Source organism: Coregonus lavaretus, assembly GCF_964263955.1.
Source record: "Coregonus lavaretus genome assembly, chromosome: 30".
NCBI lineage: Eukaryota > Metazoa > Chordata > Actinopteri > Salmoniformes > Salmonidae > Coregonus > Coregonus lavaretus.
In genome coordinates this window covers 16,047,110-16,335,467 of record NC_140017.1, presented here as the reverse complement: position 1 = coordinate 16,335,467, position 288,358 = coordinate 16,047,110, and the positions used below count along the sequence as shown (strand labels likewise).

Sequence of the window (288,358 nt, the reverse complement as noted above, 5' to 3'; positions counted from 1 at the left end):
AAGCACAAATTGAATAATTGAAGTCATAAATTGAACTTGTATTTCATGATTTGAAACTGAATTTAATGAATATTGCATTCAGTTTAAAAATTATATATTCAAATTGTATATATTCAGTTTCAATGCTAGATATTGCATTAATTGTTTGTGTATTATATTTACATTTTAGTCACTCTTATCCAGAGCGACTTACAGTTAGTGAGTGCATACATTAATTTTTTTCATACTGGCCCCCCCGTGGGAATCGAACCCACAACCCTGGCGTTGCAAACGCCATCGTCTACCAACTGAGCTACATCCCTGCCGGCCATTCCCTCCCCTACCCGACTTGTGCGGCGTTTACTGGACGACTGTATCAAGTTTACAAACCATCCTTTCAAGTTAATGAAAGTTTCATGCACTGAGTATGCAAACATTAGCAACACCTTCTTAATATTGAGCTGCACCCCCCTTTTGCCCTCAGAACAGCCTCAATTCATTGGGGGATGGACTCTACAAGGTGTCGAAAGCATTCCACAGGGATGCTGGCCCATGTTTTTATTTATTTTTTATTTTTAGTCATTTAGTAGACGCTCTTATCCAGAGCGACTTACAGTTAGTGAATACATATTTTTTTTATACTGGCCCCCCGTGGGAATCGAACCCACAACCCTGGCGTTGCAAACGCCATGCTCTATCAACTGAGCTACATCCCTGCCGGCCATTCCCTCCCCTACCCTGGACGACGCTGGGCCAATTGTGCGCCGCCCATGAGTCTCCCGGTCGCGGCCGGCTGCGACAGAGCCTGGCTCCAATGCTTCCCACAGTTGTGTCAAGTTGGCTGGATGTCCTTTAGATGGTGGACCATTCTTGATACACACGGGAAACTGTTGATTGTGAAAAACCCAGCAGCGTTGCAGTTCTTGACACACTCAAACCGGTGTGCCTGGCACCTACCACCATACCCTGTTCAAAGCCAATTCACCCTCTGAATGGCACACATACACAATCCATACCTCAATTGTCTCAAGGCTTAAAAATCCTTCTTTAACCTGTCTCCTCCCCTTCATCTACAGTGAATGAAGTGGATTTAATAAGTGACATCAAAAAGGGATCATAGCTTTCACTTCGATTCACCTGGTCAGTCTATGTCATGCAAAGAGCAGGTGTTCTTAATGTTTTGTACACTCAGTGTATATTCAACTTCTCAGATGCATTCAGATTCCGTTTTCAAATTCAGTTCCCTAAATTCAGATTCAAAACCAGAGACAACATCCTGGTACTTTGCCAGCCAGGAAAGGTAGAGGAGAACAGATAGAATAAAACGGTCACTGTGGTAAACAGAAGCTTCTGGCGGTTTCGGAAGCCAAAGTGGAATGTTTAATTTATTTTCTTCCTATGAATTTGGCTCTAGCATTTAAACCGCTTTGGCTATAAGCTATTACGACCCCATTCCTGAAAGCTAAGACTCTCTGGAACATGGACACGTACCGCTTCAGTATTAATCATGAAATACAAATTCAATTTTTTGAATTCAATGATTAAATTTGTGCAATATAAAATTAAATGTCCTAATACAACTTCCAAAATATGGAATTCAAATACAATTTTTGTTGGCACTGAAATCGCTCCATATTACCTTATGCTTTGTAATTCCGTAACCTAATTTCTCTCCCTCATGAGGAGGGAGGATAATGAAAGTTCACAGAAGTAACAAGTAATGGTAGACATACCAATTAGTTATAGTGATTTTACTTATATACATTTTGTTTGTGAATTATTAAGTGATTAAAACTCAAATTGGTAATGGAATTACTAAAAAATCTGTAACGGAATTACTGCAACTGAATTGGTTACAATGGGTCTACAATTGGCTACAAGTCATAAACCACAGTTGGGTCACCTGCTACTGTCTGTCACGCACGTCGACAGATGAAGCGGACCAAGGCACAGCGTGATAAGCGTACATTCTTTATTTCAGTACACACACGAACCAAAACAATAAACCAAACGATACGTGAAGTCCTAGGTTATACACAAAACCATACGGAACAAGATCCCACAATAAACTAGTGAAAACAGGCTGCCTAAGTATGGTCCCCAATCAGAGACAACGAGCTACAGCTGCCTCTGATTGGGAACCACCCTGGCCAACATAGATCTAAACGATCTAGAACGAAAACATAGAAAATGTAACAGAAATTCCACACCCTGGCTCAACATTTAAGAGTCCCCCGAGCCAGGGCGTGACAGTACCCCCCCCCCCCCCCCCAAAGGCGCGGACTGCGACCGCGCCACACCAACACAACGGGGTAGGGGCCGGGTGGGCATTCCGCCTCGGAGGCGGATCTGGCTCCTGGCGTGACCACCACTCTCTGTCTACCCCCCCGTAGCGCCCCTGGTCTGGTCCCGCTGGCCGGAGTTGGACTGGACACCGGTGGAGAGGATTGCTCTGGCTCCGGTGTGGAGCAGCTGAACAGGAACAGGCACGGACCTTGCCGGACTGACGATGCGCACCACTGGCTTGGTGCGGGGAGCAGGAACAGGCCGGACCGGGCTGGCGACGCGCACCACAGGCTTGGTGCGAGGGACAGGAAAAGGCAGGACGGGCTGGCGACGCGCACCACAGGCTTGGTGCGAGGGACAGGAACAGGCCGGGCTGGACTGTGGAGACGGACTGGAGGTCTGGAGCGGAGAGCTGACACAACCCGTCCTGGCTGAATGCCTATTTCGACACAATCTGTGTGAGGCATCAGCACAGGACGTACAGGGCTGTGCACTCGTACTGGCACTACAGCACGTGGCACTGGCGCAGGATATCCGGGACCGAGGAGGGGTACTGGAGGCCACGAGCGTTGAGCCGGCACACTCCGTCCTGGCTGCATGCCCACCTTAGCATGACACGTGCGTGGTGCTAGCACAGGACGTACAGGACTGTGCTGGAACACTCGCGGTACAGTACGTGGCTCCGCATAACACGGAACCTGCCCAGTCTCACGCTGCCTAGCCTGAGTACGGGGAGTTGGCTCTGCTCTACCTCTAGGCTCCGCCAACCACCCTTCAAGCCCCCCAAACCTGATGGCCTCCTCTCCTAGTCCGCCGATTCGTCCTGTAGCTGCCTCCAGCAGCCCCGTCGTCCACGCCGTGTGCCCCCCCCCCCAAAAAAAAGAATTACTTGGGGTTGCCTCTCGCGTGTCCGTCGTCGGAACGGTTGGCGCCGTTTCTCCTCTCCTGCCTGGGCATTCACTTTTGCCCATGGCCCTCTGCCCGCGAATATGTCCTCCCAAGACCACCATTCGCCCACCTGGGACATCACCAACTTCTCCTCCTGGGCACGTTGCTTGGTCCTCTGGTGGTGGGATCTTCTGTCACGATCGTCGACAGATGAAGCGGACCAAGGCGCAGCGTGATAAGCGTACATTCTTTATTGAGTACACACACGAACCAAAACAATAAACCAAACGATACGTGAAGTCCTAGGTTATACACAAAACCATACGGAACAAGATCCCACAATAAACTAGTGAAAACAGGCTGCCTAAGTATGGTCCCCAATCAGAGACAACGAGCTACAGCTGCCTCTGATTGGGAACCACACTGGCCAACATTGATCTAAATGATCTAGAACGAAAACATAGAAAATGTAACAGAAATTCCACACACTGTCCTTCCACTGGCATACTGTTATGTTCAGCTGATAACTATTTTATTTGTCTTTCTGTTGTCTGTTGGTCAAACCAAGAGTGTTAATACAGTCTGAGTCTGGACAACCCCTCCCTCTCTCTCTCCGCCTCTCTCTCTCACTTTCCAGTTAATGTCACCTCTCCCAGCTCTTACTGACACCTACCCATGAGCCACCTCTCTTTCCATTTACTGTAACCAGCATCCTCACCCACTGAGCACTGAACGACACCGGATGTCCATGGACGTTAAAAAGTAGTTGAAATTTGGTCAGTCCACCCTGGCCTTGATGTCAACGTCTACAGACAGACCGGACCGGACCAAATCTGAACCTATCATAGATGTACTGTATGCTTCACAAGTTTGGATAGCACAGTACAATACACAATACAATGAGTAGAGCACAGTAGAGTACAGTCCAATACAGTAAAGAAAAGTATAATACAGTACAGTATAGTACTTTACTGTACTGAACTCTACTGTACTGTACTCTACTGCACTGTACTGAACTCTTTCCTACTCTGCTCTGCTGTGCTGTGTTGCTGTGCTGTTCTGTATTGTGCTCTACTGTACTCTACTGTGCTCTGATGTGCTGCGCTGTGCTGTGATATCCAAACTTGTGAAACATGAGGAGAATGACATTCATATCCATAATTATGCATTTCTGTGTAGTACAGATCAGGGACCCATGATGTAATTCCGTTACCATAATTCCATTACCGGGTGTAAATCCACTTCACTTACTGTAGTTCAATAACCAAAAGAGATTTGTTCAAACTCAAGGTGCCTTGGCAAAGCTGACACCCCATTCTTTCTGCAGTCATCTTTGAATCTTAATTTGGAGCAAATATTGAACAGAATGTTTGGAAAATGTGGTTGCATAAAAACCTGTAATTCCGTTACCAAAGTTTGCATCTGCACAGTTCTTCCACTAAATTCGTTTTTGTACATTTTTCTGTGGAAATTGTAAAAAGTAGTCCTTGTGCATAGAGTTTGTATGGCTTGTTAAACTTTGAAATCAATGGTTTTAGTTTGGCATACATTTTAAAGTAAAATAACAGAGTCAAAGCGTAATTCCGTTCCCGTGGAATTGCCCATGTGCTACCATTTGGAATTATAGTGTAGTGTACAATGCACTGCTGAAATACCTGGGTTGGGTACAACAATATATCCCACTCGTTATCTGAATTTCAGTGATACACTGTAAGTGGATGAAATTCAAGCAAAAAGACAAACAATACTGTATCAGTTGACAAGTCAGTAGATAAGGTGATCTTGTACAATGGTGCATGGGGCAGAAATGGCATACAACACCGTGCTATGTTTTTACAGTAGCCTACTGTTTACAATCCCCTGTTTCTGATGATTTGTCCTACATATGTACTGTATAAGGATAATGAAACTGTAAGACTGACATATTTCTCAACATGCTCACAACCTGCCATTGGATACACATTTATTTTATTTTATTGTATGTCAAATTATAGTCAAATACTGTATGGAAAATTATATTTACCATCTGCTATTCTTTCTATTCAGCACTTCAAAAAGAACAGTTTAGAAACGTGTATTTTGTATTGTTTGCTATTGGATGACCGTTTCTTTTTATGGCTTTGGTGCAATTTTCACAGGTATGTGGTACACTTTCACAACTCAGTACAAAACTCAAAACAGATCATCAAAATGGCAGTTGTTTCAAAACTCTAAGCACATTTTCAATTGACTAAATACAACACACAAAATCATACAGCAACTTTTTCACCAAATGTAATCAGTGTTTCATCTATAAATAAATGTTTCATATTGCAATTCATGTTCATTTATTAATTTATTTCATTTGATTACATTGTGAAAGATGTCTTCAATGATCACACCTTTGATCACACATGGGATAGAAATTATGGAAATTTGATGTTCAGTTAATTTTAATGGGTAGTGCAAGTGTATTGCCTAATGTAAAAACAGTGTAATGTAATTTACAGTACTGTAGCATAATAATAATAAATAATATGCCATTTAGCAGACGCTTTTATCCAAAGCGACTTACAGTCATGTGCGCATACATTTTTACATATGGGTGGTCCCAGGGATCGAACCCAATAATACATTCAAAGGGCAATTTTGAAACATGTATTTTACATTTTTTGCTATTGGATTGACTGGTTGTTAAAATAACTAAATTGAGAAGATATTATGTTGTGTTTTGGTGATTAAACCAATGTACTCATTATATTCCACAGTACACTTCGATTTTGGATAAATGGTTGTGTGGTGAAAGATGTCTACAAACAAAATGAATGCACAATGAAAGGTACCAAATAGTACCAAAGCGATTAAATTTTTTTTGTAAATGGTAGCTAAAATGAGTAAATGGTGAGCCTATAATTATCTGATGTATTGGTGACTAAACAACATTTTCTCATGGTATTTCACGTAAAACGTTGATTCTGCGTGAATGACTCAGGGGTGAAAGATGTGTGAAACCCCAATGAATGCACAATCAAAGGTTCTGAATATAAGATAGGGGGCATTCCAAGTGTTAAAAGTACTTATACCACTTACAACTGAAATATTTGCCAAAAATCTGTACTTCTCCTATAATTCCTTTCATTTCAGGGTTTAGAATTAGAGACCTAATTATGGCTCCTTGTGTGGAGAGCAGCTTTACTTTCAACTACAAAACATATTCAGTGTAAACCCAGGAAAGCAAGTGGTTCACTTTTAATTCAGTGTGTGTGTATGTGTCTCTCTCTGTCCCACTGAGTGTACAAAACATCAGGAACCCCTTCCTAATATTGAGTTGCACACCCTTTTGCCCTCAGAACAGCCTCAATTCATCGGGGCATGGACTACAAGGTGTCAAAAGCATTCCACAGGGATGCTGGCCCATGTTGACTCCAATGCTTCCCACAGTTGTGTAAAGTTGGCTGGATGTCCTTTGGATGGTGGACCATTCTTGATACACACGGGAAACTATTCAGTGTGAAAAACCCAACAAGTGACATAAATAAAGGATCAAAGCTTTCACCTGGATTTACTTGGTCAGTCTATGTCATGGAAAGAGCACGTGTTCCTAATGTTTTTTACACTCAGTATATGGGTGTGTGTGTGCTTGCATCCGTGCGTGTGTGTGCCATTGCAAAATTTAATGAAAGCAAATTACAGTTAGTGAGAGAGAATAGGTGCATTGGATGTGTGTGTGTGTGTATGGTGCTGGTGAAAATGGCTCCGGAGGAGATGGCTGCCGTTTTACGGCTCCCTAACCAATTGTGCTTTTATGTGTTTTTTTTGGCATGGGTCCTCAGATCCTCAAAAAGTTATACAGCTGCACCATCGAGAGCATCCTGACTGGATGCATCACCGCCTGGTATGGCAACTGCTCGGCCTCCGACCGCAAGGCACTACAGAGGGTAGTGCGTACAGCCCAGTACATCACTGGGGCCAAGCTTCCTGCCATCCAGGACCTCTGTACCAGGCGGTGTCAGAGGAAGACCCTAAAAATTGTCAAAGACTCCAGCCACCCTAGTCATAGACTGTTCTCTCTGCTACCGCACGGCAAGTGGTACCGGAGCGTGAAGTCAAGGTCCAAAAGGTTTCTTAACAGCTTCTACCCCCAAGCCATAAGACTCCTGAACAGCTAATCATGGCTACCCGGACTATTTGCATTGTCCCCTCCACCCCACACCACCCCCTCTTTTTACTTAACACTTATTTTTCTTAAAACTGCATTGTTGGTTAAGGGCTTGTAAGTAAGCATTTCACTGTAAGGTTGCACATGTGCCAAATACAATTTGATTTGATTTGATATGTATGTGTGTGTGTGTCTTGTTGGCAGTGTCGGTGGTAGCACTACTTCGGAGTCTTCTGAAAGCAGCAGCGAGCCATGCAGCGAATTAAACAATCGGTTCTCTTGGATAAAGATCACAAGAGCTATATTGGCAAAGTGAAGTGAACAAGCTGTAACCATGGCCTTTGGAGACTCCAATTCAAAGACCTCCACCTCTCTGCTCAAGATGTGTCATGGAGATTGGTAGCTGGTATTACTGAAGAGGAAAGCATTCTCCTTACTCTATTCCCTGCTTCCTTTCGCTGCGGCTGCTGGCTCAGCGTGCCAACAGTGACAAGTCTGACTGCTGATGGTAAGTGTAGGGTGTGTCGTTATTCTGTGGAAAGACAGGGACTACATTCACTAGCATTCTATTTTGATTGCTTGCTTGCTCTGTGGCCGAAGTAGAGTTGTGTCTTTTCACTCTAGGTTAATCTGAAATGGCACCCTAGCTGGCTTAAAGCACTGCACTCTATAGGGAATCGTGTGCTGTTTTGGAGTGTCCATAACATCGACCTATACACTGTTAGTATTGCCACATCCTCCACGTCTTTCTCTCTGAACCAAAATGGTGATAATGTGTCTTACAGCTAATCCATTTAGTGTTAGGAGGACCTAGTTGTGCTCCTGTGTTTCTTTGCTGTGTGTGACATCATACCACAGCTTGTGATGTAAACAGCGCTATCTGTCAGTCCGTTTCCGCATGTGATTTGTCATTTGGTTCAATGTAGATTGTAAGTGTTGGTGGTCTTTTTTAACTAACCTGATAAAAAGAACTGAACTGAACTGTAAAATCCATACCCGATCGAATGTCCTAACAAAAATACACACATACAGTTTTACACTCACATTCTCAGTGGTCTGCAACTCGGCACAACCCTGCACTGTTGCTTTTGTGATGCAACTAGCCAGTAACGAGCTTAGTCGATGAGGGAAAACGGGGAACAGGACTCTATCACCGCCAATCCCTCTCTCAATATTAGCACCATCATGTCAACACTGAAATAACACCTGTATGGCTAGAAATATCATCCCCACTTTTAAGCACTCCGCGAAAGACAATAGCAATCTCTTAGACCATGTCACTATGACCCTTAAGTGAAACACAAAACATTATCCCCCTTACTGTATACAAATATCTTCCTGTGAGCTGCCTGTGTTTGGGGAATCATTTTGCAGACATGGTAATGAGATGAGGCCTTTGCTGTTCCAGTTGTTGATCTTGGGTGTGGTAATGAGTATGGCAGACTAACCCTGCATGGATGGAGGAAAGAGCACCTGGCAGGGCCCAGAGCAGGTTTTCATCCCACTCCACTGTGTGATGAATGTCGATGCATATATCACTGAGTCAGCAGCTTAGCATTAGCACAGTGCTGCGCCTCTCTATAAGACTCTGTGTACTGCACCATGGTCACTCTGCTAACAGGCTAATACAATAGCATGACACTATTCAGTGCATTACATACAGTACAAAACAGCCAGCCTGAATGCAATGTAAGGTACGTGGGATCTCTGGAGACAAGTATTGCAGTCGTAATGCAACAATTGCAGCATTGTGTACACACACGCACACACACACCATACACAGCTCCATACTGATGTTTACAGCACACTCAGACAAATCCAACAGCAAGCAAAGAGAGACGATAAAGCACTCACCAGATGCAGTGGTTCGATCACATCCCCTTAGGTGGGGTAGAGTAGTGGATGTACTCTCTGTCTCTTTGTACTGACTGTGTGTCTCTCATACTGCCTCTCTCTCTCTCTCTCTCTCTCTCTCTCTCTCTCTCTCTCTCTCTCTCTCTCTCTCTCTCTCTCTCTCTCTCTCTCTCTCTCTCTCTCTCTCTCTCTCTCTCTCTCTCTCTCTCTCTCTCTCTCTCTCTCTCTCTCTCTCTCTCTCTCTCTCTCTCTCTCTCTCTCTCTCTCCCTCTCTCTCTACCACTTCCCCCTTTATTAACCCCTCTTTCTCTCCACAGAGTAGTAAACTAAATTGGTTGTGTGTGTGTGTGTGTGAGAGAGATTGTGTATTTCCCCAGGCTGTGTGAGTGTAGGTCTTAGTGTGGAAGTGGCTCTGCCTAATCCCTACTGAGTAGGAGAGAGTGAGCAGGTGCTAGGCAGCAAGGAGTCAGTAGAGAATAACAAACTAATGCTACACTGTACACACACACACACACACACACACACACACACACACAACAACAACAACAACAACAACAGACAAACAGTAAGTCAGTCAATTGAACATGGCATTTTGTGCTCAACACACTATTACAGATAAACACTTAAAAACAGGACATATAAATTCCCCTTGTTCAAACTCCCAAGTTCAAAGAGAGGTACACAAATCCCTAAAGGGCACTGATGATGCTATCTCACACAAACATACACACAACCTACTGGGCAAAAACACGTCATTTCAACCCAAAACATCTAATGTGATGACGTTGAATCAACGTGTAAAACTGATTGGAATTGCAAAAAGTCTTCAACGTAAGGACATTTTGTATTTTTAAAACCTAAATCCAATGACATGGTGACATGTTTTTTTTGTTTCACATTGAATTCACTTTAGTTGACAACTCAACCAAATGTAAATCAAAACTAGACCTTTTAACTGATGTCTGTGCCTAGCGAGAAGCAAGCAAGCCCAACGTGCGTGCACGCACACACACAAACACACGCACGCACACACACACACACAATTATGCCTAAATGGATTAGGGGCTAAAGCAGGACTCCCTGTAGGAAGCTCTTAACTGGAATTGTCCTTGACAAAGTAGCCTTTGGGGGCTGGTAGACCATGGCAAACACCGGAGTAGGATCAGCTAGGATCACAGGTAGGATCAGCTAACCAGAGAGGACAGGGACAGGTAGGGTTGCCCCTGCCCCCTGCCAAACTCCATAACCGCACTGAGCAGTGAGCAAGGAGGAACCCTGGCATGGTAGGACGACTGTAATTTAACTCAAGCATGCACGCAGGCGCACATGCACACACACACTGCGGTACAAACTACAGGAATGACAGTAAACTATGGACAGTAAACTATGTTTACTATGGACATACTGTCCTCCCCTTGTATTTCATAACAAGCCATATAGCAGCTTATCAACACCCTGTTCATGTCAGTTTGTGACAAGTGATTTTTCAAAATAATCTCCCTCAGGAAACAGAAAAACACTCTTGTCTCATCATCAAATACCATTTTGGTAGTGCCGCCAGTCTTTTCTGTTCTGAGCCTATCAGACATCTGTCCCTGTCTGAGGGTTTAAACACAGAGAGAGAGAGAGAGAGAGAGAGAGAGAGAGAGAGAGAGAGAGAGAGAGAGAGAGAGAGAGAGAGAGAGAGAGAGAGAGAGAGAGAGAGAGAGAGAGAGAGAGAGAGAGAGAGAGAGAGAGAGGAAGGAAGGGAGGCCCGGGGCTGAGGTAGACAGCAGGCAGACAGAGAGGAGACCTTAGGGCAGACGTGTGAATACAAAAGTCCACCACAGAAACACAGCCGTAGCCACAGGGGTCAGCACAGAGCAAAGCAGAGCATGCCACAGACCTCTTGACATTCATTTTTCTGTCTGTTACCTACGGGTTATTAAGGTAAAACACAGGGTTAGATGGATGGTATAGCCAGACCTGAAGAGGTAGGGGGAAGAGGAGGGATAAAGAAGGAGATGATCAAGTGAAGAGGATGATTGGTATAGACCGAACTCTACAGAGGAGTACATGGGGCATAGCAAAGTAGAGGCAAGAGAAAAACAGGGAAAGCAGAGGAGAGCTTGAGAGCGAGAAGGCCCAACTCCCTTTCCAGGGCAGTCCTGTCCCCCGAGAGATACACGGCTAACCAGACATTTCAAGTAAATACATTCATGATTTCTTACTCAAAGAGGGCGGCGGTTCGTGTGGAAAGGTCTATGGGTATTGTAACAAGCAGCCATGTTGTTGTCATTCTGCTAGTGACCTGTTTTCTCCAGTCAATAACCGGTGCAGAGTCTGTATGTTTATCCTGTGTTCCCATTTAATTAGCTAGTAAATAAATAATGTAATCATAAATAAGGCTCGGGTTTTTGCAGATGCAAGGAGGTTACGACATTCAGAATGATGATATGATACGAGGTTATGATTAATAAGTTGACTGTTTATAGATGTGATAGGTAAAGACCTTTTATAGTTTAGTTCGGGAGATGGTAACTCTCTCGTGGTGCCCCAGATCCTAATGAGTTAATTGTTATACGATTAATTTAAAAGGGGTAACAATTAAACATAGTTAGTTAATTAGAGATAAGAGTCTTCAGATTAATGTTAAAGTCACGTCACGACATCATTCATCTCCCAGGTTTGAGCAGTATGTGTCAGGTGTCATCCATCAGTCAGTCAAACGACTCTCTGGACAGCAGTTGATAAGATGCAGCCTGGAGCCGGGCCAGTCCCAGGATGTGCTTCGGACCATTATCGCACCAAAGTCACTCACAAATGGACATTCACACACGTACGCATGCACTCACACACACCTGGACACAATCTGAAGAGGAACAAAGCGTGCTGAGTGTGTGTGTGTGCGTGTGTGTGCTTGTGTGTGTGTGTGTGTGTGAGTGTGTGCGTGTGTGTTATGAGGGGTGATAAATGCCATAAATGAATCGTTGAACGTGTGATTATTATTATTATTATTTTATTTTTTTTCTACTTGAAGGTGTGATAGCCCCCCTTGCACAGTATAATGTTTTTGCCAATTTATCGTTCATGCCATGTTACCTGGCTAGTCCCTAACAGGATAGCCTTCTATAAAGGCACTTATTTTAATATTTTTTATTGTTGTCAAAATGAAAACATTCTCAATGAGGCTACTAACATGCATTGTAACCTGGGCTGCCTGTCAGATGAACCATTCAAGTGATGTCATTGACGCAGCAGTCAGATGAGGCAATTTTCTAACGTTTTAACATACTATATTTAGACATAAATCATTTATTTTCTTACATGTATGTGTCATGTTATGCATTATTAAGGTGTCTAGTATGATTCAGATAAGTTTCATATAATTTCTCAAAGTGGTCACAAGACCAAGCTTTTTCTCAATGGTGTACCTTTAAAGATGAATTTGACACCAGAAGTCTGCATTCGACAGTTGAAAAATCGAATTTTAGAAATGTGCCTTCATTTTCAATAAATGTAATCCATGATGCTCATGATAAATGAACATATCTTAGTGGTCACAATTGAGACCTATGGGATATTGCAGTGGCTCTAGCTATTTAACCTTTTACTGCAGTGGGCTAAATCAGGGTCACACAGAGTGTTTCTTGGTAGTCTTAAGCAAATCTACTTTGAAACAAAAGTATACACCTCACACACATGGTTATGGGCTTAAAAGACACCTGTACCAAATATAAAGTTGAAATGTATTACATTTTTAGTTTGCATACCAATATTACACTTTATATTTTTCACAGATGATTGAAATATAACAAAACCGTTTGACATAGAAACACCTGATTTTTTAAAATAATATTGATCAACTATGAAATTATGAAAAATATTAATAACATTCCACCCATGAAGCCACTAGGTCATTTGACTGCAGGAAAGGGCTACCATTTTGAAGCGTACATTCAAAAATGTTCAAACAATGGCGAAAATTAGGAAAGTAGGCCGTTCTTCCAGTGCACCGCACGCTGCCCTCGCAAAGACACACACACACACACACACATAATAATATTATTATGTGAAATATTATTACGTACAGAAAAAATAAGATTTGAACTAAATTTCCATATCAACAATCAAAATGACAGAAAAAAAATTCATCAAAATTACATTTTAGCTTCATGAATCAAATACTATCATGAAAAACAAAGCAATGGGCACATTTGCTGACCAGCAAATACAATGACAGATCAATCTACATCAGGGGTGTCAAACTAATTTTAGCTCAGGGGCCACATGGAGGAAAATCTATCCCAAGTGGGCCGGACCGGAAAAATCATGGTATATATAACTTAAAAACAACAACTTCAGATTGTTTTCTTTGTTTTAATACGATCAACATACAACATAAAGCTGGAGCTTGAGGACAGTGTGTCCAAAATAGTACAAGCACAACATCACTATTAATCATAGAACACGTCAAGTTTATTTGAAAATTCTAAAGAAAAAGAACACACAAACACACAATGCCTCAGTGATTAACAGAACTGTTTCACAGATCACAGAACTATATCAGGGTGTCATTTCTCAGGCAGAAATGTAGATAAAAAATAATGAAATCCTGTTCCCCAAACAAGTGCAAGAACCACAGAGTCAAGAATAGGTTAAATATACAAATAAAATAAAATCAATTAAAAACAATAGCACATCAACATAAAAACATATAAACATAAAGCTGGAGCCTGAGGACAGTGTCCAAAAGCACAACATCACTATTAATCATAAAACACCTCAAGTTATTTGAAAGTTCTGAGGACAAAGAACACACAAACACACAATGCCTCAGTGATTCACAGAAGTATATCACAGATCACAGAACTATATCAGGGTGTCATTTCTCAGGCAGAAAATGTAGATAAAAATAATGAAATCCTGTTCCCCAAACAAGTGCAAGAACCACAGAGTCAAGAATAGGTTAAATATACAAATAAAATCAATTAAAAACAATAGCACATCAACATAAAAACATGAACATAAATCTGAAAGCGTTGCTCAAACTCCCGTAACAGTCCCGTTATTTTATCTTTGAACCGCTTCATGTCTGCCACATGTTGGGTCGCGCACACATTTTTCAGACAGGGGAAGTGAGCTGCATCACCACCGGCAAGTTGCGTCTCCCACAATGACAGCTTCAACTTGAAAGAACGTATGCTGTCATAATACTGCGTGACAACTTTGTTGCGCCCTTGCAGCTGTTTGTTCAAGTTATTCAGGTGCTCTGTAACATCCACAATAAATGCAAGGTCCTGCATCCATTCTGCGGAATGAAATTCTAACACTGGTTTGCCCTTTTCTTCCATGAACTGTTCAATTTCTTCTCGTAAATCAAAGAAACGCCTCAGCACAGCACCTCGGCTTAACCATCTTACCTCAGTGTGGTATGGCAGGCCATAGATGTGGTCTTTCTCTCTGAGAAGGCTGTCAAACTGACGGTGATTCAGGCTTCTGGATCGGATGAAATTAACAGTTTGGATGACCACCTTCATGACGTTATCCATCTTTAATGACTTGCAACACAAAGCCTCCTGGTGCAAAATACAGTGAAAAGTCAAAAAATCACGTCCTCCATTTGCAGATTGCACTTTCTCTCTGAACTTTGTCACAACGTCTGCTTTTTTCCCGATCATTGAGGGCGCACCATCTGTAGCCAGGCTGACAGCGCGGGACCAGTCCACTCCGACCCTGTCCAGCGTGCCGACGAGTGCGGTAAAAATATCAGCTGCTGTCGTTGTATCTGTCATTGTATCTGTCATCGGCACCAACTCCACGAACTCCTCGGTGACGGTCAATGTGTCATCAACTCCGCGGATGAAAATGGCCAGTTGTGCAACATCTGTAATGTCCGTGCTTTCATCAATTGCAACCGAAAACGCAATAAATGACTTTACTTTTTGCTTCAACTGGCTGTCCAAATCCACTGAAAGATCGGAAATCCTGTCTGCAACTGTGTTTCTTGTCAGGCTGATATTTGCAAAAGCCTGCCGCTTTTCAGGGCACACAATCTCCGCTGCCTTCATCATGCATGTTTTTACAAATTCACCCTCACTAAATGGTTTTGAAGCCACTGCGATTTCATTAGCAATGAGGTAGCTAGCTTTCACTGCAGCGTCACTGATGTCTCGGCTGTGAGTAAACACAGACTGCTGTTTCTTCAGACCCGCCAACAGTTCATTCACCTTCTCTCATCTCCGCTGTCCTTGAAAGTTGTCATATTTGTCGGCATGAAGACTCACATAGTGGCGACGAAGGTTATATTCTTTCAGCACTGCAACATGCTCTGAACACACCAAACATACAGCTTTCCCATTCAATTCCGTGAATAAATAGGATGACCATTTTTCTTGGAACACTCTGCACTCTGCGTCCACTTTTCTCTTTTTTGACAGAGACATATTGGGGCAATGAGGGTGCCAAAGCACATAATGTTAAAAGTAGAAGCCGTAATAAATATCGCGGGCAAAACAAAGTAGCTCATTGGCTGCACGTGCTTGACCTACTTGCTCTGCCCCGGTTTAAACAGTTTGCTTGCTTAACACAATTGCTATTGCGCCATCCAGTGGATGCAATTGGAACAGCAGTTTATTTTATTGAAAAATTGCAGCGCATTTTTATACTTTACCTCCCCAAAAAATTTTTTTATGTTTTTTTTATTTTTTATTTTTTTTTCAAAATCATCTCGCGGGCCGGATTAAACCCGTTTGCGGGCCTGATCCGTTTGCGGGCCGTACGTTTGACACCCCTGATCTACATAATGCATTGAAATAAAGGGCAAAGATCAGAGGTAATTACTTACATTATCAAGGACGCATGGTAAACAAAGCAAACTTGACTAAACTATGGCGAAAGATTAGGAAAGTAGGCCTAAATATTTTCTAAAGGTCTCTGAGGCCGCGGCCAGCACTGCTGAATGGACAGCGCCTCGGGGCAGGTTATCTCTGTGATGTTGAATGGACAGCACCGCTGTTTAGCCAGATATAACTCTTACCGTTTGTGGATAGGGCAGGAGATGATTTGTGGACACAGTTCGTTACACACGCACTGATTATGTTTTACATTTGATTCATGACCTCTCACTGTTCAATAGATAAAAACACACACACTTTATATGTATTTTGATTATCACCATTTTGTGGTTTGTGTGTGTGTGTGTGTGTGTGTGTGTGTGTGTGTGTGTGTGTGTGTGTGTGTGTGTGTGTGTGTGTGTGTGTGTGCGTGTGCGTGTGGAGGGGTTCTTACCAAACTGGGATCAGGTTTCTTACCAAGCAGTATAAAATGTTCTATAAATGTTTAATGCAAGACATAGACTATGATGCTCTGGACAATGATAAATACAGTGACATAAATGAAAGAAAATAATGATGTCTAAATATGTGGACACTAAGAATGAGAAAGATTCAAACATGTTTCAATTTACAAATCTGATAGGATTTTGCTATATGCTCCTGCTTTACAGTTTATGTAATAGCCTAACATGAAAGAATTGACAGGTCAATTACTTTTTTACATTTAACCTAATTAATGTAGACCCAATGAACAATGATATAATGTGGTTAATGTGCTGTGTTTATATACAGGCATTATAACCCCCACCTTGACAGTTGTTAAACTGTTAGTACAGTGGCTATTATATTGCTATTATATTGTGGAGTGAATTCCATTAACAAAACTGTTTAGAACTGAATTAATCAGACGTTTGCGCGTCATATTGTTATAAATAAACTTGGTTGAATGGTCAAAAACATGTATTTTTTAAAGTCACAAGTTCACGTATTCACACGTACACACGTTCAACGGTTCACTTATGGCATCACTTATGGCATCACTTATGGCATCACTTATGGCATCAATGGTTCACTTATGACTTATGGCATCACCCCTCATAATGTGTGTGTGTGTACTGTGGGTACTGTGTGTGTGTGTGTGTGTGTGTGTGTGTGTGGTGTACATACAGACAGTCTGTTTCAGAGACAACTCAGCGTTATCTGCTGACCAAAGCAAATAGAACATCACAGACCATAGTCTACCATGTACTTCTGAGGGCAACACAGCTGTATTGTAGTGTGTTACAAGTCCGCATCACAACCACGAGGGTGCATGACCTTGACCTTGACGATGGCCTTAAGTGTTCTCGACCTGTCTGCTCCTATACTCAGCACCAAAAAGTGATGCATCACACCCTCTGAGAGATAAATATCACTGCCAGTTAATGGCGAAGCCATGTTGAGGTTCCACTAAGGGCAAACCGTTCAAGGTTTACCAGGAAGGTGACCTTATAACATGAGACCGGATGTGATGTTCTGTGGAATTGACTTGACAAGTTCAACACTTTTATTCCATGGGGAGCATTATGTCCCCATTATGTCCCCATGGACATAATGCGGTTTTCTCCACTTCTTTCAAGGTTGTTATTGCTCCTTCTGTGGAATGTAATACATGATCTCCCGCCACAACAGACCAATAGAACTACCAAAAATCACTTCATCTAATCTGTAACTTTAATTAATTTAACAAACCCTTAATTAATTAAGCTGACAGTCCCCAAAATCTGACAATATAATTACTTTAAAATGTTTATGTTTACATTACTTATTTTATTTATTTCCCACTGTTTTATAAGTCAGAAGACAGCCATCCAGACCTTCCTAGGACCATGTAAAGCAGGGTTCCCCAACTGGCAGTGTGATTCTATTTGACCCCCCAATTGTTTTGCAAATAAAGGACTGCAACATGCAAAAAACAAACACCAGCAAATCAGCTCCAAGTGATTTTAATTTTGGAAATCTGTTCCAAAGAATTACCAAGCATAAGAGAGACGTATGTGATTGTATACAAATGTAAGCAAGGTTTCAAGTGTTTTAGTCATCTGTTCGGGCTTCTTGCGGTTAATTTGCAGTCTATACATTCTTTGTATGAATGTATAGACCTTTCCCCTGACCATCCGCTCAAGAAAAGATTGTCCTGCAGCTAAATCTTGTTGATGAGCCCTCATGTAAAGAAAGGTTCTCTGTCAAATAAACTTGTATTTGCATTATTACATCGATTTATATCACTTCACTGCAAAGTTACGTCAAAGGGGCGGTCCTTAGAAAAACATTTATCCAGCTTGATTGCTTCACAGCACAGACATGGCAAAGCAATCGCTGAATTTGTTTAAAGCAGGCGGATCAAAATACATAACTTTCATAGCTCTACTATAAAGAATGCGACCTTCCTTAACCCTAAAATAAGTAAAGAAGTAATTTTGGGTGGAAGTCAAACATTTGTTTTACGTTGGAGGCAGACACATTGCATATGCTCAGAATGATAAAATCAAGCCTTTACAGTTTTTTACAATCACTTTGGCACTAATTTCATTTTTCAAAACTCTAGACACAAAACTCAAAACGGCCATCACTTGTAACACAGGCTGTCCAATGTTCAAAACATTGCATTGTGCATTCATATCTTTAAAGAAATTTTGCACTTGCACAATCATTGGTTCAAAAAACTAATTTATTGTGAAATACCAATGAAACGTTAATTTAGATCACCCACACACAAGCAACCGATAGTTTCACTGTGTCATTGTTCGTACAATCATTAAATATTGTAGAACAAAATAGGTGATACATGTTTCATTATGGTACTACATGTAAAGACATCCCTGTAAAAGTACTGCAGTAGTAGAGAGAATACTACAGACACAGTGGAATCATTTAACAAAATCTGAAATATGTTGATGAAAAATGATACAGTACTGTAAAACATAAAATGCAGTGTTCCTCAACTTGCTTGCTTGTACTGTAAAAAGCAAAACATAGGAGTGATTACTGTACATCTACATTTTCATCAACTCTGTCTTGTGGATTTGGCCACAGGTTCTCATCTACATCACAATGGATGTTTTCATTAGCCAAACATCTTGGAAAAAACCTTCGGGCATGGCGAATCCAGGCCTGACACTGGTGTGCCGTGATGCCATTGCATGTGTCATCCATGGCCTGGAGAAAAGTGACTTGTTCATGAGGGCGCCTATCATAAACCTTCCGTCTCCATGTGGAGAAAAATTCCTCAATCAGGTTAAGGAAAGGAGAGTATGGGGGTAAATACAGGGTGGTAAATTGTGCATGGGCCTGAAACCATGCTTGCTCGGATTTCATTGGACACTCTTTGCTGTTGCTGCCGCTGTCTTGGTCCGTGGCCTTGTCCTCTACCACGTTCCCCCACACCTCTCAAACGAGGCCCACGACCACTTCTCAGAAGGGGTGCTTGTCCCCTGCCATTCCTTTGACCAACACGTCTTCCTCGTCTTCCTCCCACCACTGCTTGACCTTTATTGTGACCTGGATCACCTGCCAGCTCCATGTTACAGTACGTATCGCTATGTTGTTGCAAGTGGATCCCAATCAATTCTTTATATACTCGTTCCACAATGTGAACTCAATCATCAGTAACGAGTTGGCAGAATTGGACAAGCAATTACAAGGGCCTTCATCCATACAGTGCAGTACTGTCAATACTGTAAATAGTCTGAAAAGGTGGTACATGGGACCATAGAAACGGTGTCTGATAAAGAATGATGATGAAATATTACATCCATAGATAATGTAGTCTAATTGGTTCATGCTCCAAGCTAATTGGTGACAATGAATCTCGTTATCTTGAAACTTTCATGATCTAAACATGGAATATTGTTTGTCTGTTTCCATACAACTATGCATTAAGAGTAATGCAACAGTTACTTATCATTTTGAGCAGTTGTATCAATTGATAGTTGGATAATTGTAATGACATGAATAGACACTCATCTGAAATGTAATGTGTGAATTGTCTTTTGAAATAGTAGTACTTTGTGTCATATTGAACAGGTGATTTTTGTTAAATGAACAAATGATCTTAGTTTTATGTGTATTGTATCCAAGCAATTGAAAAAAGTGTTAGAGTTTTGAAAAATGTGCATTTTGATAATTGGTTGTGAGTTTTGTGTCTAGAGTTTTGAAAAATGACGTCAAGGTTCTGAAATTAGTGCCAAAGTGATTGTAAAAAACTGTAATTAGCCCTTCTCCACTTGTCTATAGGAGGGATGCATAGTGTTTAAATGGTCCAAATGTTGATTTAGATGTTCACAAATTTGACAGATTTTGACTATCACTAATGTCATGATATGTTTGATAAAGTAATAAAGAAGGTGAAACATTTTGAGTAGAATATAACTATATATATGGACATATTATAAAGTATGAAAAGGCTTATTCATTCACATTATTACAATAAATGTTTTTATCATACCATCATATTTGTATATGTTTTGGGGGGGGGGGGGGGGGGTGAGCACTACTACATTAATAAAATATTGCCCTCTTGCTAGATTGATGACTAAAGCCATAGCGAAACAGTGCAAAACGGCTGTCAGTTCAACTGGTTAATGGAAAATGTAATATTAAAAGGGGCCAACAACATTCAACCCACACAGCAGGTCTCTCTCTGTGTTTTTTCCTCCTGGGTAAAATAAAGGATGTATTCATTAGGGCACACCATTGCAAAATATTGCGCAACAGAATACCTACTTATTAGACAAGTCCACCCGGTCTCAGGCTAGTCTGTCCTTGATTCAGTCTGCTGTGGGTCGTTCTTGAATTAAGGTGGCATTTGGGCAGGGCATTTTGGACAATAAAAAATAATGTATTTGGGTACATCTTCCCATTCTAAATCCACTAATATGGTAGCTAGATGACTTTGAATAATTTGTACCATTATGATTACATTTTGCCACCAGTAGAAGTAGTCTAATAAAAACCATGAGCTGGCGCACACCCAGAGAAAATGATTTAGTGTAGAGGTGCTGACTAACGGGAAGTAAACTGTAAGCTATAAAAACAAAGAGAGTCGCACACTCCATATGCATAACCTCCCAGTAATTTATTGAGTAAAAAACCACCAACGTTTCGGCATGACTGTACCTCCAGTAGGAGTAGTAACACCAATGATACAATTGAGGTAAATTAGGATTTGTTTTTAAAAATGGAGGCCAAAAATGCTCTAATCTAAGGTCATCAATCCTTTACAAATAATTTACTAAAGTGATATGATTTATCATTTTGCTCACAATGTAATTTCTCTTCATTTAAATTGACTAACACCAAGTGACAGTTTGGATTTTTAGACACACCAAATTATCAATGGAATCCTGAAATGAATGACATATTAAAAGGGTGGGATTAGTTTATAATTGTATTTAATATAGACCCCTCCCCCGATAACAGTTTGCCACTGGAGAGAATGTTCAAGGTCCTTGTATAGCTTACAGTGCCGCTGCCCCCAAACTCTGGAACTCTCTCCCCTCAGCCACCCTCAACTCTGACTATCACCACCTTCAAAAATGGACCAAAAAACGACGGTAACACCAATGACATAAAACTGAGGGACACACATTATATTATATATTTGTATTTTAATAGCCTTCTTTGTTTGTATCGATCTATAGAATATATTACACATTTTTGTTCACTGTCTAGCATTCAAGATAATAGATAGATTGTCACGCCCTGGCTCTGGGGACTCTTATATGTTGAGCCAGGGTGTTAGTTTCTATGTTTAGTGTTCTATGTTCATGTTCTAGTTCATGTGTTTCTATGTTGGCCGGGGTGGTTCCCAATCAGAGGCAGCTGTGGCTTGTTGTCTCTGATTGGGAACCATACTTAGGCAGCCTGTTTTGCACTTGTCATTTGTGGGATCTTGTTCCGGAGAGGTTTGTGTTTGTTAACCTTAGGACTTCACGTATCGTTTTGTTGTTTTGTATATGTATATAAGTACTCATTAAAAGATGTATGCATATCACGCTGCGCCTTGGTCCGTCTCTTACGACGATCGTGACAGAAGATCCCACCAAATAAGGACCAAGCAGCGTGTCCAGGAGCAAACGCCGGAGGTAACGCTAGTGGATGTCCTCCTCGGTTGGGGGAAGATCACCGAGGAGGAGGCCGTCCGCTACCGGAGGGCGATGAGGGAGGATGTCCAGGCAGGAGAGGAGAAGCGGCGCCAACCGGGCCGTCGTCGGACAGGCGAGAGGCAACCCCAATACATTTTTTGGGGGGGGCACACGGCATGGACGACGGGGCTGCTGGAGGCAGCTACAGGGCGAGTTTGTGGACTAGGAGAGGAGGCCACGAGGTTACGGGGGCCATTGGTCAGGAGGGAGAAGGAGAGTGTGGAGGCACGGCGAGAGGAACTGAGTAGGCAGCAGAGGGAGCGGAGGGTTATGAGGAAACCCAGTCCCGCTCCTCGCACCAAGCAAGTGGTGTGTGTCACCAGTCCGGTCCGGCCCGTTCCTGATTCCCGCACAAGGCCAGTGGTGTGTGTTCCCAGTACGGTCAGGCCCGTTCCTGCTCCCCGCACTAAGTTAGTGGTGCGTGTTCCCAGTACGGCCCAACCCGTTCCTGCTCCCCGCACTAAGTTAGTGGTGCGTGTTCCCAGTCCGGCCCGACCCGTTCCCGCTCCCCGCACTAAGTTAGTGGTGCGTGTTCCCAGTACGGCCCAACCCGTTCCTGCTCCCCGCACTAAGTTAGTGGTGCGTGTTCCCAGTCCGGCCCGACCCGTTCCCGCTCCCCGCACTAAGTTAGTGGTGCGTGTTCCCAGTATGGCCCAACCCGTTCCTGCTCCCCGCACTAAGTTAGTGGTGCGTGTTCCCAGTACGGCCCAACCCGTTCCTGCTCCCCGCACTAAGTTAGTGGTGCGTGTTCCCAGTACGGCCCGACCCGTTCCTGCTCCCCGCACTAAGTTAGTGGTGCGTGTTCCCAATCCGGCCTGATCCATTCCTGCCCCTCGCACCAAGCCAGTGGTGCGCGTCGCCAGCCCGGCCCGGCCTGTTCCTGCCCCTCGCACCAAGCCTGTGGTGCGCGTCGCCAGCCCGGCCCGGCCTGTTCCTGCCCCTCGCACCAAGCAAGTGGTGCGCGTCGCCAGCCCGGCCCGGCCTGTTCCTGCTCCCCGCACCAAGCCAGTGGTGCGCGTCGCCAGCCCGGTCCGGCCTGTTCCTGCTCCCCGCACCAAGCCAGTGGTGCGCGTCGCCAGCCCGGCCCGGCCTGTTCCTGCCCCTTGCACCAAGCCTGTGGTGCGCGTCGCCAGCCCGGCCCGGCCTGTTCCTGCTCCCCGCACCAAGCCAGTGGTGCGCGTTGCCAACCCGGTCCGGCCTGTTCCTGCTCCCCGCACCAAGCCAGTGGTGCGCGTCGCCAGCCCGGCCCGGCCTGTTCCTGCTCCCCGCACCAAGCCAGTGGTACGCGTCGCCAGCCCAGTCCGGCCTGTTCCTGCTCCCCGCACCAAGCCAGTGGTGCGCGTCGCCAGCCCGGTCCGGCCTGTTCCTGCTCCCCGCACCAAGCCAGTGGTGCGCGTCGCCAGCCCGGCCCGGCCTGTTCCTGCCCCTCGCACCAAGCAAGTGGTGCGCGTCGCCAGCCCGGCCCGGCCTGTTCCTGCTCCCCGCACCAAGCCAGTGGTGCGCGTCGCCAGCCCGGTCCGGCCTGTTCCTGCTCCCCGCACCAAGCCAGTGGTGCGCGTCGCCAGCCCGGTCCGGCCTGTTCCTGCTCCCCGCACCAAGCCAGTGGTGTGAGTCGCCAGCCCGGCCCGGCCTGTTCCTGCCCCTTGCACCAAGCCTGTGGTGCGCGTCGCCAGCCCGGCCCGGCCTGTTCCTGCTCCCCGCACCAAGCCAGTGGTGCGCGTTGCCAGCCCGGTCCGGCCTGTTCCTGCTCCCCGCACCAAGCCAGTGGTGCGCGTCGCCAGCCCGGTCCGGCCTGTTCCTGCTCCCCGCACCAAGCCAGTGGTGCGCGTCGCCAGCCCGGCCCGGCCTGTTCCTGCCCCTTGCACCAAGCCTGTGGTGCGCGTCGCCAGCCCGGCCCGGCCTGTTCCTGTCCCTCGCACCAAGCAAGTGGTGCGCGTCGTCAGCCCGGTCCGGCCCGTTCCTGCTCCCCGCACCAAGCCAGTGGTGCGCGTCGTCAGTCCGGCACAGCCCGTGCCTGTTCCACCGGTGCCTGGTCAGGCACCGGTCAGCTGCTCCACACCGGAGCCTGAGCAATCCGCTCTACCGGTGTCCAGTCCAGCTCCGGCCAGCGGGGCCAGACCAGACCAGGGGCGCTACGGGGGGGTAGCGAGAGAGTGGTGGTCACGCCCGGAGCCGGATCCGCCTCCGAGGCGGAATGCCCACCCAGCCCCTACCCTCTTGAGTTTGTGTGGCGCGGTCGCAGTCCGCGCCTTTGGAGGGGGGGTACTGTCACGCCCTCGCTCTGGGGACTCTTATATGTTGAGCCAGGGTGTTAGTTTCTATGTTTAGTGTTCTATGTTCATGTTCTAGTTCATGTGTTTCTATGTTGGCCGGGGTGGTTCCCAATCAGAGGCATCTGTGGCTTGTTGTCTCTGATTGGGAACCATACTTAGGCAGCCTGTTTTGCACTTGTCATTTGTGGGATCTTGTTCCGGAGAGGTTTGTGTTTGTTAACCTTAGGACTTCACGTATCGTTTTGTTGTTTTGTATATGTATATAAGTACTCATTAAAAGATGTACGCATATCACGCTGCGCCTTGGTCCGTCTCTTACGACGATCGTGACATAGATACTGTATCTCTAAATCCCCAAAACATGTCACTACACCTCTATACATTACCAGTAGACAAGACAATTTGCTAGCCCCCAGAGGTTCTAGGTGGTGCTCCTCATGGATGGTCTCACTGACAGTAATCACTTGTGATCACTTCGCTAACCAGAGACAACAGCAAGATAGAGAGGGAGAAGAGGAGAACGGGAGGACAAGATGGGGAGTGGAGGAGAGCGACAGCTCAACCCTCAACGTTGTCTGTGTCTCTGTGCGGACAAGTAGGCCTATCAGATCTCTATTGCTGTGCTGCTTGGGTGTGAAATGAATGGCTGTCTTCCCTATAGGCCTGTACTCTATGGTGCTGCACGCTCTGACACTATCTCACACCATCTCCCCAACCTGAGGCCTGCCATCCCCAGTTCTCCCCAGAGATTCTCCCCAGAGCTCCCAGTCTCTCCCTGTCTGTTTGATCCTAGTGGAGCTACTAGAGCTTATTCCATGTTCTAGGTCTGGACAGCTCTTTATCTAAACCTGCTTTAGACCTCCCCTCGGTCATCTCCCCCCTTGTATAGAGGACATAAGCATGGGTGTAAGGGTCAGTTCTATATCTACTCTTTTTTCTCTCCAATCTAGGCTGTTAGCTGTTTCTCACTAAGCCCATGGATATGAGGTTTTTACACCAGCCTATCCTTACAGAGATGAGCTGGTGACATTTGACACCAGCACTGATGAGAAAGAAGGATTAGACAACTCAGTCTCCCAGAGAGCAGTGGGCTGGTATCAGGGGAGCGAGGGACAACTGGGGAGAGTGGTCAAGTGCTGCAAAGAAGGACATAGAAAAGCTGCAGCTGGCCCAGAACAGAGCAGCACGTCTTGCCCGTCAATGTACACAGAGGGCTAATGTCAACAGTATGCATGTCAGTCTCTCTTGGCTCAAAGTAGAGGAGAGATTGAGTGCATCAATTCTAGTTTAAAAATATATATATTATTGTGTTGAAAATTCCAAATTATCTGTATAATCAACTTACATATAGCTCTGACAGACATACTTACCCCAACAGACATGCCATGAGAGGTCTCTGGGGGATGCAGGTAGCCAAGCAGTTAAGCGCGTTGGCCCAGTAAGTGAAAGGTTGCTGGTTTGAATTCCTGAGCCAGCCAGGTGGAAAAATCAGCTGTTCTTCTCTTGAGCAAGGCAGTAAACCCTCAACAACAACTGCTCCCCGTGCGCCAATGATGTCAATTAAGGCAGCCACCCGCACTTCTCTGATTCAGAGGGGTTGGGTTAAATGAGGAACACACATTTCGGTTGAATGTGTTCAGTTGTGCAACTGACTAGGTACCCATTTCCCTCTTCATAGTCCCCAAATACAGAACAAATTAAAGGCAATGAACAGTATTATATAGACCCATGATCACACTTAGTTAAGGTATACAGTTGAAGTCAGAAGTTTACATACACTTAGGTTGGAGTCATTAAAACTTGTTTTTCAACCACTCCACAAATGTCTTCTTAACAAACTATAGTTTTGGCAAGTCGGTTAGGACATCTACTTTGTGCATGACACAAGTAATTCTTCCAACAATTGTTTACAGACAGATTATTTCACTTATAATTCACTGTATCACAATTCCAGTGGGTCAGAAGTGTACATACACTAAGTTGACTGTGCCTTTAAACAGCTTTGAAAATTCCAGAAAATGATGTCATGGCTTTAGAAGCTTCTGTTAGGCTAATTGACATCATTTGAGTCAATTGGAGGTGTACCTGTGGATGTAGGCCTACCTTCAAACTCAGTGCCTCTTTGCTTGACATCATGGGAAAATCAAAAGAAATCAGCAAAGACCTCAGAAAAACAATTGTAGACCTCCACAAGTCATGTTCATCCTTGGGACAATTTCCAAACGCCTAAAGGTACCACGTTCATCTGTACAAACAATAGTACGCAAGTATAAACACCATGGGACCACGCAGCCGTCATACCGCTCAGGAAGGAGACGCGTTCTGTCTCCTAGAGATGAACGTACTTTGGTGCGAAAAGTGCAACTCAATCCCAGAACAACAGCAAAGGACCTTGTGAAGATGCTGGAGAAAACAGGTACAACATTTTCTATATCCACAGTAAAACGAGACCTATATCGACATAACCTGAAAGGCTGCTCAGCAAGGAAGAAGCCACTGCTCCAAAACCGACACAAAAAAGCCAGACTATGGTTTGCAACTGCATATGGGGACAAAGATCGTACTTTTTAGAGAAATGTCCTCTGGTCTGATTAAACAAAAATAGAACTGTTTTCCCATAATGACCATTGTTATGTTTGGAGGAAAAAGTGGGTGTCACGATCGTCGTTAGATGAAGCGGACCAAGGCACAGCGTGATATGCGTACATTCTTTATTTCTAGTACACACACGAACAAAAACAACAAAACAAACGATACGTGAAGTCCTGGGTTGAACACAAACCTTCCGGAACAAGATCCCACAATAAACAGTGCCAAACAGGCTGCCTAAGTATGGTCCCCAATCAGAGACAACAAGCTACAGCTGCCTCTGATTGGGAACCACCCTGGCCAACATAGAAATACACGAACTAGAACAAAACATAGAAAATCCACACCCTGGCTCAACATATAAGAGTCCCCAGAGCCAGGGCGTGACAGTGGGTGGCTTGCAAGCCGAAGAACACCATCCCAACCGTGAAGAATGGGGGTGGCAGCATCATGCTGTGGGGGTGCTTTGCTGCAGGAGGGACTGGTGCACTTCACAAAATAGATGGCATCATGAGGAAGGACATTTTATGTGGATATATTGAAGCCATATTTCAAGACATCAGTCAGGAAGTTAAAGTTTGGTCGCAAATGGGTCTTCCAAATGGACAATGACCCCAAGCATACTTCCAAAGTTGTGGCAAAATGGCTTAAGGACAACAAAGTCAAGGTATTGGAGTGGCCATCACAAAGCCCTGACCTCAATACTATAGAAAATGTGTGGACAGAACTGAAAAAGCGTGTGCGAGCAAGGAGGCCTACAAACCTGACTCAGTCACACCAGCTCTGTCAGGAGGAATGGGCCAAAATTCACCCAACTTATTGTGGGAAGCTTGTGGAAGGCTACCCGAAACGTTTGACCCAAGTTAAACGATTTAAAGGCAATGCTACCAAATACTAATTGAGTGTATGTAAACTTCTGACCCACTGGGAATGTGATGAAAGAAATAAAAGCTGAAATAAATCATTCTCTCTACTATTATTCTGACATTTCACATTCTTCAAATAAAGTGGTGATCCTAACTGACCTAAGACAGGGAATTTTTACTAGGATTAAATGTCAGGAATTGTGAAAAACTGAGTTTAAATGTATTTGGCTAAGGTGTATGTAAACTTCCGACTTCAACTGTATGTAGTAAGTCTGTAATGTTAATGTTTTTAAATTGTAAAGTATTTTTGTCAGTAATGTCCTTTTCATTATGTGTCGGACCCTAGGAAGACTATCTGTTGCCATTGGCTAATGGGGATCCCAATAAAATCAACAACTTAAAAAATAATGTTAATTCCTCTCTTGTTCAGAGTGGCGGGCATGTGAGGCGTGAAGCTTGAGGGCAAGAGGTCATTGACGTAACTCTGGGCTATATTTAGCTGATTATTCTGAAAATGTTTTTTAACGCTTGTGCGCTGATTAGTTTGGACGTGAGCATCTTGGCCGGGGGTAGAGCTGGCCCAGTGAAGGGGAAAGGAGCAGAGAGAGATAGCCGGAAGGTACAGTCCCTGTCAGCCAGCACGGCCCACTGAGATAATTGGAGCAGATGCTTCGGGTTGAATCCTGAACGCTGGGAGAGTAGGAGCAAAGCTATGGGCCATTCTGGTTCTGTACACACAGAACTCCTCCAGAACCACAACATAGGTTATACAACTCTCCACCAGAGGGCACAACTTCCTCAGAGAATATGTAAATCGTATATTTTCTATGTTAAAAGACAACTCATTTTTTGTTTTAGAGTGTCGGAAGGTATGAGAACCATTTACCCAGATTTTGCAATGAATTGTTCTGTTTTACAATCGACTATTGGTTTGAACATTTCAACAACACATTCCTGTTGGTTATGTACTAGCACTTTGAGAATAAAAGGTTACACATTTCAACCTGTCCATGCTGCATGTTGTTTTCCCTTAATCAGCAGAATATTTTTCCTAACCTTTTCTCTTTATCCTTCGTTCACAGTGATTATATCGAGGAAAGCCAAAGATCCAAAAGCTTGGCCTAAAATAGTGTATAAGAGATCATCCAAAAGATTTTGCTGTGACTTATGTGGATGATGTAAAAAATATTTGTTGGTCTGATGTGATTAATAGGATGCATCCAGATGCTGCATTTGATAAATTTATGAAATTGTTTCTTCCACTTATTGATAAGCATGCACCTGTTAAGAAACTAACTGTTAGAACTGTTAAGGCTTCATAGATTGATGAGGAATTGAAAACTATATGGCTGAAAGAGATTGGGCAAAAGGAGTGGCTAATAAGTCTGGCTGCACATCTGACTGGCTGACTTACTGTAAATTGAGACATTATGTGACTAAACTCAACAAAAAGAAGAAGAAACTGTATTATGAAGCCAAGATCAATTATATAAAGTACTTTAAATGAAATTCTTGGCAGAAACACAAATTCAACTCAAAACCCTTTGATGTTGGCAATTATTTGAATGACTACTTTATTGGCAAAGTGGGAAAACTTAGGCAGGAAATGTCAACAATGAACAGTGAGCCATTGTACTCATGTATAAAAAAAACTAATAATGAAAGAAAAGCATTGCAAGTTAGAATTTTGTAAAGTTAGTGTGAGAGTGGTAGAAAAATGATTGTTATCGATCAATAACGACAAACCTCCTGGCATTGACAACTTAGATGGAAAGCTATTGAGGATGGTAGCTGATTCTATAACCACTCCTATCTGTCATATCTTTAATCTGAGCCTAGAGGAAAGTCTTTGTCCTCAGGCCTGGAGGGAAGCCAACGTCATTCCGCTACCCAAGAGTGGTAAAGCGGCCTTTACTGGTTCTAACAGCAGACCTATTAGCTTGCTGCCAGTTCTTAGCAAACTGTTGGAAGAAATTGTGTTTGACCAAATACAATGCTACTTCTCTGTATACAGATTAACAACAGACTTTCAGCATGCTTATAGAGAAGGGCACTCAACATGCACTGCACTGTTACAAATGACTGATGATTGGTTGAAAAAATGGATAATAAGAAGAGTGTGGGAGCTGTAATATTAGATTTCAGTGCAGCCTTTGTATTGTATTATTGACCATAACCTGTTGTTGAGAAAACGTATGTGTTCTGGCTTTTCAACCTCTGCAATATCATGGATTCAGAGTTATCTATCTAATAGAACTCAGAGTTGTTGTTTTTATGGAAGCTTCTCTAATGTCAAACATACAAAGTGTGGTGTACCGCAGGGCAGCTCTTTAGGCCCCTACTCTTTTCTATTTTTACCAATGACCTGCCAGTGGCATTAAACAAGGCATGTGTGTCCATGTATGCTGATGATTCAACCATATACGCATCAGCAACCACAGCTAATGAAGTCACTGAAAGCCTTAACAAAGAGTTACAGTCTGTTTTGGAATGGGTGGCCAGTAATATCCTGAACATCTCTAAAACTAAAAGCATTGTATTTGGTACAAATCATTCCCTAAGTTATAGACCTCCGCTGAATCTGATAATGAATAGTGTGGCTGTTGAACAAGTTGAGGAGACTAAATTACTTGGTGTTACCTTAGATTGTAAACTGTCATGGTCAAAACATATAGATGAAATGGTTGTAAAGATGGGGAGAGGTCTGTCCGTTATAAAGAGATGCTCTGCTTCTTTGACACCACACAAAACAAGTCCTGCAGGCTCTAGTTTTATCTTATCTTGATTAGTGTCCAGTCATATGTTCAAGTGCTGCGAAGAAAGATCTAGTTAAGCTGCAGCTGGTCCAGAACAGAGCGGCACGTCTTGCTCTTCATTGTAATCAGAGGGCTAATATTAATACTATGCAGGCCAGTCTCTCTTGGCTAAGAGTTGAGGAAAGACTGACTACATCTCTTCTTGTTTTTATAAGAAACATTAATGTGTTGGAAATTCCAAATTGTTTGCATAGTCAACTTACACACAGCACTGACACACACACTTACCCCACCAGACATGCCACCAGGGCTCTTTTTTCACACTCCCCAGGATAAATTCAAGGAAACGTACAGTATTATACAGTGCCATGAGTGCATGGAACTCCCTTCCATCTTCTATAGTGCAAGTGAACAGCAAACCTGGTTTCAAAAAACAAATAAAGCAACACCTCACGGCACAACGCCGCTCCCCCATGTGACCTACTTGTTGTGTGTATGTAATGATATGTATGTGTAACTGATAAATGCACACACACAATACATGTTCATGTTTTTAAATGTATGTAAATTGTAACGTCTTTTGTCTGTAATGTATTTTTCATTATATGTCGGACCCCAGTAAGACTAGCTGTCGCCATTGGCGTCGGCTAATGGGGATCCTAATAAATCAAATCAAAATCTATTCCCTGAAGCCTTAGATATATATATATAGAGAGAGCGAGAGAGCGAGCGAGAGACGGAGACGGAGACAGAGACAGAGACAGAGACAGAGACAGAGACAGAGACAGAGACAGAAAGATCAGTGGGTGTCTGAGCGATCTTGCCGGTCGGATGGTCAGTGGAATCCCAGTCAAGCTGTTCGGCAGCCCTGTGAACTTCCTGCTCTGTTTGTTTGGCTCCCAGGCGGTCGGCAATGAACACAGAGGTTACAGAAAGAAATGTCAGACTGCTGAGGGGGAATTCTGTTGTAATCAGAGCAAAAGGTCAGAACCGGAGGATCAGTAGGACTAATAAGAATGAAGACATGAGGTTGACTATTCCACGCGTGTAAGGGAACCTCAGGTCAGATCTGAGCTGGGGGTCAGTTGAGCTGAAGGTCAGATGTTTAGATGTATGGTTTGATGTCACAGGGAAGCCTGGCCACCTGTTTAGCATGTCTTAGCAGATGATATAGCCTTTTGGGAAACAGTTAGCATGTCTTGGCATGCAGTATGGGAAGCTATGGTCTTTGGCTAGCAATTAACGTGACTTAGCACACACTAGATAGGAAGATATGGCATGTATATCACGTTCATAACCAAGTTGGAAGGTGGTATTTACCACGGACGACTGGGGAAAATCCACTTGAACCCTCCAACTCGTAATTACTAGTGGGGAAACGTATCTATCATCCCTAAGCTCCGACTTCTCCCACATGCTGACATCTGAGGTCACCTACTAAGTAAATGACTTCGATAACAACATTTTTGGCAGTTAAATGTAACAACAAAACATTATTTATAAAAAGCAATCTATTAATATGTTTTTTTTAACACTATAATTTGTTTACATGCATGATAGCTGTACTTTTAGTTTATGGTTGATGCAGCTTGTTGGCCATTAGCCAATCAGCGGTTTATAACAAGTTCAAACCACGTGAATGCGTCCAACTGGTATATACGACTTCCCACTACATTATGAATGCATGTCTTAGCATACACTAGATAGGAAGCTATAGCCTTTAGCTAGCAGTTAGCATGTCTTAGCATACAGAATGGGAAGCTATGGTCTTTAGCTAGCAGTAAGCGTGTCTAAGCAGCACACAGTATGGGGAAGCTATGGCCTGTCGAGGCAGTACTAGCTAGCTGCTTTAATGGAACCACCATTCTACTACAACCTCATTACTAGTGAAGATGAAAATGACTTTGCTGTATGATGAGAGATTTGTCTTGTATGTCTTAATTATCCACAGAAATAACACTTTATTATTTATGAGAAAGTCAATTTTGTTCAAGTGACTTATTCTCTATGTTCTTGTCAACGTCACCCCCTAAAGAATAGGTTCCTTTGGTGATTTATAAATGCATTGAAATGCAAGCTGTGACATGGGAAGACAATTCCAAGGACATCATCTCATTAAAAAGCCACACTGGGTGTCTGAATAACTGTCCAACACACCCAACTCATAAAAGTGCCACCCGCAGCCTATACAGGAATCCAGCAGCATTCTTTATGGAAAAATACTCTGAGAATAGAATTCAATTGTGGCACTATATACAGTAGGCATATGTATGTACTATTATGTGTATGATTTACTGCTTGATGGGATGATAAAACCATCTGCTGTGTGTGGAATCTGTATAAGTTTGTATGGGGTGTACTTGACTACACTCTTAGAAAAAGGGTGCTATCTAGAACCTAAAAGAGTTATTCAGCTGTCCTCATAGGATAATTCTTTGAAGAACCCTTTTTGGTTCCAGCTAGAACCCTTTAGGGGTCCATGTAGAGCCCTTTCCATAGAGGGTTCTACATGGATCCCAAAAAGGTTCTACCTGGAACCAAAAGGGTTCTCCTATGGGGACAGCTGAAGAACCCTTTTGGAACCCTTTTTTCTAAGAGTGTATATGTGTAGATGGACTGTATGTGAGTCTATCTGTGTCATGTATACACACACACACACAAACACTCCTTGACACGCAAAGATACAAATAATTGGCATAATTTCAGGATACAGCCTGTCTCCCCCATCTCTCTCTTCATGTCCTCCTGTACATACATGTGATTCAACCAATGAGATTAGTCAACACTATGCTTAGCCATGTTAAATATAACAATAACCACATTATTTCACTCATGTGCTCCTCAAGTAGTAACACAACTGTGCTTAGAGCAAAACAACATATTGCAGTGGTGCAAAACAACATAATACAGTGGTGCAAAACAACATATTACAGCGGTGCAAAACAACATATTACAGCGTATAACAACATAGAGCAAAATATCAACTGTCATTGAGTGAGCAAGAAAATATAGGAGGGGACACGTGTTGGCATGACAACATACAGTATGTTGATGTTCTACAACACAGACGAACAACAAATAAACTAAGAGTGAAATATCAATTGAGTGCAGTCTTTCATTATTTCATTCTTTACTCATGTACAGCTATTTTTATACCAATATGGCTCTTTCTTACATTTACATTTTACATTTTAGTCATTTAGCAGACGCTCTTATCCAGAGCGACTTACAGTTAGTGAATACATTTTTTTTTTTTTATACTGGCTTCCCACTTCCTTTCCATCTCATCCTCAAAGGTTTGTCTCCTCCCACTGGGCACAAACTGGTTAAATCAATGTTGTTTCAACGTAATTTGTCAACGTATTGTGACGTGTATTCTATGTGGAAAATACATTTGATTTGAAGAAAGTCATCAACGTAAACTGTTGCTTTGAGGATAAAATTAAAACCACAGGATTATGTCATGGTGGTAACCAATTTTCGACATTGACAAACCTTTTATAAAATATGTTGAATTTGTACCTTTGAAACGTCAGATCTTCAACGTAATATCCACTATCAGAAAACAACCATAGGCTGGGCAGCACCTCCTACTGGAGAGTTTATCTATGTACAGGAGGGATGGGCAACTGGCGGCCTCGGATCAATTCAGTTTTTCTCTTGTTATGTCAGTCACTGATAGTCAATTAGCCCATGTCAGCTAAACATTTTTAGATTGCTAAGTTAGTTTAGCGGCCAGCTATCTAAACTTGTTATCGTAGTCGAATTACCGGCCGGGGGGCCCCCCATTGATTTTGTTAGTCAGTCTCACTCAGATATGACATTAAAAACTGCAAACATTTCCCTCCACCCTATAGCAAAATGTGTAGAAAGGCAGGAAATTAGTTATAGAATTGCTAAATCTTCTCTCCGCCCCATGGCAAAATGTGTAGAATTACAGCAAACTTGCTTTAAACCTGCAACATTTTCTCTACACCCCATGGCAAAATGTGTAGAATTGCACAACATTTACTCTATAACGTACATTTTTTATTTCCGCTGTCAAGAGGGGGGGCCACTAAAATGTTTTGCTCACAATGTGGGTATCCCTTCGGTCTCCCATCCAGGGTTTTAACCAAGTCCAGCCCTGCTTAGCTTTGATATTTGTCACTGACTATTACCAATGTTCTATAATGAGAATGATTGTTGAGGAATCTTCACTTAATAGATTCACTGTTGCTATCGAAGTCATTCCAAAGTGTAGGTTCAACAGAGCAAATGAAATGTAAGCATATTTTGTTAATCATATCATCAATGATGCTATTTAGGCCTACAGTGAGGGAAAAAAGTATTTGATCCCCTGCTGATTTTGTATGTTTGCGCCCACTGACAAAGAAATGATCAGTCTATAATTTTAATGGTAGGTTTATTTGAACAGTGAGAGACAGAATAACAACAAAAACATCCAGAAAAACGCATGTCAAAAATATTATACATTGATTTGCATTTTAATGAGGGAAATAAGTATTGGACCCCCACTCAATCAGAAAGATTTCTGGCTCCCAGGTGTCTTTTATACAGGTAACGAGCTGAGATTAGGAGCACACTCTTAAAGGGAGTGCTCCTAATCTCAGCTTGTTACCTGTATAAAAGACACCTGTCCAAAGAAGCAATCAATCAATCAGATTCCAAACTCTCCACCATGGCCAAGACCAAAGAGCTCTCCAAGGATGTCAGGGACAAGATTGTAGACCTACACAAGGCTGGAATGGGCTACAAGACCATCGCCAAGCAGCTTGGTGAGAAGGTGACAACAGTTGGTGTGATTATTCGCAAATGGAAGAAATACAACAGACCTGTCAATCTCCCTCGGCCTGGGGCTCCATGCAAGATCTCACCTCGTGGAGTTGCAATGATCATGAGAACGGTGAGGAATCATCCCAGAACTACACGGGAGGATCTTGTCAATGATCTCAAGGCAGCTGGGACCATAGTCACCAAGAAAACAATTGGTAACACACTACGCCGTGAAGGACTGAAATCCTGCAGCGCCCACAAGGTCCCCCTGCTCAAGAAAGCACATATACAGGCCCATCTGAAGTTTGCCAATGAACATCTGAATGATTCAGAGGAGAACTGGGTGTGTTGTGGTCAGATGAGACCAAAATCGAGCTCTTTGGCATCAACTCAAAGAACACCATCCCCACCGTCAAACATGGAGGTGGAAACATTATGCTTTGGGGGTGTTTTTCTGCTAAGGGGACAGGACAACTTCACCGCATCAAAGGGACGATGGATGGGGCCATGTACTGTCAAATCTTGGGTGAGAACCTCCTTCCCTCAGCCAGGGCATTGAAAATGGGTCGTGGATGGGTATTCCAGCATGACAATGACCCAAAACACACAGCCAAGGAAACAAAGGAGTGGCTCAAGAAGAAGCACATGGCCTAGCCAGTCTCCATACCTTAATCCCATAGAACATCTGTGGAGGGAGCTGAAGGTTTGAGTTGCCAAACGTCAGGCACGAAACCTTAATGACTTGGAGAAGATCTGCAAAGAGGAGTGGGACAAAATCCCTCCTGAGATGTGTGAAAACCTGGTGGCCAACTACAAGAAACGTCTGACCTCTGTGATTGCCAACAAGGGTTTTGCCACCAAGTACTAAGTCATGTTTTGCAGAGGGGTCAAATACTTATTTCCCTCATTAAAATGCAAATCAATTTATAACATTTTTGACATGTGTTTTTCTGGATTTCTTTGTTGTTATTCTGTCTCTCACTGTTCAAATAAACCTACCATTAAAATTATAGACTGATCATGTCTTTGTCAGTGGGCAAACGTACAAAATCAGCAGGGGATCAAATACTTTTTTCCCTCACTGTATATAGCATTTGGGAATTCAGCCCAGGATTCAACTTAAAATAGACAATACGTATAGGCCTAGGGTTTCAAGCTTTGGTTTATTTCAAATGGAATATACAAGTTAATAATACATATCTTTGGATTCATGTCTCGATCTCAACCAAAAATCTAAGTTAAAGAATAGGATTAAATCAAATCAAAGTATTCAAAGCGCATTTAAAAAATTTTTGATTTAGTCCTTTTCTTTAACATACATTTTCCATTGAAATGGAGCCATGAATCTGACATATCAATTATCAATTTGTAGACAAACTGGAATTAAATCCAGACTCCGTGGCACAGATGGAGCTATCCAAGCAGTATATATATATCTCCTTTAAATGTTGGTTTTTGGTTGCGTTGTCAACCAAACACAATTCAATATTAATTTTGTAAGACAGTAAATAGCCTAATGTTAAGGCCATTTTACAAACTGATGGAACAGTATTTATTCAACCTCAAAATGAGTAACATCCATGGCCTCATTTTGAGGTTAATGTAACAATAAATGTCTTCTTATGTAATAATAGAAAGTGTGCATGTTGAGGGTCGCAGGTCTGTGGAAATTTTCTCAATTGCTATAATAATCTGCACAGAATCTCATTGATAACTTGCACCATGTACTTTAATGTAATCTCAACTAACTGCAATCCAGGTCATTTGGTTGTGCTATTGGATGCAGCAGAGTGGTAACACATTCAGTTGTTGTATAAATAAACAAAATATCTGACATTGTATTCCAATTTGAACTTTGTTGTGCTTTTAAAATGGTTGAAAGCGCAGTGATAAGACATTTAGGTGACATCTAAACCAAAAATCAAATCATAGATTTTCCACTGGAATTTGGTTGTACTTTTAGATAGTTGAAAGCATAGTGAGAACACATTGGGAATTCAACAAACTTTTGGCTGTCTTTTTGAGTGGACGAAAAAAAGGTTGGAATCTCATTATCTACCAAATATTACCCAATTCTCCACATTGAAATGACGTGGTGAGCCCACTGGGCTTCCTTATAGTTTACGTAAGCAGGTTGTTTGGGGCCAGTTCTGCCACCTGAGATGAGTAGTTGACTGTGACGTTCTTTACATCAACCCATATGGGGAACAAAATACAATTTCAAATATATTTTTAGATACATTTCTTAGGATACATGTTAAATATTTAAAATTGGCCAAATAATGTATATACATATATATATTTTATGTACATTTGAAATACATTCAGACATATATTACGGAATGTACAGTGCATTCGGAAAGTATTCAGACCCCTTGACTTTTTCCACATTCTGTTACATTACAACCTTATTCTCGTTTTCTTTCCTCATCAATCTACAAACAATACCTCATAATGACAAAGCAAAACAAGGTTTTTAGACATTTTTGCTAATAAAAAATGCTTCACCATAGGGATGGTGTTAGGTTTCCTCCAGACGTGACGCTTGGCATTCAGGCCAAAGAGTTCAATCTTGGTTTCATCAGACCAGAGAATCTTGTTTCTCATGGTCTGAGAGTCCTTTAGGTGCCTTTTGGCAAACTCCAAGCGGGCTGTCATGTGCCTTTTACTGAGGAGTGGCTTCCGTCTGGCCACTCTACCATAAAGGCCTGATTGGTGGAGTGCTGCAGAAGTGGTTGTCCTTCTGGAAGGTTCTCCCATCTCCACAGAGGAACTCTGGAGCTCTGTCAGAGTGATCATTGGGTTCTTGGTCACCTCCCTGACCAAGGCCCTTCTCCCCCAATTGCTCAGTTTGGCCGGGCGGCCAGCTCTAAGAAGAGTCTTGGTGGTTCCAAACTTCTTCCATTTAAGAATGATGGAGGCCACTGTGTTCTTGGGGACCTTCAATGCTGCAGACATTTTTGGACACAATCCTGTCTCTGAGCTCTACGGACAATTCCTTTGACCTCATGGCTTGGTTTTTGCTCTGACATGCACTGTCAACTGTGGGACCTTATATAGGTGTGTGCCTTTCCAAATCATGTCCAATCAATTGAATTTACCACAGGTGGACTCCAATCAAGTTGTAGAAACATCTCAAGGATAATCAATGGAAACAGGATGCACCTGAGCTCAATTTTGAGTCTCAATTCCTCCTGTAGCTCAATTGGTAGAGCATGGCGCTTGCAACACCAGGGTTGTGGGTTCAATTCCCACGGGGGGCCAGTATGAAAAATGTATGCACTCACTAACTGTAAGTCGCTCTGGATAAGAGCAGCTGCTAAATGACTGAAATGTAAATGTAATGCAAAGGGTCTGAATACTAATGTCTATAAGGTATTTCTGTTTTTTATTTTTAATACATTTGCAAAAAAATCTAAAAACCTGTTTTCACTTTGTCATTATGGGGTATTTTGTGTAGATTGATAAGGAGAAATATAATTTAATCTATTTTAGAATAAGGCTGTAATGTAACAAAATGTGTTAAAAGTGAAGGGGTCTGAATACTTTCAGAATGCACTGTAAATGTATGTCAAATGTATATCACATTATATTTTAAATGCATCGGGAAATGTATTTTAATTATTTCAAAATACATTCTGAAATACTGTACATTAATTAATGTATTTTAGAAAATATTTTTACATGTATTTATCAATATATTTGGTCAATATATTTTTAATGTATTAGGAAATGTTTTGTAAAATATATTCCAACATGCATTGAAATGTATTTGCCAGAAATATATTTTTTTATGAAAATGTATGGCAAAAAAATAATAATTTTTGTTTATATTGTAACGAAGTGGTGACTGTCTTAACAATGAGACTTTAGTATCATATGCACTTGTGTCACTCTAATTAAGAATGCAGAAGTCTTAGTATACAAGCTTAACCTTTAATCATAGAACACAGAACACATTAACATTGATCTAGTGATCAATATGTAAAGAATAATTTATCCCACAAGAGTCTAAACCCTGTCTAAGCCAGGAGAGGGGAGGGGGGGGGGTTATACTAAGCTATATGGAATTGCTTTAAGGTCATACCACAGATCATTTTGCTATTTGATTTAGAATTTTAAGACCCCTTCAAGTATCAAAAAATATATATACAAAAATGAGTTGATGAAAAATAATTTTTGGCCTTACTGCTACTAGCCCATACATTCATGTTTACATTTTAGTAGACACTCTTATCCAGAGTGACATACAAGAGCAATTATAGTTAAGTGCCTTGCTCAAGGGCACATAAACAGATGTTCTGCATAGTCAGCTTGGGGATTCAAACCAGCAACCTTTCGGTTACTAGCCCAACACTCTTAACTGCTAGGATAGTTGTTATTCAAATGCATTGAATAAGAGATTCACTACATGGAACAACAGATAGACCCCAAAAATATCCAAAGGAAGTTTGTTCTGAAGTGTCTGTCCTATATCTGAGCGATATAAGAAAGATCAGGATGTATGTTGTTGTTTTTTACATGTATTTAGCCCCTTATTTTTGGCACTAAACAGTCTCTATATTTACTTCCAATCATTTTTCCAACTGGTACCGGTGGACCTTCAGACGAGTCTAGTGAGGCCTGTGGGTGTCCTAGAGCAAAACATATACGTGTTCGTGAGAGTCTCATCTGTCCATAGAGAGGTCATATTAGTGTGTCGGCCAAACCGTTTGGACGTTACTGTCACGATCGTTGAGAGACGGGTCAGACCAAGGTGCAGCATGGTATGCGAACATGTTTATTAAACTCAATAAACAAAACAAGAAACAACGTAACGTGAAGTCCTACGGCTATACACATACAAGCCTAAACACGGAACAAGATCCCACAACTAAGTTAGGCAAACAGGCTACTTAAGTATGATCCCCAATCAGAGACAACGAGCGACAGCTGCCTCTGATTGGGAATCACACCCGGCCAAACCTAGAAATACAATTCTAGATCCTAAACATAGAAATTCTAACATAGAGTTTCACACCCTGACCAAACTACCTAGAGAATAACAGTCTCTCCAGGTCAGGGCGTGACAGTTACAGACGATTTTGTGAGAAGACCGATTTTCGGGGATGTCTCATGGTCTGACAAACACCGCTCTAGCTCTGTCACCGCAGATGCGGAAGAGCGACATATCAATCAATCAAATGTATTTATAAAGCCCTTTTTACATGTCACTAAGTGCTTATACAGAAACCCAGCCTAAAACCCCAAACAGCAAGCAATGCAGATGTAGAAGCTGATGGCTAGGAAAAACTCCTTAGAAAGGCAGGAACCTAGGAAGAGACCTAGAGAGGAACCAGGCTCTGAGGGGTGGCCAGTCCTCTTCTGGCTGTCCCTGGTGGAGATTATAAGGCCAGATTGTTCTTCAAGATGTTCAAACGTTCATAGATGACATAGGCGGATGTGGAGGATTGAGACGCATCCAATGCAAAAAAACTGAAATCTCTATCTTAAATTGAAGGATTTATATGTGGCTTTATATTATGCTAATTAGATTTCCGTGGGGGCACGGACATCGACCTTAGGGGGTTTACGAAGCCGAATTAGGAACCACTTTGCCCACCCTGTAGACTAGATGGCTTAGCCATACATTTCTGGAATATTGTCAGCATTACATGCATTTGAGCAAAGATACAAATGTATGTACATGCATCTCTGGAATACATTTTAAGGCATTACATGCATTTTAGCAAAGATGTAAATGTATCTAGATGTTTTTGTGACATTAAATGTATTGAAATAAAGGTTTTCCCATAAGGGGGAAGGATTTGCAAATTGTTTCCAGCAGGTGACTGAACTACAAACAAAAATAGGCCATAACACTAAAATATCCTCTAAGGACAAATCTAGAGCTCTTTCCTCTAGTCTAATCTTGAATTTCTTGATAAGGAGTTTGTAAAGGGCCAAACATATTAAAACTATGGATTAGGGAGTGAGATCCTATCACAGATGAATCACGGGCCATTTCCTGTTATTTTGTCTCCACAGAGCTGTCTGGGATTAAGGCTCTGCGGTCAGCGATGGATGGACACACACAGCCTTTCAATCTTTGATGCTCTGATAAAACCCTATCTGAGACCAGTCAAGAACAGATTGGGTTTCCACCATATGGGCTCCACTGCTCTGCTGTACTACTGTTGGCTCTGAGGGTCTTACTCTTATCGCTAAACCTCAAGCCCTGAGCTCCAGCGGGATCCTAAGCAAACTGGCTCACATAGTATCTGCCAATCGTCTTTTTTCTGGCTAAAAGGCCAATGTGAAATGTCAGGGCCAAGGAGCTTGTAAATGGTACTGCTTGCTGGTTCAATTCATTTCCCTTGGAAGGCGGAGTCAAGGAGGGCTACGCAAAATTGAACACACCCGACTTCAATTGGTCTTCTTCAGGATGCTGAGAAGCTGGCCTGTGTTCTGAGCTGACCCCTAGCAAAGTATATTACTGTGGTGTGTGCACCCAACCTGCCTAGACTAGGGCTTGTTGACTGTATGACCTTGCCTGGCTAAGACCGGTTTTGTTAAACGACTACTTTATGACTTAAAAGGAAGGCTCAATCAATTCTGCTTATCCGGCAGGTAGCTTAGCGGGTAAGAGCGTTGTGCCAGTAACTGAGAGGTCGCTGGTTCTAATCCCCGAGCCGACTAGGTGAAAAATCTGTCGATGTGCCCTTGAGCAAGGCACTTAACCCTAATTGCTCCTGTAAGTCGCTCTGGATAAGAGCGTCTGCTAAATGACTTACATGTAATGTAAAATGTTATCCAGTACCAGTGGTAGTAGGCCTACCAGATTATCATCTAGAGATGACTGGCTGGAGCCCAAACTAGACATAACTAGATAATCTGATGCTCATAGCTAACTTTCATAGTCATTTCTAGGTTCTACCCTCTCTCCCTCCTCCATAGTCCCTCTATCCAATCCCTGGACAGCAGGGCCACGCATTATTATACTGAACAAAAAGATAACAATTTCAAAGATTTGACTGAGTTACAGTTCATAGAAGGAAATCAGTCAATTGAAATAAATTCATTATGCCCTAATCTATGGATTTCACATGACTGGCGCAGCCAAGGGTGAACCTGGGAAGGCATAGGCCCATCCACTTGGGAGCCAGGCCCCCTCAGACGATCCCATAGGTGAAGAAGCCGGATGTGGAGGTCCTGGGCTGGCATGGTTACACGTGGTCTGCGGTTGTGAGGCCAGTTGGACGTACTGCCATATTCTCTAAAACAATGTTGGAGGCGGCTTATGGTAGAGAAATGAACATTACATTATCTGGCAACAGCTCTGTTGGACATTCCTGCAGTCATCATGCCAATTGCACGCTCCCTCAAAACTTGAGACAGCTGTGGCATTGTGATGTGTGACAAAACTGCACATTTTAAAGTGGTCTTTTATTGTCCCCAGCACAAGGTGCACCTGTGTAATGATCATGCTGTTTAATCAGTTTCTTGATATGCCACACCTGTCAGGTGGATGGATTATCTTGGCAAAGGAGAAATGCTCACTAACAGGGATTTAAACAAATTTGTGCACAGAATTGGAAAGAAATAAGCTTTTTGTGCTTAAGGAACATTTCTGGGATCTTTTATTTCAGCTCATGGGACCAAAACGTATTAATATTTTTGTTCAGTATACAGTTCATAGACAAAAACCTAAACATCCCTTGTCTGTAAAGAATGTTGAATAAAATGATATTTCAGCTTACTCTACCAATTGTCTGTGCGTTTGGTTATTATATAGGGCGGAATTTGAGACAAGATATCCAAAGAAACGTATTATTAAACACTTTCCAAATGTGGGTCTGTTGTAGACACACTTCTTCTGCTTTCCTTGTGTCAAAATAAAAGTCCTGAACGTGCGCCATATTTGCACAAACAAGAGATAACTTTTATTTTGACAAGAGGAAAGCAGAGAGGAACTGGGTATCATGTGTGGAGGTCCATCTGTGGGGAGAGGAGGAAACCATCTGGGATCCCTAGATCTCCTCCCAGAAGATCACTGAGGAAAAAGCAGTCACTCCTGCCAAAGATGGTGGATAAATGAAGATGTCACACTCAGGCCATTTAACATTGAAAAACAATTGTCACAGTTCAGGTCTGCTCAAGGGGTGTCTCTCCCATAGGCACCAATGCATTAGCAGCTGGTTCTGGTCTGCTTAGTTCATTGACTGTATATGAACCAGAAAAGTAGTGAGTGAGATGTCTCTGCTCCTGCTACCTTGCTAACCTGTTGTATGTTAATGAACTATTATGCAGAGCCAATAGAAAGATGTGTCCATTGGATTCGGAAGACACACAGAGTACTCAAGTTTTGGTTACTGCTCAGAGGCTGTCCAGATAAGAAGAGAATCTTTCACTTTGTACATACGCAAGCCAATAACACCATGATGTTTTTTTCTAGAAAACAACACAACTGCATCATCCTGGCATTTGAAGACTGTGTTCCTTTGAAAAACTACAGTGCCCTCTTGAGGAAATTAATGTGCAGTAGCATCCAATTAGTGACTCCAATGGGAGCAGAGGCAGATATATTACAGTAAATGGAAATGAATGGCCACAAATGAGAATTACTCACTGTAATTTTCTAACCACCTTTTATAATGCGTTGATATGATATGATAGAGAAAACATACAGTCCTTGTGTTCACCTGTCATCCGCAGTAGGTAATATTGAGGACACATGGATAGCGACTCTGATGACACCAAGTGGTGTATAATAGACTTCATTTTTCATGGAAATAGAAACTGATGTAAGATGATATCAGCTGAATCATGAAGCCCACTGCCAATGCATAGATTCTACAAGTCTAACTGTGTTTCCATAATAATCATAATCAACCTCAACACACTACCATCAACTTGTCATCAAAATAAATATAGGTTTATCATGAGGTACATTGGTCAACAAGGCCTTAAGTATAATGTTCTGGAGAAACACAGGATACAGTAAAAATGTAAACATTTGGGAAACAGCATTTTTATTAACTGAGTGTGTTTGAGTGTGTGGGAGATTTTAGTAGGTTTTTGTATACTATGAATCTGTCTGTGTGTGAGTGTATGTATGTACAGTGAGGGGGAAAAGTATTTGATCCCCTGCTGATTTTGTACGTTTGCCCACTGACAAAGAAATGATCAGTCTATAATTTTAATGGTAGGTTTATTTGAACAGTGAGAGACAGGATAACAACAAACGCATGTCAAAAATGTTATAAATTGATTTGCATTTTAATTTTAAGTATTTAAGTATTTGACCCCCTCTCAATCAGAAAGATTTCTGGCTCCCAGGTGTCTTTTATACAGGTAACGAGCTGAGATTAGGAGCGCACTCTTAAAGGGAGTGCTCCTTATCTCAGCTTGTTACCTGAATAAAAGACACCTGTCCACAGAAGCAATCAATCAATCAGATTCTAAACTCTCCACCATGGCCAAGACCAAAGAGCTCTCCAAGGATGTCAGGGACAAGATTGTAGACCTACACAAGGCTGGAATGGGCTACAAGACCATCGCCAAGCAGCTTGGTGAGAAGGTGACAACAGTTGGTGCGATTATTCGCAAATGGAAGAAACACAAAATAACTGTCAATCTCCCTCGGCCTGGGGCGCCATGCAAGATCTCACCTCGTGGAGTTGCAATGATCATGAGAACGGAATCAGCCCAGAACTACACGGGAGGATCTTGTCAATGATCTCAAGGCAGCTGGGACCATAGTCACCAAGAAAACAATTGGTAACACACTACGCCGTGAAGGACTGATATCCTGCAGCGCCCGTAAGGTCCCCCTGCTCAAGAAAAGCAGGAAAAAAGTATTTAGTCAGCCACCAATTGTGCAAGTTCTCCCACTTAAAAAGATAAGAGAGGCCTGTAATTTTCATCACAGGTACACGTCAACTATGACAGACAAATTGAGAAAAAAAATTCCAGGAAATCACATTGTAGGATTTTAAATGAATTTATTTGCAAATTATGGTGGAAAATAAGTATTTGGTCACCTACAAACAAGCAAGATTTCTGGCTCTCACAGACCTGTAACTTCTTCTTTAAGAGGCTCCTCTGTCCTCCACTCGTTACCTGTATTAATGGCACCTGTTTGAACTTGTTATCAGTATAAAAGACACCTGTCCACAACCTCAAACAGTCACACTCCAAACTCCACTATGGCCAAGACCAAAGAGCTGTCAAAGGACACCAGAAACAAAATTGTAGACCTGCACCAGGCTGGGAAGACTGAATCTGCAATAGGTAAGCAGCTTGGTTTGAAGAAATCAACTGTGGGAGCAATTATTAGGAAATGGAAGACATACAAGAGCACTGATAATCTCCCTCGATCTGGGGCTCCACGCAAGATCTCACCCTGTGGGGTCAAAATGATCACAAGAACGGTGAGCAAAAATCCCAGAACCACACGGGGGGACCTAGTGAATGACCTGCAGAGAGCTGGGACCAAATTAACAAAGCCTACCATCAGTAACACACTACGCCGCCAGGGACTCAAATCCTGCAGTGCCAGATGTGTCCCCCTGCTTAAGACAGTACATGTCCAGGCCCGTCTGAAGTTTGCTAGAGTGCATTTGGATGATCCAGAAGAGGATTGGGAGAATGTCATATGGTCAGATGAAACCAAAATAGAACTTTTTGGTAAAAACTCAACTCGCCGTGTTTGGAGGACAAAGAATGCTGAGTTGCATCCAAAGAACACCATACCTACTGTGAAGCATGGGGGTGGAAACATCATGCTTTGGGGCTGTTTTTCTGCAAAGGGACCAGGACGACTGATCCGTGTAAAGGAAAGAATGAATGGGGCCATGTATCATGAGATTTTGAGTGAAAACCTCCTTCCATCAGCAAGGGCATTGAAGATGAAACATGGCTGGGTCTTTCAGCATGACAATGATCCCAAACACACCGCCCGGGCAACGAAGGAGTGGCTTCGTAAGAAGCATTTCAAGGTCCTGGAGTGGCCTAGCCAGTCTCCAGATCTCAACCCCATAGAAAATATTTGGAGGGAGTTGAAAGTCCGTGTTGCCCAGCGACAGCCCCAAAACATCACTGCTCTAGAGGAGATCTGCATGGAGGAATGGGCCAAAATACCAGCAACAGTGTGTGAAAACCTTGTGAAGACTTACAGAAAACGTTTGACCTGTGTCATTGCCAACAAAGGGTATATAACAAAGTATTGAGAAACTTTTGTTATTGACCAAATACTTATTTTCCACCATAATTTGCAAATAAATTCATAAAAAATCCTACAATGTGATTTTTTTTCTCATTTTGTCTGTCATAGTTGACGTGTACCTATGATGAAAATTACAGGCCTCTCTCATCTTTTTAAGTGGGAGAACTTGCACAATTGGTGGCTGACTAAATACTTTTTTTCCCCACTGTACATGCCCGTCTGAAGTTTGCCAATGAACATCTGAATGATTCAGAGGAGAACTGGGTGAAAGTGTTGTGGTCAGATGAGACCAAAATTGAGCTCTTTGGCATCAACTCAACTCGCCGTGTTTGGAGGAGGAGGAATGCTGCCTATGACCCCAAGAACACCATCCCCACCGTCAAACATGGAGGTGGAAACATTATGCTTTGGGGGTGTTTTTCTGCTAAGGGGACAGGACAACTTCACCACATCAAAGGGACGATGGACGGGGCCATGTACCGTCAAATCTTGGGTAAGAACCTCCTTCCCTCAGCCAGGGCATTGAAAATGGGTCGTGGATGGGTATTCCAGCATGACAATGACCCAAAACACACGGCCAAGGCAACAAAGGAGTGGCTCAAGAAGAAGCACATTAAGGTCCTGGAGTGGCCTAGCCAGTCTCCAGACCTTAATCCCATAGAACATCTGTGGAGGGAGCTGAAGGCTCGAGTTGCCAAACATCAGCCTCAAAACCGTAATGACTTGGAGAAGATCTGCAAAGAGGAGTGGAACAAAATCCCTCCTGAGATCTGTGCAAACCTGGTGGCCAACTACAAGAAACGTCTGACCTCTGTGATTGCCAACAAGGGTTTTGCCACCAAGTACTAAGTCATGTTTTGCAGAGGCGTCAAATACTTATTTCACTCATTAAAATGCAAATCAATTTATAACATTTTTGACATGCGTTTTTCTGGATTTTTTTGTTGTTATTCTGTCTCTCACTGTTCAAATCTACCATTAAAATTATAGACTGATCATGTCTTTGTCAGTGGGCAAACGTACAAAATCAGCAGGGGATCAAATACTTTTTCCCCTCACTGTATGTGAGCGCACGTATTTGTTAGCGTGTGTGTGTGTTAGCGTGTGTTTGTTAGCGTGTGTGTGTCTGCTTTGCTTTGTTTGTTTGTCTGCTGTTCTCTTTCCAGGCGGTGCTTGTGGCCCAGTCAGCAGGATGTGTGTATGTTGTGTGCTGCAGTGTTGCCCAACTATCCCCTCAGCATCTGTGAGCAAGATGCTGCTTTTGTGGGCCCGCAGGAATCTGTGTGAATCTCAAATAACATTTATACATTGAATCACCCTGAGAGTAACGTATTCCATTCTTCTTAGTTGATTCTCTCCTGGGGTTAACACACACACACTTCTGGGATCAATCATTGCCATGGCACGCTCTGCTCTGAGCTTCTTCTCAACATCCCTGTTTTTCATGGACGAGATTCTCAGACATTTCCTGTGTTCTGAGAGCACAATGAGATAGGATTTGGAAATGTAGGTTCACTAGGATAGTGGTGTGCTGGAAATCCCGGTGGCTTAACTTCCAGGGATGAGAGAATCTGGTGTCCTAGTGTTGTGATCGGCACCGGCCTCCTCCACTCAGACACTCCATCTTTCCTTATGGTCAGGATCTAAATCATATGAATGGTTTATGAGCCAATCAGACGTGAGCGATGAGTAGGGATGAAGAGCTTGGACATGACTGAAACGTTATGTAAGTCAGACAGGGACCTTGTGGTCTCCTCTGTTCTGTTCTGGAAAGGACATCAGGTTTACTAAACTTACCTTCCTTTCTCATTCTCATTCTCTATCGCTCTCTCTCTCACACACACACACACACACACACACACACTTCTGGGATCAATCATTGCCATGGCACGCTCTGCTCTGAGCTTCTTCCCAACATCCCTGTTTTTCATGGATGAGATTCTCAGACATTTCCTGTGTTCTGAGAGCACAATGAGATAGGATTTGGAAATGTAGGTTCAGTAGGCATCAGGTTTACTAAACTTACCTTCCTTTCTCTCTCTCTCTCACACACACACACACACACACACACTTCCATCTATGGTACCTTTAATCACCTTCTTTTCATATTTTCTCTGAAATGCTTTCTTATTGGCCTACTGCTCTATTCCTTTTCTTATATTTGAAACACCCATTTCATCTACACTGATACAAAACATTAAGAACACCTGCTCTTTCCATGACATAGACTGACCGGGTGAATCCAGGTGAAAGCTATGATCCCTTATTGATGTCACTTGTTAAATCCACTTAAATCCACAGTGTAGATGAAGGGGAGGAGACAGGTTATAGAAGGATGTTTAAGCCTTGAAACAATTGAGAGGATAAATGGGAAGACAAAAGATTTAAGTGCCTTTGAACAGGGTATGGTAGTAGGTGCCAGGCGTACCGGTTTGTGTCAAGAACTGCAACGTTGCTGGGTTTTTCACGCTCAACAGTTTCCCGTGTGTATCAAGAATGGTCGACCACCCAAAGGACATCCAGCCAACTTGACACAACTGTGGGAAGCGTTGGGGTCAACATGGGCCAGTATCCCTGTGGAACGCTTTCGACACCTTGTAGAATCCATGCCCCGACAAATTTAGGCTGTTCTGAGGGCAAAAGCAGGTGGTGCAACTCAATATTAGGAAGGTGTTCTTAATGTTTTGTACACTCAGTGTATATATCCATCAAACAAAATCTCCACTTCAAAGTGATCAGTTTTATGCAGACAGTTGGTATTAGTGAATGTCATGAAGAGCAAAAGTTATATAGAGCACCTGGCAATGTCAAAATGAGTCCTCCTAACTATTTACTGTCCACTCCTGATGAATCCAAGTTCAAAGTGCACATCGGAGTGTAATCTGCTCTTCACAAGTCCCACCTCAAATGTAACCATTGTATTTACTCTGATATCTGCAAACTCTGTTTTAGAGCAGACATTCACAACAGTCCCAAGTCACTCACTGCACGTACTTTACTCACAGGAATCGTCTATACCTCTGTGGGCTGAGTTATGGCCTATACACATAAAGGTAGAGAGTGAACTGAACATGTGTAGCAGGAAGGTAGGCCAGTGCTCAGATCCTGACAGTACGGAGGTCAGGGACATTTCCTTTAGTGTAGTGGGTGATGTAATCCCTGTGATGTAATCCCTGTAGACTTCCTGGTCCATTTCACACGCGTTTCTCTGCATACTCTCTCTCTACACTCCTCCTCTCTCTCTTCATGAGGCCCAGGCCACCTGCTTGGGGAAAGAGTGAATGAGTGACTGAGTGAGTGAGTAACTCCTTACTGATCTAGCCTGTAACTCCTGATGAAGATCAGTGAAATTATGGAGATATGAGAAAGAGAGAGAGAGAAAATGTGAGCGAGAAACAAGGGAGAGAGGAGCAGAGAGAGGTGGGAGATCAGAGAGAGGTGGGAGATCAGAGAGAGGTGGGAGAGCAGAGAGAGGTGGGAGATCAGAGAGAGGTGGGAGAGCAGAGAGAGGTGGGAGGTGGGAGATCAGAGAGGTGGGAGATCAGAGAGAGGTGGGGGATCAGAGAGGGGTGGGAGATCAGACAGAGATGGGAGATCAGAGAGGTGGGAGAGCAGAGAGAGGTGGGAGAGCAGAGAGAGGTGGGAGATCAGAGAAAGGTGGGAGATCAGAGAGAGGTGGGGGATCAGAGAGGGGTGGGAGATCAGACAGATGGGAGATCAGAGAGGTGGGAGAGCAGAGAGAGGTGGGAGAGCAGAGAGAGGTGGGAGATCAGAGAAAGGTGGGAGATCAGAGAGAGGTGGGAGAGCAGAGAGAGGTGGGAGATCAGAGAGCTGTGTGCTGTGTGTTCCCCAGGACCGGATCTCAAGAATGCCGGCGCTGGCCGGGTAACTAGGCGGCGTGGGGACCCAGCGGACAGCAGCCAGCTGGAGGAGGAACAGAGTGGTATTGTATGGCTGACTGACGCCTTGTTGGAGGAAGCAGGCAGGCCCCGGCAGAGGTGGCCTCATTCTGGGCCCCGCGGGCCCCCGGCACTGACGTACTATACTTCCAGAACTGGGTCAAACATAGAGGAATACTGGAGCACAGGAGAACACTCAACACATCTCCGAGACAAAATGGTGGAGCAACTTGAAAGGTTCAGGCTGGCTCCTCAACCAAGACAGAAAGTGGCACAGAGACAGAGAAGCATACCCTAACTATTTAACTGTCTACACATTAATTGTATGGAGACAGGCAGACAGACAGATAAGTCCTTCAGAATTAGTCAATTTGCGAGTTGTGATACGCACACTTCTCATATATAATAAACCCATAACATAAGTTATCAAAATATCTAAATATATTCTCTATGTGGGTTATGCTCTTTTATCTGAATGGGAAAGTGAGGAAGGTGTTCCTCTACCTTCCAGAAGGAGGCAGTGCTCCCATTCAGCAGTCATTCACACTGTTTCCAGCATCCATTTTGCTCTCGATTCTCTGCAGTTTCTGAGCAGCAAAATGATAGCAAAGACAGTACAGTATGAAGATAGGCAGAAACTGCTTCTCCAATAGAAATCCCTGATCGTGCTTGTAGGTGATGTCATGGCGACGTTGGCTAGCTAAGCTCATGCGCAGAAACACGTCATCGGGTCTAACGTTCGTCTCGCACCGAACTGCGCACGTGCAGGCCGTCAAATCAAAGGCACTCCTTCAATATAAAGCCGTTTTTGACTCAAATGAAAATGTGTCAGTTTGTCACTTTCAGAAGTCTATGCCTTTAGATTAACAACTAAGAAATACTTTTTTACTTCTCAAACCCCATAATGACTTCTCAAACCCCAAACCTCAGCCTGGTCTGCCTGGTCTGCTTCACAAGCGTTCCCGGAAGTCTTGTCATGTTGCACCTCTGGGTTTAGAAACTCTGTGACGATAGCCAAATGTATAAGCACCCAAGTTATGGGAATACCTTGAGACTGATGTGGGCCCCAAAATGGCTGCCACACATTGCTGGTGGTTGAGGGGAATGAGCCCCACAACAATGAAAAGAGCTTTGCAGTCTATAAATGTAAGAAATGGAGACAAATACAATTATTGGTAGGCTTTGAGCAAACCTCTGGCTGTAATATTGTATGTGTACACAAACATAATACATAAACAGCCATTGAAATTCACCCACATGTACAATTCCTAGTACTGTGAGAAACATTTGTTATGGAGGCCAAGCATCACAGCCAACCTGAATCAATATGAAAGTTTTCGTAACAAACAATACACTTGTCATCACCAGTCAGTCTTGGTAAATAGTTTATATGTGATTGTTTCTTTATCTTTGCAAATACTGTATAGAAAACACTTATGGTAACATTTCCAGACATTTAAAGCACATCTGAGCCTTCAGACAAGACATGACACAGTAATCTACAGCTTTATAAACATTCTCTCCTCCTCTCATCCTGGCATTTCAAGCCCGGTGTCCCGGGCTCACACCTTCTTAACAGCCAGTTCTATGGAACTCTACATATTCACAATTGACTTTAAAACACTGGTGCTGTCTTTAATTTCCCGTTGTTTATTTAAAATAGCTATCAACATTTAATGCTGTAATATTTGGAAACGGATACTTCTTTTTTGTATTTACATAAGCTTATTGAATGAGTTTCAAATACAATGTATATATTTATATATGTACGTACTGACCAGAGCCATCTTAATAAAATCTGCTTTAGTCACAACAGACAAAATACATGACCCACCCCACTGTGAGTACCAGCATCCAGTCCATTCAAAGGAGTCTTGTTAGAAAGGTGGGTGGGGTGGAGCTCTTGTGTCATGGGGACTTCCAGTTGCCCCAAAATGGCCGCTCTTACCCTTCAACAGCACAGGGAAACTGAGAAATGTGTGTCTGTTCATGGACTCAATACGCATTCAGCCCACGAGACATAATCGTTACCTTAAGGTGTCTGTACAGAAAACTGCCCTCGCCAACTGCACCTAATCCACATATAACAATGTAGAAGACATGTACTAACAAAACAAAGGAACTAAAAGGTGCAAGGAGCTTGCAGCACGACAGACCTATAATACATTCAGCACAGGCCAAGAGACTTCAGGCATTCTTTATGGACGGCTGTGTTTGGGGTCCTAGAACATTGTTTCTGTTACTCTCACATTTACCTACCCTTTTCATAACCCCCCCAAAAATTTTAAATTATAATAATATGTGGCAAATGGTCACATTACTGTTTCAATTTAAAAAGCCCTGCAGAGCTTCCCAAAATGGATGCCGCGAAGGCTGTGAGAAGTTTTACACTTCTAGTTGGATTACTAGGCCATTATCAGTCATGCTCTCTCTCCTGACCATCCTTTTTCTTAGATCACACATTGCACACACACACACGCACGACTACACACACACACACACACACGTTTGGCACTGCGGGACTGAGAGACCAGCCTTGGTGTGTGAGAAGTGAGGCACAAAGTCAACAGACAAAACACAGCTAAAAGACTCACTTTTGGTATGCTTCAAAACAGGAATCAAAATGTGATCGATAAGGGATGACGCTCTCATTGCCTAATAAATATGTCAGGACATCCCTCCTACCGGCAACCTTACACACATATATTAGAGTCAAGACTTTCTTTTTTAAACCACACATTTAACAGTGCTACAGGCATACCTCGTAACTCGTGCTGTTGTTTTAAAGTCAGAACGTGAGGCAGTGATCTGGGATTTTTAGGAAGTGATCTGTGTTTTTGATTGGGCAGGAAGGGAGGGGCGAGAGGTGGTGTAAAGAGGCAGAGTCTCTCTGCACATTGCAGCCAGACAGACGGACAGACAACAGTGTCGAATGGGAATGTAACTGTCTTATACCCATTATTCACTAATCCCTTATGGGCAGATCAGGCGCTTCAATGGCAATCCAGATGTTTGAGGACCGATTTATCCAAAGCGGCAGCTAGTTTAGTTTCGCTTCCTCATATGTTAGGTCTCCTGTTGTTCCTTTGTCCTCCTATTTTTCCCTTTTTAAAACTACGTCCTCGTCATCCTTTAGTCAGCGTTTGCGGTCAGTGTGTCGGTCAGTTTTAGTTTTTGTTCCGTGATTTTTCTTTAAACCAGAGTAGAGTGAGAGAGAGAGACAGAAAGTAGAGAGAGTGCTCCGGTTGCCCCTGTGCACCTCCCCTCACGGGCTTGCAACCGGGGGAGGTGGGCGGCGGCGACCCTGGCGCTCAGCCGTCCTCCTCTGGGGTGGAGTCGTCTGGAGCGGAGTCGTCGGTGGCGAACTCGTCCGAGGAGCCGCTCTTGTGGATGCGTCCATCGCTGCGCATACTGTGGAAGGTCTTGCGGAAGGCCTCCATCATGGAGTGGGCCAGCTTCTTGGCCTCCAGCTTGCTCTCACACTCCACGGCGTGGCAGTCCATCTGGAAGGTCAGGTCGTCGTTGATCTCCCGGTAGATCCAGGCGAACACATTGGGGCTTGTGCAGTGGTCCGCCGTACAGTAGGCGATGCGCGCCACCTGGTACGTGTCCATGGTGACCGAGGTCTCGCCGCGCCCGTCCAGGTGGTGCAGGCGCACCTGGAAGGGGCGGATCTCCAGGAGGGAGTTGGCAGGGAGGTGCTCTTCCTGGGCCAGCGCCCGGCGGTCCCACAGGCCCACCACCGCCGACTCTGTGCAGCCCGACAGGAACTGGGTCCCTGAGATAGTCACCTTGCCCAGGTACGTCACCTGTGGAGAGAACACAGAGAGAGAGAGAGGCTGTTAAACATCTAACAGCATTTAGTGGTACAAAACTATGACTGCCTATGTGGCTCAACTGGTAAGAGTGTGGGGTTATCAATGCTAAGGTCATGGGTTCAATTCCCGCAGGGATCACGTACACACATATTATTATCAATGTATGCATTCACTGTACTGTAAGTGTCAGCTAAGTGGCATATTATACATATCAGCAAGAAACAAATATGTACACTCAGAATCATTCAGCCGAGTACTAGTTGCAAATCAATGGTTTTCTATTGGGACACCATCTGTAAGTCTCCAGACATGCAAAATGCAGACGTGATGAGAGGTTTGTCTGTTGGTATGTGTTGACATGCTGAGGAACGTGTGTGTTATTTTCCCAGATGGAAAACACTGTGTGGAGCTGAGAGTCTTCTCCTTATGGCCGCAGCAACCAGCCAACACTACAGAATAACATAGTAATGAGACACACTACATACTGGGAGAGGCTAGCTACTACTGTACTGACAGACTCTACTTTTGAGGGAGAGAGAAAGAGAGTGTGTTAAGGGGTGAGTATAAAGGGTTGATGGAGGGAAAGGAGAGAATGTAAAGCAGAGGGAGAGAGAAAGGTGAACTGATTTTGTGAAAAGATTTTGATAATTAGGTGAAAAGATTTTGATAATTAGCGGGTATCGGCCTAATTCTGCTCTGCATGCATTATTTTGTGTTTTTCGTTGTACACTGAGGATATTTTTTGCAGAATTCTGCATGCAGAGTCTCAATTTGGTGTTTGTCCCATTTTGTGACTTCTTGGTTGGTGAGCAGACTCCAGACCTCACAACCATAAAGGGCAATGGGTTCTATAACTGATTCAAGTATTTTTAGCCAGATCCTAATTGGTATGTCAAATTTTATGTTCCTTTTGATGGCATAGAAGGCCCTTCTTGCCTTGTCTCTCAGATCGTTCACAGCTTTGTGGAAGTTACCTGTGGCGCTGATGTTTAGGCCGAGGTATGTATAGTTTTTTGTGTGCTCTTGGGCAACGGTGTCTAGATGGAATTTGTATTTGTGGTCCTGGCAACTGGACCTTTTTTGGAACACCATTATTTTTGTTTTACTGAGATTTACTGTCAGGGCCCAAGTCTGACAGAATATGTGCAGAAGATCTAGGTGCTGCTGTAGGCCCTCTTTGGTTGGGGACAGAAGCACCAGATCATCAACAAACAGTAGACATTTTACTTCAGATTCTAGTAGGGTGAGGCCGGGTGCTGCAGACTGTTCTAGTGCCCTCGCCAATTCGTTGATATATATGTTGAAGAGGGTGGGGCTTAAACTACATCCCTGTCTCACCCCACGGACCGTGGAAAGAAATGTGTGTGTTATTTGCCAATTTTAACCGCACACTTGTTTGTGTACATGGATTTTATAATGTCATATGTTTTTCCCCCAACCCAACTTTCCATCAATTTGTATAGCAGACCCTCATGCCAAATTGAGTCAAAAGCTTTTTTGAAATCAACAAAGCATGAGAAGACTTTGCCATTGTTTTAGTTTTTTGTTTGTCAATTAGGGTGTGCAGGGTGAATCCATGGTCTGTCGTACGGTAATTTGGTAAAAAGCCAATTTGACATTTGCTCAGTACATTGTTTTCACTGAGGAAATGAACTAGTCTGCTGTTAATGATAATGCAGAGGATTTTCCCAAGGTTGCTGTTGACGCATACCCCACGTTAGTTATTGGGGTCAAATTTGTCTCCACTTTTGTGGATTGGGGTGATCAGTCCTTGGTTCCAAATATTGGGGAAGATGCCAGAGCTAAGGAGGATGTTAAAGAGTTTAAGTATAGCCAATTGGAATTTGTGGTCTGTATATTTAATATTTTCATTGAGGATACCATCAACACCACAGGCCTTTTTGGGTTGGAGGGTTTGTATTTTGTCCTGTAGTTCATTCAATGTAATTGGAGAATCCAGTGGGTTCTGGTAGTCTTTAATAGTTGATTCTAAGATTTGAATTTGATCATGTATATTTTTTTGCTGTTTGTTCTTTGTTATAGGGCCAAAAAGATTGGAGAAGTGGTTTACCCATACATCTCTGTTTTGGATAGATAGCTCTTCGTGTTGTTGTTTGTTTAGTGTTTTCCAATTTCCCAGAGTCTATGGATTCTTCAATTACATTGAGCTGATTTCTGACATGCTGTTCCTTCTATTTCCGTAGTGTATTTCTGTATTTTTTTTGTGATTCACCATAGTGAAGGTGTAGGCTCAGGTTTTCTGGGTCTCTATGTTTTTGGTTGGATAGGATTCTCAATTTCTTTCTTAGGTTTTTGCATTCTTCATCAAACCATTTATCACTGTTGTTACTTTTCTTCGGTTTTCTGTTAGAGATTTTTAGATTTGATAGGGAAGCTGAGAGGTCAAATATACTGTTTAGGTTTTCTACTGCCAAGTTTACACCTTCACTATTACAGTGGAACATTTTGTCCAGGAAGTTGTCTAAAAGGGATTGAATTTGTTGTTGCCTAATAGTTTTTTGGTAGGTTTCGACACTACTTTCCTTCCTTCTATAGCATTTCTTAATATTATTTAGTTCCTTTGGCTTTGATGCCTCATGATTGAGTATTGCTCTGTTCAAGTAGACTGTGATTTTGCCGTGATCTGATAGGGGTGTCAGTGGGCTGACTGTGAACGCTCTGAGAGACTCTGGGTTGAGGTCAGTGATAAAGTAGTCTACAGTACTACTGCCAAGAGATGAGCTATAGGTGTACCTACCATAGGAGTCCCCTCGAAGCCTACCATTGACTATGTACATACCCAGTGTGCGACAGAGCTGCAGGAGTTGTGACCCGTTTTTGTTGGTTATGTTGTCGTAGTTGTGCCTAGGGGGGCATATGGGGGAGGGAATGCTGTCACCTCCAGGTAGGTGTTTGTCCCCCTGTGTGCTGAGGGTGTCAGGTTCTTGTCCAGTTCTGGCATTTAGGTCGCCACAGACTAGTCCCTGGGTCTGGAAATGATTGATTTCCCCCTCCAGGATGGAGAAGCTGTCTTCATTAAAGTATGGGGATTCTAGTGGGGGGATATAGGTAGCACACAGGAGGAAATTTTTCTCTGTTGAGATCATGTGTAAAATGTTTCTGTTTTGATTAATTTAATAGAGTGAGTTAGGTCTGCTCTATACCAAATTAGCATACCCCCTGAGTCTCTTCCCTGTTTCACACCTGGTAGTTTGGTGGATGGGACTACCAGCTCTCTGTAACCTAGAGGGCAACCAGTGGGTCCGTCTCCTCTATACCATGTTTCTTGTAGGATGACAGTGTCTGTATTTCCGATTGATTTGGTGAAGTCCAGGTTCCTGCTCTTTAGGCCAAAGGCAGATGACCTCAGGCCTTGGATATTCCAGGATGAAATAGTGAAGGCTTTGTGTTCCATAAAGCTCAGTTGGTAGAGCATGGCGCTTACAACGCCAGGGTTGTGGGTTCGTTTCCCACAGGGGGCCAGTATGAAAAATGTATGCACTCACTAACTGTAAGTCGCTCTGGATAAGAGTGTCTGCTAAATTACTAAAATGTAAAAATAAAGTGTCTAATGTTGTTGGTCATGTGGTTTGGCCTCTCTCTCTCTCCATGGTGCACTTTATGACTTTATAAAAATACACAGAGGAGGTGCCTGGTTCTCTATTGCTCCTCTATGGTTCCCACAAGCAAGGGGGAGGCCAATGACATCAGAGTAAACCCATCAGACCAACCCCTTGAATGGCCAACTCTTGAAGTTTGTAGTTGTGTCAAAATTGTTTTGCTGAAAACACATGTTTTATTACCCTTAAGTGTGTGTACATTATTGTATTTGTCCTTGGATATTGTTTTTCAACAGGAAAAGTAAAACAATTGCTGGAATTCTTCTTTAAAAGATGAAGCATAACATCAGAATGTATCGTAAAAGTACATCTCTGGACTCTAGAGCAAGCTGGCAAAACGGTATATCATTAAGAGACACAAACGTGAAGACACAAAATACACATAATGTACACAAAAGACTGTATACAAACAACACAACAGTTACTCTGAAAGATACAGTGCTATCTGATAATATGTCAAGGACAGGGGCACACAGACATGTACAACAGTATCAATGAAATATTGACACAAACAGGAACTGCGGAGGAGACAAGCGAGAAATAAGGAGAAAATAGAACTTCTGTGACTTTTGTCTGACAGTTTTTTCTTCCATCTGGAAGTTTTGTTTAGCCTGTGACCACAACGACTATATCTGGCCCCTCTCTCGCTCTCTCTTTCACACCCTCCATCTCTCCATCTCTCTCTCTCCCTCCATCCATCCCTCCCTCCTTCCTTCCCATTTAGAAACTTTCTTCTCAGTCCCAGTCATTCCATCCACAAACTATTACAACCCTGTAGTGGTGAAGCCTGGGAGAACAGAGAACAGAGGACGGTCTTCAGGCTGGCTGGCTGGTGTGAGAAACACTAGTCCCCACCACATCACACCACAGAGAGGCCAGCCAATAGAGAAATCACAGCCAGTGCCAAGGCAGACCAAGATCCCTTTACATCCACAGTCCTGTCTGCCACCACCATGACCAACTGAACCACTCTGTAGCGATGGAGAGAGGGGAAGGGACTAAGAGGGAGGGGGAAGTCGGGGAGAGAGAGGGAGAGGTGGGAGAGAGAGGGGTAGAAGAAGGGGAAGGACAGCGAGAAGGAGCAAGAGAGAGAGAGAGAGAGCGAAAGACAGAAGGGGACAGAGAGCAACCCAGGGAGTGAGCGAGACAAAGACAGAGCAAGTGAGATGAGAGAGAGAGACAGAGAAAGCGAGATGGAGTGAGAGGGAGACAGAGCAAGCGAGATGGAGAGAGAGGGAGACAGAGCAAGCGAGATGAGAGAGGGAGACAGAGCAAGTGAGATGGAGAGAGGGAGACAGAGAAAGCGAGATGAGAGAGAGGGAGACAGAGAAAGCGAGATGAGAGAGAGGGAGACAGAGAAAGCGAGATGGAGACAGAGCAAGTGAGATGGAGAGAGGGAGACAGAGAAAGCGAGATGAGAGAGAGGGAGACAGAAAGCGAGATGGAGAGAGGGAGACAGAGCAAGCGAGATGAGAGAGGGAGACAGAGCAAGTGAGATGGAGAGAGGGAAACAGAGAAAGCGAGATGAGAGAGAGGGAGACAGAGAAAGTGAGATGAGAGAGAGGGAGACAGAGAAAGCGAGATGAGAGAGAGGGAGACAGAGAAAGCGAGATGGAGAGAGGGAGACAGAAAGCGAGATGGAGAGAGGGAGACAGAGCAAGCAAGATGGAGAGAGGGATACAGAGCAAGCGAGATGGAGAGAGAGGGAGACAGAGAAAGCGAGATGATGGAGAGGGAGATAGAGAAAGCGAGATGGAGAGGGAGACAGAGAAAGCGAGATGGAGAGAGGGAGACAGAAAGCGAGATGGAGAGAGGGAGACAGAGCAAGCAAGATGGAGAGAGAGCAAGCGAGATGGAGAGAGAGCAAGCGAGATGGAGAGAGGGAGACAGAGAAAGAGAGATGAGAGAGGGAGACAGAGCAAGCGAGATGAGAGAGAGGGAGACAGAGAAAGCGAGATGGAGAGAGGGATACAGAGCAAGCGAGATGGAGAGAGGGAGACAGAGAAAGTGAGATGGAGAGAGGGAGACAGAGCAAGCGAGATGGAGAGAGGGAGAGAGAAAGCGAGATGGAGAGAGAGCAAGCGAGATGGAGAGAGAGCAAGCGAGATGGAGAGAGGGAGACAGAGAAAGCGAGATGAGAGCGAGGGAGACAGAGCAAGCGAGATGGAGAGAGGGAGACAGAGCAAGCGAGATGGAGAGAGGGAGACAGAGCAAGCGAGATGAGAGAGAGGAAGACAGAGCAAGCGAGATGGAGAGAGGGAGACAGAGCAAGCGAGATGGAGAGAGGGAGACAGAGAAAGCGAGATGAGAGCGACGGAGACAGAGCAAGCGAGATGGAGAGAGGGAGACAGAGCAAGCGAGATGAGAGAGAGGAAGACAGAGCAAGCGAGATGGAGAGAGGGAGACAGAGCAAGCGAGATGGAGAGAGGGAGACAGAGAAAGCGAGATGAGAGCGACGGAGACAGAGCAAGCGAGATGGAGAGAGGGAGACAGAGCAAGCGAGATGGCGAGAGGGAGACAGAGAAAGCGAGATGAGAGAGAGGGAGACAGAGCAAGCGAGATGGAGAGAGGGAGACAGAGCAAGCGAGATGGAGAGAGGGAGACAGAGCAAGTGAGATGGAGAGAGGGAGAGAGAAAGCGAGATGGAGAGAGAGCAAGCGAGATGGAGAGAGGGAGACAGAGAAAGCGAGATGAGAGCGAGGGAGACAGAGAAAGCGAGATGAGAGAGAGGGAGACAGAGCAAGCGAGATGGAGAGAGGGAGACAGAGCAAGCGAGATGGAGAGAGGGAGACAGAGCAAGCGAGATGGAGAGAGGGAGAGAGAAAGCGAGATGGAGAGAGAGCAAGCGAGATGGAGAGAGGGAGACAGAGAAAGCGAGATGAGAGCGAGGGAGACAGAGAAAGCGAGATGGAGAGAGGGAGACAGAGCAAGCGAGATGGAGAGAGGGAGACAGAGCAAGCGAGATGAGAGAGAGGGAGACAGAGCAAGCGAGATGGAGAAAAATAGGACAGAAAAAGAGAGAAAACAGGCAAGCAAGAGAGAGAGAGAGAGATGAACAGAAAGAGAAAACGAGAGTACAGAGAGAATCCTAGTCACTGGATCCAGTTGCTGCAGCCTCAGCCTCAGGCAGCATGGTTGTCATCATGGGGCGACCGCGACATTTCTCCCCCGACGTTTCTCCAGCAGATCCATCATGGTGAAAACCTCTGGAGCACCCCCAGAGGCCAGGCGGTTAGCCAGCCAACCACACTGACATCCCACTCTCAGCCAACTGACATCCACAAGGATATTTACAGTGGAGATAAAGTATAATGCTAGCAATAATTAGTTTTGATGGTCTTTTGAGTGATTTATTTTCTTTTTCCATTTTGTATTGAGGTTTTAGATTATTTTCTTTTTAGATCTGCTTAGTAGTTGAGTGCGGGCTGGTAATGATGGCCTGTGGATGTCCTATGTACTGGATATATAGAGATCTTACTATTAGAATGCACAGAGCATTTGGATGACGCTTGTTAAAAAGTAATAATTGAAATCTACCTTAGCATTCAAATCGAATCTATATGTCTGTTAGATCTATCTGTCCAATTCTCTGACACTATCCACTCTCACACTGTCCCCTACTGCCCCATCTGTCCCCATGCCAGGCAGGTCGTACTCTGCTCTATGTCAGGCAGCACTGTCAGCAGGGACAACTGGCCCATTCTAGAGGCCCATAGCCTACCGGTTGTACTGGGTGACCAGTGAGCACACCTTACCACACACACGCATGCATGTACACTACCGTTCAAAAGTTTGGGGTCACTTAGTAATGTCCTTGTTTTCGAAAGAAACTCTTTTTTTTTGTCCATTAAAATAACATGAAATTGATCAGAAATACAGTGTAGACATTGTTAATGTTGTAAATGGCTATTGTAGCTGGAAACGGCTGAATATCTACATAGGCGTACAGAGGCCCATTATCAGCAACCATCAGTCCTGTGTTCCAATGGCACGTTGTGTTTGCTAATCCAAGTTGATCATTTAAAAAGGCTAATTGATCATTAGAAAACCCTTTTGCAATTATGTTAGCACAGCTGAAAACTGTTGTGCTGATTAAACAATCAATAAAACTGGCCTTCTTGAGACTAGTTGAGTATCTGGAGCATCAGCAATTGTGGGTTCGATTACAGGATCAAAATGTCCAGAAACAAATAACTTTCTTCTGAAACTCGTCAGTCTATTCTTGTTCTGAGAAATGAAGGCTATTCCATGCGAGAAATTGCCAAGAAACTGAAGATCTCGTACAACGCTGTGTATTACTCCCTTCACAGAACAGCGCAAACTGGCTATAACCAGAATAGAAAGAGGAGTGGGAGGCCCCGGTGCACAACTGAGCAAGAGGACAAATACATTAGAGTGTCTAGTATGAAAATGTATGCATTCACTAACTGTAAGTCGCTCTGGATAAGAGCGTCTGCTAAATGACTAAAATGTAAAATGTAGTTTGAGAAACAGACGCCTCACAGGTCCTCAACTGGCAGCTTCATTAAATAGTACCCGCAAAACACCAGCCTCAACGTCAACAGTGAAGATGCGACTCCGGGATGCTGACCTTCTAGGCAGAGTTGCAAAGAAAAAGCCATATCTCAGACTGGCCAATAAAAATAAAAGATGGGCAAAAGAACACAGACACTGGACAGCGGAAGATTGGAAAAAAGTGTTATGGACAGACGAATCGAAGTTTGAGGTGTTCGGATCACAAAGAAGAACATTTGTGAGACGCAGACCAAATGAAAATATGCTGGAGGAGTGCTTGATGCCATCTGTCAAGCATGGTGGAGGCAATGTGAAGGTCTGGGGGTGCTTTGGTGGTGGTAAAGTGGGAGATTTGTACAGGGTAAAAGGGATCTTGAAGAAGGAAGGCTATCACTCCATTTTGCAATGCCATGCCATACCCTGTGGACGGCGCTTGATTTGAGCCAATTTCCTCCTACAACAGGACAATGACCCAAAGCACAGCTCCAAACTATGCAATAACTATTTAGGGAAGAAGTAGTCAGCTGGTATTCTGTCTATAATGGAGTGGTCAGCACAGTCACCGGATCTCAACCCTATTGAGCTGTTGTGGGAGCAGCTTGACCGTATGGTACGTAATAAGTGCCCATCAAGCCAATCCAACTTGTGGGAGGTGCTTCAGGAAGCATGGGGTGAAATCTCTTCAGATTACCTCAACAAATTGACAACTAGAATGCCAAAGGTCTGCAAGGCTGTAATTGCTGCAAATTGAGAATTCTTTGACGAAAGCAAAGTTTGAAGGACACAATTATTATTTATATTAAAAATCATTATTTCTAACCTTGTCAATGACTACATTTCCTATGCATTTTGCTGTATTTCCTATTCAAACTCATTTCATGTATGCTTTCATGGAAAACAAGGACATTTCTAAGTGACCCCAAACTTTTGAACAGTAGCGTACGTATGCACACACACACGCACACAAACACACACATGCATACACACACACACATACACACACACACGGTGTGGGAGGTGTTTGGGGTTGCTACAGGGGGAACAGAGGCCTCCTCTCTTCCTCCAAGGCTGGCTGGCGCTCCATAAAGAGTCCCTCACTCCTCAGTCTCACTCACTGGGCTCTGCAGTATTTCTGTCCTCAAAGCCCCTCATTGACAGCAGTTCTCTTTGGTCTTTGTAATATCACACAGACTAAACATGTTTGCTCTAATACGACCGAAGAGGGGGGGGGGGGGGGAATGAAGGGAAAGGGGGAAGGGGTAGGTAGGTAGGTAGGTTGGGGTAGGCAGGAATCAGTGCAGTGAGGATGTAGAGCTATAATTATTATTACACATACTGTAGTAAAAGGATGGGAAAACCCTGATTCTGACTTCTCATTTTACCTGTCTACTTTTACTTGTCTTGGAGGCTCAGTCAGGAGAAGACATTCAGACAGATAAGATTCACCTCTTTCCAGAGACCCTATTAGGTGTTTTCTCTTTGTATTCACACTGCCTTTGCCTTTGAATGAGGACTCAACTCTTTTGCCAGTTCACTTCAACTATTTTGTGGACAGAGTCCTCTTTGCATTCACATTGCTATGTTTAGAAAGGAACCGAGATCTTTTTCCAACATGAACTCTGGGTTTTTACAAAGTGCAGGACAAGCCATTCAATCAGAATGCGTTATCAGACAGCTAGATATACCTACAGTACTTACATTTTGGAAGCTAATCAATTGCATTTAATTAAAATATGAGACATAATAATTGTAATCAGAAGATACTATTAACATGTAAATGTTATTGGTAACAGAATAAATAGCAATAGAATAACTGCAGAATAAATAATGCTGTCATTGAAAACTGTACACCCAAGGTAGGCTACTGCCCCTTTAAGAGCTAGAATAGATGTTGTACTCTATGTTGTTATTCTCACCAAATATGTCTTCTCACACTATTCAAACCCCACAATCAATAAACAAGCTCTCTTAGCCTATCGATCACATATTGCAAACAAATAATCTGAACTAAAAACTCCACACATTTTGGAATTTCTGTGCATCCTTGACAATCACTAATCAATATCCAAAAACAGCACACACTTTTTTTAGCGAACCTGCACATCATCATCTTCTCTCTTTTGTGGCACCAATGTGAGGGTTTATGGCAGGGGAAACCGTGTTGCAGTAGTCTAGTGTGTGGTGCGGGAATAATGACAAGCGAACCGTGGGGAGCTTTGCGTTCACATTGTCCTAAAAAAAGTGAACCGGGCCGTGGAATTCAAGCGAACCAAACTCAGACCACCTCTCGAGATGGTCTCAGTTCGGTTCGCTCCGGGGGCTCTTTTGAGGGTTCCTTTGGAGTGTTCACACTGCAAAAAAAAAGAAAAGCAAACCGCACTGAGTTCACAAAAATTGTCTGAAAGGGACTGAAAGTGTGAAAACACCGTTAGAGACTCTGTAGAGCGGGACAACTATACACAGGAATAGAGGATAATCCTTAGATAATCCTATATAGATTAAATTAGCCTGGGTGCCAGTCTGTTTCTGCTTAAACCTACTTCCTTGTCGTGGTCATACCAGAGAATGACAAGTTGTCTGCAGCAATAGACTGGACCCAGGCTAAGATAAAAGAACAGTCACAGGTACATACTGTATGTGAAGTTTGTTCAGGTCGGCTTGTCCCAGGGCTATAGTATCAGCACGCAGGGGTGTGTGTTCCAGTAGGAGACAAAGGTCATTTTATACTGACTGCTGAACAGAATCTCACTGTGCATTTGTGACCTCACCATCACAACATTACAGCAGCCTGTGTTCATGTCTGGTGTAAACGTTTGAAAACAGGAGGAAATGCCTCCTCTCCTCTCCTTCTCTCCTCTGATGATTTACAGGGATGAAAGAATGAGGGGGTGACAGTCCTCCTCATCTGGGAAACTAGAATGTTGGAGCAGTGTGTGTGTGTGGATGTGTTTAACTATACTTGTAGGGACCAGAAGTCCCCACAAGAATAGTAAACAAACAAACATTTGACCACCTGGGGACATTTTGTTAGTCCCCACAAGGTCAAATGCTATTTCTAGGGGGTTTAGGGTTAAGGTTAAAATTAGTGTTAAGGTTAGAATTAGGTTTAGGGTTGGGAGCTAGGGTTAGTTTTAGGGTTAGGGTTAGGAGCTAGGGTTAGGTTTAGGGTTAAGGTTAGGCTTTCGGGATAGGCTTAGAGTTAAGGTTAGGGTAAATAGGATTTGAATGGAACTGAATTGTGTGTCCCCACAAGGTTAGTTGTACAAGACTGTGTGTGTGTGTATATGTGATACCTTCCTGTATATGTGGATACATACACGAATGCACCCGTACGCACACACACACACACACACTCACATACAACACACACATATGCATGCACATACACGTCAGTGCTCAACAGAATCTCACAGGCAAACACCAGAAAGCAGGTGGGTAGGGGTTTCACATGGGTCTAGTCTATTAATCATACAGACAGTTATCTACCATGGTGTACTCCTTCTCAGGAGCGATGCTCAGAAACTCCTCATATACAGTGGGGGGGAAAAGTATTTAGTCAGCCACCAATTGTGCAAGTTCTCCCACTTAAAAAGATGAGAGAGGCCTGTAATTTTCATCACAGGTACACGTCAACTATGGCAGACAAAATGAGAAAAAAAAATCCAGAAAATCACATTGTAGGATTTTTAATGAATTTATTTGCAAATTATGGTGGAAAATAAATATTTGGTCAATAACAAAAGTTTCTCAATACTTTGTTATATACCCTTTGTGGGCAATGACACAGGTCAAACGTTTTCTATAAGTCTTCACAAGGTTTTCACACACTGTTGCTGGTATTTTGGCCCATTCCTCCATGCAGATCTCCTCTAGAGCAGTGATGTTTTGGGGCTGTCGCTGGGCAACACGGACTTTCAACTCCCTCCAAAGATTTTCTATGGGGTTGAGATCTGGAGACTGGCTAGGCCACTCCAGGACCTTGAAATGCTTCTTACGAAGCCACTCCTTCGTTGCCCGGGCGGTGTGTTTGGGATCATTGTCATGCTGAAAGACCCAGCCACGTTTCATCTTCAATGCCCTTGCTGATGGAAGGAGGTTTTCACTCAAAATCTCACGATACATGGCCCCATTCATTCTTTCCTTTACACGGATCAGTCGTCCTGGTCCCTTTGCAGAAAAACAGCCCCAAAGCATGATGTTTCCACCCCCATGCTTCACAGTAGGTATGGTGTTCTTTGGATGCAACTCAGCATTCTTTGTCCTCCAAACACGACGAGTTGAGTTTTTACCAAAAAGTTATATTTTGGTTTCATCTGACCATATGACATTCTCCCAATCCTCTTCTGGATCATCCAAATGCACTCTAGCAAACTTCAGACAGGCCTGGACATGTACTGGCTTAAGCAGGGGGACACGTCTGGCACTGCAGGATTTGAGTCCCTGGCGGCGTAGTGTGTTACTGATGGTAGGCTTTGTTACTTTGGTCCCAGCTCTCTGCAGGTCATTCACTAGGTCCCCCCGTGTGGTTCTGGGATTTTTGCTCACCGTTCTTGTGATCATTTTGACCCCACGGGGTGAGATCTTGCGTGGAGCCCCAGATCGAGGGAGATTATCAGTGGTCTTGTATGTCTTCCATTTCCTAATAATTGCTCCCACAGTTGATTTCTTCAAACCAAGCTGCTTGCCTATTGCAGATTCAGTCTTCCCAGCCTGGTGCAGGTCTACAATTTTGTTTCTGGTGTCCTTTGACAGCTCTTTGGTCTTGGCCATAGTGGAGTTTGGAGTGTGACTGTTTGAGGTTGTGGACAGGTGTCTTTTATACTGATAACAAGTTCAAACAGGTGCCATTAATACAGGTAACGAGTGGAGGACAGAGGAGCCTCTTAAAGAAGAAGTTACAGGTCTGTGAGAGCCAGAAATCTTGCTTGTTTGTAGGTGACCAAATACTTATTTTCCACCATAATTTGCAAATAAATTCATTAAAAATCCTACAATGTGATTTTCTGGATTTCTTTCCCTCAATTTGTCTGTCATAGTTGACGTGTACCTATGATGAAAATTACAGGCCTCTCTCATCTTTTTAAGTGGGAGAACTTGCACAATTGGTGGCTGACTAAATACTTTTTTTCCCCACTGTACCTCATAGACAGACAGACAGAAAGAAAGCCAGACAGACGGATGGACAGTAGGCTTGGGCAGTATACTGTATATACCGTATACCAAGGGGCGGCAGGTAGCTTAGTGGTTAAGAGCGTTGTGCCAGTAACCGAAAGGTCGCTGGTTCTAATCCCCGAGCCAACTAGGTGAAAAATCTGAAAAATCTTGAGCAAGGCACTTAACCCTAATTGCTCCTGTAAGTCGCTCTGGATAAGAGCGTCTGCTAAATGACTAAAATGTAAATGTATTTGGAAATAGCCACGGGATGGTTTTTCAATACTGTCAATACCATTTAAACTTTTTTTTATACTTTTGAATATTTGTAGCTACTTTTTAAGTAAATACCTGCAGTCAACTTCTGCAATAAATTAGGAGATAAAGAAGATTGCGTTCTTCATTTCACCTGTCAGATAATAGTCCACAGTCACGTGGTGTTTGTTTTAAAGCACACAACAACAAGAGACAAGAGACCGGAGCCTTGTGAGTCACTCACTGTTGTGCAGCATGCACCAGGTGATCTAGTTACTGTATGGAATTCACAACTAAATGTTTGCCAGCTAGATATCTTATAATAATTAAGTTAACATTCTAAAATGTGCAAAATGCTCTGCAGTTGTGCATTTGGTTTGCTAATTTAGTAGGTTAGTTAGCTACTGTATATAGCTAAGTGGTTAGCTTCTTCCAAAATCAAGCTTCACTTGGTAATAGCAGATAATCCCCTCCTGGATCAAGAGCCTTGCTGTCTAATATTTGTTTTGTGCGTGCAGAAAACTGTGAGTAGCATTTTTGAGTTACTTGTATAACTTTATGAGCTGGGACGTCTATCCTGCAAATAGTTTAAGTCTCCCGAGTGGCGCAGTGGTCTAAGGTACTGCATCGCAGTGCTAGCTGTGCCACTAGAGATCCTGGTTCAAGTCCAGGCTCTGTCGCAGCCGGCCGCGACCGGGAGACCCATGGGCGGCACACAATTGGTCCAGCATCGTCCAAGGTAGGGGAGGGTTTGGCCGGCAGCGATGTGGGTACGTTTCCCACAGGGGGCCAGTATGAAAAAAACATGTATGCATTCACTAACTGTAAGTCGCTCTGGATAAGAGCGTCTGCTAAATGACGTAAATGTAAGTCAGAAACTGTATAAAATGTGCTCGTTAGCATTTAGCTAGCATTCTCTGCGGGATTTTACATGTACTTGTTAGCATTGCTAACCTTTGGATTACAGTGGCTCAGTGGGGTTTGAAAATAGTGTCCCTTGTGTTCAGTGCCGGTATTACATAATATCCCGGAATGGCACAAGGTCTGTATGAAGGTATGACAGTCTGGATTCCACCCAAGCCTAACGGACGGACGGACAAACAGTGGCTGCATTCTTGTGTTACAGTCCCTTTTCAGACCTCTCTACCTTTTAGGAAAGTGTTTGACACACACACACAGACTTGCTGACGTGTTACTCAATCCTCTCTCTGTGTGTGTCTGTGACGACCCAGCGGGGGTGTCAGAGACAAGGGGTCCGGGCTTGTCAGTCTGTCTGCTAGAGGGATTGACACCTCCTCAAGTGTAATGATATGATGATATGTGTGTGTGTGTGTGTGTGTGTGTGTGTGCATGTGTGCATATAGCGTGTGTGCCGTATAGTGTGTGCATGCTTGTGTACGTGCCTGTGTGTGTGTGTGTTTGTGTGTGTCGTCTTTGACGAGCTGATGATAACTCATCTCAGTCCCCGTTTGTGTGCTGCAGCCTCGCAGTCTGACTGGTGGCTAGGGGGCCTAAATCATGCAGCCTGGGCGCTACATAGCTCCACAGTCTCCACAGATTCCTCTCATTTCTCCCCATGTGTTTCCCCCAGCCAGCCTCCCCTCCCTCCTCCAGCATTCTCTCCATAGCTAATTGCTAACAGTGCCAAGCGCTGATCCTGATGAAGGCAGCATATTGGTTCCATCTGAACATTCTGAACACACGGACCAGAAAAAAAGACCAGGGAAAGCCAAAGCCTTGAGGGCCTGAGGCAGAGGAATGCCAGAGAGCCAGAGTGGATCACTCACATACAGACAGACAGACTGACACAAGGATAGGCATACAGACAGAGCAGACACACAGAGCAGACACACAGACAGACAGACAGACAGAGGTAGACACACAGACAGACACACAGAGCAGACACACAGACAGACAGAGGTAGACAGGCAGGCCGTGAGGCGCAGGAACAGTGGGTTGGTGGCTATAACAGAGTTAAAGCATGGATATGAAGAGGGGACTGAAGAGAGGAGGGAGATGTGGAGCGATAGTGTGACAGCAGTAATGTGGGTGACTGATGAGGGGTACAGAATAGTAGAGTAGGAGGGTCAGAGGTTGCATTGTACAAGGTAGGGGAGTCAGGTGGAAGACGCCATAGATGACTGATTGGATGGGGGACGCGGGTTCAGATCTAAAATCAGATTGCCCTACCTCCAATCCTAACCTTAACCTTTAGGGGTTAAAATAATATTTGACCCTGTATCAGTTGTTAAATTAGGTACTGAATACACACATGATTCCTGCTAGCTAAACAAGACACATGACTTTGCTGTAGTTGGTTAGGCCTGCAGAGAGTTGTGCTGTGAGACAGACACTCAGAAAGAGAGCGAGAGAGATAGAGAGCATGGTTAAACACTAGCTTGTGTGGATAAACATGTGGCCACAATTACCAGCACTGGGATTATGGACGATTCTCTCTCTCTCTGTCTCTCTCTCTCTCTCTCTGTCTCTCTCTCTCTCTCTCTGTGTCTCTCTCTCTCTCCAGACTGTCTCTCTCTCTCCAGACTGTCTCTCTCTCTCCAGACTGTCTCTCTCTCTCCAGACTGTCTCTCTCTCTCCAGACTGTCTCTCTCTCTGTCTCTCTCTCTCTCTCTGTCTCTGTCTCTCTCTCTCCAGACTGTCTACTCTCTCTTTTCCTCTCTCCGTCTCATTTATTTTCTTGTTTTTACTCAGTATCTCCCGGTCTCTCGTACATGTACGCACACACACACGCACACACACACACTCACTTCACAAAAGCCAAAGCTGAACCATGACTGCCAAGAGAGTACAGAATGTTTGTGCAGATAATTCTTTGTGAAATAATCTCTGTCATTTCTTCCCGTTGAATCACCAGAAAAATACCTAACTGATTACCTGAACACAGCATATTATGAGTGATCAACACATAGGTGTAGAGACCAGCGAGAGGTGAGAAGGACCGAAGGAGGGAGAAAAGAGGTGGTGGTAGAGAGAGAGTGAGAGAGGCAGAGAGAGAGAGAGAGAGAGAGAGAGAGAGAGAGAGGCAGAGAGAGAGAGAGAGAGAGAGGCAGAGAGAGAGAGAGAGAGAGAGAGAGAGAGAGAGAGAGAGAGAGAGAGAGAGAGAGAGAGAGAGGCAGAGAGAGAGAGAGAGAGAGAGGCAGAGAGAGAGAGAGAGAGAGAGAGAGAGAGAGAGAGAGAGAGAGAGAGAGAGAGAGAGGCAGAGAGAGAGAGAGAGGCAGAGAGAGAGAGAGAGAGAGAGAGAGAGAGAGAGAGAGAGAGAGAGAGAGAGAGAGGCAGAGAGAGAGAGAGAGAGAGAGAGAGAGAGAGAGAGCGGCCAGGGAGTCAAGAGCAAACATCCGCAGATCAGCTTTCCTAAACCCAACAGGGAGACAGACACTGACAGGAACATCCTGGCTCTTTCGCTCCCCTCCTCTCCAGTCTCCTCTCGGCCCAGACAGATAGGTGGGGGGTAGGATGTGGGCCAGAGGGAGGTGGGGGGGTCAAGTGAATGGGGGTGGAGTGGGTGGGGTGTGTAGCTCTGTGTGTGTGTGTGTATGTTTGTCTGGCTGTCTGTGTGTGTGTGTGTGTCCAGCACATGCGTGCTGGTGGAGCAGTACGACACGTCCAGCAGCTGCATTAACCCCCCCCCCCCCCCCCCCCCCCTGTACGTCTCCCTCTCCCTCTCGCTCCCTCTCTATCCTAGACTGTTTACTGAACGGAGACGCACAGCTGGTTTTGTATCAGAGGAGAGAACAGAGGAGATGAGAAGAGAAAGAGATAAGATGAGAAAGAGTGAAGGACGCGAGTCCAACTGGAGAAGTGGAGTTTTGGGAACGGACTGTGATGTTCAGGTACTTGTGTTGGGAACACTTCTCATTAAAACACTGTGCACTTTTCCCTGGACACACTCCAAATCTAGGCTAACTCACATACCATACTGAGGACTGACAGCACAGGAGGCTACTGAGGGAAGGACAGCTCATAATAATGGCTGGAACGGAGCGAATGGAATGGCATCAAATACATGGAAACCATGGAAACCATGTATTTGATAACATTCCATTCATTCCGTTCCAGCCATTACCACGAGCCTGTCCTCCCCAATTAAGGTGCGACCAACCGCCTCTGACTGACAGAGAGAGGGAACCATGTCTATAAAACCAAAACATGCCACGACAGCCCTGGTTTAGCTACTCTAGTAGAAAGCCTTTCCTGTATTGGCATTGTAGGTTTTGAAAATGTTCTGGGTCATACTGGTCTTATTTGGGATACTACCCGTGTCCAAAATGTCTCCTTATTTCCTACAGAACACACTCATAAAGCTATGGCCAAAAGTTATGTGTTATATAAGGAATAGGGGGGAATTTGGTATTTGCCCCTTGTCTCTACTGAGGTCCCTCTTTGTAGGCCTCCCCTTACATTACATTCCTACCAAAGAACTCCTGGACAATTCTGCATTCCTGAGGTGGTTGTTAACATTCTTCTCCACTTATTGAATCAGCCTAGTACAGCTGGCTAGGGACAGAGCTGCACGTGAAAGTGTGGGAGTTTGTTTAAAGATATTCTACAGTACTTTTGTATACTTTTTAGCCAGTAGTTCTGAAAGTAGCACCCACAAGCCAAAAGTGGTCCCAGAAAATTGCGTATTACATCACAAATGTGCAGATATGTGCACCACGTCATTGTTCTCTCTCGCTCTACTGTTTGTGTGTCTTGCTAATTGTCACTCAAATGGTGAGGGGCTGAAGCTCAGTGGCTGAAACTCAAATTGCTAGGGGCTGGCCCACGTGGGGGTAAATGTAGGGAAAATGGCACTGCACAGCTTTCAGAAAACAGTCGCTTTCAAACTACTGATTTCATGGCTAGCTAATCGAGGTAAGTAATTCTGCTCATAGATTATGCATGTATGAACTACACATTGACACATCCAGTCCAAAGCAGGAGGTAAAAAATACTTACTAGTCGCCAAAGTACCGGAGCATGTATTTAAGTATGTGCTCACTGGCTTGTGTTGAATAACAGTGCCTGTGTGTTTGTATGTGTGGGGGCAGGGGACAGGTTTGTGTGTAGACAAAACAGACGCTGTAGGCTAAATCCCAGTGAGTCCTCAGAACCACCTCAACGCGGTCCTTCACACCCCCAGAATCCCACAGCATTCCTGCCACCAGTCTCTCTCTCTCTCTCTCTCTCTCTCTCAAAATGAGCTGAGTCATTTAGCCACAACTCTAGCCAACATAGAATGGCTAAATTCAGCAGGCTAGCGGGTAAGCTAACAATCTAGCTTTAAACTAGCTTAACCATGCTAGTAGAAAGAGCACATTGTGAGCTCACCGACAGATCTTGTCACTCCTAGCCTTAGTTCTTAGTGTGATGAAGGTATAGGCAGCCATATTGACATAACTTATGCTAGCTGATAGACTGGGGTCATGTGGCTTTCTGTGAGATTCTATCCATTATATGTCTCTAAGACTGTTTGTTGTACTGCACTCACCCCTCAACATCTCTCTTCCTTCATAAACTCCTGTTTTTATATCCCCCTCCCCCATTCAACATTTTCATTGTTCTTTTCATGGACACAAATACAGAAGTGCTTTGTTCTAACACTTCTCTAAAATTAAGTTAAGTGATGTTGTGAAATGCAAGCAGAGACAGGAAGAAAGATGGTGAGGAAAAATAGGATTATAATGCTGAAAATTATGAAATGTTTTGGGACTTTCCTATTGGTTTATTAAAGGGATATTTTTACATGAGCCCCTTTATCTACATCCCCAGAGTCATATGAACTCGTGGATACCATTTTTATGTCTCTGCATGCAGTTTGGAGGAAGTTGCTAACTAGTGCTAACGTAATTGCTAATTAGCATTAGCGCAAGCCAAGTTAGCATTGGCTGGCGAAACTACCTCTAACTTCCTTCATACTGGACACAGACACATAATCTGACTCTGGGGAAGTAGATAAAGGGCCTCATTGCCAAAATCCCTATCCCTTTAAATCAGGCACACAAAGCAAACCAGAGTGAATTTGATATCAAAGGGACCAATCTGAGGGAAGCCCTGGCTGAGATTGTCACCGCCAAGAGAAAGCAGTTAATTTAAAGCAGACATCTGCCTTGTTTGTGTGTGTGTGTGTGTGTGTGTGTGTGTGTGTGTGTGTGTGTGTGTGTGTTCGACAGATAGGGAGAGAGTAAAAACGAGAGAGAAGAGTGTGAGAGATCATAGATCATGTGTCTGTCAGTGATGCCTTTGTTTCGCTTTGTACTTTGTATTCTAATGTAAGTGTGTGAGATGGTGTGTGTGTCTGTATGTGTTTGTGTACACAAACAATGAACCTACTAAAGCTTGAGAATCTGTCTTGAGTGCTTTTTCTTAGAATCCCACAGTGAAATAGAGTTAATGTAATATACAGAGACAGGACCGGGACCAGAGAAGAATTTCCAAGAGCTCCAGGGATTCTGTCACACATAGTACACAGCTCCCGACTGACCCAGATGGTTATAAAATCACTGTTCTCCAAAACAACTGAAAACGGACAATAATACTCCTACCCCCTCCCTGGGTCTGTCTGCAAACAGAATGCCATTATCCTGGTCCATTATTAAATCTCAAGCAGACCAAAGACTCCAGGGAAGATGAACTTTTTAAATGTCCATGAAACCAATTTGTCAGAGTAAAATGACCAACGTTACGCAAAACAAAATAAATGAAAATGTATACTGAACAAAAATATAAATGCAACATGTAACAATTTCAAAGATTTTACTGAGTTACAGTTCATATAAGGAAATCAGTCAATTGAAATAAATTCATTAGGCCCTAATCTATGGATTTCACATGACTGGGAATACATATATGCATCTGTTGGTCACAGATACCACAAAAAAAAAGGTAGGGGCATGGATCAGAAAACCAGTCAGTATCTGGTGTGACCACCATTTGCCTCATGCAGCTCGACAATGAACACAATTGCATTTTATCGATGGCAAATTGAACGCACAGAGATTCATCTCCTTCGCATAGAGTTGATCAGGCTGTTGATTGTGGCCTGTAGAATGTTGTCCCACTCCTCTTTAATGGCTGTGCGAAGTTGCTGGATATTGGCGGAACTGGAACACAAGGTCGTACACGTCAATCCACAGCATCCCAAATATGCTCAATGGGTGACAGGTCTGGTGAGTATGCAGGCCATGGAAGAACTGGGACATTTTCAGCTTCCAGGAATTGTGTACAGATCCTTGCATTGGGCTGTGCCTTATCATGCTGAAACATGAGGTGATGGCAGCGGAGGAATGGCACGACAATGGGCCTCAGGATCTCGTCACGGTATCTCTGTGCATTCAATTTGCCATCGATAAAATGCAATTGTGTTCATTGTCCGTAGATTATGCCTGCCCATACCATAACCCCACTGCCACCATGGGGCACTCTGTTCACAACGTTTACATCAGCAAACCGCTCGCCCACACGACGCCATACACAACGCCATACACGTAGTCTGGGGTTGTGAGGCCGGTTGGACGTACTGCCAAATTCTCTAAAACGACGTTGGAGGCAGCTTGTGCTGTTTAATCAGCTTCTTGATATGCCACACCTGTCAGGTGGATGGATTATCTTGGCAAATGAGAAATGCTCACTAACAGGGACGTAACTAAATTTGTGCCCAACATTTTTGTTCAGTGTACTACACATGTATATATATATCAATCCAAGTATAACCTTGAGGTATAAGCAGATCTGGTTGGTTGTTGGGTTCAAAGGCAGAATAATCTTTGTTTCATCACAAAACCGAAGAGAGCAACATCTGTCCGGTGAAGTCCACAAAGCATATTACATGTAACAAACAGTTACATGACCTACAGCATGGCCAAGCAAGTTAATGTTTTCGACATTTGATTTAGAACCACGGAGAGTTACCCCAAGTCGGAGAGAAAACAGGAGCTGCCTCCTCTATTCCAGCATCATTTCAACTTGAACATTTCAACATCAACATCACCTATGCTTAGTCGAATACAGTGACAACTTACCAAAAACAAACAATTTAGGCCTAGTCCCATCAACGTAAGCTAAATATCATGTGGCTGTCCATGGTACTGATTTGTGTGTGTGTGTGTGTGTGTGTGTGTGTGTGCACAAGCACACAAGTAGAAAAAACATGTTGACTCACCTACTTGACTCACCTACTTAACATTAGCCTACTAATTGAACTTCCATCCTCACAGGCCAGGGGCACAATGTATGAATTAATGGTTGGATCAGAATCGGCGTTATAATCATTGGGCAGTATGAAGAATGAAGTCCAAATCCCTATATCCAAGGCTTATTTAGGGAAGGGACGATTTTAGCTAGGTAGATAGCCAAATGCTTGCTGGCTTCCGTTGCTATTGAATTCAATGCTACAGGCGGCAACAATGTCATACTCTTTTTGGCCAGACAGCATCAGATACATGGGCTACACATACTGAGACAGAGGGACGCTATTTCGCTCACTTGGATTCATTTTCCGTTGAGATGCATACTTCCCTTGGCATCCATGAATATATGCCACTGAGAGAATGCTAAACGTTTAGAAAAAGTAGTTTTTTAAATAAGTCCTAAGATCAACTGTCTGTTCAGTAAGGCTGAGACATGGATGGCCATGGGAGAAGTAGAGGGCAGATAAAAGGGCCTGATGAAAGGTCTGGTGCTGTAACAGACAGGGCGTCTTTGACCAAAGTCGTCATCTAACCAATTAAACCAATTCCTTAAGGTAGGGGGAGGGAGGGCAGCCCGCCTATACAATGCTAGCGGAAACAGAGGCGTGAACACTGAGGCTGAAGCTTTTAGCTGACGAGCCGAGATGGTCAGCAGCAGAGTACCCAGATCCTCACCTGGCCTCATCTTTGTCTCCATGGAAACGCTGTGCCGCTGCTGACCTCTGCAGCTGGGTAGTTATATAATCAAGGAGATGCAGACCAGAGCCAGGCGATTAGCTCTCGCTTTCTGGATCACATCCTTGTCTCACACACACACTCACAGGGGGTGCTTGTATGGTTCTTTGTTTGGTTAGTCAGTGTTCTGTCTCAAAACTGGGAACACCGAATGGAAAACTCAGCTCCTTCCCAAGCTGCAGCATCTTTTTTCAGAAGCACACTGAAATAAGGAGCTTTCCTTTTCCTCTCCCTGCTTCTTTACCTGGAGGAGCTGTAGAACTCAGAGCCACAAAGTGCACACACACACACACACACAGAGTGTGAAAGCTTAGATGCCTCCCTGAAGGTAAGTAACACACTAATACCCCTCTGCAGCTGCTCTGAGTAAAGGTGGTTCCTACCGGTGTTGACAGAGTGACGGGGGAGTGGTTGAAACGTGGTTGGAACGTGGTGTGGACCACAGCTATGGACTCCATGGCAGAGATTGGGATCTGGGTTGTAGAGAGAGCAGGTAGGGAAAAGAGAGGCCCAATCCAAAATCAACCCCGTACCACCCTTGGCACTTATTGAGATCTGAGACGATTGTACAGGTATGAGCAATATGGTAATAACGCCACCTTGCCCCCTGACAGGCTAGGGTGAAGTTTTGCCATAATGTTTATTCCTATCCAAGGCTCCGTGGTTGGGAGAGCAGAGAGCAGGGCAGTGTCTGTGCAGAATCACTGATCTACAAATCACCTTAACTAAGGCCCAAATAACTAGGCCTATGTGATCAAGATTAGCAATTTTGTGCCTCACCTTGCTCAAACTGATCCCTTCAGACACACTGAGTCTCCAGCCAGAGAGGGGCTGTGGGTTGGGAGAGAGGGGAACATTGAGAAATAGCTTTTCATCCCAGCAGCTGTTAGCATTGGCAGGGGGACAGCGGTGGTCGGGTTGGGGTAGGTGGGTGGATGGATGGAGGCTATGGCTGGGAATTGCCAGGGACCTCACGATACGATATTAACACGATACTTAGGTGTCGATTCGATATAGATTGCGATTCTATATTTATTGCAATTCTATACTGTGATTTTATTGCATTTCGATGTTCCAAACATATTGTTCACCATATGTCTTCTGCAGAGGGACAAGAGAGCCATGAGAAAACAAGTTCTGATCATACACACACACTTACACACCTCTAATGTAGCTGCTAGCATTCAAATCCACGCCCCTGGAAAAAGCCCTGGAAAAGCATAGAGCCAGTGTGAGTAAGTAAAAAATAAAAAATAAACTTCTATTGTAGCTGGCATTCCCTGATAAATAGATGTTGTGGTATCCATGGCAACTAAATCAAGCTCTCTCACAGCTACCTTGAAAAGAGCAACGTCTGAGCCGAGGGGAAGAGGGACTGTGTGTGTGTGTGCATGCGTGTATACTACAGACTGTGGGCAGATTGAGACCTTACTAGTCCACACTGGACAGAGAGGTCCACTGAGGAGCTCCAAATAATCAGCTTCAACCTCACAGTTCAGCAGAGGACAGAAGTCTGGGAAAAATACAGGCATGCACAAACACCGTAACACAAGCTAGAGACCAAAACCCCAGTCAGTGTATGCATCCCAAATGGCACCCTGTTTCCTTTATAGTGCACTACTTTTGACCAGAGCCTCAAAAGTAGTGCACTATATCGGAAACAGGGTGCAATTTGGGATGGAGACTGCCAGTTTCCCATTGGCTGTGCTGAGCCCCAGACCCAAAGACCAAAAGCCCCACTGTTCCCTTCTCTTCTGTCCTGCCAGAGGGTTATAAAGGATGGCCGGTTGGATTTCAGAAGGAACATTTTCGCAGGTGTTCTGGAACAAGTCCTGTCCCGACAGAGATCAGCACCTCTACACTAAATAGTGTCTGCTCTTCTAATCAGTCAGTCATGTGATCTGCATGTGCACCCCTCTTAAAAAGGTACAACCTGACCTGTTCATTCTACTAGCACATAGCATAGCCGGTCACTCAAATAGAATAGAGCTTTATTGTCCATTGTGAAACGTCAAGTTGTCTTTTGGTTGTCTGTGTTCTGTGTTGTGATTGAATGAGTTAGATCATAAGTGAGCCAGTGGTGTGTGTTTATATTCAAAGCCTTTTCCAAATGAGCTGATATGAAAGTCTTACCAAGCCTGCCAAACATCTCCCACCATCTCACCCACACACGCACACACAACTGGAAGTTGCCTTAGTTACAGCCAACATACCACCCTGCGCCCCTACCCCAGTCTCCTGGGTTCCCCCCTGCTGGTGCACACACAGGGAAGTGTTGTCTGTAATAACAGAACATGTGTCTCTCCTGCATGACTGTCTCTGTTTATTTTAGGTTGAATAGACTTTGACTCAGGCAGCTCGCAGGATAAACATCTAAATTAGACAGTTATCACAGCTAGGCAAACACACATACAATCAAATGATACACACACAACATTGATAGAAGACACGTGCCCATAACACACACCTACGATACGTGCCAGGATTACGGTTCTAACACAAGCCCATTGTTCTCACCAGTGATACACACCAATGATACACACATAACCGTGTGTGTGTGTGTGTGTGTGTGTGTGTGTGTGTGTGTGTGTGTGTACCTTGTAGCCGTTATGGGTGCTTTTCTTCATGAGCGGCGTGGTAGAGCACAACTCGATGGCCTCTGGCTCGTGGAATATCACCGTGGGCATCGGCTCCTTCCTCAGTGTCAGCACGTTCAGCTTGGTCTTCAGCATCGTCTGGAAGTGCTGGGGGAGATAATGTCATGGTCAATCAATCAACCAATCAAGAAATCATTCAATATGCCCATCCATCCATCCACCCATACACCCACCCATCCATCCATCCATCCATATACACCCACCCATCTATCCATTCACCCACCCACCCACCCATCCATCCATCCTTCCATTAATCTATCCATCCATCCTTTCACCCACCCATCCTTCCATCCATCTATCCATCCACCCACCCACACACCCATCCATCCATCTACCCATACACCCACCCTTACATTAATTGATCCATCCATCCATATAACCAACCATCCATCCATCAATCAACATTGAAGAGGAGGAGAGGAGAAGAGGAGGAGAGGAGAAGAGGAGGAGAGGAGAAGAGGAGAGGAGAGGAGAAGAGGAGAGGAGAAGAGGAGGAGAGGAGAGAAGAAGAGGCAGTTTTGAAACTAAAGCCACGTGTGTAAATGCTCGCTGACCTCCGCATCAGCACTTTATGGCTTTCTGACAGTGCTCCACATTCCTGTGGTCAGGCCGGATCGGAGGGTGGGGGACTCACACAGGCACCGCGCGGAATAAAACTGGAATTCTATTCATAATATTTTCACTGTATTTTCATTATTTTATTATTCCTCTGGATGAAAAATAACCTCATCGAGTTACGACTATTGATTCTATTTGGGTTGGGGATGAGGAGGAGTGTCTGATTCTGGATCCAAGGAATTGACATTGATACTGAGATTATCCTCAGATAGAGAGATCTCTCTCTCTCTCTATATACTCTCTCCTTCTCTCTATACTCTCTCCTTCTCTCGCTCTTTCTACCCCTCCCTCCCGCTCTCCCTCCCTCTCTCTCTGACACACCAGGCTCTGTCTGTACAGTCTGGTCCTCATCTAGCCCATTCACTGAAATCTTTAGATGCATTTCATACTCTAATGCAACATGTGTTTTGTTACTTGTAAACACTGGTATACATTTCACGCATGAGCGAGGCACATGGCTTTTCCCAAATAACTTTTGGCTGAATGTTATGGATTGGGAGAGAGCATTTGAAAATAGAGGGGAGTAGAAATTTTACACTGTTTGTAAGTGACCATTCTGGAGTGAGAGAAAGGGGATTCTATAGCTCTGTGAGAGATAAGAGGAGAAACAGTACAGGGATTGTTCTGCCATTGAAATCATTGGGCGGGCTGCCTAAGCGTTTTTTCATGATGCCTACAGTGGGGAAAAAAGGATTTAGTCAGCCACCAATTGTGCAAGTTCTCCCACTTAAAAAGATGAGAGGCCTGTAATTTTCATCATATGTACACGTCAACTATGACAGACAAAATGAGAAAAAAAAATCCAGAAAATCACATTGTCTGATTTTTTATGAATTTATTTGCAAATTATGGTGGAAAATAAGTATTTGATCAATAACAAAAGTTTCTCAATACTTTGTTATATACCCTTTGTTGGCAATGACACAGGTCAAACGTTTTCTGTAAGTCTTCACAAGGTTTTCACACACTGTTGCTGGTATTTTGGCCCATTCCTCCATGCAGATCTCCTCTAGAGCAGTGATGTTTTGGGGCTGTCGCTGGGCAACACGGACTTTCAACTCCGTGTCCAGATCTTGGTGGTAGTAGCAAATATTCAAACGAGAACTTTGAAGGCCGAAGTGGAGAAGGGTTCCATGTGAACAGCAGTTGAACATCGGTCAGTCGGTCCTAAGAGATGGGCGAACGCCGTTCGGAAGGGAGGGGCGATGGCCTCCGTCGCCCCCGGCCGATCGAAAGGGAGTCGGGTTCAGATCCCCGAATCCGGAGTGGCGGAGACGGGCGCCGCGAGGCGTCCAGTCCTCTGTAGCTCAGCTGGTAGAGCACGGCGCTTGTAACGCCAAGGTAGTGGGTTCGATCCCCGGGACCACCCATACACAAAAATGTATGCACGCATGACTGTAAGTCACTTTGGATAAAAGCGTCTGCTAAATGGCATATTATTATTAACTCCCTCCAAAGATTTTCTATGGGGTTGAGATCTGGAGACTGGCTAGGCCACTCCAGGACCTTGAAATGCTTCTTACGAAGCCACTCCTTCATTGCCCGGGCGGTGTGTTTGGGATCATTGTCATGCTGAAAGACCCAGCCATGTTTCATCTTCAATGCCCTTGCTGATAGAAGGAGGTTTTCACTCAAAATCCCACGATACATGGCCCCATTCATTCTTTCCTTTACACGGATCAGTCGTCCTGGTCCCTTTGCAGAAAAACAGCCCCAAAGCATGATGTTTCCACCCCCATGCTTCACAGTAGGTATGGTGTTCTTTGGATGCAACTCAGCATTCTTTGTCTTCCAAACACGACGAGTTGAGTTTTTACCAAAAAGTTCTATTTTGGTTTCATCTGACCATATGACATTCTCCCAATCCTCTTCTGGATCATCCAAATGCACTCTAGCAAACTTCAGACGGGCCTGAACATGTACTGGCTTAAGCAGGGGGACACGTCTGGCACTGCAGGATTTGAGTCCCTGGCGGCGTAGTGTGTTACTGATGGTAGGCTTTGTTACTTTGGTCCCAGCTCTCTGCAGGTCATTCACTAGGTCCCCCCGTGTGGTTCTGGGATTTTTGCTCACCGTTCTTGTGATCATTTTGACCCCACGGGGTGAGATCTTGCGTGGAGCCCCAGATCGAGGGAGATTATCAGTGGTCTTGTATGTCTTCCATTTCCTAATAATTGCTCCCACAGTTGATTTCTTCAAACCAAGCTGCTTACCTATTGCAGATTCAGTCTTCCCAGCCTGGTGCAGGTCTACAATTTTGTTTCTGGTGTCCTTTGACAGCTCTTTGGTCTTGGCCATAGTGGAGTTTGGAGTGTGACTGTTTGAGGTTGTGGACAGGTGTCTTTTATACTGATAACAAGTTCAAACAGGTGCCATTAATACAGGTAACGAGTGGAGGACAGAGGAGCCTCTTAAAGAAGAAGTTAAAGGTCTGTGAGAGCTTGTTTGTAGGAGACCAAATACTTATTTTCCACCATAATTTGCAAATAAATTCATTAAAAATCCTACAATGTGATTTTCAGGATTTTTTTTTCTCAATTTGTCTGTCATAGTTGACGTGTACCTATGATGAAAATTACAGGCCTCTCTCATCTTTTTAAGTGGGAGAACTTGCACAATTGGTGGCTGACTAAATACTTTTTTCCCCACTGTATGTCCAAACAGTGTAAAATAATTGGTTTTGATACAGAAAAAACCCCTGCTTGTTGTTGAGAAAAGTAAAACTAACACACTCACTCACACACCACAAAGTAAAAGCATCAATTTACAGAATATACACACTGGCACACTGTTACCTTTTTAGTCCTTCTCTGACAAATATACATTGACAAACACTAAACAGTGTTCAGGTAGGCATAGATTGACTCTTGAGTGTGTATGTGTGTGTGTGTATTTGCGCGTGTCAACTGTGATGTGTCTGTGTGAGCACGAGCGTGTATGCATGTACAGTTCCTTGCAAAAGTATTCATCCCCCTTAGCGTTTTTCCTATTTTGTTGCATTACAACCTGTAATTTAAATAGATTTTTATTTGGATTTCATGTAATGGACATACACAAAATAGTCCAAATTGGTGAAGTGAAATAACTTGTTTAAAAAAATTCAAAAATAATAATAAAAATAACGGAAAAGTGGTGCGTGCATATGTATTCATCCCCTTTGCTATAAAGCCCCTAAATAAGATCTGGTGGAACCAATTACCTTCAGAAGTCACATAATTAGTTAAATAAAGTTGTGTCACATGATCTGTCACATGATCTCAGTATATATACACACCTGTTCTGAAAGGCCCCAGAGTCTGCAACACCACTAAGCAAGGGGCACCACCAAGCAAGCGGCACCATGAAGATCAAGGAGCTCTCCAAACAGGTCAGGGACAAAGTTGTGGAGAAGTACAAATCAGGGTTGGGTTATAAAAAAATATCCGAAACTTTGAACATCCCACAGAGCACCATTAAATCCATTATTAAAAAATGGAAAGAATATGTCACCACAACAAACCTGCCAAGAGAGGGTCGCCCACCAAAACTCACGGACCAGGCAAGGAGGGCATTAATCAGAGAGGCAACAAAGAGACCAAATATAACCCTGAAGGAGCTGCAAAGCTCCACAGCGGAGATTGGAGTATCTGTCCATAGGACCACTTTAAGCCATACACTCCACAGAGCTGGGCTTTACGGAAGAGTGGCAAGAAAAAAGCCATTGCTTAAAGAAAAATATAAGCAAACACGTTTGGTGTTTGCCAAAAGGCATGTGGAAGACTCCCCAAACATATGGAAGAAGGTATTCTGGTCAGATGAGACTAAAATTGAGCTTTTTGGCCATCAAGGAAAACGCTATGTCTGGCGCAAACCCAACACCTCTCATCACCCCGAGAACACCATCCCCACAGTGAAGCATGGTGGTGGAAGCATCATGCTGTGGGGACTGGGAAACTGGTCAGAATTGAAGGAATGATGGATGGCGCTAAATACAGGGAAATTATTGAGGGAAACCTGTTTCAGTCTTCCAGAGATTTGAGACTGGGACGGAGGTTCACCTTCCAGCAGGACAATGACCCTAAGCATACTGCTAAAGCAACACTCGAGTGGTTTAAGGGGAAACATTTAAATGTCTTGGAATGGCCTAGTCAAAGCCCAGACCTCAATCCAATTGAGAATCTGTGGTATGACTTAAAGATTGCTGTACACCAGCGGAACCCATCCAACTTGAAGGAGCTGGAGCAGTTTTGCCTTGAATAATGGGCAAAAATCCCAGTGGCTAGATATGCCAAGCTTATAGAGACATACCCCAAGAGACTTGCAGCTGTAATTGCTGCAAAAGGTGGCTCTACAAAGTATTGACGGGGGGGGGGTGAATAGTTATGCACGCTCAAGTTTTCTGTTTTTGTCTTATTTCTAGTTTGTTTTACAATAAAACATATTTTGCATCTTCAAAGTGGTAGGCATGTTGTGTAAATCAAATGATACAAACCCCCCAAAAATCCATTTTAATTCCAGGTTGTAAGGCAACAAAATAGGAAATATGCCAAGGGGGGTGAATACTTTCGCAAGCCACTGTACGTGTGTTTGCGTGCGTCGACCGCGTAATTGTGTGTGTGTGTAGGTTGGAGGTCATAGCTGGTACAATCCCAGCCCTCAGGGAGCATTCTGGCTGGAGTAGACAGGCTCTCAGGTCAATCATAGTATAAGCCACAGTACAACAACCCACTGACACGGGTGAGACACAGAATATAGGGGTCATACATAGGCTTGGGCGTTATACAGTATATACTGTATACCGGATTATTTGGAAACAGCCACAGGATGGTTTTTCAATACCGTCAATACCGTTTAAACTATTTATTTGAAGTGTTGTAGCTACTTTTTAAGTAAATACCTGCAGTCAACTTGTGCAATACATTAGAAGATAAAGAAGATTGCGTTCTTCATTTCACCTGTCAGATCATTTTTCAATGTGAAGCTCACCGCTACTTCCCAGTCACATGGTGTTTGTTTACAACAATAAGAGACCGGAACTTTGTGAGTCACTCACTGTTATGCAGCACACGCCAGGTGATCTAGTTACAGTATTGAATTCACAACTAAATGTTTGCCAGCTAGATATCTTATAACTATTAAGTTAGCTGTCTAAATTGTGCTAAATGTTCTGCAGTTGTGCATTTGGTTTGCTAATTTAGTAGCTAGTTAGCTGCTAAGTGCTTAGCTTCTTGTAAAATCAAGCTTCGCTTGGTAACAGCAGAGAATCCCCTCCTGGATCAAGAGCCTTGCTGTCTAATATTTGTTTTGTGAGTGCAGCAAACTGTGAGTAGCAATTTTTAGTTGATTGTATAACTTTATGAGCTGGGATGTCTGTCCTGCAAATAGTTTAGGTCAGAGACTGTATAAAATGTTCGCAATGCGCTCGTTAGCATTTAGTTAGCATTTGCGATGGGATTTTACATGTACTTGTTAGCATTGCTAATCTTCGGATCTCAGAGGCTCAGTGGGGTTTGAAAATTGTGGCTCTTGTGTTTAGTACCAGTATTACCGAATATCCCGGGATGTTACAAGGTCGGTAAGAAGGTATGACAATCTGGATACCACCCAAGCTTAGTCATACAAACATACCCAGTGTTGCCAACTTAGCGATTTGTCGCTATATTTAGCGAGTATTCAGACCCCTCTAGCGACACATTTTCAAAAAAGCATCTAGCGACAAATCTAGCGACTTTTTCTGGTGTTATTGGAGACTTTTGGAGACTCTGACGTGAAAGCACGTATCGTTCTTACTCTTCTCAACGAGCAGCAGGTGCTTTGTTACCCCCGTCCCAAAGCACTCACAGGCGGCCCAGTCCTCGCGCAGCAGTCCCTCCTAGCTGCAGTCAGAGCAGGAGATGTTCACCCCTCCGCGTCCAGACTGCAAATGAATCGTGCATGCGGGAAGCTGCCGCTGGCTGATCCCGCCCTGGCTTACATTCAGGGCTGGATGTAAATGTAGGGTGTTTTTTACTCACTTTTTGTCTCTCCCACGATGTTATTCCTCTCTCCTACAGCGTCCATCACAATTACATGCACATGGCCAATTATGCAAGTCTAGCGACTTTTAGGACAGCCAATAGCTACTTTCCTTACTGAGGAGTTGGCAACACTGCACATACCACCTTATTCAAACACACAAACGGACTGATATACAGTACACGATTGCAAACACTAGTCTGTAACGTCCACATTTAGCATTGAATAGAACTGACCCCAAAACTTTCCACTGGACGCAAACACAAAGATTCACAGAGACACATGCATGCACACACACACAGAGACACACACACACAGTCTGAAGATGAAAGAGCAGAGTGGAGCAGACTAACAGATGTTTGAGAGCTGGGCTGGTGTGTGTTGGCGTCGGGTTGAGACAGTGGGCCATCTCAACCTGGTCTCAGACTGTTATCAGACCATCTCTCTCTCTCTGTCTGGCTGGCTGGCCAGACGCTCACATAAACCAACATCAGCCTTGGCCCCTCAACTCACTCTGACACACACACACACATAACTCACTATGACACACACATTCTTACTCCATCTGCGCTCTGACTGAGGCATTAAAAACACAGCTGGAGCAGCGGAGGACAGGTAGTCAGGAAGCCACCCACGCCCATCCAGTGGTTGGCTCCCAAACCACAAGTGGGACCCCTCGCCCTCACCCCCAGCATAGTACGAGTCAGCCGTATCACCCTGGTCCTGCCAGACTGTGTTAATGGCCTCCGCCTCTGATCCTGGACCAGTTTATGAGTAGAACCACCACGTTTCACAAGCGTCTGAGAGGCCTAAATCCAGAGAGGACCGTGTGAGGTCCTGCGCCCTGATTGGTGGCTTGGTTCTGTGGGAGGTGGGCTGTCGTCGCTCTGATTGGTGGGTCAATGGTAGTGGGAGGTGGATATTGACAGAAGCCAACCACAGACCCCAGCCGGGGGTGGCTGTAGCTTTGGCTGGCCGTAAAAACATTGTCAATTCTCTGACGCAAATGACCACAGTTAACCCGCCCCCACATATACAAGAATACAGTAAACACATTAACTACCCTGACGGAGAGACACAATACATTACATTTACGTCATTTAGCAGACGCTCTTATCCAGAGCGACTTACAGTTAGTGAGTGCATACATTTTTTATATTTTTTTATACTGGAATCGAACCCACAACCCTGGCGTTGCAAATGCCATGCTCTACCAACTGAGCTACATCCCTGCCGGCCATTCCCTCCCCTACCCTGGACGACGCTGGGCCAATTGTGCGCCGCCCCATGGGTCTCCCGGTCGCGGCCGGCTACGACAGAGCATGGATTCGAACCAGGATCTCTAGTGGCACAGCTAGCACTGCGATGCAGTGCCTTAGACCACTGCGCCACTCGGGAGGTATTGCACCTTGCAATACACATGCAATATTCACAGTGATCAATAAAATAAATAAACCACTACACCTACAAAACAACTGAGGTAAACAGTTAATTGGAAATGGGCTGCGGTAGTGTCGCAGTATAATTTGGGTAACAATCCATTGGACCCTTTAACTTAAATGTATTCTCCACAAATGCAATGTCTTCAAAAAAGACATGAAGGCCTTGAGGCAGGAATAATGTCAGCCTTTGTCCACAGATACAGTGCCCTCTGTAATTATTGGGACATGAAGCATTTTGTCTTATTTTGGCTCTATACTTGAAATCAAACAATGACTATGAGGTTAAAGTGCAGACTGTCAGCTTTAATGTGAGGGTATTTTCATCCATATCGGGTGAACCATTTAGAAATTTCAGCACTTTTTGTACATATTCCCTCAATTTTAGGGGAACAAAAGTATTGGGACAAATTTACATTTTTTTTACATTTTAGTCATTTTAGCAGACGCTCTTATCCAGCAATCAGGGTTAAGTGCCTTGCTCAAGGGCACAGACAGATTTTTCACCTAGTCGACTCGGGGATTAGAACCAGCGACCTTTCGGTTACTGGCACAATGCTCTTAACCACTAAGCTACCTGACGCATTTATATATGTATTAAAGTAGTAAAAAGTTAAGTATTTGGTCCCATATTCATAGCACGCAATGCTTGTGACTCTACACCTTTGTTGGATGCATTTGCTGTTTGTTATGGTTGTGTTTCAGATTATTTTGTGCCCAATAGAAATGAATAGTAAATAATGTATTGTGTCATTTTGGAGTCACTTTTATTGTAAATAAGAATATAATATGTTTCTAAACACTTCTACATAAATGTGGATGCTACCATGATTACGGATAATCCTGAATGAATCGTGAATATTGATGAGTGAGAAAGATACAGACGCACAAATACTGTATCATACCCCCCCAAAAAATGTTTGTAATGGTGAGAGGTTAGCATGTCTTGGGGGTATGATATTGTGCGTCTGTAACAAATTAAAGCTGACAGTCTACACTTTAGCCTCATAGTCATTGTTTGATTTCAAATACAACTTTTGGAGTATAAAATAATACAAAATGCTTCACTGTCTCAATAATTACGGGGGGCACTGTAGTTGAATCCACATGGAGAACCTTGTTTTTCTCATTACTTCCTCCTTCTAGCAGAGAAGGCTCCACAGGAGCCCCAGACAGACAGACAGACAGACAGACAGACCTAGTGGTGCTTCTGACCATGAGTGACCTCAAACAGGCCCGGAGGCTGAACACATTTCTGCAGTGTCAGGATAGGACGTTTTGTCTGCTCAGCCAGTTGTGGTCAATGTACAAAACTATGAAAGCACTGGCAGCAGTGAGAGGTGCTGAGTAAGAGGAACGTATATAAATTGGGAGATGGTTGTGATGGAAGTGTGTGTGTGTGTGTGTATATGCACAGACCGGCACTGCACACATTGTGAAATCGGTTGAAAATCGCTGAGCGATGCCAGGGAGAGAGGTGGCTCTTGAAATTGATTCTTCAGGGGGACTTGTTAGGAGAGGAATTGGAGGACGGGGGAAGAGAAGAGGAAGTAGTCAATGCTGCATGATACGTCCTGTGTTGCAACATAGAAGTCTAATAGTGGACAAAAATATGTCTCAATATGGGACATTTTAAGCTGTTGGTACCACAGAGGCCATTTTGTAGACACAAACACAAAGTCATGTTGTTTATGTTTCCATCATCCCTCTCTCCATCTGACACATACAGCAGGTTCTTAATACCAGCCTGAAAAGGTGTCTGCTCTAACATTGGCTCATTTATCTTCTTCCTGCTCTGACATGAGACGAGAAAATGCAGCAAGACACTGGACGTTACCATGGCAACAGAAGAGAGAAGAAAGAAAATGAAGGATACCATGGTAACGACGAGCAAAACAGCCAAACACAACATTCTCGGATGTATAGGATACGTGACGCAACTCTACTAGAACAGGATTGTTCCAGAACAGGGATAAAGGACAACAACGTAGTCAAAGGGGCTAGAGCGACTGATCAGTGCAGCAGCGAGCCATTGAGCGTCACCATGGCAACAGTACAGTGGCAAGTCACTGAGAGAACCAAAAATGGCCGTCACTACAGTGGCAAGAAAAAGTATGTGACCCCTTTGGAATTACCTGGATTTCTGCATAAATTGGTCATAAAATGTGATCTGATCTTCATCTAAGTCACAACAATAGACAAACACAGTCTGCTTAAACTAATAACACAAAAATTATTGTATTTTTATACATTGAATACATCATTTAAACATTCACAGTGTAGGTTAGAAAAAGTATGTGAACCCCTAGGCTAATGACTTCTCCAAAAGCTAATTGGAGTCAAGAGTCAGCTAACCTGGAGTCCAATCAATGAGACGAGATTGGAGATGTTGGTTAGAGCTGCCCTGCCCTATAAAAAAACACTCACAAAATTTGAGTTTGCTATTCACAAGAAGCATTGCCTGATGTGAACCATGCCTCGAACAAGAGATCTCAGAATAATTGTTGACTTGCATAAAGCTGGAAAGGGTTACAAAAGTATCTCTAAAAGCCTTGATGTTCATCAGTCCATGGTAAGACAAATTGTTTATAAATGGAGAAAGTTCAGCACTGTTGCTACTCTCCCTAGGAGTGGCCGTTCTGCAAAGATGTCCAGTGCAGAATACTCAATGAGGTTAAGAAGAATCCTAGAGTGTCAGCTAAAGACTTACAGAAATCTCTGGAACATGCTAACATCTCTGTTGACGAGTCTATGATACTTAAAACACTAAACAAGAATGGTGTTCATGGGAGGACACCACAGAAGAAGCCTCTGCTGTTCAAAGAAAACATTACTGCATGTCTGAAGTTCGCAAAAGAGCACCTGGATGTTCCACAGCGCTACTGGCAAAATATTCTGTGGACAGATTAAACTAAAGTTTAGTTGTTTGGAAGGAACACACAACACTATGTGCGGAGAGAAAAAGGCACAGCACACCAACATCAAAACCTCATCCCAACTGTAAAGTATGGTGGAGGGAGCATCATAGTTTGGGGCTGCTTTGCTGCCTCAGGGCCTGGGCAGCTTGCTATCAATGAATTTCCAAGTTTATCAAGACATTTTGCAGGAGAATGTAAAGCTATCTATCCACCAATTGAAGCTCAACAGAAGTTGGGTGATGCAACAGGACAACGACCCAAAACACAGAAGTAAATCAACAACAGAATTGCTTCAACAGAAGAAAACGCGCCCAATTGAGATGCTGTGGCATGACCTCAAGAGAGCGGTTCACACCAGACATCCCAAGAATATTGCTGAACTGAAACAGTTTTGTAAAGAGGAATGGTCCAAAATCCCTCCTAACCGTTGTGCAGGTTTGATCCGCAACTACAGAAAACGTTTGGTTGAGGTTATTGCTGCCAAAGGAGGGTCAACCAGTTATTAAATCCAAGGGTTCACATACTTTTTCCACCCTGCACTGTGAATGTTTACACGGTGTGTTCAATAGACATGAAAACGTATAATTGTTTGTGTGTTATTAGTTTAAGCACACTGTGTTTGTCTATTGTGGTGACTTGAAGATCAGATCAAATTTTATGACCAATTTATGCAGAAATCCAGGTAATTCCAAAGCGTACAAACATACTTTTTCTTGCCACCGTAACTTGGCCTCCTTTTTACCAGAATTGTCATTCTTACTGAGTCTCTTTATATCATTCAGATACGGAACTAAACGAAAACTAAGCATCGTTAGGGGCACAGTTAACTGCCATTCCGCCTGGTATTCCATCCATGGGGGTCACATGACAAGGGAAATTAGTGCGCAGGCAGCTAGGCAGCGAGCTGGAACAGCTCCATTACCATGTGATAAATGGCTCTCCCTCAGAACCATACGTCATCTCAGCACTTTCCCCCAGGGATGTGATTGATCACAGGGCTCCGGTATGGAGAGCTGAGGCCCGCCACTCTAGGATCAGTAGGCTGGGACAGGCTCCATCAGTCAACCCAGAATATAGAGTATGGAGATCAGTACCAGAACACATGCAGGCCAGGCCACGCTGTTAGTACCACTAAGCTGCAATGAACAGATCAGGGGAGCCTCCAACCTGCAATCGAGCTAGCCTCCAAAAATATTTTGGAGAAATGCTTGAATAAGCACTTTGGTCACATTACGCCGGCATTTTGTGACCAATAGATTAAGGGGGTTAGCACTTGGAAGGCCCCTATGAGAATGAAAGATTGTTTTAACAGTCTGTACATTAATGAAGGCAAACATAATAGCGCAGAAGTATGGAAGTTATGTGTATAGGTCCTTATGTATATCAAAACATGTGATGGGAATAAATTGGTCCTTTCTGGTCTGGTGGCTGGTGTAAGGTGTAATTACTCAATAATTACAATGTAATAAACATTCACCTCTTAAAGTGGTAGTATTTCACGGCGTGCAGCTGTAAAATATGTAGATAGTATCGCTTAAAACTATTTACCCAAGTTTACTATGAGATTCAATCTTCTTAATGCTTGGGCAAGCACTGTGAGAGGGGTTGTGCAAGTTAATTTGGCAAAGTAGTCGACCCGACATCTGGATAGCATTAAAGGAGACACGAAGCCAGCCTCAGTGAACGGCTTGCCCCGCGCCCCTGGAGATCAAAATAAGTGTCATTAACAATTTTTTCACCACTTCCAAACAGGTCAGAGAATCGGTGTTAATTACTTGAACTGTAGTGATTAATGACACCTCTGTTTGCTATGTAGGCCTAGACTATAAGGCAGGGTTCCCCAACTGGCGGCCTGCAGGCTGAATATGGCCTGTGGGTGATTTTATTTGGACCCCCAAGTTTTCGGACCCCCCCCCAAAAAAGAACAAAGTAATAATTGTCTAAGTGATTTTATTTTGGGAAATCTGTTCCAAAGTATTGCCACGCATAATAGAGAGCTATACAGCGCCTTCAGAAAGTATTCATACCCCTTTCCTTTTTTCCACATTTTGTTATGTTACAGCCTTTTTCCTCATCAATCTACACACAATACCCTATAATGGCAAAGCAAAAACAGGTTTTTATACATTTTTGCAAATGTATTAAAAATAAAAAACAGAAATACCTTATTTACATAAATATTCAGATCCTTTGCTATGAGATTCGAGATTGAGCTCAGGTGCATCCTGTTTCCATTGATCATCCTTGAGATGTTTCTACAACTTGATTGGAGTCCACCTGTGGTAAATTCAATTGATTGGACATGATTTGGAAAGGCACCCACCTGTCTATATAAGGTTCCACAGTTGACAGTGCATGTCAGAGTGAAAACCAAGCCATGAGGTCGAAGGAATTGTCCGTAGAGGTCAAAGACAGGATTGTGTCGAGGCACAGATCTGGGGAAGGGTACCAAAACATTTCTGCAGCATTGAAGGGCGCCAATAACACAGTGGCCTCCATCATTCTTAAATGGAAGAAGTTTGGAAACACTAAGACTCTTCCTAGAGCTGGCAGCCCGGCCAAACTGAGCAATCAGGGGAGAAGGGACTTGGTCAGGGAGGTGACCAAAAACAGGATGGTCACTCTGGCAGAGCTCCAGGGTTCCTCTGTGGAGATGAGAGAACCTTCCAGAAGGACAACCATCTCTGCAGCACTTCACCATTCAGGCCTTTATGGTAGTGGCCAGATGGAAGCCACTCCTCAGTAAAAGGCACATGACAGCTCACTTGGAGTTTCTGACCATGAGAAACAAGATTCTCTGGTCAGATGAAACCAAGATTGAACGTACAAATGTGGAAAAAGCGAAGGGGTCTGAATACTTCCCGAATGCACTGTATGTGATCGTTTACAAATATAAGCAAGGTTTGAAATTATTATGTTTTAGTCATATATTATCTGTTTGCTGTCAATTTTCAGTCTACAAATTATTTTGCATTTATGTTCTGGTCCGCTGACCATCCTTTCAATGCCCGCGGCTGAATCTAGTTGATGATCCCTGCTATAGGGTGATCCATGGCCTCTGCAACATTACTAAAACTAAAAAACTGCTTGACAGACATGGGGTCCAGCAAGTAGATGTTATACATTTTTCATGATGAAAAATGGAAGGCCATATTCCAGCAGAGTTTCAGGAGTCTGATAAACCTATAGCTTACACTGTAACATTGGCAGGCTTGCGTAACGTGTATGACCGAGACACAACGTAGCCTATAACTAGTTGGGCAATGGGGTTACTCGGGGGAGGGAGGAGGCAACACGAAAGAGAGGGTTTGAATTCAGAAAAACGAGCATACCATCGCGCAGGCGGTCACCTGCGTAATAAAACAATCCTTGATAGGACTGAAACACACAAACCATCCGGAGAAGCGTTTGTGTTTTGCATCTGAGCAAAAAAAACACATCAAAGCACAGAGACCAGGTTTATATGCACGATGGGTTTTCATACCGTTAAACATCTGACAGTCAGCCAAATATCCCTAAATATGCGCTGGTCAGGAATACTAATCAATCCATACCTGCAATCGCTCTGTCGCTGGCTGCCACATTTTAGTATAATCAAAGGTTTCCGTCTCTACTGCAGCTGGTTCTTCTCTGCGTAGTCCAGCTCACATCTGCTTGTTCTCGGCGCTTGCTTCTCCTGTTCTGCAATCTGGAGAAAACAGACAGTGAATTCCAATGAAGCATGATGAAGCTCCGCCTGCGAGCAGTTCCGAGACTGGTCTGCAGAGGGCGGTAGCGACAGCTTCAAGGAAGGACAGGCCCTATAGTCAGCCAGAGAACCATTTTTTACAGACACTCAAACTTTCCTCCTGGAATGTCGCAAAATAATTCAATTGACTGCATATTAAAGGCTAACATAAAAATATTGCCATTATTTTAAACAATTTTGGTCAATGTTACTCCACAGCTTGGTTTACTAATTGCTGTGTTGTGTTATGGTTTGCCCAAACAGTCATGGTTTTGATGGTTGATGGCCACTTCTAAAGACCCTGTTTTAACAACAGACACATTCCAGCCTTCTGGCTCCAGTGAAGTGGCTCAGTCAGATCTGGCCGTGACTCAGTTTATAGGAGCTGTGCCCACCAATGGACCCCTACAGAGGCCAAACAGTGCCTGTGACCCTGGAGGTCATGGAAAGGGGGAAGTGGGTAGAGGTCAACAAAGGCCCCCCACTCAGACTGCAGTGTAGGGTGAAACTCATCAATAAACTGTCTGTTTTCTCCAGATTGCAGAACAGGAGAAGCAAGCGCCGAGAACGAGCAGATGTGAGCTGGGCTACACAGAGAAGAACCAATGTCGTTTTAGAATTTGGCCGTACATCCTCCCGGCCTCACAACAGCAGATCACGTGTTACCAGACCAGCCCAGGACCTCCACATCAGGCTTCTTCACTTGTGTATGAGACCAGCCACCTGGACAGCTGATGAAACTGTGGGCTTGCACAACCGAATAATTTCTGCTCAAACAGTCTAAGGGAAGCTCATCTGCATGCTCATCATCCTCACCAGGGTCTTGACCTGACTGCAGTTTGGCATCATAAACGACTTCAGTGGGCACATTTTCACCTTCGATGGCCACTGGCACGATGGAGAAGTTTCTTCACGGATTAATCACTATTTCAACTGTGCCGGGAAGATGACTGATGGCATCATGTGGGCGAGCGGTTTGCTGATGTCAATATTGTGAACAGAGTGCCCCATGGTGGCGGTAGGGTTATGGTATGGGCAGGCATAATGGTCCTCTGTAGCTCAGCTGGTAGAGCACGGCGCTTGTAACGCCAAGGTAGTGGGTTCGATCCCCGGGACCACCCATACACAAAAATGTATGCACGCATGACTGTAAGTCGCTTTGGATAAAAGCGTCTGCTAAATGGCATATTATTATTATAAGCTACGGACACAATTGTATTTTATTGATGGCAATTTGAATGCACAGAGATAACGTAATGAGGGGTCCCATGTGACTCAGTTGGTAGAGCATGGCGCTTGCAATGCCAGGGTTGTGGGTTTGATTCCCACGGGGGACCAGTAAGGAGAGAAAAAGTATAAAATGTATGCACTCATTACTGTAAGTCGCTCGGGATAAGAGCGTCTGCTAAATGACTAAAATGTAAAAAAAATTATGTGTATCTGTCTGTCTGTCTGTCTGTCTGTGTGTGTTTGTGCGTGTGTGTCCATGCACGTACATGTAAAGTATGTTTGTATATGTGTGTGTGTGTGTGTGTGTGTGTGTGTGTGTGTGTGTAGGTGCGGTGAGTGACGAGATGACATCACAGCCAGCCTGTATTTACAGATGTTTACTCTGGGAACATCTGGATCAAGCAGGAGGTCACCAAGGCTGCACACAGGGCTAACAAGAATCCTTATATTTATTTTTTATTTTTTATTTCACCTTTATTTAACCAGGTAAGCCAGTTGAGAACAAGTTCTCATTTACAACTGCGACCTGGCCAAAGCAGTGCGATAAAAACAACAACACAGAGTTACATATGGGGTAAACAAAACATAAAGTCAAAAATACAAAAAAATATATATATACAGTGTGTGCAAATGTAGCAAGTTATGGAGGTAAGGCAATAAAGAGGCCATAGTGCAAAATAATTACAATTTAGTATTAACACTGGAAGGATAGATGTGCAAGAGATGATGTGCAAATAGAGATATTGGGGTGCAAATGAGCAAAATAAATAACAATATGGGGATGAGGTAGTTGGGTGGGCTAATTTCAGATGGGCTGTGTACATGTGCAGTGATCGGTAAGGTGCTCTGACAACTGATGCTTAAAGTTAGTGAGGGAGATAAGAGTCTCCATCTTAAGAGATTTTTGCAGTTCGTTCCAGTCATTGGCAGCAGAGAACTGGAAGGAATGGCGGCCAAAGGAGGTGTTGGCTTTGGGGATGACCAGTGAGAAATACCTGCTGGAGCGCATACTACGGGTGGGTGTTTCTATGGTGACCAATGAGCTAAGATAAGGCGTGGATTTGCCTAGGAGTGATTTATAGATGACCTGGAGCCCGTGGGTTTGGCGACGAATATGTAGTGAGGACCAGCCAACAAGAGCGTACAGGTTATAGTGGTGGGTAGTATATGGGGCTTTGGTGACAAAACGGATGGCACTGTGATAGACTACATCCAATTTGCTGAGTAGAGTGCTGGAGGCTATTTTGTAAATGACATCGCCGAAGTCAAGGATCGGTAGGATAGTCAGTTTTACGAGGGCATGTTTGGCAGCATGAGTGAAGGAGGCTTTGTTGCGAAATAGGAAGCCGATTCTAGATTTAACTTTGGATTGGAGAGGCTTAATGTGAGTCTGGAAGGAGAGTTTACAGTCTAACCAGACACCTAGGTATTTGTAGTTGTCCACATACTCTAGGTCAGATCCGCTGAGAGTAGTGATTCTAGTCGGGTGGGCAGGTGCCAGCAGCGTTCGATTGAAGAGCATGCATTTAGTTTTACTAGTGTTTAAGAGCAGTTGGAGGCTACGGAAGGAGTGTTTTATGGCATTGAAGCTCGTTTGGAGGTTTGTTAACACAGTGTCCAATGACGGGCCAGATGTATACAGAGGTGGATCTGAGAGTCACCAGCAGCAAGAGCGACATCATTGATATACACAGAGAAAAGAGTCGGCCCGAGAATTGAACCCTGTGGCACCCCCATAGAGACTGCCATAGATCCAGACAACAGGCCCTCCGATTTGACACATTGAACTCTATCTATCTGAGAAGTAGTTGGTGAACCAGACGAGGCAGTCATTTGAGAAACTAAGGCTATTTACTCTGCCAATAAGAATGTGGTGGTTGACAGAGTCGAAAGCCTTGGCCAGGTCAATGAAGACGGCTGCACAGTACTGTCTATTATCGATCGCGGTTATAATATCGTTTAGGACCTTGAGCGTGGCTGAGGTGCACCCATGACCAGCTCGGAAACCGGATTGCATAGCGGAGAAGGTACGGTGGGATTCTAAATGGTTGGTGATCTGTTTGTTAACTTGGCTTTCAAAAACTTTTGAAGGGCAGGATAGATATAGGTCTGTAACGGTTTGGATCTAGAGTGTCACCCCCTTTGAAGAGGGGGATGACCGCGGCAGCTTTCCAATCTCTGGGGATCTCAGACATTACGAAAGAGAGGTTGAACAGGCTAGTAATAGGGATTGCGACAATTTCGGCGGCTAATTTTAGAAAGAAAGAGTCCAGATTGTCTAGCCCAGATGATTTGTAGGGGTCCAGATGTTGCAGCTCTTTCAGAACATCAGCTGTCTGAATTTGTGTGAAGGAGAAGGGGGGGGGGGGGGGGGGGGCATCGGCAAGTTATAGCGGAGGGTGCAAAGCTGGTGGCCGGGGTAGTGGTAGCCAGGTGGACAGCATGGCCAGCCGTAGCTACATTTCTGTGGGTATTTCTCACTGCTGACATGTTGTCTGGGGCAGCAGGGCATGGAGGGACTATCTATTGGTGGAAACATTTTGCACATTGTCCTATGGTAGTGGGTGCTGAGTCTATGGACACTCCTCATTCTGAAAACTGGCTGGCCAGTGTTGTTGAGGTCATATAGTGTCTCTTGTGTTTAGCATTTCTTTTGGTGGCTTGATGCTAGATAACGCCAGTGCTTACAAAACCTCTGGTGTTTACCTGTTTTTCCTTCAATTGATAAGATTGATCATGTTTTCAGGAGTTGTGAAATGCACAATATTGATATGATAGAATTTTGAGTTGGTTTTCACGCACTAGTCTACAGTTGATGTGGGAAGTTTAAAACGCATTTTTCAACCGCTCCACAAATTTCTTGTTAACAAACTATAGTTTTGGCAAGTCGGTTAGGACATCTACTTTGTGCATGACACAAGTAATTTTTCCAACAATTGTTTACAGACAGATTATTTCACTTATAATTCACTGTATCACAATTCCAGTGGGTCAGAAGTTTACATACACTAAGTTGACTGTGCCTTTAAACAGCTTGGAAAATTCCAGAAAATGATGTCATGGCTTTAGAAGCTTCTGATAGGCTAATTGACATCCTTTGAGTCAATTGAAGGTGTACATGTGGATGTATTTCAAGGCCTACCTTCAAACTCAGTGCCTCTTTGCTTGACATCATAGGAAAATCAAAAGAAATCAGCCAAGACCTCAGGAAAAAATGTCTGGTTCATCCTTGGGAGCAAATTCCAAATGCCTGAAGGTACCACGCTCATCTGTACAAACAAAAATACGCAAGTATAAACACCATGGGACCACGCAGCCATCATACCGCTCAGGAAGGAGATGTGTTTTGTCTCCTAGAGATGAACGTACTTTGGTGCGAAAAGTGCAAATCAATCCCAGAACAACAGCAAAGGACCTTGTGAAGATGCTGGAGGAAACGGGTACAAAAGTATCTATATCCACAGTAAAACGAGTCCTATATCGACATTACCTGAAAGGCCGCTCAGCAAGGAAGAAGCCACGCTCCAAAACCGCCATAAAAAAGCCAGACTATGGTTTGCAACTGCACATGGGGACAAAGATCGTACTTTTTGGAGAAATGTCCTCTGGTCTGACAAAAATAGAACTGTTTTCCCATAATGACCATCGTTATGTTTGGAGGAAAAAAGGGGGACTTGCAAGCCGAAGAACACCATCCCAACCGTGAAGCACGGGGGTGGCAGCATCATGCTGTGGGGGTGCTTTGCTGCAGGAGGGACTGGTGCACTTCACAAAATAGATGGCATCATAAGGAAGGAAAATTATGTGGATATATTGAAGCAACATCTCAAGACATCAGTCAGGAAGTTAAAGCTTGGTCGCAAATGGGTCTTCCAAATGGACAATGACCCCAAACATACTTCCAAAGTTGTGGCAAAATGGCTTAAGGACAACAAAGTCAAGGTATTGGAGTGGCCATCACAAAGCCCTGACCTCAATCCTATAGAAAATGTGTGGGCAGAACTGAAAAAGTGTGTGCGAGCAAGGAGGCCTACAAACCTGACTCAGTTACACCAGCTCTGTCAGGAGGAATGGGCCAAAATTCACCCAACTTATTGTGGGAAGCTTGTGGAAGGCTACCCGAAACGTTTGACCCAAGTTAAACAATGTAAAGGCAATGCTACCAAATACTAATTGAGTATATGTAAACTTCTGACCCACTGAAAATGTGATGAAAGAAATAAAAGCTGAAATAAATCATTCTCTCTACTATTATTCTGACATTTCACATTCTTAAAATAAAGTGGTGATCCTAACTGACCTAAGACACGGAATTGCTACTAGGATTAAATGTCAGGAATTGTGAAAAACTGAGTTTAAATGTATTTGGCTAAGGTGTATGTAAACTTCCGACTTCAACTGTAAGTGAGGCGAAGTCTTTCACTTTGCCTTGTGCTTTCTCCAAAAAGAGTACTTAGCTTTCTGCTTTGGAGGTTATCCAAACCCACTTCTCATGTCAGGTTGTGATAATTAATCTTTGCGACTTCAGTATTATTTTCCCATTTCAAGAGTATGGAGATCTACTTGCTGACGTTTTGGTCACAATACTCAAGAGACGCTGCTGGAGCTGGATTGGACATGTTCTAAGAATAAATGCAGATTCCATTCCAAGGTTAGCTGTCCATTGGACATGGAGAACAATGAAGAGTGAAGACTGAGAACCAGCAACACCAGTAGAGCTGGAGCACAATGGAGAAGATGGCCAAAGACGGCAGGAAGTGGAGATCCTTTGTTGCTGCCCAATGCTCCAGCCGGCGTGACGGGATGAGTGAGTCAATGAGCTGAGGTTTTACATATTAAATGCATGTTTATACACGTGAATTACAATGATCAAGTCTTGTCATAGTACATTTCCATTCAGTCAACAGAATCCTGTGAGTCAAATGTTTTCCTAGACACAAATAGACCTCTGGTGTAATAATAAGTACAAACACCACGGAACTCACACGAGACACCAGCTGGGTTTGTGTTCACTTAAACCTTTATTGTTACATCATTGAACATAGATAATAATAATGTGGTTCTTCTCATTTAAAAAAGGACAATGACCCTAGTAGGCCAAAATTCAGTCAAGTGGAGAGCTCACTCGATGCTCCGGGGGGGGCGGAGATTTCACTAAAGAACCAATGGAATGGTCTAAAATGTGCCGCCCATCCAGCGCCCAAAAACCAATGCACCCAGGGGTTGACCCTGAGTGGAACAACACAACCGCACACAGACAGAGAGAGACACCTATACCTGGGACACAGAAGCACATATATTACTGGAGCAGACCCACCAGCTAAACCCCACCTGTCAATCATCCACACAAGACCCGCCCACCCCACCTGTCAGTCATCCTCCACACAAGACCCGCCCACTGGCTACTCCGACCACTCCTGCGAAAAACACTGTCCTCATAATAGGGAAACCATACAACACTGTGAATACAATTATTACTCCTCCTTTATTTGTACAGAACTTGCATGTAAATAACAAAAACATGATAACCAATGTTTTTTTTAAACACTGTTTTAAAGCTTCCCCCAAAGTGGTTTTATACGTGTTCTACCTCTACCACACGTTGTCGCCTGAAGAAGGAGACGATTTTGGCACAAACCTGGCAAAGATACAGTAAATCAACCACAATGTACGGAGGGTTTCAAAATTATGCAGAAACCATCGAATCTACCCATGCACCAAGTAAGGCAACCTACTGCAGATTTTTAATATAGAAAGATATATATATCGTACTGCACTATGACAAGTGCACCTATTTCTACCACACCTGTAAGAACTCCTATCAGCAGCCTCTGCTGAATCTACACTTTAAACTGAGCTCATGGGTTGGTGGGGGATGTCAGGAACCGCCCCCTCTAGGACCCCAATGGCATCCTGGGTAATGTAGTCACATTCTACTGGAGAGAAGAAGCAACCAACATGGCAATGTCACCCAACACCTACTAAAATTATGCAAGGTACGCTCTTATGCTACAGTATCTTTATGGATATTCCAACCGTAAAATAGATTTATCAAATTCCAGATTTGTATTTTTCTTCCCGCAGAACTATTGTTTTGTTCACATTTATTTTGTAAATTTGTATCTACAGAAATACTAAATGGTCTGCATTGACTGAGTTTGTGTGTATTGGTGCACATCCGAACATGTGCAGTTGTATGTGTGAACAGGTGATGTGTGATACTGTGTGTGGGTGTGTTTTCTACAAATCTTTTGTTTTGATCAGAGTGACCAGGGGCTTGTCATCAGGGCTGTAGTCCTCGTAGGAGATGGGTGCGGCGTCGTACATGGCCGGCCGGGACTTCTTCCCAAATCTGAGAGAAGGAAGAAAACACATAAATGGAACATCACTTCAGGTAGGACAGCTAGCTACCTGCAAGACAGTTCTTAATGTTTCAAGTGTAGAGTTGTTAGGTTGAGAATGAAATACAGGTGACAGGTGAGTGTAGTGTTATAAAAGAGATGTTACATGTTACAAACAGAGTAATATGAATATGATGTTGTAAGAGAGGTATTACACATTTCCCCACAGTGTATTACAGGTGAGTATACCCTAGTGCTGGCAACCTTCCCAGTTTGGCCTGAAATCTACCGGAATGGGCCTTTATCTCGTGTTTTTTCTAGTATTACATTGTTATTGATTATTGCATTGTTGGGTTTTGAGTTTGTAAGAAAGGCATTGCACTGTACTTGTGCATGTGACATTAAAAACTTGAAACTTGAATGGGTCTTTCTCTTCCGGTGAACAGTAAAGCTATAACAGGAGGTGTTTCTAATGGCTGAATCAAATGAATACATTAAATATCAACAATGTTCTGGCACTTATATACTTATAGTAAGCAAGTCTACCCTGAGGTGTGACTGGTTCAGAGAGATTTGTGCCGTCTCACCTGGCGTGGCGGATGGAGGCGATGGCGTTGCTGAACTCGCTGTCGATGCTGCGGCAGTTGTAAAACTCCTGGTAGGCATGGCGAGACGAGCCCTGGTACTCGATGCGGCTGATGCGGCAGATGCCCACGATGAGGATGATGAGCATGAGGACGAAGGCCACGCACAGGGCGCCGATGATGATGTAGAGGGAGTGACGCGGCATGTTGGTCAGGGTGTCCTCGGGGTGGGCCGTCTTCCACTGCAAGTCTGAGAGAGAGAGAGAGAGAGAGAGAGAGAGACAGAGAGACAGACAGACAGACAGACAGACAGTTATGAATAACATAAGAAAGGCATGTGCATGTAATTATATTTCATAATTTACTCCTTCAAACAGGGGATTCTGGGTAATGTACTTACGTATCTCACAGCTGGCCCCTATCCAGCCTGGGGGGCAGTGGCAGGTGTAAGCATTTGATTGGTCGATGCAGGTTCCTCCGTGATGACAGGGGTGGCTCTCACACTCGTTTACATCAACCTCACAGGCCTCCCCTGAGAGAACCGGTAGGGGGGGGGGGGGGGGGGGGGTAGGGGGGATTATGTTTAACTGGAACATCGGGTACAGTTATATTTCCAAAAGGTTCAGAGGGGGTTTGCTCCCTAGTCAGAACAGCCTGTGTCCCCAAGGCCCATTATGATAGACTGGGTGACAGACATGTATTCACACACAGACGCATGCACGCACGCACACACAAAACACACACATACAGAGTTGAAATCCTCACCCAGGTAACCAGGTGGGCAGACACAGGTGGCGTTGAGGCCCACACTCTCACAGCGTCCACCATTCTGACAGTGAGCCGTCAGACAAGGATCCGTGTAGATCTCACAGTGTCTGCCTGCACAGGGACACACACACATATGGCCCGTTAATGACACTCACACAGTACGCTCTACAGACCTGGGTTCAAATACCATTGGAAATATTCCAAACTCTTTAAGCATTTGCTTAAGCCTGTCTGGAGTGCCAGGGGGGCTGTGTTTGCACTTTTGGGACTTTTCTATTGGTTCCATTGCAACAGACAAGCTCAATCAAGCACAGCATAAGTATCTGAAATGATTACAACTAGTATTTGAATCCAGGTCTGCTTTACATATGACAGTTTACACCAACACAGCACACTTTCTCGCAATCTACTACACAAATACATACTGTAGACAACATACAATCCCTTTTATGGATACATTTGTGATACAGGTTGTATAAACTCATTGAATTAGCATACATATTGCAGTATCAGCATCATCACACAAGCCCACCCCAGGATAACATATGTAAAAGTGTCCCCGTTGAGTTGTCAGTCACATTGGATGAAAATCAACACACACACACACCTACCTTCATACTGAGGAGTGCAGACACATTCGTAAGCATTGATGAGGTCTCTGCAGGTAGCGTAGTTCTGGCAGGGGGCTGACAGACACTCGTTGTATTCCTCCTCACAGTACAGACCATGGTACCCTGGGAGACACACACACACACCACACACACCACACACACCACACACACATTAAGTCACACTGTCTTTGATCATAATATTAGATGACAGTTAAAGTAATGATTACATTTAGATATCACTAACGAGAAGATCACGGTGGTACACTCCTCAGCACATATCATATTTTTTATGAGATGGTTTTAAAGGGTGAGTTAAAAGTAGTTTAATGTGCCTTTATTTCTACATAGAGATTATCACTTAGACGGAACAAGTCAATGCATTTGTTTCCCTACATGACTATGACAAAACCTTGTGGATGTTATATCCACAGACATCCTATTAAATTAATTCTAGATGTAATTCTATGGTTACATCGATAAAGCCTAGATTCAGCCGTGACTGTTAGTGGTCTATTAAATGCAGTACACTCTAGTTGCCACTGGGTGGCAGGTTTGCACTGGGACTGAGAACTGTGGGTCTTGATGTTTTTTCCTATAAAAGAGAAGCAGTATGAGCCCAAGGTCAGAACACAGTGATTAACAGAATCTCAGAGTTGATGTAGGACATTGTGTTCTTTCTTCAGAGCTTACAAGCAGAAGCTATTGTACTGAGTATAGACATGTCTGTATGTGTAATGTGTGTGTGAGTGTGTGTCGGGCTGTGTGTGTCTGGCTGTCTGCTGGTGTGTTCATGTGTTTGTCGTTTACCATGAGAAGAAACATTTACATACAAAGTAAGCCTTGATAAATCACAGAGGTTCTCATAAAAAGCCAGTGAAATGTCAAGTGCCTTTCCCAGACTCCCAGACCCATTTCCTCTGGCTAGTCTGACTCTCCTCTGTCTGATATGGATACAGGGAGCCTAGGATCCACTAGAGTATATATCAGCTCCCTCACAGCCTCCTCTCCTTGTAGAGGACGCAGACACCAGCTGGCATATTGATGAACAGGAGAAAAGGTCAATTATTTCCCTAAACGAGTCTGATGTGTGTGTCTGTCTGTGTATGTGTGTGTGTGTGTTTGCGTTTGTGTGTGTGTTTGTATGTGTGTATGTGTGTGCGTGTGTTTTGGTTGCGTGTGTGTGTGTGCGTGTGTTTTGGTTGCGTGTGTCCCTTCTTGCATGTGTGTGTGTGGAGTCTGGGTGTGGAGTGTTAAGCGTATCATCTGGAATGCTGATTGCGAATCACCAATCACATCATTCCCATTAGAAGCGGGCTGTCTGAACGGAGATGTGTGATTGGACGGCATCATCTGCCCAACTTGTGTAGACAGACAACGGCTGCAGACATACAATGGTCTGGAAGGAAGTGAAAAGCACCTGTCTCACTTAATAAAAAGAGATCCTAATAAAAATCAGTCACCATGGCAACCAGATGACAGAGGAGGGGGAGAGGGAAATGAGGTGAGGAAAGAGAAATAAAGAGAGAGAAGAGAGGAGGACAGAGAGAAAGAGATGAAGAGCAATGGAGAGTAACAGAGAATAGGTTAGAGTGAAAGGTGAAAATAGATATTATGTGTGAATATACTGTCAGTATACAGTACATGGGAAGGAACTGTCACGATCGTTATAATGAGTGGACCAAGGCGCAGCGTGATATGCGTACATCTTCTTTAATAGAGTACTTAGCAACACAATAACACAACAAACGATACGTGACGTCCTCGGTTAACAAAGCACAAACCTACACGGAACAAGATCCCACGAATCACAAGTGCACAAAAGGCTGCCTAAGTATGGTTCCCAATCAGAGACAACAAGCAACAGCTGATTCTCGTTGCCTCTGATTGAGAACCACCCCGGCCAACATAGAAACACATAACCTAGAACAGAACATAGAAAACGAAACATAGACACTACAAAAAGAAACTAACACCCTGGCTCAACATACACGAGTCCCCAGAGCCAGGGCGTGACAGGAACATACTGTACCAATGCAAGGTCTGAGGTTGTTTCTATGAGAGAACAAATAACATAATGCAATATTATGAGACAAGAATATACTAATAAGAGTATGAACACGGTGAGAAGTACCTGGCTACAGAGGACAATAGAGGACAGTCTGAATCGATAGTCTGGTCACCAAAGGAACTATTTTAAGTGAAGTGATCTAAAATGGTGGAATTGGGTTGTTTCTGTAAAAAATGTAAAACAGCCATTACTAATTTAGAGTGTATCTCACTCCCCGCCCAACCTAAGATTGCAAATTAAATCAAAATGTAACTGCAAGAAAGAAAGATATATAAAGGGAACTCTAGGACAGACTGATAGGGAGGGGGAGCAGCCTGTCACACTGTGTTGATGGTTCTATTGATAGGGTCCTGCAGTCACACTCAGACCTGGGTTCAAATACTATTTTAAATCTTTCCAATATTACTACCATTTGTTTAGCCTGCCTGGAGTGCCAAATGGGTGGGGTTTGCAATTTTGCGACTATTCTATTGGTTCCCTTGTACCAGGCAAGCGCAATCAAGTCCAGCTAAAGTAATTGAAATGATTTCGAATACTATTTGAACTCAGGTCTGGTTACACCGCTGGGTAATTGCTGAATAAGGGATAATGATTTGTCATGATTCCACACCATTAATCTGAGCATGGAACCACAAAAACCAGTGGCATGATCAATGAGCCTGTAATGACACGTCAGTCATGGTCACCGTATTACCGACTGTGTGTCTGCATCAATTATATCACTGGGGTGGGGAATGGGTTGTGGAATGATGAGTAGTAACAATGCTAATTTATGATGCTGTACAGTGCATTCGGAAAGTATTCAGACCCCTTCACTTTTTCCACATTTTGTTAAGTTACAGCCTTATTCTAAAATGGATTTGTCACGCCTACTCCCGCTCCCGCTCCCTCTCTCCAGCGCTCGACTTCGCCAGTCTACTAACCACCGGCCCTGGCAACAATCATTACCTACGCCCCATCATTACTCACACCTGCGCCCCATCAATACGCACACCTGGTCATCATTGTCTCTTTAATTACTCCCCCTTTATTTAGCCATCAGTAGACAGCAGTCACTAGGTAGTATTGTTTTCTCTCACGTTCTGTACGCTTCTCATGTTCTGTTCATCTGCATCGTTTCATTATTAAACTCACCTTCTGCACCTGCTTCCTGACTCCCGGCGTATTTCGTTACAGAATACAATACGCAATATGGAAGCAGCAGAGGATAAAACACATTTCCAGACGGTCAAGGAACACTCCACCAACACCACGATCAGCTGGCGCAACTGGGTACGGCCATGGAGGAGGTCCTCCGCGTTCTCTACCGCCTCGACACACCCAGCGAGGCGAGGCTCTCCATACCCCTATCAGAGGGCCTCCTACCACGGGTCGTCACAGTGAGCCAGTCCCCCAGCCTACCCAGCCGTCCGCCCAGGACAGCGACGCCTGACTGTCCCTTCCGGAGAAGTATGACAGTACTCCATCGAAATGCCGTGGCTTCCTACTCCAGTGCTCCCTTTATTTTGCCCATCAGACGGGAGCCCCCACCACCGAGAGGTCCAAGGTTGCCACGGTAATTTCCCTGCTGACCGGGTGGGCGTTGGAGTGGGCTACGGCCGTCTGGGAGAGAGGAGAGGAGAAGCTGGGTTCCTATGAGAGGTTCATGGCTCTGTTCAGGGTGGTCTTCGACCATTCTCCAGAGGGCAGAGAGGGAGGTGAGCAAGAGAGAGGGGGGCAGGGTGCCCAGATCGCTGTGGAGTACGCCTTCACCTTTCGGACTGTAGCAGTCTCCAGCGGATGGAATGAGCCGGCGCTCCACACTCTATTCCGGAGAGGACTGCGCAACGAGGTCCAGACGGAGTTGGCGTGTCAGGATGACAACCTATCCTTGGACGCACTCATCGTGATGGCCATCCGTATGTGCCCAATCCAAATCTCCCTGGGACGCTCCAGCAGGGAAACTACTTCCCCTTCCCGTGCCTCAGCGGCCTTGTCCACAGACTTCGTAACTGATCTCCCCCTTTCTGATGGTTTTACCACCATTATGGTTGTTGTTGACAGATTCTCTAAATCCTGCCGTTTCATCCCTCTCTCTGGTCAACCTACCGCTCTCCAGGTCGCTGAGGCACTATTCCAGCAGGTCTTCCGGAACCTCTCTGTGGAGATGGGAGAACCTTCCAGAAGGACAACCATCTCTGAAGCACTCCACCAATCAGGCCTTTATGGTAGAGTGGCCAGACGGAAGCCACTCCTCAGTAAAAGGCACATGACAGCCCGCTTGGAGTTTGCCAAAAGGCACCTAAAGGACTCTCAGACCATGAGAAACAAGATTCTCTGGTCTGATGAAACCAAGATTGAACTCTTTGGCCTGAATGCCAAGCGTCACATCTGGAGGAAACCTAACACCATCCCTACGGTGAAGCATGGTGGTAGCATCATGCTGTGGGGATGTTTTTCAGCGGCAGGGACTGGGAGACTAGTCAGGATCGAGGGAAAGATGAACGGAGCAAAGTACAGAGAGATCCTTGATGAAAACATGCTTCAGAGTGCTCAGGACCTCTGACGGGGGCGAAGGTTCACCTTCCAACAGGACAACAACCCTAAGCACACAGCCAAGACAATGCAGGAGTGGCTTCGGGACAAGTCTCTGAATGTCCTTGATGTCACGCCTGCTCCCGCTCCCCCTCCCTGGCACTCGAGGGTGCCAGGCTGCCCATCATTACGCACACCTGTCACCATTGTTACGCGCATCAGCGCTTCATTGGACTCACCTGAACTTCATCACGGCTTACTGACCTCCCCTATATCTGTCTGTTCCTCTGTTTGATCCTTGTGTCAGCATTGATTTTGTTTCATTTCCCCTGTCCAGACACTGTCCCTGTTTTGTTCCATGTCTTTTATTTATTAAATAATCACCCTGTACTTGCTTCCCGTCTCCCAGCGTCTGTCGAACCAAGATCGTTACACTTGAATGGCCCAGCCAGAGCCCGGACTTGAACCCGATCGAACATCTCTGGAGAGACCTGAAAATAGCTATGCAGCAACACTCCCCATCCAACCTGACAGAGCTTGAGAGGATCTGCAGAGAAGAATGGGAGAAACTCCCCAAATACAGGTGTGCCAAGCTTGTAGCGTCATACCCAAGAAGACTCGAGGCTGTAATCGCTGCCAAAGGTGCTTCAACAAAGTTTTCAGTAAAGGGTCTGAATACTTATGTAAATGAAATATATGTTTTTTATTTTTTTATTTTTTTCAAAAGAAAACTGTTTTTGCTTTGTCATTATGGAGTATTGTGTGTAGATTGATGGGGGGGGGGACAATTCAATCAATTTTTTAATAAGGCTGCAAAGTAACAAAATTTGGAAAAAGTGAAGGGGTCTGAATACTTTCGTAATGCACTGTATATTATATGTGGCAGGTTCACTGTAATATCTGATTTATTGTGGGAGAATCAATCTGTTAGTTAGTCTTACAGCTTATCTATAGTGTGTTTGTATGGGGGCAACCCCTGTGCCCCCATACAAACACACACACGCTCACTCGCACGCAGACACACCCACCCACAAACACAGGATGGCTCACCTGGGACACACAGACACCTGTAGCTGGTCCCCACACTGCGGCAGATCCCGTGGGCACAGGGGTTGAGGGCACAGAAGTCCACCAGCTGGGCACAGGTCGGGCCGGTGAAGCCGGCGGCACAGCTGCAGCCGAAGTCCAGGCCGGGACCCTGGGGGAAGCAGCTCCCGTTGTTGTGGCAGGGGCTGGAGGCACATGGGTCCACCCTCTGATCACACATACTGCCCTGATACCCTGAGAGAGATGATGGGAGAACAAGAGAGTGAGAGAGAGGAGCGAGAAAGAGAGAGAGAGAGAGTGAGACAAAGAGAAAGAGAAAGATAGGGAGAGAGAATGACAGAGAGCAGAAAGAGAGAGAATGAAGGAAAGAAAATTAGAGAGAAAGAAAGAAAGAAAGAAAGAAAAGAAAGAAAGAAAGAAAGAAAGAAAGAAAGAAAGAAAGAAAGAAAGAAAGAAAGAAAGAAAGAAAGAAAGAAAGAAAGAAAGAAAGAAAGAAATAAAGAAAGAAAGAAAGAAAGAAAGAAAGAAAGAAAGAAAGAAAGAAAGAGGGTGGGGAGCATCTGGTCTGGTGGCAGGAATGCTGTGGGGTTCTGGGGGTGTGAAGGACCGCATTGTGGGTGTTGAGGCGGCTCTGTGGACTCACTGGATGTAGCCTACAGCATCTGTTTTGTCTACACACACACACACACACAAACCCGTCCCACATCCCCCGCCCACACACAAACACATACAAACAAACAGACACTGTTATTCAACACAAGCCAGCAAGCACATACTTAAAGACATGTTCTGGTACTTTGGCAACTAGTAAATCTTTTTTAAACCTCCCACTTTGGGCTGGATGTGTAGTTCATACATGCATAATTGATGAGAAAGAAAGAAAGAAAGCCCACAGAGAAACCCACTGACTCCAGCAGATTATTCCTCCCTCTCTGCAGTGGCAGTGAGATAATAAATGTCCATCAGTCTGGGTGTATAGAGTCCGCCCTGCATCTGGACAAATGAATCAGCAGACCCTGAAAGCCTCTCTTCATTAGCCGATGGAATACACACACTGACGCAATCAACATGCTCCTAGATTATATTGACTGTGTAACACACACGCACACGCACACACACACACGCACACACACACACACACAGGCCAACACACACACATAGGCTGACACAAACACACTCACATAGGCATGCTCACACACGCTCACACATGATCACACACACACACACAATAAACTACAGTCAGTCTCCTCTCTGCGCTACCATGGCGATGATCCTGATAAAACAGCTTGTGATTGAACCATTCTCCTGAGGAGGGAGGAAGGACAGAGGGGAGGGTGGACAGAGGGGAGGAGGGAAGAGGGGAGGGGGCACCTTGAGAGTGGCAGAGATGGAGGCAGCGATTGCAGAAGGTGTGACAAAGTGGAGGTTTGATTGAGGGTGACCTCAATTTATGATCAGTCTTTCTCATAAGAGCAACAGGATGCAGGAGGCTAGTGGAGCAGCCAGGTCACACCAGATAGGCTGCAGTATTAGACGTTTGTCCAGGTGCCCAGGACGTCGGGAGATGCCTTCAATACCAGTCACTAGAGGCAACGTGAGCACTTATTACCATCGAGTAGGCTCACGGCTTGCTAGGGCGTTGTGGATGGGGATAGAGGAAGGGCTTAAAGGTCACGAACAAAAAGGTCCCATGTAAAATAGCCTTTTATCATCCATAATATTTTGGGGCGATAGAAATGCTCAAAATTTGAGAATAATTACTTTTTCTCTCATGCCCAACTACCAGGAAGTTTGAAAAGACACCCTGAGTGGGCGGGGATCTTATATTCATGAGCTTGCCTTGACTGACAGCTCTTTTAAACGCCTATGTCAAGAAATCTGGATGCAGTGAGCACAGTTGCAGTAAATTCCACCTCAAGCTAATTTAGTGACACACAAAGCAACTCAAACAACATTGAAATTGCATCAATAGCTAGGTTTCCATCCAATTGGTGACAGATTATCATGCGAATATTCCAAAATCCACATAAAGAAAATATGCAAATTTTTCCACCAGTGGTGTGTTTCCACCAAATCAGCACGTGATGACATAGTGCACACAAAAATAAATGTTTCACTTAAGATTTCATGTACCGAATCAAAATCTAGAGTTCAATGTGTTTCCATCGCATTTTCCACTCTATCGATAGTTTTGTCCGAAAAACTGTTGCTTTAAATAGCAAATGTGCCTTCTCTGGTCTTGGCACATGTGCTCCAGCCAACAGCTGGCAGTTACAGTGTGGGTAGGCTGTGTGGGTAGGCTAGTCTACATGACGAGATTATTATGGATAAGAGCAAGAATTTTTTTTTTGTCAAACGGCAGTCAAGCTTAGGTAAAAGAATATCATGTTAACATTGGTATATTAAAATGAGAGGGTCACCCTATTCCCTTAATAATCCCGCCTCCTGAATCCAAGTGTTTGACGTGGGGGAGGGGACCAGTCACTTTATGATCAAACTGTATCAATGTAGAAGCAACAGTCAGTTTTCATACTTTGGCCATCATACTTTGATTTGGTATCATCCAAAAATCATAACATTTCATGATATTGACTGTTCCTGACCTTTAAACCACGTTCTACAGCGGGTTCAATCCCATTGCTAGGCACCCATTCTTATTTTTTCTGTTTTAACCCAAACCTCAACCCCCTGGACAAACGTTGGATACTGAAGTGAGGCAGTGAGATCTTGTTGAGTGGAGAAGTAACACACACAATCGCACATTATCTCAGATGTAGTAGAAAAGGAGACATGACAAGAGGTAAAGACAAGAGAGAGGTCAATGTGATAGGAAGGAAGAAAATCACAGCTCTATTCCTTTATCTCTGTAGAAGTCTGCACTTTCACACCCTGCTGTGTGCGTTTGCCTTGGGCAGTGTTGTCAGGGAGACTGGCTGAGTGTATCTGCACATGAGGTGTCTCTCTCTCTCTCTCTCTCTCTCTCTCTCTCTCTCTCTCTCTCTCTCTCTCTCTCTCTCTCTCTCTCTCTCTCTCTCTCTCTCTCTCTCTCTCTCTCTCTCTCTCTCTCTCTCTCTCTCTCTCTCTCTCTCTCTCTCTCTCTCTCTCTCTCTCTCTCTCTCTCTCTCTCTCTCTCTCTCTCTCTCTCTCTCTCTCCTCTCTCTCTCTCTCTCTCTCTCTCTCTCTCTCTCTCTCTCAATTTAAGGGCTTTATTGGCATGGAAAACATATGTTAACATTGCCAAAGCAAGCGAAGTAGATAATAAACAAAATAATAAAAAATTAACAGTAAACATTACATTCACAAAAGTTCCAAAAGAATAAAGACATTTCAAATGTCGTATTATGTGCAAATAGTCTTTCTCTCTCTCCTCGCCTCTGATCATGCTGACAACTCTCCCCAAGACCAAGCTCATAATTCATTATGACACAGGGGGTATGGGTCAGCAGGCATGGTAAAGACACACACACATGCACGCACATGCATACAGAGGAACCCCCCCCCCCACCACCACCACCACACACTTTACCAAGCCTACACACTTAAACAGATTTCCAGGGGAGCTCTGATATGAAAGGAAAGCAGCTTTTGCAGAGCTGCTCTATCACTTCTACTTGCTAATACTGTAGAGCGAGTTAAGAGTCTAAATATAGCGCCCCCACCCCTCCTGTTCCTCACTGGAGACAGTGGCAGTCCCAGAGCTGAGAGAGAGAGACCTCAGAGGACAGACACAGAGCTAGGAGGACTGCTGGGAGCAGCCTCCTCTAGAGACTCTGGCTGTGGCTGAAATGGTACCCATATTCCCTCAGGCAAATCGCTCAAGATTGACTTCGAAATTGGACATCTGTCCATGTCCTGAGGATGTCAGGAAATGTCTTCAAAACTCGCTTTTGGTTTTAACCCTATCCCAATCCTTAACCCGTAACTTAATAATTCGTAATGAATGCCTAAACTTAATGTTTTAACCCTATCCCAACCCTTATTTTCTTAAATTAGTTTTGTCTCCAAAGCCCCATACACTACCCACCACTGTGACCTGTACGCTCTTGTTGGCTGGTCCTCACTACATGTTCGTCGTCAAACCCACTGGCTCCAGGCCATCTATAAATCACTGCTAGGCAAATCCCCGCCTTATCTTAGCTCATTGGTCACCATAGCAGCACCCACCCGTAGTCTGCGCTCCAGCAGGTATATCTCACTGGTCATTCCCAAAGCCAACACCTCCTTTGGCCGCCATTCCTTCCAGTTCTCTGCTGCCAATGACTGGAACGAATTGCAAAAATCTCTGAAGCTGGAGACTCTTATCCCCCTCACTAACTTTAAGCATCAGTTGTCAGAGCACCTTACCGATCACTGCACATGTACACAGCCCATCTGAAATTAGCCCACCCAACTACCTCATCCCTATATTGTTATTTATTTTGCTCTTTTGCACCCCAGTATCTCTATTTGCACATAATCTCTTGCACATCTAGCATTCCAGTGTTAATACTAATTGTAATTATTTTGCACTATAGCCTATTTATTGCCTTACCTCCATAACTTGCTACATTTGCACACACTGTATATATATTTTCTGTTGTATTTTATGACCTTATGTTTTTTTTACCCCATATGTAACTCTGTGTTGTTGTTTTTATCGCACTGCTTTGCTTTATCTTGGCCAGGTCGCAGTTGTAAATGAGAACTTGTTCTCAACTGGCTTACCTGGTTAAATAAAGGTGAAATAAAAAATATATATAAAAAAAATTTGGATAAATTTGGATAAAATATATATAAAAAAACATTTGGAGAAACGTGGATAAAAGTCGGAATCTGAAGTCAAATTGGTAAAACTGTGAGATCTTATTGATTTCCTATAAAGTGCACTACTTTTGACCAGGGCTCATAGGCAGTATGTCATCTGACATGAGTGGTCATGAATGGACATGACACCTAATAACCAGACTTGTGTAATATTTATGATACTGCTATGCCATCAAACTAATACTATTCACCTGCTCATAGACATAGGAAAAACTGCAGATGTTTGCCTACAGCAGTGGCATTTGGTGATCATGAGCCGTGATTCTGCTATGATTGCCTCTGCTATTGTTATCATCTGCTGTCGTCCATCACTTTGTTTTATGCACAGCATGATAACTTCCGCCGAGAGGATCTGTGCTAAGTAAACTTGGTTTGATTTATGTGTGTGTGGGTAGGCAGTGATACAACACTGGGAACAGCTGACAGAAATAGGTTTCTCTGTGTGTGTGTGTGTGTGTGTGTGTGTGTGTGTGTGTGTGTGTGTGTGTGTGTGTGTGTGTGAAGACTGTGTGTGTGCATGTGTGTATGCGCGCGTGTGTGTGTGTGTGCGTGTGCATGCGTCCGTGCCTGTGCACATTGGGAGAATGTCTCCAGAGAGAGTGATAGTTAAAAGAGAGGAGCTAATGTAAAGATACTTTTCACACTTCTTCACCAAATAAAGAAGAGAGACAGTCTAGTCCAAAAAGAAACAGTCTAGAGGTAAAGAAAAGTGTGTTTTCCTCATGGAAGACACTGCTTCTGCTGTGTTATACAAGAAAATGCCATACACCACAACCTCTCTGTACCTAGTACTGAGGGGTATGCTACAACGCAGGATCAATGAGTTAGCCAGCTAACTTTGATAAGCAACCAGAAATAACTACTGATTTCATTAAAAAAGCTAAACTTAGATATGTCTATATTCGTTTGTTAAATCAATTAGACCATGCCCATTTCAAGCTTATCTTTCTACAAAATAAGTTAGCTCGCTAACTCCATAATCCTGCTTTGTAGAATACAACTCTGATCTACTTCTGCCGTCACATTCACCTGCAAGAAAACAACAAGAAAACAACAACAACCATGAACCCTAACACATTCTTTACGGCTCTCCTGCTCAGTCTCTCCCGACTGCATGGGAATCAGGTGGACAGGAGTCTGCAGTGTGGAGCCGTCTGCTCCCACTCCCAGTGTATTTGTGTATAAACAGAGGTAGAGGTGAGAGGTGCCTCCTCATCACCCTCCACTGGCTGATTGTGTTGACCTGCAGTCACATGCTCACTGGAGAATGTGATTGGCTAATTGCCATGAAACCCAGTAGAAAGGCTTCAAACGGCAGGATTACCTAACAAGCCTGTTAAATATTTAGAGGCTCTCTCTCAGACACACGCACGCACAAACACGCACATCTCCTTGTCGCACTAATTAAAAGTGCTGAAGCAGTTTCCGCCCCCATTGTTGCACCATAACCACGATCTCTCTGTGAAAACAACCAAAGGAAAAAAACTGCTCTGGATGGATTTAAAATTCTGGTCAGCGTTGGCGCTCGTCCAACAGTGTAAGATGAATAATTTAATCAGAGTTGCATTGTTAGCAGGACTGTGAATCAGAACTCAGTGACCGCAGGGAATTGTACCTGCAATGTACCATATTTTCTGGATCAGGTTGTACATTCATACCTCTGTTGTTGTATTGATGTGTTCGAAGAGGATTATTCCGGGATGGTTTTGCATGGGGGTGTCTGTGTGTGTGTGTGTGTGTGTGTGTGTGTGCATGTGCATTTGTGTGTGCGTGTGCGTGCGTGTGTGCGTGTGTTTGTATACATAAAAAAGCATGGATTGGCATCCCCTTATTTAGGAGTGCTGTGTTTGGCAGAATTTAGTTTTAGCGGGCTAGCGTAGATTTCCCATGTGGGTCTGAGAGCGGGCCATTAGGGCCAGGAGGACTAATTAGAGGAGCGGAGGAAAGTTTAAATTAAGCAACGGGCTGGCACAGATAAACACAGAGCAGACACAGAAACTAACGGCAGCGGAACTAGGATAGCCTCACACACACATTCAGACGCACACTCACTGACACACATACACACACACTGACACACATACACACACACTGACAAACATACACACCACGCATGCACACAAGAACACCAGACACACGCCTAGACCCAGAACCAGGACAGTCCAACACACACACACACACACACACACACACACACACACACACACAACCAGCTAATGAAGATCTGAAAATAAAACTGATTAACAACATGGTATTGTGCAGTACATCCATGTTTTGTGCATTGCTGTAGATCTGTGCATGTTATGTTATGGCAAGAGTTGTTCTGTACTGTATTGCTATGCTATTGATACTGGGCTACATACTACCCTCAGAGCAGTAACACCTGGGTCCGGCCAGGCTGCTGGAGCAGGTAGCCCCGTTCCTGCAGGGCTGAGACAGGCAGTGGTCCACCTGCAACTGGCAAAGATCACCCTCGAACCCTGGAGCACACAGGCGAAACACAGTGTCACATAGCATTAAACCTGAACACACGCAGGAGCCAAATAAAAACACACGCAACTCTAACGCACTGACATGCAAACCATCCAACTACCGCTATAACAAGCACGCACACGCACACAGAAAAGCGCATGCACGCACGCACGCATCACACACACACACACACACACTTGACACAGACCACCCTACGTCTCACACTTCCCCTCCAACCTTACTACCCATCCACATCAATCATGTAGTGCGGCCTCCACATTGCTCTGGATGAGCCTGTGAGAACCCACTGCCCTCAGTCTGTCAGGCAGGCAGACATACCACCACAGTCCTGTAATCACCCTTCTCTAATAAGATGTGGCTGGCCATCAACAACAGCCTCTGCTTCTATAACAAGGTAATTTACATCTCAGGTGAATCAGAGCTGCCCTCACTGGTCTGGGCCCCGAATATATCTAATTGACAAGTTGAAAGGGTGCATTCTTCTCTGCGTTCCCTATTTCATTTGGAGACACTTACACACACGCAGGCATGCACTCCACAGGAGGTTGGCAGCACCTTCATTGGGGAGAACGGGCTTGTAATGACTGGAGCGGAATAGGTGGAATGGTGTCAAATACATCAAACACATGGTTTCCATGGTTTCCAAGTGTTTGATGCCATTTCATTTGTACCGTTCTGGCCATTATTATGAGTCGTCCTCCTGTGATGCACGCACATACGCATGTACACACACACACACACACACACACACACACACACACACACACAGTAGTTACCTGGAGGGCAGATACAAGTGAAGTTGCGGCCCTCGTCCCCCTGCCTCAGGTCACTACAGATGGCGTAGTTCTGGCATGGCCTGAGATGGCAGGCATCAAACTCCTCACAGAAGATCCCAGAGTACCCATCCTCACACTCACAGAAGAAGGTGCTCTGGAGGTCAGAGGGGTCACAGGGTCACTGTCACATACTGACTCAAAACTGTCACATAGGTCTCAAAACTAGAGCCATGAGTTTCTCCCAACCACATGACCTGACCAGGACAAACTCATGGCCTTATATGTGACAAGTGATTAGAGATACCGAGTGGTTCATGTTATGAGAAGACAAACTGATGAAACTTAGTGGTCAGATAACATTGTGGAACATTCTGAGCATAATGCTCAACACCATCTATCACTGGGATGGTTCTGGTTACTGGGGCTACATGGGACTCTATTGAGATTTACAACCCTGGGATTCTCTATTGTTAGTCCTCTACACCCCACCGATGCCCTTTTCCTCCCAGCTCCCCATAGTGAGGTGTGCTAAATCACCCTCTAACAATGCACCTGTAGGGGGGAGGGAAAGAGTTAGCAGGCCCTCAGTCTAGCACACGTCTCCTCTCTCCCCTCTCCTCTCCCTCCCTTCCCTCCTCTCCCTTTCTTTTATTTTCTCCCACTCTTCACTTCTGTTCTCTCCATTTCCTCTCTCTACTCCTCTCTGCAGCAGTGATCAGTCTGCTAACAGTAATGCCCCTAGGGACCTAGGGAGAGTGGGAGCCCCAGGGAGTAGTAGGGATGCAGGACTTAAGAACTCTCCATCCCACAATACATGTATGCCTTTCTCTGTTCCCATGGCAATAAGGCCTGGTCTTTATTCTGTTTTGCTTATCTTTTTCTTCTCTCAGTCTCCTGTTGCCATGTTACCGCATAGTGTATCATCAAGACAATAGTGTCGCAATCTTACAATATTCTGCTTAATTACACCAATTACCTTCTAGTATATTGAGGGGAAACTGTTTTCTGAATATTGAAAGTGATATGTTAAGCCTTGAAATATTGTTCACAGGATCAAGCCCAAAGACAAGGGACTGATTCACCAACTCAAGGGCAGGTGACATCACATATCTGACCCCTGACCTCTTACCACAGAGGGCTGAGTGATGCACTTCCCCTTCCCAGAGCATTGTGGGTCGCTGAAGCGGCTGCCAGGCTCCACACAGCTGCTGGCCTTCACTGTCAGATTGAGACGCAGGGTGACCTCCGAGCCACTGGGGGCGTCCCCCACGCGCAACACACCTACAACGGGAGAGAGAAAAAAACAAGATCATTCAAAAAACAGGGGGGGGTCGACAAGGACTTAGGTACAGAGGCTAGGAATTGTGTTAAGATAAGGTGCAGAGAGAATTAATGGTCCTTTACAAAGAAGATTATGGTCAAACTAACAGAAGATTAACATCATCGTGTGTAACATTGACCAGAACACCTTATGTTTGACAAATGTTCTAGGAGGGGTTGCATATGGATCATTGCTTGGATAAGACACCTCTAGCTGCCACTGCAAAAGATAAATGTATTCCCCGGCGACCAACTATTAGAGAAATGTTGAAGAAAAGGCCATGTGAGCAAATATGAATCAAAACAGAAGCATCCGTTTAAAAATAGCCTCAAAGTGAAGATTAACAGCCATTATTAGGAACCTGCTCTGAGCCAATGAGGCGTGCGCACAGCCAGGATAAGTCATTGCCACAGCAAAGCCCTGCAGCCAATCAGGAGTCTGTAAAAGCTGGTCCCCTAACACCTCACCATTTTCTGGTTAGGTCAGCCCAATGACGTCTGTTCCTCACAACACAAGCTCACAAATGCACAGTCACTGCTCCTCTCTGATGCAGCACTCGCATGCACACACACACACACACGCTGCTTTTAGACAGGCAGCCCAATTCTGATCTTTTTTTTACTAATTGGTCTTTTGACCAATCACATCAGATCTTTTCACATCAGATCTTTTTCAGTGCTGAACTGATTGGTCAAAAGACCAATTAGTGAAAAAAAGATCCGATTTGGTCTGCCTGTCTAAACGCAGCATTAAACGTGCACACTGTAAAAAAAAAGATTTAATAGAATTGTGAGTTTGTGCAACAAAATTACTCCTATTGCAGCTGGTTGCCTTACAATTGTGCGTTGAATCATATATACTGTATGTATATTTCACAGTCTACTCTGTATGCCACCATCAGTATTTCATTCACACTATCTGTCTCATGTACGTTCGTGTGGGAACTGTGTACTGCATGTTTTTGCATGTGAGGCAGATTATGTGGGATGCACACAAGCACACACACACACACACACACACACAGCAGTCTTGCTCTCACGGACGTGACTCATTTATTATCCAGAGTCTTTGAGCGGTAAACAACCAAACACGATGACAGAAAAACAACTCTTTCTCTCTCTCTCTCTTTAATTCTCTCTCCTCTCTCCCATCTCTCACTCGCCCTCTCCCCCCTCTGTATCTCCCCTATCCCTCTCCTGTTTCCTCTCATCCCCCTCTCCCCTTCGCTCTCTTGGTCTTGCCCCCCACAAACACCATCTCCTCAGACAGAGCCGCAGGATCTCAGGCGGAGTGTCTCCAGCCAGCTCAAGGTCAGTGGACAGACAGGCTGAGACGTAACACAGCAGTGTTGGTATGGAAACCACGCACAGGGGTCAAGTAGACAATTCACTAAAGGGCAGGACACCAAATATGACGCCAAACCTGCTGGAATCTACCGAACCTTCAGACGTACGTTACTGTAACATTCCTTATTGAAAATAGAAAGACTTAGCGATAAAATATGCAGAAAGATAACAAAACTGAATTCCAGAGCCAAGTGTTTATGTGCGCCAGCCCCATTCAAATGAGACATTATCATACTGTTTATGGATTTTATGGATATTGTGTTCTTGATTGACCTTTCATGCAAATTACTGATCCAGACAACTCAGAACACTGCAGAGAATGTGAATGTTAATATTGAAAACATGATGGAATACCATTCTATCCTATCCCCCAATGGGCTTGTTTGATTAGGTGTGTATGTCTCTGACTTTGAGATACCTTTTACCAATAAACTACAAGTATCTTCTAAATATAAATATGTATAATATGCACTTTTATCACTATATGTGCTATGCAATGATCCATTCCCTTGGAGTTGAAGATCCATCTCTAACCCAAAATACAGAATGCACCAATGACAGGTTTGGAAGTATGGAAGTGATAGCGCCAAAGCATATATATGTTTACCACCAAATGGACAGACAGAATAGAGTAACCTATATTCCTCCATATGGTTTTCAACAGTTTTATTAAAGTGGGGGAAAACCTTCTGTTCCACACAGGAACAAATAGGATTACGTAAGTAAGTAAATTGAGATGGAGGAGGGGCCTTACTGAGGAAGTAGTTGTGTCTTATGCACTATATCATGAGATGTGCTACTGGATTCATTTCTTAGGAGATTGTAATCTCTAACCAAAAACATATGCACCAGTGATAGGTATACAAGTGCTTGCTACATGTGTCTAGGTTTCCCACAAGATGGACAGGAGGAGAGAAGAACATCTATTTATTTTTTGTGACCAACTTTTTATTTAGTTATGTATTTGTTTTTTATTTTTTTTATTTTTTTGGGGGGGGGGGGGTTGAGGTACAAAAACTATCAAAGAAATGCATACAAAGATAACCCCAACCCATCCCCCCTCTCACCCCAGTCTCCACCCGCCCGCATCCTCCCTCCACACCCGGAAACCATATTTCCCACTCCACCTAAAATTAAAAAAACACCTCCCCACCTCCCCGACTCCATTTTAATTTTTTTGTGCAATATTATTGTAGTTGTGGAAGTACTTCCTACTTACTGAGGTAGTAATTGTGTCCCAGGGGGAGGGAGTGGTCAGGGACCACCAGTCCATCAGAGGCCTGCTGGAACCACATGATGGTCCCCTCTACCAAGGAGGAATGCTGGAAGCCATCCTCTCCAACACGCCACAGGACGGGAGCTCCGCTCACATTCACCACAATCCTGAAGAGAGAGGGGAGAGGATTGGGGGATAGAGAGTGTGAGCGAGAAAGAGAGAGTACTTTCAGAAATTATTCATACCCCTTGATTTATTCCACATCTTGTTCTGTTACAGCCAGAATTCAAAATTGATAATTTTTTTAATTCTCACCCATCTACACACCCCATCATGACAAAGTCAAAACATGTTTTCTGAAATGTTTGCAAATTGATAAAAAAATTATATACAGAAATATCTAATTTACATACACTACCAGTCAAAAGTTTGGACACACCTACTCATTCAAGGATTTTCTTTATTTTATAGTGAAGACATCAAAACTATGAAATAACAGATATGGAATCATGTAGTAACCAAAAAAGTGTTAAACAAATCAAAATATATTTCATATTTGAGATTCTTCGAATAGCCACCCTTTGCCTTGATGACAGTTTTGCACACTCTTGGCATTCTCTCAACCAGCTTCACCTGGAATGCTTTTCCAACAGTCTTGAAGGAGTTCCCACATATGCTGAGCACTTGTTGGCTGCTTTTCCTTCACTCTGCCGTCCGACTCATCCCAAACCATCTCAATTGGTTTGATGTCGGGGGATAGAGAGAACAATTAATGGAGCCAAATGCAGACAAATCCTTGATGAGAACCTGCTTCAGAGTGCAAACAACCTTAGACTGGGGGGGGGGGGGGGGGGGGGGGGCGAAGATTTACGTTCCAACAGGACAATGACCCCAAGCACATAGCCAAAGCAATGCTGGAATGGCTTTAGCACAAGAATGTGAAAGTCCTTGAGTGGCCCAGCCAAAGCCCAGACTTGAATCCCATGGAAAATCTGTGGAAAAACGTAAAGATTGCTGTTCACCGCCGCTCCCCATCTAACTTAACAGAGATTGAGAAAATCTGCAAGGAAGAATGGGAGAAAATCCACAAATCCAGATGTGCAAAGCTGATACAAACATACCCAAAACGACTCAAAGCTGTAATCGCCGGCAAAGGTGCTTCTACAAAGTATCAACTCAGGGGTGTGAATACTTATACATTTGTTTTCACTTTGTCATTATGGGGTATTGTGTGTAGATGCGTGAGAACACAACAAAATGTGAAATAAGTCAGGGGTATGAATAGACACTGTATACGTTTTCTTAAGACACACAAAACCCCATGCTAGTAGGATAGGATGGTGGACCTGAGTAATGCCTGGTCCTGTCTGTCTCAGTGGGGGTACTATACTGCTCACTGTGGTGACTGTACAGATCTGAAGGCCAGGGAGTAGAGTTATGACTGCTGTGGTCAAGGGCCATTACTCATCTGACTTTGGGCCAATTACTGGAAGAGAGAGTCTCTCTGCACAGACAGACAGTGTCAGCAAAGCAGATGCGCTCCAACTCAACACAAGACCAGCTACACTCCCTGACTCTTCCCACTGGCTGAGTCACTCACAGATAAATAAATACACACACACATAAGTAACTAAGTAAGTAAGTACTGACCTTTCAAAAGCCTTCGATACCATTGAGCACAATAGTTTTTTGCATAAATTACAAACTTATGGCCTTCGAAATAGAGACCTCAACTGGTTTAGGAGCTCCAGTGGCTTGCGAAAGTATTCACCCCCCTTGGCATTTTTCATATTTTGTTGCCTTACAACCTGGAATTAAAATGGGTTTGTATCATTTGATTTACACAACATGCCTACCACTTTGAAGATGCAAAATATTTTTTGGGGTGAAACAAACAAGAAATAAGACAAAAAAACTGAAAACTTGAGTGTGCATAACTATTCACCCCCCCAAACTCAATACTTTGTAGAGCCACCTTTTGCAGCAATTACAGCTGCAAGTCTCTTGGGGTATGTCTCTATAAGCTTGGCACATCTAGCCACTGGGATTTTTGCCCATTCTTCATGGCAAAACTGCTCCAGCTCCTTCAAGTTGGATGGGTTCTGCTGGTGTATAGCAATCTTTAAGTCATACCACATATTCTCAATTGGATTGAGGTCTGGGCTTTGACTAGGCCATTCCAAGACATTTAAATGTTTCCCCTTAAACCACTCGAGTGTTGCTTTAGCAGTATGCTTAGGGTCATTCTCCTGCTGGAAGGTGAACCTCCGTCACAGTCTCAAATCTCTGGAAGACTGAAACAGGTTTCCTTCAAGAATTTCACTGTATTTAGCGCCATCCATCATTCCTTCAATTCTGACAAGTTCCCAGTCCCTGCAGATGAAAAACATCCCCAAAGCATGATGCTGCCACCACCATGCTTCACTGTGGGGATGGTGTTCTCGGGGTGATGAGAGGTGTTGGGTTTGCGCCAGACATAGCGTTTTCCTTGATGGCCAAAAAGCACAATTTTAGTCTCATCTGACCAGAGTACATTTACATTTACATTTACGTCATTTAGCAGACGCTCTTATCCAGAGCGACTTACAGTTAGTGAGTGCATACATTATTGTTATATATATATATATATAAAAAAAAAAAAATCATACCCCCCGTGGGAATCGAACCCACAACCCTGGCGTTGCAAACGCCATGCTCTACCAACTGAGCTACATCCCCTGCCGGCCATTCCCTCCCCATACCCTAGACGACGCTGGGCCAATTGTGCGCCGCCCCATGGGTCTCCCGGTCGCGGCCAGCTACGACAGAGCCTGGATTCAAACCAGGATCTCTAGTGGCACAGCTAGCACTGCAATGCAGTGCCTTAGACCACTGCGCCACTCGGGAGACGAACTACAGGAGTACCTTCTTCCATAGGTTTGGGGAATCTCCCACATGGCTTTTGGCAAACACCAAACGTGTTTGCTTATTTTTTTCTTTAAGCAATGGCTTTTTTCTGGCCACTCTTCCGTAAAGCCCAGCTCTGTGGAGTGTATGGCTTAAAGTGGTCCTATGGACAGATACTCCAATCTCCGCTGTGGAGATTGGAGACATGGTCTCCTCGTCTGACCATGTGTTCTCGCATACCCCGAGAGCATCTGGTCAGCGGGGTGGTGGCACAGGAATCCTCATATCTCCCGAGTTGACATTCTCTCTTTTTCCCCTGACCCATCTGTCTATCTCCTCATTTGAATTCCATGCTGTCACAGTCACTAGCCCATTCAAGCTTAACATCCTTATAATTTATCGCCCTCCAGGTTCCCTTGGAGAGTTCATCAATGAGCTTGACGCCTTGATAAGTTCCTTTCCTGAGGATGTTTCACCCCTCACAGTTCTGGGTGACTTTAACCTCCCTACGTCTACCTTTGACTCATTTCTCTCTGCCTCCTTCTTTCCATTCCTCTCCTCTTTTGACCTCACCCTCTCACCGTCCCCCCCTACTCACAAGGCAGGCAATACGCTTGACCTCATCTTTACTAGATGCTGTTCTTTTACTAATCTCACTGCAACTCCCCTCCATGTCTCCGACCACTACTTTGTATCCTTTTCTCTCTCGCTCTCCTCCAACACTACTCACTCTGCCTCTACTCAGATGGTAATGCGCCGTCGCAACCTTCGCACTCTCTCTCCCACTACTCTCTCCTCTTCCATCCTATCATCTCTTCCCTCTGCTCAATCCTTCTCCCTCCAATCTCCTGATTCTGCCTCCTCAACCCTCCTCTCCTCCCTTTCTGCATCCTTTGACTCTCTATGTCCCCTATCCTCCCGGCCGGCTCGGTCCTCCCCTCCTGCTCCGTGGCTTGACGACTCATTGCGAGCTCACAGAACAGGGCTCCGGGCAGGCGAGCGGAAATGGAGGAAAACTATACTCCCTGCGGACCTGCCATCTTTTCACTCCCTCCTCTCTACATTTTCTTCCTCTGTTTCTGCTGCTAAAGCCACTTTCAACCACTCTAAATTCCAAGCATCTGCCTCTAAACCTAGGAAGTTCTTTGCCACCTTCTCCTCCCTCCCTGCTGAATCCCCCCCCCCCCCTCCTCCCTCTCTGTGGATGACTCTGTGGATGACCATTTTAAAAAGAAGGTTGACGACATCCGATCCTCGTTTGTTAAGTCAAATGATACTGCTGGTCCTGCTCACACTGCCCTACCCTATGCTTTGACTTCTTTCTCCCCTCTCTCTCCAGATAAAATCTTGCGACTTGTGACGGCCGGCCGCCAAACAACCTGCCCGCTTGACCCTATCCCCTCCTCTCTTCTCCAGACCATTTCCGGAGACCTTCTCCCTTACCTCACCTCGCTCATCAACTCATCCTTGACCGCTGGCTATGTCCCTTCCGTCTTCAACCTACACTCGATCCCTCCGATGTCAACAACTACAGACCAGTATCCCTTCTTTTCTCTCCAAAACTCTTGAGCATGCCGTCTTTAGCCAACTCTCTTGCTATCTCTCCCAGAATGACCTTCTTGATCCAAACCAGTCAGGTTTCAAGACTGGTCATTCAACTGAGACTGCTCTTCTCTGTGTCATGGAGGCTCTCCGCACTACTAAAGCTAACTCTCTCTCCTCTGCTCTTGTCCTTCTAGACCTGTCTGCTGCCTTTGATACTGTGAACCATCAGATCCTCCTCTCCACCCTCTCCGAGTTGGGCATCTCTGGTGCGGCTCACTCCTGGATTGCGTCCTACCTGACAGGTCGCTCCTACCAAGTGGCATGGCGAGAATCTGTCTCCGCACCACGTGCTCTCACCCTGGTGTCCCCCAGGGCTCAGTTCTAGGCCATCTCCTATTCTTTCTATATACCAAGTCACTTGGCTCTGTCATATCCTCACATGGCCTCTCCTATCATTGCTACGCAGATGACACACAACTAATCTTCTCCTTTCCCCCTTCTGATAACCAGGTGGCGAATCGCATCTCTGCATGTCTGGCAGACATATCAGTGTGGATGACGGATCATCACCTCAAGCTGAACCTCGGCAAGACGGAGCTGCTCTTCCTCCCGGGGAAGGACTGCCCGCTCCATGATCTCGCCATCACGGTTGACAACTCTGTTGTGTCCTCCTCCCAGAGTGCAAAGAGCTTTGGCGTGACCCTGGACAACACCCTGTCGTTCTCCACTAACATCAAGGCGGTGACCCAATCCTGTAGGTTCATGCTCTACAACATTCGGAGAGTACGACCCTGCCTTACACAGGAAGCGGCACAGGTCCTAATCCAGGCACTTGTCATCTCCCGTCTGGATTACTGCAACTCGCTGTTGGCTGGGCTCCCTGCCTGTGCCATTAAACCCCTACAACTCATCCAGAATGCCGCAGCCCGTCTGGTGTTCAACCTTCCCAAGTTCTCTCACGTCACCCCGCTCCTCCGCACACTCCACTGACTTCCAGTTGAAGCTCGCATCTGCTACAAGACCATGGTGCTTGCCTACGGAGCTGTGAGGGGAACGGCACCTCCGTACCTTCAGGCTCTGATCAGTCCCTACATCCAAACGAGGGCATTGCGTTCATCCACCTCTGGCCTGCTGGCCCCCCTACCTCTGCGGAAGCACAGTTCCCGCTCAGCCCAGTCAAAACTGTTCGCTGCTCTGGCACCCCAATGGTGGAACAAGCTCCCTCACGACGCCAGGACAGCGGAGTCACTCACCACCTTCCGGAGTCACTTGAAACCCCACCTCTTTAAGGAATACCTGGGATAGGATAAAGTAATCCTTTTTTTAAAATAATATATATATTGTAAAGTGGTTATCCCACTGGCTATAAGGTGAATGCACCAATTTGTAAGTCGCTCTGGATAAGAGTGTCTGCTAAATGACGTAAATGTTAATGTAAATGTTATCTTTGTTGCCACTCTGATTAATGCCCTCCTTGCCTGGTCCATGAGTTTTGGTGGGAGGCCCTCGCTTGGCAGGTTTGTTGTGGTGCCATATTCTTTCAATTTTTTAATAATGGATTTAATGGTGCTCCGTGGGATGATCTGTACTTCTCCACAACTTTGTCCCTGACCTGTTTGGAGAGCTCCTTGGTCTTCATGGTGCCTCTTGCTTGGTGGTGCCCCTTGCTTAGTGGTGTTGCAGACTCTGGGGCCTTTCAGAACAGGTGTATATATACTGAGATCATGTGACAGATCATGAGACACTTAGATTGCACACAGGTGGACTTTATTTAACTAATTATGTGACTTCTGAAGGTAATTGGTTGCACCACATCTTATTTAGGGGCTTCATAGCAAAGGGGGTGAATACATATGCATGCACAGTTTCGGTGTTCATAGCTTTTTTAAATTTATGTTAATTACAATTTTGATTGTGTACATTTTATATTGTTTGCTGTTGACACCAACATTTTTCTGTCTGATAAAGATGGTCAGAAATTGATCGTTAAAATAAATATATAATAAAACAGATTTAGATGACTGGTTTAAAGCAAATAAGGTGTCTTTACATTAGGACTATCAAAGTTAACGCGTTAATAACGTGTTTTATGCGACATGTTTATCGCCGTACATTGTTTTTACGCCGTTAATCGCGTCTCCATTTCTTCACCGCACGGAAACTTTTAAGAGCACGTTTCCGTAACAGACCTTTTAACCACAGAACACAACATGGAACACAGCTACAGTCAATGCTTTTGCATTAAAATAGATGAAGACAGTGTGCCTCTAGCCAAAATCAAGTAAAAGTTATGCCCAATATTACCAGAGCTATATATTTTTTTTCTGCCACGGATTCGTGTGCATACTGTATTTGTGTGTGTGTGTCTGTGTGTGTGCTGTGCGCAAGTGTTAAACTTCAAGAACATTGATAAGAGGGAGTAGGCCTACTTAAACATTGGGAGCATTAATAGCTGTATGTTACGGTGACTTTTGTGTTGTTTATAGTGCCATTAAAAACATTCTGATACAGATTATGTTGTGTTTCTTTCCCTTACAATCAAAGTATGCCTGTAACTCAATGCTTTTTAAATAGAAACATATTTATTTAGGGCAACATATGAGCAAATCGCCATTAACTCGATTCATTATTTTAATCATTTGACAACCCTACTTTAAATATACAAAAAGTTCTTACATGTTCTTTATTCTACATTTTCCATTAGGAAATCGATTATCCCGCATTCAATCCACTAAATTCTTGGGGGTCCTCACTGAAAACAACAAAAACTTGAAAAATCACATTTCATTTGTTTCCAATTAAATTGATGGGGCTGCAGCTGAGAGGGTCAACATTTTCCAGTTCCTCGGCGCACACATCACAGAGGACCTGACATGGACCAATCACACCGACACCGTGGTGAAGAAGGCGCAACAGTGCCTCTCCAACCTCAAGTGGCTGAAGAAATATGGCATGGGCCCTCAGATCCTGAAGAAGTTCTACAGCTGCAAGACCTCTCTGCCCTCCAGGACATTTACACCAGGCGGTGTCTGAGGAAGGCCTGGAAGATCGCCAAGGACTCCAGTTACCCGAGCCATGGACTGTTCACTCTGTTACCATCTGGCAAGCAGTTTCGAAGCATCGGTTCTCGATCCAACAGGTTCCGAGACAGCTTCTACCATCAGGCCATCAGACTGCTGAACAGCTAACCCTAGCTGTCTACCTGCTCAGACCTGACTACTTGTTATTCTCTCTCTCTCTCTCTCTCTCTCTCTCTCTCTCTCTCTCTCTCTCTCTCTCTCTCTCTCTCTCTCTCTCTCTCTCTCTGTACCCATCTTCCATTTAGCCTCTTTCTCATTAGCATTCCTAAATTGATGTCACTTTCAGTTTGTGTGTGTGTGTGTGTGTGTGTGTGTGTGTGTCTGCGTGTGCATGTGAACACAACACAAAAACGATATTTGCCTGCAGCCAAGAGCGGACACTGTTGTGCTGATAAAGACCTCTTATGTCTCCACTCTCCCGTCATTCATAAAGACACACTATAAATGGACATCTACCACTAAAGGACATTTATGATGCTTGCTTAAATCAGAACACATTGCATTCAGGCACTAAACTTGGGCAACACAATGGGGGTTATTTGCTACCATCGGGGTTGCTGACTGAATAATGAAAGACTGCAAGTTCTATGTAAATGACACAGGACGATAATCATAAGACAATGATCTCAAGGGAAGACAGATGTAGTGTAGTCTCCAGTGTGGTTTTATGCAGAACTATAGTTCACTTGGGAGAGAGGGAGAAGTTAGGATAAACAGGGGAGGGAGGAAGAGAGGGAAAGGGGGATTTGGAGCACACAGGGGAGAGCGGGAGAGCACTACGCAAACACACACACAGGAAGGTACCAGTAGTCTTACTTGATGGCAGTCTCCTCGGGCACCTCTAGAGAGAGAGTCAGAGTTCCAGAGGTCAGCTCACACAGCTCAGGACTCACACAGTGCAGTCCCTCCGTCACCTGCAATAGCAGAAACACACACACACAAACATACACATGCATGGACACACATACACACTCACAGAAACATACAAACACACACACAGTACCAGTCAAAAGGTTGGACACACATTTACATTTTAGTCATTTAGCAGACACTCTTATCCAGAGCGACTTACATGAGCAATTAGGGTTAAGTGCCTTGCTTAAGGGCACATCGACAGATTTTTCACCTAGTCAGCTTGGGGATTAGAACCAGCGACCTTTCGGTTACTGGCACAACGCTCTTACCCACTAAGCTACCTGCCACCCTACACACCTACTCATTCCAGGGTTTTTCTTTATTTTTTTACCATTTTCTACATTTTTTGAATAACAGTGAAGACATAAAAACTATGTAATAACACATATGGAATCATGTAGCAACCAAAAAATTGTTAAACAAATCAAAATATATAAGTAGCCACCCTTTGCCTTGATGACAGCTTTGTACACTCTTGGCATTCTCTCAACCAGCTTCATGAGGTGGTCACCCAGAATGCATTTCAATTAACAGGTGTGCCTTCTTAAAAGTTATTTTGTGGAATTGTTCCCCTTCTTAATGCGTTTGAGCCAATCAGTTGTGTTGTGACAAGGTAGGGGTGGTGTACAGAAGATAGCCCTATTTGGTAAAAGACCAAGTCCATATTATGGCAAGAACTGCTCAAATAAGCAAAGAGAAATTACAGTCCATCATTACTTTAAGACATGAAGGTCAGTCAATACGGAAAATGTAAAGAACTTTGAATGTTTCTTCAAGTGCAGTTGCAAAAACCATCAAGCGCTATGATAAAACTGGCTCTCATGAGGACCACCACAGGAAAGGAAGACCCAGAGTTACCTCTGCTGCAGAGGATAAGTTCATTAGAGTTACCAGCCTCAGAAATTGCAGCCCAAATAAATGCTTCACAGAGTTCAAGTATCAGACACATCTCAACATCAACTATTCGGAGGAGACTGCGTGATTCAGGCCTTCATGTGCGAATTGCTGCAAAGAAACCACTACTAAAGGACACCAATAATAAGAAGAGACTTGCTTGGGCCAAGAAACACGAGCAATGGACATTAGACCGGTGGAAATGTGTCCTTTGGTCTGATGAGTCCAAATTTGAGATTTCTGGTTCCAACAGCCGTGTCTTTGTGAGACGCAGAGTAGGTGAACGGATGATCTCCGCATGTGTGGTTCCCACCGTGAAGCATGGAGGAGGAGGTGTGATGGTGTGGGGGTGCTTTGCTGGTGACACTGTCTGTGATTTATTTAGAATTCAAGGCACACTTAACCAGCATGGCTACCACAGCATTCTGCAGCGATATGCCATCCCATCTGGTTGGCACTTAGTGGGACTATCATTTGTTTTTCAACAGGACAATGACCCAAAACACACCTCCAGGCTGTGTAAGGGCTATTTGACCAAGGAGAGTGATGGAGTGCTGCATCAGATGACCTGGCATCCACAATCACCTGACCTCAACCCAATTGAGATGGTTTGGGATGAGTTGGAGCACAGAGTGAAGGAAAAGCAGTGCTCAGCATATGTGGGAACTCCTTCAAGACTGTTGGAAAAGTATTCCTCATGAAGCTGGTTGAGAGAATGCCAAGAGTGTGCAAAGCTGTCATCAAGGCAAGGGGTTGCTACTTTGAAGAATCTAAAATCTAAAATATATTTTTGATTTGTTTAACACTTTTTTGGTTACTACATGATTCCATATGTGTTATTTCATAGTTTTGTTGTCTTCACTATTATTCTACAATGTAGAAAATAGTAAAAATTAAGAAAAACCCTTGAATGGGTAGGTGTGTCCAAACATTTGACTGGTACTGTACATGGAAATACACAAAAATACACACGAGGCAGCAAGAGGATAAATGTCATTATTTTATAAGACAAATAAAGAAGTTATGTGAACTCTGAACCTAGCTAGCTGGTCAGCTGGTCTGTTGTGACGAATATAGTACAGGTAGCATTCATCTCTGACCTGTTGTTTCTCCCACTGCACCACCAAGAGTCTCTGTCCAGCCTTAGGCTGCCACGGCTGCAGCGTGGGAGGGGCCTGCGTTGTGGTGGACACCGTGGTTGTCTGGGAGGGCTGAGTGGCGGTTGTGGGCGTGGCGGGTGTGGCCTGTTCGGGGGCAGGGGGTGTGGCAGGGTCCCAATTGGAGACAGGCAGCAGGTCCAAGGGGTCCAAGGTGGCTTGCTCACACTTCTCCCCCTCGTACCCCTCGCTGCACTCGCAGGTGTACACATCGCCCTCGCCACTGCGGCTACAGTTGCCATGGAAACAGGGGCTGCTGCCACAGGGGTCTGTGAAAAACTGACAACACAAAGAGGAGAGGGAAAATGACTGTAGATAATAATATGCCATTTGGCAGATGCTTTTAACCAAAGCGACTTACAGTCATGCGTGCATCAATTTCTTTTTTGTGTATGGGTGGTCCCGGGGATCGAACCCACTACCCTGGCGTTACAAGCGCCGTGCTCTACCAGCTGAGCTACAGTTGACATGTGAAACAAAACGACAATTTCAGACTCAATATTCGTTGTATATAAACCACTGTATATTATGGATGCATCTCAAATTACAACTTTTCCTCCATAGTGCACTCCTTTTAACCAGAGCTCTTTACTCTCCACTAATCACACCCTTTACAACCACTACTTCTGTTAATAAGTAGTACACTACATAGGGAATAGGGTGTCATTCCAGACATAGCCTCTATCCTCACTATTCTCTAATGGCCATCACCATTTGCTCAGAGGATTCTCCCTTTGTCCATTATTAATGCCTGGATCTTTATTACAACTTTTCCTGCTTAGGCTGCAAAACCAACAGTAGCAGAAAGTGCAATGTTATACGGCCATTTTATATATCAAGTCTAAACACTGGATAGTGCTCGAGGTGCTGAACTACCAGCCTAAACTCTCAAATCTCCTTTTCATCCCTCCTATCATGTCTCATCTCTCTTCTTTCATGTTATTTTCCCTCTTGTCTTCTTTGCTTTTCACTCTCTCTCTCCTTGCTAAAGCCTGTTGCCAATATGTCCACTCGCCACATTCTAGCTATATTGTTATTGTATGTAAAGGCCAAAACAAAAGATACATTAATGCACAGTTACAAACAAATACTCAATCACGACCAAAGTGTCACGCCCTGGCTCTGGGGACTCGTTAATGTTGAGCCAGGGTGTTAGTTTCTATGTTTAGTTTTCTAGGTTTCTGTTCTAGATCGTTGTTTTCTATGTTGGCCAGGGTGGTTCCCAATCAGAGGCAGCTGGTTCTCGTTGTCTCTGATTGGGAACCATACTTAGGCAGCCTGTTTGGCACAGTTTATTGTGGGATCTTGTTCTGTATAGGTTTGTGTTGGTGAACCTGTAGACTTCACGTATCGTTTGTTGTTTTGTTATTTGTATTAAAGTACTCATTAAAAGATGTACGCATATCACGCTGCGCCTTGGTCCGCTTCTTACGACGATCGTGACAGAAGATCCCACCAAAATAGGACCAAGCAGCGTGTGCAGGAGCAAATGCCGGGTATGGAACAGGAGGTTACTCTGGTAGATGTCCTCCTCGGTTGGGGGAGAATCACAGAGGAGGAGGCCGTCCGCTACCGGAGGGCGATGAGGGAGGATGCCCAGGCAGGAGAGGAGAAGCGGCGCCAACCGGGTCGTCGTCGGACAGGCGAGAGGCAAACCCAATAATTGTTTTTGGGGGGGCACACGGCATGGACGACGGGGATGCTGGAGGCAGCTACAGGACGTATCGGCGGATTAGGAGAGGAGGCCACCAGGTTTGGGGGGCTGGAAGGGAGGTTGGCGGAGCCTAGAGGTAGAGCAGAGCCAACTCCCCGTACTCAGGCTAGGCAGCGTGAGACTGGGCAGGTTCCGAGTTATGCGGAGCTGCGTACTGTGCCGCGAGTGGTCCGGCACAGTCCTGTACGTCCTGTGCTAGCACCACGCACGTGTCGTGCTAAGGTGGGCATGCAGCCAGGACAGAGTGTGCCGGCTCAACGCTCGTGGCCTCCAGTACCCCTCCTCGGTCCCGGATATCCTGCGCCAGTGCCACGTGCTGTAGTGCCAGTACGAGTGCACAGCCCTGTACGTCCTGTGCTGATGCCTCACACAGAGTGTGTAGAAATAGGCATTCAGCCAGGACGGGTTGTGTCAGCTCTTCGCTCCAGACCTCCAGTCCGTCTCCACAGCCCGGTCCGGCCCGTTCCTGCTCCACGCACCAAGCCAGTAGTGCGCGTCATCAGCCCGGTCCGACCTGTTCCTGCTCCCCTCACCAAGCCAATGGTGTGCGTCGCCAGCCCGGTCCGGCCTGTTCCTGCTCCCTGCACCAAGCCAGTGGTGCGCGTCGCCAGCCCGGTCCGGCCTGTTCCTGCTCCCCGCACCAAGCCAGTGGTGCGCGGCGCCAGCCCGGTCTGTTCCTGCTCCCCGCACCAAGCCAGTGGTGCGCGTCGCCAGCCCGGTCCGGCCTGTTCCTGCTCCCCGCACCAATTCAGTGGTGCGCGTCGCCAGCCTGGTCCGGCCTGTTCCTGCTCCCCGCACCAAGCCTGTGGTGTGCGTCGCCAGCCCGGCCCGGCCCGTTCCTGCTCCCCGCACCAAGCCAATGGTGCGTGTCGCCAGCCCGGTCCGGCCTGTTCCTGCTCCCCGCACCAAGCCAGTGGTGCGCGTCGCCAGCCCGGTCCGGCCTGTACCTGCTCCCCGCACCAAGCCTGTGGTGCGCGTCGCCAGCCCGGCCCGTTCCTGCTCCCCGCACCAAGCCAGTAGTGCGCGTCGTCAGCCCGGTCCGGCCCGTTCCTGCTCCCCGCACCAAGCCAATGGTGCGCGTCATCAGCCCGGTCCGGCCCGTTCCTGCTCCCCGCACCAAGCCAATGGTGCGCGTCGCCAGCCCGGTCCGGCCTGTTCCTTCTCCCCGCACCAAGCCAGTGGTGCGCGTCGCCAGCCCGGTCCGGCCCGTTCCTGCTCCACGCACCAAGCCAGTGGTGCGCGTCGCCAGCCCGGTCCGGCCTGTTCCTGCTCCCCGCACCAAGCCTGTGGTGTGCGTCGTCAGCCCGGTCCGGCCCGTTCCTGCTCCCCGTACCAAGCCAGTGGTGCGCGTCGTCAGTCCGGCACGGTCCGTGCCTGTTCCACCTGTGCCTGGTCCGGCACCGGTCAGCTGCTCCACGCCGGAGCCAGAGCAATCCGTGTTCAGTCCAGCTCCGGTCAGCAGGACCAGACCACGAGGGCGAGAGAGAGAGTGGTGGTCGCGCCCGGAGCCGGATCCGCCTCCGAGGCGGAATGCCCACCCGGCCCCTCCCCTGTGGTGTTTGGTTGGCGCGGTCGCAGTCCGCACCTTTGGGGGGGGGGGGTTACTGTCACGCCCTGGCTCTGGGGACTCTTTATGTTGAGCCAGGGTGTTAGTTTCTATGTTTAGTTTTCTAGGTTTCTGTTCTAGATCGTTGTTTTCTATGTTGGCCAGGGTGGTTCCCAATCAGAGGCAGCTGATTCTCGTTGTCTCTGATTGGGAACCATACTTAGGCAGCCTGTTTGGCACAGTTTATTGTGGGATCTTGTTCTGTATAGGTTTGTGTTGGTGAACCTGTAGACTTCACGTATCGTTTGTTGTTTTGTTATTTGTATTAAAGTACTCATTAAAAGATGTACGCATATCACGCTGCGCCTTGGTCCGCCTCTTACGACGATCGTGACACAAAGGCTTCCCGGTTATGTCAATAATTCATCAGAAATGTTCTACGAACAAACCTAGGGTTTGATATGCGCAACCAGAGCCTCAAGGTTCTTCAATCTCACGCACACATGACTTTAATGGACCCTGACAGTCTCTTTCATGCTGCTTTCTCCCATTAATAATTCACCATATTTGGAGAGAGAGAAAAAAAGCTCTGACAAAAGCGTTTGAAGGTGAGAGAAGGTAAAGCTAAATATGTCATGTTGACTCCAGTCCAGGACACGTTGGTGATATTCATTAGGCACTTAACGGAAAACGGACTGAAACAAGGAGAGAAACCTGAATACGACCCATGCCTTTGTTTAGTGTGACACACGGTTCTTACATGAGTCAATAATCTGCTTCCCACCACAGAATCCCAGAACCATGCTGATGATACTCATATAGAATCCCCAAGTTTGTGTGTGTGTGTGTGTGTGTTTGTGCGCGTGCATGTGTGTGTGAGATTGTGTGTTAGAGCGTCATTAACAGCCCTGCTGTCCCTATGACTGACTCACAGCTCATTAGCACTAAACTCTCTCAAGTGTTTTCTCATGAGGCTCTTTCAGACACACTTAGAGCACTACAGAGGAGGAGCACAGAGGCTCAACAGCCCACTCCACAACCCCTCAGAGAGACTGCTGACCTGATCACGCAGCTGTAGCACGGCCCACAGACCCAGCCACTGCAACCAAGACACACTAGGAAAACTGTCTCTCTGTCGGTAAGCACCACACTCCCTCTAGATACAGTATATAGGCTGACATCACTAAAGGCACCACACACACACAACACAGTATCAACATAGCATAGAAACCTGTCACAAAAACTGTCGCCTACGTAACTGACATCATATAGCAAACACCCAATATACTAGAATCAGTTTCTCTGGGTGTATGAATGATAAAGCTGTTGGTGCAATTGGCTCGCCTACTTCTCTTGATAGGCAACCACTGCCTATAAGCACAGGGACAGGGATAACAGTGTGAATTAGCACTTCTAATAGCTCACAGAGGCACAGAACAATAACAACCAACATACGCAACAAGCACTGTAACTATATTCCCACATAGGCCATGAACAAAAAAGATCTAAAGATATTTTAGAGAAAAAATGTATTACTTCACAAGTAGGAATTATCAACTTTCTAATTGTCCTGAAACAAATAAGGATCAATACTATTGAAAGAAGATCGTATTCCATTAAGCAACTGGCATCATCAATTTGAGGTGATGGAGGAAGTGGGATGAGCTGCTGGCCATTCTCCAGCCCCTCACACACATACTCACACCATTGTATATAGATTTTCTATTATGTTATTGACTGTACGTTTTGTTTATTCCATATGTAACTCTGTGTTGTTGTTGTTTTTATCGCACTGCTTTGCTTTATCTTGGCCAGGTCGCAGTTGTAAATGAGAACTTGTTCTCAACTGGCTTATCTGGTTAAATAAAGGTGAAATAAAATAATAAAACAATAATAATGGAATTGCTCAGGAGTAGATGCGACAGAGCTGAACTACCACGGCAAAATGAACAAGCTCAATATCAACTCTCACCGCAGGCTGAGAATTTCTTCATTCAGTAAAACATACTGAATTATAGATGCCAAAGTGATAAATGAAAGTGAATGTGTGTAGGGTATAACGGTAATAAAGTTTTAATGTACAATATATGGAGTCAGCATTGGTCAAACTTGATAATCCTGGAGGAACTCTCAGATAGTCCTGGTGCTACAGCACCTGGCCAAGCGTATTCAGGTCTGGGACTAGCACCACTGGGCCACCTCATTGGACAGAGGTGTAACAGTGGGCCTGCCTGGAGTATGGCCAGTGGGATCAGCAGGCCTGTAAAGGTTGGTAATTGGGCCTGCCCATTTATCCAGTTTATCAGCCAGTCAATGTTTATGGCTGAGTCATCTGTGCCGTGGGTGAGGCTGCGGGGGCGGCCGGCGGGGGCTGTTTAATGGCAAGCTGGTTCACCCGCCCACGGACCACACTAAGGAAGATGGAAGATATTTAGGAAAATGTAAGGCAAGCCTATGCCTTAGTGACAAATATGAAAACATGCTTGCAAGCACACAAACACAACTCAATGCCCCAACCATGGGCCTGTAAAGTTGTGGCAATATTGGATCAATTTCCAAGAGTCCTCTGGATGTTTTTCTCAAACAAAGAGCATTCCGTCTTGAACATGATTATTACCTGATAATCTGTGAAGCCAATATGGTCTCTCAGCATGATGTCGCAAATGATTTTGAAAGCATTTTATAATGCCATAGCTACAGTAGCTAGGTAACCCGAAAGCAATTAGCCTTGGTGCAAAAACATTTTGTGTGTGTGTACATGAGAGACAGAGACAGAGAGACAGAGAGACAGAGAGACAGAGACAGAGAGAGAGAGCACTGTAGTAGTAAGAGTACACAAACATATCTGAGGGTCGTTTTTCACAAAGAACGACAACCCTTGACAGACAGCTAGCTCCATCACGTCTCACTGAAATTACTCGTCAAATCCCAGACAAATTGTCTGATATCTGAAGCACCGCTAATAGCTGCTTTTCCTGAATGGTTCCCGGTACTGCTGACAATACTCCTGTTGAGGAGGCGCTCAGGACATTAGTATCTATTAGCATAACTCAGCAGCACCCAGAAAGACATGAAACTGTCACATAAAAGTTTCACCAGACAGCGCCTCAGGCACACAGATGCATTTTCCATGCCAGAGAAGATGTTATTGTTTGTGTGTGCCTGCCGAGGCACTGATAGCGAGAGTTAGCTGGCTGTCTCTCTGATCGTTCTATCAGCCATAAACCGGTTGGTCGGACAAACGCAATTATAATGTCTCCAAACAGCTGTTGAGAATGAGAGCTACTCTCCCCCAGATAAATCTCCTGGTTCCACTTTGAAACATGCTCAATCATTGCTTCTGAATATTGGTATCTTATTCCTTGGGAGAATTGAACTTGTCAAAACTCTTACTTATACGATAGCTTAAAGTAAATTCCAAGTAATGCCAGTAATTTCCCTCTCTTTCTTCCTCCTCTACAATATCCTCTCAAGCTCTGTCAGGTTGGATGGACAGCTATTTTCAGGTCGCTTCAGAGATGTTAGATCGGGTTCAAGTCCGGGCTCTGGCTGGGCCACTCAAGGACATTCAAAGACTTGTCCCGAAACCACTCCTGCGTTGTCTTGGCTGTGTGCTTAGGGTCGTTGTCCTGTTGGAAGGTAAACCTTTGCCCCAGTCTGAGGTCCTGAGAGCTCTGGAGCAGGTTTTCATCAAGGATCTCTCTGCACTTTGCTCCATTCCTCTTTCCCTCAATCCTGACTAGTCTCCCTGCTGCTGAAAAACATCCCCACAGCATGATGCTGCCACCACCATGCTTCACCGTAGGGATGGTGCCAGGTTTCCTCCAGACATGACGCTTGGCATTCAGGCCAAAGAGTTCAATCTTAGTTTCATCAGACCAGAGAATCTGGGTTCTCATGGTCTGAAAGTCCTTTAGGTGCCTTTTGGCAAACTCAAAGCGGGCTGTCATGTGCCTTTTACTGAGGAGTGGCTTCCATCTGGCCACGCTACCATAAAGGCCTTATTGGTGGAGTGCTGCAGAGATGGCTGTCCACAGAGGAACTCTGGATCTCTGTCAGAGTGACCATCGGGTTCTTGGTCAACTCCCTGACCTAGGCCCTTCTCCACTGATTGCTCGGTTTGGCCGGGCGGCCAGCTCTAGGAAGAGTCTTGGTGGTTCCAAACTACTTCCATTTAAGAATGATGGAGGCCACTGTGTTCTTGGGGACCTTAATGCTGCAGAAATGTTTTGGTACCCTTCCCCAGATCTGTGCCTCAACACAATCATGTCTCGGAGCTCTACGGACAATTCCTAAGACCTCATGGCTTGTTTTTTGCTCTGACATGCACTGTCAACTGTGGGACCTTATATAGACAGGTTTGTGCCTTTCCAAATCATGTCCAATCAATTGAATTTACCACAGGTGGACTCCAATCAAGTTGTAGAAACATCTCAAGGATGATCAATGGAAACAGGATGCACCTGAGCTCAATTATGAGTCTCATAGCAAAGGGTCTGAATGCTTATGTAAATAATGTATTTCTGTTTTTTAATTTGAATACATTTTCAAAAATTTCTAAAAACCTGTTTTCGCTTTGTCATTATTGGGTATTGTGTGTAGATTGATGAGGAACATTTTTTATTAAATCCATTTTTAAATAAGGCTGTAACTTAACAAAATGTGGAAAAAGTCAAGGGGTCTGAATACTTTCCGAATGCACTGTAACTCCTAGTGATGGTGTGCCATGGACAAATTAGTAACAGTCCAAGTTAGAGAGAGTCTCCAGTTAGGCACCCCCCTCACAGCCTCTCATCACAACAACCCCACTCTATAGAACCAATCTACAGTAGTATTCACCAGAGTCCTCCAGTGTTCACTGTTCATATCGACAGAGCTGATACACCATTCATCACAGAGCTCTAGGAGTTACAATCAGGCCCCGTAGCACTCACTTCTGTCATCCTGAAGTGCTTTGAGAGGCTAGTTAAGGATCATATTACCTCTACCTTACCTGACACCCTAGACCCACTTCAATTTGCTTACCGCCCCAATAGATCCACAGACGATGCAATTGCCATCGCACTGCACACTGCCCTATACCATCTGGACAAGAGGAATACCTATGTAAGAATGCTGTTCATTGACTATAGCTCAGCCTTCAACACCATAGTACCCTCCAAGCTCATCATTAAGCTCGGAGCCCTGGGTCTGAACCCCGCCCTGTGTAACTGGGTCCTGGACTTCCTAGTCACTTTAATAATGTTTACATACTGCTTTACTCATCTCATATGTATATACTGTATTCTATTCTACTGTATTTTAGTCAATGTATTTTAGCTCATCCTAATATTTATATATTTCTTAATTCCATTATTTTACTTTTAGATTTGTGTGTATTGTTGTGAATTGTTAGATACTTCTGCACTGTTGGAGCTAGGAACACAAGCATTTCGCTACACCCACAATAACATCTGCTAAGTGTTTGTATGTGACCAATCAAATTTGATTTGATTTGATTTATTTGGTCATCAACACTGGTCCCATATGGCCAGTAAACCCACAGCATGCTCTCCAATTAATGTATCCTTTATTCGATACAGCACAAGAGCTGGTGTGCTGTTGTTCTAGCACTCCCCTGCCACCTTCACACTACTGCTGTTTTGTCCCATCTTCATTAGAGCATCCCTTCCTCCCCCTCCCGCTCCCCCTCCTCCTCCTCCTCCTCCATGTCTTCCCCCGCACAACAGGGTGGAATCTGATAACTACCTTCACACCAATCTGTTGATTTTCTCGTTTTGGCTGCTTTGGGATGGAGAGTAATTAGGAAACGGAGACAGCATGCATCTAAAATTCGCAACAGTCAGTCACACGGCACAAGCATGCTCACACAAACAAACAAACACAAACTAATGAAGCTGTTCTGTCAGATAAGTGGAATTGGGATAGTGACCCCGAGAATGAACAGGATTCCCTTAAATAAAGAGGGGGAAAAGGACCCAATAATAAACTGTCAGGGATGGAGCATTACCAAACCTAGCACACTGGGGACAAATATACTTTCTGGATGTTGTCATCTCATGACGCAGGTTTAAAAAAAAAAAAACAGAACAGGCTACAGTACAGGCTACAGGCTACAGTACAGGCTACAGGCTACAGTACAGGCTACAGTACAGGCTGTAGTATATGCTACAGCACAGGCTACAGACCACAGTACACTGTGTACAACAGCTACAGTACATGTAGGACACCAGAAGAACAACATGTCCTTCCTCATAGTGTATGTTAGCCTCAGTGTTTCCCATCATGCAGTTCATCATTATCTCCTCTGTAGCATGTGTTTTTTGGAGAGCATGGCCTAGGCTTTGGTTTAGCAGGCTAAAGCATTCTTGTGGGCCTGCAGGAGTCCTGGATTCTAACTGCATCAGTCACAAGTTCTCAAATATGAGAGAGAACTTTGGAAGGGAACGTTGAGAGAACGTTCCAGAACATTCCAGTTGGAGGTCCAGCAGCTGCTTCTATTAGAGCCAGTGTTTCAGAATCCAGACCAGACAGGGTATGTATGTATGTATGTATGTATGTACATGTATGTATGTATATTATTTTACTGCTCTATGGATATAATTATTGTTTGGATAACCTTATTTACTATTATGTATAGATTTTTACCTTTAATTTTTCACTCTTTATGCGATGCGCACTGCAGAGAACACTGGAAGAAGAATTGTCACTCAATTATCACAGTGAATTATTGTAATGTTTGTTTATGTGTCAATTCTTCCAATAAGGGACGGGTTGCCAATTGGCAATTTGTCACAAAAATAAAATGTCATTCATTCATAGAGAAGTCAGGTGGAACACAGAGGAGGGAGTGTTAAACCACTCATTACCGACAGACCTGGGTCTTGTCTCCGATGGACAGTAACTCTTAGGGAGCAGAACGATGCATAGAAGATGTAAAACACGGCAGGTCAATATACCACTAATGATGCACACACGCAGGCACACACACACAATAAGCCTGAACATTGGTGCTCTTTGGGTCATGAAGGTCTGATGATGGTCTAGACCGAAAATCTATTGATCGAAACTCAAGTTCCTTTTCATGTCTTTCGGACATTGCATTTACACAGCCAACATCGTATCCGATCTGAATCTTAGACATACAGTACCAGTTAAAAGTTTGGACACACCTACTCATTATATTTGAGATTCTTCAAATAGCCACCCTTTGCCTTGATGACAGCTTTGCACACTCTTGGCATTCTCTCAACCAGCTTCACCTGGAATGCTTTTCCAACAGTCTTCCCACATATGCTGAGCACTTGTTGGCTACTTTTCCTTCACTCTGCGGTCCAACGCATCCCAAACCATCTCAATTGGGTTGAGGTCGGGGGATTGTGGAGGCCAGGTCATCTGATGCAGTACTCCATCACTCTCCTTCTTGGTAAAATAGCCCTTACACAGCCTGGAGGCGTGTTGGGTCATTGTCCTGTTGAAAAACAAATGATAGTCCCACTAAGCCCAAACCAGATGGGATGGCGTATCACTGCAGAATGCTGTGGTAGCCATGCTGGTTAAGTGTGCCTTGAATTCTAAATAAATCACAGTGTCACCAGCAAAGCACCCCCACACCATAACACATCCTCCATGCTTTACAGTGAGAAATACACATGCGGAGATCATCCGTTCACCCACACCGCGTCTCACAAAGCCACAACGGTTGCAACCAAAAATTCAAATTTGGACTCCAGAACAAAGGACAAATTTCCACTGGTCTAATGTCCATTGCTCATGTTTTTTGGCCCAAGCAAGTCTCTTCTTCTTATTGGTGTCCTTTAGTAGTGGTTTCTTTGAAGCAATTCGACCATGAAGGCCTGATTCACACAGTCTCCTCTGAACAGTTGATGTTGAGATGTGTCTGTTTCTTGAACTCTGTGAAGCATTTATTTGGGCTGCAATTTCTAAGGCTGGTAACTCTAATGAACTTATCCTCTGCAGCAGAGGTAACTCTGGGTCTTCCATTCCTGTGGCGGTCCTTATGAGAGCCAATTTCATCATAGCGCTTGATGGTTTTTGCGACTGCACTTGAAGAAACATTCAAAGTTCTTGAAATGTTTTCGTATTGACTGACCTTCATGTCAGTCAATACTGTCGTTTCTCTTTGCTTATTTGAGCTGTTCTTGCCATAATATGGACTTGGTCTTTTACCAAATAGGGCTATCTTCTGTATACCCCACTACCTTGTCACAACACAACTGATTGGCTCAAACGCATTAAATTAACTTTTAAGAAGGCACACCTGTTAATTGAAATGCATTCCAGGTGACTATCTCATGAAGCTGGTTGAGAGAATGCCAAAAGCGTGCAAAGCTGTCACCAAGGCAAAGGGTGGCTATTTAAAGAATCTCAAATATAAAATGTATTTTGATTTGTTTAACACTTTTTTGGTTACTCCATGATTCCATATGTGTTATTTCATTGTTTTGATGTCTTCACTATTATTCTACAATGTAAAAAATAGTAAAAATAAAGAAAAACCCTTGAATGAGTAGGTGTGTCCAAACTTTTGACTGGTAGTGTACATTCTCTAGTGAAAGCAATCATCATTGTAATGTACAGCCATTCTACTTTACATAGACAGAGTTAATATTAACAGAGAAACAAGTATTTTTGGCAAAGATGTCAACCTCCTTTAGTCTGCGATCAAAGCATGATCATTTCAGACTCCATCAGAGTCTGTCTTTGTCCGGGTGATTGACAGAGACTGACACCTGTCAGAGACTATGAGAACATGGGTGAGAACAAGTAGAAAATAACATTCCAAAATAGAATCTCAAATCCTGAGGAGAACCCACCCAGAGAGATGACAACTACCAACAACCACACTGTAAGGCTGCTGCATCAGACTCCATCTGGGTGGGGGGATATAGAATACTCATAGGGCCAGGAGTTTGTCCCGGCCACATGACCCGATTAGGAAAAATGTGTAGATCTGGGGGCAGATCAAGCTGTAGTATTGAAGATAGATTGTAGGTTCTATCAATTTAATTGTTTGCATCTACGGTGCGAGTAGGGACATATCTCTCACCTGGTTGTAACCTGGTTACCACACAGAACTGAAGGCACAGTTATGCCGAAACGATGGTGGTTTTTTACCCAATACATTACTGCGAGTTTATACACAGAGTGTGCGACTCTCTTTATTTGTTTTTATAGCTTACAGTTTATTCTCCATTGGTCAGCACTTCTACACTAAGTCATGTTCTCTGGGTGTGCGCCAGCTCATGCTTTTTAGAATACCACACAAAACTAACAACTTCCAATCAGGATGTGTCCCAAATGGCAACCTATTCCCTATATAGTGCACTACCTTTGACCAGAGCCCTATGGTGTCAGCCTATCAGGCTCCCTGAATGGCTGGAGAGCGCATGGACACAAGCTAGCTTTTAATGTTCTCTATTTCTGCACATGAAAGCATTGGCCCTCCCTCACACACTCACTTCCCCCTGAGCCCTCTGGTCTGTGGCATCAAAGGACGCGCTTAAAAATCGGATCCATGGAAATCACACAAACACCTTCAAACACAGGGGGAAACACCTGTCTTGTTGCATTAATACCAGCCCTTGTGTCCTGTCTCCCTTCTTCCCTCCTCGTTTCCCCCCTCACTTCATCTCTTCCCCTCTTTCCTCCATTGTTGTGTTATAGAGTTTCATCATCAAGACATTTACATTTTAGTCATTTAGCAGAAGCTCTTATCCAGAGCGACTTACAGTTAGTGAGTACATAAATGTTCATACTTTTTCATACTGGTCCCCCGTGGGAATCGAACCCACAACCCTGGCATTGCAAACGCCATGCTCTACCAACTGAGCTACACGTTCTTATGTAAGGATCCCTTACTCCTCCAATAGATCACCACGAATTAGGTCACAATCCCACCCAATCAACCCACATGCAGATTACCAGCAGAGAGGATCAAGAGGTATTGCTATGGGGAAGGAGAGAGAAAGGGAGCAAGGTCGTGCAAGAAAGAAAGAGAGAAAGAGAGATGGGAGAGGATGAAAGAGGTAGACAGCAAGAGCGATAAGTGAGAATACACAGAGAGAGAGAGAGAGAGAGAGAGAGGGAGGGAGAGAGAGAGATAATAGAGTAAGAGAGAGACAGAGGGAGAGAGAGGGGGTGAGGGAGAAAGAACAGTGGAAGAGAGATAGGAGAGGAGGAGTTTAGGGGCGGGCTGTCAGCAGTGGTCTGTTTATACCAGGTGGAGGAGACTGACGTGTCTCTCCGGGGATAGCATAGCGTGGTGACGTCACAAGTCATTACCTGGCTGTCTCTTTAGTCACACCATAAAGGACATACAGTGGGGGAAAAAAGTATTTAGTCAGCCACCAATTGTGCAAGTTCTCCCACTTAAAAAGATGAGAGAGGCCTGTAATTTTCATCATAGGTACAAGTCAACTAGGACAGACAAAATGAGGAAAAGAAATCCAGAAAATCACATTGTAGGATTTTTTATGAATTTATTTGCAAATTATGGTGGAAAATAAGTATTTGGTCAATAACAAAAGTTTCTCAATACTTTGTTATATACCCTTTGTTGGCAATGACACAGGTCAAACGTTTTCTGTAAGTCTTCACAAGGTTGTCACACACTGTTGCTGGTATTTTGGCCCATTCCTCCATGCAGATCTCCTCTAGAGCAGTGATGTTTTGGGGCTGTCGCTGGGCAACACAGACTTTCAACTCCCTCCAAAGATTTTCTATGGGGTTGAGATCTGGAGACTGGCTAGGCCACTCCAGGACCTTGAAATGCTTCGTACGAAGCCACTCCTTCGTTGTCCGGGCGGTGTGTTTGGGATCATTGTCATGCTGAAAGACCCAGCCACGTTTCATCTTCAATGCCCTTGCTGACGGAAGGAGGTTTTCACTCAAAATCTCACGATACATGGCCCCATTCATTCTTTCCTTTACACGGATCAGTCGTCCTGGTCCCTTTGCAGAAAAACAGCCCCAAAGCATGATGTTTCCACCCCCATGCTTCACAGTAGGTATGGTGTTCTTTGGATACAACTCAGCATTCTTTGTCCTCCAAACACGACGAGTTGAGTTTTTACCAAAAAGTTATATTTTGGTTTCATATGACATTCTCCCAATCCTCTTCTGGATCATCCAAATGCACTCTAGCAAACTTCAGACGGGCCTGGACATGTACTGGCTTAAGCAGGGGGACACGTCTTGCACTGCAGGATTTGAGTCCCTGGCGGCGTAGTGTGTTACTGATGGTAGGCTTTGTTACTTTGGTCCCAGCTCTCTGCAGGTCATTCACTAGGTCCCCCCGTGTGGTTCTGGGATTTTTGCTCACCGTTCTTGTGATCATTTTGACCCCACGGGGTGAGATCTTGCGTGGAGCCCCAGATCGAGGGAGATTATCAGTGGTCTTGTATGTCTTCCATTTCCTAATAATTGCTCCCACAGTTGATTTCTTCAAACCAAGCTGCTTACCTATTGCAGATTCAGTCTTCCCAGCCTGGTGCAGGTCTACAATTTTGTTTCTGGTGTCCTTTGACAGCTCTTTGGTCTTCGCCATAGTGGAGTTTGGAGTGTGACTGTTTGAGGCTGTGAACAGGTTTCTTTTATACTGATAACAAGTTCAAACAGGTGCCATTAATACAGGTAACAAGTGGAGGACAGAGGAGCCTCTTAAAGAAGAAGTTACAGGTCTGTGAGAGCTAGAAATGTGATTTTCTGGAAAAAAAATTCTCAATTTGTCTGTCATAGTTGACGTGTACCTATGATGAAAATTACAGGCCTCTCTCATCTTTTTAAGTGGGAGAACTTGCACAATTGGTGGCTGACTAAATACTTTTTTTCCCCACTGTAGCTAACTAGCAAAAGGTTTAATTAAACCTCTTTAGACTGGGATGAAGTGTGTGTGTACACGTGTCCATTCGTGCTAAGTGTGTGTGTTTGTGCTAAGTGTGTGTGTGTGTGCATTTTAACAGAAGGACTTTAAAGTGCTGAATGGGAGCAGTATCCTGAATAGACAGTGTTTATGTCTTGCTTGTTTCTGTTTGTTACAGTTAATCAGTATGTAACATCCACACACAGTCAACACACAGTCATGCCCAGTCACTCCCTCCCAGAGCTCCTCTGCTACATGGAGGAGAGCCAATCACAGCTGGCCTGAGTGAAGATTTATTTCATGCACCATATTGATTGACTCTGACCTATATACCTATGCCTCCCTGCTGCCTGACAGCCAGTAAAAAGACCACAAAAGAGCCCTGTTAAGCCTCAGCTTGATGTCATGGAAACATAGAACCGGAACATTCTGTTCCCTGTGTCAAACAAAATTTGTCCTGCAATTTATGATTGTTTCTCTTTTCTTTTTAGGCCTTACAGTAAGAATAACACAGTGGTTAGATATTGAGGGAGCTAGAACAATGGGAAATGATGAAAGCTCAGGCAATAGAGAGTTCACATTATAAAAAGAAAATGAAGAGAGCATCTGGCACGAAATGTAACAATGTGTTACACTCCGAATAATCATTATATAACTTTAGTTTAGCACTTTGAAAGCAGGAGATAGATAGGACCAATATATAACAAGTACTAACTTCTTTGAGGCAGCATCTACAAAACCCATTATAAAACACACAGGAAGTAGTGCGGTATATTTCCTGTCCAATGGGGTATACAACAATGCTACCAGAGTTTCCCACTCATATACCACTGTTTTTGATGGTTTTAGACATTGTAAGCTCCAAATTACATCCAATCGCTTTGCAGCTGTTTTTTGTTCATCATCAACTACAAGTCATGACCATGTTGCCAGGCAACCATAAAAGGAAAGAGTAGGTTCTAGAAATGATGGTGACTATGTAGCTACCCCTTCTGGCTGGAAGTGACTGGTGTCTGGCACCTCCTTCTATAGATGATGTAAGATGTGGGGGGGTATGGAAGACCAATGTAAACAAAACTAGACACGCTAGATTTAGATGAATTAGGTGAGTTTGATGAGTTCCTTAATAATAGGAAAGTACAGTATGGGTGATTGCTTTGTCCATCGTGAGGAGATATGCAGGAAGGAAGGTAGCTCCACATATTGGATCTAAAACTAAGGGCCTGGAGTTTTTACTTGGTCAGGTCACCTGGTGAAGAACGTTGAAAGAACCCTGTACTGTATGTAAAGCAATGATATATATGTACAGTGGGGAGAACAAGAATTTGATACACTGCCAAATTTGCAGGTTTTCCTACTTACAAAGCATGTAGAGGTCTGTAATTTTTATCATAGGTACACTTCAACTGTGAGAGACGGAATCTAAAACAAAAATCCAGAAAATCACATTGTATGATTTTTAAGTAATTAATTTCCATTTTATTGCATGACATAAGTATTTGATCACCTACCAACCAGTAAGAATTCCGGCTCTCACAGACCTGTTAGTTTTTCTTTAAGAAGCCCCCTTGTTCTCCACTCATTACCTGTATAAAAGACACCTCTCCACACACTCAATCAAACAGACTCCAACCTCTCCACAATGGCCAAGACCAGAGAGCTGTGTAAGGACATCAGGGATAAAATTGTAGACCTGCACAAGGCTGGGATGGGCTACAGGACAATAGGCAAGCAGCTTGGTGAGAAGGCAACAACTGTTTGCGCAATTATTAGAAAATGGAAGAAGTTCAAGATGACGGTCAATCATCCTCGGTCTGGGGCTCCATGCAAGATCTCACCTCGTGGGGCATCAATGATCATGAGGAAGGTGAGGGATCAGCCCAGAACTACACGGCAGGACCTGGTCAATGACCTGAAGAGAGCTGGGACCACAGTCTCAAAGAAAACCATTAGTAACACACTACGCCGTCATGGATTAAAATCCTGCAGCGCACGCAAGGTCCCCCTGCTCAAGCCAGCGCATGTCCAGGCCCGTCTGAAGTTTGCCAATGACCATCTGGATGATCCAGAGGAGGAATGGGAGAAGGTCATGTGGTCTGATGAGACAAAAATAGAGCTTTTTGGTCTAAACTCCACTCGCCGTGTTTGGAGGAAGAAGAAGGATGAGTACAACCCCAAGAACACCATCCCAACTGTGAAGCATGGAGGTGGAAACATCATTCTTTGGGGATGCTTTTCTGCAAAGGGGACAGGACGACTACACCGTATTGAGGGGAGGATGGATGGGGCCATGTATCGCGAGATCTTGGCCAACAACCTCCTTCCCTCAGTAAGAGCATTGAAGATGGGTCATGGCTGGGTCTTCCAGTATGACAACGACCCGAAAAACACAGCCAGGGCAACTAAGGAGTGGCTCCGTAAGAAGCATCTCAAGATCCTGGAGTGGCCTAGCCAGTCTCCAGACCTGAACCCAATAGACAATCTTTGGAGGGAGCTGAAAGTCTGTATTGCCCAGCGACAGCCCCGAAACCTGAAGGATCTGGAGAAGGTCTGTATGGAGGAGTGGGCCAAAATCCCTGCTGCAGTGTGTGCAAACCTGGTCAAGACCTACAGGAAACATATGATCTCTGTAATTGCAAACAAAGGTTTTTGTACCAAATATTAAGTTCTGCTTTTCTGATGTATCAAATACTTATGTCATGCAATAAAATGCAAATTAATTACTTAAAAATCATACAATGTGATTTTCTGGATTTTTGTTTTAGATTCGGCAGTGTATCAAATACTTGTTCTCCCCACTGTATTTGACCCCTTTTTTTTGTTGGCACAAAACTACCTCCGCACTTCCATTTGTTTGTATGGGTTACCAGATGGTCATTGGCAAACTTCAGACGGGCCTGGACATGCGCTGGCTTGTGCAGGGGGACCTTGCATGCGCTGCAGGATTTTAATCCATGACGGCGTAGTGTGTTACTAATGCTTTTCTTTGAGACTGTGGTCCCAGCTCTCTTCAGGTCATTGACCAGGTCCTGCCGTGCAGTTCTGGGCTGATCCCTCACCTTCCTCATGATCATTGATGCCCCACGAGGTGAGATCTTGCATGGAACCCCAGACCAAGGGTGATTGACCATCATCTTGAACTTCTTCCATTTTCTAATAATTGCGCAAACAGTTGTTGCCTTCTCACCAAGCTGCTTGCCTATTGTCCTGTAGCCCATCCCAGCCTTGTGCAGGTCTACAATTTTATCCCTGATGTCCTTACACAGCTCTCTGGTCTTGGCCATTGTGGAGAGGTTGGAGTCTGTTTGATTGAGTGTGTGGACAGGTGTCTTTTATACAGGTAACAAGTTCAAACAGGTGCAAGTTAATACAGGTAATGAGTGGAGAACAGGGCTTCTTAAAGAAAAACTAACAGGTCTGTGAGAGCCGGAATTCTTACTGGTTGGTAGGTGATCAAATACTTATGTCATGCAATAAAATGCAAATTAATTACTTAAAAATCATACAATATGATTTTCTGGATTTTTGTTTTAGATTCCGTCTCTCACAGTTGAAGTGTACCTATGATAAAAATTACAGACCTCTACATGCTTTGTAAGTAGGAAAACCTGCAAAATCGGCAGTGTATCAAATACTTGTTCTCCCCACTGTATATACGTTTTATACATGTATATACGGTATCATTGATGTAAAGTGATGGCTTCTTCTACAGCAGGGGACGCTGGACCCACAGACAGAGATCCCCTAACTCCCTGAGGCCTCGTCAGCCCCCCTCCCCTGTCAACACAGAGATCCAGCTGCTAACGCTAGCTAATCACTCTGGTTAGCGCCCTGGGCTAACAACACTTCCACTGGGAGGGGAACAGTGTCTTCCTGTCTGTCTTAGGGCTCTGTCTGTCTGTCTTCCTGTCTGTCTTAGGGGCTCTGTCTGTCAGTTTGTCTGCCTGCCTCTCTATTTCTCTGTCTCCCTTGTCTGCCTGCCTGCATTGAAAAAAAACTAAATTTGTTAAATCCAAATATATGATTCAATGCCAACTACCTCCCCCAGGCCTTGTAAAAAGCTCAATCCAGGTGGGAGATCACATTGATCTGCTGGCGGCTCTGATTACATTACCTGATTATCTTAGCTTGGTTTCCAACATCCTCAAGTCATTTCTATGCTTAATTTACTTTACAGAGGAGAGTGGAAGGGGAGTTTGTGGCCTGTGCATGGTTTCTGAGTTAGAGACTGGATGCATCTCAAATGGCACCCTAGTCCCTATATAGTCGAAAGTGTTCCACAGGGATGCTGGCCCATGTTGACTCCAATGCTTCCAACAGTTGTGTGAAGTTGGCTGGATGTCCTTTGGGTAGTGGACCATTCTTGACACACTTAGGAAACTGTTGCGCGTGAAAAACCCAGCAGTGTTGCAGTTCTTGACACAAACCGGTGCGCCTGGAACCTACTACCATACCCTGTTCAAAGGCACTTAAATATTTTGTCTTGCCCATTCACCCTCTTAATGGCACACATACACAATCCATGTCTCAATTGTCTCAAAGCTTTAAAATCCTTATTTAACCTGTCTCCTCTTCATCTACATGGCAAGAGCAGGTGTTCATAATGTTTTGGACACTCAGTGTATATATATGCACAACCCAAGTAGATGTTTCCCTTTGGAATTACCTATCCAAATTTCTTCAGTTGGGTTACAAGCAATTAAATCAATTTCCTGTTAATCAAGATATTAAGTTGGTTCCATAACATGAAATAATGACTCCAAACACTTTCTTTACATAGGACTTTCATATTAACTGGTTACAATATTGTAACCAAATGGTGAACATCTCATCAATGGAAACCTTCCCAGGCTCTTAAGTATCACAGTACTTACTCAGATACCATTTAAGATTCAGTGCTGGCAGGCAACATATAAACATACAAAAATACAAAGAACAGAACACATTACCTGGAATGACATTCACTCTTGTTGTGGAAAATTCGATCCATAGATTAAGACAGAGACTATTTAATGATATAATAGAAAAATCTTTAATCAAGCAGCTGCAGGGGAACTCTATCTCTGATTTCACAGGGAAGAACTCAAATAATAAATGGTTACATGTCCCTTATATAGCGGGAGGTAATAATACAATCATATTGATTACACAACAGTTCTTTAAATACAAGTAACAGTTCCGGAACACAATGGCCTTGTGTTAGAGTGCAGATATAGCATATGTCTATGAAAGGCATAACATCACAGTCCAACACAGAACATATCCCTTAAGAAGTTACAACAGCTCACCCCAAATTCTGCCACCACACACTGGTGACCAAAAAGAACAAACTGAAGGCCACGGCGCCAATAGGCCACTCCTCCAACTCTTCTGAGAGAAATCACATTGATCTATCAAGTTCGTTATTTGATTTCAGACAAATTGAATAGAATAGGTTGAATGAAACAAAGTGTAATTTTGGATCATATCAATCAAATAAAGAACTTCAGATGAACAACAGTGCCGTTCCACTTTTTATAGTGTATCTGTCTGCCTGCTTGCCCTTGTGATCCTGTATGGCTCAGTTGGTAGCGCATGGTATTAGCAACGTCAGGGTTGTGGGTTAAATTCCCTAGGCCACCCATATGTAGAACGTATACACGCACGACTGTAAGTCACTTTGGATTAAAGCGTCTGCTAAACGGCATATACAGTGAGGGAAAAAAGTATTTGATCCCCTGCTGATTTTGTACGTTTGCCCACTGACAAAGACATGATCAGTCTATAATTTTAATGGTATGTTTATTTGAACAGTGAGAGACAGAATAACAACAAAACAATCCAGAAAAATGCATGTCAAAAATGTTATAAATTGATTTGCATTTTAATGAGGGAAATAAGTATTTGACCCCTCTGCAAAACCCGTTGGCAATCACAGAGATCGGACGTTTCTTGTAGTTGGCCACCAGGTTTGCACACATCTCAGGAGGGATTTTGTCCCACTCCTCTTTGCAGATATTCTCCAAGTCATTAAGGTTTCGAAGCTGACGTTTGGCAACTCAAACCTTCAGCTCCCTCCACAGATTGTCTATGGGATTAAGGTCTGGAGACTGGCTAGGCCACTCCAGGACCTTAATGTGCTTCTTCTTGAGCCACTCCTTTGTTGCCTTGGCCGTGTGTTTTGGGTCATTGTCATGCTGGAATACCCATCCACGACCCATTTTCAATGCCCTGGCTGAGGGAAGGTGGTTCTCACCCAAGATTTGACGGTACATGGCCCCGTCCATCGTCCCTTTGATGCGGTGAAGTTGTCCTGTCCCCTTAGCAGAAAAACACCCCCAAAGCATAATGTTTCCACCTCCATGTTTGACGGTGGGGATGGTGTTCTTGGGGTCATAGGCAGCATTCCTCCTCCTCCAAACACGGCGAGTTGAGTTGATGCCAAAGAACTCGATTTTGGTCTCATCTGACCACAACATTTTCACCCAGTTCTCCTCTGAATCATTCAGATGTTCATTGGCAAACATCAGACAGGCTTGTATATGTGCTTTCTTGAGCAGGGGGACCTTGCGGGCGCTGCAGGATTTCAGTCCTTCACGGCGTAGTGTGTTACCAATTGTTTTCTTGGTGACTATGGTCCCAGCTGCCTTGAGATCATTGATAAGATCCTCCCGTGTAGTTCTGGGCTGATTCCTCACCATTCTCATGATCATTGCAACTCCACGAGGTGAGATCTTGCATGGAGCCCCAGGCCGAGGGAGATTGACAGTGCTTTTGTGTTTCTTCCATTTGCGAATAATCGCACCAACTGTTGTCACCTTCTCACCAAGCTGCTTGGCGATGGTCTTGCAGCCCATTCCAGCCTTGTGTAGGTCTACAATCTTGTCCCTGACATCCTTGGAGAGCTCTTTGGTCTTGGCCATGGTGGAGAGTTTGGAATCTGATTGATTGATTGCTTCTGTGGACAGGTGTCTTTTATACAGGTAACAAACTGAGATTAGGAGCACTCCCTTTAAGAGTGTGCTCCTAATCTCAGCTCGTTACCTGTATAAAAGACACCTGGGAGCCAGAAAACTTTCTGATTGAGAGGGGGTCAAATACTTATTTCCCTCATTAAAATGCAAATCAATTTATAACATTTGTGAAATGTGTTTTTCAGGATTTTTTTGTTGTTATTCTGTCTCTCACTGTTCAAATAAACCTACCATTAAAATGATAGACTTATAATTTCTTTGTCAGTGGGCAAACGTACAAAATCAGCAGGGGATCAAATACTTTTTTCCCTCACTGTATATTAAGTGTCTGTCTGTCTCCTCAGGGGGCCTCGTTCATCATCTGCCATTGACACCGCAGATGGAGTCACGCTATCTGAGGTAAAACAACAGGCCTCTTTTAGATTAAGCCTCCGTTTAGTGTCTCAGGGACCCACCAAAGCTGTTCAGGACATACTCCAACACACAGAACATACTGGGTATCTTCCCCCACTGCCTCATGAAATGCGGTTATGCTGACTGATAAACTGTGTCTTCGGCTCAGATTCATGTGTGTTTGCATGCCTGTCTATATTTCTGTGTGTGTAAACTATAACTCAGTGGAGACGGCAGGCAGATTTGGCTGCACTGTAGCTAAGAGACACCCTCCCCTGGAAGAACAAAGGGCAAAAGTACAGATGAGGATGACACACATTAGCTGGTGGTATCAGTCTTTCCACATCTCCATCCTCCACACACACACACACACACACACACACACACACACACACACACACACACACACACACACACACACACACACACACACACACACACACACACACACACACACACACACACACACACGACTGATGATTATTAGGAGGCATGAATACTAATGACCATTGTGGACAGAGGGTAAAGGGTGAGTACTTGCTGAGTAAGAGCAGAATGCATTTTACCCCTAGCCTTGTGACGCAAAGCCTAGGGCCGCAGAGGATATAAATAGCACTTAGGACAGACAGACAGCAGAAACCTAAACACACCAGGCAAAAGAGCCTTTCTCTATGTAGGGCAGACAAAAAGACAAATCTCTGTGTCCTGTGACAACAGACAAAAGAGTAATCTTCTCTTCAGTCCTCCTCCATCCCGCACCCGAACTAACATTGACCTGACAACAGCACCAATAGAGGATGAGATCAGAAAGAATAGGGTGTTGTCTGAGTTCCAGATCAGCTGGAGCCTTTAGCCAACTCCCCTAACATTTGTCATTGAATAATAGAGAAGTCTGGCAACCAGGTTATATTGGGATGGGTTGTGAAGTTGCATGGTTGGATTCGGCTTATTGTACCTCAACACCACAGAGCCTATAAAGGTTGGCAATGAAGGCCATATTCACCCCATCCATATGCATAGACCTCTCTCAGCCACAACGTTTCCTCAACATCAAAAGGGCAGGTGATGTGTGATGTGGAAATGAGCAAGGCAATTGGCCGAGTGAGTCCTCTCCTCTTCAGAGAAATGTGGGCCACATCACATTGAGAGGACAGCACCCTGAATATAATATTATTGATGATTGATGATGGCAAAAAAAAGGTCATTCATCGTATTCGGTGACAGATACTGCATTGATGGTATTGTATATTTTCGGGTTCTTCGGAATTAGCAATAACAACATCATTTTTTCTGGTGTGCACATTCGCTAGGCTACCAGGATGTATACAGAAATGACTCACTAAAATATGAGCCTCTATATGCCAAACTAAACAAACACGGCTGAGTGAAAAAAAGAAGGGATACGATACTTCAGAGTGAGATAAAACTCAGATAAAGAAGGCAAGAGGGAGAGGGGAAATGAAAGGAAGAAAACGTAAACAGAGAGACAAGGAGAGTAGAATACCCAAGGGGTGCTGTACTCTAGAATGTTCCATGCTGCTGTTCTATTTCTTGTAGGACAAATGGGTGAGTGACAGGATGAGACCGTCTGCAGAGCTGCAGGGCTGCAGAACGAGGTGTTTCAGTCCAGAACTGTCGGTCTGCAGCTGTCTGCCTTGCAGACAGTAGGACTCATACATCCTGCTGCTAATGTTCAAGGGGATACTAGGACTGTATAGATCAACCTTACCCGACACCCTGGACCCACTACAATTTGCATACCGCCCAAAGAGATCCACGGACGACGCAATCGCCATTGCGCAGCACTCTGCCCTATCCCACCTGGACAAGAGGAATACTGTCATTAAGCTCAGGGCCCTGGGTCTGATCACCTCCCTCTGCAACTGGATCCTGGACTTCCTGACGGGCAGACCCCTGGTGGTGAGGGTAGGTAACAACACACTCAACACAGGCCCCCCCACAGATGCATGCTCAGCCCCCTAAGGTGTCCGCATGCTTCCCAGCCGAAACAGTTCGGAAGAGTTTGTGCAGATATTATAACGACATTTTGTGACGTTTTTGTTAGTTTGGACTTCGGTAAGGGTTTTTTCGGCTGTTCGGGCGCACAAAATGTTTTCTAGAGGCAAGCCGAAGTCGGTAGCCGAAGTCCACGTCCATTTGTTAGTGATTGATCAACAGTAGGGATTCTTCAATAAAGTCTTCGTTGTCATTCAACGAGAGACGACTTGTTTTCATGCACATTTCTTCATTGAGAAATACTGCACCAAACATCTTAGTTAGATGTAAAATTGTGCGACTAAGATCTCCTTCGCAAAAACGTTAAAATTAATGACAGATTTCTTGAATTATCTTAGATTAATTCAGACTATTTTGAGGATGGCTACGGTGTCTCAGAATGGACAAACTATTGCTGCTTTTTTCTGGTTTTCCAAGCGAAGGTCTTTTAAGGGAGTACGCAAGCACACTCGTTCGGTTCGCCTAGCCGACTTCTAATCCAAACATTATGATCTGATGATAAATGATAAAGATGACACCTTCTCCCAAAACACACCACTGTACACTTCCTGTGCCACAGCCTCTCGACAGTACTGCAAAGATCATGTAAATACTGTCATGAGTACTCCCTCTGCAGTGTTCGGATAAAAGCTGTGTGGGTATTACCATATTCCTCGTGGCCTCTATCTTTCTGCTCCCCTAACAAGCAGGGGACATCAAAGCAGCTCAGACCGACACCAAAGGGCTGTGTGGCGATGCGCCTTGAGCTTGCCTTAACTGGATGGCGCTGAAACGCAAGCAGATCACCACCACCACCAACACTCACTATTGGACAGTCCCTTCTCGTAGTATCCCACATGTTAGTATTCTGCAGGGCCCTGTGCATAGGAGAGGGTACTGAGGGGGACTGAGTGACCCCCCTGGTGGTAAGGGGGACTGAGGAGCAGCAAGGAGCCATTATGGGTGCTGGGAGGGTTGGGGGAGTGCTAAAAAGGGTGCTATCTAGAACCTAAAAGGGTTCTTCGGCTGTCCCCACAGAAGGTTCTACATGGAACCCAAAAGGGTTCTGCCTGGAACCAAAAAAGGTTTATCCTATGGGGACAGCCGAAGAACCCTTTTGGAACCCTTTTTTCTCTGACATTTTTTTTTCCTTCAAAGTTGTGATGCACAGCTCCCTTACCTATTAGTTCTGAATAAATAGAGCCACCTGCCACTTGAAACAGCTCAAACAGTTTCCATTCCACCACAATGATAACCCATCATGATAAACCGCCACACAATCTCCAGAAAAGTGCAGAGCTCAAACTAAATCCTTGCTAGGAATCATTGGAGGTGAGTGACTCATAGAGGTAAACACAAAATGCTCATAGAGAGGTATGCTTTGTAATGGTAAACACAAAATGCTGGGGCAATGAGATTAAGTGAACCCAGCCCAACAATCCACTTTTCAGCATCTCATAATGCTGAAAGGCTGAACAATCCAATAAGAGCTCCTTGTGTGCTAGTCTTTAGGGAGTGATACACTTTACAGACTCCCTGACACTGACACACAACCTTATTGTAGAGGAGTTTAGCACATCTATCAGGGCACAACCAGTCTTTCAATAATGAATAAGCCTGGGCCCTGGAGTCTCATTGGTGAATAACTTACGGATACACAAGCAGGAGAAATCTCATCTGCCGACAAGGAACACACCCTATAGGACCAGGTAAAGCTATAGGTACAGACTAGAATTGGTAGAGGTTTTGGTAAACAAACAACTGCACTTAATTCACATTATATGGCCGACCTGAACCGTACTGTGCTGGCTGGGATATCTTCTTTTCACATTGTCCTTTCCAGTACGGTTCCAGCAACTATGGAACCGTACTGGTGTATGCATATCCTGGCCAGTCCAGCACAGCTCCTATGTGCTTGATTTGTGAAAATGGACTGGTTTAATTAGATTATATTAGATTAGATACCCAGTCTCTCCATAGCTCCCATCTGAACCAGAACTCTGACTATCAAACAATGGCACATCCTCCGAGATGAAATCTCACCTTCTTCTCCTCCTACTCTCATTCACAGAAACATTTAGTCTCCTAAACTCTTAAGCTCATTTGACCAAATTGACAAACGATTCCTTTAGGATAGGATGTTTGATTGATTCCCTCACAATTTCTTACTGTCAGCCGATTTCTCTCTATCTCTCTCCCCATCTCTTTCCCTCTTTCTCTCTCCCCATCTCTTTCTCTCGCTCTCTCTCCCAATCTCTTTCTCTCTCTCTCCCCATCTCTTTCTATCTCTCTCCCCATCTCTTTCTCTCTCTCTCTCTCTCCCCATCTCTTTCTATATCTCCTTCTCTCTCTCTCTCCCCATCTCTTTCTCTCTCTCTCTCTCTCCCCATATCTTTCTCTCTCTCTCCACATCGCTTTCTCTCTCTCTCCCCATCTCTTTCTAACTCTCTCCCATCTATTTCTCTCTCTTCCCCATCTCTTTCTCTCTCTCTCTCTCCCCCATCTCTTTCTTTCTCTCTCTCTCTTTCTCGCTCTCTCTCTTCCCATCTCTATCTCTCTCCTCATCTCTTTCTCTCTTCCCATCTCTTTCTCGCCCTCTCTCTCCCCATCTCTTTCTCTCGCTCTCTGTCTCTGTGTGTGTGTGGGTGGTGCGAGCGTGACGCATGGAGGAAGAACGCAAACAGCCAGTGTGTCCCGCCGACAAAACAGGTTGTTTACCCAATCCCTATTGACTGCTGCTCAAGTTGCCATGGAGAAAGAGGGGGTGAATGGGACAGGGAAAGAAAAATCAATTACTCCCCAAAGAGTTGATCTAATAGGCTGGTGGTGGCGGACCTGTGGCATGGAGTAGCGGAGTGGTTGCGACAGTAACAAACTGCAGCTGAAGCCCTCTCCATTTATATTCCAGGAGTAGGAAACAAGGACAGCCAAGGAGTCAGTAATAAGGTCCCTGATTCACCTTGGTAGTTTGGTTATGAGATACAATGACACTGGCTGATGTTTGTTGTTTGTGGATCTCTTACCCCAGAATGAGTCAGACATGGGCCTTACAGACTGAATCCTATTGCTAACTACCTCATACAAACAAGCAGTTTTCACTACATGCAACTCTGAGGCTGTCTCCTTCAGGGATTCTACACAGAACTGGGTTAGGTAGGATTGAAATGCGAAGCATTCCGCTATTGAGGTCATTATGGCTAGTGGTATATGAAGCAAGGACATTGGAAAAAAGCCATTCAGGTTATTCACTCAGACGTGTCATCACACGTGTCATTTATTCAAGTGCATGACCTCTACCACTGGTAAAGTTGTTTGAATGACTGGTAAAGTTATTTTCTAACTGATGTAAAGAATAATCAGGAATAGTCACAAAATTCAATGAGGGTCAAAACCCAATTTTCTCTGGGAAAAGTCAATGCCATGGGTTCATATAAAGAGGTAATGATTAATGAATGATAACCATATCAATCGTAGGAGATCACATTCATTGATAACAGTTCTCTATAATAGAATCAATGGCCCGATCAATGCCAATAGTTGTAGGCTAGTTCTTCTCTGCTCACACCAGTGCTTACTTACAGTAGCCACACACACACACACACACAACCCTAAGACACACATGTTTGTTTTACTATCCTTGTGGGGACCAAACAATTGATTCCCATTCAAAATCCTATTTTCCTTAACTCCTAACCTAACCCTAAGCCTAACCTTTAACATAACCCTAACCCCACATCCTAAACCTAACCCTAAATTTAACCCCTAAGCCTAAAATAGCATTTATCCTTGTGTAGAACAGTGAAATGTCACCAATTGTCTGAGTTTTCCTTGTTTTACTATCCTTGTGAGGACTTCTGGTCCCCATAAGGATAGTAAAACCGAACACACACACACAAATACACTGAATATTGTATTTCAATGCATTTCATTGACACCGTCAGTTTTCAGGCTGATGAACCACCTGCCTCTAGCTATGAACAACTCAATATTAGCTTGTAGTATGACATGATACTCCTGCTCAGCCTGTGAAGCTTGGTTGGTGTGAACCCCATAAACATCTGTGCCTCACAGTACTGCTGTACTGAACCATCTCTGTTTCGTATCATACGCACTCCCGTCTCCTACTCCTCTCTACTCCTGTTGCCACAGCAACGCAGCACTCCTCTTCACGTCTCGCTCACAGCACATGCTCCCATTAAAAAACATCTCCAAGGGAGAAGAGAGAAAGAGAGGTGCACATTATGTTGTATTGATATCAACAGTCCAAATATAATAGAACCAAGCAGGTTAATATCAGACAGACAGACGGGTACAGGCAGGTGGTTCGGACTTACCTCACAGTTGCGTCCGGTGAAGCCGGAGGTGCAGGTGCAGCTGTAAGCCCAGGTGTTGGGCAGAGTGTCCTCTGTCTCCAGGTCAGAGGGCTGGGCCTCGCAGGCGCCTCCGTTGAGACAGGGCCGTCCCTCGCAGGGGTCAGGCAGGGGAGTGGCCTGGGTGGGGTCAGCCTCAGCCGGGGCAGCCGCCTCCGGAGCAGGGGGCTCCAGATCAAGGGGGGAGGAGAGACCCCCACCCCCGGCACTCAGCAGAAGCAGGAGGAGGTACAGGGGGCGCTGCTGGGTCACAGGCATCCTCATCTTCTCTTATGTACGTATATCACTTAACTGTCTCTTCCTCTCTGCGTTCTCTTTTCCTCTTAACTCTGGCTCAGTGAGTAAGCGGCTGGTCTCTCTGCTTTCTGGGTGTGTGGATGAGGGAGCTGAATGGAGAGAGTGTGAGTGGCAGCCTGGTAGGGATGCTGTAGACTGGCTGTGTGCACTGCGACTGAGCAAGCGAGTCTACTGGCTGACGAGGAGACTGAGGAGGGGGCTAGCTCCCGCCCCCGCTCTGATTCATTGTGACGACAACACTCTCTCTCTCGCCCTATCTCACGCAAGCACACATAGCCGCACACACACACACAGCTGCGAGCACACATGCACACGCACATGGACGCACGTACGCACACACACAGTGACAGAGCCTGGCGCGGGCCTCATTTGGAATCTCATCATTCATAACCTCTCCTTGGAGCTTGCATGCCCATTTCTACTAGTTTACCACAACGTTTCAGCTAAAAAAATCTGGTCACAATTCACATTTGGAATGATGTAAAGTATGTGCTTTTCAAAGCACTAAAACTGCACCACATGAGAGATTTCGCAGTGCAAGTGGGGACAGATCCCCATCTGCTACATTGGAATCAGAGCAATAATCCAACTGACAAGCTCTTAGAAAAAAATATAAACTATTGGAACCAAGACTTAAAAATAACAAATATTGGCACAAGATGGAGGGAATGTTGGAACATAACTAACGAAATGACAGTTAATTAAAATGTTCCCTTAATCCAGTATTATACAAGAGACAATTCACAAACTCTACAGCACAACGACAGTCATGTCTTATGTGTATAACTAACAATGACTCAATAAGCCATGCATTCCGGGAATGCTATAAAGTCCAAAAGTTATGGGTGGAGTTAGAAAGTTCGCTGTCAGAAGTATTACAGTGTAAATGTACTTTTAATCCGTCTGTCTGCATATTTCAAGACATCATATGAGGGTGCAGTGAGATAACCGATGGATTGGACGATACTCTTCTTGTCAATTATCTTGAAAAAACGTAGACTTAAAAACTGGAAATCAACCAATCCTCCATCGTTAAGACAATGGAAAAATCATATGCTTCATTATCTAAATATTGAAAGAGCATGGGCGATGGAAAGGAACGCAATTTGAGGACGCGGCGGAGAGTAGTGCAGGCACTGGAGATAGGGGTGAGAACAGGTGGGTCTGGGCAGGTGTGATGTCTTTGATGTTTGTGTTCGTCTGTATGTTGTCTTTTGTATGTGTATGTTTTGTATTGTTTGAAAAATGAACAAAAAAAGGAATCAGATCAATAATCCAAACTACACCCCCTCTTCAAATACTCAGAAACCAGTTTCCATGGCGATCCCTAGGTACCTGTACACTTGACAGTCATTATAGCTGTAATGTCGTCGACTCTTATTTTCTCTCCATCACCTTCAGAGGTAAGCCCAGAGGTCAGTTCATTCTCCACCCAACCCTGAACTGCCTCTGACGTGAACTACCTCTCACCCTGCTCTTCCACCAAACTCTGCCTATGAATGGTTCTAAACACCTTCAAGGAGAAATAAAACCTTAGCAAGTTGCAAGAATCTAATTAAAGACGTTTGCATAATAAATATAACAGACAGATTATGAGTCTCTCAATGATCTTCAAAGACCTTGCTGAAATACCATTCTCTCAATCAGGAGTTTTCAAAGTCTAACCAAACCGTTCCCCAAAGATTAAGGCTATGTCCCAAATGGCACCCTACTACTACTTATATAGTGGCCTATGGGCTCTGGTCAATAGTTGTGCACTATGTAGGGAATAGGATGCCATTTATGAAGTACAATAAATATTCCCTCTATATCACTACCTGAAATGAATCTCATAAGGTTGGTATGATTCATGACCATTTCGGTAAGTAAAACGTCTTCGTAGGCAGCTACCTCAGGAAGTGACTCCGTCGCCATGTCATGTGACCATGCGGTGTGGTCGACATAAAGCACGTGGCCGTTAATAGCACGTCAGCCCACCCGAGTCCCAACTCTCCCATTTCCATAATAAGTCTTCACACAGGCTAGTAAATCTGTCAGCTCAACCACTTTACTCATCTCACAGAGAGAGCCTGGTACTGTACTGTAGCCAACTTATCTGCTAGCTGACTGGACCCAGACCCTCAAACACCATACATATTCACTGGGCCTAAGTAGGATGTAGATGGGGTGTGCAATATGCATGTGCATGAAAACAGTGAAATTACAGGCAGGAGTTAAAGGGATACACATTTGCAACATCTGAAAAAGTTTGCTTCTTTTTTTAAGTATGCTTTAGCTATTCAGTGACATTTGGCAAAGACGTTTCTTCTACATCATTTCCTTCACATAACAAATTACGCAGAATTTAAGGCAGAGTTGAGTTAGAATTTGTTGTGCGCTACAGGGCTGCAGGTGAAACTGGGGGCAAACAGCAGCGAACCCTTCTCTGCGGTATCTCCAAAGCCTCACTACCCATTTCCCCAACCAAAAAATATTTGTTTTGTAACTGCAGTCAACTATGGTATTTTGGACGCAGTAATTGCAGAATAACTTCTGTTATACTGCACTGTAACTGCAAATTTACTGCATTAATTTATTTATTTTGGATGCAGTAATTGCAGTCTGACTGCAATCTTTTTTTTATAAGGGAAGATGTTAAACACCCTGCTGGGGTAGGAAAGGAAAACAAATTCCTCCAGAGGTGACATTCAAGACACTTTCTCTCCGCTTGTCCCCTAGCATCTCCCTGGCCGTGACCATACTCACTGAGGGTGTCTCAGGGAGAGTTGGGATATGCAAAAAAACACATTTCCAATTCACACGTGTCTTAATACACACTTGTGTAAAATAGGACAAATAAGCACCACCAAATTATAGTGTATATCTGTTGTGTCAAATTCCATATCCCTCTCAGAACATTAACAATGGTTCAAAAGAGTGATTAGTTATTTATAATGAATCTGTCCTTTCAAAACAAACATTTTGCAGTGTTGACTTAATACATACTCAGCTGATACATACGGCCTTTGTCCACCACTCACTGAAACATTCCTTCAAGTATTACTCCTAATAAACCATGACATTAAATTGGTAGGGTTTGTGGTAGTCAGCTGTTCATATAAATATATAATCAGGTATGTTTTTAATCAAGCAAGTCCTACTCCAATTGATCACCTCTAAGATGATCCCAGTCAGTCAGATCCACAGAATGGAGGGTGAAACAAAGAACAGGATGATGGATTAAATAAAGAGAACACAGATGAGTCAACCAGTTACTTTATTTTATGTTCAGGTAAAAACATGAACCTGATGCAGTAAATTATTGCAGATCTTAGAAACCAGCACATGAACGATTGGGCCAGGAGAGCATAGAGTGGGGCCCTCCCCTGGCCACAGACTGCAGGTGCACACCACGGTTTGTTCCAAGCCAGCAGCCAAAAAATAAACTACAGCAAGAAAAAAAATAGAAAATTAAAAAAGGTAAAGCAGACATCCCCACCTCAAACCGGGCGTGAAACTGCATATAAACTCTTATTCCATAAATGAACTTGAAACGCTATCTGGCCATGAAATGAGTCCAGCCAAATGTGTGCGCTCAGCTACAATAGGGATTTGGGGTGGCGGCTCCGAGCTAGGCCTAGCCAATCAGTCTGCCCAGAGCGCACTCCCTCAGCCTCCCTCAGGGTCCAGCTGAGACACACTACTACTCCATCAAAGTGAGGGCAAAAATAAAAGTTTACTTATCCAACACATTGGATAACTCTTATAATATTTGAGCTGAAGCTCTTTGTAATTGTAGGCCAGAACACAATTTCAACTTGGGAAAAATAAAAAAAGATTAGGTACTACGCTCTCATCACTACCCGCAGTCAAACAACTGCAACTCCCGTTTCCCAAAAATGTTTACGCAAAAACACACAGAGAGGGGGAAAAAGCAGAACCAAAATGCAACACAAACTGGGGCCGTATAATACAGGAGAACAGAATGCAAACAGACAAAGGGGAAAGGAGACATGAGAACAAAGAGCTATTCTATCAAATGTGTAGAATGAGCAAAGTCTGCAAATTTTTCTGTACAAATTATCTTTGGAGCTAAAGTGAACCTAGCTTGCTCAATTGACCTTCCCTCCCCACCACAGTGACGTCATTCACCACTCTGGAGAGGAAACATACCTTTAAATATCACACAGCAACACATTTAAAATGTCACCCACGTTTTTTTTCTTTTTAAACATTACTCTACTGATAATATTTTTGCAGTTTTATTTTTTTTAAAGTTCTGCGAGTCATGTAACACCTTTTTTTTGTAGGAGAGACAGGGGCAGCAAATATATATCTCAAGTCCTTTTTTAATTTCTGCAAGCTGCGTTCTCTAACAAGAAGGCTGTACACATTTTGCCTTGATGTAGGTGATTACAAAAAGAATAAACTAGAAGGAAGTCATGATTTCGTCAGTTTGCTGTAGAAGGCATTTTGAATGGGAGAGGGAGACCGCGAGATCAGGACAGGTGGAAGGACTGCTGGCCCTCGCGGGCCGCAATCAACAGTTTCTTGCGCATGATCTCGATGCTGGAGTAGTCGGGCAGCTTCAGGTAGTTGACGCAGGTCATAACCGACGGCAGGAAGTCGTCCGGGTTCTCCGTCGACTCAAAAGTCTTCCGCACGATGGTCAGCGGTGGGTTCAGACTACGGAAACCTGGAGGAGAGAGCAGTGGCATGCTCAGAATCTGATCAAAACTGAGCCATGGTTGGATTCGTCTGTCGACATACTTAACATGCCTTTGCCTCGTCACATTCTCTGTACTTGAGGTCTACGGTCTTAATGTGTATTTGTGTGTAGGGTGAGCGGTGTCCCGTTCATTTCTTTACTAAGTGCATGAGGGCGCGACATGACTGCAGTTAAAGTGCATCGCACTCGGAAAACATGTCACCCAAAGTGTGGGTTGTTCAAACCTCAAATCTGAGAACGGGACCACGCAACTTTGAGGCACAACAATTCTTCAAGTGTGTATGGTGAGTGAGTGTGTATATATGTATGTACAGTTGAAGTCGGAAGTTTACATACAGTGGAGAAAAAAAGTATTTAGTCAGCCACCAATTGTGCAAGTTCTCCCACTTAAAAAGATGAGAGAGGCCTGTAATTTTCATCATAGGTACACGTCAACTATGACAGACAAATTGAGAATTTTTTTCTCCAAAAAATCACATTGTAGGATTTTTAATGAATTTATTTGCAAATTATGGTGGAAAATAAGTATTTGGTCAATAACAAAAGTTTCTCAATACTTTGTTATATACCCTTTGTTGGCAATGACACAGGTCAAACGTTTTCTGTAAGTCTTCACAAGGTTTTCACACACTGTTGCTGGTATTTTGGCCCATTCCTCCATGCAGATCTCCTCTAGAGCAGTGATGTTTTGGGGCTGTCGCTGGGCAACACAGACCTTCAACTCCCTCCAAAGATTTTCTATGGGGTTGAGATCTGGAGACTGGCTAGGCCACTCCAGGACCTTGAAATGCTTCTTACGAAGCCACTCCTTCGTTGCCCGGGCGGTGTGTTTGGGATCATTGTCATGCTGAAAGACCCAGCCACGTTTCATCTTCAATGCCCTTGCTTCCCCTTGAGGTTTTCACTCAAAATCTCACGATACATGGCCCCATTCATTCTTTCCTTTACACGGATCAGTCGTCCTGGTCCCTTTGCAGAAAAGCAGCCCCAAAGCATGAAGTTTCCACCCCCATGCTTCACAGTAGGTATGGTGTTCTTTGGATGCAACTCAGCATTCTTTGTCCTCCAAACACGACGAGTTGAGTTTTTACCAAAAAGTTCTATTTTGGTTTCATCTGACCATATGACATTCTCCCAATCCTCTTCTGGATCATCCAAATGCACTCTAGCAAACTTCAGACGGGCCTGGACATGTACTGGCACTGCAGGATTTGAGTCCCTGGCGGCGTAGTGTGTTACTGATGGTAGGCTTTGTTACTTTGGTCCCAGCTCTCTGCAGGTCATTCACTAGGTCCCCCCCGTGTGGTTCTGGGATTTTTGCTCACCGTTCTTGTGATCATTTTGACCCCACGGGGTGAGATCTTGCGTGGAGCCCCAGATCGAGGGAGATTATCAGTGGTCTTGTATGTCTTCCATTTCCTAATAATTGCTCCCACAGTTGATTTCTTCAAACCAAGCTGCTTACCCATTGGAGATTCAGTCTTCCCAGCCTGGTGCAGGTCTACAATTTTGTTTCTGGTGTCCTTTGACAACTCTTTGGTCTTGGCCATAGTGGAGTTTGGAGTGTGACTGTTTGAGGTTGTGGACAGGTGTCTTTTATACTGATAACAAGTTCAAACAGGTGCCATTAATACAGGTAACGAGTGGAGGACAGAGGAGCCTCTTAAAGAAGAAGTTACAGGTCTGTGAGAGGCAGAAATCTTGCTTGTTTGTAGGTGACCAAATACTTATTTGCCACCATAATTTGCAAATAAATTCATTAAAAATCCTACAATGTGATTTTCTGGAAAATAAAATCTCAATTTGTCTGTCATAGTTGACGTGTACCTATGATGAAAATTACAGGCCTCTCTCATTTTTTTAAGTGGGAGAACTTGCACAATTGGTGGCTGACTAAATACTTTTTTTCCCCACTGTACACCTTAGCCAAATACATTTAAACTCAGTTTTTCACAATTCCTGACATTAAATCCTAGTAAAAAGTATATCTTAGGTCAGTTAGGATCACCACTTTATTTTAAGAATGTGAAATGTCAGAATAATAGTAGAGAGAATGATTTAAGCTTTTATTTCTTTCATCACATTCCCAGTGGGTCAGACGTTTACATACACTCAATTAGTATTTGTAAGCATTGCCTTTAAAATTGTTTAACTTGGGTCAAACGTTTTGAGTAGCATTCCACAAGCTTCCCACAATAAGTTGGGTGAATTTTGGCCCATTCCTCCTGACAGAGCTGGTGTAACTGAGTCAGGTTTGTAGGCCTCCTTGCTCACACAATTTTTCAGTTCTGCCCACACATGTTCTATAGGATTGAGGTCAGGGCTTTGTGATGGCCACTCCAATACCTTGACTTTGTTGTCCTTAAGCCATTTTGCCACAACTTTGGAAGTATGTTTGGGGTCATTGTCCATTTGGAAGACCCATTTGCGACCAAGCTTTAACTTCCTGACTGATGTCTTAAGATGTTGCTTCAATATATCCACAATTTTCCTTCCTCATGATGCCATCTATTTTGTGAAGTGCACCAGTCCCCCCTGCAGCAAAGCACCCCCACAGCATGATGCTGCCACCCTCGTGCTTCACGGTTGGGATGGTGTTCTTCGGCTTGCAAGCCTTCCCCTTTTTCCTCCAAACATAACAATGGTCATTATGGCCAAACAGTTCTATTTTTGTTTAATCAGACCAGAGGACATTTCTCCAAAAGGTACGATCTTTGTCCCCATGTGCAGTTGCAAACCGTAGTCTGGCTTTTTTTATGGTGGTTTTGGAGCAGTGGCTTCTTCCTTGCTGAGCGGCCTTTCAGGTTATGTCGATTTAGGACTCGTTTAACTGTGGATATAGATACTTCTGTACCCGTTTCCTCCAGCATCTACAGGCGTTTAGAAATTGCTCCCAAGGATGAACCAGACTTTTTCTGAGGTCTTGGCTGATTTCTTTTCATTTGCCCATGATGTCAAGCAAAGATGCACTGAGTTTGAAGGTAGGCCTTGAAATACATCCACAGGTACACCTCCAATTGACACAAATGATGTCAATCAGAAGCTTCTAAAGCCATGACATCATTTTCTGGAATTTTCCAAGCTGTTTAAAGGCACAGTCAACTTAGTGTATGTAAACTTCTGACCCATTGGAATTGTGACACAGTGAATTCTAATTGAAATAATCTGTCTGTAAACAATTGTTGGAAATATTACTTGTGTCATGCACAAAGTAGATGTCCTAACCGACTTGTCAAAACTATAGTTTGTTAACAAGAAATTTGTGGAGTGGTTGAAAAACGAGTTTTAATGACTCCAACCTAAGTGTATGTAAACTTCCGACTTCAACTGTTTGTATGTATGACAACTCACCTCCAACAGGCAGCCTGGGGCTTCCTGTGACAAACTGCAGGAAGAGTCTCTGCTGCTCTGCGTCAAAACTGCTGAGCACATCAAACAGGAACCTCACAGCACGACTGTGGAGAGAAACATAACACATCAAACCACTGCACTCTGACAAGTCCTAAACATGACACTCAATGTAGGTCTGGTCAGAGCTCTTGGGGGTGGAGTAGCTCACCTGTCATGCGTGTAGCCGTGGTCGGGACGACAGCACTCCATCAGGGTCTTGACATCCCAGGTCTCGGACTTGCTGCCACAAAGCAGCTGATCCAACTACAGGCGGATGGGAGAGCACAGAGGGGGTTAGCAACGTGACATCCTGAAGACAAACAGAACAGCTAAATAAATAGTTGTTTCTTGGGATTAGCGATAAACAGTACTCACCTCTTCAGGGTAGAAATACTGCAAGTGATGCAGAGGGAAGACCGACTCGAACCCTTCCCTGAAAGACTCAAATTGCCGGGACACGCCTTCGTTCATCGTCCAGTAGACCACCAGCTGTGGAGAGAAGGGGACCAACGGTCAGCTCCATAAGAGGTGGACACTGGTGTGTGGAGAGTCTATATGTAGGAGCTCTGTGTGTTTGTCTGTAAAGTCCAACCCACCCTGAGGTACTCCTCCAGGTTGTAAATGGTGACGGGGATGTCCTTGCCCCCCTTCTTCAGCTCGATGTTGGGGAAACCGGGCAGGGTGAAGTCCAGGCCCAGGTCCTCCACAGAGCAGCCATTCATGTTGAGACTCTCCAGAGCCTGCTGCAGGTTCTCCCTCGTCTAGGAGACACACACAAGGAGGAAACAAGCCTTTTATTAATATGGGGAACGTAACATGGTGGAGCATCAATCTGAAATGGTAGGGGACATAATGGTTGAACTCAGAAGTTAGGCTGGGTTTACACTCCAAGTACTATCCTTAGCAAATCATCACTGACACTTGGGTAAAGTTGTAAATTCTGACACGCATTATATTTCCGTGCGGACTGCGGAGTCCTTTGCGCAGTGCGTGGGGAGAGTCACAAAGCGGATGTCTAGTGGAGTGTAAATCAAGCCTTACTATAGATACCACTACGAACGCCATCGCTGAGAAAGATCTCCGTAAGAGCGTCCAAGTTCTCAACACCAAAGACAAATTGTAATGACTACGAGGTTAGATGCGTCTGGGGAGGTTGTGTATTGGGCTGACCTGGGAGCGGTCCTGCTCCAGCCTCTTCTTCTGGCGGATGATGTCCTCCAGGTGCTGGATGGACTTGGCCACACCCGGGTCGATGTTGACCAGGTCGTGGGAGCTGATGGACGTCTCGTGCCGCAGCATCCACTTGTAGAAGGGCAGCCCTAGGGGCAGGTCCAGCTGGGAGGGAGTGGAGAGGAGACAGAGGTGTTAGAGTAGCAGAGGGCTCCCTACTGAGAGGTTCAGGTGAATGTAAAACTCTGCTTGAAAGGTGAGAGCATATAGGAGGGCTGTAGAAGAGGGGAGTTAAATCACCCAACTTTATTCCTGCAAACCAAGCAAACGGGGCTTAAGTGAAGTAATGCAAGTGTAAAAACCGCTCCAAAAGGACTAAATAGAAAGGATAGAAGCATTAGCATTGGAGACTACACAGAGACTGGTCCACTGGTCAGAGGTACAACAAAGTGTTAATGTTTACCAGTCTGAAGTCCATTATGGCCTTGGCCATCAGCTTGCCCAGGAAGCGGAACTTCATCTTGATTTTGGCGATGTGCGCCGGTTTGGTTGTCCTGCCGAAGGGAACGGCAAACAGCCCTCGGGAGCTGAACATGTACTTGGTCCCTTCTTGGCTTCCTGGGAGAGGGAAAACAAGATGGTGGAGAAGAGAGGAAATTTAGGGAGAGGAAGAGTTGTTCCAATATAGGTCTCAAAGACAAGTCCTCTTCAGGAATCCCTATCTCAGCATGATGTGACTAAACAGTTGCCACCCAGGCACATCTTGGAAAACTGTAGGAGTGCTTTTATATCTAAAATAAATCACATTTCTGTCCAAATAACGGTAGTTGATTTGTTGCAGAAATTGCTTCTAAAACGTTTTTAGGAGCTCCTATTTAGAGGCAAATCTGGGGAAGAGGGTTGGAGTAAAAAGTTACCTTTGGGGTTGGACAGGGTGACCTCCTCACCCCTCCACAGCCCGAGGTCGGCCCTCTGCAGCTCCTGGGAGACCAGGGCGTAGAACTCCAGGGTGGGACCCAGCCCTGTGCCCACCTGACAGAAGGACAGGGGGGAGGAAGGGAGAGAGCGAGACAGCGAGTAAGATGAGAGAGAAAAGGAAAAGAGGGAGGGAGAGAGAAAGAAATAGAGGGAGGAGAGATGAGCTTCTATCCAGATAAGTCTAGGGTCATGTTCAAAATCAACCCCCCCAGACGACTCCGGGTTCTGTGGTACCTTACTTTTTATGAGAGGGAAGAACTTAAAATAGAGGTGATTGAATAGTGCTCTGTAATGAGGGTATGAATGCGTGTACTGTACCTCGTTCTCATACTGGATCTCCAGCATGGCTCTGGAGCTGCCTAGGTCCTGCATCACTGACTCCGCCTGCTTCAGCAGCTCCTCACGGTTTATCGTTCGCTAGAGACAGAGGGGGACGAGCAGAAAGGTGGAGTTAGTGAAAAGACAAACAGGAGTCGGTAGGGTACAAAAAGCAGATGAGCTGGCTAGATAATTAATTGGGGACGCCCACTCTTCTATTCCAGAAAGGCATTTGAAATGCATCCATTGACCTGATTATGTGACATTACACCAACATCATTCTAACATATTCAACACCTTTTTCCTGTCGAGGCGGGGCGCAACGCGGCTGTCCTGAGAATCTGATTGGTTGATCTCGGGGTTGGTGTCGAGGAGGCGCTGCATGGCCCGGTCGCGGTCAAACGCCGTTACATAGAAGAGCATCTGCCGTGTGTCGAACGGGAAGAAGAAGGGACTGGGGAGGAGGGAGAGGAGTGACAATAAAATAATTGGTCAAAATGCATGGCATATATACACACTCACCGGACAGTTTATTAGGTACACCCATCTATACAGAACAAAAATATAAAATGCAACACGTAAAGTGTTGGTCCCATGTTTATGAGGTGAAAATTAAAAGATCCCAAAAAACCGGATCGTACCCCATTTTGCCTCCAGAACAGCTTGAATTCTGCGGGGCATTCTACAAGGTGTCGGAAACGTTCCACAGGGATGTTGGTCCACGCTGACATCACGCAGTTGCTGCAGATTGGACATTCATGCTGCAAACAGCCCGTTCCATCTCATCCTAAAGATGTTCTATTGGGTTGAGGTCTGGGGACTGCGCAAGCCACTCAAGAAAACTAAACTTGCTTTCATGTTCCAGGCTGTTTTTCTACCCCTCAATTGTCCAGTGTTGGTGATCGCGTGGCCACTGGAGCCACTTCTTGTTTTTAGCTGATAGGAGGGGAACCCGGTGTGGTCGTCTGCTGCAATAGCCCATCTGTAACAAGGATCGACGAGTTGTGCATTCTGAGATGCCGTTCTGCACCGTTATTGGTCTGTTTGTGGCCCGCCTGTTAGTTTGCACGATTCTTGCCATTCTCCTTCGACCTTTCTCATCAGGTTTTCGCCTATCAGGTTTTCACCCACATCCTGACTGGATGTTTTTTTGTTTGTTGCACCATTCTCGGTAAACCCTAGACACTGACGTGTGTGAAAAGCCTAGGAGTGCGGCAGTTTCTGAGATACTGGATCCGGCGTGCCTGGCACTGATGATCATACCACGCTCAGTCGCTTAGGTCACTAGTTTTGCCCATTCTAACATTCAATCGAACAGTAACTGAATGCCTCGATGCCTGCTTTACATAGCTAGCCACGTGACTCACTGTCTGTAGGAACGATCCATTTTCGTGGAAGGGGTGTTTTACCTAATAAAATAGTGTATATATTCAGTTGTTATTTTGTGGGGTTAATCTTGTGCCTATTAGAGAAAATTGGAATTGAAGTTTCAGTTTACTTCCTGAATTTAAATTGTCCCCAACCCTCGTCTAGACATGCAGTTTGAGGACATTACATTAGTGAATACTAGGCCAAATATTCAGAAAAACTAAAGCTAGGCAGGTTTTTGTGTGAGTTCTGAACCAATGGATGTTTATGAGCTGAAAAGTAGTCTGATGAGTTACCAGGTCTTGCCGAGCTCTGTGAGCCAGGTGGGGATGTTGCCGGTCATGATGACCAGAGGGTCCTGCAGCTGTCGGTTGGCCTTGGCTGTCAGCTTACTGTTGATGAACTCACTGGTGGGGATGATCTCCTTAGACACAGCATTCTGAAAATAACAACAACCTCAGTCTACTGGAACTACAATAACAACGGAGTGCCTCTGCCTCTCTGAAGCAAAGGGAGACAAAGACACAGGCGGCTAGGTTCTGTTTGAATGCAAAAAGGACAGTTATTTTGGGCAACTGTGTGCACTAACAGGGCTGTCTAGCTAGCAGACAGTTATAGTCATGGTACACTCTGGTTTACCTCCTACAAGCCCACAAAGACTATAAAGATATAATTAGCATTAAGTAGAACATGCATGACACAGACAGTGGAATATGTTGGAGGCAGACCTACAGGCTTGTGTCACAAATGGCAACTTATTCCCTACATGGTGCACTAGCTTTGACCAGAGTCGTATTGGCCCTGGTCAAAAGTAGTGCACTATAAAAGGTTATAGGGTGCTATGTGGGACTCAACCAGTATGTTGTTCAGTTAGTGAAGTTAGAGCCAGTATCTGCGAGGTGGAGAGAGGATAGGACAGGCTACTCACGTCGTAAAGGTAGAACCAGTAACTACTAATGGAGTGCAGCACCCTCAGCAGCAGGTTGACGTCCAGAGACGGGTCGTCAAAGGTGATGCTCTCCGGGGGCTCCGACATGAGGTACATCTCCAAGGGGCTGGCCACGCTGGGACACACGCCGTCTGGCAGGGGAGAGACAGCAAGTCAGGGTCATATTCATTAGTGCACACGGTAGCAAAACAGTTTGTAACGTTTGTAAACATTTCTTATTGGACAAGGGCAGGTAGTCCCTTCCTGTTTCAATAATTTTCTCATGTTTTGTGCCCAATGAATACGACCCAGATATGTAGTAGCTAAACTGACATGGCAAAATGTATAGTATGAGATAAGGATGTGAATGGGCAGATTTAGTGTAGGTGATACAATGGTCAAATCTCCTATGGAGTGCACAACTTTCAAAGTAATACGGTGTGGAGAATAGGGTGACATTTAAGACTGTCAAAGCCCTTTGGCCAGGGGGTTGGTGCAAAAGCACTTTGGGACAACAGCTAATGTAAAAAAAAGCTTTAGAAATACATTTGATTAATTGATTAGACAGCCAATATATGTGGGTTTGTGTTAACAGGTCATCTCAGGTCACATTCATTCAGATGGTCAAAAAAAAGCCAATTGACCATTCGATAATATTGTTTTGGGGAAATATTTAACCCCTTACTTTTGTTTCCACAAAACTACTTCCATACATTTGTAATGGGTTACCTTCAGATGAATGGGTTACCACCGCAGATGCGGAAGGCGGACATAGGCAGATATGGTGGATTGAGAGACAACCCAGGCCAAAAAACATCTCTAGCTTAAACTGACGGATTTCGATGGGGATTTTTTAGATTGAAGTTACTTATATTGACGCACGGGTGAGTCAAAGACTTAAGGATCATTGTGAGGGGTTTTCTCCAGTGGTTTGAAAAAGGGGAATTGGGCTTCTCGCGAAAATGTTGACCGAGGTTGCAACAGTAACCAAGGGGGGCAGGGCTTAGCGAAAGGTCCACTAACAACTTGTTTCAAGCAGGAGAAGCAGGTCAGATCACTTCCTCTCCACTGTAATGAGTACTTTAGAGTTGCACTACAAAAGAAACAAGCAGAACTGGTCTCTCTCAGTCGCCAGGCCAGTAGACAACACAGACTCCCACCCGTCTAGGCCCAGAAGTGGTGGTGGTGGTGGTTCCTACCGTGCCACAGCTCGTCCTGTTTCTTGGCGTTGCGGGGCGAGGTCTTGGTGGGGGCGGTCTGTGCCCGGCCCCTCTTCCCTCCCACCGCATCCTTAGTGCCATCCTCATCCTCCCTCACTGGCTTATACCTGATGGGATAGAGAGAGAATGTGTCTGTGGAAATCATCTCGGGGAAAGTGACTACATTGCCATGTCAGTTAGTTGCATTTGCTCACCAACTCAGCCGTCGATGGACACGTGTGTGTGTGTGTGTGTGTGTCGCATCTCAGGGCAGGTGGCTACACTGCACAACCCTAACAGCCACCCACTACAAACATCAGTCCATTGTGTTTGTTAACCAGTCCAGCCTATTGAGACTGGTGTGTGTGGCCAGCCAGCGTAAAGGGGATACCATATGGTGTGGGTTTTGGTCCAGATGCCAGCCCGTCCGAGCGGGTTGGCCTCATCGTCCGTGGACTCTCTCTCCTCCTCGGCCTGCAGGCTGAACTGCCGCACCGCCTGGTACACAGTCATGTTGTAGGGCAGCAGGTGGTCGCCGATGTAGAATTGTAGCCGGTGGCGCACGCTGCCAGAGTTCAGGAACTGGGCCGCCTGGACCGGGATAGACGGTCAAGTTATGGTGGTCAAGTTAGGGTTGGAGGTAACAGAATTAGTTACTGGTGGGGGTAGATTAAGTTATGATCTGATATGGAGGGTATTTTGAAAGGACATTGTAGACACGTACCAGAGATTCATCAATTTCATCGTCTGAACCATCATCATCGCTGTCCTCATCCTCCTCTCTGATTCGTCCGTAACCTGTAGAGACACATCAGCATGTTACCCATAAATGTCAGTAATACAAGGAGACATACTATTCTTCCAACAGAGAAGGAAGAACAGAAATACTCTGGGAAGGAACTTGAGAAACCACCCCAGTTCGGTGAAGATTATTTGTGGGTGACCTATGCTCCTCACGGAGTGAAAAGCCTTAAGTCAGTGACTCAAAGCAAAGAGACATTTCCCAGTGCTCACCTCGGACCACCAGGTAGCGTTCAATGGCCTGTACCAAGGCCAGGGGGTCGATCTTCACCGGGCCCCCCTTCCACTGCTTCACATTGGTGCAGTCCGGGTGCCTCTGCAGCTGACACTTGAGTTGGTGTGTGTTGAAGAACTTCAGGGCCTGAGACCCTCTGAAGGAGACATACACACACACCACCAGTCAACAGACAAAATCACAATGATACAGAGGTCAATACTGGCAAGTACCTTCCTTCACCTATACCCATATAGACTTCAATAGGGCCAATGGGCATCACTCATTAAGTAACCACACACTAGTGAATGGACTAGTGAATGACTGACATTAAAAAGAGAGGGTTTTTGGAACAAAAAAACGAAGAGACTGAAGGAAGAGATGGGACTGGGTAAATGAACTAACCTGCTCCCGTTGCCGTTGCCACTGGGGAAGTCATGCACCTTGACAGGGAACTGCTCCATCTGGCTAAGGCAGTTGTTCATCTTGTGCACCAGTGACAGCAGGGGCCCGTTCTCAGACGGCTCCAGGCGGCCTGCCGGCTCCATCCCCGGGATCTGAATGGGCAAAACACAGGAAGGACACGGTTCAAACAACATGCAAAGACTAGGGTCGCATTCATTAGGGCACATCGTATAAAAATGTTTTGCAACTGAAAATAAGCATTTATTGTTGGACAAGTTTAGGTAGTTCCTCCCTTTGTCATTTTTATTCCATTTGTTTCCTGCGAACTATAACCATCGTTGAACTTTGCCGTTGTTAAAAAACAGCTGACAAAGCATGGTTTAGCAGTCAATTGTGTCACTGTATTTAGTGTTCAAAAGGTGTTGGCACTCAAAACCATGAAAAGGAATAACCCAAGGAGGCCGAGATGCAAAAATAATATACTTAATTTAATACATTCTTGAAAAAATACAAAAAGGGTGAATGTGCAAGATGCTATAAAAATACACTGAACAAATTTTCCATACACAAAAAGCTTGCTATCAAATGTTGTGCACAAATTTGTTCACATCCCTGTTAGTGAGCATTTCTCCTTTGACAAGATAATCCATCCACCTGACAGGTGTGGCATATCAAGGAGCTGATTAAACAGCATGATCATTACACAGGTGCACCTTGTGCTGGGGTAACTAAAAGGCCACAAAAAGGTGCAGTTGTCACAACGCAATGCCACAGATGTCTCAAGTTGAGGGAGTGTGCAATTGGCATGCTGACTGTAGTAATGTCCAAAGCTGTTGCCAGAGAATTGAATGTGAATTTCTCTACCATAAGCCGCCTCCAACGTCGTTTTACAGAATTTGGCAGTACGTCCAACCGGCCTCATAACCGCAGACCACATGTATGGCGTCGTGTGGGCGAGCGGTTGGCTGATGTCAACATTGTGAACAGAGTGCCCCATGGTGGCGGTGGGGTTATGGTACGGGCAGGCAGGCATAAGCTACGGACAAATTGCCAATTTGAATGCACAGAGTTACCGTGACGAGATCCTGAGACCCATTGCCATGCCATTCATCCGCCGCCATCACCTTATGTTTCAGCATGATAATGCACAGCCCCATGTCGCAAGGATCTGTACACAATTCCTGGAAGCTAAAAATGTCCCAGTTCTTCCATGGCCTGCATAGTCAGACATCTCACCCATTGAGCATGTTTGGGATGCTCTGGATCGACGTGTACGACGACGTGTTCCAGTGTTTAGGTGAGGATAATGGCTGATAACTCTGCTGACATCTGGTTTAGGTGAGGATACAGTTCCCACCAATATCCAGCAACTTCACATAGCTATTAAAGAGGAGTGGGACAACATTCCACAGGCCACAATTAACTATGCGAAGGAGATGTCATGTTGCATGAGGCAAACAGTGGTCACTGGTTCTGATCCACGACCATACTTTTTTTTTTTTAAAGGTATCTGTGACCAACAGATGCATATCTGTATTCCCAGTCATGTGAAATCCATAGATAATGCCTAATTAATTGATTTCAATTGAATTATTTCCTTATATGAACTGTAACTCTGTAAAATCGTTGAAATTGTTGTGTTTATATTTGTGTTCAGTATAAATAAAAAAGGAGCATAGGTTTCAGCCTTATGCCTTCATCTGTGCTGTACAAACAAATGGAGACATGTATTTAAGACACCTGCTATGCATAACTGGCGCAAGACGATATAGTTAATAAGATACTTGCGAATAGGAAGTCAATGTATATTAACAGGGAATATGTAGAAGAATATCAAAAACAGACATTTCAAATGTCACATAATTGGATGAAAAAAAAAAACTGTCTAGGGAAGTGTTCCCCAACTCCAGTTCTCCAGTACCCCCAACAGCACACATTTTTGTTGTAGCCCCGGACAAAAACACCTGACTCAACTTGTCAACTAATCATCAAGCCCTCAATGAGTTGGATCAGGTGTTTTTGTCTGGGGCAACAACAAAAATGTGCTGTTGTGGGTACTCGAGGACCGGAGTTGGGAAACACTGGTCTAGGCTACATAATATTATAAGCAATAGATAGATGCAATACTCAAGTAGGCCACAAAACTCAGAGGGCGGGGCTCGTTTGAGTGAGTACCTTTTGAACACTAGAGATTTGTTCTCGTACACACCAGCCGCCATTCATTCTAGCCTGAGAGCAAACCCGCATACTGGCTTTATACTGTATTTAGAGCCATGAGTTGTATAGCCAATAACTAGGGCCTTGAGCTCCAGTCTCTGCCTAAATGGCCTTATAGACTGGAGTTGGCTACATTGTCAGTCACTGGATACTGAGAAAGGATGAAAGTCTTCATCTGGCGAAAGACGAGCTTCTGACCATGGAAATAGAATCTCATTCTAGTTCTGTGCTTCTGACCAGCCGAAAAGACTTACCGGGCAGCCGTAGAAGACATGCAGGAACCTCTTGAGGCGGATGTCACGGCTGACCAGGTCACGGTCACTGCTGGAGGTCAGGTAGAGCAGCAGCTGCTTGACCAGGCCGCTGTGCTGGATCTCGAACGACGACACGTCCGACTCTGACACGATGCTGCAGATCTCCACGAGGCACTCCACGCCACCGTCCATCTGGAGGGGTGTGTGACAGCGGTCAAGAATGTTATTATCATATCCCAAGTCACCCACTACCGTACCTTAATGACCTTGTCATTAGCTAGCAATGTAGATAGTAGATAGTCAACTAATGACTACGTATTTACTTTCATCGTGTGCAACACTACAACATGGGAGACTTGTGGAGTACAGTACCTGCAGGCTGAGCTGTTCCGTGGCGGTGCAGAGTCTCTGGAGTACATTCAGTGCAGGGTTGCTGCCATCAATGTTTTCAGTGTTGAAGTAGCGCGCCACAAACTTACAGGCCTGCTCTTTGATCCAAGCCTTGATCTTTTCCCTGTACGGGGGGAAACCCCATCATCATTATCATCACCACCAACACTACCAACACCACTGATTCCGTAAGTCCCTCTCAAAGCAGAGGTCGTCTGAGGGGAGAGAGCTTGGATCCAGCAGGAATTGAAGATTTGACAGCCAGGGCACGATCAATTAAACCAGGGGTCAAACATACGGCCAAGGGCCGGATCCTCAAACCCATTCAATTTTAAGTGCAGCTCTCAGGCCCTTGGGGGAATGCCTAATGCGGGGCAAAATTTGTTTTGACACCCCAGGATTAAACACTTGCTACATTTCGTGACAGTTTACTGAACGACACCTTTCCCCAAAACATTCAATGCTCTTGAACAGAGTTTGTGGTACATATGTTCTGTGTGGAGGGGGGTAGCTTGAAGCAATGAGTGATGTATTTAAAATAGGCAGCAGAGCATTTTGAATCCTCATATTTGCACAACCCAACCCCTCCACGATTTCCAACTGATCTTTCAGAACAGCACCGTTTCCGTTTAAATGAACAATGCACACAATTTTTCGTAATGAACGCAGCCCTAGTAACATTTTCTGAGCGAGCCAATGATAATCACCAACACTATTATTATAACCACCCAAACTACCAACTTAATCATCAGTACTACCAACACTGTTTTAAAATCAACACTTTTGTCATCACCACCAGCGTCTTCGTCGTACCTGTTGTTGGAGACTGAGTCCTTGGGAGGGGCGCGTGCCAGGCCGCTCACCCCGGCCGTGCGAGAGGGCTCAGAGTTGGTGCTGTTGGTCTGGGCGCCTAGCTTGCCCCAGGTCTTGGGGTTCAGACTGGCCAAGAAGGAGGATTTGGGGGACTGAGTGGTGGTAGGACTCTTGGCTGTAGAAACGGGAAAATGGTTAGTCACATGAAAGTTTGTGTCTCAAATGATACCCTATAGTTCAGCGTTTACCAACCTCAGTCCTGGGGACCCCAAAAGGGTGCACTTTTTGGTTGTTGTCCTAGCACTAGACAGCTGATTCAAATAATCAAAGCTTGATGATAAGTCGATTACATGAATCAGCTGTGTAGAGCTAGGGCAAAAACCAAAATGTGCACCCCTTAGGTCCCCAGGACCAAGTTTGGGAAACGCTGCTACAGAGGTTTGAAATAGACACCAGATTTTTTAAGAATAAATTCATGCTGTATTTATTTAGGGTAAAGAAAATGAGGCGGCAGGTAGCTTTGTGGTTAAGAGCGTTGTGCCAGTAACTGAAAGGTCGCTGGTTCTAATCCCCGAGCCGACTAGGTGAAAAATCTGTCGATGTGCCCTTGAGCAAGGCACTTAACCCTAATTGCTCCCGTCTGCTAAATGACTAAAATGTAAAATCACAAGGTTTGCATTCTGCATAAATGTCTGTCGACAGATATACCAGGACTCCAGGCACAAAGAGGCATGGAGACCAACGATGCCATATGTCGAGTTGCTCTTGCACAGAGTAATGAACAGCGACTGGCTGCAGATACCATGCAGTGCTGAATACTGTTGATTTGAATGAACGCAAAACAATGTCATGGTAAAAAAAAATACAGATGTTTATATATTACTGAACAAAAATATAAAGAAGTGCAACTATTTCAAAGATTTCACTGAGTTACAGTTCATATAAGGAAAATCAGTCTATTTAAATAAATTCATTAGGCCCTTAGGAGGGCATAGGGCCACCCACTGGGGAGCCAGGCCCAGCCAATCAGAATGAGTTTTCCCCACAAATGGGCTTTATTACAGACAGAAATACTCCTCAGCACCCCCTCAGACGATCCCGCAGGTGAAGAAGCCGGATGTGGAGGTCCTGGGCTGGCATCGTTACGCGTGGTCTGCAGTTGTGAGGCTTGTTGGATGTACTGCCACATGCTCTAAAACGATGTTGGAGGCGGCTTATGGTAGAGAAATGAACACTCAATTCTCCAGCAACAGCTCTGGTGGACATTCCTGTAGTCAGCATGCTAATTGCACACTCCCTCAAAACATCTGTGGTATTGTGTTGTGACAACTGCACATTTTAGAGTGGCCTTTTATTGTCCCCAGTACAAGGTACACCTCTAATGATCATGCTGTTTAATCAAATTCTTGATATGCCACACCTGGCAGGTGGATGAATTATCTTGGCAAAGGGGAAACGCTCACTAACAGAGATGTAAACATATCTGTGCTCAATTTGAGAGAAATAAGCTTGATTTATTTCAGCTCATGAAACATGGGACTAACACTTCACATGTTGCGTTCATATTTTTGTTCAGTACACACACACACAATATATACACAAATGTATTTGAAGGGGTGTCTACATTAGTGGATTTGGCCACTGCAGCCACACCTGTTGCTAACAGGTGTATAAAATCGAGCACACAGCCATGCAATCTCCATAGACAAACACTGGCAGTAGAATGGCCTTACTGAAGAGCTCAGTGACTTTCAACGTGGCACTGTCATAGGATGCCAACTTTCCAACAAGTCAATTCGTCAAATTTCTGCCCTGGTCAACTTTAAGTGGTATTACTGTGAAGTGGAAACGTCTAGGAGCAACAACGGCTCAGCCGTGAAGTGGTAGGCCACACAAGCTCACAGAATGGGACCGCAGAGTGCTGAAGCGCATAAAAATAGTCTGTCGGTTGCAAACTGCTTTTGGAAGCAACGTCAGCACAAGAACTGTTCGTCGGGAGCTTTACGAAATGGGTTCCCATGGCTGAGCAGCCGCACACAAGCCTAAGATCACCATGCGCAATGCCAAGCGTCGGCTGGAGTGGTGTAAAGCTCGCCGCCATTGGACTCTGGAGCAGTGGAAATGGGTTCTCTGGAGTGATGAACCACGCTTCACCATCTGGCAGTCCGGCGTACCAATCTGGGTTTGGCGGATGCCAGGAGAATGCTACCTGCCCCCAATGCATAGTGCCAACTGTAAAGTTTGGCGGAGGAGGAATAATGGTCTGGGGCTGTTTTTCATGGTTCAGGCTAGGCTCCTTAATTCCAGTAAAGGGAAATCTTAAAGCTACAGCATACAATAACATTCTAGATGATTCTGTGCTTCCAACTGTGTGGAAACAGTTTGGGGAAGGCCCTTTCCTGTTTCAGCATGACAACATTCTCATGCACAAAGAGAGGTCCATACAGAAATGGTTTGTCGAGATCAGTGTGGAAGAACTTGACTGGCCTGCACAGAACCCTTACCTCAACCCCATCAAACACCTTTGGGATGAATTGGAACGCCGACTGTGAGCCAGGCCTAATCGCCCAACATCAGTGCCTGACCTCACTAATGCTCATGGCTGACAGTCCCCGCAGCAATATTCCAACATCTAGTGGAAATCCTTCTCAAAAGAGTGGAGGCTGTTATAGCAGCAAAGGCGGACCAACTCCATATTAATGCCCATGATTTTGGAACGAGATGTTCGGCAGGTGTCCACATACTTTTGGTAATGTAGTGTATATTCCACAAGGAATTTTACATTTAGTACTACAAATGTATCATTGACATTTAGCATTACTTGTATCACCTGTGAGAACCATTTGCATCCATTCTTAGAGATTGTATATGAGAGTTCCAATAACAATTACCCTGATTGTCTACTTTGTCGTCGTCCCTGGGAGGAGAATACTTGGGCCTTCTGGGCCCTCTCTTAGGCAGACGTTTTCTCTTCAGCACATCACTTAACCGTCTAGGAGAGAGGGAGAGATAAATGTTGTTCTATGGAGGAGTGTGTGTGAGTGTACTTGTGTGTGCTATCTGACCTCTCATACGTGCACATTCACGGTATTTAGTATTCGTGCACTCACCCCTGTGGGCTGAGGTCTAGTGAGTCGTCCATGCTGTGCTGGAAGCTAGGTGAGCCCAGGTCTGGGGTGGCGTTGGTGGCCACAGTAGTGGTCGCAGTGCTGATGGTGGTGGTACACAGGCTAGCCGTGCCGCTGGTGCACGCCTTTGGGGGACTGGTGAGGAAGGCCTCAGACTCAGCCAGGTTCTTCACCTGGTGCATCACACCTGGAGAGAGGAGGGGGGGCAGAGGTGAGGGGAGATGGAATACATTGAAATTCCCCTTTTCCCAATTATCTGATATTGACGAGGATGGAGTCAGAAATTGTGATTCAATATATCAGGGGAAATCTATTACATTTAGCTTGATAAACAGCTTTCTGTGGTCCATGACATAAGTACATTGTGGTGTGACATCTGACTTTTATGACCTCAGTGTTATGACTTTGCTAAAATACATCGAAGCTCAAATAGCAGTGGAGGACCCATCATAACAGGTCATCTGAACAGCAGCTCCTGGTGCTAGAAAAGAGCTGCGTTTCAGCTGGGTGTTTTGGATCATTACAGGTCAGCTGCTCTGGGGAGGTGACGCAGACAGGCTCAGGCAGGATCCATTACCTTCTCTTCTGAAGAAGACACTGAATACGTCGGGCAGCTTCTGCATGAGGATCTCAGCCATCTGCAGAGAGCCCACTACAATCTTCAGGTCCTGGCTGGACAGCATGGAGGCAATGTGACTGGGAGAAGGAAACAAAAAAACACTGAGGTTAAGCTGTAGTATAAAAGACACATGCCATACTGGCTATTTATTTTTGTCCATGGAGGCAGCCATCTTGACTCAAGAGCCCCCCAAGGTTGTGCGTAAAAGTTCACCTGGACACAGCGTGGTTCCTCAGCACATCCTTGAGGAGCTCGGCATCGGCAAAGAAGATGATCCTGAGAATGGCTCGGAGGCACTTATGTCTGACGGCTGGGCCCGCCGACGAGCTGTACACTTCGTACAGCACCCCGAACAGGGTCTTGATGAAGCACTTGGCCAGCTCAGGGTCCTCCTTCATCAGCTGGGCCCGTGCATCCTCCCGCCTCACCTCCTGGAGACCCCCTGGGGGACAGACAGATGGGAAAACTCATGTAAGATTTGATAGTTATTTTGACTCAAAGGAGAAATTGGATTCCATCAGCTAGTGCAGAAGACACAAAGAAGCACCCTGTTCAATTTCACAAGAGTTTACAAAGAGATGCTTCAAGAGCTACCTCTCTTGAGCATGTCTCCATTGGGAAAGAGGTAATCTGCCCTCAATGGGACTACTTGGTTCAAAAGGTTCAATAAAAAATTACCAATAACTTGGGGCAGTGACCCCTTCTCCACTGTGTCTATAGCGCCATATATAGATGTATCTTTGCAGGTGAATAGAGCTAGTCTCAGAACCAATCAGGGCATCATACTACATCAACTGACATGAGACGCATACAACGGACACCAGTTTGGGGATAGTCTATGACTAGAGGTAACTCTCTCACCAGTAGTGGGGTTGGCTAAGGGGTTGGGTTTCCTCTGGATACCCCGTGCTGTGCCAGTGTCCTCGTTGATCTGCTGCATAGAGTTGAAGTCGATGGTGTAGACGCGGCCCAGGGTGGACAGGCTGATCTCGTCCTCTCCGTTCTGGTGGGCCGTCTGGAGAGGAAGAGAGAACCAGACACCCCCAGACGTTAGTGTAACACTGGGCTACGCAGGGGATTCACACAGCTCATAACATATGAAGACAGTCTACTTTGTTGTAGTATAGGTAGGGCCAATAGTTTTTCCTGACCGCCTGAAGAGGAAAAACTCTGGGCCCTAAGTCTGGTTGAAAGTAAAGTCCCTATAATGGAGCGGAGCGGCATGTCTGTTCTTTACCTCAATGATGCGGCTGTCGATGCGGTTGTAGGGGTGCCACAGGCCCCGGTCGTCCCTCCACTGCCAGATGGCCCCCTCTGTGGCCTGGGCACTGCCCTTCTTCAGCATGAGGTCCACAGCAAAGATGCCCTCTCTGGGCAGGCAGGGCATCAGCTCGCTGGTGGGGGGGGAGGGACAACAACAGAAAGACAGTTAGCAAAGTGCATCAGTGCACTTCACAAACAAGGCATCTGTGGTGCGTGCATGGAGGCCGCCATCTTTATGCACATCCACCATTTAGGTAGAAAAGGTTGTTAAGGTTGAGAGCAGCAGCAGAGGGGGTGGTTCATTACCAGATGAGTGAGGTGAGTTCGTAGAGCTCCTGGGGGCTCCGGGGCACTAGGTCAATCTGCTCCTGGCAGCTACCGTTGGCCGCTCCGCACAGAAGGAAACGCAGAGTCTCTGCGATATCTGAACAAAGACAACGTCCTTAGTTTTCACTCTTTCCACAGGCTATTGGCTTAGACACAGTCAGGGACTTTAGCCTTGGAGGCATTTAGACTGTCTTTATACATTTAACTTTCCCAAGATTTTGTAAGCTGCATTGTTATGCTTTATTCAAGTGTGCAGTGTAAATACGCACCGATAAAAAGCGTGTGTGTGTGTGCGCGTGTCGGTCTGTGTGAGCCACTCACTCTGCTTCATGAGCTGCACGGCCAGACAGGGGCAGTTGGAGCACATGAGGGAGAACATGCGCACCACCATGATGAACATGCCCGAGCTGAGCACGGGCGGGGTGACCACCAGCAGCTGCTGGATGTTGGTCAACAGGTCCCGCGTGGCCACCTGCTGCAGCAGGTTCTGTGGACAGCGGTCACACAGAGGTCAAGGGTCAGTCATTGTGATGATGTCATCACGGGTCTGCTCAGGAGGGTGAGCGATGTTAGAGCCATAGAAATGTGTTGAGTACAACCGCTTCACTCACCTCCTCATGTTGAAAGTTATCCACCAGTCTGGCAAAACAGAGACAAGTGCTTTCGACGGATTTCTTATCCTGTACGTGGGGGGGGGGGGGGGGGGGAGAATAACCACAAACAATTGACATCTTCACAGGTAACATGCCACAGACAACACCAACCTCACCTGCAATATAGCAGAGCATGTAAAAGGTGAATGAGTGTGTACCTGGTGTGTGAGTCTCTGGGTCAGCAGTGGCAGAGAGTCAGAGACAAAGTGGAACTCGTCAGGGGTGATGCTCTGGCAGCAGTTGGCGGCAATGGCCAGGGCGTTCCTCTGGGCGTTGATGCTGAAGAACTCCAGGTACAGCAGACAGTCAGCCAGGCCACCCTGCACGACACAGGAAACACCACACAGTTATACACAAGGATAGGGATAGATGGGACAGATCTACCTTTCAAAATAGAGTGCTCCAACAACTGTTCGTCGGGAGCTTCATGAAATGGGTTTCCATGGACGAGCAGCCGCACACAAGCCTAAGAGCACCATGCGCAACGGCAAGCGTCGGCTGAAATGGTGTAAAGCTCGCCGCCATTGGACTCGGTGGAGCAGCGGAAACGCATTCTCTGGAGTGATGAATTGCGCTTCACCATCTGGCAGTCCGACGGACTAATCTGGGTTTGGCGGATGCCAAGCGAATGCTACCTGCCCAAATGCATAGCACCACTAAGGTTTGGTGGAGGAGGAATAATGGTCTGGTCAGTTTTTCATGGTTCGGGCTAGGCCCCTTAATTCCAGTGAAGGGAACTCTTAATGCTACAGCATTCAATGACAATCAATTCAAATCAATTTTTATTTGTCACATGCACCGAATACAACAGGTGTAGACCTTACAGTGAAATGCTTACTTACAAGCGCTTAACCAACAATGCAGTTAAGAAAAATAAGTGTTAAGTAAAAAAATAGATAAGTAAAAAATAAGAAATAATTAAAGAGCAGCAGTAAAATAACAGTAGCGAAGCTATAAACAGGGGGAACCAGTACAAAGTCAATGTGTGGGGGCACAGGTTAGTCATGGTAATTTAGGTAATGTACACTACCAGTCAAAGGTTTTAGAACACCTAGTCATTCAAGGGTTTTTCTATTTTTAAACTATTTCCTACATTATAGAATAATAGTGAAGACATCAAAACTACGAAATAACACATATGGAATCATGTAGTATTGAGAAAAATTGTTAAATCTAAATATATTTTATACTTCAAATAGCCACCCTTTGCCTTGATGACAGCTTTGCAGAATCTTGACATTCTCTCAACCAGCTTCACCTGGAATGATTTTCCAACAGTCTTGACAGAGTTCCCACATATGCTGAGCAGTTGTTGGCTGCTTTTCCTTCACTCTGCAGTCCGACTCATCCCAAACCATCTGAATTTGTTTGAGGTCGGGGGACTGTGGAGGCCAGGTCATCTGATGCAGCACTCCATCACTCTCCTTCTTGGTAAAATAGCCCTTACACAGCCTGGAGGTGTGTTGGGTCATTGTCCTGTTGAAAAACAAATGATAGTCCCACTAAGCCCAAACCAGATGGGATGGCGTATCGCTGCAGAATGCTGTGGTAGCCATTCTGGTTAAGTGTGCCTTGAATTCTAAATAAATCACAGTGTCACCAGCAAAGCACCACTACACCATAACACCTCCTCCTCCATGCTTTAAGGTGGGAACTACACATGCAGAGATCATCCGTTCACACACACCATGTTTCACAAAGAAACGGTGGTTGGAACCAAAAATCTCAAATTTGGACTCCAGAACAAATGACACATTTCCACCAGTCTAAATGTCAATTTCTCGTGTTTCTTGGCCCAAGCAAGTCTTCTTCTTATTGGTGTCCTTTAGTAGTAGTTTAGTTGCAGCAATTCGACCATGAAGGCCTGATTCACAGTCTCCTCTGAACTGTTGATGTGGAGATGTGTCTATTACTTGAACTCTGAAGCATTTATTTGGGCTGCAATTTCTGAGGCTGGTAACTCTAATGAACTTATCCTCTGCAGCAGAGGTAACTCTGGGTCTTCCATTCCTGTGGCGGTCCTCAGAGCCAGTTTCATCATAGCACTTGATGATTTTTGCGACTGCAGTTGAAGAAACGTTCAAAGTTCTTGAAATGTTCCGTATTGACTGACCTTCATGTCTTAAAGTAATGATGGACTGTTGTTTCTCTTTGCTTATTTGAGCTGTTCTTGCCATAACATGGACTTGGTCTTTTACCAAATAGGGCTATCTTCTGTGTACCCCTCTTACCTTGTCACAACACAACTGATTGGCTCAAACGCATTAAGGAGGAAAGAAATTCCACAAATGAACTTTTAAGAAGGCACACCTGTTAATTGAAATGCATTCCAGGTGACTACCTCATGAAGCTGGTTGAGATAATGCCAAGAGTGTGCAAAGCTGTCAAGGCAAAGGGTGGCTATTTGAAGAATCTCAAAGATATTTTGATTTGTTTAACACTTTTTTGGTTACTACATGATTCCATGTGTTATTTCATAGTTTTGATGTCTTCACTATTATTCTACAATGTAGAAAACAGTACAAATAAAGAAAAAACCTTGAATGAGTAGGCGTTCTAAAACTTTGGACCGGTAGTGTACATGTAGGTAGAGTTAAAATGACTATGCATAGATAATAATCTGAGAGTAGCAGCAGCGTAAAAGAGGGGGGAGGAATGCAAATAGTCCAGGTAGCCATTTGATTAGCTGTTCAGGAGTCTTATGGCTTGGGGATAGTAGCTGTTAAGAAGCATTTTGGACCTAGACTTGGCGCTCTGGTACAGCTTGCCGTGCGGTAGTAGGGAGAACAGTCTGACTATGGTGGCTGGAGTCTGACCATTTTTAGGGCCTTCCTCTGACACCGCCTGGTATAGAGGTCCTGGATGGCAGGAAGCTTGGCCCCAGTGATGTACTGGGCTGTACGCACTACCCTCTGTAGTGCCTTGCGGTCGGAGGCCGAGCAGTTTCCATACCAGGCAGTGATGCAACCAGTCAGGATGCTTTCGAAGGTCACGTTGAGGGAGAGAGTTATCCTGGCACCACACGGCCAGGTCTCTGACCTCCTCCCTATCGGCTGTCTCATCGTTGTCGGTGATCAGGCCTACCACTTGTGTCATCTGCAAACTTAGTGATGGTGTTGGAGTCGTGCCTGCCCATGCAGTCATGGGTGAATGGGGAGTACAGGAGGGGACTGAGCACGCACCCCTGAGGGGCCCCCATGTTGAGGATCAGCATTGCATATGTGTTACCTACCCTTACCACCTGGAGGCGGCCCATCAGGAAGTCTAGGATCCAGTTGCAGAGGGAGGTGTTTAGTCCCAGGGTCCTTAGCTTAGTGATGAGCTTTGAGGGCACTATAGGATTGAACGCTGAGCTGTAGTCAATGAAGAGCATTCTCAACAATTCTGTGCTTCATCTTTGTGGCAACAGTTCAGGGAATGCCCTTTCCTGTTCCAGCATGACAATGCCCCCGTCCACAAAGCGAGGTCCATACAGAAATGGTTTGTCAAGATCGGTGTGGAAGAACTTGACTGGCCTGCACAGAACCCTAACCTCCACATCTAGTGGAAAGCCTTCCCAGAACAGTGGAGGCTGTTATAGCAGCAAAGGGGGGAAAATCAACTCCATATTAATGCCCATGATATTGGAATGAGATGGTTGACGAGCAGGTGTCCACATACTTGGTCATGTAGTGTACGTCACCAGTAGTAAACGTACCGTTAATCCCGGTAATTTGGTTACATACATTTCTGTTACTGCATATATTGATTCTGAAGGTTGAAACTTCTATCTTTTAAACTAGTCTAATAAAACTACATAGTTTTAATGGCGAGTGAGCGTTGTGCCTTTTCCTGTCCAATGATGCGTACAGATTTTTAGGTTGTACCTCTACTCACATTGGTTGAGCACATTCTACTTCTTTCCAAATGCATGTATTACAGTCATTTACCATTCTCATTCTCCTCACAGTAAGCTATTTGAAAAATCTTTCCAACAATCTCCCCCCTCGATAATCACCAATCTCCAGTGTGAAAGAGCAATGGAAGTTACAGGTCTACTGCTGCGTTGGCCTATAGACTATGAGTTCCAATGCCCTCATTTCTTTAGCCGACTATGGATCACGGCGTATCAATGTGTCCATAGGGTAGAGGCTGGTGATCTCGCATTAGTTGTCTTTTTAATGATTAATTCAGATTTTTATGAGTAATCATGTGACAATGATGGAGAAACAAAAATTATTATTTAAATGACTGTTCCACAAAAATGAGCATATGAAAATCGTAACTGGCATGCAGAACGGTAGAAATGGAAGGATACATTTTAAGCTCCCCCAAACTTAACTCACACAACGCCTATGAAGTCTTTATAAAATAATTGCCTCCACGTTTTCATGGTCGGATTTTGGCTATAGGCTACTTTGAAGCAAGGTAAGGCATGCCTCATAATATTAAATAAAACATTCAGGTTTCAAACAATGAATTATGTTCTCAAAATGCATACTGCCTCCAGCTCACATTGTAAAGTGGTGTTTGATGCGCTGATAGCCTGTTGCCTGCACTTGAACGGTGAATGGAGGTGTGCATCAATTACAAGTTGAGAAATCAAAATAGCTATTTTTAGATTGTGCACCAAAACTGTTAACAAGCAATTGCATTTAGAAGTGTTGCACAATGGGCTTATAAAAGCATGTTTTACTCCAGCAGCAACCAGCTGAGGAGTTGCAGGAGAAATCCCTCTCAAAATAGGCTGATTGCAGTGCGCGTGTGATAGACGAAAATACAGGCCAATTTAATAAAAAGTATGCTAATTAACCTATAGACTGATAAGCATGATGGTCAACTGTATTTCCATCGACTGGTATTTTAATCAATGAATAAAAAAAGCATTATTTTGCTTATCCCAGTCTTTTTGGCCAGCAACATTTTTATTTATCAACTATTATTGTTTTCAAAAGCAGTCTATTTCCAGCTAACAGAAACCCTGCTGCACATCTATCATACAGCCACCACCATCAACACTTATTTTAAGGTGAGCCCATGAGAGCCTGGTAGGGAGCAGAGATGACATGAGAGAGAGAGGCAGAGCTGAGCCACAAGTGGGAGAGAGGGAGCAACACTTACAGCCTGCAGGATGGCTTTGCTGTGTCGCCTTGACAACATCTCCAAGGCAGTCAGGGCCTGCTCCGCCACGTCAATGAATTGGATCACCTGAAGCTGCAGGCAAAGAGAGGAGAGAGAGAGATAAACCGGTGGTGGATATGCTAATGGTCTATGAGGGAAAATGAACGTGAGAGAATGACAGAAATGGAAGACAAAAGCAGAACAACGTGTGGGCTATAAATACTTGGGTTGCATTCAGTAGGCATGAATTGGTGGGACATGTTTTCAAAAGACTAGGTAGTACTTAAACTTGAATGAGAACGTTTCCATTTCAAAGCGTGTGTTTAGTGCCTACTGAACCTGAGCAGAGGGGGTCATCCTACCTTTTCCAGGAAGACGGGGATGGCGTCCACGACCACAGCAGACGACCGAGGCAGCGCCTCCATCATGTAAGTGAGAGCACGTGAGGCGTGGTTCATCTGAGCAGAGGCACGGGGTAAGATATTTTTCACAAGCATAACCACAAGGCAACCATGTTGGCTGGAACCATACAGTTAAAACACTGTGCTGAGGTACAGTTTCTTGCAACAAAATATAACTAGGAGACGGACTGCAGTGTTTCACATTTATTGCGAAACATTTCAGCACCTGCACTGTAGGGCTAATGCCATGGTGAAAATAAATTACTGGGTTCCCCCCCAAAGATATAAGCTCAGGATACTCACAATGTCAAAGTTATGCTCCATCTGCAACAATGTGATCTGTGAGGAAGATAAGAGGGGATTAAGAGACTTGGCAAATCAAGACACTGTGTAAAATGACTTAAGACAAAAAGGTGGACAAAGCATTGAGTGACTCACCAGAGCGGGCACCACGCTCTTCACAGGGAAGCCTCCTAGCGTCTCCTCGTTGCCCATCACCAGCAGCTGGCACATCTCGATGGCGGCCTGGAGCTGCTGGGACTCGTCGCCGGTGGCCTGCAGGCCCTGCAGCAGCTGCTGAGCCTTGGAGCCTGTGAGGAGAGGAGGGATAAAGCAGGTCAGAGTAGAGACTAAACAGCAGGGCCAGTATTCGCAAGAGTAGGAGTGCTGATATAGAATCAGTTTAGCCGTTAAGATCAAACTGAATGAGATTATATGGCGAGGGGGATCAGCACTCCTCCTCGGAGAAACGTTTTTAATATGTTCCCTGCCAGGAATACAGTGAGCATACACTTGGATTACAGTTGAGTGAATAGCGGGTTAGAAGAATATAGACAGACATAAGTGAACTCTTCATGCCTCCCCTGAGAGAGAATGGAAAGACCCTGCTCACAGATGTTAAGAGCTAATTAAATGGATTCTGGACATAGACAGTGTAGTACTCACTGGCTCCACTGCCTATGGTTCTGTGAAACAGCTGGGACATGCGGGGTCCCAAGGGCCCAAAGAGGTGTGGGGGTAGACCCCTGGCCTCCAGCAGGGCTGTGGGGAGAAAACAGATAGGTTAGACAACAACCAAAGACCCCACAACACCAACAAGGGCTGACAGGGAACTATTTTTAGACAGGGACATTGGCACCTGTATCTAAGGAAAGCTGTGATCTTCATACCTTGGAGTCTGCCCATTTCAGAGTCATCCGACTCGCTCTCACCGGATGTGGTCATCCCTACAGCGCCGGCCACTGAGCTAGAAGCTGGAGAAAAAAAGAAAAAAAAACACAAGGACAGTTAAACCGCCATTTTCATCATCAAAATGACAACCGATTTCTCTCAGATAAGGTAAAGGGTATACAAACCCAGGCTGGCCTAGGAATAAAGTCCATGATATTTTAGTGAACACACACAATCCAAGCAGAGGCTACACCAAGCTTTGGCTGGCTCCTATGCGTTTAGACCAAACACATACCAGAAATTATTGGGATAGTCCAAATGTTTTGATCCACTAAGGGCCAAGGGGAGAGAATCTCTGCTACCACAAGCAGGTAGCGTACCATTATAGGCGTAGCACTGAGTTTTTCCTGACCATGCGAACTGAGAAGGAAAAACTCTGTGCCCTGGCAGCAGTAGGTACCTGTACCTGAAGCCCCCTGCGGGGCCTCGTCAGTGCGGGCGGCCGAGGAGTTGGCCCCGTCCTGGTTGTTGTCCGAGTCGGCCATCTTCTCCTGTCGGCGAGCTTCGGCTGCCCCACGCTTGCCCAGGCCTGAGCCTCGCCGACTGCACAGACAGGGGGGGAGAAAAGGGCAGAGGGGGACAGTGAGTGACTGCGCAGCAAACAACTAGACCACACAGAGCCCACAGTCAAACACGAGACAGCACACAACTGACATTCCTGGTCATAAGGCACCTCTGACTCACACTTCGCAATGTGAACGCATGTTCACACACACACGCGAGCAGACATGTGCAGCTAACGACAACAATCATGTTCACATTCCTGAATGGTTAAACTGTCCAGTGAAAATCTCTATTTTGAAAGTTATATACAGTTGAAGTCGTAGTTTACATACACTTAGGTTAGAGTCATTAAAACTTGTTTTTCAACCACTCCACAAATTTCTTGTTAACAAACTATAGTTTTGGCAAGTTGGTTAGGACATCTGCTTTGGGCATGCCAAGTAATTTTTCCAACAATTGTTTACAGACAGATTATTTCACTTATAATTCACTGTATCACAATTCCAGTGGGTCAGAAGTTTACATACACTAAGTTGACTGTGCCTTTAAACAGCTTGGAAAATTCCAGAAAATGACATCATTGCTTTAGAATCTTCTGATAGGCTAATTGACATCATTTGAGTCAATTGGAGGTGTACCTGTGGATGTATTTCAAGGCCTACCTTCAAACTCAGTGCCTCTGCTTGACACCATGGGAAAATCAAAAGAAATCAGCCAAGACCTCAGAATTTCTTTTTGCATACCTTCACAAGTCTGGTTCATCCTTGGGAGCAATTTACAAACGCCTGAAGGTACCACGTTCATCTGTACAAATAGTACGCAAGTATAAACATCATGGGACCACGCAGCCGTCATACCGCTCAGGATGGAGACGCGTTCTGTCTCCTAGAGATGAACATACTTTGGTGCGAAAAGTGCAAATCAATCCCAGAACAACAGCAAAGTACCCTGTGAAGATGCTGGAGGAAACAGGTACAAAAGTATCTATATCCACAGTGAAACGAGTCCTATATCGACATAACCTGAAAGGCCGCTCAGCAAGGAAGAAGCCACTGCTCCAAAACCGCCATAACAAAGACCGACTACGGTTAGCAACTGCACACGGGGACAACGATCGTGCTGTTTGGCCATAATGACCATCGTTATGTTTGGAGGAAAAAAGGGGTTTTGTTTTGCAAGCCGAAGAACACCATCCCAACTGTGAAGCACGGGGGTGGCAGCATCATGCTGTGGGGGTGCTTTGCTGCAGGAGGGACTGGTGCACTTCACAAAATAGATGGCATCATGAGGAAGGAACATTTTGTGGATATATTGAAGCAACATCTCGAGACATCAGTCAGGAAGTTAAAGCTTGGTCGCAAATGGGTCTTCCAAATGGACAATGACCCCAAGCATACTTCCAAAGTTGTGGCAAAATGGCTTAAGGACAACAAAGTCAAGGTATTGGAGTGGCCATCACAAAGCCCTGACCTCAATCCTATAGAACATGTGTGGGCAGAACTGAAAAAGTGTGTGCGAGCAAGGAGGCCTACAAACCTGACTCAGTTACACCAGCTCTGTCAGGAGGAATGGGCCAAAATTCACCCAACTTATTGTGGGAAGCTACCTGAAACGTTTGACCCAAGTTAAACGATTTAAAGGCAATGCTACCAAATACTAATTGAGTGTATGTAAACTTCTGACCCACTGGGAATGTGATGAAAGAAATAAAAGCTGAAATAAATCACTCTACTATTATTCTGACATTTCACATTCTTAAAATAAAAGTGGTGATCCTAACTGACCTAAGACAGGGAATTTATACTAGGATTAAATGTCAGGAATTGTGAAAAACTGAGTTTAAATGTATTACATTTACATTTTTAGTCATTTAGCAGACGCTCTTATCCAGAGCGACTTACAGGAGCAATTAGGGTTAAGTGCCTTGCTCAAGGGCACATCGACAGATTTTTCACCTAGTCGGCTCGGGGATTAGAGCCAGCGACCTTTCGGTTACTGGCACAACGCTCTTAACCACTAAGCTACCTGCCGCCCCATTCTTTCAGTAACATTTCATCCGAGTACATTCTGATTGGGTTTACACAGTGCTTTGTTACAGCCTGAATTTAAAACGGATTGTCACTGGCCTACACACAATACTCCATAATGGCAGATTAGCAGTTGATTGTTGGGTTGTCATGATACCAGCATCGCCACTCTGAAGCACGGTGGCAAGAAAACATGAAGCAGACTTTAAAATGTCTTGTTTTCGAGGAAAACAGCCACTAATGTTGAAAAAACACACAGCCTTCTTGTTGTCACCCAGAGTCACATCTGAGGAATCCGTTACAGTTCGTTGCGGTTGAGTCCGTGACGGGAGATCTTGCTGTTTAAATCCTGCATGTGCTTCTTCATCTTGTATGTATTTGGCTAAGGTGTATGTCAAACTTCATACCAAAATAATGTCGACTCGTCCGATACTCATGTGGCCACAGAATAAATTGGAAAAATATTTAAAAATTCACTTAAAAAACTCTTTGGAAGGAAAACTATCACTCATATTGGAATTATAGGTCATATCTCTTAGAAATCTGGAAACACTGGAAATGTACTTTGAAGGAATAATCCACCCAAAACCACTAATTCCTTTTTACAGCGTTAACACTAATATGTGAGAACAATATTTTTAGCGAATACATTTTCCTTTGTCATTATAATAAGGTTGGTAGAAACGTGTGAAAATTGTAGTGGAAATCTGTTGCACTCAAGTCGACTACAAAACCCACAATGCAACGCGCTCTCTCTTGGCTGGCTAGGTAGCTAGCAAATGTAGCTACACACAATAATATCAAAGTCAATATTAGCATGTGAAGTAGCTAGCCCGCTGTAAAATCCACAAACTGCACTCTTACCATGTTCAACCTGCAGATCGTCTGCCTCAAGGAGGGGGGGCTGACGTTGTAATGCAACGGCACTTTTCCATACATGCGGTGAAGAGGTCAATGGAACGCAGAACGGGGGAAAGCGCAAAGATGTCGTCATCGGCGGCCATTCAAAGACTTTGATCTAACAAAGTGGATATTCTTCATGATTTAGGAGTTCTAATAGGCTCAATGTGGCTACAAAATTTTGCTGGATAATATTTAGTCCTTTTCGGGTTTGGAAAAATGTCTGCTAAATGCTAACTCCCATTTGCATAAGCTGGTAGCATAGCAAGCCATATCGAAATAGGTGGTGGTAGTTGAAGACGTTTTAAGTGTGATGCCGTTGATTGGTGATGACGTTAACATGTATTGGTGTTAACATCCATTCAAGATTTTTACCCCAACATTGTGTAAAATACAAACAATAGCCTAAAAGTAGGCTAATTTTGAAGGGCAACAATAAGGGGATTCTGAATCTTTCCCCCACGAGGACGTGTGCGTGGTGTTTCCATAGAACTTCCATTGTTTTGGTCGAATTCCATAGATCTCTTTACCGAATCTATGCTTTCCCACAGACATAGGCAAGGGCGAGTAGGGAGAGGCGAAACATGCATTGCATGCTGTTAAGTTCAAGATATATCTTTTTTTACCAGGTAAGTTGACTGAGAACACATTCTCATTTACAACAACAACCTGGGGAATAGTTACAGGGGAGAGATTGTCGCAACCCCTATTACTAGCCTGTTCAACCTCTCTTTCGTAACGTCTGAGATCCCCAGAGATTGGAAAGATGCCGCGGTCATCCCCCTCTTCAAAGGGGGTGACACTCTAGATCCAAACTGTTACAGACCCATATCCATCCTGTCCTGCCTTTCAAAAGTTTTTGAAAGCCAAGTCAACAAACAGATCACCGACCATTTCGAATCCCACCGTACCTTCTCCGCTATGCAATCCGGTTTCCGAGCTGGTCATGGGTGCACTTCAGCCACGCTCAAGGTCCTAAACGATATTATAACCGCGATCGATAATAGACAGTACTGTGCAGCCGTTTTCATTGACCTGGCCAAGGCTTTCGACTCTGTCAACCACCACATTCTTATTGGCAGACTAAGTAGCCTTGGTTTCTCAAATGACTGCCTCGCCTGGTTCACCAACTACTTCTCAGATAGAGTTCAATGTGTCAAATCGGAGGGCCTGTTGTCTGGACCTATGGCAGTCTATGGGGGTGCCACAGGGTTCAATTCTTGGGCCGACTCTTTTCTCTGTGTATATCAATGACGTCGCTCTTGCTGCTGGTGACTCTCAGATCCACCTCTATGCAGACGACACCATTTTGTATACATCTGGCCCTTCATTGGACACTGTGTTAACAAACCTCCAAACGAGCTTCAATGCCATACAACACTCCTTCAGTAGCCTCCAACTGCTCTTAAACACTAGTAAAACTAAATACATGCTCTTCAACCGAACGCTGCTTGCACCCGCCCACCCGACTAGAATCACTACTCTCGACGGGTCTGACCTAGAGTATGTGGACAACTACAAATATCTAGGTGTCTGGTTAGACTGTAAACTCTCCTTCCAGACTTACATTAAGAATCTCCAATCCAAAGTTAAATCTAGAATCGGTTTCCTATTTCGCAACAAAGCCTCCTTCACTCATGCTGCCAAACATGCCCTCGTAAAACTGACTATCCTACCGATCCTTGACTGCGGCGATGTCATTTACAAAATAGCCTCCAACACTCTACTCAGCAAATTGGATGTAGTCTATCACAGTGCCATCCGTTTTGTCTCCAAAGCCCCATATACTACCCACCACTGTGACCTGTACGCTCTTGTTGGCTGGTCCTCACTACATATTCGTCGCCAAACCCACTGGCTCCAGGCCATCTATAAATCACTGCTAGGCAAATCCCCGCCTTATCTTAGCTCATTGGTCACCATAGCAACACCCACCCGTAGTCTGCGCTCCAGCAGGTATCTCTCACTGGTCATCCCCAAAGCCAACACCTCCTTTGGCTGCCATTCCTTCCAGTTCTCTGCTGCCAATGACTGGAACAAATTGCAAAAATCTCTGAAGCTGGAGACACTTATCTCCCTCACTAACTTTAAGCATCAGTTGTCAGAGCACCTTACCGATCACTGCACCTGTACACAGCCCATCTGAAATTAGCCCGCCCAACTACCTCATCCCTATATTGTTATTCATTTTGCTCATTTGTACCCCAGTATCTCTATTTGCACATCATCTCTTGCACATCTATCATTCCAGTGTTAATACTAATTGTAATTATTTTGCACTATAGCCTATTTATTGCCTTACCTCCATAACTTGCTACATTTGCACACACTGTATATATTTTCTGTTGTATTTTTGACTTTATGTTTTGTTTTACCCCATATGTAACTCTGTGTTGTTGTTTTTATCGCACTGCTTTGCTTTATCTTGGCCAGGTCGCAGTTGTAAATGAGAACTTGTTCTCAACTGGTTTACCTGGTTAAATAAAGGTGAAATTAAAAAATTTTAAAAAAGAGGGGGGATGAATGAGCCTATTAGGGGCTGGGGATGATTAGGTGGCCATGGAATTTAGCCAGGACAACGGGGTTAACATCACTACTCTTATAACAAGTGCCATGGGATTTTTTGTGACCACTGAGTCAAGACATACGTTTAAACGTTCCATCCGAAAGACGGCACCCTACACAGGGCAATGTCCCAAATCACTGCCCTGGTGCATTGGAAAACTGAGCGGAGTAATTTGGTCCACTGTTTAGTTTGAGCACATCTAAGGGAAATATATATTTTGTCATGACGATAGACAGATTGAGGCCGGTACCATCTATTGGCTGATTTGGCAATTTGGAGCGCAGGTCATTGTTTTAAAAGCGGTATGAAATGTGATAGTGTGTTATTCCCCATCTCCAGTAACAAGAACCTTATCATGATGATGCGTTACAACACGATTTCCTGATTTCACAGACAGTCAACTTAGAAGTTAAATCATGGTGAAAATAGTTATTTTACCCACTCACAGAACAGACTATAACCCATGTCTGGAGTGGATTTTCCCCTTTAAAACATGTTATGGCTGACAACACACTTTCGTATGCACTGAAAGACCGACTTCTCAGGGACAATTTCATTATGTATTGCCAAGGAAGCCACCCCCTGCCATAAAATATTGGATGTATTGTTTAATACTTTTGGTGCACACCGAAATACAACCGACTACAATTGACTAGGGGCTTTAGACTGGAGAAGTTGAGACGACATTGAGAGCAGTGGGAGGCTGTAGTACCTGGTGCTGGCGCAGGAGCCCGTGGTCTTCTGCCGTGTGCTCCGCCGAAAGCTGGGGAGCTCTGCTGGAGGAGACTCGCTGCGCTTCTTAGTGGACTTCCTCAAACCTGATGAGCAGAACAAGGAGCCAATGAGTAAACAACAGCCAAGGCAAAAGACAGAACAAACCACAGTGATAGTAGACCACTAGAAACGTATTAGATTGCTCTATAAGGGTAACCAGTTCATCCATTTCCATCACTTAAGAGGAATTATATGTTTGCAAATGATTGAGCTACGCAGAGATGCACCTTTCTATAATGTTAGTACTGGTTGTAGACTAAACCAACTAACCAAATGGTGGCTTAGATTTTCCACCCAATCCAAACTGTTTGGGCAGTGATAACCAGTGTTTTTCCAGTAGAAAAACTGGAATTTTAGCCCAACCCTGGTTTTAACTGAAGCCAGCCACCTTGGCTAAGTACAGTAGTAGTTAGGGGTTAACAAGTGTCATAGCGGTCAAGAGCAAGGACTGGTTCAGAGTGGACCAGCACCAGTCACTCATAACAGTAACAGCCACACAGGGTAGAGTGTCACACACAGACAGCTCTGGTGTTTTTCTCAGTGGAGAGCCCAGTGCCACCGACGCTGGGAGAGGGTATAAATAGCCCATCTCTCACTAGTACAGACCTAGAACAGAACAACCTTCATGCTAAACCTGAGGGTCTCAACACGCCGACTAACCTTTTCCCAACACACACACAATACAGGGTCTGTCTGCAGACAAGTAGTCACAAACAGAAGAATCAAAATGGCATTGTATTGTCGCTACAGCAGAAAGCCTGTTGCACGCTATCACAGCGTGTCCCACCATGCAATCTGGCTTACTCACCATTACAGCGGCAGAGTCGACAGAGACTGAGAATAGATGTTGAGTGTGTGTGTGACAGTGTGCACAAGAAGTGACAATCTGTGCCACTCCCCCTTAATACAAGTGGGTGAATCACTCGCTTCGCTCCCCTCCCTCCTCAGTGAGAAAATGATGCCTGCTTGTTAGCAGGCAGGGTGGGCCGGTCTGGTCAGGCCCTCTCAGAGTGAGCACGTTTGGAGCTGGGCGTGCCCAGCCTCGGTTACCATCTTACAATCCCCTACCCCAACCCAGAACACACTGACCCGTCGCTGAACCACTGATCATCTTCCCATCGCCCGCATGCACTACATTCGTGACACCTCCCACCTACGAGCTTTAAACTCAAATTGGAGCTGTGCTGTCATTCACTTCTTCAAAACACGCCACAGCCGCAGTCTTACCTTCATCCTACACTACAACTCCCATAATGCATCGCTGTGGTGTGACCTCCGTAACCTCATGGCTGATTGTGACTGATCTGATAGCAAAAGTCTCCTGATGCGAGCCCTTCACTACCTACCCAACACCTGAGCGGCTGTAGTGAATCAGTCTGTCCTTCCACAGTCCAACAGGCTACAGTTGAGCCACCAGACCGATTATTTATATCTTCCAGTTTGAGGCTGGCCTGGTACTGAAACAAGCTGAAATCTGAACAAGTCACCCAGCTCCTTGAGAAGCCAGATATTTGTAGATCTTTAAGGCGTAAGCAATATGGTTTACCACTACACTGTTATACTAATCCAGACCCTCCAGATCTGTAAACATGGAAGGGTTAGGGCCAAAGGGAACAAAGAAGCGAATTGGGACTGCCTATATCAGTTACACGTGTGTCTGTGGGAGTTTATCTACAAGGTTCGCTCTCTGTTTGTGTATGTCCATGCATGTTTATCAGCACCGACTGTCTGTGCAGGGTTAATCCCCACTTGGAGTGTGTGTGTGGGGTGGAGTGTGCTTGGCGTGAGAAGCAGTCACCCCGGCAGCAGCAGGTCCCAGTGCAGAGTGAGTTTCTGTAACTTAAGCCGCAACACAGGTCCTGTGACATTTAAACCCGGCGAGTAACCTCTATCCTGAGCCCCTACAGAGCACCACACCGACCCTCCAAAGGCTGCTACTCACACAGCCCTGCAACCTTCGAACCTGAGGGCAGCAACCCTTTGACCCTGGCTGGCTGCCCATTACAAATATTAGCACCCCAAACCCCCCTTGGTTGATGGGAAATATGAAATGGTACACACAGGTATGAGAAGAGGGCAGGACAGACTCACTTGCTAGTTTGGCTTGTAGTCCTGAGGGCCCAGGTTTGGAGGTGGTCTCTGTCTTGGAGGAGCCAGGTAGGGACAGTTTGGGCTTTGGCAGGTTGACTTTGGGGCTGAAGCGGGCCGCCCACTCAAACTTGGACGAGACGGCGGCTTTGGCCTGCTCCTTGTCACGGGTGCTTCGGCGTGGGGAGGGGCTAGAAGCAGAGCGGGAGCGACGTGCCTTGTTCTGGTCTTTGCCCTGCTTGAGCCTGGCACCCTGCGTGGCGGTGGCACTGTTGGCGCCGGTGGAGGAGGAGGACGAGGTGGAGGCAGAAGAGGAGGAGTCAGTCACGGTGCTACACCCAGCTTTGGCTGAGGCGGCCGATTTCGACGCCAGCTTGGTGGGTTTTGCAGATCTGCCGTCGGTACGGTTGGGGAGGGACCCAGCAGTGCTGCTCAGACCGGGGAGGGAGTCAGCCTTCTTCCGTTTCTGGGACGGTGAGGCCCCAGAGGCCCCGCTCTTCCTGCTCTGGCCGCGGCCTGTGGGCGCGGGCGGTTCTGGAGCCAGGGGTCTCTTCTTGGAGGACTTGGCAGGGCCTTTCTTGGCCTCAGTGGTATGGTCTCTGGGTGGGGGGTGGGATTTGGACTTCTTGGCTGGGGTGGGGGTGTAGGTGTTGTTGAGGTCAGGTGCAGAACTTCTCTTCAACCCTCGGGTGGTGCCTTCACTCTTGGATTGGTGGCCTGTTGGCGCTCGCTCTGATGTCCCTGCGGCCTCTGGGTCGTCTTGCAGCACAAATGAAGCCACAGACAGTGACAGACTGCTACTGCCAGAGTGGTGGAGGAGAGGAGAAAGAGAACCTTTTAGCACAGTTTCCAAACTGGAAAGACAAAGCGATCAAGTACAATGCTTCCATTCAGATAATTTAGGCCTACAGTGAATAGCCAAGGGCACAATAGATTGAAAACAAACAATAGTTAATACATTTTTATCTAAGCGCGATAGTCTAAAGTAGACCCCACAAACACACAGTGAGTGCTAAGGAGAGAGGAGGGGTACCTTCTTGAGCTGTGCCCTTTGGACTGGCCAGAGGCTGAGCTGGGTGCAGCTTTGGAAGCCTTAGATTTAGGTCTTCTACTTTCAGGAGGGGAATTTGCTTTATGTTTTACCTGCTCTGACTGCAACCTGTAAGGTTGGGAATTAAAGAGCAGGTGACAGTATGGGTTTTGCGTAATCACTCCATATCATGAATAAAAGACTTCATCAAGTCATTCACCGATCATTATCCACCCATCCTGTACTGCTCCTAGGAATGCCTCAGTAGAACCCCATGCAAAAACAACCTAAATGTACTTGTACTGGTAGATTCATATAAAATACACCCACACAATGCTTTTCCTTCAACTTAAAACACATTGGAAATAAAAAAATTAAACAGCATGAAAGTCATTAACTCCACCTCTGATAGGGTTTAGGCCCTTATTAAAATTCTAATATCAATGAATAATTGTAGCCATTTTGAGAAAAGCAGAGAACAGCTTCAAGCATGCCCTCAGATGTTCAAACAAAAATACAGACAGACTCCAAGACATAAAAAAAAAAAAAAAAAACACACAAACAGGTGAGAACACATAACATGTGCTGGGGGACTTACCTTCCCGCGACTGTATGGTCTTGTGGCTGGGCCGCAGCAGTGTTCCTCTGTGAACGGCGCAGTGACCCCCCTGGATTGGAATTAGGCCGGTTGGACATTGGCACCTCTCTCCTGAAGGGACATACCCTTTCTAGACACTACCATTCACTAGACAGAGGAGGGATAAGAAAAACACATCAGATCATGGGTGAGACATCAGGACGCGTCCTTGTGAGTGACGTTCCCAAACAAAGTAAAATCCAACGAACAGATGTGTTGGTGGTAGCTGTTGATGCCATCAATGATGCAGTTGGAATCAAAAAAAAGTAGCCCCTCAACCCCACTCTAAATTATCACTCTCAGGACCACGTTGGATGCATTTATACAGGCAGCACAACTAATCTTTTTTTCATTCATTTTGGATCAACCAGATCAGCTCAGAAAAAGATCTGAAGTGAAAAGATCTAATGTGATTGGTCAAAAGACCAATTAGTGGAAAATATATAATTGGGCTGCCTGTTGATAAATTATGTGATGATACAAGCCCCTGCCTAACAAACAGATCAGTTGTATTACTCACATTACCATTTGTTTGGAGGACAGGGCAGCCTGCGAGATCAATGAGCCTCAGCCAAACGCATCACACGGCTACATACAGCTCTGAATCTGATCAGCCCAAAGATAGAGGGCGGATTGATCCAATCAGAGAGACAATGACGACAGGCCCAAAATGACTGTCCACAACAAACTTAAAACAAAGAAGCAGATAGATTTAAAATCACAAGATCACATAAGCAAACACATCTAGGCTAAGTGTCATCCTGGGCACATGAAAACAGACCTACACTGAACAAAAATATAAACGCAGCATGTAAAGTGCTGGTCCCATGTTTCATGAGCTCAAATAAAAGATCCCAGAAATGTTCTGTACGCACAAACAGCTTATTTCTCAAATATCCTGTCAAGATAATCCAGACAGGTGTGACATATAAAGAAGCTGATTAAAAAGCATGATCATTAAACAGGTGCACGTTGCGCTGGGGACAATAAAAGGCCACTAAAATGTGCAGTTGTGTCACACAACACAATGTCACAGATGTCTTTAAGGGAGCGTGCAACTGGCATGCTGACTGCAGGAATGTCCACCAGAGCTGTTGCCAGAGAATTTAATGTTCATTTCTCTACCATAAGACGCCTCCGTTATTTTAGAGAATTGGGAAGTACGTCCAACCGGCATGACAACCACAAACCATGTGTAACTACGGTAGCTCAGGACCTCCACATCCGGCTCCTCCAACAGTGGGTTCGTTTGGGGGGGGGGGCCTCATTCCAATTGACTGGGCCTGGCTCCCAAGTGGGTGGGCCTATGCCCTCCCAGGCCCACCCATTGCTGCGCAACTGCCCAGTCATGTGAAATCCATAGATTAGAGCCTAATTTATTTATTTAAATTGACTGATTTCCTTATAAGAACTGTAAATCTTTATAATTTTTGAATGTTGCGTTTATTTTTTTGTTCAGTATAGATTAGAACGGCCATGCCGAGAAGAGAGAACTGCCACCAATTTTGCTTAGTCTACATCGTCTCCAGTTCACTGTGGGTAACCCATTACTAAGAGTCTGCGGGTATGCTTGTCATAGCCAATCAATCACTGGAGAAAGCATACATTAAGTCTTCGGAGAACCAACTCAGAGGGGGTGTTCCATGCACCTACTGCCACCATTTGCATTCTTGACAAAAGTGGGGTGGGGGGGGGGGGGGGTCATGATATACGGGGTAACAATACACAATGGAGTGTGTGCGTATAAAATTACACTAATACCATTACACAAAATACTTCACTAATTAAGCACACTTTCACTCCCCCTTGCGGGAGTGGTGAATATGACCAGCCAGACCAGCTGTAGACGTGTTGCCTGACAGCGTCATGAAAATGACGCGCATCGATGGGGCAGAAGGCTGTGTTTTATGATTGAACGGTCATATACAGTGAGGGGAAAAAAGTATTTGATCCCCTGCTGATTTTGTACGTTTGCCCACTGACAAAGACATGATCAGTCTATAATTTTAATGGTAGGTTTATTTGAACAGTGAGAGACAGAATAACAACAAAAAAATCCAGAAAAACGAATGTCAAAAATGTTATCAATTGATTTGCATTTTAATGAGGGAAATAAGTATTTGACCCCTCTGCAAAACATGACTTAGTACTTGGTGGCAAAACCCTTGTTGGCAATCACAGAGGTCAGACGTTTCTTGTAGTTAGCCACCAGGTTTGCACACATCTCAGGAGGGATTTTGTCCCACTCCTCTTTGCAGATCTTCTCCAAGTCATTAAGGTTTCGAGGCTGATGTTTGGCAACTCGAACCTTCAGCTTCCTCCACAGATTTTCTATGGGATTAAGGTCTGGAGACTGGCTAGGCCACTCTAGGACCTTAATGTGCTTCTTCTTGAGCCACTCCTTTGTTGCCTTGGCCGTGTGTTTTGGGTCATTGTCATGCTGGAATACCCATCCACTACCCATGTTCAATGCCCTGGCTGAGGGAAGGAGGTTCTCACCCAAGATTTGACAGTACATGGCCCCGTCCATTGTCCCTTTGATGCGGTGAAGTTGTCCTGTCCCCTTAGCAGAAAAACACCCTCAAAGCGAAATGTTTCCACCTCCATGTTTGACCGCGGGGATGGTGTTCTTGGGGTCATTGGCAGCATTCCTCCTCCTCCAAACACGGCTAGTTGAGTTGATGCCAAAGAGCTCGATTTTGGTCTCATCTGACCACAACATTTTCACCCAGTTCTCCTCTGAATCATTCAGATGGTCATTGGCAAACTTCAGACGGGCCTGTATATGTGCTTTCTTGAGCAGGGGGACCTTGCGGGCGCTGCAGGATTTCAGTCCTTCACGGCGTAGTGTGTTACCAATTGTTTTCTTGGTGACTATGGTCCCAATATCCTCCCGTGTAGTTCTGGGCGGATTCCTCACCGTTCTCATTATCATTGCAACTCCACGAGGTGAGATCTTGCATGGAGCCCCAGGACGAGGGAGATTGACAGTTATTTTGTGTTTCTTCCATTTGTGAATAATCGCACCAACTGTTGTCACCTTCTCACCAAGCTGCTTGGCGATGGTCTTGTAGCCCATTCCAGCCTTGTGTAGGTCTACAATCTTGTAGAGCTCTTTGGTATTGGCCATGGTGGAGAGTTTGGAATCTGATTGATTGATTGCTTCTGTGGACAGGTGTATTTTATACAGGTAACAAACTGAGATTAGGAGCACTCCCTTTAAGAGTGTGCTCCTAATCTCAGCTCGTTACCTGTATAAAATACACCTGGGAGCCAGAAATCTTTCTGATTGAGAAGGGGTCAAAATACTTATTTCCCTCATTAAAATGCAAATCAATTTATAACATTTTTGACATGCGTTTTTCTGGATTTTGTTGTTGTTATTCTGTCTCCCACTGTTCAAATAAACCTACCATTAAAATTATAGACTGATCATTTCTTTGTCAGTGGGCAAACGTACAAAATCAGCAGGGGATCAAATACTTTTTTCCCCTCACTGTAGCTGGAAACAATGGCAAGAATGTGCCATGTGGGGAAACGTGGTAGTTCATGTCAATAATCCTTTGGAGTTGACAGTTGTTTGCCCAAAAGATGTGAACGCATGGGGTTTGTTGCTAAACAACCCACGCGTCTATAGCCAAGTTATATTGGAGGAGAATGATTGTGATATCGTACAGGCCATGAATTCAAATCATGGGTAGGATAATTGACAGTTCCCTCCAACCTTGATATTATTGAGATACCAATGTCGTGCTGTTCTTTGTTGCGCAAGACTTGATTCAACCCTGAATTGAATTGCTAAATTTAAAAAACGCTAGATTTCACAAGATAAATGCTGCAGTTTGAAATTAATCAATTCACCAAATGAAATTATTTTGAAAACGAGATATTCCCATTTGTCTTCTACCTGACAGAATGGAGGTGCGCATTTCTCCTTTGCCAAGATAATCCATCCACCTGACAGATGTGGCATATCAAGAAGCTGATTAAACAGCATGATCATTACACAAGTGCACCTTGTGCTGGGGACAATAAAAAGCCACTAAAATGTGCACTTTTGCCACACAACACCACAGATGTCTCAAGTTGAGGGAGCGTGCAATTGGCATACTGACTGAAGGAATGTCCACCAGAGCAGTTGCCAGAGAACTGAATGTTCATTTCTCTACCATAAGCTGCCTCCAATGTCGTTTTAGAGTATTTGGCAGTGTCCAACCGGCCTCACAACCGCAGACCACGTATAACGAAGCCAACCCAGGACCTCCACATCCGGCTTCTTCACCTGTGGGATTGTCTGAGTCCAGCCGATGAAACTGTGGGTTTGCACAATCGAAGAATTTCTGCACAAACTGTCAGAAACCATCTCATCTGCCCAGTTTCAACTGTCCCGGGCAGATGCAGACAGCGTGTATGGCGTCGTGTGGGCGAGTGGTTTGCTGATGTTGTGAACAGATTGCCCCATAGTGGCGGTGGGGTTATGGTATGGGCAGGCATAAGCTACGGACAACAAACAATTGCATTTTATTGATGGCAATTTGAATGCACCTAGTTAGCGTGACGAGATCCTGAGGCCCATTGTCGTGCCTTTCATGTCGCAAGGATCTGTACACAATTCATTTAAGCTGAAAATGTCCCAGTTCTTCCATGGCCTGCATACTCAGACATTTAACCCATTGAGCATGTTTGGGATGCTCTGGATTGACGTGTATGACAGTTCCAGTTCCTGCCAATATCCAGCAACTTCGCACAGACATTGAAGAGGAGTGGGACAACATTACAGAGGCCACAATCAACAGCATGCGAAGAAGAGGTGGCACACTGCGTGAGGCAAATGGTGGTCACACCACATACTGACTGGTTTTCTGATCCACACCTGTACATTTTTCTATAGGTAAAGACCAGTCATGTGAAATCCATAGATTAGGTCCTAATGAATTTATTTCTATTGACTGATTTCCTTATATGAACTGTAACTCCGTAGAATCTTTTAAATTAATGCATGTTGTGATTATATTTTTGTAAAGTGTATTTTATCAAACAAATAGGCTATGTAGTGAAATAACTTAAAGGCAGCCTCTCTTTTTTAATTGATGTACAAAAAATATGCAGGACAAATTACATAGAGATATTATTTGAGTATATATATATGGTATAGTTTTGACAATGTCACATTATTAATTTTAGCGCTTGTTTGCTGTACCTGCACCAAAACCCAAGTATTTTCCCTTCATAGCTTGTTCTCAATCTTGTTTATTTATTTATTTTTAAATAGGGAGCCAATTTGTTTTCAGCACTTATTTCCATGACTGATCAAAACTCGTTCTCTCATGCATCTCGCCACTCTGCAGCAGACATATGGTGAGCAATATTTTTGTAACATCAACTCGCAATCAAATCTCAGTACCGAATCGCAATACATATAGAATTGTGAGAACCACAATACATATCGTATCAGCATCTAAGTATCATATCGTGAGGTCCGTGGCAATTCCCAGTCCTAGAGTCAACACAGTAAAATGGTAGGTAGACAAACAAGATGATTTGCAAAGAACTCTACATTTCTGCTGCCATTAATTAGCTATGCATTTCTTAAAGCAAAAATATCACCATCAATGAGTCACTAAAGTTCGTGCAAATCCACTTCAGCAATATCCAGTGAAATATGGCACAACGACAAATGAATATTTCAGGCCTAGCATTCAAAACACAGCAAGTCAAAAATCATAGGCTACATCACAGTAAAGGGCCTTCACCATGTAACGTTACAGTAGCTCATCTATAATAAACACGCGAGTTTAATTAAATATGAGTCCGATATGTATGATCATATAGCTATGCATGATCAAGAGGTATGATCTTTAATTACCCATTGCAAAAATGCTCATGTTAAGATTCGAGGGGACTCAAAGGTGGAATTTGAAAATATTTTTTTCGGGAGTTCATTATGATGCACGTGTTAAAACACTTAATCTGATAAACTAGCTACATATTCTTCACGCCATCACTCATGTTAAGACTCAATGAACTGCAATATTGATCACAAAATAAGAACAATTGGCAAGCTTGCAAGGCCATTTTAGCCAGGCCTTCTCTGACTGTACATCCTAGTCTTTGTTTATTTATTCGTCCAACTCTGACAATTGGTGTTTTACCATGTTCCACTGTAGTCCTGTACAATCGACAGTTCACTACTTCGGTTAATATAATAGCTTTCATTATAACAAGCTTTTATTAGCCTACACTAATTTATTTCAAGTTCGTTTTACAAAGAGGCCTTCATTCTGACGTAGTTAGCACCAGCTAGGTGGTTAGCAAACAGCCCGGTCCCGTAATTTCAATGTGACAGTAACGTTAGCTAGCTAGCTACCAATAGACAAAGAGCCTAGTATGGTACCTTTCAGATTGTAAAACGATAACGTATGACTTAGCTAAAATGTCTGGTTATTAATGTAAAAATACAGACTAGTCCGCAAATAATATATTAGCTAGCGATGTATGAATGTAACGTTAGCTATGTGACATGAAAATGCGTAGTTGGTGGACTGTTGTCCTAAAAACGTTCAGCTAACGTAATCAAGACAACAGCACAAAAATGTGTACCTAAATAAAACCTTTTGCATGGAATCCACCTCATTAATCAAAGGGAATGGCTGGCAAATGTCATCTAAATAACAATTACCGGAGTTTACCATCGAAAACGGCAGCATCGGACTGACTATTATTAACTTCGCACCAGAGGATTCAGCTGTGCTAGCTAGCAAGCTTGCTAACGTTAGCTAGCTAGCTTTCTTGTTAGGACAGGATGGCTACGTTAATTTAATAGTGTCGTTCAAAGGGAATGTCAGATAAACTCCATCCAACGACATTCACACTGCATTATCCCATCTGGTAGCTAGCTAACAGTAGCTAAATACAAAACTACCACAATCTAGCTAGACAGCTAACGGCAGTTCGCTGGCTAGTTTTGTTTATTATTGCATCGCCTCAGTAATTTACAAGCTGTCGACATGTAATAAACGCAAGAGTTAAGAAAGTAATGTTAGCTATGTAGCTAACTAAACAAATGTTTACTTGATTAGCTATGGCTAGCCAAATGGGAAGCTAACGTTTTTCTTGCTGCTAGTTAGCATTGTTAAGTTAGCTAGCTGCTTACAGCACTCTCTAGCCTGACGTGATGAATTACTTACCTAACTAGCTAACGTTAGCTGGTTGGCTAACATTGTTGGCAAACAAACATAGCTAGCTAACGTTAGCTTTATTAATGGGAATGCCATATTAAAATTACACAATATCTTAACTTTAACACACAAGTTGTAAGAGGTGGTAGCCTGCTAACGTTAACTATAGTTGCGTCTTTTTAATATTCTGACTGTTAGATATTAGCTAGGTAGCTAACGTTACATGTTGACCTTAACCCGAACCATGTCGGGTTAGGTAGCTAAAGTTAGTGTTAACCGGCTAACACATGTTGCTAACTGAAAACATTCTGCCAAGATACTTGCTACATAGCTACATAGCGAGCTAGCTAACGTTAGCTAGCTGGTAGCCAACTAACTAACTAAAAGGTTTGTTTCGCCGACTGGCTAACTGTATGCGATTTCCAATTCAAGTGAGTTATTGTTTGGTTAGCGAGCTTATTTTGTTGCGCTACCTTCTGTACGTTTATGGCAAAGCAAGTTGCAAAACGAAATGGCCTCTGAACCTTTTTTGCTGCTTGCATCACACAGACACAGGAAAGCAGGAACATGATTCGAGAGATGACAATTGGAAACCATATTTTTTCGCGAGACGGATTCTCCATTCACAAGTATTTCAGTATTACATTCTCAATGAGCACACCCCCCCCAAACTATTGAATAAGATGCCACTGAACGATATATATAAATTATGTTATTACCTATTTGTTCCAGTGTTGTAGTTGTAACAGACAGTGCACCAGCTCCACTCTCTCAGCCTTCACATCAGCTGAGGGACCTGCAACTGCAATATACCTCCGCTCTAAAGTGCCCATTCTTCCGCTAGGAACTACTTTCGATTTAGATGATAAAGTCGACATTGAACCGAACCTGAGCCAAATAAATACATGTATTCAATAACGATTTAGCGAATGTATTTACTATTGTCAACAGTTGTGTTCAGAAAATGTTAAAGTATATATCTCACAGTAGGATAGCTGCTAAATATTAATCCGCTGGGTCGTGACCCCCTATTCCAACAACAGTTTTTTCGAAAAATATAGATGACATTGTGGGTTGATAATAATTTTATTTATATACTTAAATTATTAGCAATCACTCAATGTATACAATTGCGAACAGAATTCGCTTTCATTATCACAAAATATTTCGCTGTTCTCTCCGTTGTCATGGTAACCCTTTAGCGTCTAAAAATGGCATCTCTACTTGGGAAGAAAGTGTTTGAAATAAATGGGCAGGGTCCCCCTCCTACAAAAGATTTTTTTCAGCTTACTGTCACTAAAACGGAGGTAAATTCTTATATTTGATCATCCATCTGATATGTATCTTGGGATTGCAGAGACTTAAAAACAGATCGTTTACTTTATCTGCACAATGCTGGACTGTGGCTGTGGATAAAGGCTACACATCAGGACAGCAGGCATGGTAGACAGCACTGGATTTTGTACTTTTAAGTGCTACATATCAACCTCATATATCTGACATTTGTTTCTACAAGTAACTTTTCTGTTTCAACATGCTTTGAACTTAGATTAATTACAAGACTCTGATGATAGGAGAGAACTGAGTTGTATAACAGGCCTATGTATTTTTGAATTTCTCTTCAGGTGATATGGAGATCGTGGAAGATTTCTATGCGGATTGAATTCAAGGGTGCTGCACCTGGAGAAAATAGGATGACCCACGATGACTATTTGCATGATGCCCGCATGCAGCGTAAGGTTTCCATTACAAGTCTCTGGCATTAAATATTAAGCCTACATCACCTACTGTATTTGTTGGTGTCTTGAAAAGTGCACTGCCCTGAGTAGGTGTGTACTCCCCATCTCTAGAACAGGTAGGTGTGGTGTTTGGCCAGCAGATCCTACAGTACACCCAAGCACTGTGCCAAGGGAACTTTGACTACCTGGAGCGCCTGCCCAATGACCTCCTGCTCCAAATCCTGGCCTTCCTGGAACTGAAAGACGTAGCACAGCTGGCACAGACCACAAAGAGGTTCCACAAGGTGAGCCTGGGCTTTACAAACCCAAAGGGCCAGTTTCCCAGATACAAATAAAATCTACTCCTGGACTAAAAAGTGTAATCTAAGGAGAATTTCCATTGAAATTGCTTTTAAGTCCAGGACTAGGCTTAATATGTGTCCAGAAAACCAATCCATAGTGTGTACCCAAAACAATTTACAAAAGCACATTTTACTTTCACATGCACATTATTTCATTAAGGGCCCTGCGTTTTTACTGACCATGTGAACGGACAAGGAAAACCTCAGGGCCCTAGTTGGGCTATAACACGGTCAGGAAAATATAATCTGGGTTTAGTTAGTGAGCTAGTGTTTCTCTGTATGTCTGTGTGTGTGTTGTATTTCAATATGGAATGGGATATCCCAGCTCTGCAACTCTCCAGAGTTCTGGGAACAGACTGTGAGGGGTCGCTGTGATGAGCTCACACCTGAGATGGAGGCCCTAGCCAACGCCATGGGCTGGAGGAAGATATTCTTTGCCTTCTTCAACACCAAAGAGCACCAGCAATATGTACAGGGAGGTAGCTAGACACTTAAACAAGACAGTGTTACTCCTCTCATAATAAAGATTTGAGGAAATGTCACTTTCTCTGCCAGTAGCACAAGGGAGTTATTTATTTGAATGGTGTGTTGTCTCTCTTTGTGTTTAAAATGCACTATTGATTGATCTATGTTATGTGAATGTGTATGTCAGGGCTTTTTTATTCTCTCTGCAAAAACAAAAAGTGCCAAATGCTGTAGGCTACCTTTGAACAAATAACATTCAAGTATTTAGTCTTGGTTTCTGTCATCGCATTTGATTTCTAATCCAGTATGTTGTATGCACTATTTACAAGTAAAGCCATACTATTACTGAATTAATGCATATTGCAAAGGAATTGTTGAGGTGTTTATTAAATTAGAGTTTATTTGACCAACATAAGTAGTATCAGTGTGCTACTCTCTGGGTGTGACTGGATGGTGTTCTTCAGTTGAAATAAAACTTGGTAGTGTCCAACCATGATCACACTCAAGAACAGTAAGAACACAAATTGGTATGGTGTTTTAAATTGTATTAAACATATTGTTACATGCATGCCTATTATAATAAAGAGTAGGCCTAAAACAAATTCAGCTACTTATGAGATCATGGGTCAGAGGTAATGCTAGAGATGTATTTCCTGTTTGAGAGGACAATTTAGCATTCTTACACCCTCTGCTGAAAACCAGCTGTACTGAAGGAGCTGTGTGAGGAGGGGAGTCTTGATAGAAACCCTGTTACCAGCAGAGGGAGCAAAGTGGCAGAGAAATGCAGATCCTTTCGTCAGGAGGTGGATGGAATAAAACAAAGTCCACGTGTGCAAAACAAGTGCTATCAGTCAGACAAGCTTAATCCTACTGTTGAACTGTAACCACACTGGCATGAGTTTGAATGTCATCAAAGGTAGGCCTACTTAGCATATGTGTCACAGAAAAAGGTGTGAACCCTCTGAGTGCAAGGTAAGGTTGTCTGGTCAAAGGGGATTTTTTTAAACAGCAAACATTTTAGTAGTATAATCAGAAAGATATGCCACATAACCCCACTTAATTTGTTGAAATAAACTAACTCATACTCGCCCTTTACATTATAAGGGGAGAGTAATGTAAAACAGAGAACATGTTTATTGATTTTAAAATGTCTCTTTACATTGCAACGTTACAAAGGAGATGATGGAGTTTTTAATGCATGTATTGTTGTTTCAAAACGTGTCTTTAAGTCTCCCTCACACACACGGCCCTGAATGGTACTGAGCTCTATTATCAGCCTGAGTCAGTCACTAAACACCGCCTCCTCAGCTGGGTCTGGGAGGAAAAATATTCATTACGTAACTATAAAAGTTCGGTCTCTGGCTCCACTTCCTGAATACCACAGTGGCTAGGCCTGCGACAGTGGACCAGCCCGGAAGCCTCACTCTCTCTCTGTGTGTTTGAGCAGAGCACACTGTCTTTCATTTATCCCTCGCAACACATTCCCACCACCCCTCCTCCTCCTCATCTCTTCTTTGTGGATCAGTGATGCAGCAGGAGTGACGCAGCAGTGTCAGCGCCTCAACAGCTTCCAGACAGGCAGTGTCTCAGGAGTGGACTGGAGAGAGAATCTATGTGCCCAGGCTGGGCCTAGACACACACAGGCAGCCAGCCACCAGGCAACAGAGGAGGAGAAAGCGGAAGGTAAATTCTATGACTAGGCCCAGAGAGAGAGGGCCTCGAGCTGGCTAGCTAGAGCTCTCCCTCCCACACAAACACTCTCCACAGAGGGACTGCTCACTTCCACAGCGACAGCGAAAGGGCCTGTAGGACCATCCGGGAGAAAAAATGTTGGTCGGCTACTGAGCATGTGTGAGTTGGATGTGCCAGCGCAACAGTAATGAGGATCAGTGTTTATGTACGTAGTGTGTGTGTTTTGAGAGCGAGAACAAGGCCTAGTCAGGCTTGCGCTATGGGCTCTGTTTCCCTGCCGATCAATGTTTCTTTAGTCTAGGCCCCAGTTGGGCTCTGCAAGTGGCTACGGACAGACTGAGGCAGTAAAGGCATGTCTTCTTTTGTTGTGGTTTTGAAAATATCCCAGCTGTAATGCATTTAATGGATGGGTGTGCCAAACAAAGAGGATGTCAGAATAAAGGAAAACATCTCCACAATTTCTATTAAAACTAAATGAAATGTGAAAGTAAACGGTAAAGTCACATCAAACATTGTTGATATGTGATCTGTCTGACAGGGAAGAATCTCCAAGCAATTATTCAAGAGTGAAAGAAGAATTTGTCACAGAAAATGGCAACAATGAATCAGCAGGTTGGATTATTTTTATTTCTCAAATTTCCACAAATAATAATCTGTGTTCATAGCAATATAATTTGTCCAAATGATTTGTTCAAATTTCAAATGCTCTTTCTGTACTCTTTGTTTGCAAGATGTTTGAAGTACTAAGAAATACTGTGGGAGAGGGGTTGTGGTGAGTGAGACAAACGGTAGGTACTGCAGGCACTTCATTTGCAGTTCTCAAAACTGTAAAGAACAAAGAGCATGGATGGTAAAGGAGGGCTAGGCTTATTATTTGTTTTGGGATGTTGTGTTCACCTGTAGTGCACCAGTGGAAATCGATTGTGCAGGCAAGACTACCAATACAGGAAACGGGGGAGGAAGCAGACAAGACCAATAACCATACATAGAAGGCATGTGTTAAAAACACTGGAGGAAGAGAACGGAAAGACACCTGAGGAAAAACTGAAATTGCCATATGGAGGCATGATAGTGTTCACCCAAACATGGCAAATCATATTTCCTTTGGCTTTACGAGGCTCCCTCCAAGGCCGTGTAAGGTTTGCAACCTTTACTGTTCCATACCACCATGCAGGTAAGGTAGCACTGTTTTCTTAGACGGTTGCCACAGCAACAAGGTCATGCCAAAGTGCAGCGGCTTACAGAAGTGTGAGGCCTGGCGTGCTGCCAGGCTGGTGTACTGCTTACCCAGGCCAACGCAAGCAGACAGGGGCCTTGATTGCACTCGGTTAACAACAACAATCAAGCTGGGTAGGCCTGCACCAGATATAGCTGGCAGACGGCTGAGCTTGTGGTTAATTGTGTGCGTCTCGATCACAAACACAAGGCCATGTGACCAGTAATGAGCAGATGGAGAAAGCAGAGAGAGCAGGAGGAGACAGAGGCATGGGGATTTTCATGATAAGCTGAACTAACACTGGTAGAAAGTGCACAGCGAATGTCTCCCATGCGTTTCATGAGGCCAATCTGTTCTGAGACCAAGTCAAATGTGCATGGTTTTCACATTCGGGTGCAGAAGCTGTATCCCTAAGCCCGGAAAGAAAGCTGATTCAAAAACACTTGTCATAAAACTTCTCTGACTTCATATGTATAAAGTGACTGTCTGCATCTACAGCATCAGGCGGGGCTAGCAGTGCCCTGCCTGCCTGGTTTAGCCCCTCCCCCTGCACTCTGCAATGCTGAGGCATCTCTCTGTGTTCCCATCCATCAGCAGCCTCTACAGAGATGAACCCACTGTCCTCCTCTCCTCCTGCTCTCTCCTCAGTCCTCTTTTTTCTTACTTCGAAAGTGCACAGAAACAGACGAGATAAATAAACCATATATAGTCGCAGATATCTCATTGATCATGCTGCTATATACAGTGAGGGAAAAAAGTATTTGATCTCCTGCTGATTTTGTACGTTTGCCCACTGAAAAAGAAATGATCAGTCTATAATTTTAATGGTAGGTTTATTTGAACAGTGAGAGACAGAATAACAACAAAATAATCCAGAAAAACGCATGTCAAAAATGTTATAAATTGATTTGCATTTTAATGAGGGAAATAAGTATTTGACCCCCTCTCAATCAGAAAGATTTCTGGATCCCAGGTGTCTTTTATACAGGTAACGAGCTGAGATTAGGAGCACACTCTTAAAGGGAGTGCTCCTAATCTCAGTTTGTTACCTGTATAAAAAGACACCTATCCACAGAAGCAATCAATCAATCAGATTCCAAACTCTCCACCATGGCCAAGACCAAAGAGCTCTCCAAGGATGTCAGGGACAAGATTGTAGACCTACACAAGGCTGGAATGGGCTACAAGACCATCGCCAAGCAGCTTGGTGAGAAGGTGACAACAGTTGGTGCGATTATTCGCAAATGGAAGAAACACAAAAGCACAATCAATCTCCCTCGGCCTGGGGCTCCATGCATGATCTCACCTCGTGGAGTTGCAATGATCATGAGAATGGTGAGGAATCAGCCCAGAACTACACGGGAGGATCTTGTCAATGATCTCAAGGCAGCTGGGACCATAGTCACCAAGAAAACAATTGGTAACACACTACGCCGTGAAGGACTGAAATCCTGCAGCGCCCGCAAGGTCCCCCTGCTCAAGAAAGCACATATACAGGCCCGTCTGAAGTTTGCCAATGAACATCTGAATGATTCAGAGGAGAACTGGGTGAAAGTGTTGTGGTCAGATGAGACCAAAATCGAGCTCTTTGGTATCAACTCAACTCGCCGTGTTTGGAGGAGGAGGAATGCTGCCTATGACCCCAAGAACACCATCCCCACCGTCAAACATGGAGGTGGAAACATTATGCTTTGGGGGTGTTTTTCTGCTAAGGGGACATGACAACTTCACCGCATCAAAGGGACGATGGACGGGGCCATGTACCGTCAAATCTTGGGTGAGAACAACCTTCCCTCAGCCAGGGCATTGAAAATGGGTCGTGGATGGGTATTCCAGCATGACAATGACCCAAAACACACGGCCAAGGCAACAAAGGAGTGGCTCAAGAAGAAGCACATTAAGGTCCTGGAGGGCCTAGCCAGTCTCCAGACCTTAATCCCATAGAAAATCTATGGAGGGAGCTGAAGGTTTGAGTTGCCAAACGTCAGCCTCGAAACCTTAATGACTTGGAGAATATCTGTAAAGAGGAGTGGGACAAAATCCCTCCTGAGATGTGTGCAAACCTGGTGGCCAGCTACAAGAAACGTCTGACCTCTGTGATTGCCAACAACATGCGTTTTTCTGGATTTTTTTGTTGTTATTCTGTCTCTCACTGTTCAAATAAACCTACCATTAAAATTATAGACTGATCATGTCTTTGTCAGTGGGCAAACGTACAAAATCAGCAGGGGATCAAATACTTTTTCCCCCTCACTGTACAAACAAGAGCATAGTAGGCTAATCGTGTTCATGAGGCAATGCACACAGACGTGCTGACTGAAAGAGCGAGACAGGGGGTTGAGTGTGCACAGTAGCACAGACAAAGAGAAAGCGCCTGTGTGCATAGGCATGGGACAGATGGAGAGCGTGATGTTACGTGTGTTTGAAGGGGAGCTACAGATCCAGCTTCCCTTTTGGACTGTGAGATACAGTATGAATGGTGTCGGTGTTGAGGTCGAGCAGAAATGTGATTGTGGGTGCGCTTTGTGGTATGGTTGAAGTTGTATTGCCGTAACCCCGCTAGCAGGCGTGCAGCCTAGGCGCTTTCTCTGTGATCTGTGCAGCACAGCGTAGGTGTGTGTGATGTAGCACTAAGCCGCTCTCTCTTACCGTCCTCGGCCATGCTTAATAAAGTTGCCATTTCCTGCTTGGCGACTGCAGAGTAGATGACTGGGCAGCAGCACAAAGGCAGCAGACAGACCCATAGTCCAGTCTAGCTATTTTTAAACTTTAATGTGGGAATCCTTTGGTCAATGGTCTGAGAGCTGAGGCAAGCCAGGATAGGACTGGGCGGAAGAGGAGAGAGCGGAGTACTCGACCAGGACCTAGGGAGAGGCGAAGGACGTTGGAGCTGGAGTGAGCAGCGTAGAAAGAGAGAGGGAGGGAGTGAGTGAGAGTGGGAGAGGAGGCAAGAAAGATAACAGCGAAAGCTCTGCCTCTAACAGCACCACTGAGCAGCGACGAGTCTAGAAAAAAAGTGTCTACTTTCGCCTTCCTTCACTAAAGTTTTTTCTTCTTCTTCTGTAGAGTAGAGAATATGAACTATAGTGGAGGGACACCGCGTAATGCTTTTGGCTGTTCGTCTTCTGTGTCAGCTGTTCGCCTTCTGTGTCATTTTCTCTGATTCGCAAAGGTATGTTCTGCGCGTTTCCACCCAATCTACAACCTATTCTTAACGGAAATACACATATTGCATGGGGTGGCTTGAGTGTGGATTCTGCTATGACATTTTCGCTCTGTTTGACTAGACAGCTTGTATTCGAGACAGTTTTTTTTCTCGCCTTGTGGTTCACAGAAATTAGGGGATTTAAATTTTTCAGGTTTTGAAATACATATCGCATGATATTCTAAGGCAAAGTGAACTAGGGTGTGGCAAAGAGACATTAGTTGATGACTGATTCAATATTTCCGCTCAATGTGTGAACAGAGTAAACCACATCAAGATGAGAGAATTAGTCATATCAGCCCTTATTGAAAATAATCAACTGAAACCGCAGGCATGCGGGCAATTTCCAGATGAAAATGCATGGAAAGCGGCACAAACCAGAGGAAATCAGCATCAAGGCTGAAGCACATCGCCTGCCGTAAGCGGAAGAGAGAGAAAGTCCATCGGACTGCTGCATTTCTGCTGCAGACTCTCACACACACCGACCGACACAAAGGGCGGAAAGCCTCCATTGCGGTGGCGTTGGAGCCTGAGTGATCTGCAGTGCTGTGGCTCTCAGACAGGCAGGGCTCGCTGTGAGGAAGGACCAAACCAAATCCCCGGACAGCTAATGCAGTCGCCCGCCTGCCCCGCCATCCGTCTGAATCTGAATCCCAATAAGCGCTGCGCCACAGCATGTTGCCGTGACAACGGAGGCCTGTCAGACGGGGAGGCAGGAGGCTGTGTTTCCCAGCGATACGCGAGGCTTCTCTTCTCTCGGTCTGCTGCCAGCCATATTGTAATCGTGGCGACCTAGAGAAAACATTAGCAAAAATATGTATTTTATTAAGCTTTTTAAAAAATCTATTTTTATTTTTTTTTACAGCGATTCTTCATCACTTTAATAATAAGTTAAGTAATGATGGCCAAAAAAAAAAAACATTTTTATGTTTCAATACAGACATGTTAAGTCAAATTAAAGTGTTTATGGCCTGGGGCTGAATGTATAGTTTATTGCTGTGCAATTATGTAAATCTAACCTCTGACATTAGCTTATTCGTTCTTCCCTGCCTTTTCTGAGTAATATGTAGAACGTGATACTTAGGGCAGTCAGTTGAAACACAGAACTGAAAATGAGAACAGTTTCAATGATATTAAAACACACGTAGGTGTAAGGCAAGTTAACAAGAAATTGGGTGCAATAGGGATGCCTTGAGGGAAGTATTCAACTGAGGTTATATGGAAAGTGATCTTTTTGTTACGAAGAAGGGGTCTCATCTCAACATCATGGTCTAATGGAAATCTGGAGCAGGGACAAACGGTACCCCATAAAAGGGCAGCCATTTTAACCTACCCCAACAGCTCACCTACAACGAGGATAAAGAAGAAAACAGAAAATGGCCGCCATGCCATGGAAAATTACAGTAACAGCATTTTGTAGCGCATATGTATAATCTGCCCTACTATTCGCATGACAACAATACCACTACTGCAGAGCCAACCTATACCATCAGCCTTGTTCTCTCTGTAAGCAAAGCTGTGTTGCTGTCCAAAGCACCTCTGCTGGACATCAGGGATTACATATTTATGTCTGACAGGGAAAGAAGACATTTTGCATTAGGAAGTATGTTATGACGCTGATCTTAAAATAAAGAAGTGTCCAGAGACCTCTTTGGATAGAAGTCAGGGACAAAAATCATGGCATGCTCATAAAAATATAACTATGTAGCCTTGGCTTCAGCAGCATTTAGGCATAATAATATTAATAGCATGCAAACAGAAAGTTTAGAAAAAGAATGCTGATACCGGTAGGCTATATTTAGGCTAACTGCAGAAACTACTTTCCTTTGCGGGTAACATAAGCATCATCCTGAGTGCGAGTGACAGAGGTGTTGCCTCAGCCCAGTCCACACATAGGTACACTCATTTTACATTTTAGTCATTTAGCATGAGTTAGCCAGTTAGTGAGTGCATACATTCTTATTTTTTCATACTGGCCCACCGTGGGAATCGAACCCACAACCCTGGCGTTGCAAACGCCATGCTCTACCAACTGAGCTACACTCCCCTGGGAGGAACACACAGGAAGTGCTGTGCTCTTTAATTTCCTCTTAGGTTAGACAGAAAGATAAAAGACATTACAATCCCATTGAACCACATGCAAAAGCATCGGAAGACTCAGCATTTTATTGCCTTTACACACAAACAAACAAACAAACAACCCACTGGGCACAGATGCCAATTCAACATCTATTCCACATTGGTTCAATGTAATTTCATTGAAATGACTTGGAAACAACGTGGATTCAACCAGTGTGTGCCAGTGGGAATGCTCTACAGATGTCTATAGATGCATATAGTGAAGCAGATGGCGTGTGTTTGTGTAAGCTGTATGTGCGAGCCGTGAATGTGCGCTTAGGGACTGGATTAGCAACTGAATTCTGCTCTAAAAAGAGCTAAATCGTCTCAGCAAGAGTCAACATTGTGGTCGTTCCTCTACAGTGGCTCTATAGCCCATTCCAGCGGCCCGTCTCAATTATAGTGTGTTGGTTAAGTATTCCTGTTCCTATATTAGCTCTGACTCAGCTGTGTGTGGGTCAAAACATTCCCCAGTGCTTACGAATAATGAACTAATGCTAGGGGCAGAAAGGGCGAATGAGTCAGGGGAGACAATCTTACTATCTCATATACTGCCATCAACCTGAGCCCAGTGTGCTTCTCAGTATGAAATATGCGGATGTACCTGCCAGCCAGTAAGAGCAATGACTAGCATGGCTGGTCACCTGGAATGGCATTGAACGACTGACTGAAAAGGGATAGCATGAGCCCACATCCTGGCTGAATCACAACATGTTTGCCCTCCCTCTAGTTTCCACTCCACCAGCTGTATCACTTACCAGGTACAAGTCATTTTGCTTCAGGCACTTGACTAGTGCATGCTTAGTCAGTGTTTATTAAGAAAATGGTGTGGCAGCCTCCAGACTGTAGTCATTATGTGTTAAGTAGCCTAATGTGCCTCACCAGCTTGGGCAGCAACAAAACAGAGAAGAGAGTCTCCAGGAAGCCATAAGTCTTCAGGAATAGGTTTACAAATATATGTTTCTATCACATACGAGGCAATTATTCCAAAATGTAAAATAGAAGTGTCTGTAAGCAAGGAGTTTAATTGAATTGGTTTTCAAATAATGGTGAGTGCTCTTATTTCCAGGTGTATACATTTTTCCAATGTATGGTCAATGCTGTTTTTTCCAACAGAGAATCATCATCAATTCTTCATGTACAATGGTTATTCCAAGCATTGTAATATTTTCTATGGGTAATGTCAAGAGGACATATTTGTGCTGTTGCTACTTTTTACAGAAGAAGTATTACATTAGTATATTCTCATGAGAACTAGGTTTTGTTCTGGTTAATCTATTTGAATAGGCTTGTGGAAAGTAACATAGGGCCTACAGTTCTTCAAGATATGGTATGCCAGTGTCATCTCCTTATACTTTGCTGCCATCTAGTGTGACAAAGTAAGAACAGTTGGATCGCTTTCTTATAAAACTGACACACATACCACTTGATTTCCATAAGGCCATTACTGCCAAATCCAGCCCGTGCCCATGCTTAATCAAAGTAACTTAAATCATATTCCTTAGATTATCTCTGTATGGAAGGAATTGTTACTGTTTGCGCAACGATAGCCTAAATTATTTTAAATACCAAAGAATCAAAACAGAATAAATAACACTATTTCCAATTCCACATAAGAAAAAGTATGTATGCACCCCTTTCATATGTTTTTTTTTACATTCCAGAAAGTCATTTAGCAGACACTCTTATCCAGAGTGACTTACAGTAGTAATGTATGTGCATATATTTTCGTACTTGTCCCCCGTGGGAATCGAGCCCACAACCCTGACGTTGCAAGTGCCATGCTCTACCAACTGGGACTTATTTTGACTATAAGCAATTGGCTAGCAATGTTTTGAAAACAATTAGAAAGCCTGTTTCCTTTATGTCCTCTCTGCAGATGACAGTGACGTCTCCCTGCACCCAGGGCCTTGTGGACAGCTCCCATCCCCAGGCCCTCCTCAGCAGGCTCAACGAGCAGCGCTCCCAGGGCCTCTTCTGTGATGTCACCATCGTGGTGGAGGATGTCAAGTTCCGGGCCCACCGGAACATCCTGGCTGCCTGCAGCGGATACTTCCGCAGCGCCTTCACTTCCCCTGAGGTGTGGACTTCCAGCCAGGTGCTGGAGCTCATGGACCTGAGGTCTGAGGTGTTCGCCAGCATCCTTAACCTCATCTACTGCTCCAAGGTGACATCGTCACCTAGCATAGAGGACACTAGATGCCTGATGGCAGCTGGAAAAAGACTGGGGATTCCCTTCTTAGAGACACTGGTGGAACAAGACAGGCAGGGCTCAGGTGGGCCACAGATCCAGACCTCAACCAACCCTCTTAAGACCAAAGGCCGTAGTAAGGCCCAAGGGCCCCGTAAAGCAAAAAAAGAGACCTCCAGGCCAGAGGAGCCAGACAGTGCTAGAGGCCCGCGGATCACCAATGCTTTCTCTATCACTGAGGTGGGTCCCGAGAATAACCTCTTCACCCCACTAGACCTGCACAGTGGAGAGAGGCAGTCACCTGACCTTGGACAGACCCCAGCAGGCTGCCCTGCCCCCTGCCCCCTCGCAGTGGACAATGAGCCCATGCAGGCCCTGTCAGAGCACTCCTACGCTGTCATCAGCCAGGGACCCAGGGCCCCTGAGCACAGGGATGGCAACCAGGAGGACAACAAGAAGGGCACCAAGCCCACACAGGCCCAACCAAGGCAATTGGCCAACAGGAACAGTGGCCCACTCAAAAAGCGCCACAGACTGCGAGCCGCCTTGAGTAAAAGCACACCTCCAACACTGGCTGTAGCACATGAAACTGTGCATCCTACTGGAAGCAACCCGGCATTAATAAAGGCCACTGTACAACCTGTGGGAACGTCACCCCCGTCATTATACCCGCAGACAGATGTGCATACAAGCAGGGCCAATGAGCTGCCTCTAGCCATTGATAATGGCTACAGGGAGCTGGACCCACCTCCACTTTCACCCCACACGGAAGACAGCATATCAATCTACGGCTGTGAGCACTGTCCAGAGACATTCACCAATAAAGCACTTCTCACCGTACACACAGAAATGCACAAAAAAAGGTTTGTCAGTCATTTGTTTTGCAAGTTTTGTCGCAGGAAGTTCATGCATTTGAAGCGGTTGCGGAACCACGAGACGGTGTGCCCGAAAGCACAGAGGGGTTCGCCTGAACACGAGCCCCAAGGCAAAGAGGCCGGGGCAGACCATTATTCAGACAGCATGCCAAGCATGGACAATACAGTAACAGATGTCCAGTTATCTCCTCCTGAACTCCCTGACCCTTTCCTTCCAACCAGCCTCCAAATGAACCCCACCTCAAAAACACAGCAGGCTGTAGATAAGTTAGTGAAACCTAGTGGAGGCCAGGGGGTCTATAACTGCAGTGTGTGTAAACGGGCATATGTGACCGTCTCCAGCCTGAAGCGCCACGAGAATGTGCACTCCTGGCAGAGGGCGTACCCCTGTCACTACTGTAATAAAGTGTTTGCCCTAGCCGAGTATCGCACCAAGCACGAGATCTGGCACACAGGTGAGCGCCGCTACCAGTGCATCTTCTGCTTAGAGACCTTCATGACCTACTATATCCTAAAGAACCACCAGAAGGCCTTCCACGGGATCGATCCCAGATTGTCTGTGAATAAGAAGTCGGCAAATGGTGGATTTAAGGGCAGCGTTTACCCCATCAAACTCTACAGGCTTCTGCCTATGAAGTTTAGAAAGAGACGGTATAAGACCTACAGTCAGACCTATTCAGAAGAGCTGGAGGACAGCGAGCAGGCCCCGCTGGGCAGCAGCTCTCCCATCCCTCCATTTGAGGATGGTGGCGCTATGAGTAACCAAGATGCTGCTTTATTCTCAATGCCTGTGACATTCATGGCCACTCCAAAAGTGATAGCATCAGTAATGCCACGCATCAGTTTTGATCAGCCCTGTGACCAAGATGCAGGCACAGGAAAACAGGCCTCTCACTCCGAACGTAATGGGCCACCATATAGCTATACAACCCCATTGGCCATAATGCAGGCAGGTGGGGAGTCCCCTGAACTGGACTATGAAGATGGTGCCGCATTCCAAGGGTTTAAGAACCCGGAGGGCAACAGTCACAATCTACCGTTCCTAAAAATCAACCCACCCAGCTCTCTGAACAGGCTATGTGAGCTCTCAGCTGCAGCACAGAAAATTGAAGCCATGACCAGTCAGCTTTTTCTGCCAGGGGCTGAGAGCCTGGCGCCTAGGAAGACTGCAGGGGGGGGAACTGAAACGTACATTGCCAAGCCTGTCTGTCCAGGTCCCTCTGTGGATGGTCACGTTCTGCCCCTCTGCCAGATCACAGTGAAAATTGGCAACGAGGCCATCATTCGCCGGAGGATCAAGGGCTCCAAACTGTTCCCCAGGAAGAGGAAAAGAAGCAGCTGGAGCCAGGTAGAGGAGAGGTGTCGGGACCAGGGACGGCCTGCAGAGGGCAGCATGGAGAGCTCCAGCCTCCGCTTCAGGACAGAGGTCACTTCGGTCATAGAGCCAGAGCCATGTGATGACCTCACTGACCGTGACACAGCTGACAAGCTCTGGCGTCCCTATTACTCTTACAAACCCAAGAAGAAGGGTAAGAAACTGAGATCCAAACACAGAAAAGAGAGACGTCATCTACGCTATTCCATGACATCCTCAATAGTGCCCAAGGCCAGCAAAGACTATCTGGATAAAGGATGCAGAAGTGCTGAAGACAGCATCTCCAGCGAGGGCACAGAGCTGAAACAACGTCTCAGAAACAGCAGCCCAAAGACGACGTACACCTGTGACATCTGTGCAAGCACCTTCATAACGGCATCTGGTCTGAGAGCGCATGTCATTGGCTGCCACCCAACTTTCTGTCTGACCTGCGCAAAGCAGTGTCCCCCCGGGGAAACTCCCAGTGCCAGCTGCGAGACCGCTGAGGACAGCAGGGATTACATATGCAAGAGCTGTATGGAAAATGGCTCCTGCTTTGACAATTCTGCCCGCAGCCCCAGCACAGAGAAGCGGTATCGCTGCTCCTTTTGCCCCCAGCGCTTCCTCTACCTTGCAACCAAGAAGAGCCATGAAAAAAAACACCAGGAGACAGCAAGAAAGGGGTACAGCAACGACGACTACCCCACAGTCCCAAAACGCCCAGCAACTTTGCAAAAGCTTGTAATCAAAACAGAGGAAGGGGAGGATCAATATAGCATAGACAAGGAGAGCAAAGCGACAGTGGGATCACTAAGCAGTTTCTCAACAGAGAAGATAGAGCCTAAGCATGAGGAATGGGAGGACGCAGGCGACTACATGTCAGTGGCACCCAAGAAAGAGCATCCATTTAGAATAAACAGTGATGGACACTATCAGAAAGAGAGAAACTCCAACATGAAAACTCCAATGTCACCCCCCTACACTGACACCGTCTTTTCTCTTTCCCCTTCAGAGATGCAGTATAGAAAGCTTTCCCCTTCAGAGATGCAGTATAGAAAGCCTAAAAAGCGCTTTGAACACAAACTGCAACATCAGACAAGCCTCACTTCCAAAAGGCAGAAGCGAGTAGACTATACGGGTAGAGAGACACCCAGCCATAAGGCCCCTATGACCACACCAGGAGAAGACAGTCATTTTAGCTATGGGCAGTCTTCTTCTACATATCTGAAAAGAGACTCAGTCACTAGGGGAACCACTCCCTCCTCGCCCAAGTCAGAGATGTGTACATACAGTGAAAAGAGGAGTCCTCTTTACAAACATACTACTTATCATTCAGGAGGGAAATACTTTTAAGTGACTATATGCTTATGTAGTAAGTTGCAGACCTACAGTCAAATACATATGTCAATACATTTCATAGTTGTGCTTGATTTAGGTTAGTTTGCCCGAAATAATGGACCCAACGGAATTGACCCAAACTAAATCAAGCGCACCTCAAGTACTTTGAAAACATTATTTGACATTATGTTTTTGACCCGGGTCTGGAAAACGGATAGATCTGCCAATGGACAGCAGATATTGAATATGAGGACCTAAATGGCATTTTCTTCACTCTTATAACACAATCGGTAATTTTTCATGTTTTAAAAAAGGTGATTTATTTTTGTACTATATTCTTTGCTTTTTGAGACTAGTTCATAGTTATTGTGCTGTCCATATTCTATACATATGCTAACTGTGCATAGTTATTTGCACTTTATAATAATTGATATTTGACTGTATAGGCTACCATTCATATAAATAGTATGTCCACCATTTTGGTAGTGTCATTACCACTGACAGCACCATGTGCACCATCAAAATGAATGACAATCCCCATGTCTGTCTTTTAAAATAATATACATGACTTGTTACAAAGTTGACAAACTGCAGTTTGTGTTGGAAAAGCATTCCAGGTGAAGCTGGTTGAAAGAATGCCAAGAGTCTGCAAAGCTGTCATCAAGGCAAAGGGTGGCTATTTGAAGAATCTCAAATATAAAATATATTTTAATTTGTTTAACACTTTTTTGGTTACTACATGATTCCATTTGTGTTATTTCATAGTTTTGATGTCTTCACTATTATTCTACAATGTAGAAAATAGTCAAAATAAAGAAAAACCCTTGAATGAGTAGGTGTTCTAAAACTTTTGACCGGTAGTGTACGTATCGTTAGGATCGTAAGAAAATCCATACACAATTGTTAGGATCGTAAGAAAAGCCATGCGTGAAACGTAAACGTGAAATTTCATCTGTGAACATACAAACACCATGGTACGATTACGGACTAACATTTTAGGCTTGAACAAATATTGTGTTGCAATTCTAACGTACAATAATACCTTTCAGAGTTTTGGCAGTTTCATCTCACCAACAAAATAAACGTACACCAAACGGCCTATGAGGAGTGCTACGCGAACAAGCATAACACAGTATAGAAAAATAAAAATAAAGTCAGGGAAACCGGAAAGCGGTATCCTGCATGTTTTCAAGTTAAAAGTCTCCATTCTCTATTACTCCTCAGCTGAGTTTACTTCACATTTAGGTAGCTAATGTAATGGATTTGTTTGCCAGCACAAGTCTAGATAGTACTAGCTGTATTATGCCTACAACAGTGAAGTTTCAGTCCGCTAGGTGTATCTCTACAGCATGGGCATATCTCTGGGTGACGTCGACATCCCCATGCATGCACCTTATCAAAATATGACTAATTAAATATTGCAGCATTCCGTTTTCTGGGCTCTGTCTTGCATCATAACCAGTAGTATATACCAGGAATAATGAAACATAGAATAATAATAGCTGTATGGTGAATCTATGAATTATATATGACCACTGGAGTCTTCTTTTTTTTTATAGAATATTTTGAAATGTATTTCATCACTCAAAATCTTGCCAAAGCAAATTCTGTAGGAGGGGTTAATATGAATTTAAAATAATTTGACATGATTTATGAACATATGGAATTTGAAATGAACAAGGAAGAGGTTAAACGTAGGCTAAGTCTGGCATTTGCTTATTCCCACACTTTACAATAACTCTGTTGCAGTGGTCTTAGGCAGTCTCCGTATAGGCTATTCCCTCCATCGCGACACTGCTGCCCAGTTGAAGAGCTTGTGATCGCCATGCAGCACCACAGCACCATGCACCTTCGGAAAAGCACCCCTCAGCCTCAGAAGATGCCCTTCTGGAGGCATGCAGCCAGAGTCATTATACCCTAATGTAGGCCTATTTGCCTAGTAGCCAAATAAAGTGCAGAGCATGCATGATGCCAACATATTTTAACATTTAATTAATTCTTCATTCAGTTCAGTCAGTCAGTATGTCATCCATTTTGTCATTTGTCTGAGTTGCAATAGGAACTAAATCAAAGAGAATAGAACAGCCTTATCCATTTGTTTATTGAAATCCATGTGTGTACTCAAAAATTATCAAAATTTTCCAAAGTTCTTTAGCCTATCACTTCAATAATTCAGTGTCTAATTTAGGCCTATCCCCCCAAAAAAAAATATATAGGCCTTCAACTTGTTGGCATTGCAATTTAGGCTATCATTTTGGGTACTGGTGTCTTGCGGAATAATTGTAGAACTCGATTTGTGTTTTATAACTGTTTTTATTATGGGCCTCCCCTTAAGAAGAGACCCTAGCTCACAGGCCTCTAAATACATTAGAAACAAAATAGTTGAAGAAGGACATGCAGTGGCTGATAGGGAAAACAGATCTGGCAATAAGAATAGTCTATAGATAGTCTTGACCATTTGGGACCCCTTGGCTATTTCACTCAGGACAGGTTATAGCCAAGACTTAATCAATATTTTGTTTTGTCTCATTTATTGATATGGATATAGCCTCTGCGTGATGGGATTGTGCAACGCAAATGGCTATAACAAGCCTGCATAGAGTGGAATTCGCAAATACAACAGTCAAAATGCCTAATATAAGGCCTACAGTCTGTGCTCCCAAATACTGGAAAAAGTGTGATTCGTTAGGTTACATGATTACCACTAGCCCCACGAGGCTATAAAAATACATTATGCAATTATATGGCCATTAAATAACACACAACAGCATGGCATATTTATAATAGTGGAATAGGCCTAGCCTAAATCATATTTACTTTCTATTTTGCAGCTCAGGCGGTTATTCTAGACAAGGCTCTTCTGTGTCTTTATAGTATCATTCTCACACAAGTCATTTGCTGAAGGCCCAAGCCTATACTACGCCATCTACTGGTATAACGTCATTATCGAATGCCGTTCTAAAAACAAGCTCCAGACTTTATTTTGGAAATTAAACCGGAAGCTGCAAAGCAACTCTAACGTCTGGGCTAGAGTTGCTTGATTGACTAGCTAACTTCGACTAGCTACGTTCGGTTCATGTCCTTTGCAGATGCCACATTCCTGACAAAAGTGTGTACGTATAAAGAAGATCTGTAACCGAGTAAAGGGAGACTTAAAGTAAGAATTTAACGTGTAAATGTTCATTCATAGTCATGACATAGGGTTTGTACGTTTACAGATCTAATTTAACAGTTACGTTTCATGTTTCACGTATGGATTTTCTTATGATCTAACGATACGTACGTTAAACCTTTTGGCAGCTATCTGGCTCCATAACAGGAGGCCATAATTGGTAAGTCCTTGCACTGATGCAGAGTTTGCAGCTGTTACTTTCATAAGGCAAATAGAAATAAAAACAAATCAAAGCCATCAAATATTTTTACGGTTTACTTTACTGAATGCTTCTCTTTACCTTTGTGTTAAATGTTTTACCTAACTTCTCAGTTGTATTACCTTTGGTAAATAAAGAGTGTGTAGACTTTGCAAAAGTGCAAATGCTTTGTAAATCTGACTGTCTGTTTACTCTGGTGCTCTGTTGGATTCAGTTCTACAGTCACTTGGTGGCCTCGGGGTCAGCCCATCTGAGAAGTTAATTCCTTTCCCATCATCCCTCAACAAAACCCAGCAACATTTTAGAGTCTGGCCCACATGACGCAATATCCAGATGTTCCCCTCTCTCCATCCCCCTAGAGTCGGGACTGGCTCTGATCTGGTAACAGGTTTATTAGGTACTACGGTACTTACCTTCTCCTCCACAACCCCCTTGTTACCCAATGCTACCAGCTTCTGGATAAACCTTAACTACTACTCTCTGCTCCTTCAATTAGTAAGTTGACTGTGTTAATGAAGATAAACCATTGAGGTGGCTGTTGAGTCACAGGCCATGAGAGTTTGACTATTTACAATTAGCTACACAGTCTAAATAATAGTTATTGATGAATAATCCATATTTGACAATTCAAAGCTGATACCCATAAGGACCACATGTATGCCTATAACCAAATGCAAAGCAGGTTAGGTTTGTACATTGAAACTTCCTCTGGTTTATGGAAACAGTTAATTGAATCACACTGGTCTCCTCTCCTGACAAGCATCTGGCCATCTAATCTACTTCCTTCAATGAGGTAAGTGGTCACAGATAAAACATCCATATGGGTGATTCCTCACAAAACTAGAACAAAAAGAAGAGCATGATTTTGGGGGTTTTCACGAAATGTAGTCTATATAAGGTTCCTTGGTGGAAGGATTGTTGACATATTTGTATCTTAAAAGCATAATTGAGAAATAATTAATTGAAGCTGGAATATGTGACATTTACCCAGGCCTCCTTTAAGACTCCATGTTTCATCTGTAGGTGCTACAAAGCAGAAGTTGTTGTCATATAAAACCGCATGCTCTGTAATATGAGTATTATTATTATTATTTTAAACATGATTATTTAAAATATTCCATTTTTGATTTGGCTAATATTTCAATATATTGTTGATTATAACATACTCTACAGGCATAAGATCACATTTCCAGAGTGGGATCTCTGCTACTTTTGGAGTTATGATCCAATTTGTAAGAATTACCAACAGAGTGAATGTGAAAATGGTCTCCCTCTGCTGCTGATTTGCAGGATGTGTAATGATACAAGTAAAGGAGGGCTGTGATTGGTTACATTGCCTGCTATGCCAATTTATCTGTATAAAATGGTTCATAACTTTAAAACTAGGAGAGATCCCACTCTGGAACTTTGATATGCCCGTAGAGTACAGTGGGGGGGAAAAGTATTTAGTCAGCCACCAATTGTGCAAGTTCTCCCACTTAAAAAGATGAGAGAGGCCTGTAATTTTCATCATAGGTACACATCAACTATGACAGACAAATTGAGAGAAAAAAATCCAGAAAATCACATTGTAGGATTTTTAATGAATTTATTTGCAAATTATGGTGGAAAATAAGTATTTGGTCACCTACAAACAAGCAAGATTTCTGGCTCTCACAGACCTGTAACTTCTTCTTTAAGAGGCTCCTCTGTCCTCCACTCGTTACCTGTATTAATGGCACCTGTTTGAACTTGTTATCAGTATAAAAGACACCTGTCCACAACCTCAAACAGTCACACTCCAAACTCCACTATGGCCAAGACCAAAGAGCTGTCAAAGGACACCAGAAACAAAATTGTAGACCTGCACCAGGCTGGGAAGACTGAATCTGCAATAGGCAAGCAGCTTGGTTTGAAGAAATCAACTGTGGGATCAATTATTAGGAAATGGAAGACATACAAGACCACTGATAATCTCCCTCGATCTGGGGCTCCACGCAAGATCTCACCCCGTGGGGTCAAAATGATCACAAGAACGGTGAGCAAAAATGCCAGAACCACACAGGGGGACCTAGTGAATGACCTGCAGAGAGCTGGGACCAAAGTAACAAAGCCTACCATCAGTAACACACTACGCCGCCAGGGACTCAAATCCTGCAGTGCCAGACGTGTCCCCCTGCTTAAGCCAGTACATGTCCAGGCCCGTCTGAAGTTTGCTAGAGTGCATTTGGATGATCCAGAAGAGGATTGGGAGAATGTCATATGGTCAGATGAAACCAAAATAGAACTTTTTGGTAAAAACTCAACTCGTCGTGTTTGGAGGACAAAGAATGCTGAGTTGCATCCAAAGAACACCATACCTACTGTGAAGCATGGGGGTGGAAACATCATGCTTTGGGGCTGTTTTTCTGCAAAGGGACCAGGACGACTGATCCGTGTAAAGGAAAGAATTAATGGGGCCATGTATCGTGAGATTTTGAGTGAAAACCTCCTTCCATCAGCAAGGGCATTGAAGATGAAACGTGGCTGGGTCTTTCAGCATAACAATGATCCCAAACACACCGCCCGGGCAACGAAGGAGTGGCTTCGTAAGAAACATTTCAAGGTCCCGGAGTGGCCTAGCCAGTCTCCAGATCTCAACCCCATAGAAAATCTTTGGAGGGAGTTGAAAGTCCGTGTTGCCCAGCGACAGCCCCAAAACATCACTGCTCTAGAGGAGATCTGCATGGAGGAATGGGCCAAAATACCAGCAACAGTGTGTGAAAACCTTGTGAAGACTTACAGAAAACGTTTGACCTGTGTCATTGCCAACAAAGGGTATATAACAAAGTATTGAGAAACTTTTGTTATTGACCAAATACTTATTTTCCACCATAATTTGCAAATAAATTCATAAAAAATCCTACAATGGGATTTTCTGGATTTTTTAAATCATTTTGTCTGTCATAGTTGACGTGTACCTATGATGAAAATTACAGGCCTCTCATCTTTTTAAGTAGGAGAACTTGCACAATTGGTGGCTGACTAAATACTTTTTTTCTCCACTGTATATTATGTTCATCAATATCTAAAAACATTTGCCTAATCAAAAATGTTTTATTTTCTATATTCATAAATTAATAGATCATTGTTTTGAAGTCAAAATACTACTCATATTACAGAGCAAGCGGTAAAGCTTCAAATGACACACATTTTTGCTTTGTAGCACCTACAGATGAAACATGATGGAGCCTTAAAGGAGGCCTGGGTAAGGCCAAAATGTCACAAATGTTCCAACTTGAATTATTTCTCAATTATGCTTTAAAGCGCAACTGAAGGCAATAAACAACTTCTCTGATAGAAAACGGCCTATGTGGCATCAATATTAGTCAGAAAAATGTATTCTAGTGTCAAAATTGACTACAAAGTGTAAATAGGATCATTTTGGTCATAAAGTCAGTCTCGTCCAAAACAGAGTTTTGTAAGTAAGTTCATCATGACTTACTTGAGGGTAGGGTTTTGATTTCAACAATGCTCACTTGCCCACTAACACGGGATACACAGCTGCGGTGATTGCACTCTATCCAATCCTACCGCAAAACTCAGACAGTGAGAGACTTCCCAGCAGGGCCGCGGATCGGACTTTGTTTACATCAAGACAACACGTTGCCATTTTTTTTACTTGAGAAATACAGCACCAAATTGCGATAATAAAACCTTCTAGGCAAAAACTTTAGAATCATTTATAGATTTCTTGATTTATCTTAGATTCATTCTAACTATTTTGAGGAAGTGATCCTGGCTTTGTTGCTATGGTGTCTCATGGGGGACAAACATCAGCAACTACCACATCGAACCACACCCCAAAGACTGAAATCTCGTTTTTCTTAATGAGCAACAGAGAAACACATGCAGAATCTGTGCATTCAGTCGCTCTAATAGCCTCTTAAATGTACAGTAACTACATGTAATCTAAGTAATCCCCGAAAATCATATTATTAATCATGAGAGGACCATAAACAATAACTAGTAATGCGTCATAATCAAAGAAAGGTTCAAATCTCACCTTTCTGGTAAAAATTCTTATAAATGTTTCAAGTACACAGTACAAATATTAGGAAAATATGAAATATTTTATATGACGTATTCCTATTCAACAAAACTGTATGAATAAGGCTTGAAATGACATATGCTTTATAATCAAATGATAATCACTTACTATAAGATTTCACCTTCCTTATAACTGTAAAATACACATTTGTATTCCCTCTGTCCTTGTGAATGTCCTGAATAGTCTTGGATCAGCAATCCACCATCCAAACTGTGACTACCTTGAAATAAGAAAGAGATGAGTGAAGTGAACATAGCCAGTTCCCTGTATTACTGAAAAAAACACAATCTGACTATACAAAACTAGATCAGCAGTAGACCTGAACATTGTTAACTTTCAAATAACAAAATATCAAGATATGCTCCTAGTGCAAGCATAGAAGTTAAAATATTCGACTAGGTGAAACATCTGTCGATGTGCCCTTGAACAAGGCACTTAACCCTAATTGCTCATGTAAGTCGCTCTGGATAAGAGCGTCTGCTAAATGACGTAAATGTAAATGTATTGTCTGTGCAAGCTCTGTGTGTCCGGATGTCGGGTACCAAAATATTAGCATCAGAGAGAGGTGGGAAAGAGGAGCATCCTCTCATCTTTTATACTTTTTTTTGTAAATCCTGAACAGAGCTTCCGTTTGTTTTACAAACTGTGAGAGCCCGTGCAGTGAAGACTATTCACACAAGTCTCTCCAGCTAGTCTAATGTCAGCGTACGGCCAATAGCGCTCGTAGTGACGCTGCAGTAGGTTGGCCCTTCGCTTGCATTCATAAACGGATATGATAGCTAAGCGTTGAATGTACTACTGTAGCTACAGATACACAGTCAAGTCGGACCATGGCGGAAGAAGACGACACGAGAATTCGGATTTTACAAAGCCTGCGGGGAAAGATATGTAAGTGCGAACAATGTCTTTATTGTATCGGCATTCTTCAATTGAGGGGGGGCTAACAAAAAGTAAACGACGTGAGAGAAAAAAGGGGCGCGGTACGATCAACACAGCCAGCTCATGAAGATAGATTGAGACATTGTTGTGAATGAATGTTGCCCGGGCCCAATCAAACTTGTTTTATATTTTCAGAAAACACTGTCACAATGTAGCGATTTATTTTAATCAGTTCCTCATCCGACGTCAGCTTTAATACAGCTAGGCTAGCTCCTGACAAAAACATAGGCAAAGACGGGCTAGCTAGCTAGTACAGTCAGTGGCTAGCTATCCACACACACATCAAAACACATTAACTAGAACTGGCTAGCTGTGTTAGCTGGCTCGCGCTAGTTAGCTACGTAGCTAAGCTAGCTGTCTATCTTACTAGCAAACGTAATGTGTTTTCAGTGAAATTGTGCCACTCCCTATACAGATAATTTGTTTCAATGTATCTTATCTTACCTAGATAGCATCGAATCAGAATGTGTAATTCATAGCTAGTTAGTTACCTTGCGTCTCTGTTCTCATCTTGCGAAACGCTCGTGGCAGGAAGTTGTCTCCGTGTGTTGGTTAGCTGCTGAAATTAATTGTGTTGAAACAGCTAACTAGTTTCGATTTACATTTACATTTTAGTCATTTAGCAGACGATATTACACTATTCCAGATTAGTCATCACTTGATAAATTATTTTGGAATTTTAAACCATACCCTTCTCCAGCAGGGTTAGCTAATTGCTGGTTTTCGTTGCTTTCATATTTCTAAGAAAAAATCATGAATTTACCCAGAATTTAAAACATGATTAATTTCATCAAAGATCATGAATACAAGGTATTCTTATTTGAGTGGAACTTTTACACTTTCAGGATATATTTGGTCACAAATATCCTTATCCTTGTCCATCATTCTTTGAGCAGGAAAATAACATGAATTGCAATGGAATTAATAAAAGTTCCATAATACATTATTTGAGCTCTGTGTGGCCCTCAAAAATAAAATCATAAGGACAGGTGGATTACTGAAATGGCTTCTTTCCCATGAAAGTCGGGTGCATGCATTTTTGTTGCAATTAAGAGACTTGAGGTCCTAAACACAATTCCACATGGTCATCCATCATTATCCTCTGTAAAGGATGTAATTTCATGACTTACGTCAATGATTAACAGCTAGCCTATAGGCAGATATTTAAGTAACTTTGTCAAAGTCCATTTGATAAAGAATTAGCTTGAGTTCATAAACATGCACCTGGCTTTCATGCAGGCAGTTTGTTCGTTTTGAATGAGCACAGTACCGCAACAGGATCTTTTGATGGAATGTTACTGGCACACAAACAATACTGTCAGCTTTGTAAGGGTAGCTGTGTGAGAGAGAACAAGACCATTCACATTGTCCATCTACTGCAAAATGAGAAAACAACACACTAAGCATTGCATACATAAACCTGTCTTGATATCAGGAAGTCTAGTAAAGTATGAATTTTGCAAACATGTCAGGTTCTCAATGGTCTGAAAGATGGGACTCCTCTTTTGATCAGTGTTTTCACTTGGAAAATAAAAAGGGCTAATTGTAGTAATTGTATCATGAGAAGCCCTTGGTTATAGACTACTGTATCACTACTCTACCAGTACTCCTCCCCCTCTCTCTGGCTCTGATGCTCACTTCTGCAGATGCTATCATGTGTGTACAAACAAGCACACACATTGACATGCACACCAGCACAAAGTCATCATACACGTGCAAATAAACAAAATAAATGAACGCATTATGCACTCGTGCACACACGTCGGCTGCAAAACAAATGGCAGTTTCACTACCATGCATTGATGAGCACCCAGGAAGCAAGATTAAAAAAAATTGAGGAACTGTTTGCAATCTTACGAAACCTTTCTTCTTCCTCTTGGGGTTTCTCTTTATGTCTTAAACGAAAAATTGTCAATGGAAGTTGTAGTCTATTCAGTACAAACAGAGAAGTTTGTAGTAGCGTGACGTTTGCTCTTTGACCTCTTGCCTCTGTGTTTCCACGGCGACCAGTGCTTTTTCTTGTGAGGTGGCGTGGAGGAGGATGGGCTTAGTGAGGGCTTGAACTCCCCTGCAGGTCAGGCTCACCAGGGTTTAGTGGCAGCTCAGGGCTCTGCTGTAGGTTTTCACAGCCCTTTTCTGGGATTAGACATATTAATAGACCTTTAAAGAGCCTGATCCCCGACTGGCTTTTCCCCATTCAAGTTTGCTCACCCTTACATATCCCTCCCTCTCGGACCAATTTAGACCGCTCTCAACCACTTCACACTGAATAATCATGTGGTTCACAACTTCACACATTGGGACTGAATGAAAGTTGTGAGAGAGAGGCTAATATTTATTTATTTTATGTATGTCATAGTATTTTTGGGGTTGAATGAAAGTACAGTGTTAATTGTAAATTCATGCAAACATGAACCTGGTAGTGCTCCATATAGCAGATGTAGACAGACTGCTCTATTACAGGTAGTGTGCAGTAGTATATCAATATTTTAGAGGGCATTCGCTGCTGTGCTGCTGATCCAGGTGCAAGCAGTTTACCTGGCTGGAGATTTCCGAGTTGTTTCACATTTGTGAATCAGCGCACCACTGTCAGAGCCAGGAGCATGCTGGGAGGAAGCTGATGCGCTGTATCTTTGACCACATCTTACGTTATGCTCAACTCAATTTAGGCCACATCTGCCCTGTGCGCCCCGCTCCTTGCCACCCCAACCATGCTCACTGTCACTGACACAATCGATTTTATGGACCCCAGGACTCCCTGGAAAACAGTGGCAAGTGTTACTGAGTGAACTATCCTCTGTATTCTGGCTAAATACATAAATGAAATTACTAGGCCCCTACATGCCACATCATGAAGTTGTCAAAATGAAAACAAATCTTCAAAGAAGGCCTAACTGAACTGTTTTTATTATTTAAATCAGGGCTGTTCAATGTTGGTCCTGGAGGGACGAAAACACTTCTGGTTTTCATAATCTCCTAATAAGGGACTATTTCAGACCTGGAACACCAGGTGAGTGCAATGAACTACCAAGTAGAAAAACAAAATCCAGAAGTGTTTAGGCCTTCCAGGACCGGAATTGAACAGCGCTGATTTTAAATGTTCACATTAGTATTATCAACCATAGTAACAGCAGGTCAATAGAAAAGAGACCTTGGCAATTATTTGACTGAAGTCTATTTTTGCACGTTAGCACCACCTGCCTCTCTGACTCTCTCCTCCCTATCCTGCAGGTGAAGGCAAGAACCTGGGTCCGTGTTCGGGGCCCAACCGACAGCGGGACCTCTGCACCTTCTGCACCATCAGCCTGGACCAGGAGGAGGTGTTCCGGACCAAGGTGTTTGACAAAAGCCTCAGGTAACAACAGTGTAGTAGTAGTATTATAATATTATACAGCCTATGCCATTTAGCAGATGCTTTTATCCAAAGCGTCACAGCCGTGTGCATACATTTTATGTATGGGTGGCCCAGGGATCAAACCCACAACCCTGGCGTTGCTATGGCAATGCTATACCAACTGAGCCACAATCTCCCTGCATTATCATCCTCAGACTGAAGGTAGTCACTATCTGGCCTTGCTACATAAAATCTGATTTTAACCCTTAACCTTAGGCCTAACCCTTAGGACCTAGGCCTGAATAAACCATTCATGTACATGCTTATCAGTCCCAATAATCTAGCCAATTTGGTTCTTTGTAGCATGGCCATCTAGTGATCACCTTAAAAATGGGCACATGTAGGCTACCTTCATACAGTGCACTCGGAAAGTATTCTGTCAGTGACCATCGGGTTCTTGGTCACCTCCCTGACCTTGGCCCTTCTCCCCCGATTGCTCTTTTTGGCCAGGCGGCCAGCTCCAGGAAGAGTTTTGGTGGTTCCAAACTTCTTCCAATTAAGAATGATGAAGGCCACTGTGTTCTTGGGGACCTTCAATGCTGCAGACATTTTTTGGTACCATTCCCCAGATCTGTGCCCCGACACAATCCTGTCTCGGAGCTATACAGACAATTCCTTCGACCTCATGGCTTGGTTTTTGCTCTGACATGCACTGTCAACTGTGGGACCTTATATAGACAGGTGTGTGCCTTTCCAAATCATGTCCAATCAATTGAATTGACCACAGGTTGACCCCAATCAAGTTGTAGAAGCATCTCAAGGAGGATCAATGGATACAGGTTGCACCTGAGCTCAATTTCGAGTCTCATAGCAAAGGGTCTGAATACTTATGTAAATAAGGTATTTATGTTTTTAATTTTTAATACATTTGCAAAGATTTCTAAAAACCTGTTCTCGCTTTGTCATTATGGGGTATTGTGTGTAGATTGACGAGGAGTTTTATTTATTTAATCAATTTTAGAATACGTCAGTAACGTAACAAAATGTGGAAAAGGTCAAGGGGTCTGAATACTTTCCGAATGCACTGTATGTTCAAAAGTACCTCACATCACCCCATGCAAGAACAGCGCAGTGAAGACATTGCTCTTGTCATGTTAGCCTAGCCTATATTGCAATACTACCATGGTTGCTGACATGAGGTGATATCATATGATGTGTAACATCCTCTTCCTGCAGGGCCCAGATCTTTTTGCATTGATCATTTTGTGTCAGATGTCATCAGGCATGACATAACAGTATCCTTTCCTTACCATCTCTCCTAATGTTGAAATGTGTTCTTCATGATCGATGTGGAGGTGTCATGTAACACCATTTGAAAACGTAACCCTTTAGCCTATATGTTTATTGTAACCTGGAGACGACCAGGACTGCCCAACTAGAGGCGCAGCTTGAGTCCAGGAAGAACAGAAGGACACGGAGCTGAGTTGTGGGCGTAGTGTCAGTTGGGCAACACCAGACGAGGACACTGTTAGCTGAGCTAAATCCTCTACGAAAAGAGCAGCCATATTGGATTTGAAACTAACTATGCTGCTTACAAGCTCCGGATTCAGAGAGCTGTGTGGGGGAGATGGACATGGGTAGAACCTAATGTTTCTACTTCCAGTCTCGTTCATCTCACTGTAAACACACAGTGCTCGTCTTCTCTAGGTATTTCACAAAGCACAGCGGTTATTTTTCTCTACCGCTCCAAACCCGCCGTTCAAAGGGCTCCTTTTACAGTGTCTAAGGAAGTGTGTCCTCCAACGCTCTCCCCTGTCTCTCTCTTTCTCCCTCTCTCTGCAGAGAATCTCAAGGTTGTTGCCTCCCGCCACTGTCACGTTGTCATATGTGAAAACAATTGTAGTAGAGTGGCTATACCGGTACAACATTACACTATTTATGGGGAGGTTAAAGGAAAATACAACTCCAAAACTATATAGAACTTTCAAAATACAGAAAGTGGCACAGTATGATGATACTGTGACACTCTCTGCATTTTGAAAGTTCTATATCTTGATTGCTGAAATGCAAAACATTTGGGACTGTATCAAAAGTGAACTATTGAAGACAATAGCAAAAGATTGGGGAGAAACGGGGAGAGACCTACCTGAATTTGTTCAATAGGTTTTTCAAAAGAAATAAAAAAAATCTAACTGTTTGGACTAATGCTTACACCTGTGTTCTGTCTGAGAGGGAGGGAACGGGAGATCGAAAGAGGAGGTACTGTGTGTGTGTGTGTGTGTGGAGGCTACAAGTGCGTAATTCCATGTTATTATGTGCACAAACTGGAGGACGCGTGGGTGTCTGCGGCCTGGAAGTGTTGCCAAACCCTCACTGTGGAAGTGACAGGCAACACATTTCACCAACCATGCAGTACTGCATAGAGGGTAGCCATACTTGAACACTGCTTTTTTGAACAGATCATAATGTTATTAGCACTGTTTCTTGACTTTTAAGATAATGGAACAAAAAACCTGTCAGTTGTCCTGTTTTCATACTGGTTTTCATACACCTGCTAGCCACGCTTAAACCTGCTTAGCTTCTACTGTTTTGAGAAGGCTGCATAATGGTGTAGCCAACAGCCAATCTTGACATAAAATAGGCCTCGTACCAAGGTAACTACCAAAGTAACAATGTAGCATAATAACCATGTAACAGGCTAGTAACTATGTGCAGTTATGGAGAGCTGCACACTCTAGGAGCTCAGATGCAATCATTTAATAACTTAATAACCAATGTTTCCACAGACAAGCTGTCTTCATCATGGTATAATGACAAACACTGCGGGTCACTAGTTTATATAGTGCCAAAGGACACGCACAATAGCAAAATCACAAGAATGGCTTCAGATCAAAGTCTACATTGAGACCGAAGGGAGCAAGGGTCTTAAAATTATGTTTTACTATAATTGTATTTTCTTGGAAAAGATTAATAAGTGGCAAGTATGTAACTGTCTGTTAGGCTCAGAAGGGCTCTTTCTCAATTGTCTAAAAACATCTGTCCTCGCCTCCTACTTCATTGTACTGATCTGAAAGAACTGACCTGGTGAAGCCAGCCTAGTGATGCGCTTCCACCATATTGTTTTTACCTTGCAACTCTTTTCCCATCTGTGAAAGTGATGGGGAGGAGAGAATAGATTTTTAAGCAGTTAAGATTGGGCTCAGGACTGCTAGCGAGACACTTAACCCAATGGAAAAAATAAAATCTAATTGGACAAGGTTAGGTTGCACCAGCTCCTTTTCAAAACATTCTCTCCTGTCGACCCATGCCTTGTACTGAACTCAAATGACCCCGGTCAGAGCTGGATGGTACAGCTGCTTGGCACCCTCTCTCTCTCTGCCTGCTCTTCCAAGCCACTTGTATGCTGGTCAGTCAGCCAGTCAGTCCGAGGAGGCCTTGCCACCACAGCGCTAGGCTATATTTAACACCTGCTGTTTAATGATTGCTGATGGAGGGCGGTCTATGGATAAGGCCTTGGTTTGTGTTGTCTTCTGCCCTTCCAATTGTAGCCTGGTTCCAGATCTGTTTGTCTTGCCAACTCCTTGTCATATGAGTTGTTTGGCAAGACTGCATAAACAGTTCTGGAATCAGGCTAATCAGTCATAAACCCTTCCCAATCAAAAGCCAACCAAGTTTTCAGTAAATGTTCCCTTTCCACAGGTTAGCATGTTCTCTGAACGTAGCCTAAGATGTCTTCACTAAAACGACTTCCTGTGTGGTTGTTTTCCAGCCCTTTCTACAGCGAGGACTTCTACTTTGAGATCCCACGACCATTTCAGTGTTTGTCCTTCTACGTATTCGCCAAGGGTGTTTTTCAAAGGGACCTGCCTGTCGGTGAGTAGGGACTGACACACACACACAGTTACACTATGCTTTCAGCTGGATGATTTCCAAGTATGTTGACTTCTGTCTGTCTGTCCATGTGTGGTTTCAGGGAAAGTGTCCATCCGGAAGGAGGAACTGTGTAAATTCAGTGGGAAGGAGCACTGGTTCGGACTGCAGCCCGTGGACCCTAACTCTGAAGTCCAGGTGGGTATCAGTCAGACGGTGTTCAGACATCTTTATGTGTACCCAGTTGGTCTGGGGAGAAAGGTTCACCTTCTAGTCAATGTGCTAGTTCCTGTAGGTGGTCATTCCGCCACCATAAGGCTGTCCAATAGTATTGATTCTGGTTAGTCACCAGTCAGACATTTGGCTTGGTCCAACTGTCTCTGCAGCAGACACCTCCTCCTCACATCCTGTTGTTGTATTTTCTCTATGCTGAGAGGCTTGGCAACCGGGCTGATTCACTGAGGCTCTAGCTCAATTGATTAAAAAATCTGTTCTCACCTCATCTCCTCCTCTTCATCTGCACTGATTGGAAATGACTGGTGAAAACAATATGGTGGAAGCTCACACTTTCACCTGGTCAGTTCAGTGAGGAGGGGATGCACTTTTTATAAAATTGAGAAAGAACCAGGAGCTCTGCTGTTTTTCTGATGTCAGGACTTCTGGCTCAAGTGAGAATGGGGAGGGGGAATAAGGAAAAACTGGAAAAAAAGAGGACTTCCGCTCTCCAAGATGTATCCATTTGCTGGTCTTCTTACACTAAAATAGCCTCATATCGAGTCAATCTTTAAGCGTCTGCCCGGGCTGAAAAGCTATGGTCAGATGCCTCTCGGTTACATAATGGTGTCCTTAACATTTAACCTGGTGGTGGCCGTTTTGTTCTTGAGTGATGAGCAGATTTTAGGACACTGAAATCTGTCGGAGAACGGGCTGAAATAACCCAGTGTCCTACTGCCACACCATCCTGAACTGAGCTAAGCCCACAGACATGTTACCCACTCACAGTAAGCAGTGTAGGACAGCTCCATTTAACCCCATTTCACTCCACAGTTGTAGCATTTCATGTCTAGGGGTGCCCTAGTCTGGGCTATTCTGAGGAGTGTTTTGCTACACTGACTCACTCTGAAGATGACCAGGGCTGCCTCTCAACTAGAGACACAGCTTGAGTCCAGGAAGAACGGAAGGACACTGAGTTGGCTGTTTGTGTGCGGTGGGCGTAGTGTCAATTGGGCAACACCAGACGAGGACACTGTTAGCTAGGCTAAATCCTCTACGAAGAGAGCAGCCGTATTTGATTTGAAACTAACTATGCTGCTTACAAGCTCCCCATTCAGAGAGATGTGTGGGGGAGATGGACATGGGTAGAACCTAATGTTTCTGGTTCCAGTCTCGTTCATCTCACTGTAAACACACGGTGCTCGTCGTCTCTAGGTATTTCACAACGCACAGCAGTTTTTTGTTTATTTAATCTACTGTTGCAAACCCGCCGTTCAAAGGGCTCCTTTTACAGTGTCTAAGGAAGTGTATCCTCCCACGCTCTCCCCTGTCTCTCTCATTCTCTCTCTCTCTCTCTCTCTACTTCTCTCTCTACCTCTACCTCTCTGCAGATGCATGGCCTTTCATATGGCTTTAAGAATCTCTTTCTCTCTCTCTCTCTTTGCAGAATCCCAAGGTTGTTGCCTCCCGCCGCAGTCACATTGCACAATGTTGTCATGTGAAAACAATTGTAGCAGAGTGGCCCTAGTCTAGGCTATTGTGAGGAGTGTTTGCTACAGTGACTCACTCCGAAGTAGGTGTTCTAAGTCTTGTTACATCAGTGATGGACTGCGGTGTGTGTGTGTACTGGGGTTCTCTCTGAGAAAGGGGTTAAAATTGATGCAGCAACTGTGAGTGCAATAGGCTGAGAAGAGCAGGAGTGGGTTAGAGGTGGTATCTCCTATGCGGTTGTTGATGGTACAGATTGGAATATGTTGAAGTTGCCCTTTTTGAAGTTGACTGTTTTAGGGTTTTTCCGGCCTAATTCTTAAGGTTAGGGCTTGGGGAGGGTAATCTGTTCCTAGATCTGTGCCAAGTGGCTACTTGTACGTGAACCTGATAGTACAATACAGGCCAAGACATGTTTTAAAGGTGAGTGCCAGTGAGCTCTGTTGCTTTCATAAGGGCACGCAACGAAAAACGCTTTGCAGCAGAAAATGAAAACGAGTGCTCTTAGTCCAGGTAGTTCCTCCCTGTTACAGTCCATTTTCCTTCGTTTGGTGTCTAATGAGCACAACCCTGGTGACATTCGCTCAGCCCAGCAGGCATGCCAGGGTAATTCTCACCATGTCGGCCAAGGCTTATCTTCCGTTAGCGACAACAATCACTATCTGAGCTCAACTCGTAATGTATTTTGTTTATTTTTTTCTGTCTCTGCCTCCCTCTGACACTTCCGAAGGTGAGGCAGCAGCCTTCACCACATCCGACCTGATAGACTTTGAGCGTTGGTTCACATGACAGCTAGCTGTGCCTTTATCGCACACCCTGATGCACACACAACCACTACTAACCTGAAGCCACCATAGAGAAATACTGGGGAGGTTAGAGGACCTTCTCTTACTCATATCCACCACTTTAGAATTAACTTTTAACTCATTCATAGAGTAGGCTACTCTATGAATGTAATCTAACCTCTAAAAGTCAATTATAAACGTGCCTCTCTTTTCTAGGACCCTTGTTACAGCAGCCATGGCTCATTTAGAATGTCTTGTGAATAGATTAATATAATAGATTAATTTGAGTCATTCGATAACTTTGACTTACAAAATATTGTGTGCTACCTGTACCTCTCCCTATGTGAGTGAATGAATGAATGGGACGCACTTACTCTCCTTTTGTTCTCCTACAGTACTCATTTGCATAGGGTCTGGCATATACCACCAATGTTGATAGGAGAAACACTAAATAAATCCTGTTGACTGTCAGTATGCTCTGATGTCATTTCTCCTCTCAGGGAAAGGTCCACCTGGAGATGCGTCTGAATGAACTGATCATTGAGAACGGCTCCATGTGCCAGCAGCTACTGGTCCGGTGAGTATACTGATCCAGGGTCAGATTTGCGCAACTCAATATTAGGAAGGTGTTCTTAATGTTTTGTACACTCCGTGTGTGTCCATGAGTGTCTAATGGATAGACCATATGGTTCAAGAGAAAATTGCCTAATTAATGAAAGAAGCATCTAATCAACAATGGCATTATTTTCAAAGAACTCTGCAGCTCTTCCAGCTTTTGACTTTTTTCACAACTGCCACCAGTTTGACGGCAAAATATTGACTAAACAAATACATATTGACATAGTGAAATAAGTGTGTAAAATATAATATAAAGGATATCTCATGCTGAAACCCTCGTTAAACACCAATGCTATTAAAGGTTATGGTTTATTTAGGATAATGTTTTACAAGTATGTCATTCAAATGTTTTTGTTTATTATTTAATTATTTTACATGTAATAAGGCCACACAGGGCCAGAGATAGACACCTGTGATAATCTGAAGTACCCAAAAACGCCACTAAATGTCATTTTATAATATTCCCCCCCAAAACTTGAAAGTTAACAAAATTCTGGTAGTTTACTGGTAAACTTAGAAAGTTTACAGTAATATACCCTCCCTTTGCAACCCTAAGGAGGACACACACGCACTGGCGTCACTTGGTGCACTGTCGTTGTCTGTGTCACAGCTACACATGCACACACACTGACTGGGCAATGGCGACGTCATTCTTACAGCATACAGCATCATAGATAGCTGTTTATTAGTCCCACGGCTGAGTGAGTGGTTAGGAAATATCGTCATGACGCCCTAGACAAACCATGCCTACACTTTCAACCTGTCTCTTCTCTGACAGTTGGCTGATTTTGTTCATTCATTCACAATTTTGGTTGCGTCCTGTACTACTAATTTGCATTGCATCCTGTCTAGTGTTTGCCAGAACAGCGGCTAGGTAATCTGATCTGCCCACTCAGGATGTGCTGCTACCCCTCAATCGAGATTTGTTTTGTCAGTTGGAGACATGTTGTAAAAGTGTACTAGCCTTACTTTAACAATAGGAAATGATAGGGATAACTTGACAACTTAACATCTCCAGCACCACCCAAACATCAACATGCAGTGCATTCGGAAAGTATTCAGACTTTTTCCACATTTTGCTACGTTACAGCCTTATTCTAAAATTAATTACATTGTTTTTTTTCCCTCATCAATCTAAACAATACCCCATAATGACAAAGCAAAAACAGGTTTTTAGAAATGTTTACAAATATATACATACATACATACATACATACATACATACATACAGTGGGGAAAAAAAGTATTTAGTCAGCCACCAATTGTGCAAGTTCTCCCACTTAAAAAGATGAGAGAGGCCTGTAATTTTCATCATAGGTACACGTCAACTATGACAGACAAAATGAGAAAAAATAATCCAGAAAATCACATTGTAGGATTTTTAATGAATTTATTTGCAAATTATGGTGGAAAATAAGTATTTGGTCAATAACAAAAGTTTCTCAATACTTTGTTATATACCCTTTGTTGGCAATGACACAGGTCAAACGTTTTCTGTAAGTCTTCACAAGGTTTTCACACACTGTTGCTGGTATTTTGGCCCATTCCTCCATGCAGATCTCCTCTAGAGCAGTGATGTTTTGGGGCTGTCGCTGGGCAACACGGACTTTCAACTCCCTCCAAAGATTTTCTATGGGGTTGAGATCTGGAGACTGGCTAGGCCACTCCGGGACCTTGAAATGCTTCTTACGAAGCCACTCCTTCGTTGCCCGGGCGGTGTGTTTGGGATCATTGTCATGCTGAAAGACCCAGCCACGTTTCATCTTCAATGCCCTTGCTGATGGAAGGAGGTTTTCACTTAAAAATTCACGATACATGGCCCCATTCATTCTTTCCTTTACACGGATCAGTCGTCCTGGTCCCTTTGCAGAAAAACAGCCCCAAAGCATGATGTTTCCACCCCCATGCTTCACAGTAGGTATGGTGTTCTTTGGATGCAACTCAGAATTCTTTGTCCTCCAAACACGACGAGTTGAGTTTTTACCAAAAAGTTCTATTTTGGTTTCATCTGACCATATGACATTCTCCCAATCCTCTTCTGGATCATCCAAATGCACTCTAGCACACTTCAGACGGGCCTGGACATGTACTGGCTAAAGCAGGGGGACACGTCTGGCACAGCAGGATTTGAGTCCCTGGCGGCGTAGTGTGTTACTGATGGTAGGCTTTGTTACTTTGGTCCCAGCTCTCTGCAGGTCATTCACTAGGTCCCCCTGTGTGGTTCTGGGATTTTTGCTCACCGTTCTTGTGATCATTTTGACCCCACGGGGTGAGATCTTGCGTGGAGCCTCAGATCGAGGGAGATTATCAGTGGTCTTGTATGTCTTCCATTTCCTAATAATTGCTCCCACAGTTGATTTCTTCAAACCAAGCTGCTTACCTATTGCAGATTCAGTCTTCCCAGCCTGTTGCAGGTCTACAATTTTGTTTCTGGTGTCCTTTGACAGCTCTTTGGTCTTGGCCACAGTGGAGTTTGGAGTGTGACTGTTTGAGGTTGTGGACAGGTGTCTTTTATACTGATAACAAGTTCAAACAGGTGCCATTAATACAGGTAACGAGTGGAGGACAGAGGAGCCTCTTAAAGAAGAAGTTACAGGTCTGTGAGAGCCAGAAATCTTGCTTGTTTGTAGGTGACCAAATACTTATTTTCCACCATAATTTGCAAATAAATTCATAAAAAATCCTACAATGTGATTTTCTGGATTTTGTTTTCTAAATGTGTCTGTCATAGTTGACGTGTACCTATGATGAAAATTACAGGCCTCTCTCATCTTTTTAAGTGGGAGAACTTGCACAATTGGTGGCTGACTAAATACTTTTTTTCCCCACTGTACATACATACATACATACAGTGGGGAGAACAAGTATTTGATACACTGCCGATTTTGCAGGTTTTCCTACTTACAAAGCATGTAGAGGTCTGTCATTTTTATTATAGGTACACTTCAACTGCGAGAGACGGAATCTAAAAATCCAGAAAATCACATTGTATGATTTTTAAGTAATTAAGTTGCATTTTATTGCATGACATAAGTATTTGATACATCAGAAAAGCAGAACTTAATATTTGGTACAGAAACCTTTGTTTGCAATTACAGAGATCATACGTTTCACACTGCAGCAGGGATTTTGGCCCACTCCTCCATACAGACATTCTCCAGATCCTTCAGGTTTCGGGGCTGTCGCTGGGCAATACGGACTTTCAGCTCCCTCCAAAGATTTTCTATTGGGTTCAGGTCTGGACACTGGCTAGGCCACTACATGACCTTGAGATGCTTCTTTCGGAGCCACTCCTTAGTTGCCCTGGCTGTGTGTTTTGGGTCCTGGCTAGGCCACTACATGACCTTGAGATGCTTCTTACGGAGCCACTCCTTAGTTGCCCTGGCTGTGTGTTTTGGGTCGTTGTCATGCTGGAAGACCCAGCCATGACCCATCTTCAATGCTCTTACTGAGGGAAGGAGGTTGTTGGCCAAGATCTCGCGATACATGGCCCCATCCATCCTCCCCTCAATACGGTGCAGTCGTCCTGTCCCCTTTGCAGAAAAGCATCCCCAGAGAATGATGTTTCCACCTCCATGCTTCACGGTTGGGATGGTGTTCTTGGGGTTGTACTCATCCTTCTTCTTCCTCCAAACACGGCGAGTGGAGTTTAGACCAAAAAGCTATATTTTTGTCTCATCAGACCACATGACCTTCTCCCATTCCTCCTCTGGATCATCCAGATGGTCATTGGCAAGCTTCAGACGGGCCTGGACATGCGCTGGCTTGAGCAGGGGGACCTTGCATGCGCTGCAGGATTTTAATCCATGACGGCGTAGTGTGATACTAATGGTTTTCTTTGAGACTGTGGTCCCAGCTCTCTTCAGGTCATTGACCAGGTCCTGCCGTGTAGTTCTGGGCTGATCCCTCACCTTCCTCATGATCATTGATGCCCCACGAGGTGAGATCTTGCATGGAGCCCCAGACTGAGGATGATTGACCGTCATCTTGAACTTCTTCCATTTTCTAATAATTGTGCCAACAGTTGTTGCCTTCTCACCAAGCTGCTTGCCTATTGTCCCGTAGCCCATCCCAGCCTTGTGCAGGTCTACAATTTTATCCCTGATGTCCTTACACAGCTCTCTGGTCTTGGCCATTGTGGAGAGGTTGGAGTCTGTTTGATTGAGTGTGTGGACAGGTCTCTTTTATACAGGTAACAAGTTCAAACGGGTGCAGTTAATACAGGTAATGAGTGGAGAACAGGAGGGCTTCTTAAAGAAAAACTAACAGGTCTGTGAGAGACGGAATTCTTACTGGTTGGTAGGTGATCAAATACTTATGTCATGCAATAAAATGCAAATTAATTACTTAAAAATCATACAATGTGATTTTCTGGAATTTTAGATTCCGTCTCTCACAGTTGAAGTGTACCTATGATAAAAATTACAGACCTCTATATGCTTTGTAAGTAGGAAAACCTGCAAAATCGGCAGTGTATGAAATACTTGTTCTCCCCACTGTATATGTGTATGTATGTGTATATATATATATATATATATATATATCACATTTACATACGTTTTCAGACCCTTTACTCAGTACTTTGTTGAAGCACCTTTGGCAGCGATTACAGCCTTGAGTCTTCTTGGGTATGACGCAACAAGCTTGGCACACCTGTATTTGGGGAGTTTCTCCCATTCTGCTCTGCAGATCCTCTCAAGCTCTGTCAAGTTGGATGTGGAGCGTCTCAGCACAGCTATTTTCAGGTCTCTCCAGTGATGTTCGATCGGGTTCAAGTCCGGGGTCTGGCTGGGCCACTCAAGGACATTCAGAGACTTGTCCCGAAGCAGCTCCTGCGTTGTCTTGGCTGTGTGCTTAGGGTCGTTGTCCTGTTGGAAGATGAACCTCCCAGTCTGAGGTCCTGAGCGCTCTGGAGCAGGTTTTCATCAAGCATCTCTCTGTACTTTGCTCCGTTCATCTTTCCCTCGATCCTGACTAGTCTCCCAGTCCCTGCCGCTGAAAAACATCCCCACAGCATGATGCTGCCACCACCATACTTCACCGTAGGGATGGTGCCAGGTTTCCTCCAGACGTGACGCTTGGCATTCAGGCCAAATAGTTCAATCTTGGTTTCATCAGACCAGAGATTCTTGTTTCTCATGGTCTTAGAGTCTTTAGGTGCCTTTTGACAAACTCCAAGCGGGCTGTCATGTGCCTTTTACTGAGGAGTGGCTTCTGTCTGGCCACTCTACCGTAAAGGCCTGATTGGTGGAGTGCTGCAGAGATGGTTGTCCTTCTGGAAGATTCTCCACAGAGGAAGTCTGGAACTCTGTCAGAGTGATCATCGGGTTCTTGGTCACCTCCCTAACCAACAACCTTCAATGCCGCAGACATTTTTTGGTACCCTTCCCCAGATCTGTGCCTCGACACAATCCTGTCTCGGAGCTCTACGGACAATTCCTTCGACCTCACGGCTTGGTTTTTGCTCTGACATGCACTGTCAACTGTGGGACCTTTATATAGACCGGTGTGTGTGCCTTTCCAAATCATGTCCAATCAATTGAATTTACCACAGGTGGACGCCAAGTTGTAGAAACATCTCAAGGATGAGCAATGGAAACAGGATGCACCTGAGCTCAATTTCAAGTCTCATAGAAAAGGGTCTGAATACTTATGCAAATAAGGTATTTCAGTTTTTGTATTTTTAATACATTTACAAAAATTTCTAAAAGCCTGTTTTCGCTTTGTTTTTATGGGGTATTGTGTGTAGAATCCATTTTAGAATAAGGCTGTAACGTAACAAAATGTGGAAAAAGTCAAGGGGTCTGAATACTTTCCAAATGCACTGTATACAAAAGTATGTGGACACGCCTTCAAATTAGTGGATTCGGCTATTTCAGCCACACCTGTTGCTGATAGAGTATATAATCGAGCAAACAGCCATGCAATCTCCATAGACAAACATTTGCAGTGGAATGGCTCGTACTGAAGAGCTCAGTGACTTTCAACGTGACACCGTCATAGGATGCCACCTTTCCAACAAGTCAGTTCGTCTAATTTCTGCCCTGCTAGAGCTGCCCAGGTCAACTGTCAGTGCTGTTATTGTGAAGTGGAAACGTCTAGGAGCAACATCTCAGCCATGAAGTGGTAGGCCACACAAGCTCACAGAACGGGACCCCCGTGTGCTGAAGCATGTAAAAATCGTCTGTCCTCGGTTGCAACACTCACTACCGAGTTCCAAACTGCCTCTGGAAGCAATGTCAGCACAAGAACTGTTCGTCGGGAGCATCATGAAATGGGTTTCCATGGCCGAGCAACTGCACACAAGCCTAATGCACAATGCCAAGCGTCGGCTGGAGTGGTGTAAAGCTCGCCGACATTGGACTCTGGAGCAGTGGAAACGCCTTCTCTGGAGTGATGAATCACGCTTCACCATCTGGCAGTCCGACGGACCAATCTGGGTTTGGCGAATGCCAGGAGAACGCTACCTGCCCAAATGCATAGTGCCAACTGTAAAGTTTGGTGGAGGAGGAATAATGGTCTGGGGCTGTTTTTCATGGTTTGGGCTAGGCCCCTTAGTTCCAATGAAAGGAATGTTAACGCTACAGCATACAATGACATTCTAGATTATTCTGTGCTTCCAACTTTGTGGCAACAGTTTGGGGAAGGCCCTTTCCTGTTTCAGCATGACAATGCCCCCGTGCACCAAGCGAGGTCCATACAGGAATTGTTTGTCGAGATCTGTGTGGAAGAACTTGACTGGCCTGCACAGATCCCTGACCTCAACCCCATCGGCGACTGCGAGTCAGGCCTAATCGCCCAACATCAGTGCCCAACCTCACTAATGCTCTTGTGGGGCTGAATGGAAGCAAGTCCCTGCAGCAATGTTCCAACATCTAGTGGAAAGCCTTCCCAGAAGAGTGGAGGCTGTTGTAGCAGCAAAGGTGGGGACCAACTCCATATTAATGCCCATGATTTTGGAGTGAGCAGATTTTGGAATGAGCAGGTGCCCACATACTTTTGGTCATGTAGTGAATGTGAAAATGGCATGTTTCTATGTTTTGTAGTAAAAAAGATTGAGGAAGATAAGTGTTTCCAATGACATCAACAACCAATTATTAGACCATTTGTAGGCAATGCCTACTCATAACTGGTTAAAATCACATGATGCATTGGAAACATATCTTCCTCTATCTTTTTTACTATAAAACATAGAAACGCGCCATTTTCACATGTTCATTTTGGGGGGATGCTGGAGATGATGAATAGGAAGTTGAACATTTTTGAAATGTCCCTTTTTAATGAATATACAAAATGTTTATTGTGTGTATGTTTACAGTTTTTGTAGCATGCATATTTCATCTATGTAGCACATTGTGAGTGGTAGGTCAGATTGTCAGAACACCGTAAATTGATATGAGAAACACTAAGGTCAATCTCCCGTTACTTTTGTTTCCCCCAGGATAATAGAATGCCAGGGCTTGCCTCTGATCAGCGGACAGAACTGTGACCCGTATGCTACTGTCTCGCTCGTTGGGCCTGCCAGGTAAGACTAGACTACCGTCCTCTGCAGTGGAACATGATTATGGGCTCACTTCAATTTTAGGCATTATATCATTTTTTACATTATTTCATATAGACCCCCATGAGAAAGGTTTGAGTATATTTCGGACTCTTCTGTCTCCTTAGGTCTGATCAGAAGAAAACAAAGGTGAAAAAGAAGACCAGCGACCCTCAGTTTGAGGAAACATTTTATTTTGAGGTAAACGTAATTTACATCTGGCAGCTCATGTCATCTCAGTTTTCTTCCAAATGGAAGAAAACTGACTAAACTACCAGGACTTTTCCATTCAAAAAAAATGTCAACCATTTTCTGTTGCGTGCCTTAATCAACGCAACCTAGGTGTCTGGCTGATTTTGACAGTTCATGTCATCCGAGTTGGTATTTGCTGGAGAAGACTGATGTAAATTCCGTTTTGTTGTTGTCCCCAGGTCACAAGGCCCAACAGTTACACAAAAAAGTCTCATTTCCAAGTAGAGGAGGAAGACATTGAAAAGCTGGAGATCAAGTGAGTCATCTCCCCTTTACTCTCCTCTTCCTTTTCCCTCTTCTTTCCTCTCTGCTTCTTATCTTTCGTCTCTTGTTTTCTCTCTTCTCTTCTTCCCTCTTCTCTTTTTTCCCTGTTCTTTTCTCTTCACTTCTTTTACTTCTCTTTTTTTCCTATTTTCTTTCCAACCTTTGACAGAACATTTGTGGGTTGGTTTTTTCCCCACACTGACACAGACCACCATACCTCCTGTAGGCGGGAGAGGATTTTCAGTATGTTTGAATTAAACCAGATTTGATTGGATTGTGTTAGTCACAACAGGTGTAGTGTGTAATGCAAAGATGGTGGGGTTTGTGTCTCTGTTTGCGTCACTTACAGCGGACTGACTCCTAGCTACATAGCTCACAGGGTTTACAGTGGGGTAAGACTAGGCTGGGCCGAGAGAGGTAAACACACATGCATGACTTTCAGGTTTGGATTTGAGGTGATTTTATTTGCATGTGTATCTTTTTAAGTGTACTGCAATTTGTATACTTCACACAGGTAAGGACTAACTCTTCAGTGTATCTTGTGTTAAGTGTTGAGATATATATGTGGTTGTGTTTTCTGTGAGTGTATCAGTCAGCCAATGGTGAAGTGGTATGTTTGGAAGGGGAAGGAGCATTGGTCCCTTATTTGTAGATTTTGAAGGTGTATTTGCAAATATCACATTCAATTTGTATGTGTGATTGAGTGTTTATTTTGATCTCTTGCTCTCTTTCGCTCTCTCTCTCTCTCTCTCGCTCTCGCTCTCTCGCTCTCTCTCGCTCTCTCTGTGTGTGTATGTTCCTGTGCAGAGTTGACTTGTGGAACAATGGGAATTTGGCGCAGGATGTTTTCCTTGGGGAGACGCGGGTATCTGTCAAGATCCTGCGAAATGACCACATTCACAGGGCCTGGTAAGAACGGTGACACACCACATCACAGGTTCACCTCGCACATTCTCTTCCTGGTGCTTCCGCGCCAGGTTACTCACGCTAAGTCGTGAGATTTCACATACCGATGCACCAATATGCATAGGTGCATGTAGCATTTGCATGCCCATAGCAGCCCACAGCTCTAGCTTCTAACTACACACTCAGACACTGCTGTGCGTGTATTCGGAAACACACTGACTGCATTCGAAATGGCACCCTATTCCTTATAATAGTGCACTACTTTGTACCAGAGCCACATAGTCTGCTAGGGAAATCGGGTGACATTGACACACTTCTCTCACATGGACACGTTGTGCACTCACTGCATGCAGCCACACGCCTGCTGCTGCTGCTGCATTCAACCTGAAGAATGTAATCTGACTGCAGCGCTAGCTAGCTAGCTGAAACGAATGGACTGATTAGCAGATGAAAAGGACAGGAATGACACAGAGGCTCTTACGTACTCCGCTGCTACTCGCCTCGTTTTATCAGCCACCAGAATCCGTCGCGCTGACGTCACATCCCTCACAGTGCTGACTTTCCTTCCGCGTAGATCCGTGGATGCTAGATCAGATCTTCACATTGTGGGACGGATTTTAAAAAGAGCTGGGCCCATACTCAGAAATAATATGAGTAGGAGGACTGCTGATCTTGGATCAGGTCCCCCCCTTTCCATATAATCTTATTCATTATTAAACTGATCAAAAATATAAATGCAACATGCAACAATTTTAAAGATTTTACTTAGTTACAGTTCATATAAGGAAATCAGTCAATTGAAATAAATTAATTAGGATTTTACATGACTGGGCAGGGGTGCAGCCATGGGTCAGCCTTGGAGGGCATAGGCCAACCCACTTGGCAGCCAGGCCCAGCCAATCAGAATGAGTTTTTCCCCACAAAAGGGCTTGATTACAGACAGAAATACTCCTCAGCACGGATTGGCTGTAAAATTATCCTATTGATTTCTCCCGCCGGAGCGGCATCTGTTGTCAAACTGGGAAAACTTTTCTGACATTGTGGCTTTGTTATCTAGTTGAAATCGCTCGGTCATTTCCTGGTTGCTAAAATTCGATACTGTTCGCTCAATTTCAATTTGTGAGAAAACAAGCACTGAATCATGTAGGGAATCATTGTACCAAAATATCGTTTTTACAGCTGTTTGAAGCTGGTAGACCAAAGCCGAAAGTTGCTTTCAGTTTTGGTCCACCAGCTTTAAACAGTGGTTTCTTTTTCGAAAATTCTGTGTGTAGCACCTGGAGATTAACCTGTGCCAGATCCTGTCCCCCAGTCTAGCAACTCTATATCTGATAACTTTTTGGACCGGTTGCTTCCTTTGTGTCCTCAGACTGCTTTGAACACTGCGATGGCGGTGTTCTGTAAACAGAGTGTGTGTGTGTGTGTGTGTGTGTGTGCGAGGATCTAGGTGATAAGGAATTGTGCAGATACCGATCTATGCATTTTGCATGAGGGCCGTGAGACTAGTGTGTGGGCGTCAGTTTGCATGGAGCCAGCAGCACCCAATCTCTCCTGTAGTGAGAGGGTGGGATGATCATTACATGCACGCTGTAACATACAGACCCACAACTCGGCTGAACAAAATGTATACTGATCTATTGACTCTGTCCCAGAATACACAGGCTCAGCTCAAGTCTCTGTGTGTCTGTGTACTGCAGTATGACTACAGTGCAAGCAGATTAGAGACAAACATAGCTGCAGAGTTCAATCCTGATGTAACTCAGTAAAAACTGCTCCATCTGTTGGTGGCTATGCAGGCCCACCAAGCTCATTTACACACTGCTTAAACACAGCTTAAACATATCAAATGTTATTGGTCACATACACATATTTAGCAAATGTAGTCGAAATGCTTGAGTTCCTAGCTCCAACAGTGCAGTAGTATCTAACAATTCACAACAATACACACATCTAAAAGTAAAAGAATGGAATCAAAATCAAATCAAGTTTTATTTGCCAAATGCGCCGAATACAACAGGTGTAGACCTTACAGTGAAATGCTTACTTACAAGCCCTTTAACCAACAATGCAGTTTTTAAGAAAAATAAGTGTTAAGTAAAAAATAAAATGCTAATAGTCCGGGTAGCCATGATTAGCTGTTCAGGAGTCTTATGGCTTGGGGGTAGAAGCTGTTAAGAAGCCTATTGGACCTAGACTTGGCGCTCCTGTACCGCTTGCCGTGCGGTAGCAGAGAGAACAGTCTATGACTAGGGTGGCTGGAGTCTGACAATTTTTAGAAATATATATATATATTAGGATGAGGAATGTCAGAGTGGCATTTACTAGAATACAGTATACACATATGAAATGAGTAAAACAGTATGTAAACATTATTAATGTGACCAGTGATTCCATGTCTATGTACATAGGGTAGCAGCCTCTAAGGTGCAGGGTTGAGTAACCGGGTAGTGATGATTTGAAAGTGAAAAAGCACTATATGGCTGAAAACATCCCATATTTCATGACCCATGTAGCAGGCAGCATTGACAGTAGAGGGAGTGTATCATTTGCGTTTCACCACTAGGGTTGCGAAATTCTGGTAACTTTTCCAAAATGTTCACTACTCATCACTGTCAAAAACAAATGTGTCGGTTGGCCATCACTCTATATGGCTGACTGGGTGTGTTTTGTTGTGTGTCTTTCCCCTGGTTCACAGGTATCTCCTCCAGCCCAAAGGGAACGGGAAGTCCAAGACAGACGACCTGGGCTCTCTGAGGCTCAACGTAACCTACACAGAGGACAATGTGCTGCCTTCCGCCTGCTACACACCCCTCCGCACGCTGCTGCTCAAGTCCCCAGACATTAAGGTATTAACCTCAGACCTGCCTTGTTCACACACCTGCTCCTGTCTGTCTGAATGGTACATTATGCTCATTAAGGAACTTAAAGGGATGCTAGCTGATACCCATAGGCTTCCAGTCATTGCACTAACGCTAGTTAGCATTGGCTTGCGAAACTACCTCTAACTTCCTTCATACTGGACACAGAGTCATAAAAATGGTATCCACATGTTCATCTGACTCTGGGGAAGTAGATACAGGGCCAAAATCCCCAAGTATCCCTTTAAGGAAGGAAGTTATGAGTGTACAATAGAGGACGCATAGGACCGACAATCGGTCAAAAACTGTCAGTGGCCAACCATCGGCCACAATCCCCACGGTGTATTCCACACCGCTGCCAGTAGTTTGTCGTGAGTGGTGGCCGTCTACATGTGGAATTGCAGTCAACCAATAACCATTAGTGGCTGACGAATCAACGCTCACATTATGGTGCCTTTATCTCTGTCTATCTCTCTTCTCCCTCTCAGCCCATATCGGCGTCAGCGGCCCACATTCTGGTGGACATCTGCAGGGAGAGGTACGAGGCGGTGCTGCCCGTGGTCCGCCTGCTGCTCCACCACAGCCGCCTGGTGCCCTTCGTCTCCGCCATCGTTGCCCTGGAGCTGGAGAACACTCAGTGAGTAGTACACACACTTCTCCTGGGCCCTATGGGCTCTGGACAAAAGTAGTGCTCGATATAGTGAATAGGCATCCTGACCTCTGAACCCCGTCTTGTCTGTCTAGGGAGGCCAACACCATTTTCCGTGGCAACTCCCTGGCGACGCGCTGCATCGACGACATGATGAAGATTGTAGGGCGGAGCTACCTGACGGTTACCCTGAAGCCTGTATTGGATGAGGTAATGTACATCATATGTTACCTAGGTAATGATGTGAGCAAATTGATTATATCATAGATTAACACTGATCCTAAGAAGTAAGCCATGCTATGAACCACATCATAGAAGCTCATTAACCTAGGAACAACATGTTTGAAAATGCATTCAAAACTGCATAACATCTAAATACAAAGTTCTCAATTTTCTTTGTAGATTTGTGAATCAAACAAAACCTGTGAGATTGATCCGATCAAACTGAAAGAGGGAGATAACGTTGAGGTGAACAAGGTACAGTATACATTTGTCTGGTGCATCGCAAGCTGGCTATCAGTGTATTGTCTAGTAGTGGGGGGGGGGGTATACAGAATGAAGTGTTAATAAACGTGTGTGTTCACGACGTGTGTGTGTCCGTCCTCTCTCCAGGAGAACCTGCAGGGGTACGTTCAGAAGGTGTTCTCGTCCATCACCCAGTCCAGCTCCAGCTGTCCCCCGCTCATGTGTGACGTGTTCCGCTCACTGCGTCAACTGGCCTCCAAGCGGTTCCCAGGTGAGCAGGGCATCACACACATCTTCCTCCTCTCTCCTCACCTTCATCCTACCTCCTCATCCTCAGCAGGATTTCAAAATTCCGAAAACCTTTCCAAAATTCCCGGGTTTAAAAATAAATCCATTTGGGGGTTTGCCGAACTTTCCGGGAAAGTTTCTGTAGTTTTGCAACCCTGTTCCTCAGTCACAGCTCTCTCATCGATACTCACTGTGCCTCATCACATTAGAGAGAATGTCCACTAACCACAAATCAAAGCTTCTGAGATGTTTTCATACCGCAAATATAGAGCTGATCTTGTGTAAATCCCATTATAAGCATTAGTGTAGAAAGGTCCAGGTCTCTATCCAAAGGAAAATATATGTTAGATTAGATACAGAAATATTATGCCAGTCTTTCCCAAGTATTATCTAGTTACTTTATAAAAAAAAGACTCTGTAAAAGGAAGTGTAATGAATCTTCCATCAGTAAGCAGCATGTTCTAGAGACCATGTCCACCATGAGGTGGAGCCGGAAGCCTGACTAAAGTGCAGGAGATTGTCTCGTAGTATGTATGCTACTGAATCTGTGAGAAGGTCCTGTTAATGTGTAGTGTTGGAGCTTGGTACGAGTCATGTTCTCATAAGCCACATGCTTAAAGGGATAGTTCACCCAAATAAAAAAAGGACATCCTTGTTTTCTTACTTTGTGAGCAGTCAATGGACAAGGACAGGGAGCAATCCGAGCATTAGTTTTCTTTTTGGTTCACCTGTCCCCTCCTTTCTCTCCCTTCCTCCTCTCCCCTGCAGATGATCCTCACGTCCAGTATTCAGCGGTCAGCAGCTTCGTGTTCCTGCGCTTCTTCGCCGTCGCCGTTCTCTCGCCACACACCTTCCAGCTCCGTCCACACCATCCTGTGAGTACACCCATATACATATATTTTTTACATTTGTGTCACAGGAGGTATCCCAAGTGTTTACACTGTATAGCTACTTAGAAGTGAAAGTGTTCCCCCTATATTCATTTAGCAGCGACGCCTCGCTGCTGCTAAGTCGTTGCCACCACTCCCATAAATATGATTTAAAAAATATTGTATTTTTATTTGTACAAAATATTTCTTCAGAGATGTGCTTTTAAGATAGTGAGAGATTTCGTCAATTAAGCGCTTTTTCTACTTAACAAGAGTCCAATGAACTCATGGATACCATTTTTATGTCTATGCATGCAGTTTGAAGTTAGCAATTGCTAACTAGCATTAGCGCAATGACTGGAAGTCTTTGGAAGCAGCTAGTTATAGGAACTGCTAGCTATTCCTATAAATTTGTCATTGTGCTAACGCTAGTTAGAAATGACTTGCGAAACTACCTTAAACGTCCTTTAAACTGCACACAGAGACATAAAAATGGTATCCATGAGTTCATCTGACTCTAGGTAAGTAGAAAAAGGGCTTCATTGCCTAAATCTTGCACTATCCCACTATCCCTTTTTATGTTTTTTGGAGTAAGATGTCCTTTAAAAAAAAAATCACAAGAAGTGACCTTCTCAGTCAGTCTACAAAAAAAAAGAAGTCAGAGTTGAACATCCTAAATATCCCACTTAGACTCTTCCATTAACAAATGGCACCAGCAGGGACCACCGAGGCAACAAAGAAAAACAAACATTGAAATCCAACAACACCTTTGTAAAGTAGGCTAGGTTGCCAACAATGGCTAAACCAAGCGCGAAGCACTAGTCAACTGTTTTATAATAAAGTTGCGCTAGGCCTAGCCTACAACCGAACTGAATTGTTAGCCAAGTTATTCTAATGAATCCCATGTAGCCTATGATATTACTGTGTTGGCCTAATTAGCATTCTACCATGTCATTTATTAGTAAATGTATCTGTACTGTAGCCTAAATGTTAGAATTAGGTCCTACAGGGGATAGGTCTATTTCTTTGCAAAATCCCAGGACAATCCTTTCACTTAGATTACTGCAGTAAACCCATACCCTAGCTCTTTTAAGGGATCTGTGGTTGAACATGAGCATCGCTCAAAGCATTTCAGACCATTTAAATACAGTAAGAGTGTGAATGATATTTACTCCAGAAGTACATGCTTCAAAATAAGTAAGTTTAGAGAATCTGTCATCGATTTAGGAAGGGGGTGTGTGTTCTGCCAGCCAGTGTTTGCGTATTAAGTCTTGTTGATGCTGGAGGCTATTACACCTCTGAGGAGATGGACATTTTCCTTCTATCATTCCCAGAACGTCATCTACAGATGGCGCTGAAGGGAGAGATTGGACCTCCTTCCAAACCAGGGCTGACTAAAAAGCATGCAAAGAACCCATATAGCACAGCAGAAAAAGTAGCAGTGGCTTTTAAATGTCAAATCTACATTGTAATTTCACTTATTTCCAAAATGTGATGTTCCAATGACGGAATGGTGTGTAGGCTACCACAAACTTCCTATGTTTGTCAGAAATGATTTATGTTTAGTAAAATAAAATCTTACAAAAATAAGTGATGACATCAAAGGCTGAACAAGATAAAAATGCTTAGTAATTCTTCCATCTCAAAAATTACATATTTGGTAGGGTAGATTAGATAAGTGTTTCTGAATTAATTCCTGGGGGACCCTCGGGAGAGCACATTTTTATTCTAACCCAGCAATAACACCTGATTCGAATAATCAACCTATCATTAAACCCTTCATTTATAGAGTTAGGAGTGTTATTACTGCGTAACAAATGAGGGTCCCCCATGATTGATTTGAGAAACTGGAATAGATTCCAATTTTTTATTGATGCATATTCACATAAGCTGACTGTTTTTACACAGATTTCTGAAAAAATTTGTACACACGAGACTCTCTGTGTCAAGTGTTTCCCAATAATAATTTTGTCACGCCCTGGCTCTGGGGACACTGTTATGTTGAGCCAGGGTGTGTAATTCTATGTTTGTATTTCTATGTTGGCCTGAGTGACTCCCAATCAGAGGCAACGAGTGTCAGCTGGTTGTCTCTGATTGGGAGCCATATTTAACTGTCTGTCTTTCACTTTGTGTTTGTGGTTTCTTGTTCTTATTTGGTTTGTTTATGTAACCAGAGACATCACGTTTTCGTCTGTTATTTTGATCGTGTGATCATTCTAATAAATATAATGTTCGCATTCAACGCTGCGCCTTGGTCTCTCCCTGACGATCGTGACAGAAGAAACCACCAAAACCAGACCAAGCAGCGTGTCCAGGAGCCATCGCTAGCAGATCTCCGTGGCAACCTCGACTGGGTCAAGCCTAGTGAGGAGCAGAGAGGGTGGACTTGGGAACAGTTGAGGAAGAGCTTTGACTGGGTCAAGCCCATTGAGGAGCTGAATAGCGGGAGTTGGAGACAGAAGAGCGAGAGTTGGGCGAGAACGATAGAGGCCTGGCCCACGGGGAGGAGAGACCCCCAGAAATTTTTTAGGGGGGGGCTCACGACGTCGGGGCAGCAGGAGGCCGCGATAGAGCGGTCCAGCGGGTTGGCAGAGGAGGCCGCCAGGTTATGGGGGCCACTGGTCGAAGAGGGGATGGAAGGTGGAGAGGCACGGCGAGAGGTACTGGGGTGTGTTACCAGTCCGGTCCGGCCCGTTCCAGATCCCGATGTAGGGCCAGTGGTGTGTGTCCCCAGTACGGTCCGGTCTGTTCCTGCTCCCCGCACCAAGTCAGTGGTGCGCTTCGTCAGCCCGGCTCGACCCGTTCCTGCTCCCCGCACCAAGTCTGTGGTGCGTTTCGTCAGCCCTGTCCGGCCCGTTCCTGCTCTCCGCACCAAGTCTGTGGTGCGTTTCGTCAGCCCTGTCCGGCCCGTTCCTGCTCTCCGCACCAAGTCTGTGGTGCGCGTCGCCAGCCCAGTCCGGCCCATTCCTGCTCCCCGCACCAAGTCTGTGGTGCGTTTCGTCAGCCCGGCTCGGCCCGTTCCTGCTCCCCGCACCAAGTCTACGGTGCGTGTCGCCAGCTCGGCCCGGCCTGCTCCCCGCACCAAGTCAGTGGTGCGTTTCGTCAGCCCTGTCCGGCCCGCTCCTACTCCCCACACCAAGCCAGTGGTGTGCGTCGTCAGTCCAGCACGGCCCGTGCCTGTTCCCCACACCAAGCCAGTGGTGTGCGTCGTCGGTCCGGCACGGCCCGTGCCTGTTCCACTGGTGCCTGGTTCGGCACCGGTCAGATGCGTTACGCCGGAGCTAGAGCAATCCGCTCCATCAGTGTGCAGTCCAGCTCCGGCCAGCGGGGCCAGACCGGACCAGGGGTACTTTGGGGGGTTGGAGAGGGAGTGGGGATCAGGCCCGGAGCCGGATCCGCCGCCAAGGCGGAGTGCCCACCCGGTCCCTCCCCTGTGGTATTTAGTTGGCGCGGTCGGAGTCCGCGCCTTTAGGGGGGGTGTCACGCCCTGGCTCTGGGGACACTGTTATGTTGAGCCAGGGTGTGTAATTCTATGTTTGTATTTCTATGTTGGCCTGAGTGACTCCCAATCAGAGGCAACGAGTGTCAGCTGGTTGTCTCTGATTGGGAGCCATATTTAACTGTCTGTCTTTCACTTTGTGTTTGTGGTTTCTTGTTCTTATTTGGTTTGTTTATGTAACCAGAGACATCACGTTTTCGTCTGTTATTTTGATCGTGTGATCATTCTAATAAATATAATGTTCGCATTCAACGCTGCGCCTTGGTCTCTCCCTGACGATCGTGACAAATTTAGCAGTGGTGCCCTGCTGTTGTGATATATAAACTGGGTCGTATTCATTAGGGCACGCAACAGAGATTTTTTTTGTTTTACATTTTGCAATGGAAAATGATAATAAGTGTTTGTCCAATAACTTATTGTCAATTACAAGCACCGCTAGTCCATCCCTCCCTCCCTGTTTGTTTGTTTTTATTCCGTTTGGTGCCTAATGAACATGACCCTGGTATTTGACCGCCTTTTGTACACTCATCTGTCAGGACCTAGAGGTCTCCCGAACACTCACTCTCATCTCCAAGACCATCCAGACTCTGGGGAGCTGGGGTAGCCTGTCCAAAAACAAACTGGTATGTATGTATGTATGTATGTATGTATGTATGTCTGATCAGCCTGTCAACATGCTCACCAATCAATTTATCAGTCTTCCCTTTTGTCTATCAGTTAGTCAACGTGTCTGTCAGTATCGTATCATATAATTAATTCCAACTGAGCATAGACGTCAGTTCAAGGTCTTTTTTTAATTTACATTTGGTTGAGTTGTCAACTAACGTGACTTCAATGTGAAATCAACAAAACATTTCACCATGTCATTGTATTTAGGTTAAAAGTTGGGTGAAAAAAAGACAATGCCCTTAGTTACATTGACTTTTTGAAAATTCAATTAGTTTTCCATGCTGATTCAACATCATATAGATTTTTTTGGGGGGTTGAAATGACATGGAAACAATGTTGATTTAACCCGTTTTTGCCCAGTGGGTTGTCTGAAGGTCTGCTCTGAGCTAAACTAACACCTTTTGTGTCTGTGTTTTGTCTTTAGTCTAGTTTTAAAGAATCCTACATGTACGATTTCTTCAAATCATTCCAAGAAGACAAATGTATTGAAAAAGTAAAAAAGGTAAGTTGTTGGTTGTGAAGCGACCTTCCTATTACATTAGATTTTGTAGATTTAGATTTTGTAGACCACGTGTCAAACTCAAGGTTTTACCAACCACATGTTGGTAAATCATTTTTGCATTGCTGATTTAGCATGGGGTTTCCCTCTAACATTGTGGCCTTGTGTGTGTGTGTGTGTGTGTGTGTGTGTGTGTGTGTGTGTGTGTGTGTGTGTGTGTGTGTGTGTGTGTAGTTCCTAGATGAGATCTCCTCCAACGTCAGTAAGGAGTCCAGCGGGGTGGAGGACTCTGTGGTTCTCAAAGAGGGGTGAGTGGCTCACATCCAGTTACTGGTTATAGCTAGTGGGGTAAAGATTTTGTGCCCGTTTCCTGGAATGAAAATGCTTTTTAGTCCAGGACTAAATCTTTAAACTTTATGTAAAAAGTTAGGTGACATGACTTGATTTTGACCTGACCAGAGGGGTTTGTCACTAAGCGGGATCATTAACTTAGCTAGCGAACTAACTCTAATAAACAGTCCCATATATATAGATTTTCTGGTTCATAAAGAAAGCTACACATAAATATGGGTTGTTGGCTGTAAAGTTAAACTTATTGGGCCAATGTCAAGTCTATATTTATTTTACTACAGGGAGGTACAGAAGCGGGCCCAGGGAAGGAAACTCATCGGCAAGAGGAACTTCAAGAAGAGGTGGCTCAGACTGACCAACAGGGAGCTCTCCTACCACAAGCACAGAGGTGAGACATGCACACACACACTCGCACACATATACCACCATAACCACTGAGCCCCCCATAGGGGGCAATGTTGGACTTGATCCCTCCATGGGCCAGGTTAGCCAGTTGTTTTGAAACGGTGGATTTTCTAGACATGTAACACTGTGTGAGCGTGTGGGACAAGGCTCTGAGCTTTTATCTCCCAGGGGAGATGGTGAATATATGGAACTCTACCCACGGGCCTCCCACAGAGAGGGGGAGGAATGCAGAAAGAGAGCCCTGTTCATTATAATGAGGGAGAAAGAGCCAGAGAGCGGCAGAAGAGGAGGAGGGAGAGTGAGAACCCTGGTCGTTATAGTGGGGCCCACCTGGCGGGTGTCCAGTACTCTACTCCTCACCTCAGAGGAGTACAGCCATACACACACGCTAGGCTCCTGGTTTCTCTGCCAGGCTCCTGTAGTTCTTGAAGAGAGGGCGGCTATGAGACACTGGGGGCTGCTGCCATAGCAGTATCACATACACACCAGACCTAACAACCTGCACGCATTTTGCGGTCAAAGTACGCTGGTACGAAAAACGACCCAAAAAGTACGCAACAAATAGGCTTCGAGTTGGCGCATTGGTTTTTGACTCGACCGTCTGAAGTTGAAGCTGAGCCAATCAGAGGATTTAAGCGAGGACCAAAAAAATCTCTAGCTCTCCACTTTGTCACCAATGACAACAAGGCATGTTGAAATAAAGCCTAGTAATCAGACCTAACTTGATGGATTAGGTCAGGAATGGAGATCTGTAATAAGCTCATATAGGCATAGTTCAGTTGTTTCATATTCCAAATAGCCTACAATAAAGTAGACTACAACATTGCATCCAGTAAATCCCCAAACAAAATTAAGAAGCCAGTTTACATTTTCACTAGACTATCCACATATGACACTTATTAATTAGAATAATCATTACCCCTAAATGTAATCTAGAAAAATATGTGTTTCATTGCGACCACCTCAATTTAATTTAGGATCATACACAAGACTTCTGTGTTGGCTACATTGTTTGTTTTAATTTAAGACACTAGGTTTCAGGAGCAGTACAGTGGCTTGCGAAAGTATTCACCCGCCTTGGCATTTTTCCTATTTTATTGCCTTACAACCTGGAATTAAAATGGATTTTGGGGGTGATGGTATCATTTGATTTACACAACATGCCTACCACTTTGAAGATGCTAAATATTTTTTCTTGTGAAACAAACAAGAAATAACACAAAAATACAGAACTTGAGCGTTCATAACTATTCACCCCCCCCCCCAAACATAGCGTTTTCCTTGATGGCCAAAAATATCAATTTTAGTCTCATCTAACCAGAGTACCTTCTTCCATATGTTTGGGGAGTCTCCCACATGCCTTTTGGCAAACACCAAACGTGTTTGCTTATTTTTTTCTTTAAGCAATGGCTTTTTTCTGGCCACTCTTCCGTAAAGCCCAGCTCTGTGGAGTGTACGGCTTAAAGTGGTCCTATGGACAGGAACTCCAATCTCCGCTGCGGAGCTTTGCAGCTCCTTCAAGGTTCTTTGGTCTCTTTGTTGCCTCTGATTAATGCCCTCCTTGCCTGATCCGTGAGTTTTGGTGGGGGGCGGCCCTCTCGTCAGGTTTGTTGTGGTGCCATATTCTTTCCAGTTTTTAATAATGGATTCAATAGTGCTCCGTGGGATGTTCAAAGTTTTGGATATTTTTTTATAACCCTGATCTGTACTTCTCCACAACTTTGTCTCTGACCTGTTTGGAGAGCTCCTTGTTCTTCATGGTGCCGCTTGCTTGGTGGTGTTGCAGACTCTGGGGCCTTTCAGAACAGGTGTGTATATATACTGAGTTCATGTGACAGATCATGTGACACTTAGATTGCACACAGTTGGACTTTATTTAACTAATTATGTGACTTCTGAAGGTAATTGGTTGTACCAGATCTTATTTAGGGGCTTCATAGAAAAGGGTGTGAATACATATGCACGCACCACTTTCCGTTATTAATTTTTTGAAACAAGTTATTTTTTAAATTACACTTCACAAATGTGGACTATTTTTTGTATGTCCATTACATGAAGTATCCATTTAAATTACAGGTTGTAATGCAACAAAATAGGAAAAACGCCAAGGGGGATGAATACTTTTGCAAGGCACTGTATACCTCCAGTGCAAGTCAAGGATACCTTGCATCCTTGGGGTCTGTCAAGTTGGGACTGCAAAGCCAAACAGTGATCAAGTCGAGTCTTCTGATCTGCTTGGACTTTATCAGACCTCTCCGATCTCTAGGTCCTACGAAAGCCAATAGCGGTCAGATGTTTCAAGCCATATTGTACATGGTGTGAAAGCCTGGACGTTGCATAAAGAAACGAGCCGAAGGTCTTGTGTAACACTGTGTTTTCCCCCCATCTAATTATTGTTGAAATGTCAAGTGATTTTTCTATCGGTTACTTAATTTGCTTGGAATGGGCCCCAGTCAAATCCAAACTTCTGTTAATTTACTGTTGCTCCCAGTTCCATGGGTCACTCCACCAAGACTGTTCCCTCAGCAGTACTCTCAAGAATTACCAATACAAATGTCCTCATCCACTCTGTGTTGGTTTTGGTGTGTGTCGGGGGCTGGGGAGGTGTGTGTGTGTGTGTGTGTGTGTGTGTAGTGAGGTAATATTCATGAGAGAGATGGATATATACACACATACACTGTACCAGTCAAATGTTTGGACACACCTACTCATTCAAGGGTTTTTCTTTATTTTTACATTGTAGAATAATAGTGAACACATCAAAACTATGAAATAACACATATGGAATCGTGTAGTAACCAAAAAAGTGTTAAACATTTTATATTTGAGATTCTTCAAATAGCCACCCTTTGCCTTGACAGCTTTCCACACTCTTGGCATTCTCTCAACCAGCTTCATGAGGTAGTCACCTGGAATGCATTTCAATTAACAGGTGTGCCTTGTTAAAAGTTAATTTGTGGAATTTATTTCCTTCTTAATGTGTTTGAGCCAATCAGTTGTGTTGTGACAAGGGTGGGGGGGGTATACAGAAGATAGCTCTATTTGGTAAAAGACCAAGTCCATATTATGGCAAGAACAGCTCAAATTAGCAAAGAGAAACGACAGTCCATTATTACTTTAAGACGTGAAGGTCAGTCAATATGGAACATTTCAAGAGTTTCTTCAAGTGCAGTCGCAAAAACCATCAAGCGCTATGATGAAACTGGCTCAGAGTTACCTCTGCTGCAGAGCATAAGTTCATTAGTTACCAGCCTCAGAAATTGCAGCCCAAAATGCTTCACAGAGTTCAAGTAATAATAATAATAGGTCATTTAGCAGACGCTCTTATCCAGAGCGACTTACAAGAGCAATTAGGGTTAAGTGCCTTGCTCAAGGGCACATCGACAGATTTTTCACCTAGTCGGCTCGGGGATTAGAACCAGCGACCTTTCGGTTACTGGCCCAACGCTCTTACCCACTAAGCTACCTGCCGCCCAAGTCACAGACACATCTCAACATCAACTGTTCAGAGGGGACTGTGTGAATCAGGCATTCATGGTCGAATTGCTACAAAGAAACCACTACTAAAGGACACCAATAATAATAAGAAGACTTTCTTGGGCAAAGAAACACGAGCAATGGACATTAGACCAGTGGAAATTTGTAATTTTTTTCTGGAGTCCAAATTGGAATTTTTTTGTTCCAACCGCTGTGTCTTTGTGAGACGCGGTGTGGGTGAACGGATGATCTCTGCATGTGTATTTCCCACCGTAAAGCATGGAGGAGGAGGTGTTATGGTGTGGGGGTGCTTTGCTGGTGACACTGTCTGATTTTATTTAGAATTCAAGGCACACTTAACCAGCATGGCTACCACAGCATTCTGCAGCGATACGCCATCCCATCTGGATTGGGCTTAGTGGGACTATCATTTGTTTTTCAACAGGACAATGACCCAACATACCTCCAGGCTGTGTAAGGGCTATTTTACCAAGAAGGAGAGTGATGGAGTGCTGCATCAGATGACCTGGCCTCCACAATCCCCCGACCTTCACCCAATTGAGATGGTTTGGGATGAGTCTGACCGCAGAGTGAAGGAAAAGCAGCCAACAAGTGCTCAGCATATGTGGGAACTCCTTCAAGACTGTTGGATAAGCATTCCAGGTGAAGCTGGTTGAAATAATGCCAAGAGTGTGCAAAGCTGTCATCAAGGCAAAGGGTAGCTTATTTGAAGAATCTAAAATATAACACATTTTGATTTGTTTAACACTTTTTGGTTACTACATGATTCCATAAGTGTTATTTCATGTTATTTTGATGTCCTCACTATTATTCTACAATGTAGAAAATAGTAAAAATAAAGAAAAACCCTAGAATGAGTAGGTGTCCAAACTCTTGACTGGTACTATATATGTATATATACTTTGTATATGACACAAGTAATTTCTCCAACAATTGTTTACAGACAGATTATTTCACTTATAATTCACTGTATCACAATTCCAGTGGGTCAGAAGTTTACATACACTAAGTTGACTGTGCCTTTTAAACAGCTTGGAAAATTCCAGAAAATGATGTTATGGCTTTAGAAGCTTCTGATAGGCTAATTGAGTCAATTGGAGGTGTACCTGTGGATGTATTTCAAGGCCTACCTTCAAACTAAGTGCCTCTTTGCTTGACATCATGGGAAAATCCAAAGAAATCAGCTAAGACCTCAGAAAAAAATGGTAGACCTCCACAAGTCTGGTTCATCCTTGGGAGCAATTTCCAAAAGGTACCATGTTCATCTGTACAAACAATAGAACGCCCGTCATACCGTTTAGGAAGGAGACTCGTTCTGTCTCCTAGAGATGAACGTACTTTTGATGCGAAAAGTGCAAATCAAACCCAGAACAACAGCAAAGGACCTTGTGAAGATGCTGGAGGAAACGGGTACAAAATATCTATATCCACAGTAAAAACTAGTCCTATATCAACATAACCTGAAAGGGTGCACAGCAAGGAAGATGCCACTGCTCCAAAACCGCCATAAAAAACCCAGACTACGGTTTGCAACTGCACATGGGGACAAAGATTGTACTTTTTGGAGAAAGGTCCTCTGGTCTGATGAAACAAAAATAGAACTGTTTGGCTATAATGACCATCGTTATGTTTGGAGGAAAAAGGGGGGGCTTGCAAGCCGAAGAACACCATCCCAACCGTGAAGCACGGGGGTGGCAGCATCCTGCTGTGTTGCTGCAGGAGGGAATGGTGCACAGCACAAAATAGATGGCATCATGAGTAAGGAAAATTATGTGGATATATTCAAGCAACATCTCAAGACATCAGTCCGGAAGTTAAAGCTTGGTCGCAAATGGGTCTTTCAAATGGACAATGACCCCAAGCATACTTCCATTAAATAGTACCCGTAAAACACCTGTCTCAACGTCTACAGTGAAGAGGCGGCTCCGGGATGCTGACCTTATAGGCAGAGTTGCAAAGAAAAAGCCATATATCAGACTGCCCATCTTAATCTTTTATTTTTATTGGCCAGTCTGAGATATGGCTTTTTCTTTGCAACTCTGCCTAGAAGGTCAGCATCCCGGAGTCGCATCTTCACTGTTGACGTTGAGACAGGTGTTTTGCGGGTACTATTTAATGAAGCTGCCAGTTGAGGACCTGTGAGGCGCCTGTTTCTCAAACTAGACACTTTAATGTATTTGTCCTCTTGCTCAGTTGTGCACAGCGTTGTACGAGATCTTCAGTTTCTTGGCAATTTCTCGCATGGAATAGCCTTCATTTCTCAACAAGAATAGACTGACGAGTTTCAGAAGAAAGTTCTTTGTTTCTGGCCATTTTGAGCCTGTAATCGAACCCACAATTACTGATGCTCCAGATGCTCAACTAGTCTCAAGAAGGCCAGTTTTATTGCTTCTTTAATCAGCACAACAGTTTTCAGCTGTGCTAACATAATTGCAAAAGGGTTTTCTAATGATCAATTTGCCTTTTAAAATGATAAACTTGGATTAGCAAACACAACGTGCCATTGGAACACAGGACTGATGGTTGCTGATAATGGGCCTCTGTACGCCTATGTAGATATTCCATAAAAAAATCTGCCATTTCCAGCGACAATAGACATTTACAACATTAACAATGTCTACACTGTATTTCTGATCAATTTGATGTTATTCTAATGGACAGAATTGCTTTTCTTTCGAAAACAAGGACATTTCTAAGTGACCCCAAACTTTTGAGCGGTAGTGTGTGTGTGTGTGTATGTGTATGTGTGTGTATATATGTATATATATATGTATATATATATGTGTATATATATATATATATATATATATATATACAGTATCTCACAAAAGTGAGTACACCTCTCACATTTTTGTAAATATTTGAGTATATCTTTTCATGTGACAACACTGAAGAAATGACACTTTGCTACAATGTAAAGTAGTGAGTGTACAGCTTGTATAACAGTGTAAATTTGCTGTCCCCTCAAAATAACTCAACACACAGCCATTAATGTCTAAACCGCTGGCAACAAAAGTGAGTACACCCCTAAGTGAAAATGTCCAAATTGGGCCCAAAGTGTCAATATTTTGTGTGGCCACCATCATTTTCCAACACTGCCTTAACCCTCTTGGGCAAGGAGTTCACCAGAGCTTCACAGGTTGCCACTGGAGTCCTCTTCCACTCCTCCATGATGACATCACAGAGCTGGTGGATGTTAGACCTTGCACTCCTCCACCTTCCGTTTGAGGATGCCCCACAGATGCTCAATAGGGTTTAGGTCTGGAGACATGCTTGGCCAGTCCATCACCTTTACCCTCAGCTTCTTTAGCAAGGCAGTGGTCGTCTTGGAGGTGTGTTTGGGGTCGTTATCATGTTGGAATACTGCCCTGCGGCCCAGTCTCCGAAGGGAGGGGATCATGCTCTGCTGCAGTATGTCACAGTACATGTTGGCATTCATGGTTCCCTCAATGAACTGTAGCTCCCCAGTGCCGGCAGCACTCATGCAGCCCCAGACCATGACACTCCCACCACCATGTTTGACTGTAGGCAAGACACACTTGTCTTTGTACTCCTCACCTGGTTGCCGCCACACACGCTTGACACCATCTGAACCAAATAAGTTTATCTTGGTCTCATCAGACCACAGTACATGGTTCCAGTAATCCATGTCCTTAGTCTGTTTGCGGGCTTTCTTGTGCATCATATTTAGAAGAAGCTTCCTTCTGGGACGACAGCCATGCAGACCAATTTGATGCAGTGTGCGGTGTATGGTCTGAGCACTGACAGGCTGACCCCCCACCCCTTCAACCGCTGCAGCAATGCTGGCAGCACTCCTACGTCTATTTCCCAAAGACAACCTCTGGATATGACGCTGAGCACGTTTACTCAACTTCTTTGGTCGACCATAGCGAGGCCTGTTCTGAGTGGAACCTGTCCTGTTAAACCGCTGTATGGTCTTGGCCACCGTGCTGCAGCTCAGTTTCAGGGTCTTGGCAATCTTCTTATAGCCCAGGCCATCTTTATGTAGAGCAACAATTCTTTTTTTCAGATCCTCAGAGAGTTCTTTGCCTTGAGGTGCCATGTTGAACTTCCAGTGACCAGTATGAGGGAGTGTGAGAGCGATGACACCAAATGTAACACACCTGCTCCCCATTCACACCTGAGACCTTGTAACACTAACGAGTCACATGACACCGGGGAGGGAAAATGGCTAATTGGGCCCAATTTGGACATTTTCACTTAGGGGTGTACTCACTTTTGTTGCCAGCGGTTTAGACATTAATGGCTGTGTGTTGAGTTATTTTGAGGGGACAGCAAATTTACACTGTTATACAAGCTGTACATTCACTACTCTACATTGTAGCAAAGTGTCATTTCTTCAGAAAAGATATACTCAAATATTTACAAAAATGTGAGGGGTGTACTCACTTTTGTGAGATACTGTATATCTATATATGCGACCCATAAGACTATGCAATTAATATGAACAAAGTCTATTCAAATGTTTATCTGACTATAGAAATATGATTTAGCCATGTCTGCAAGCAAGACTTTTGTTGAGTTAACGTTACACAAATTGACTATCAAGAAAGGTCTCTGACATGCTGACTACAGCGGCCACGTGTGTGTCCGTGTGCGCCATCATGCACATGTTGAATTTGTCTATCCCCAACAGACGTGATCATGACAAGCAGGTTAAAATACCAAAATCAACTGTGAATCAATTATATTAATTTCGGGGCAGGTCAAAACAAAACAATCATGGACATTTAGAAACGGCTAGCTAGTTTATCTTGGCAAAAGAACATTGGGTTGTTATTTTACCTGACATGCATATGGTCCTCTTTTTAGGTGATTCTTTGTAGAATTTAGACCCGGAGTTATACAAAATCGAAGGCTTCTCTACTCCGATTAATCCACAGATAAAAAGGAAACAAGTTAGTTTTTTAGTTGTATATTTAATCAATCTCGTTTGTCTTTCAGGCAGTGGGTTTGTATCTTCCTGATATCCAATAAGTAGAGGACTTGCAGCGCCTCATCTAGAACCAGGGGAGAGAGTGAGGGGAGAGAGTGAGACCTTGAGACTTTTGACCAATAGCATTACTGTACAGTTAACTTCCAATCACATCATCAGACCTACATGATGTCACCACAACAGCACCTACTGCTTCACAGGGGTGTGACAGAATGGTTGCCTGGCTACCCAGACTCCTTGCTCCGGCCAAACGCTACACCACGCCCACGGATGTTAGTTCTTTCTCCGCAATGAGTCTGGATCTGAGTACGCACCTGACCCTTCACCGACTGCGAACACATTTGGGCCGTCTGATTGGTCCAGAAACCAATGGGTTGGGCCAAAGCCAGAACACATGTGGGTAAAGCGGCGGTTTGAACATTCTTAATTGGCTTTGATACTCTGATTGGTTAGACACGATCCAATCGCTGATTACTTTGTTTTGTACAACGCCCCTCCTTCCCCTTGTCACAACAAACGACTTCAATAATGGCAGTCAGACTAAAGTAGGTAGCGACTTCAATGATGGCAGTCAGACTAAAGTAGGTAGCGACTTCAATAATGGCAGTCAGACTAAAGTAGGTAGCGACTTCAATAATGGCAGTCAGACTAAAGTAGGTAGCGACTTCAATAATGGCAGTCAGACTAAAGTAGGTAGCGACTTCAATAATGGCAGTCAGACTAAAGTAGGTAGCGACTTCAATGATGGCAGTCAGACTAAAGTAGGTAGCGAACGACAGGGCAGCGGAATAATTTAGTATGAGTATTCAGGCTAACAGAATGGGGGATGTGGAGAGCAACACAGAGGCTGGATTCCTAAAACAAAACTTTTTGCATAGAGTGTTGATAAAAGTGAGGTCGGGGGTTGGGCCTGCCTAAAATGTGTGTATCTTTGCTTGCAACTGTATGTGTGTCAGTTTGTGAATGTTAACGTTTGTTTGCTTGTTTGTGTGTCTGTCGGTTTACTCTCTTTTAAACTTTATTTATGTAAATCCCGGGATGGACTCAGGGCAACGGGCCCTACAGCTCCAGCCATTCCTTCTCCTACTCCTTGTCTCACTCTTTCTCAAGTCTTGGAGCAATGTAAACTCACATGAACTCTTTGAAGAAAGAATCCTGTCTAGATCCATTATTTATATATATATAGATATTGGTCTCCTGAGTGTGCTCCCCTTCACCACCATGTCAACGGTCAGTCTGGACACATTTCATTATCAATTTATTTTGTTTTTATTGGAAAGTGGAAAACCCGCTGTCAGAGTGTGCATCAATATTGGATTCCATAGGGAGTTAGCTGGGTTTAATTCCATAATTTCATTGACCTGGGGCATGCAAACAGCTGCAATGTAAACAATGTATTTGATAATCATCAGAAAGTACATATTTGGTGAAGGAGCCAACTTCCTGATGTTCATTTATCAAGTCTTAGCATTGGGTGTGTAGGTTTGGGAGATTGTAGATTGTATTATATACTCCCACAACATACTCTCACTTCACTTCTCGCTCATTCCTCCACAACCACATGCCTTAGATAAGCATAGATGTTGTTACCCAATGTACAGTTGTGGTCAAAAGTTTTGAGAATGACACAAGTATTGGTCTTCACAAAGTTTGCTGCTTCAGTGTTTTTAGATATTTTTGTCAGATGTTACTATGGTATACTGAAGTATAATTACAAGCATTCCATAAGTGTCAAAGGCTTTTATTGACAATTACATTAAGTTTGTGCAAAGAGTCAATATTTGCAGTGTTGACCCTTCTTTTTCAAGACCTCTGCAATCTGCCCTGGCATGCTGTCAATTAACTTCTGGGCCACATCCTGACTGATGGCAGCCCATTCTTGCATAATCAATGCTTGGAGTTTGTCAGAATTTGTGGGGTTTTGTTTGTCCACCCGCCTCTTGAGGATTGACCACAAGTTCTCAATGGGATTAAGGTCTGGGGAGTTTCCTGGCCATGGACCCAAAATGTTGATGTTTTGTTCCCCGAGCCACATAGTTATCACTTTTGCCTTATGACAAGGTGCTCCATCATGCTGGAAAAGGCATTGGTCGTCACCAAACTGTTCTTGGATGGTTGGGAGAAGTTGCTCTCGGAGGATGTGTTGGTACCATTCTTTATTCATGGTTGTGTTCTTAGGCAAAATTGTGAGTGAGCCCACTCCCTTGGCTGAGAAGCAACCCCACACATGAATGGTCTCGGGATGCTTTACTGTTGGCATGACACAGGACTGATGGTAGCGCTCACCTTGTCTTCTCCGGACAAGCTTTTTTCCGGATGCCCCAAACAATCGGAAAGGGAATTCATCAGAGAAAATGACTTTACCCCAAGTCCTCAGCTGTCCAATCCCTGTACCTTTTGCAGAATATCAGTCTGTCCCTGATGTTTTTCCTGGAGAGAAGTGGCTTCCTCGCTGCCCTTCTTGACACCAGGCCATCCTCCAAAAGTCTTCACCTCACTGTGCATGCAGATACACTCACACCTGCCTGCTACCATTCCTGAGCAAGCTCTGCACTGGTGGTGCCCCGATCCCGCAGCTGAATCAACTTTAGGAGACGGTCCTGGCGCTTGCTGTACTTTCTTGGGCGCCCTGAAGCATTCTTCACAACAATTGAACCTCTCTCCTTGAAGTTCTTGATGAGCCGATAAATAGTTGATTTAGGTGCAATCTTACTAGCAGCAATATCCTTGCCTGTGAAGACCTTTTCGTGCAAAGCAATGATGACGGCACGTGTTTCCTTGCAGGTAACCATGGTTAACAGAGGAAGAACAATGATTTCAAGCACCACCCTCCTTTTTAAAGCTTCCAGTCTGTTATTCTGACTCAATCAGCATGACAGAGTGATCTCCAGCCTTGTCCTCATCAACACTCTCACCTGTGTTAATGAGAGAATCACTGACATGATGTCAGCTGGTCCTTTTGTGGCAGGGCTGAAATGCAGTGGAAATGTTTTTTTGGGATTAAGTTCATTTTCATGGCAAATAGGGACTTTGCAATTAATTGCAATTCATCTGATCACTCTTCATAGCATTCTGGAGTATATGCAAATTGCCATCTGAGGCAGCAGACTTTGTGAAAATTAATATTTGTGTCATTCTCAAAACTTTTGACCACGACTGTTTTGTGCATGCACGTTCATGTTCATTTATGTGTGTTCGTCTGTGTGTGTTTTTTATGTGTGTGTGTTCATGTATTGGAGTGGTCTCTGGAGCTGTGCCCTGCCACTACAATGCTGGCTCTCCTACAGCAGAACAGGCAGACAGATGGGGCCTCTTGGTTGGCGTCACTCTAAATAAACAGTAACAATAACAGGGTTTGGGCGGTGCAGCTGAAGCACCATGACAGCAGGCACCTCTTGGGCTCTGGTGGTGCTGTTCTGGAGGTTAGTAATAGTCGGTGCCAAAAGGTTTGAAAGGCGTTCGGGAGGTTTTGAACTAAGTCTCATGTTGCTGTGAGTGTTTTAATGTGACTCATAACTTTAATATGGGTTTCAATTTCTAATGAAAGGGAGAAGGACAGGGTTTGAGTTTCCAGGGATCATGATTGTTTGGTCTGAGCATTTTCATGATGATCCGTGCAGATGGAACTAACCACTAGGACAACATCTCAAATGGCAACCAATTGCATAGGGCTCTGGTCAAATGTAGTGTGCACTATGTAGTGATGAGGGTGCCATTTGGGACGTAGTCTAGTTATTTGTCACCCTAGGCAACCCTAGGATGTGTGCGTGATTATTCGTCCATGTTTTTCTCATATTGAGGTGTCAGTAAATTGTGACGAGAACCATAGATCAGAATGTTCAGATCTGCATCTGATTGCCTGGACATATAATGCTTCTGGCAACAACGCTGCACCTTGAACATCCCATTGTAATAAAGTGCATTTCTAATTGGGATTTAGATCAGTGATGGAGTCTAGCTCTGCTCTAGGTTTGGGACTCCTGTGGGGTATTGGAAACAATTCAGAGAGAGCGGAACAACATGAATAATGTATCAGAATGCAATAACGTAGCGAGTAGTGACGCTTCATGTTTACAACTTAAGTGATTTGTAGCCTGCTGTCCGGAGATGAACTGAAGACGTGTGTGTGTGAGCGAGCACTGAACTGGAAGGCAGGAGATATGCAGATAATCTGATGGAGCTGGAGGTATGAGGGGCGAGGTCAGGGGGTCAATCGGACTGGAAATGCAGAGGAGGAAGGTGGCAGGCAGAGAAAGGAGCTCCCTCTTAAATGAGAGATTGATATGGCAACATTCATCACACACCCAATGCACCTGGATTCACATATGCAAGGGAGAGAGAAGGGAGGCTGGTCATGGCTCACATCAACACCATTATCCCAGAAACCCTAGACCCACTCCAATTTGCATACCGACCCAGCAGATCCACAGATGATGCAATCTCTATTGCACTCCACACTACCCTTTCCCACCTGGACAAGAAGAACACCTACGTGAGAATGCTATTCATTGACTACAGCTCAGCGTTCAACACCATAGTGCCCTCAAAGCTCATCACCTAAGCTAAGGATCCTGGGACTAAACACCTCCCTCTGCAACTGGATCCTGGACTTCCTGACGGGCTGCCCCCAGGTGGTAAGGGTAGGTAACAACACATCTGCCACGCTGATCCTCAACACAGGGGCCCCTCAGGGGTGCGTGCTCAGTCCCCTCCTGTACTCCCTGTTCACCCATGACTGCATGGCCAGGCACGACTCCAACACCATCATTAAGTTTGCCGACGACACAACAGTGGTAGGCCTGATCACCGACAACGATGAGACAGCCTATAGGGAGGAGGTCAGAGACCTGGCCGTGTGGTGCCAGGATAACAACCTCTACCTCAACGTGACAAAGGAGATGATTGTGGACTACAGGAAAAAAAAGCGGACTGAGCACGCCCCCATTCTCATCGACGGGGCTGTAGTGGAACAGGTTGAGAGCTTCAAGTTCCTTGGTGTCCACATCACCAACTATCATGGTCCAAACACACCAAGACAGTCGTGAAGAGGGCACGACAAAGCCTATTCCCCCTCAGGAGACTGAAAAGATTTGGCATGGGTCCTCAGATCCTCAAAAAGTCATACAGCTGCACCATCGAGAGCATCCTGACTGGTTGCATCACCGCCTGGTATGGCAACTGCTCGGCCTCCGACCGCAAGGCACTACAGTGGGTAGTGCGTACGGCCCAGTACATCACTGGGGCCAAGCTTCCTGCCATCCAGGACCTCTATACCAGGCGGTGTCAGAGGAAGGCCCTCAAAATTGTCAAAGACTCCAGCCACCCTAGTCATAGACTGTTCTCTCTGCTACCGCACGGCAAGCGGTACCGGAGCGCCAAGTCTAGGTCCAAAAGACTTCTCAACAGCTTCTACCCCCAAGCTATAAGACTCCTGAACAGCTAATCATGGCTACCCAGACTATTTGCACTGCCCCCCCACCCCCACCCCATATTTTTACGCTGCTGCTACTCTGTTAATTATTTATGCATAGTCACTTTAACTCTACCCACATGTACATATTACCTCAACTACCTCAACTAGCCGGTGCCCCCGCACATTGACTCTGCACCGGTACCCCCCTGTATATAGCCTCCCTACTGTTATTTTATTTTACTTCTGCTCTTTTTTTCTCAACACTTTTTTGTTGTTTTATTTTACTTTTTTATAAAAAAATTAATGCATTGTTGGTTAAGGGCTGTAAGTAAGCATTTCACGGTAATGTCTACACCTGTTGTATTCGGCGCATGTGGCAAATAAAATGTGATTTGATTTGAAAGGGGGGAGGGGAGTTGTGAGTGTGTGTGTGTGTGTGTGTGTGTGTGTGTGTGTGTGTGTGTGTGTGCAGTGAAGTAAAGTATCATCAGTGGATCAGACACTTCACTCTTATCAGCTAGATAAGGGGAAGGAGTATGAGCTGATAGGTGGAGACTGAAGAGAGTCCAATAGCAGGAGCTGATACAGAGACTGCTTTTATAACTGTTTGTGTGTTTTGGCCCGGCTTTTGTCAGACAGCGCTGGAAATGGTCGTCTATCGAGTGTAAAGAATGTTCTCTATATCTCGTTGGGAGAGATTGTGTGAAGTGTAATGCTGCACGTCTTCTAGTAGTCAGGGGTCACATGGTGTAAGACCTCAATGTTCCTCCTAGTGATGCAGCTTGACCAAGGCATGGGTGGTTGGGTTGCACATTTCCGGGATTTCGAGAGAAACTGAATTTATTGAAAGTTCATGGAAATTTGCAACCCTAAGACGTTAAACACTTCTCCATGCATTGTGAGGTCTGAACATCTGGACAGCCTTAATAGAACCAGACACAGGATTCTTGCTGTTGTTGAGACTAGCTACTATCCTTGTAACATGTTACAGTAGCCTGTTTATTTACATTTTACATTTTAGTCATTTAGCAGACGCTCTTATCCAGAGCAACTTACAGGAGCAATTAGGGTTATGTGCCTTGCTCAAGGGCACATTGACATATTTTTCACCTAGTCGGCTCGGGGATTAGAACCAGCGACCATTCGGTTACTGGCACAACGCTCTTAACCACTAAGCCACCTTAGTCCAATGTAGACATTTTGTGTGTGTTTACGTTTCATTTTCTTTCTGTTTTCCAAGGGAAAGAAGCACTCTGCATTATCCCTGTGAAGAATATCCGGGCTGTGGAGAAACTGGAAGAAAATGCCTTTAACCGCAAAAATGTAAGCAGGACTTGGGTCCCCTCAGCCTCTCTCATGACTGTCTTTGTCTGTTTAGAGCCAGGAGTTTTCCCTGGCCACCTACCTGACCAGTAAATGGTAAAGCACAGTTATACTATAGGCTAATGCAAGGGCCCAGAGGTTTTCCTGGTCAGGTCAACAGATCAGGAAAAACTCCTGTGGTCCTATGTAAGTTGTGAGGGAAGTTATTTGAGTTTACACATTGAATTTGAACAGATGCATATGTGGACTATGAGTGTCTGTTACTAAATAAATACAAATCTTAATTGTCTGCAAAGGGCAATTCATTTGCACCATATTGACAGCCTGTCAGATATTGTGTGTGTGTTATTGACAGCTCCTCTCTGCTCTCCCCTTTTAGATGTTCCAGGTGCTCCACAGTGAGAAGCCGCTGTACGTGCAGGCGGGGAACTGTGTGGAGGCCAGTGAGTGGGTGGAGGTGCTGAGCCAAGTGAACCGCTGTAACCCGGACCGCCTGGGCACCTTCCACCCCTCAGCCTACTTGGCCGGAGCCTGGCTCTGCTGCAGGAGCCTGAGCGACAGCCAGCCGGGCTGCAAGCCCTGCACACCGTGAGTACTCACCCCTGAATACCAAACCAACCTCTACTAGTCCCTAGATCAGGGCTCCCCAATAGGTGTTCTCCAATAACATTTTATTAAATGTTGTATAATCACCAGGAAATTACCTCAAAGTGATTTTAATTGAGGAAATTTGTTCCCAAGTATCACCACGCATAAATATAGAGGCATACAGTGAGCTCCAAAAGTATTGGGACAGTGACACATTTTTGGTTGTTTTGGCTCTGTACTCTAGCACTTTGGATTTGAAATGATACAATGACTTTGAGGTCAAAGTGCAGACTGTCAGCTTTAATTTGAGGGTATTACAGCACTTTGTGTACATAGTCTCCCCATTTTTTACAGGACCAAAAGAAATGGGACAAATTCACTTTTATGTGTATTAAAGTAGTAAAAAGTTCAGTATTTGGTCCCATATTCATAGCACGCAATGACTACATCAAGCTTGTGACTACAACATTTTGGGATGCATTTGCTGTTTGTTTTGGTTGTGTTTCAGATTATTTTGTGCCCAATAGAAATGAAATGGTAAATAATGCATTGTGTCATTTTAAAGTCACTTTTATTGTAAATAAAATGTAATATGTTTCTTAACTCTTCTACATAAATGTGGATGCTACCATGAGTGAATCGTGATGATGATTGAGAAGGTTAGCATGTCTTGGTGGTATGATATTTGTGTAACTTTCTCACTCTTCATTATGCACGATTCATTCAGGGGTATCCGTAATCATGGTAGCATCCACATTTAATATAGATGTGTTTCGAAATATATTCAATTCTTATTTACAATAAAAGTGACTCCAAAATGACACAATTACTTACTGTTCATTCCTTTTGGGCACCAAATAATCTGAAACACAACCAAAACAAGCAGCAAATGCATCCAACAAGTTTGTAGAGTCACAAGCTTGATGTAAACATTGCGTGCTATGAATATGGAACCTAATACTAAACGTTTGGCTACTTTAATACACATATAAGTGAATTTGTCCCAATACTTTTGGTCCCCTAAAATGGGGGGGACTATGTACAGAAAGTGCTGTAATTTCTAAACGGTTCACTCAATATGGTTGAAAATACCCTCAAATGAAAGCTAACAGTATGCACTCTAACCTCATAGTCATTTCAAATCCAAAGTGCTGGAGTACAGAGTCAAAACAACAGCAAAATTGTCACTGTCCCAATACTTTTGGAGCGAACTGTATGTGAATGTATCCCAATGTAATCACGGTTTGAAATAATGTTTTCTTTTTTTGTCAAATACTATATCTGTTTGGAACACTATGCATTGTACAAATTATTTATAACTATGTTCCGGCCCCCAACCATCCGCTCAAGGAACAATTGTCCCACAGCTGAATGTAATTGGGGACCCCTGCCCTAGGTGCTTGTGTAGATCGGAGAGGTTTGGATATATGTATGGTTAATAGTATGAAAAAGACAGCCAGCACTCGCAAATTAAGTATTACTTTGATTTATTTTCAGTCAATTCATTGTGACGGCTAAAAATAAATCTTGTAACTGCGGAAAATAAATCAAAGTAATTATTTATTTGTGAGTTATTTTTAAAAAGCCTGATTACTCCTGGGATACAGCACCCAAAGACTAATTTATAGAACTTAGTAAGAGTTGAGCATAGAGCATTTTATATGGTTCATAGTTCTATCTTACACTCTGATCGGCCAGGTGGCAATTTCGCCATATTTGTTGTACTGGTGCTATCCTTCCCTCTCAGATTGACACAAGTTCCTAGGAGATGGAGGCTGCTTCAACCAAGAAATGGACCGTATTGGAATCACTGTCTACTTGTATCAGACACCTGAGTCTTATTCAATAGGGAGCACCGTAGCGAAATTGGACAATTCCAGGAAGCGTTATTGGACAATTCCTGTTCTCTTCCATTTGGTGCCTAATGAACATGACCCTATCTCCTCCCCCAGTACCTTGCTGGCTAACCTGCAGCTGGACATCGACTGTGACCGCGAGACAGAGAGAATCTTCTCCCTCCTCACCTCCAGCTACTCCAAGCTACAGAAGATGGAAGGCAAGAGGGATTCTACCTGTCAATCGCCCAACTCTCACACAAATTAATATGAAATGTATTCTTATCACAGTAGATTGTTTCTATAGTGGCTTATTGCATGAGGCATTTTCTCTGCATCTACAGTGAGGGGAAAAAAGTATTTGATCCCCTGCTGATTTTGTATGTTTGCCCACTGACAAAGAAATTATCAGTCTATAATTTTAATGGTAGGTTTATTTGAACAGTGAGAGACAGAATAACAACAAAAAAATCCAGAAAAACGCATGTCAAAAATGTTATAAATTGATTTGCATTTTAATGAGGGAAATAAGTATTTGACTCCTCTGCAAAACATGACTTAGTACTTGGTGGCAAAACCCTTGTTGGCAATCAGAGGTCAGACGTTTCTTGTAGTTGGCCACCAGGTTTGCACACATCTCAGGAGGGATTTTGTCCCACTCCTTTTTGCAAAATCTTCGAGGCTGACGTTTGGCAACTAGAACCTTCAGCACCCTCCACAGATTGTCTATGGGATTAAGGTCTGGAGACTGGCTAGGCCACTCCAGGACCTTAATGTGCTTCTTCTTGAGCCACTCCTTTGTTGCCTTGGCCGTGTGTTTTGGGTCATTGTCATGCTGGAATACCCATCCACGACCCATTTTCAATGCCCTGGCTGAGGGAAGGAGGTTCTCACCCAATATTTGACGGTACATGACCCAGTCCATCGTCCCTTTGATGCGGTTAAGTTGTCCTGTCCCCTTAGCAGAAAAACACCCCCAAAGCATAATGTTTCCACCTCCATGTTTGACAGTGGGGATGGTGTTCTTGGGGTCATAGGCAGCATTCCTCCTCCTCCAAACACGGCGAGTTGAGTTGATGCCAAAGAGCTCCATTTTGGTATCATCTGACCACAACACTTTCACCCAGTTCTCCTCTGAATCATTCAGATGTTCATTGGCAAACTTCAGACGGGCATGTATATGTGCTTTCTTGAGCAGGGGGACCTTGCGGGTGCTGCAGGATGTTCAGTTCTTCACGGCGTAGTGTGTTACCAATTGTTTTCTTGGTGACTATGGTCCCAGCTGCCTTGAGAATATTGACAAGATCCTCCCGTGTAGTTCTGGGCTGATTCCTCACCATTCCCATGGTCATTGCAACTCCACGAGGTGAGATCATGCATGGAGCCCCAGGCCGAGGGAGATTGACAGTTCTTTTGTGTTTCTTCCATTTGCGAATAATCGCACCAACTGTTGTCACCTTCTCACCAAGCTGCTTGGCGATGGTCTTGTAGCCCATTCCAGCCTTGTGTAGGTCTACAATCTTGTCCCTGACATCCTTGGAGAGCTCTTTGGTCTTGGCCATGGTGGAGAGTTTGGAATCTGATTGATTGCTTTTGTGGACAGGTGTCTTTTATACAGGTAACAAACTGAGATTAGGAGCACTCCCTTTAAGAGTGTGATCCTAATCTCAGCTCGTTACCTGTATAAAAGACACCTGGGAGCCAGAAGTCTTTCTGATTGAGAGGGGGTCAAATACTTATTTCCGTCATTAAAATGCAAATCAATTTATAACATTTTTGACATGCGTTTTTCAGGATTTTTTTGTTGTTATTCTGTCTCTCACTGTTCAAATAAACCTACCATTAAAATTATAGACTGATCATGTCTTTGTCAGTGGGCAAACGTACAAAATCAGCAGGGGATCAAATACTTTTTTCCCTCACTGTATGTGTGCTTGTGCAGCATGCATGGCACTTTGATGCCTGATTCACACCTGAACCGTACCCTGCTGGCTCTGATATTTTCTTTTCACATTGTCCTTTCCAGCAACTATTGTGTATGATTGACCAGGCCAGCCCAGTACAGCTCTGATTGGCTTGGCTCGGTTTGGCCCTTTTTAGTGTGAATCGGGCAACAGTAGCTTGGTGTGATAGCCTGTGATGATGACCTCATGTATCTATGTCTGCTGCGGTCAGATGCGTGTGCCAGCATCGCTGTGTACCAGGGTCCTCTGAGGGAGCAGGACGACTACTCCCTGTTCACCATCCAGGACCCCAAGGAGACATTCCAGACAGTGCGGAAGATCAGACACACTCTGAAGGAGCTGCAGAGAGAGCACGACACCCGCAGCGGCACTGCGCAGTACGGCAGCCAGTAAGTATACACACATACACAAGCATATGTCTATACTCACACACCTGTACACACACGGATGGATACACACATGCATAGCCAGCCACGTAAATATTTCTCCTCTTTGTTTTTCTGTGTCTTTCTAGAGAGAATCCGATAGTTGGGAAGACATCCTAACCAGTCTAGGTGGGTCTGTCTGGCCTGAGACAGCCATTCCAGCAAATGGCGGTATGCCACCTGCCACAGTTCTATACTGGAGCCCCAGAGTGGCACAGTCGGGATTGGCACTGAGAACGCTGCCTGCCTCGTGAGGACCAAGAACGCACATCCCCAAGGTCGCGCTCCGCCCCCGCTTCCCCCTCCACCACCGTGTGACTGGACGGATGGTCCAATAGAGGAAGTTAGAAGTGTCACCTGACCCTGGCCAGAAGCTCGCATTGGTTCAGAAGAGGAGAACCTTGGTTGAGTTTTATTCTCTTGCTCTCCCCGTCTGTCTCCATCCTTCTCTCTTTCTCACACACCACTGCCCTAATCAGAAGAGTATGTGCTTGCGCTCGTCCTCTACCTGATTTGCACAACCACTCAATCATGTCATTGAAACCTTTTTCTGACCAGACAACATGAATTGGTGTGTGTGAATAGGCTGCTAAAATCGTCCCTTTTATTCACTCAATGTTTTCAATCTCGATCGTCAACAATCAAGACGATGCTCTCACAATCTCTTGGGGTTTCACTGTTTGACGTCCGTTTACGACTAAACAGCAAGCTGACTTTGTTTATCTTATTTTCTCTAAAAGGGTCCACTTAACTTTACTCTCTTCTTCCTCCTCTACCCACCTCTATCTTTTGTGCTTTGAGCAAATGTAGTTGTTTCAGAGTACAGTTAAGTGGATGAAACCGATCTGCCTTATTTTTCTTAATGGATGTATGTGTAACAATCTCTCGCATCCTCGGGTTAGGGAATAATGCCGAAGCACTTTACATATTTGGAATATTCCAGATGGCGTCATTTTAGATACGTGGTATCAGTATACCCCCCCATATCGATCAGTTAAATGATCTCGCGTACATTCCCGTTTCCATTCCTGTACAATAACATTTATAGCCTGTAGATTTTAATAGCTATTTTTCTTACACCAAAGACAACAATACTGTAGGATCGACTTGGGGGAAAAAAGGGTATAAATGTATTTTGAATACAGACTTTTTTTTAATGGAGAGAAGTACAGTATATATTTTGTTAATGTACATTTTGGTAACTGCATTGTTCCTCTTTTTAACGATTTAGACGATTTGATTGAGTAACGTTCTAATGTTCTCTGGAAATGCAGAGGGACCGTGGTTGGTAGTCTAGAAATGTCTGTGACAACCGCATCACCATGTAGTGATGTCACTGCAAATCAATCACAACAAGCTAGACAATCCCCTTCACTTGCCAATCTAGCCCCTAAGATCCTCATCACTGGCCCACATTAACTGGTAGTCAAATGGGATTGGATAGCTCTACAATCAATCAAACACACACATATTAGTTAGAACCCCATTGTTTGTGTGTTTTAGACTGAGAACTATTGCTGTGTTTATAGCCGAGTGTGAAGTCGTAAAACCAGTTGGATGCATTCACGTGCTTTGAACTAGTTGAGAAACGCCAATTGGCTAATGGCCGACAAGCTGCATCAACCATTAACTAAAAGTATAGCTGTCATGCTTGTAAAACAAATGATAGTGTTCAAAAACCATAGAAATTGATTGCTTTTTATAAATAATGTTTTGTTACATTTAACTGCTGAAAACGCTATTATCAAGGTAATTTCCTTAGTAGGTGACATCAGAGGTCAGCATGTGGGAGAAGTCTGAGCTCAGGGATGATAGATGAGTTTCCCAATAGTACACTGAACAAAAACATAAATGCAACATGCAACAATTTCAAGGATTTTACTGAGTTACAGTACATATAAGGAAATCAGTCAATTGAAATAAATAAATTAGCCCTAACCTATGGATTTCACGACTGAGAATACAGATATACATCTGTTGGTGGTGGCGTGGATCAGAAAACCAGTCAGTATCTGGTGTGACCACCATTTGCCTCATGCATCGGTACATACAGTTGAAGTCGGAAGTTTACATACACCTTAGCCAAATACATTTAAACTCAGTTTTTCACAATTCCTGACATTTAATCCTAGTATAAATTCCCTGTCTTAGGTCAGTTAGGATCACCACTTTATTTTAAGAATGTGAAATGGTAGAGAGTAGAGAGAATGATTTATTTAAGCTTTTATTTCTTTCATCACGTTCCCAGTGGGTCAGAAGTTTACATACACTCAATTAGTATTTGGTAGCATTGCCTTTAAATTGTTTAACTTGGGTCAAACGTTTTGGGTAGCCTTCCACAAGCTTCCCACAATAAGTTGGGTGAATTTTGGCCCATTCCTCCTGACAGAGCTGGTGTACCTGAGTCAGGTTTGTAGGCCTCCTTGCTCGCACACGCTTTTTCAGTTCTGCCCACAAATGTTCTATAGGATTGAGGTCAGGGCTTTGTGATGACCACTCCAATACCTTGACTTTGTTGTCCTTAAGCCATTTTGCCACAACTTTGGAAGTATGCTTGCGGTCATTGTCCATTTGGAAGACCCATTTGCGACCAAGCTTTAACTTCCTGACTGATGTCTTGATGTTGCTTCAATATATCCACATAATTTTCCTTCCTTATGATGCCATCTATTTTGTGAAGTACACCAGTCCCTCCTGCAGCAAAGCAACCCCATAGCATGATGCTTCCACCCCCGTGCTTCACGGTTGGGATGGTGTTCTTTGGCTTGCAAACCACCCACTTTTTCCTCCAAACATAACGATGGTCATTATGGCCAAACAGTTCTATTTTTGTTTCATCAGACCAGAGGACATTTCTCCAAAAAGTACGATCTTTGTCCCCATGTGCAGTTGCAAACCGTAGTCTGGCTTTTTTATGGCGGTTTTGGAGCAGTGGCTTCTTCCTTGCTGAGCTGCCTTTCAGGTTATGTCGATATAGGACTTGTTTTACTGAGCTGTGTAAGGACATCAGGGATAAAATTGTAGACCTGCACAAGGCTGGGATGGGCTACAGGACAATAGGCAAGCAGCTTGGTGAGAAGGCAACAACTGTTGGCGCAATTATTAGAAAATTGAAGAAGTTCAAGATGATGGTCAATCATCCTCAGTCT

General features: G+C 44.3%; 6 protein-coding genes across 11 annotated transcripts; 3 read left to right on the top strand and 3 right to left on the bottom strand.

The window, feature by feature from the left end:
- Positions 1-51,882: 51,882 nt before the first annotated feature.
- On the bottom strand, positions 51,883-94,104 carry LOC311105602 (PTB-containing, cubilin and LRP1-interacting protein-like). The gene is made up of 3 exons (XM_084147796.1): positions 93,974-94,104; positions 79,391-79,537; positions 51,883-54,319 (listed from the first exon to the last, which is right to left on the bottom strand). The coding sequence occupies exons 1-3, from the start codon at positions 94,001-94,003 to the stop codon at positions 53,822-53,824; spliced, it is 675 nt and encodes a 224-aa protein (XP_084003922.1). The 5' UTR covers positions 94,004-94,104; the 3' UTR covers positions 51,883-53,821.
- A 6,271-nt stretch (positions 94,105-100,375) lies between these two features.
- Positions 100,376-161,053, bottom strand: LOC311105423 (delta and Notch-like epidermal growth factor-related receptor). Its single transcript, XM_084147574.1, has 13 exons — positions 160,561-161,053; positions 131,685-132,020; positions 129,592-129,689; positions 121,268-121,431; positions 118,511-118,662; positions 117,382-117,535; positions 116,479-116,592; positions 109,313-109,543; positions 103,681-103,803; positions 103,067-103,180; positions 102,702-102,833; positions 102,305-102,551; positions 100,376-101,728 (listed from the first exon to the last, which is right to left on the bottom strand). The coding sequence occupies exons 1-13, from the start codon at positions 160,858-160,860 to the stop codon at positions 101,617-101,619; spliced, it is 2,277 nt and encodes a 758-aa protein (XP_084003700.1). The 5' UTR covers positions 160,861-161,053; the 3' UTR covers positions 100,376-101,616.
- Positions 161,054-164,132: 3,079 nt separating this feature from the next.
- Positions 164,133-211,270, bottom strand: LOC311105467 (E3 ubiquitin-protein ligase TRIP12). Of its 6 annotated transcripts, none has more exons than XM_084147629.1 (42): positions 211,191-211,270; positions 203,255-203,401; positions 202,660-202,785; positions 201,630-202,426; positions 199,477-199,582; positions 193,168-193,310; positions 192,707-192,790; positions 192,483-192,578; positions 191,976-192,127; positions 191,841-191,876; positions 191,499-191,594; positions 191,137-191,229; positions 186,195-186,356; positions 185,995-186,063; positions 185,705-185,870; positions 185,363-185,480; positions 185,031-185,187; positions 184,655-184,808; positions 184,007-184,235; positions 183,752-183,870; positions 183,157-183,361; positions 182,938-183,038; positions 180,047-180,221; positions 179,216-179,357; positions 178,844-179,035; positions 176,373-176,524; positions 175,967-176,124; positions 175,677-175,750; positions 175,344-175,543; positions 174,953-175,080; positions 173,754-173,905; positions 173,122-173,264; positions 171,755-171,911; positions 171,458-171,556; positions 171,079-171,193; positions 170,625-170,779; positions 170,162-170,326; positions 169,588-169,752; positions 169,367-169,480; positions 169,161-169,255; positions 168,953-169,056; positions 164,133-165,568 (listed from the first exon to the last, which is right to left on the bottom strand). In XM_084147629.1, the coding sequence occupies exons 2-42, from the start codon at positions 203,350-203,352 to the stop codon at positions 165,372-165,374; spliced, it is 6,189 nt and encodes a 2,062-aa protein (XP_084003755.1). In that variant the 5' UTR covers positions 203,353-203,401; positions 211,191-211,270; the 3' UTR covers positions 164,133-165,371. The 6 variants fall into 6 exon arrangements, with proteins under 6 accessions (XP_084003755.1, XP_084003758.1, XP_084003757.1 ...); XM_084147632.1 differs by having other exon boundaries at positions 184,655-184,796; XM_084147631.1 differs by having other exon boundaries at positions 193,174-193,310.
- Positions 211,271-211,682: 412 nt separating this feature from the next.
- fbxo36a (F-box protein 36a) lies at positions 211,683-219,925 on the top strand (the record flags this gene model as incomplete). Its single annotated transcript, XM_084147967.1, has 5 exons — positions 211,683-211,778; positions 212,097-212,205; positions 212,322-212,494; positions 212,877-213,020; positions 219,689-219,925. 5 exons carry the CDS (start codon positions 211,683-211,685, stop codon positions 219,923-219,925), a joined length of 759 nt encoding a protein of 252 aa, XP_084004093.1.
- A 3,186-nt stretch (positions 219,926-223,111) lies between these two features.
- On the top strand, positions 223,112-227,300 carry LOC311105622 (zinc finger and BTB domain-containing protein 38-like; the record flags this gene model as incomplete). Its single annotated transcript, XM_084147824.1, has 1 exon — positions 223,112-227,300. One exon carries the CDS (start codon positions 223,112-223,114, stop codon positions 227,018-227,020), a length of 3,909 nt encoding a protein of 1,302 aa, XP_084003950.1. The 3' UTR covers positions 227,021-227,300.
- Positions 227,301-235,201: 7,901 nt separating this feature from the next.
- On the top strand, positions 235,202-288,081 carry LOC311105650 (ras GTPase-activating protein 2-like). The gene is made up of 24 exons (XM_084147863.1): positions 235,202-235,333; positions 238,616-238,739; positions 242,488-242,591; positions 242,692-242,786; positions 245,575-245,651; positions 253,134-253,217; positions 253,361-253,433; positions 253,664-253,740; positions 254,556-254,657; positions 257,350-257,500; positions 258,001-258,149; positions 258,257-258,371; positions 258,564-258,638; positions 258,774-258,897; positions 259,683-259,789; positions 263,819-263,905; positions 264,376-264,453; positions 264,685-264,758; positions 265,083-265,189; positions 280,315-280,397; positions 280,777-280,985; positions 282,938-283,041; positions 284,996-285,173; positions 285,299-288,081. The coding sequence occupies exons 1-24, from the start codon at positions 235,276-235,278 to the stop codon at positions 285,327-285,329; spliced, it is 2,466 nt and encodes an 821-aa protein (XP_084003989.1). The 5' UTR covers positions 235,202-235,275; the 3' UTR covers positions 285,330-288,081.
- Positions 288,082-288,358: the final 277 nt, after the last annotated feature.

Excerpts from the sequence above, each read along its gene's own strand:
- LOC311105467 (XM_084147629.1), bottom strand. The coding sequence starts at position 203,352 with ATGTCCAACCGGCCTAATTCCAATCCAGGGGGGTCACTGCGCCGTTCA. Across the intron at positions 186,357-191,136 it reads GCAAAGCCATCCTGCAGGCT|GGTGGCCTGGCTGACTGTCT; the intron begins GTAAGTGTTGCT and ends TGTGTCGTGCAG. Across the intron at positions 169,256-169,366 it reads AGTATTTCTACCCTGAAGAG|TTGGATCAGCTGCTTTGTGG; the intron begins GTGAGTACTGTT and ends ATCCGCCTGTAG.
- LOC311105602 (XM_084147796.1), bottom strand. The coding sequence starts at position 94,003 with ATGTGGCAGCCAGCGACAGAGCGATTGCAG. Across the intron at positions 79,538-93,973 it reads CAGCGACAGAGCGATTGCAG|CACTTCCAGACGATGCTGAA; the intron begins GTATGGATTGAT and ends TATCTCCCCCAG. Across the intron at positions 54,320-79,390 it reads GCACCCATAACGGCTACAAG|GTGACGTACCTGGGCAAGGT; the intron begins GTACACACACAC and ends TTCTCTCCACAG.
- LOC311105423 (XM_084147574.1), bottom strand. The coding sequence starts at position 160,860 with ATGAGGATGCCTGTGACCCAGCAGCGCCCCCTGTACCTCCTCCTGCTT. Across the intron at positions 121,432-129,591 it reads CCCGAGGAGACTGCCATCAA|GATTGTGGTGAATGTGAGCG; the intron begins GTAAGACTACTG and ends CTCTCTCTTCAG. Across the intron at positions 101,729-102,304 it reads GCCTCCATCCGCCACGCCAG|ATTTGGGAAGAAGTCCCGGC; the intron begins GTGAGACGGCAC and ends TCCTTCTCTCAG.
- LOC311105650 (XM_084147863.1), top strand. The coding sequence starts at position 235,276 with ATGGCGGAAGAAGACGACACGAGAATTCGGATTTTACAAAGCCTGCGG. Across the intron at positions 235,334-238,615 it reads AAGCCTGCGGGGAAAGATAT|GTGAAGGCAAGAACCTGGGT; the intron begins GTAAGTGCGAAC and ends CCTATCCTGCAG. Across the intron at positions 253,218-253,360 it reads TCGCTCGTTGGGCCTGCCAG|GTCTGATCAGAAGAAAACAA; the intron begins GTAAGACTAGAC and ends CTGTCTCCTTAG.